At 45.3% G+C, this 243,793-nt stretch overlaps 4 protein-coding genes, 2 long non-coding RNA genes, 1 other non-coding gene and 1 pseudogene across 27 annotated transcripts; 4 read left to right on the plus strand and 4 right to left on the minus strand.

Moving 5' to 3' along the window:
- Window positions 1-19,123: 19,123 nt before the first annotated feature.
- On the minus strand, window positions 19,124-47,628 carry URB2 (URB2 ribosome biogenesis homolog). 9 transcript variants are annotated; one of them, XM_067711136.1, is made up of 10 exons: window positions 46,783-47,116; window positions 45,310-45,448; window positions 43,784-43,960; window positions 38,756-42,062; window positions 34,928-35,088; window positions 33,228-33,338; window positions 31,194-31,436; window positions 28,499-28,586; window positions 26,646-26,785; window positions 19,124-19,961 (listed from the first exon to the last, which is right to left on the minus strand). In XM_067711136.1, the coding sequence occupies exons 2-10, from the start codon at window positions 45,433-45,435 to the stop codon at window positions 19,488-19,490; spliced, it is 4,827 nt and encodes a 1,608-aa protein (XP_067567237.1). In that variant the 5' UTR covers window positions 45,436-45,448; window positions 46,783-47,116; the 3' UTR covers window positions 19,124-19,487. The 9 variants fall into 9 exon arrangements, with proteins under 9 accessions (XP_067567237.1, XP_067567236.1, XP_067567235.1 ...); XM_067711135.1 differs by lacking the exon at window positions 46,783-47,116 and adding an exon at window positions 47,322-47,628 and having other exon boundaries at window positions 19,125-19,961; XM_067711134.1 differs by lacking the exon at window positions 46,783-47,116 and adding an exon at window positions 47,255-47,628 and having other exon boundaries at window positions 19,125-19,961.
- A 99-nt stretch (window positions 47,629-47,727) lies between these two features.
- TAF5L (TATA-box binding protein associated factor 5 like) lies at window positions 47,728-73,860 on the plus strand. 9 transcript variants are annotated; one of them, XM_067711143.1, is made up of 7 exons: window positions 48,354-50,133; window positions 50,174-50,527; window positions 55,592-55,705; window positions 57,058-57,202; window positions 59,995-60,099; window positions 67,045-67,769; window positions 71,977-73,860. In XM_067711143.1, the coding sequence occupies exons 2-7, from the start codon at window positions 50,384-50,386 to the stop codon at window positions 72,772-72,774; spliced, it is 2,031 nt and encodes a 676-aa protein (XP_067567244.1). In that variant the 5' UTR covers window positions 48,354-50,133; window positions 50,174-50,383; the 3' UTR covers window positions 72,775-73,860. The 9 variants fall into 9 exon arrangements, with proteins under 9 accessions (XP_067567250.1, XP_067567252.1, XP_067567244.1 ...); XM_067711148.1 differs by lacking the exon at window positions 48,354-50,133 and adding an exon at window positions 51,452-51,551 and having other exon boundaries at window positions 50,407-50,527; XM_067711146.1 differs by lacking the exons at window positions 48,354-50,133; window positions 50,174-50,527 and adding exons at window positions 50,561-50,933; window positions 51,452-51,551.
- Window positions 73,861-108,786: 34,926 nt separating this feature from the next.
- LOC137209448 (uncharacterized) lies at window positions 108,787-146,434 on the minus strand. 2 transcript variants are annotated; one of them, XR_010936062.1, is made up of 3 exons: window positions 146,317-146,434; window positions 144,008-145,229; window positions 108,787-110,056 (listed from the first exon to the last, which is right to left on the minus strand). It is a non-coding gene; the product is annotated as an uncharacterized lncRNA (long non-coding RNA). The 2 variants fall into 2 exon arrangements; XR_010936061.1 differs by lacking the exon at window positions 108,787-110,056 and adding an exon at window positions 137,353-138,200.
- On the minus strand, window positions 119,495-120,077 carry LOC137209447 (peptidyl-prolyl cis-trans isomerase A pseudogene; annotated as a pseudogene).
- Window positions 146,435-146,762: 328 nt separating the features above from the next.
- ABCB10 (ATP binding cassette subfamily B member 10) lies at window positions 146,763-179,486 on the plus strand. Of its 2 annotated transcripts, XM_067711156.1 has the most exons (14): window positions 146,763-147,268; window positions 154,554-154,754; window positions 155,545-155,747; window positions 159,491-159,625; window positions 160,381-160,527; window positions 161,513-161,648; window positions 167,903-167,998; window positions 169,207-169,416; window positions 171,287-171,366; window positions 172,517-172,697; window positions 175,192-175,235; window positions 176,994-177,028; window positions 177,495-177,740; window positions 178,922-179,486. In XM_067711156.1, the coding sequence occupies exons 1-13, from the start codon at window positions 146,773-146,775 to the stop codon at window positions 177,724-177,726; spliced, it is 2,196 nt and encodes a 731-aa protein (XP_067567257.1). In that variant the 5' UTR covers window positions 146,763-146,772; the 3' UTR covers window positions 177,727-177,740; window positions 178,922-179,486. The 2 variants fall into 2 exon arrangements, with proteins under 2 accessions (XP_067567257.1, XP_067567256.1); XM_067711155.1 differs by having other exon boundaries at window positions 177,495-179,486.
- Window positions 170,221-170,293, plus strand: TRNAG-CCC (transfer RNA glycine (anticodon CCC)). The gene has a single exon. It is a non-coding gene; the product is annotated as a tRNA-Gly (tRNA).
- LOC137209453 (uncharacterized) lies at window positions 179,484-185,942 on the minus strand. 2 transcript variants are annotated; one of them, XR_010936064.1, is made up of 4 exons: window positions 185,781-185,942; window positions 184,765-185,000; window positions 183,162-183,664; window positions 179,484-179,937 (listed from the first exon to the last, which is right to left on the minus strand). It is a non-coding gene; the product is annotated as an uncharacterized lncRNA (long non-coding RNA). The 2 variants fall into 2 exon arrangements; XR_010936063.1 differs by lacking the exon at window positions 179,484-179,937 and having other exon boundaries at window positions 182,063-183,664.
- A 54-nt stretch (window positions 185,943-185,996) lies between these two features.
- On the plus strand, window positions 185,997-243,167 carry NUP133 (nucleoporin 133). 2 transcript variants are annotated; one of them, XM_067711153.1, is made up of 26 exons: window positions 185,998-186,310; window positions 187,965-188,083; window positions 190,646-190,749; window positions 197,074-197,181; window positions 198,875-199,009; window positions 199,629-199,799; window positions 201,384-201,539; window positions 201,853-201,923; window positions 205,379-205,526; window positions 206,986-207,133; window positions 207,991-208,148; window positions 209,556-209,647; window positions 213,884-214,047; window positions 215,313-215,407; window positions 217,987-218,211; window positions 221,382-221,504; window positions 222,079-222,178; window positions 222,745-222,996; window positions 223,638-223,771; window positions 226,105-226,263; window positions 232,242-232,377; window positions 233,958-234,076; window positions 235,623-235,703; window positions 236,478-236,542; window positions 237,837-237,925; window positions 242,426-243,167. In XM_067711153.1, the coding sequence occupies exons 1-26, from the start codon at window positions 186,129-186,131 to the stop codon at window positions 242,560-242,562; spliced, it is 3,471 nt and encodes a 1,156-aa protein (XP_067567254.1). In that variant the 5' UTR covers window positions 185,998-186,128; the 3' UTR covers window positions 242,563-243,167. The 2 variants fall into 2 exon arrangements, with proteins under 2 accessions (XP_067567255.1, XP_067567254.1); XM_067711154.1 differs by lacking the exons at window positions 237,837-237,925; window positions 242,426-243,167 and adding an exon at window positions 236,956-237,819 and having other exon boundaries at window positions 185,997-186,310.
- Window positions 243,168-243,793: the final 626 nt, after the last annotated feature.

Below are 243,793 nucleotides of genomic sequence, written 5' to 3' on the forward strand. Positions count from 1 at the left end.
GCAATGATTAATTGATTTAAGTTCAACACTCCACTGTGGAATGCATTGCTGCATACATTAAAGCTGATTTTCTGTTACCTTGTAATTTATTGACTAATTCCTTCAATCAAGTCCATTTAAGGGCTTTACTAGATTTCTACGGTAGTTTAATGATTTTTGCCAGTGCCCTCCTAGAATAGTACTTTTTTTTAAACCATTCTTTTAAAGCTTTATAATCTTTAATTAGTTAATCTTCACAATACTCCAATGAAATTATATGAGAATTACTCCATTTTTATGGAAGACTTAGTGGAGTGACTCTCATAAAAGAGTGCACATCAAAATCACCAAGGTTACTTGTTAAAAGTGAAGATTCTTGGGCCCCATCCCCTAGAAAACTTTGATTCAATAGGTCTGATTGCGACTTAATACCCTGTAGTTTAAGTAAACAGACCTGATTTAGATGGTAGAGAGCAACATTTTGAAAAATACTATCTTAACCCACAGATCTCTGGACAAGAACATCTATTGTTTTTCAAAATATGGCAGACTATCTACCTTGACTTCAATCCCACAAGATTACTTTCATTTTATATTGTAAAATAGCTTTAGTGCTGGCTAATACATAACACAACTTTTAAACACAGTAAGTCTGAGGAAAAGTTAAGGAATACCTAAAGGGCAGCACTCAAGAAAATGAGAACTGAAGAGGTAAACGAAGAGCTGAAGCCAACATCCGTCTTGAAAGCCAGACCAGTGGATTTTGTTCTCAGTTTTTACACCCTCAGGGAACACAAGACCCAGAGACAAAAACCAGGGCCTACCTAAGGTGGGAAATTTTTAAGAGACACCTCCTTTATGCTAGGATCTAAAGAGGCTATACTGTCAGTGCAAGGGTGAATCAGGAGTAAACCTGTCCTCACCCAGAGTGACTATGAGAAAAATTGCTGACTCACACTGGCTCTGGATGGAGAGGAGGGAAAAAACTACCCTGAAATTCATAACCACATGGTAGTTCTCACATGGATTTTCAACCCAAATTTCATACTACCTGTATAGTTTGAAAAATCTCAAACTTGGTCTTTTTAAAAATTAGGTCCTAGGGTCAATCCAACAAGAGGATCCAGTACTTCTATATATTTATGCACCCAACACAGGAGCACCTAAATATATAAAGCAAATATTAGCAGAACTAAAGGAAGAAATAGACAGCAATACAATAATAGTAGGGAATTTAGCACCTCACCTCTATCAAGGGGTAGAGCATCCAGACAGAAAATCAATAAGGAAACATCAGACACATTAAATCACAGAGACTTAACACACATATACAGAACATTCCATCCAAAAGCAACAGAATACACATTCTTCTCAAATACACATGGGACATTCTCCAGGATAGATCATATATTAGCCAACAAAATGTCTTAATAAATTAAGAAGACATATAAAATTAAGCATCTTTTCCAACCACAATGGTATAAAACCAGAAATCAGTTATAAGAAGAAAACTGGAAAATTGACAAATATGTGGAGATTAAACAACATGCTACTGAACAACCAATGGGTCAAAGAAGAAATCAAAAGAGAATTAAAGAAATACCTTGAGACAAATGAAAATGGAAATAAAGCATACCAAAACATGGGATGCAGCAAAAGCAGTTCTAAGAAGGAAGTTTATAGCAATAAATGCCTACATCAAGAACAAGGAAGATCTCAAATAAACAACCTAAATTTACACCTCAGGGAATTAGAAAAAGAGGAAAAAACAAAGCCCAAATTTAATAGCTATAAAGAAATAACAAACATCAAAGTAGAAATAAATTAAGACTAAAGACAATAGAAATGATCAATGAAAGTAAGAGATGTTTTTTTGAAAAGATAAACAAAATAGACAAATCTTTAGCTAGAATCACCAAGAAAAAGAGAGGCCTCAAATAAATAAAATCAAAAATAAAAGAGGAGATGTTACAAGTGATACCACACAAATGCAAAGTATTATAAGACTACTACTAAGAACAATTATACACCAACAAATTGATCAACCTAAAATAAATGGATAAATTCCTAGAAACATACAACCTACCAAAAGTGAATCATGAATATATAGAAAATCTGAACAGACTGTTTACTAGTAAGGAGATTTAATCAGTAACTAAAAACTTCCCAAAAACAAAAGTCCAGGACGAGACGGCTTCACCGGTGAATTCTTCCAAACATTTAAAGAAGAATTAATACCAATACTTCTCAAACTCTTCCAAAAAAATAGAAGAGTTGGAAACACTTCCAAACTCATTTTATGAGGCCAGAATTACCCTGATACCAAAACCAGACAAGGACACTACAAGGAAAGACAATTATATACCAATATCCCTGGTGAACATAAATGCAAAAATCCTCAACAAAATATTAGCATATCAAATTCAACAATATATTAAAAGGATCACACACCGTGATCAAGTGGGATTTATTCCAGCGATGCAAGGATGGTTCATATCTGCAAACAAAGAAATGTGATATACCACATTAACAAAATGAAGAATGAAAATCATATGATCATCCCAGTAGATACAGAAAAAAAATTTGACAAATTTTTTTTTTTTTTTTTTTTGTGGTACGCGGGCCTCTCTCACTGCTGTGGCCTCTCCCGTTGCGGAGCACAGGCTCCGGACGCGCAGGCTCAGCGGCCTTGGCTCACGGGCCCAGCCGCCCCGCGGCATGTGGGATCTTTCCGGACCAGGGCACAAACCCGTGTCCCCTGCATCGGCAGGCGGACTCTCAACCACTGCGCCACCAGGGAAGCCCCATTTGACAAAATTTAACATCAATTTATGATTAAAAAAAAAAAAAACTTCTCAACAAAGTGGGTGTAGAGGTAACGTACTTCACCAACATCAAAGGCCATTTATGAAAAGACCAGAGCCAATATCCTACTCAATGGTGAAAAGCTGAAAGCTTTTTCTTTAAGATCAGGAACGACAAAAGGATGCCCACTTTAGCCACTTTTATTTAACATAGTATGGGAAGTCCTAACCAGAGCATTTAGGCAAGAAGAAGAAATAAAGGCATCCAAATAAGAAAGGAAGAAGTAAATCTGTCTCTATTTATAGATGACAAGATATTAAATATAGAAAACACTAAAGGCTCCATCAAAAAACTATTTGAATAAACACATTCAGTAAGGTTGAAGCATATAAAATCACTATATAAAAATTGGTTGGGTCTCTATATGCTAATAATGAACTATCAGAAAGAGAAATTAAGAAAACAATCCCATTTACAATTGCATCAAAAGGAATAAAATACTGTAAGTCCCCTACATATGAACAAGTTCTCTTCTGAGAGCACGTTAGCAAGTCCAATTTGTAAGTCCAACAAAGTTAGCCTAGGTAGCCAATTAACATAATCAGCCACATAGTACTGTACTGTAATATGTTTATAATACTTTTCACACAAATTATCCATAAAAAACAAACACAAAAAATAAAGAAAACATTTTTCATCTTACAGTACAGTCCCTTGAAAAGTACACTAGAGCAGTACAACAGCTGGCGTCCAGGGGCTAGCATCGAGTGAACAGGCAAGAAGAGTTCCTGACTGGAGGAGGGAGAGGAGGTGGGGGATGGTAGAGCTGAAGGATGGTCAGCAACAGGAGATGGAGGGCAAGCTGCAATTTCATGCACGCCTGACGGTGATGGCACAGGTTCTGGTTCCTTGATGGATTCAATTCTACCTACCCTCTTGAAGAAACGATCCAGTGATGTCTGGGTAGTAGCTCTTTTTTTCTTGTCATGGATGACATGGTAGCACTGGATTGCATTCTGAATGGCTGCATTTGTGTACCGTTCTACGTTCAGGTCCTGTGCCTCAAAGACTAACAGTGCCTCCTCAAATAAAGAAAATGCCCTTGCCATTCCCTGTGTCGTGAATCTCTTCAGTTCTTCAGTTACTTCTTCTTCCTCTTGTCACTCCACTCTCTCAAAATCATTATTATTATTATTATTATTTTGGCTACATTGGGTCTTCATTGCTATATGCAGGCTTTCTCTAGCTGTGGTGAGCAGGGACTACTCTTCATTGCGGTGCACGGGCTTCTTGTTGCTGTGGCTTCTCTTGCTGCAGAGCACAGGCCCTAGAGCAAGAGGGCTTCAGTAGTTGTGGCTCGAGGGCTCTAGAGTGCAGGCTCAGTAGCTGTGGCTCGAGGGCTCTAGAGCGCAGGCTCAGTAGTTGTGGCTCGAGGGCTCTAGAGCGCAGGCTCAGTAGTTGTGGCTCGAGGGCTCTAGAGCACAGGCTCAGTAGTTGTGGTGCAAGGGCCTAGTTGCTCCATGGCATGTGGGATCTTCCTGACCCTAACCCTGAGGACTTTCATCCCTTCAAGGAGCTTTTCATGTGACTGATACTCTCACCTTCAATCTGTCTAAGGAACTAGCAAACTGTTGTACAGCTGCTGCCTCCATTTACCCCCATTCAGAAGTCAACAGCCTCAGCTCTAGGTAGGCCTTTAACAAGTTACAGTGTTGCACATTATCTGGACTTTTCTCATGAGGGTAGGAGCAACGTGGTCTTGCAGCTTTCTGCATCCTAAGTAGCGGTGAAAACTCTGCTTAACATTTAATAAAATATTTAACTAAATATTTAATAAAAACATTTCTAGGGAAACAAGGAAAAAAAAAGAGAAATGACATTACTGATGGTGAGATAAGCCAGGGTAAATGCTAATCACATAACTGAGCAGGATAAATGATCTCTGGAGTACACGTAGCTCAGTGGACCTTCATTATCGGAATTAGCAATGGTTATGATCATAGATGAACACACAGCACATCCTTCCAGCCCCATCCCAAGGTGGGAGACAAAGTGACTTCAGCATTTACAATAAAGGACAGTACATGCTGGCAGCCAGCCACATCTACCCTGAAGTCTGGGAACCAAAGAAGGTACCTCCCCTGAATCCTGATTCTTGCCCCTGAAAGCAGATAAAATATAACTTTATAACCTAGAAAGGGTAGATATTTCTGTCACAGAAATAGAGTTAGAAGGCACCCCAAATATAGCTCCCTCCCCCAAGCAAAGCCAGCATAAACTGGTTTGCAGACTTATCAAGACCGGGCACAGTGCTTTCTGTGCATACAGAAACAGCGAATTTGGTCCTCCTTTGAGTCTGGGATGAGTATGTGTGTGGGGAAAACTATTCATTTTTATGGCATCTTTTCCTGTTATTTTTCAACATATTTAATGGAAGTAAGTAAGACTTCTGTAAAAGATTTCAGTTATTACGTGACCTCAAGTCATTTCTACACGGTGGGGACTTTTTTCTTTTAGAACTTCTGAGACACTGTTGGGTCAAGACAAGGAACAAAGAAACAGCATAAAAAATTAAAGAGGGAGTTTAATCTCTTCCAAGCGCACTTCTTTCGAACAAGTCACAATGAGGGGGCCCAGCTGTCCTGAAACCCATAAGTGGTTCTCTCGCACTGGTGTGGAAATTGTTTATTTCCCTGGCATTTATGCTCCGGGAGAAACTATGTAGCAAAGTTCTCTGGGGGATAAGCTGTCTGAGTGTGTGCGCGCACGCACACACTTGAGGCCAGCCAAGGATGGGGGTATTAGAGGTCACTTGTGTTTGTGCACAGTAAGAATTGGGAGGACGTGTTTGGTTCCACAGTTTTGCCTGTTGGTCTGGCCTTGCACGGGAGTCTCAGAGGAGCAAAAAAAAAAAAAAGGCAAGAAGATACAAAAAACAACATTGCATCAATGCATCCATGCGCTACAATGAAGGGTCTGCCTGCTGCTCCCCAGCGTGCTTTGGCTTAGCTATTTGACTCCCTGTGACTGCCACGTGTGGTCCAGGGCTGTGGAAAGGATGTGTCAATGTGGATGAGTAAACGCAGGGCACCAGAGCTGCCTGCTCCGTGCCAGGCACCGTGCGAGGTCCAGACGTGTCTGAACTCAATTCTAACTCAACCCAGCAAGAGTTACATTGTATCCCCACTGGATCAATGCAGAGGCTAGCTCAGAGAGGGTAAGTAACTTGTACAAGGTTGCACAGTGGCCAAACCAGGATTCAACCCTGTTAAAGCCCTGCCTTCCTTCAAGGGCACCAAGTGCCTCCGTCCTGAAGAGGTGCATTTCCACCTGCACCCCAGGAGGCAGCTCTATCTGGCAGGGAGGAAAGCGGTGTATAATCCTGGATCAACCTCGCTGGGCAGGCCATATTTTTCCAGGCTAGTTTTGGGGTTCTCTAATTGTGGTCTACATCTGTCCTGTTCGAGACACCCCGTCAGTCAATGATTCTTCAGAAGATGTGAAGTGCCAGCTTTGTCCAACCCTCAATTAAGAAGTGAGGTTTGAGCGCCTTGCCCAAGGTCACCCTGCTTTCAGTGAGAGCCCTGCCTGAGACCCAGACACCTGAGCCCTCAACGCAACTCCTTCTGTGCGCGTGCGGCCCATCCGCGGACAGTCAGAGGCTCAGCGTCGGGCTGACTCCCAAACGATGTTGAGTGTCCATCCCAGACTGAGTTAGAAAACCACGTCCCTTCCAACTGGAGACACTGCATGGGCCCCGCTGGGAAGTTCTCTGTTGTGGTAGAGCTGCCTGGAGGCTGGGGACAGGGGTGGCCAGGGCTGCCGACCCAGGACTGTGCCTCTCCTCCGGGAGTGGGGAGCGGGTGTCTCAGCGGCACCCATCTCCACAGCATGGACCTAACTCCGGGGGTGACTAGGGGAAGCCTCTCCCAGCCTCTCCTCCTACCTGAATCCCGCCCCTCCTCCAAGGCCAGGGTCAAGTTTTGCCCCCTCCTAATGTCCTTGTGGATTAGCTGGGATTTTTCAGAGCGAGTCCTCCATCCTCTGAAATGGACACACCCTCCTGGTAGCTACCATCCATGTGACAATACATCGGGCCCTTCCGTGGTTGTCATGGCTCTGTTCCCGCCACCTGAGACTGTTAGGTGGTCATGGCATCCCTTCTGAGTGAGGGTCACGGTCACGTGTTTGGGCCCTACCGTTCCTCACGCACGGCTCCCACGGGGAGGCCCCTGCTTGCCAGCTCCTCACTTGGGCACCTAATCCGATATATCAGCTCCCGAACATTGGGCGTAAGAGGAGGGGTGAACAGTGGCGTGAGGCTTTGGCGTGGCTCCCCCTACCATCTATCGTCCTTAGAGCCGGTGGCTTGGCGAGGGCTTGGCCGGGTCGGGGGCTTGGGGCGGGTGGAAGGGCATGGTGAGGACGATTCCAGCTCTGGCTCTCTGGCTGCACAACTTTGGGACAAGGCGTCCTTTTCGTGTCCTCATGTGTAGGATGTCGATACCCACATGCCCACCTAACAGGCCTTTCAGGGGCTGAAGAAGGTCACGCATGGACGTGACCTGCGCAGAGCAGGTCAGCTGCTTTGATCTCCCTTCCTGGCACTTGTCGTCATTTGCTATCACATATTCATGTGTGTGATCACTTGACTAAGAACCGTCTGCTCCACTGAAAGACACACTCGGCGAAGCCAGAAGCCCTGTCTGTTCTGCTCGTCTCTGCACCTCAGTGACTCCCAGCCCACTCTCTAGCACACAGCACATAACTGATAAATATTTGGTGAATATGTGAATGTACAAGTGAATAGGAGGCACTGAATAAGGGTTTGTTGGATCATAAAAGAGCAAGGTGTGCCTGGAAGGGCTGCTAACGTTGTTTCTTGACATGGGTGCTGGTGACATTCGCTGGCAATACACCCAAGTTTCAAAATGTAGGTTTTAGTATCATTCAGATGCGGCCAATCCAACAGATCAGGAGACGCCTGCTATTGCAAAGCAAAAGAACAAGAGATATCTGCTATGGTGAGTGTGAAGCATCAGAATATAATCGATAACACGGTGTACTAATGGTCGGCGGTCAACACAGAGGGCTACAAGACCCTGTAAGACGGGCCCCAGCATCTACACAGTAGGGACAGAGAGGGAGACACCATATTGAATAAAGCAGCTACACACAAGCTTGGGCTATATTTTTGTTTATTTTCTAAGGCCAAAACCAAGAAAGGCAGTCCTAGCAAGGTGGTGATGGGAAACTCAGGAGCTGAGGGCAGTCCAAGGGAGCCAGGAAGATTCACAGTTCAAGTTCACAGAACTAGTAACTTGCAGGTTGAGCTCTGAGGCCAAGTCTATCCAATTCCAAAGCCCATGCTCTCTCCCCTACTCATCACTACAGCTCTCTGGGTAGAAAAATATTTTGCCAGTCTAAGCAAGTACGAAAGAAAAAGCTCATAAAGTTATTCATTTGTTTGTTTGCTGATATGACTTTGTGTTATAAAGTTTCTGAGAGACACATAAGAATACATAATTTTCAAAAATTACTTATTAAACATTTACCATGCGGCAGATACATGCTAAAGTTTTTACCTACACTATTGCATTTTATCTGCAATAACCCTTTACAGTAGGTAGTATTATTATCTCCCTTTTGGGGGGTGAAAAAACTGGGATTTAGAGAGACTTTAATTTGCGCCATGCGATACAGTTAGTATGTGGTAAAGCTAGAATTCAAATCAGGTCTGAGGCCTTAAGGTCTTAACCGTTAGGAGAAGTAGCTGAGAAGTCAAGGTAAAGGAAAAACATGATTAAGAAATTACAGCCTGACCACCCCCTAGAATTACATTCTTTTTTTTTTTTAATTTTTATTTATTTTGTTTATTTATTTATTTTGGCTGTGTCGGGTCTTAGTTGCGGCATGTGCGATCTTTGTTGAGGTACGTGGGATCTTTTGTTGAGGTGCGAGAACTCAGTAGCTGTGGCCTGCAGGCTTAGTTGCCCTGCGGCATGTGGGATCTTAGTTCCCCGACCAGGGATCGAACCCGCGTCCCCTGCACTGGAAGGTGGACTCCTTACCACTGGATTATCAGGGAAGTCCCTAGAATTACATTCTATATAATCCCAATGGGAAGTCAGGAATGAGCCCAAAATACTAAAGATTCCTAGCAAAGCAAAAAAGAAGAATACTAATTATGAGTCACAATATGCTTAAGATAAAAACTGAGAACTCCCTGGTGGTCCAGTGGTTAGGACTCCACTGCAGGGGGCCCAGGTTCAATCCCCAGTCGGGGAACTAAAGATCCTGTAAGCCACCTGATGTGACCAAAAAAAAAAAGAAAATTAGGATAGCCCCCGTTTTTCTGCTACAGTGAATTTTACCTGTGAGTCTTCACAAAGAGAATAAAACTGTGTGAAGCCATGGATAATGTCCTAACCACATCTTTACAATAAGTACAATGACAAGTTTTATACGTCATACACTTGCAATTCACACGCTTCATCGCAGTCAGGATAAAACAAAAGAATGTGTGAGTTTAAGAAATTCTGTGTGAGGCCAAACAAATGCAGTCCAATTCATAGCTCTCTGAGCAACTGATCTGAGCCAGGGTGTGTGTGTGTGTGTGTGTGTGTGTGTGTGTGTGTGTGTGTGTGTGTGTGTGTGTGTGTGTGTGTGTGTGTGTGTGTACAGACTGCACTTCGTTCAGGGAATCCTCCATACATATTTGAACAGGAGTTATATAGGGAGCCCTAGTTGTCATTTCTGTTAAAATTGAGGAACTAAGAAAGGTTTAGCTGGATGGATGGTCACCCGATCTACGTGGAATAATTTGATTTTGATCAATATTATCTCATAAATATTATTTTTCAATATCAATAGGCGGAATTCTATGAAATGCAATCTAAAACTATTCTAAGAACAATATGTGAAATACAAATTCATATGCCAATACTATTTTCTGTTCTCTCAATTGCTTTGAAAAGAAAAGCAATGATTCTTACTGTTTAATTATTTATTAAATAGAAAAGGACTTTAATAATCAAATAAACAATGCCAGTGTGCGCAGTTGGATTACAGATGGAAGCAAATGAGGGGGCTCCCTTTAGAGCACAGCTTTGATCATGTAGTAAAGAATTGTTGTTTGAAAGATTTTCCCCTCTTCTTTATAACGGAAATAAAGTGCCTTATAAATGAAGTTTTCATTAAGTATTGAAAGAAAGCAATGAGAACAGAAGGAACTTGGAATGAGGTGGAATTGGTGAGGAAGACGTATTAGTAGAAAGTACATCAAAATATATGAAGATGTCAAATAAAATATGACTTGGAATGTCAGCCAGGTAGTATTCAGCATACAGGTTAAAACTGGGAACAAAACATTCTGATGTTTCTATTTAAGTCAGGAATAAAATGAAAAACGAATAGGCCTAATACCATGAAGTGAAGAATTCACAGTTTGGCTAATCAAAAAGGATTCTTGGATTTAAACATAAAAGAAAACTGTTAAATTCACTTGAGAATCACCTGTGATAATTTTTGCTCATGACGTGATTTTCGTATCACAGACTGAAGTAAATGATGGCTGAGATCCAGGGCCTCTGCAACAAATGGATGGAGTGTAAATCTTAATGAGAAAAAAATGGGATGATGATGAGCGGAAATGGGCTGATGTCTTTATGACACCAGTTACAGAAACCAGAAGAAGTTCTCTGAAGAAAAATGTGGACCTGTACCAACTTTTTAAACACCTTTATTGCTGTGACATACAGTAAAGAAGTTATATGTTGATGCTTAAGTTAGGATGCAGATTTTAGGCAAATTCCTCTATTTTAGTTTTAACTAGAATGAAAATAATTTGGTTAAAACACTTCCTTACAGCCTCACTCACATATGCCTTTGCGATCACAGCTGAATGGTACGTTGCTGCCCGTTTGCATCACTGGGCAGACTTGTCTGGTCACTTCACTGTTATACCCGCAGCACCTAGAACAGTGTGGCACACAATTACTGCCCAAGAAGTATTTGTTAAAAGAATGAATGCTTTTGAATGAATGAATGAATGCCATTTAGACACAGAAGTAAATGCCCCCCAAACTTGGAAATAAAGTTGCTTCTGGGAATGAAATTAATAATAAGATATACCAAAATACCATAGCTGTAAAAATAGCCCCAAATACTGCCTATACATGTGAGAATGAGGAGATTTGGGACTCCTAAGTATAATCAAGACATGGGGTGTAGTATTAGGGAGTTATGATACAACGTGATCACAACCAAGAAAATAAAGACATTTTTTATACGTTGCTGGAAAAAACTAAGTAACTGAATGAGATCTGGGAAATAAGGGATCAATGATTAAGAATTTTTAATTTCTCTGACTCCCTTACTAGTGAGAAAATAAGCTCCACGGGGGCAGAGACTTTTTTTTTTTGGTTTGGATGGGTGGATGGGTGGATGGATGATGGATGGATGGGTGAATGGGTGGATGGAAGGATGGATGAATGGGTGGATGGAGGGATGGATGGATGGATGGATGGGTGGATGGAAGGATGGATGAATGGGTGGATGGAGGGATGGATGGATGGATGAATGGGTGGATGGAAGGATGGATGGGGTGGATGGGTGGATGGATGGATGGATGGATGGACGGGTGGATGGAAGGATGGATGGATGATTCATTCATTCATTTATTCATGTAGTAAAGAACTGTCCGTGCTAATCCAAATGGTAAGTCTTAGACTCACTGCGTCTCAAGCCTCCTGTGGATCTGTTCCCCACACCTGCGTCTCCACCAGCTCCATCTGTGCCGGAGGAGAGACACAGAGGCTGGAAGGCTGAGCACAGATGTGTCTCGCTGCCAGGGAAAGGGGTGCACGAGGACGTGAGGTGAACGGTGATCCCTGGCTCTGCAAGCACAGATGGACCCTCAAGTGCAGCACCTAGCTCTTCTGCCTGGTCACCTGCTGGCCCCAGAGTATTTGCCTTGTCTACGTGGTTGCACTCCAGGCAGCAGGGAAAAGAACCTGTTCCCTCTCCTCCTGGAGAACAACAGGGCAGATGCACACATGACTTCCACTCGTGCCCCACTAGCCACGTGGCCACGCCAGGTAGGCTGGGAGGCGTAGTCTTTACGGTCCGTGGCCACATCCCTGGTGAATCTCTTCCTCAGCAAGCGGAGGACAGACACTGAAGGACAGCGTCTGCCTTTTGCTGGCATGGTGGGGTCATTTGTAAGGTATTTTGGGGAAAATGTGACACCAGTAAAAGTTAAAATATTGATGTTTGTGAATGAGCTGTTGCAATTTGCAAATTGTCTCTCTCCTTGCCTGCCTTTCATTTCAATACCACTCTGGGTGAAAAGCAAGGCACAGAGCTTCGTCGGGCACAACTGCGTACATGAGCAAGGCTTTGGCGGCCCCCAGACTTCATCAGGGGGGTGGGGGAGAAAGGCACAGACCACAGTGGAATTAGAGAGCTGGGAGTGCAGCAGCCTGGGCTAGAAAGCCACACGGGAGCCCTGCAGCAGCTCGGCATTGCCAGCGTTTGAAGCTCGGGAGGAATGATGTGGAAAGACCCACGTGAAGTGTCCTTAGAACCCTGCAGACCCCTTTACACAAACATCCTCCTCACCAAGCAAACCCCGATGAGAACCAGCTTCCCAAGGACTCTGAAACTGGGTAGGGCTTGGTGCCTTTGTTAATAGGTCAAATATGGCAGTCACCATCAATAGATCTTGTCCCCTGTAAACCTCTTTCAAGTTTGGGGATCATAACATTGTGAGTTAACTCAGAACCCAGCTGATGCTGGGCTCACTGATATGGTGAATGTTCCCAAACTAGTGCGTGAATGCACGTCACCAGAACACAGGGACCCCGGGTGAGGGGCCCGGCCCATGGCGAGCACCCCCTCGGTGTTTCGATCACCGCATGACTCATGGCAACAGAATAAGCCCAACACCACGTATGTGGCGTCATGGCTTAAACATGCGTGTTTACACCAGGATGACTGCCTGCCACCCAGAAGATGCAACAGGATGGCAGACCTGTCCCTACAGCCACCCATGGGAGACACAGGTGCTACCCTAGCCACCAAGAATCACAGAAACTCTCAGGGCAAATAAGCACAGAAATCCCTAAATGCCTTTTTCCCAGCACTAAAAAAATTAGACCATTCCAGTATTTCTGATTTAACATGGCTGATTTGAGATTCATATATCAGGGAGAAAAAAGGGACAGATCTCTTGCCAACTGCTACAATGGAAATAAAATAGCAAAACTTTACAAAAAGCCCAAATCAGAAATACATTGTAAATATAATTAAAGGTACATAATGCCCTGCCTATCAATTTGCATAAGTGATCTTTTCATTTTCAGTGAAAATTATAGGCATAGCTATTCTCAATAAATGTGTAATTTGGATGGAGAAAAGCCCAGAGCCAGCGTAAAATTCATCTCTACCAGTTGGTGTTTAGCTGTTTCTAAAATGAAATAGAGCAGAAACAATCACAGAGCTCCCAGAAAGTGAGCGGGTCCAAAGAGGTAGCAAATAAAAAGGAAACACCTGCAAAGCCCACAGCGTCCAGCCACCTCGGAGGATGTTCTGATTCCAGTAGATTGGGTCCACTTTAGGAACCCAAAAGTCTTTCTCTTTCTGTGTCAAAATATCCTTCATTGCCTAGAGCTAAGGATATCAGTTCACGTCTACGACTCAAAAGGCAAGGACCACAAAGAGAATAATGGCTAAGAAGGTCAAGGCTTTTCTTAAATTTCATTATGTATTTTATTTTTCTGGTTCTGTTATAAACCCCAATTTCTGATACTTCCGAGAGCAGCTTAAGTGTCCAAAAAGCTGGGCTGGCCGCGAGCACCTTGGTGGCAGCCGTGTCATCATACTGTCCTCTGGGGAGGAGAGGGAGCAATGGCAGGGGGACATCCACACCTGTTGAACTCCTTCTATGGCTGGTATTGGGTGAAGCCCTTTAAAATCCATTGCTTTGCTTAAAGGGCAGGACCCCTCTGGGGTAAATAATTATTATCTCCATGTCACAGATGAGAAAAATGAAGCTTGGGAAACTAAGTCACTTCCCCAGAATCTCACCACTAAGACATGGTTCCTGCTACGTAGTCGAAGCTAACAAACGTTTGCTCAATGAAAGCAAGAATATATAGTTCCATAAGTTAAAAATAAAAACGCAGAGGCTGTCAGATTCCATAAGCAGATGTATTTGTTTGCCAGAGGAAAACTACGGCCCAGTGCCCGAGGATCCTGACACGGGGCACACTGAGGGCCTGGCTGAAGGAGGGGAAGTACCCAGGGCCAAATCCTCACATCTGAGCAGGCACAGGAAGCCCAAGGCAACAGCAAAGGCCTCTGGGAAGCAGGGTCTGGACCCAAACTCAGGGCAGGTGGGGGAGGGGCCCCACGAGCAGTGAGCACAGAGTCTGCTCATGAGGGGGTGTCTGAGCAATACTCGGGGCGTCCAGGCGGGGGCACAGGCCACAGCGGCACAGGTGGCATGGGGGACCCCACTGGTCACTTTGGGAAGGAAGGTGACCAGTATTCCCTCAGAGCTGAGAGATAAAGGCATTTGCCTCTGGGCAGGCACAGGTCCCTGGACACAAGGCTCAGCGAACAGAGTTCAGATCAGGAACTTCTGGGCAGTGCACAAACCGTACACCTGTACACGGCAGCCCTGAAGGTAGGCAGGTAGCTGGAGAATCTGTATCAGAACGTCTGGACCCCAGACGCCGCCTGTCTCCTGGTCCAGCTCCGTGTGGATCGTGACCTCCTGCCGACACAAGCAGGCCTCACTGAGCATCCTACCCCTGGACAGAGGCCTCCTCTCCATCTCCCACCTGAAGCCTGAACAAGGCAGGTGCAGCCCACTGGGAGGGGCAGGACATCCCCTCCTTTCTAGGAGCTTCTCTCTTCTCTGCTTCACGGCCCTGCCCTCCCTCCTCTCCCTGGACCGCAATCCAGAAATAAAATAAGATCACACGTGTCCTCTGTCTCACACTCTGCTTCCTGGGGAGCAGAGGTAGATAGCTAAGAGAGTAAATGGAAGCCCCCTCCCCAGGAAAATGCACATGCCAACAAACTGAGGCATGGCGTCTCCGTGGTTCGTGGCTCCCTGAAGGCCAGGCTGAGACCTAGGTACGAGTTTCGGTTTTGAAGTAAATGCACATTTCTTTCTCTTATCTGTGAAGACACTCCAGCACTTCTGACCCCAGGAGAGCTCAACATAGCACAGAGCACCTTCAACACAGCCATCAGAAGCTAAAACCAGACAGGGGTGAGGCAGCTCTCAGAGGCTCCTGGAGACCTGGATGGGGGTCTGAAGTGGATCTGAGACAGGACAGGGTGTTTCCGCCGCACTGCTCTGGCCCCTGACCAATCTCGGCTCACGTGGTCTTTTCCCCAAACTCCCTTGTATCTTAGCAAGTAGCATCAATGTTGTTCAATAAGATAAAAGTTTCATTACAAAACCTTCCATGGTCCAGAAGCCCACCTGGACCGCAGTTCCTCCAGCCCTGCTGCCGTGGCCGCCCCACGTGTGCAGACACCTGAACCACTGCACTGCTCCCCCCGACACCCCTACCACCTGGAATTTTGGTGGGTTTCTGTTTGCCAGAGACCTTGAAAGACCTGAAGGTTCTCCCTCATCTCCCCTAAGGAGGGAAGAAGCAGCCCCCTGGCCACGTGCCTGCATCTATGAGGATGAGCTTTGAAGGGGCTGGAGGAAACCATTAGCCATCACTGGACACACAGCCAGTGCACCAGCCTTGGACACGCACGCTAATCGGTTTGACAACCTGTCAACTGAAAACCAGCAGTGGCATCCAAATGCCACCCAGAGAACCCCTGAGAGGCAGGTAGGCAGTTAGGTCTGCCTAGCGCCCCTGCTCCGTGCAAAGGTGCTGCAGACAGACAGACGGGCTGGCTGCTTTTAACCCACTCCAGCTGCTCTGAATACTCCCTCCTCTTCACACCCCCATTGCAAAGGGAGCCACCAGTCCCTGCCTTTCCAGCGCCGCAAGCTGAGCCAGCGCCAGCAGGAGTATGCGTGGCCAGGAGCATGCTGGGAATTCAACTCCGGTGGAGCTACCTTCTGCCTGGTCTCAAATCTGAAAGACGACCAAAACCAGGCACCTGGCAGACAGGTTCCCAAAATATCAGCCTCTGGTGTTAAAAGCGCCCTCCTGACATGTGCCTGATTAGGGGTGATGGATCTGGAAACTGCTACAATCAGGAAGCTAAAAAGATATTACAATGCTAGCATCACATTTCCAGTAAGCTGTGGGAGGGCGTTAAGTGGAAGGAGGCCGCAATAACGCTTCCCCGCGGTAAACAGTGACCTCAGAGGCTCAGGCCACACGGCACTGGCCCACTCGCTCGTTCTCCTAGATATTTATTCTACGAAGACACATTCATTGACATTTGTGGAAGCAGGAGGGTGGAGAGCAGGTTTTCAAACTGCTCTGCTAAAAGCCCGGAGCTCCCAAGGGGCTTTCATTCAACGAGTACGAACCGAGCGCCTACTACGTGCTGGCGCCGTTCCTGGTGCTGAAATACGGCAGCAAAGAGCTCAGTCCCTGTTCGCGTGGCGTTCAGCTTCTACTGGGAGAGAGGACACCAGACAAAATTAATGAGTAAAGTACGTATAAATTGAGAGCAATAAATACTGAGGAAAAGGGAATAAAGCAGGGAAGGGGTGAGGACAGCCAAAGCAGGAGGCTGGGGCTTTAGGTTCCCTGGGAAGGCTTCCGGGAGAAAGGGACATTCAAGTAAGGCTGTGAGAGAAAAGGAGACCCTGGTGGTCCACCAGGGTAGGGGTGGGGGGAGAAGGAGGCAGAGCCAGGAACGTTGTAAGGGAGGTAAGAGCCCAGGGGAGGGAAGGGGATGGGGGCTGACCCGGAAAAAGCCAGTATTAGGAAGGGGAGGGAGGGCAGAGTGGGCTGTACCGCGGGACCAGATGTTTCAATCATGGCAGTCCTATTTTCATCTGTTCAAAAAACACTGATGTTCTACATCAGATTTTGTTTTGGAAAATCACTCACTGTCAAAGGGGGGCTGGGGGACAGTTTGAAAACGCCTTTCACCCGTGTGGTGTGAAAGGCTTTGGAACAAGGCAATGCTGGGTTTGATTCCCAGGTCAGTCACATGCGGCCTGAGTGTCCTGGAGCTCTGACTTGCAGCTGACCCTCCCTCTCTGCACGCCCAGCACAAGGAGGCTTGGGGAAAGAGCCCTTGGCACAGAGTCTGCAGCTTACCTGAGCTCAACGGACGGTTTCCCTGATCCTGTCTCTAGCACGGACAGCCTGGGCTTGAGGGACACACAGGCTGGGACCCACCTTCGAGGAACCACAGCCAGGAAGGAAGGTGAGATAGTACACACAGGACACAGTGAGAGGCAGCCTCAGGCCACAGCCGAGCTAGAGGTTTAACCTCCAGAAGCCACCGTTCTCAGCTACAGGGGCCAGGAGGAGGTGATTCATTAGGGAGGACATTGCAGGTGGAGGGGACGAGGCGCAGGTTTATCAAGCAGGGTGTGTTGGAGGATGCCAGGGAGACTTTGGTGAAGGTCCATCCTCGACAGCTGGAAAGGCTGTCGACGGACCGTAGTCAGATCACAGAGAGCCTCCAGCGCCAGGATGAGAGGGTGGTTTTTAGAAGGAAATGGGTCCTTGGAGGTTTTAAAGATGAGATACAACCATTAGGACCATTTAGACACAATGTATGGGATGGATGGCCAGAGGCAGCAGGAGACAGAGGGAAGACAGGGGCTGGGGTGCAACGCAGATGCAAGCGGCAGGAGCTCAGAGCCCTGGCGGGGCTTAGATAACAGTCTGGGCGGCTGACTGAGAAACCTGCCCTGCCCTCTCCAGTTGTCAACTCGAGAGACAAGGCAATTGGAGGAGTAGAAATTGGGAAGTTTAAGAGGGACTTTGCTCGGTGATGTCGGAGGGGGAGGAGAGGAAGCAGGTCCAGAGACGACTGTCAGGGACTGACCCCTGGGGACACAGGGCCTGAGGGAGAGCGAGCTTCGGGGACACCCGGGACCCTGGAGATGGAAGAAGCAGAAAAGCCAAAGGTGCCTGGATACAAGGAAGATGGAGGGCCAACCTAATAGCCCAGAAGCTGGGTGGTTCAAACTGGCCCCAGGATCTTTCTGAGGGCAGCTTCAAGGGGGAGGATATCAAGGTAAATAGGAATGACAAACGTAGACTACTCATATCTGGTCGGCGGTCAAAAGAAGGGGCTGGGGTGATTTGGGAGAATTATAGAATTGATATTCAAGTTTTTTAGATTAAAGATATTCTGTGTGCATCAGTAAACAGAAAGGAAAGTGATAGAGATTTGAGAAACCGAGGATGTGGTTAGAAGACTGGGAAAAGGCTATTTGACTCATTTAATCTGTGATAAAAGCCCAGAGGGTAGAGAAAATACCAGCACATGCCACCTGGCCAGAGAGCCGGGACACCAAGTGTCGTGCGCACCCACATGTGCACAGACAAGGGCAATCACCTCAGTCCTGAACGTGGCCTCGGTGGTCAGTTGAGTGTGGCCACATCCTGTATGCTGACTTGCGTGGCTGCCCCCCTGCTTCCTCTGGGGCTCATCACCACTGTGGCACCTGCCAGGCGCTCTCTGCTGGGATCTTCATGGTTCCGTTTCTCCGAATGTGTTTCTCGTCCTGACGCCCGTGGAGCCTGGTCCTGCCGCCTGCAGCGCGGTTGAGGCCCTCCCGCTGAGCCGCACCCCTCGGCCCTCCTTTGTAAGGAGAACCCTTTCCCACTCGTCTCGGTTGCATTCACGACGGAGCATTTTGCAAACCTTTCTCTCCTCCGTAACATTTATGTTCTACCATCAGCTATAACCTCACGCAAAATCATTACAACAATCCATTCACCACGAATTCACAGCACCTCGAAGCCATGCCGCCTCGGCCATGCTTCTTCCTCTGAGGAAGAAAGAGATTTTCCTCCCAAGAGGTGGAGCCAGCCGAGCAGCGAGAACAGGATTTTGTGGAGAACCATCATGATTCTGTTACTTCTCCAGCCACAGCGCTTCCTGCCCGCCCGGGCGCAGGATAACCAGAGTGTGACACAGTGACAGGAGCCAAAGGAGGGGGATGCTCGTGAAGCATGGCGGGCACGGTGCAGGGAGGGACGAGGGGCAGGCCGAGACCAGGCAGTGCGGAGGGGAGGGGACACTGAAGAGGGTGCCTTGGAGCGAGCGGGCTCCCACGGGAGGGCGAACAGCTAGCGGCCGGTGGCCGAGTGGGGACAGATGTGGGGACGGCGGGAAGGGGGCCAGGGGTGGGGAGGTCCTCGGCGTGGACACCAAGGCTACAAAGAACGGAGGCAGGAAATGGGAGGGAACTGGACACAGAGCCACGGAACCAGCAAGCGGGAGGGGGCTGGGAGGCATGGGCAGGATGTCCACAGCGACACAGGTGACGAGAGTCCTCTGGCCCAGCGCCCAGGATGACACCTGTGACACCCGTCAGGCCGGGGAGGAGACAGACAGAGGGGGCTTGAGACCCTCCGAAAGGAAAGTGAAACGAGAAAGAGAAAAGAGACCACTAGGAACACACGGGAGGGAACGAAGAATCATAGGTGACCCAGCCTACGCCTCTGCAGAGGATTTCATGGGACTTGAAGCATAAAGGTGAGAGCTGATTAGACAAAAGAGGAAGGGGCGTAGCTGAATTATTTCGAAGATGAAACGAGAAACCAGGCAAACGAAAACTTCCAACCCGAATCGCGTGAGCCCTCCTTGGCCGGACCCCGGGAAGCTGCCCAGAAGGAAGACAGGCCACAGAGGCCCGGCCGCTCTGGTCCACGGGGGCGGTCAGGATGGCCAGGGCAGCCCCCGCAGGCACAGCCCAGAGCCCCACATTCATTCTTCTCGCCCCCCAACTTCCAGCACATCTGTCCTGCCCTTCGGGTGCCCATCCTTGGCCAAAACCATGGTGACAAGCGACGTCCGTGCAGCCTGACTGAAGGCCCCTGGGGGCTCCTGGTCATCCGGGCAGGTCTCAGCTCAGACATCACCTCCCCAGGATGGCCCCGCCCTCGCCCAGCGCCTGCACTGGGGTCCCCTGCCATGATCCTGCGTACCTGTCGGCAGGTCTCGGTCGGTGTCCCCGGCAGGAAGCCAGCTCCGCGAGGCCCAGCACCGCCCTGCACAGAGGGACTGATGTCAGCATGTCAGATGCAGGAACCACACAGGCCTCCAGGGCAGAGGCTGGGGCCACACACATCACAGGGGTCTCACTGTCACCCCGGGACGCCCCACTGCCACAAGGAGAGCAGCCGGGGCCACCTCTCTGCCCGCAAGGTCTAGTCTGATAAAGCATTTAAAATGAGGACTGCCGAGCTCCCATGATTACCATTAAGAAAGTGGTTTCCTCTTCCCTATTAACCACCAAAACAGAGTGGAAAATTATTCTCCCCTAGGAAGGTTTAGCGTTCAAGCAGAGATGTCTGCAGGCACGGCCCGGATCCACAGGCCCGTCGTCCCCTCCCTCCCAGGCTGCAGGCACCTCTTGAGTCCTGAGCAAGGAGAGCAGCCCTGCAGTGCCACCACCAGGACGCCCGAGGAACTGCTCCGGGCCTGCACCCCAGGAAGGGCCCCAAAGCAGGGGGATTCCTGAACTTCTGGCAGAGAAAAAAACAGGCGCAAATCTGTGAGGGCCTCAGAGACCAGTGACCCTCTAGTCGGGGCACTTGACCAAAAGGGTAAAGCCAAGAACATGGTCTTCATTCCAGCTTTGTTTACAATCTGCATCTGTAAGGTCCCCTGCAGGCTCCAGCACAGCATCTCCAGGTGTGAAAAAGGAACAACATCAACCCCGCGGAGGATGCTGCAGGGAACTGGGCACAGGGACAGGATTCCGCCAATGCAGAGCATTAGGCAAAAGATGTCAGACCGCCGGATCCATTTCTGGTTACCAGAGTTTAGAAAGCTTCTACACACAAATGTCTAGCAGAGGGTAGGAAACGGATTAAAACATGTAGAATGCACAGCAGAACTATCTCCCAGGCTCTGTCAGCCAGTGCAAGAAATACAAGCAAATCTTGAGGCGTGAAAAATGGGGTATTTCTCTTAGGTTGCCAAAAAATCCATTTTACATTGTCTGCTACAATAACACGTGCTCGAAAAGTTAGGATTAAAAAACAAACAAACACCTTTTGCCTAGGGATGATCCTTCAAACAATTTGTCTATATTTTGACTGACTAAAAAAGGGGTATCAAGAAAATTCCAACGTAAATTCCACAAAGATAATGAGTAAGGAAAAAAGCAAATATCCCAATTGAGAAACAGGCTAATATTACATAAGAAACATAACTGTATAAACATAATTTTTATAAGAAATAAAAATGGTAAGTATAAAAAATGAAAAATCTCAGTAATTAGAGAAATTCAAAACAAAATAACATTTCCCTATCAAGGAGGCATTAAAACAAAATCAATAACATTAAAGTTGATTCACTGGAAGGAAAATACATTTGTATACTTTCTGGAGGGCAATTGGCAATATTTACATAAATCCTTAAAAACCGACAGGATTTTTTGACAAATAATACAACTTATGGGAATTTATCTTATAGAAATAATTATAGCAGGAAAGAGCTGGCTGCAAGCATCATCTGTAAAAGGAAAGTTGTAAAGAATCTGATGTCTACCACGAGGATTTACTAAATAAAACAGCTGTGTCTACTCAGCAGACAACTATGCAGCCATTACAGTGTGTCTAGTATCTGTATGTCCCCAAGACGTTATTGAAATATTACACAGGAAGAAAAGCTGGGTAACTAAAACAAACAAAAAAATGCACTTATGATCCAATTTGGCAACTCTATATACATTTATTTAAATACTCAACTACATATATATATGCAAAGGGACAGAAACAAGGCCCTCCCAGATGACGGCGGCTGTCTGTGCAGCTGAGACTGGGGGTATTTTTAAATTTTTTCCCTTTTATTTTCTGAGGTTGCTATAATGAAACATATTGCTTAGGCAATACAAAAAAAAACAAGAGTATTTCTTAATATTAAATTAAATTTAAAAAAAGAGGAAAATAAAATTCCAAAATAAACTGCCGAGAGTGGAAGCAGGAAGGAAGAGCCCCAGGCCCAGCACCTTCCCGCCGAGCGGCCACCCGCACAGCAGGGGCCGCCATCCCCAGCCGACACCAAGTCTCCACGTCCTGACTTGCCCAGCTCCATCGGAAGATGCGCTCCGAGGGAGGGCAGAAGAGCGGTGTTTCAGAAAACGTCCCATGTTTCTTGAAGAACGTAAAAGGCAAAGATATTTAAATTGGGCTTCATTACACACCCATGTACCTGAAGTGAAAAAAACAAGTTCTACGTAGTTCCTAGTGGGGAGATGGGACCCCAAACCACTGGACCAAGACAAGAACCACATTTGGAATGGCCACAAGGGAGATCTGGCAAATTTTATTGAATTCAGGATCTATCTTCAGGATTCTATTGCAATACTCACTGCATAAAAAAGTGTTAAGAAATAGTGTGAAAAAATAACTGTAAAATGCAATACATATTATATAAACTCCGAAGGGTTTTCCACGTGTTTCAATGCCACGAATTCAAGCATCTGAAGTCCTGCCTCCTCCAGCTCTCTTGGACCCGGGGCCATGGCATGTGCACGTCCGTGCACAGCTTAGACGGTGTATCTTCTCTCTCCCTCGTGCTTTGCCTTGTGGTACTTCATGTAATCACTATGCAGCTCCTTAAAGACGTCTCGGACCCCCGGCTGCAGCGAGGCCCGCAGGAACTGGATGTCGGGCTCAATGCACAGGTCCAGGATGAGGTAGATGCCCTCCTGCAGGAGGCCTTTCACCGCCGGATACAAGGTGACCTGGGAGAGGGGGACACACTCACTTCTCTGTGAGCGCAAACAGGCAGGTGCCAGACCCTTGAGGCTCTGACAAGGGATTCCAGCTTCTGCCACCAACTTGAGAAAAGACATTCCTTTTAAAATGTCATTTTGCTTGTAAGTGAAACAACTGACTATTCATAAACTTTTAAGTTTATATTTGGGGGAAACAGAGGCCAACTCAAGCAAACAAAAACCTGAGATGGAGTAAAACATCACGAAATCACAAGGGTAGCTTTGCTATTCAGTGAATGATGCCTCTGCACTTACCAGAGGCATTTAAAAACTTGAATCTTTAGATTTAAAAAATCTTATGGTAGGACTTCCCCAGTAGCACAATGGTTTAGAACCCGCCTGCCAATGCAGGGGACACAAGTTCGAGCCCTGGTCCAGGAAGATTCCACATGCTGTGGAGCAACTAAGCCTATGTGCCACAACTACTGAGCCTGTACTCTAGAGCCCACGTGCCACAACTACTGAGCCCACGTGCCACAACTACTGAAGCCCGCATGCCTAGAGCCTGTACTCCATAACAAGAGAAGCCACCACAATGAGAAGCCCGCACACCGCAACCAAGAGTAGCCCCCGCTCACCTCAACTAGAGAAAGCCCCTGTGCAGCAACAAAGACCCTACACAGCCTAAATAAATAAATAAATAAATTTATGGGAAAAGAAAAAATCTTATGGTAAGAGCCACCTGAACACTGTGTCATATTCTTCCTCGTGGCCAATCATGTTGGAAGCTCTACTCACTATGGGATGAGGGCGGCAACGTTGCCACCTCCCCCCAGAGCAGGGCAGGTAGGCAGTGGCTCTGACGCTCTCCAACCGGATCCCTGATAGATCCCGTCATGTGGCTCAGTGTCAGACGTGACTTATAATTACCACTTCATAGATATTTTTACTTCTTCCAACAATAACACAATGGGCCCTAAATCCCTAACTGCCCCAGAATGGTTTAATCGGTCCCTGTGTCCAAAGATGCAAGCCTTCCTAAAAATCTGGGTTAACCAAAATCTGGGCCACAGCAGGAGGAGTGGCAGCCCAGCTCTGGCGTGGCTACATCGGCTACTGGCACAAACTTTGCAGGTCAGAGATTCAGGCTGGTATGTGGACACAGAGGCCAGGACAGCAGGCACTACTCACCCTGCCAGAGCCGCCCAGGCTGCAGCCGGACCTGGGCAGGGCAGAGTCTGCCCACTGCGGCAGCTGTAGCCAGAAAGCAGCAGCAGGGTTCCGGCTGACAGGCCTGGCGTGTGGCCAGTTCTTCCTTAGTGTCCTGATGACCTAGGAGTTCATCAGGTCATCAGGAGTCCTAAAGAGGAGATTTGTTTCTGCCCCTAAGACGATGCTGTTGTTCACAGATATGGTTATTTTCACACAGTAGCTCAAAAAACATCTGACAGATGATCATCTTAATTAAATTTTACTGTTTTATAGATGATAAGAACATTCAAGGGCCACAGGAGGAATGGCTTGTCTGTGATTCCATACTAAGGTATTAGGGAGGGAAAGAAAAAATAAAATGGACAAACTGAAACCAGAAGTCCTTAACCTCACTAGCTGGGTGAGGGCTTGCTCATTCATTCACTGGATCACCACTCACTAAACAAATAATTCCGTTTCCAAAGGCAAAAAGAGGCACAGTAATTTCCCCAGTGGCAGCACTGAGGTCTGAACTGGGCCTCTGAGTCCAAATGTCACAGCCCTTTAGCTGGTGTGTCTCCTTATGAAGTACAGCCCGGAGCATGGGGAGGGGGGAATGGGACAGCAAGGCCGGTAGTATCAGGACAACACAACCCCTTTGCATCGTTACGTTAGACAGCTTATTTGGAAAACAGGGGGAAAAAGTCAATTTCTACAACATTACGGTCACTGGCCAACGAATGGAAACATCTCTAAGTTAACCTAAAAGGACCTTAGGCCAGGGGAATAGTGCAAACTATTTACTCTAAGCTATCTGATATAGAGGGACAGTTGTAAATCTGATCTACAGGTAAAAGAGAAGATAAAAGTGACCGTAACTTCCCCGACATGTCTCCAGGGTGACACATCTCTGCGTGGAAGGAACAAGGCCTGTAGGAGCAGCTGCCCCTCCTGCCCGAGGCCGTCTCACTGTCATCGGCCCAAACCACCGAAAGACCTTTACCTTCGCTGCCTGCTGCTGAAAAACTTGCCATCTAGCCTGTATTTAAACTTCAACATGTCTTCCTGGTCTAGAAAGATTTATGGCTCTCTCAGTAGAAGCCTCTAGTACATATGGAATACTTCCTTCATTCCTGATTTTAAAAACAAATAAGAGTTAAAACGTAGACTGTCCTGCCAGTGGATTCTGGGACGCAACAGCCTCAGCTAATTCCCAATGCCTTTGGCCTTCAAGATTAAAATTAAAAAATAACAGATAAGCATAAATTAGACACGAATAACGAGGCTGGCAAACCAGAGACTTTTCATAAAGTAAATCTCAGAAGAATAATCAGTGACTTCAGGGTTCAAATCACAGCCTCCGCTCTTGGCCCTTGGGTAAGTGATATTGCCGTGTCTCATTCTGTTCTTCAGTGAAACAAAAAACCATGCCAGCTCCGACTTCCCTGGTGGCGCAGTGGTTAAGAATCTGCCTGCCAATGCAGGGGACATGGGTTCGAGCCCTGGTCTGGGACGATCCCACATGCCGCGGAGCAACTAAGCCCGTGCGCCACAACTACTGAGCCTGTGTGCCACAACTACTGAAGCCCGTGTACCTAGAGCCTGTGCTCCACAGCAAGAGAAGCCACCACAATGAGAAGCCCACGCACTGCAGCGAAGAGTAGCCCCCATTCACCACAACTCGAGAAAGCCTGTGCACAGCAACAAAGACCCAACCAGCCACAAATAAATAAAATAAATTTATTAAAAAAAGAAAATCATGCCAGCTCGTATTCCAGCAAAAGCTCACATATTAATAACTTGAGTGCTTGGGAAACAACAAGATTCTATAAAAATGTTAAATAATTGCAAGGAAACCAAACCCCAAGCCCATATCTCATTCAAACGACGACCTGCAGGGGCCCTTGTATGCGGCCCCAGTTCCTACACACCCCGCCCCCCGACCCGGCCAACCGTCCGCCCACGTGACGGCCATCTCCACTGGCTGAGGGATTGGGGCCGGGGCTGTGGAAACAACCTGAAGCGGGGTCAGGACGGAAGCTGAGGCCACACCAGGCGATCCTCCCTTGAGAAACGCCAACACCTCTAATGGAACACATTTAACCAATGGCTCGCCACCATTCTTACGAGATTTACAAAGGCGGGTATTCTATTGAGAGCAAGATAAACGATGTAACTGTGTATCTATACCTGCACAAGGAGGCAGATAATACACCTGAACACACTACTTCAAGAGCGTGACGTTCCATTTAAACAAGTAAGACACGAAGTCTTGTAACGAACTTACTACACAGGTCACGCAGGGTCTTGTGGAACTGTGAAAATAGCACACTGACACTCCAGAGTGAGATCACTGTTGAAGAATGAATGAATTATCCAGAACACTAAGGCCAAAAGTCAGATTAATTGGGACCAGAGCGTTTAATCCAGTTGAACAAGTCTCCCGGGATCTCCCCCAGGCCATCTGCCTGAGCGTTGGAGAGCGGCCCCGTGAGCCCCTGCTGCTGAGGGACCCCAGGATCCCTCTTTCTGCCTCCTGCTCTTGGACCGGGGTAACATTTCACCTCCCTCATGACCCCAGAGACTGAGCAAAACAGGCCCAGGGTTTGTGCCAGAGCAAGGAGAGACCTACCGGTGGCTGAGAGCCCCCGCGACCCGGGCACCGCCAGCGCCCTGCGTCTTCGTGCAGCCCGCACGGGGACCCTGCAGGGGCTGCAGCACACGCGGGACAGCCGCCACTGCACAGGACCGCCAGGCCCCACGGGTCGCTGGCCGCACAGCTGGGGGACCCTGCAACCGAGGACTGTGGGCTTACCTTCTGCGCCTCCATCACATACTGGGCCACCATAAAGGGGGAAAACACCCTGAACTCCTCGGCCCGCAGTGCCATGTGGCTGTACATCCTTTCCACGAGGCGGGCGCACTCCAGCACCACTGGCAGGTCCTCTGCGCTTCCTACAGAAGTAAAGAGTTTCCAAACCGATTAGCTCAAAAGCCATGCGTTTTAACTCTTCCAATTTTACTCTTTCAACATAGCCCCAATTATTCAAACCTTCCTTTTTTTTTTTTCCCCCAGACTCTTTTGTTGGCTCAATTTGAAGACAGAATTAGGGAGACAGGATGTGTCCAAATATTGATCTATATTACAAAAGGAAAGGCACTTACAATCCTCAACAGTCCATGGGTTTTTTAAGGATCGGACTAGAATAACCAAGATTTTAGGGTGAAATCTAGGATTGCTATTGTATTTAGAAAGGAAAATATGATTCTAAAGATAAGACGGCCTGATTATGTCTTTGCCTCGTTAAGTTTCAGAAATCATCTAGGATTTCCCCTTTATAGACAGGTATGAGACTCAACTACCATTACTAGACCTCTTGCTGGCTTCCCAGGTTTATTTCTGACTCCTAGTTCCTCCCACCCGAAAGTGCCAGGATCACCCAGGCCTTTACACACTCCTCTCCCAGGGATTCTAACAGCCTGAAGTGTCCCCGCGACCCAGGTTACATGCGCCCCAGCCCCGTCCAGCCAGGCTGTCACAGCAGTTGGGGAGGGACCCCAACTCAGCAGAGCAACCTCCCCGGTTTTCACTCAGCATAGTAATACACCGTTTTTATAAAATTCTAGAAAATGCAAACAAGCCTATGGCGACGAAAAACACATCAGTGGCTCCCTGGGGCTGGGGCTGGACCCCAAGAGGGCTCTTTCGGGCATGATGCAAATGCTCTCTGTTTTGACCGTTGGTGGTGCTTCCCCGCACAAATTTACCCATCAAAACTCATTAAAGGGGCTTCCCTGGTGGCGCAGTGGTTGAGAGTCCGCCTGCCGATGCAGGGGACACGGGTTCGTGCCCCGGTCCAGGAAGATCCCACGTGCCGCGGAGCGGCTGGGCCCGTGAGCCATGGCCACTGAGCCTGCGCGTCCGGAGCCTGTGCTCCGCAACGGGAGAGGCCACAGCACTGAGAAGCCCGTGTACCACACACACACACACAAAAACTCATTAAAGTATATACTGTAAACAGATGCAGTTTGTTACACATAAGTTAGGCGTCAATGAACTTGACTTTTGGAATGCACAGTATAATACGCAAATTTCTAAATAATGAGACTCTCCCCCGAATTAGAAATTTAGCAAGAATCAACAAACCTCCAGGCTGGAAAACAAGCTGTACACATAATTTATGCGATTGTCATATGGCAGCTTGCTTCATTGGTAAACAAAACAACCTTGCTGAGATGGAGCAGGAACAGTGAGCTGCAGGAACTCTGCCCCCGTATAAGATGAGCAATAAGCTGGCTCCACCACTGCCCGTTCCTCCTTCATCTCCCCGTTAAACTCTGAGCTCTGTAAGGGCAAGGATGGACTTGTAGATGCTTTTATATCCCCAGTAAATGAGAGTAAACATTTCCTGAATCTAGATACGTTTTTTCTCCAGAAAAGAACTATTTCAATTAGGGGATGTTAAATGCATTCACTGCTGTGGATACAGTTAAAAAATGTCACAGTCTGAAATTTTTTAAATTGTTTACGTGTTCATTTGATGATCTGAATATTTCTCTTACGTAAACTCAACTGTGTGGTTTCATCTTCCGTAACATGTATGGCCAGAGACACCTGTAAAATAAACACATTTGAAATCGGTATCTGATACTGTTACTCTGAATTACCTTTGTCTTTCTGCCGCCCTTCACGTATAACTGAACACACCAGTCTATGAAAACAGTTCAAAAAAGAAGGGATGGCTTTCTGCATTACCTGCAATGATAGACAAAAGACTATGAAAATATGTAGGCAACTGTTTATTTCAAGATCTACTTTAAAGGAGTTCATATTTATTTCCTTCTTAACCTTACCTATCAGGACACTCAAAACAGTGTGGCAACTCCTTTTTGCCAGGATTTTCTAGGGAAATGCTCACCCTACTTACTTAACTCTTTTACATCCGTTTTCATGGTTCGGGGTGGGGCTTCCATGCTGCGTAACTTTAGGAATCTAATGCAGCAATCCTAGTTTAGACTTTGCTGAATCTGTCTTTTACTCTGTTAGTGGTGCCTTCTGGAAATGGGTAGAAATAAATAACAAAACGTACAGTAGCCAGTGTATTCAAGTATAATTGCCACTTGAGAAAAAGATTACATAAAGCAAATCCATTTAAAATGAGAAACAAAACTTCTCATTTTTTAGCAATGAAAAGGTCTGGCTGGGACTTTATCTTGAAAAATGATATGAAAGTTATAAAACAGGCTTCTTCTTCTTTTTTTTTTTTTTTTTTTTTTGCGGTACGTGGGCCTCTCACTGTTGTGGCCTCTCCCGTTGCGGAACACAGGCTCCGGACGCGCAGGCTCAGCGGCCATGGCTCACGGGCCCAGCCGCTCCGCGGCACGTGGGACCCTCCCGGACCGGGGCACGAACCCGTGTCCCCTGCATCGGCAGGCGGACTCTCAACCACTGCGCCAACAGGGAAGCCCAAACAGGCTTCTTTTACACTCAACCGTCCTGAGATCATGATCAAAGCAATGTACTGTCCAATAAGGCAGCCATGAGCCACATGTGGCCACTGAAATGTTAATTAATTAATGTTAAAATTCAGTTCCTAGTCATACAATTCCACATTTTACATAGTCAAGACACGTGTGGCCAACGGTTCCTGTGCTGGGTGGTGCAGATACGGAACACGCCCGGCCCAGGAGAAGTTCTACTGGGCGGCACTGCTCTAAGCCTCAGGGTGAACGAGGAGTGAATCAAGTGTTGGGACTCTTTTCTTGGGTACAGTTTATCCAAGCAAAGTCTGGAGAGCATAACACCACATTCTTTATGTCAAGTTATCAGCTTCAGCAACATGTTCAGAAAGAGGTCATTTCTGCCAAAGAATTGCAGGGCGTCATCACATTTCCAGAGGCCCCGTCTTCCTCCTCTGCTATCACAGGGATTAAATGCACACAAATCCAGGGCCAGCCCATCTGAGTTCACACCCTGGCTTAATATGCAATCCCGGACAGAACACTGAACCTTTTCTGTGCCTGTTTTCTCATTTGCAAAGTGAGGATAATAACAGGCTGTCGCGAGGGTTAAATAAGTTAAAACACGTCAAGAGCTCAGAATGGCACCAGCTGCGGATCGCCCTGCCGGGGACCCTGGCTGGGCTCACTCTGTGTTGCTCCCTGCACATTTACCCAAGCCGATTCCAGCCGGGGGCCCGTATCAACCCCCATCCACCATCCACACGGCCCAACGCATGGGCCCCGCTCCCCTGAGTCTGCCCCGCGGGCAGTGAGTGTGAGCTGCCGTCGTAAGTCACATCCTTCTTTACTGCAATACCGTGTCATTATCCTTGTCAATTCTCTCCTTTCATTAAATGGTCTAATTCTGCTCAATGATCATTCCTCACTGGTTTTGCAGGAGATGCACACAGTTTTCCGACGTCACTTTCCTCAACTGCATGAAATCCTGAATCTTTTGCAAGATCTGCAGTGTCGGTTTGTAATTGATTGGTGTTGCATTTACATTCTACGGTCACACAAAAATCTAAGAGTCAGCAGAGCTCTAACAAAGAGCCTCACAAGATAGGCAGGGCCGAAGGCGATTCTTAAGTGGGGAGGACACTGGATGGAATGCTTAGTTTACCAGAGAATAAATTTTTTAAAAACTGCACTGCTGGCAGGTCTCCAACCTTAGAACATCAAAACACTTAAAAAATATTTGAACGCGCCTACGTATATGTGTATCTGTCCTATTTATAAGTTCCCACGCTTCCCACGTAGAGCAGAGGCACAAATGAACACCAGCCAAGGAAATCCAGTCTTGCAGCTAAAATTCAGACTCAGCTGGGTGACACTGGTCAAATTGTTCCGCAGCTCTGAGCGTCGGTTTCTCTACCAATGAAATGGGATTGCCACCAGCTACACAGACTTGCTGTAGGGGTGAAAGGAGACACACAGCAAACGTTCAATAAATGGTGGCTAAACTGGAATCTCTTCTACGGGGCGTTTGCTCCTAGTCTCATTTTATTTAAAAAGCAGCACACTGTAAAACCGGAACTCAGGATGGCTCACTCCCTACATGCAATTGAATTATGAACCCGAGAGGAGATCTACGCCAGTGAGTGACATTTAAATATATGATCTGCAAAAACAGAATAATTTCTAATGGGCTTCCAGAAACACCCAGGACACAGGTATGTTCGACGTGTCAGATCCAACACAGCCTGATGTGAAGGTCACATACTTCTCTGCTTGAGAAGCCACCTGGGCCCTAGAAATTACTCGAAGCTGGAAGTTTGTTCCGCAAACCACTGTTCTTCCCACGCCGCCGCTCTTCTCAAGGATGCGTTTCCCTGCCCAGCGGGCGCCCTGTCCTCCTCACCTTCGGGTGACACTGCAGGATCGAGAAGAGCACGTTGTGGACCCGCGGGAAGATGCGCCCATACTCGGGGGGCCTCAGGGCGTCCAGGGGCACGGCCAGCAGGACGCCGAAGGCCAGGCCAACGTGGTGCGGGTTGCCGATGGCCCCCTCCCCCTGCCTCAGCAGCGCAGCCAGGACGTCCAAGACGGGCCCGACCAGTGCCGGCGCCACGGGCTGTTCCCGACAAGCCTCTCGGGTCTGCAGCTACAGGGTGAGGAACGAGGGACAGAAGATGAAGGCGATTCTCCGGAGAAACAGCCCCAAACCCAAAATGACCGAGGGAAGAACGTCCAGACCCCAAAGTGACCCGAGTGGTCACTGGGCAGTTCAGAGAGACAAGGAGACCAGCGTTCAACCCCCTGGGCGGCACCTACGAGGGGCGTGGCCGTCTCGGTCCACACCCTCTGACGGATGCGCCTACCACGAAGAGAAGTAATTTCTCATAGAAGAGTTGATTCATCTACTTTCTCAGAATAAAAAAACTTCACATCACACACATAACAATATTCTCCCAAAAAGATCCTTGGTCCTAAAATGTCTATAATTCAACTCCATCTGTTACATTTCATAAAGGACAGCTCTAGTTCAAGACAGTCAATTATTGTTCTAAAGAATACAGAGAAGAGACTGAAGTTGAGGGGTGGCCCGAAGTCTTACCTGGGTACCCTGGGCGAGCCCACCTGTGACAGCCCTCCTCACATGGCCAGCTGTAAACAGCACCCCAGCTGAGGCCGTCTGGGGCCTCTCAGTGATCATCTTTCCTGGGTGCACTGGCTGTGCTGACGCTGTGCTATCCCCTTTAGAGTGACCTGAACGCCTAGCCTGGTGTTTATATCCACGTGGCCCTACTATGCGCTCGGCCAACACTGACCAGGCACTGCACTGGGCCCTATTCCCCCCTCCCCCCCTTCTTCCTGATGTTCCCCCTACATACACCTAAGTACAAATGGGCTTCGTCCACTAATGCAGATTCCCAGGGAAACAACAAAGCAACGAAACAAAAGATCCGAGAAGAAAGCAATGTCTATTCTCTAGACCCTTTTGCCCTGAGAATATGCTAACCCAAGGCAATGTTCTCACGCAGCACAAGCTATAATCAGGGTTGATAATGATGGTCAAATAGGCACTGCTCTTCCGAACCCAAGTCTGGGAATACTGACACCAGACTTTTTTTTTTTTTTTTTTCTTTGCGGTACGTGGGCCTCTCACTGTTGTGGCCTCTCCCGTTGTGGAGCACAGGCTCCGGACGTGCAGGCTCAGCGGCCATGGCTCACGGGCCCAGCTGCTCCGCGGCACGTGGGATCTTCCCGGACCGGGGCACGAACCTGTGTCCCCTGCATTGGCAGGTGGACCCTCAACCACTGCGCCACCAGGGAAGCCCCTCCTCCACTTTCTTTTTTTTTTGACACCAGACTCTTTTGAGAGCAGGAACACAGACAGCGCCCACCGGAACCAGGCTTTTGTTCTAATGAAACAAAAAGTCATGTGACTACTGTGTATGTTCACATGTACCAAAATTTAACGTCTGCATGGGATTAACAATCGTCTATCTGGAACTTTACTATCCTAGTCTAGACCCATTTTTTTCCTCACTGAATCGTCATTAAACACACATATTCCTACACGCGAATGAATGCACTAAACTGCCCACAGAATTTCGTGTGGACACAGAGAGGCCCGGGACTCCTTCTCCTGTCACCTAATTTAAATGGAAGCCTCCTGTGGGCACCATGTTCCTTCCATTACGGACCACGAATGCTTTCTGACGCCCAAGGGCCTTCACATCACATCTACTGATGACACTACGTGTGCAACCAGACAGAGGTGCTGCCTGGACACCCAGACAGAAAAGCAATGTGGTTACAGCCGTCTTCAGGACACGGCCCCGGAAACACACTCTGCATAATAAAACCAGAGCGTGACAGAAGCAGAAGCGCCGCCCCGTCTGCACGTGAAAGGCAGGGGCAGGGGGACGCACGACCCAGAGGTACTCACCATTAGAGCCATGACCATCTGTGGGCACGCACGCCAGAACAAACTGGCCTTCTCGCCACCAAACGGGCAGTTCAAGAGCAACTTGACCAACGTCACCGCCGACAAAACAGCCTAGGGGACAAGGGAAAACACTCAGCAGTAGGAGGAACCAGCTCTCTTGGGAAGCCCAGCTCGGGAAGCAGGCTGGTCACTGGTGCTGTGACAAAGCAGAGCCTGTTAGAACCCTGTGCTGGGGCAGGGACGAGACCCAGCTTGGGTCAAGTGCTGAGCGTGGTGCCCTTCACGTCACCTGCGGGAAGAAATGAACAAGGTGAGCAGACTGCGGCAAAGGAAGGGCCTTCTCTGCAGCGTCTCACTAAACCGAACACGTAAACGTGCCAGGACAGTGAAACACAGGAGGCCACGGCGATCTTATCAGAGGCCCGTCTCGTCAAGGTGGCGTCGGAAGAGGAGGCCGCTGTAACTCACCCACGAGAACGGCACGTGCCTAGGGGTGAAAGGAAACACGGACAACATGCGACAAGTAGACCAGGTGCCGGGATGACAGGTGACGGTTTCCGACCATGGGAAGGGAGGGGAAGGGACTCAGTGACCCGTGCTGGGCATCTCTCAGCATCCGCTTCAACCATCGGCCCCTTCCTCCTGCCCCTAACGCTGCAGAGCCCACACCACGAAATCCTGGCTTCTGCCCTTTGCTCCCTCTGACCACAACCCACCCCCACCCGCCCGAGCTCCGTGTGTCTCCCTGCTGAGGGTCTGCTGGCTGGCGCCCCCATCCCCCATCTCCTGGCACTCACCTGTGCTCACTGCGCTGTGCACGTACTATCCCCTCCCTGTCTCCATAGCAACGCCCCCCAGACCCACCCAAAGCCTCTCCACCTCTGACCTCAGCTCAGCCTCACCTCCTCCACGACTCTCCTCTGACCATCTGACGGGCTTACGTAGAAGTTTATGGTTTGTCTCCCCTGGCTTGCTGAAGGGAAGCCCAGAGGCCTTCTCAAAGTTGAGCCCATCGTGCTGCACACGCACGGTGAAAACTTCCAGAGGGAGGAGGGTGGCAGCAGAGATGGGCCTCGTGTTCACACAGAGGAGATGTAAGTCCTCCCTGCTGCCCCCAATCTGCTCTCTCCAGCTCTCCTCCCACCCAAAGCAAAACCCAGCTCCTGGGTGCCAATTATTACCAGCAGTCAAGAAGCCACTCATACGGCAGAGAAAGCTCAGAACCAAAAGGCCTGGGCCGCCACCCTGGGCCCAGACAGTGAGCTCCCAGCCTTCCTCTGCCTGTGCGAGCAGGGACAGCCTCTGGCCGGTCCGGCACTCAGGGCCGTTCAGGGGACCAAACTCGAGCATATCAGCTCCGCGCAGAGCCTCCCAGACACACAGGCCTAGTGGGAGTGAGGGGCTTCGTTAGCAACTACCAGACAGACTAGGGGGCTAAGGACCAAAGGGCAGCTCGTCACCCTGAAAGAGCCTCAAATGGGACCCAGGCTATGTGACCAAACCAAGTAAAAGCAGAAGTACGATGTGAGAGGTCTCACACAATGGATGTGAATGGAACTTTTTACGGGTCAGTATACAAGTACGGACTGACTTTGCACATTTGTTTAGTTTCAGTGCCGACACCGCATTGCAAGTAACTTTTCCCGTTGAAGCCCATATCACTTACGTGCTGCCGCGCAAGAGAGAAAGGAGCAACCCACCTGCAGATCTGCTCTCCACGTGTTACTGACGTCCAGTCCCTGGAGGATACTCTGCAGGGCCATCCGGAAGTCCTCTGTCGTCCCAACCTCTAACATTTGGGTGAACAAGGCTCCCAAATGAGGCTCTATCTCCTCAACTACCTGAACCGGAATCGCAGGATCTGCGAGGAAAACAAAACTGCTGTGATAGACAAGGGGCAGGTGAAATGGTGCACAGCTGCTAAAGGTCAGCATCTCAGGGACGCAGGAACGGTCACGGTGCAGGTCAAAACTGCAGGGCACATGCACAGCATGACACCACCCCCTCACACCCAGCACCTGTGCCCTGCCCATGGCACCTGTGCCCTGCCCATGGCACCTGTGCCCTGCCTGCAGTACCTGTACCCTGCCTGCAGCACCTGTACCCTGCCCGCAGCACCTGTACCCTGCCTGCAGCACCTCTACCCTGCCCATGGCACCTGTGCACTGCATCCGGCACCTGTGCCCTGCACCCGTCACCTGTGCCCTGCCCACGGCACCTGTGCCCTGCACCCGGCACCTGTGCCCTGCACCCGGCACCTGTGCCCTGCCCATGGCACCTGTGCCCTGCCACGGTACCTGTGCCCTGCCCATGGCACCTGTGCCCTGCCCACGGCACCTGTGCCCTGCACCCAGCACCTGTGCCCTGCCCGTGGTACCTGTGCCCTGCCCGCGGCACGTGTGCCCTGCCCACAGTACCTGTGCCCTGCCCGCGGTACCTGTGCCACCTGTGCCCTGCCCACGGTACCTGTGCCCTGCCCGTGGCACCTGTGCCCTGCACCCGGCACCTGTGCCCTGCCCATGCACCTGTGCCCTGCCCGCGGCACCTGTGCCCTGCCCACGCACCTGTGCCCTGCCCATGGCACCTGTGCCCTGCACCCGGCACCTGTGCCCTGCCCGCGGTACCTGTGCCACCTGTGCCCTGCCCACGGCACCTGTGCCCTGCCCGCGGCACCTGTGCCCTGCCCACGCACCTGTGCCCTGCCCATGGCACCTGTGCCCTGCCCACAGTACCTGTGCCCTGCCCGCGGTACCTGTGCCACCTGTGCCCTGCCCACGGTACCTGTGCCCTGCCCGCGGCACCTGTGCCCTGCACCCGGCACCTGTGCCCTGCCCATGCACCTGTGCCCTGCCCGCGGCACCTGTGCCCTGCCCACGCACCTGTGCCCTGCCCATGGCACCTGTGCCCTGCACCCGGCACCTGTGCCCTGCCCGCGGTACCTGTGCCACCTGTGCCCTGCCCACGGTACCTGTGCCCTGCCCACGGCACCTGTGCCCTGCACCCGGCACCTGTGCCCTGCCCACGGCACCTGTGCCCTGCACCCAGCCCGGAGAAAAGCCCGAGAGAATGAGGAGGAAGACGATGTTCAGCTGGGCTTGTCTCTGGACCATGAGAGACAGGTGACCGGCACTTTCTTTATACTCTTTTTCTACTTTGCTTATATTCTTTTATAAAATCAATAGGGGCACAGGGGTGGGGTGGTGCTTTAACACAGACGGGGATGTTGAAGAGATGGAAAGAACCCCAAGCTTGTGGGGACTGCCCGCTGCAGTCACCCAGTTGTTCCCACTTAATGCAGGACAGCCTTCTGAAGTAAACCCAGTGTCCCCAGGTTTCATCAGAGAGCCCACGGTTAGGGAGTTCAAGGCCCTTTACAATCTGACTCCAGAGTAACTTTCCAGCCCCGTTCCAGCCAGCAGACTATCCCACACTGCAGAAGACACTCCTACGCCCCAGTCTTTGCTTACAGGGGGCGGGCGGGACCAAGGCTTCAAGAGAGAACATCTAGGTCCAAGTGTTCCACAAACTTAAGATCCTGGATGCAGGACCTCTCTGGGCCTCAATTTGCTCATCCGTGAAATGGGTAGAACAGCACCAACTCTTGCAGTTGGCAAATCAAAGAAAGGGCACCGCAGACTCCCATCCCTGGGAGGCTGAGTGTCAGCACTGCCACCTTCCCCGCCCTCCCTTCACCCACCTCCCATGGCGGAGGCCTCGCCTGCCTGCACAATCCACCGCTCTGGTCATTTCAGAGCCTTTCCTCACCCTGTGACTCAGGTAACTTGTGTGAACGTCTGTTTACTGAATTAGACAAGGCAAAATCAACAGCTCGTTCATCTCCAGAGGAGGACACAGTTCCACATGTATATGAAGCGTTTTTAAAACGGGTGGGTTCTTATAACTGAACGGAGGCAGCTGATTCTCCTGTCAGAGAGCATTTCTTAAAAATGCTCATTTTTCTGAGCTGAAACCTACCTGAATCACCCCCGAGGACCCAGGTGGTCACCTTAACCCTCCCTCTCCCAGCCCAAAGCCTTGGGCCACTCCCCCCTTGGCCTTTGCTCCAGACCTCCCATCACCCTGGTCCCTTCTCTAGGCCCAGTCTAGCAGCTCAGGTGCCTGAGGCCTGGGCCCTGGGGCAGTGCTCAGGCCTGCGATCTGGGGAAGCAGTGGGGTGGCTGGCCTCACTCCCGACCGCGGCTCTGCCCCCAAAGTCAAAGGTACCAGCAGTCCAAGGACACACAGTTAGGACTTAGGGGCCACCTCCATTTCAGGGATAAAGGCGGACACTGCGTTCTGCAGGGGGTTGCAGGGATAAAGGGGAACACTGCATTCTGTCTAACGAAGGGGCAGGAGGGTCAGAGCTTCGGACCACCGGGGGCCATATCTTAGGACGTTCGTTTAGAATGCTCTAACCAGTGTTAACAGAGGACTGAATTTCAGCCCCCGTTACTAAGGTGACACCGTTCCCTAAGACAGCAGCTGACAGGGTGAGACAGAACACGTGAGACCGAAGCCTTTCAGTCAATCCACAACCAGGGCAGATCAGAAAGGGGGGCAGCAGAGTGTCCTTCAGGTTACAGCACCCCAGCCCTGGCCTTGGCCCAGGCGGCCTTGCTTCCTACAGGGCCCAGAGAACACCTGTGTGTGCTGTGATGGCTGGGCTAGGCTGGCAGACTCCCCAGCCCCACCTCAGAGGCCTACCCTAGCTAGCCTCCACCTCAGTACCAGCCAAACAAGAAGAAAATGGACCCACGCCAACTGGGAACAGTGCCACCTTGATGAGCTCAAGTTAGGGACGGACCCTAGCCTGCTAACCTCTGACCTCGGGGACAGCAGGTAGTGACTGTCCTGCTGGAGAGAATGAAGACACCGGCTGGGTTTTCAGTCCTGATTAGCTGGCCTGCAAGGGTGACATCCGACTACAACACTGCGATGACATCACAGGCTGAGCCTCTGTCCAATCAGCACCCACAGCCCCACGACGCCCGGTACCACTCTGAGACCTGCGGGACGATGTCCTACCCTCAAGGAATTTTATGAGGTTCCCTATAAATTAAGTCACTTGGAGTTTTGAAAAGTTGGCAGATTTTATCTTTCTGAAGTCCACTGACGGCGCTGAAGATCTGATACTGAAGGGCCTACGAATAAAGATGAAACTGTCTATGTTGACCTCTGGGGCCAGGACACAGAGGCTAAAACAGAGAAGAGTGGTTCAAAACTATAAACTAGAACAATCTCCAAAATAAGTGAAAAACTGAAGTGCAAAACAATATACCTAGAAGGCTGCTGTCTGTCTAAAAAGCAGGTAAAACAACTGTGAAGGTAACTGCTTACAGGTGCAGAGAAGGCAGACACCAGAAACGAACTCCGGGGAGGGAGAGTTTCTCCCAGGTCATCGTGTGGTACCTTCGGAAATGCAGACCTGCTTCAAAAAGGAGAGGGGGAGCAACTCACCTGGCTGCCGCTTAGCGACCTCTCACCAAAAGCTCTACGGTACAGAACTAGCTCAAGAGAAAACGTCTCACCTGCAAGGACTTTTCTCACAGATTGAAACACAGAGGTAAACACAGACTCCTTCTGGGGGTGCAGTTCTGGGGCTAAAAAGAACAGAGTCAAAAACTGCACAGCTGCCTGGAGAGATGGGGTGTCTCCTGCTAGATCCGGCAACTCCGACAGGATCTGAGAGTAGACAGCCTGGTAGAGGGCGGCATGGGGCAGCAGCACGTGGTCCGTTCCGCCGTGCCCAGAGCACAGGGCCACATCGGCCTCCAAGAGCGAGGCGACCGACGAGAGGACGGGCGGCGGGAGGCGGCGGCCCCGGGCCCCGCGGGCAGTGCAGAGCTGGAGCACGGCCCCCGCCTGTACCACAGCCGCCTGCAACAGCTCACGCGGTGCTTCCAGAGCCTCGTGCTGCTCCTGCTCCTTGACCAAAGGCCCCAGCGCCTGGCACAGCTTGGTTAAGGACACCAGAAGGAGCTGCTGGCCCAGAGGTGTCTGATCTTCCGACCGTGTGCCTGGAGCTGCTTGAGGGCGCAGCTGGGAACTCGAGAGGAACGCAAGGATTTTCCCAAAATTGAGCTCCGGGCTGAGCTTCCTCTGGAGGAGCACCTGCAGTGGCTGTTCTAAGAACGTCCCCACCACCTGGAGGAATTCCAGCCAAGAGGGGTCGTCCATGTCCACAAGAAACCTCCTACTGGCTTTGAACAAGGAGGTCAGCGTGATCTCAAAGATATCGCTAACGTACATGACCCTGAGCACCGACTGGGCGCTCTTCCCTCTCTGCAGGTAACCGAGAAGCCGGTAGCACGTCATCAAGAACCTGAGGGTCAGCGAGGGGGAGCAAGAACTGTCCAGCACGGTGCCGGCCAGGGACAGCAGCAGGAGAACACAATGCACGTGGCAGGGGGGCGGGAGGCTGTCCAGCTGCAGAGCAGAAAGAACCTCCAAAAGCCGAAGAATGCTCTCCAGCTGCTCTCCCTCCAGCTGGACGGGGGAGTCACCCCTGGCCAAGGAGAGTAAGTTTTGGGCGATTTCTCCCCTTGGCTCTACGCCTTCCGACCCGACCTTTGGAAATCTGCTTTCCCCGTGAGCCACGACCGCATAATCCCCTTCAAAAAGCCAGGGCAGCTGCTGGCGGAGAAGAGCAGGGCCCCCCTGGGCGCCAGCACACAGGATGCCAGCGCAGCTCGCAGTCACGCGCAGTAAGAGCGCAGAGTGGAGGGACTGCATTTCGGGGAGGAGAGGGCTGTGAAGGACGGCCTTCGATATTTCTTCAAGTGTGATGTCTGGCTCCTCCTCCGCCGGGCCTTCCTGGGCTTTGCTCGTTGGCAAAGTTCTCAGCAGGATGTCGGCCAGGTACCGCAGGTCGTCTGGACAAAGATAGGATGCTAAGATCGTGAGATTGGACATGACCAAGTGCCAGTGGGCGACGGGGTAGGTGAGCGCACTCACTGTCCCCACCTGGCCGTCCCAGGAGGCCGTCGTCCCCCGGGTCAGGCTCGCTCTCCCGGAGCCCAGGATGTAGGCGGCATCGCGCCTCAGAGCAAGGAGGGCTTCTTCAGACTGGACGCTCGCTTGCAGCAAGGTGTTTTTCATCCTCTGCAGGTGGAGCTGCTCCAAGCAGTACCTGCCGAGGGAGTTGGACTGAGCCGCAAACTCCTCTATCTCCTTCCACTGCCTGGCCTCCACGCCCGGGAGCAGCGGGGGGAGGCTCGAGGGCTCCGGGGCGGTGCCCGCGAGGGCCCCGGGCTCAGAGCGATACGGGTCGCAGCTCAAGCCCAGCACAGTGTCCACCTGGGCCCAGGTGTGGGCGAGCAGGAGCGCAGAGTCACCGACCCTCTGTTGCCAGGGCTCGGGCACCGAGGGCTGGGGCTTGCAGAGGAGGTCCAGCAGGGGCTTCACGAGGCCCCGCAGCGTCTCGTCCATGGTGCGCCGCGTGCGCCTGACCACGGGCAGGGGCGAGTCGCCATCCAGGCTCCGCGCGTGGACCATGACGCAGTGCAGCAGCGAGCTCAGTGACAGCGACTTCAGGGCCATGTCCATGTCACCCTGCAAATCAGGCAGGACCAGAGACTGGAAGCTCTCCAGGATGAGGGCCCAGGCGTCCAGGACCTGGCTCGGGGGCAGATCCGGGAGGCACTCGCGGAGCACAGCAGCGGGGCCCGCAGACAGCACGGGCAGCCTGAGCGCCTCGGCCGCGGGGCGACAGATCACGCCCAGCACCTCCCCGAACAGCCGGGGCACCTGCCGGAGCTTGGCGAACGTCTGGAAGAGTGTACCGATCAGCGCCTCCTGGGCTTTCTGGGTCCGCGACTCTGCGACTTCTGCGTCGATCCAAGCTGAAGCCAACAGGTCGTCCAGGTCTGGCTCCAGAATCAAATGATTCAGAGACAGCAAAGCCTTGAGGCAGCGGAACCAGGCTGGCACGGGGGCCTGTGGGTGGTTTAGCAGCGTCTCGGCCAGACGGCGGTAGAAGCGGAACTGAGTCTCCCCGTGCCGAATCCGGTCAGTGGCAATGTTGTAGATAGTACTACTGGCCACTGAATTTAGCAGCTGTTCCAAGGCCAGGAGTTCCACGGTCCAGTCAGACGCAGACAGGGCTTGCAGCTGCTCCTCCCGCCGGTGGGAAATCCTTAAGCAACCGAACAGCGGAGGGAGCACCTTGAAGCAGAGCAGCTGGTTCCCCTCCTTGAGGTAAGAATCTACAAAGAGCTTGTACAGCAGGGCCACGGAGTTGGCCACCACAGCAGCCTGAAGGGACGGTTCACAGTAGCCGGCATCCACCAGCCTGGCCGTCACGGTGCCCAGGGGCGCTAGGAGATTCTTCATGGCCCCCATCTTCGTGTCACCTTGCTGCTGCTCCAAGAGCTCCTCTTTGTAGGAAGGGAGCAGCTCGGCCTGAAAAGCTCCACCTCGAAGCACGGCCTCGATCTGACTCCTAATGTCCCGGCCTAGCGCCGGCCGCAGCAGGCCCTGGCCAGCCTGGGTCCACGTGCCTGCCAAGAGTAAGTGTCTCAGGACCAGGCAGGGCTGGAGCAAGTGTGTGGTCACCTCCCCAAAGGTGCGTCTTGGGTTGACCTGCTGCCGCTGAATCGAGAGGTAAAGGCCGAGGGTCAGGTGAAGAACCTCGAACAACTGGGGCACCACGGCTCCCGGCTGCCTACAGGCCAACCAGCATAGCTGGCTCAGCAGGTCGACCGTCAGCTCCTGCCTGGCCGTGTAGATGACAGCAAGGGCGGGTGTCGAGAGGATACCCTGGCAGCAGCTCAGCACAACACAGATGCTCCTCTGAGATCCCAAGAGAGCAAACTCGGCCATTCTCTCATTGATGATCTGACCATTAAGAAAGAAAGAAAACTCATCACTGACCCTAAACCCACACGTACACACAAAAAATACAACACAATCAGTGAACTCACTCCTTGCCCTCATCTGAATGAGAGAAATGCCCAGATTCGCACATCTAAGTGAACTTGGCACTTCCTTAGCGCACCAAAGGAAGGCAGAGGACCTGTCTTAACTCCTACACACATCCATCTGCTACCAGTATAAACTTGGGAAGGGGCTCAGTGCCTTTGTAAATTTGCTGTCCATTTTTAAAGAGCAGAGTTTTATAAGGCTTAAACTCCTAAGATTTCACTTTTTCTTAGATCCTAAACCTATAATTCAACTTAGATGCTACAGGTAGATGGACAGTGGCCTTGGGTTATGATCCTGTGGTCCAAAACACATTTTTATAATCAGTCATACTGTTTGTATTTAAAAAGCCAAAGCAAAAGGCATTCTTAAAAGAGGAAAGTAAACGCTGCCAGCTACTACTTAACATACAGCAAACCCACAGTCTATTGCTTCCAAAATTCTGAAATTCACAAGCACCAGAAATTATGAGGGCCAGACAGGTTCCAAAGTTCACTTATAGGCTAAGTGACTTGCTCCCAGCCTTACGGCATCTGAGAATCAAATTTATCCTAGGTGTTAAGTTAGCAGTAGCCCAAGGACACAGGTGTGTTTATCTCCATCCGAGTAACTGCTGGCTCTGGAAAAGCCGAAACAAAGATATCACATACTTAAATGCCAGCACACTTACTAGAGTGATCTCCAAATTTTTCTGATTATACAACTTTTTCCACACTTATACCCGATAAAGTTATAAATTATATGTATGCACTATAGCACTAGTATCTTATATAATTATAAAGCATACATAGAAATTAAAGTGACTTTTTAAAAAACATATAGAGATGTAAGATTTTCTTCCCACACTCCCAAAGAACCATTCAGAATAACCCACTTTGGTGACCACTGGTCTATCATTTTAAAAAGTGACACAATTTAGAGCATAATTTCAAGAACCACTAAAGCCTATGAACCATCAGGCATCAACCATTTAATTCTTCTGTTCCCAGCCTCTACTGCTTTTCTCCTGCGCACACGCTCGTGTGGGTGAGGCTGCAGCGTAGAGCGCAGGCTTTGCCATCAGACAGATGGAGGTTCAAATCCCAGCTCTGCCACTTACTTTCTGTGTGACTTTCGGCAGGTTACCTGGCCCACGCTCAGTACTCCTTATTTGTGCTTTTTATTGTCACCGGCTATTCTCACAGTATTTCAAAATACTCAATACTGACAGTGAAGTTTATAATCCCGACCTGAGACTTCAAAATCACGGAGCCAAAAGCCTTTGAGGAAATTCTCATCCAGATTTTGGCCTTTGACCTCCCTCCAGTCCAGCAGAAAGGTGAAAAAAAAAAGTCATAAAGTAGCATCATTTGCTGGCTACCTTTTCCAACTAAAAAGGTAATTAACCACTTTACGAAAAAGTTCTAAGCTTTTCATAATATAAAGTGCTTAGCACGGTGTAGCGCATACAATATGCATTCAATAAATATCAGTCGTTATTATAACTCTAAAAATATTATTTCTTTCTCCTCCCCTACTTTGATATTGTCTGTATCTTCAAATCATTAACCGTAAGACAAATAAGCCTCCAGCATTAACAGGAAATCAATAGAGATACGTGTAACACTTATAGGATAACACAGGAAACTGTTAATTACCTTGAGGAGGGAAATCTGAAGGTTAATTGTCTTTCCATTCTTGAGGAGATTCTGCAATTTTCTGCTATGTAGAATGTTATCCATATAGATCCAAAGCCTTTCGACAATGTCTTCCGTCAGTTCAAGTTTTTTCTTATAAAACGCAACCAACGACTGTCGTGCCCAATCAAGTAATACCTGAATTTGGAATACACTTTAAAAATAAACGAATAACCAAATACAATTGCCAGGGGGGAAAAACTCTCCTTTAAAACTTATCTTTGGTAACATTATATTACATTTTGGTGTCTTAAAATATTTATTATTAAAGAATCAATCAAAAAAACTAAGTGTGTCTTCATCTGGGGCCAATAAAAAGTTTCAAGAGAAACCGGTTTCTTCTAACTAATTGCTTCCAAGTTTTACAAGTTAAAAGCACAACAACAATTGCTCAGAATGGCCACAAAAGGAATGACACACAAAAGCAAAAATGCAGAGTCAGAAGACCAGGGTTTGTGTCCTGGCTTCCCGAGTTAACTGCAGCTTCATCCCGAAACCTATTTACCCTGTTCAGAAGACAGAGAGTCTTCTATGAAATGATTCACAAGTGCTGTATTAAAAGGAGGGCTGGACATAAACAGTTTCCATTATTGTGACGTGTTTCCTTATTCATAAACACAAGGAAAAGTGGTGAGGCTTCAGCTCAGGACACCAGAACTGTCAATAACAACACGAATAGTGACAAACGCTAAAAGGAAAAAACTCTCTCTGGAGAAGGGTAATGGAAACCTTGATGAAATTGCCTGCCACGGCTGCCAGGTCAAACAGACAAAATGATTCTCAGGTGCAGCCAGATTTAGAAACGACTAGCTCTGCTAGTGCTCTACATACTGGACCTCATCATTTCAATGGCTGTAATCCACCTGACACATTTTGTGCTGCTTAATACTAGCAAATGAGCATCTAACTGCATGAGCTCATCATCCCGATGTCTCCATTGTATTAACTGCTTTTCTTAGTCAGATAAGCTTAAGAAATGTTAACAAAGAGCTATGTCTTTCTTGGTTCCTAATCTGTTTCTAATCTATCGGTTTCTAATCTATTTCCCCTCAGTTTACTACAAATGCTAAAGCTTCCCTACTCCCAGCCTTCCATTCATCAAGTTCCAAAGACGTTTAACAAAGCACCAACAAGAATTGCTTATGGAGCATCACTTAGGATTTACAAACAAATGAAGCTGCCAACAAACTCAGAACTTAACTTCTGTAACCTAAATCCTAATTTGCTCACTGATGCACATATTTAATTCAGAATATAAGAGATGTTTCCAAACATAAACGAAATGCTGAGGTTTTGTAACAGAAAAACTTTGTTAATGTAATACCTAACTACTTACTTTATCTCACTGATAGGACTTTTAACTTTCTAACCATGTTTCCCTTCCCCAACCTTCAATCTTTTTAAATTTTAACTAAATGTCAATATGCAATTTACATAAGTGATCATTAGTTTAGGCTGTAGAAATGTAACTTTCACATTAAACTTACTTGTTCTTTATTTGGAAGAACACACTGATGGGAAATCCAGGCAAAGCGCGCTAGTTTTAGTTTATCTTCCCAGGAAGTTGTCTTGCTTTTAAGTTTTAGAGAAATGCCAGAATAAACAGCGGCCATTGCTGTGCTTTACCTACAGTTTAAAGCAATGGAAAAAATTTATACTTTTTTAATATAAAGGACCAGAATATTAAGGTCAAACTTAATAGGCAGCAGAAAATGAACACTATGTACCTTATTGTCTACATAACTTATACTCCTTTAAAAATATTTTTCTAATGAATTAAACACTGTTGGGCAGAAGTTTATACATAAGATGCTTGAGTCCATGAGTTTCTTGGAGGAAATTCAAACAGACGATGGATTACACACACACATACAAGTATTCCTGCTGTGATCAAACATCACATCCTCAGAGGTCAGTGCGCAGGAATTCAATGGAACAAAACCCAAAGTGTTCAAATTACTTGTGAAAAGATTCGTTCACACATGGTTTTAGACTGAAAGAGTTTTTTCTGCAAAAATATTCTAATACATACTATAAAGGATATACTAGGACCCACCCCACTGAACAGTTTAAAAAGATAAATAGGGCTTCCCTGGTGGCGCAGTCGTTGAGAATCTGCCAGCTAATGCAGGGGACACGGGTTCGAGTCCTGGTCTGGGAGGATCCCGCATGCTGCGGAGCAACTAGGCCCGTGAGCCACAACTACTGAGCCTGCGCATCTGGAGCCTGTGCTCCGCAACAAAAGAGGCCGCGATAGTGAGAGGCCCGCGCACCGCGATGAAGAGCGGCCCCCGCTTGCCACAACTAGAGAAAGCCCTTGCACAGAAACGAAGACCCAACACAGCAATAATTAATTAATTAATAAACTCCTACCCCCCAACATCATCTTTAAAAAAAAAAAAGATAAATAAGCAGTATTTGGAAATAGTACAAGTACAAAAGAATATATAGTTTGTTCTTATACAAAAGAAATATAGTATAAACCCAGTCCCAACAGATAGAATGTTTTTCCACCTGCAACAGTAACTTCATAAACTTACCAACACACACTGCTTCTAAGACTCTACAGAATATAGTTACATGATTAACGCTGGAAGGATACAATTATGAATAAAGAAGGAACACAAACATACCAGCCACCTATAATCCTATAAAACTGAGGTAAATGTAGCTTAGAGTTTCCTAAAAGCCAAAGTAAAAAGGGGAGAACATATCAGGTTAAGTCATTTTCATTACATAAAAGTAAACAAGTCAGTTCCTCAAGGGAGAAAGTTTTTCATGATACTTAATACTGAAATAAAATTATCGTAAATAACAAAATAGGGCCAATGAAATACCGAGAAAAGATCGCAGCCCCGTGATTCCAATTTAAATACTGTCAAACCAAAACAATTTGCTATCCTGAGAACTGGATCGCTGGATTTTTAAAATCTAAGGGGTCTGAAATCCTATAGACCTACCTTCAGAGCTAATTCTCAATAGGGATCTTTACAGGGAATGAGCGAACATCGGATGAAAGACAGGTTCAGCACGGTACCCTTCACTATTTCAGAGGCTAGAACAGTCAAATGCTGTCAGTCTTCCTCTTTGTCGAAACGTCCAATATCCATTCAACAGCTACAATTTAACTTCTAAATTCAATGTTATACAGCCATGGCGACAGCTACAAAGTACTTTAAAAGTATCTGCAGAACTGGCTACAAAGACACCCCATACACCCTCCCGGATCTGTCAACCTTGGGCCCTCGGTGCCCGCAGCGATCCCTGCGAGCGGGCGTGGAAAGCCTGGTGCGGACCGCAAAGCCCCGTCCGTCCTCGCGCGGCCACGCTAAACCCTGCGGAACAGAAGGAAGCGAGCAGCCAGGAGCGAGGCGAGGGGCCGCCGGAGGAGCAAGCCAGCGTGGGAGGGCCATGCCCAGGTAGGGAGCTCACCTGGAGGGACCTGGTCACCTGGGAAGGACCGCGGGCGGGGCGGAGGGTCGGCTGGGAGGGGGCTCACCTGCAGGCCGCCCCCAGGTGAGGAACTCACGCAGACCCCGCCGTGAGGGGCGGCGGGCGGGGCGGAGAGCAGTCACCGGGTGGGGAGCTCTCCCGGCGGCCAGCCCCGGATGGGGACCGCGCAGGGACGAACGGCCGCAGCACCGGCGGGACCGACTCCGGGGCCACCACGTGGGGGATCGCGCTCCTTCCTCCGGACTCCGGCTGCGCTGGGAGCTGCGGGGCGGTGCTGGACCGGGCGGAAGGAACGTGGGGCGGGACGGCTCGCACGCCAGGCATCGCCAGCCGAGCGCCGAGGCGCCGCGCCCATTGGCGGAGACGGTCGCGCGTCGAGGCCCGAGCGGCCCGGCCCAGCCCGCGGCGGCTCCGCGTCAATCAGTCATGGGGCTGCAGCCCAGAGCCGCCGCGGGGGCGGCGGGGCACTGGGCGCGGGGGCCCGGCTGAGCCGGCCGCGGAGCGCGAGCCTGCCGCGGAGACGACGGAGGCGGACGCGGGGCGACCCCGGCGGCGGCGGGGGGAGCGGGAGCCGCCTGGGATGTTCAGTGAGTGCGGGCGGCGGGCCGAGGGCGCGGGCTGCAGCGCAGGCGGCAGCGCGGCCTGGGCGGTGGGGGCGGGGCGAGCGGGCGGCACCGCCTGGAGGCCCGGAGCGCGGGCCCGGCCTCTTCTTCATTTACGGGAGAGGGAAGTGTCTGTGGGCCGAAGTCGGGATGAAACTTGGCGCAGGGTGGCGGGGAGGACGCGGGCGAGCGCGGCGATGCCCACCTGCAAGGGCGCCCGCAAGGCGGCCGCGCCCCTGACAGCCGCGTACGGGGTGCGCGCCGCGGAGCCCCGAGGCCCTGAGCGCCCGGGCGCGACGTGGGCGGGGGAGCCGAGGGTGAGGGACCGGGTGTCCTAGGAGGCTCAGCGGAAGTGCTGCCCTCCCGACAGCGGTGAGAGCGCCCTGGGCTCGTGCCCCGCGGCGGCAGGCTGGAAGCGCTGATCTCTGACCTTGCAGGTGGAGGTCTAGGAAGGGAGACCCGGCTGGCAGGAATCGGGGCTGCGCTGGGAGGGGCGCGCGGGCAGGGGCCGTCTACTATTAGGTGACCTAGCGCTGCGGGGTAGGGCGGACACGGTGGCCGCCCCGGTCTGGGTCCCAGCTCTGCTTGAGGGTGGGAGTAGGAAGAGGAGTTTGGAGCCATAGCTTTACACTCGGAGAAGCTTCATGTAGCGGAGGGGGCTTGGTGACTACATCGGCCTCAGGTCGAAACCATGTAACTACTATCTGTAACCTCTCGGAGCCTTCGTTTCCTCTTCAGTAAAATGGGGTAATGACTGATAAACTGGACCTTTTACAGGATACCCAAAAAAGGATTAATGAATGTGAAAATGCCTGACAAGTGGGAAGTGTTCTGTAAATACTAGTTATCAGCTATTACAATTTCTTTTTTTGACAGAGAATACTTTCTAGGTTCCTCTTAGGCCTAAAGTTTTTGCGTTAAATGTAATTTTGATTTTTGTCAATTATAAATCATTCCTGCCTTAAAAATCAGTGTTAAATTGGCAAACCAAAAAATGGGCTTGCCTTGACCATTTTTTTGTTTGTGTTTTGTCATCAACAGTAAAGCAGATTTGTGTGTTTTGGAATAGTTTTGTTGCTTCTCCCTCTGAATGTGTGAGATTTGTTTGGTTCTATCACTGTGGAACTAGGTAAAGGCTCCTCTTAACTATTCAGTCACTGGTTTTTTGGTTTTACTTTCGCAAACAGATGTCCTTCATAATACCTATGAAGGACATCTCTGGAGAAAGGGCTGTTGTTTGTTTGTTTTGTTTATTTGATGATTCGTTTTAGCTGGAAGGGAGCCCCGGGGGCGCTCTGTTAAACCAGCATTACCCAGTGGACAGTGCTAGAAACCGTTTCTAGCCTCTCCATGTGACAGACAGACAGCTTCTCAGGTAGTAACTGTTGTGATCACTCTCTCAACGAGCATTTGGTAAGCTTTCACTGTTGTGTTTCCCGAGAGAAGCCTTTGAGCAGCAAGACACTGTAAAAGGTAAGAGCTCAGACCATGCAGCCAGGTGGCCCAAGCTCCCCTCCTGGCACCATGGACCCTTGGGCACCTGTCTGACTTCTTTGAGCCTCAGCTTTCTTATCTGAAGAATGCTCCCTAGCTTATAGGGTTCTCGGGAGGCGTAAACGAGATAGTCTACGTAAAGCACTTAAAATAGTATCTTACCTGTGATGTACACTCAGTAAGTGCCAGGAATTAGTAGTGGTGGTGTAGGAAACAAATAGTATGGTGATTCCTGTGATAGAGGTTTGTTCCTGGGTTTGGTGGGTGGAAGGAATCAGGCTCAAGGAAGCTTTGGGGAGGAAGAAGTGGCCAGGCTAGACTGTGAAGCATGAGTGGGAGTTAGCTAAACCAGCTAGGAGTGCCATTTTGACCAAAGCCCCTAAGGTGAGAAGGCCTTGTGGTACCCACCTGTTTTGTAAACAGAGGCAGATAAGAGTAACCTCAGGGTGACACAGTGGAGATGATTTTTTTTATCCTCCACACTGGTGAAGGAAGGAGAAAGTTTTTAAGCTGAGCACAGATGGCGTCAGATTAGCTGTTTGGAAAGATTGTGCCTGTAGTGGTGTGGGATTAAAAGTAGGGAAGGCCCAGCCACTTGTCCTGGCAGCTTTGTGTCTGCCTGTGACTCCAAAAGGAAAATGACTGCTTCGCAGAGGCAGGCATTTGAATCCAAATCTGGAAGCCTAAAGAGCACTCTGAGAAGGCATGAGGAAACCAGATCATTCCAGGCCACCTTCTCTCTTAAAAAGCATCTTCAAGGATGTACTGTATATGCCTGACTACTAGGCAGGATTCCCCCCAGAGTATCCCTCTGAAAAGAGGGTGGTACCACATGTTTAAGTCTCTCCTGTTACAGGCACTGTAATTACTCTTTCCAACAACAAGATGCTGTTTGGGAAATACATATTGGACTGAAACAATCTCAGTCATTGCTAGTTCGGGATATTTATACCACCAATGTATCAACAGTAAGTGATAAATTTGAAAAGTTCTGCCACCTGAATCGGTATTGATGGCTTGCGTTGAGATTTCCAGCGAGAGCATCAAGTGCTGTATCATAGATGATTTGGTAGGAGCGAAGATGGTGTGTTCTGGAAAATGGAATTTGATGATTCAGAGTGGCTTCAGTGACTACAGAGACGCTGGTGTTGAAGATGTAAGTGAATAGTTGGCGTAAAACTGTTTCATGAATTAATGTGTTGCCTTCTATATTTTAAAATACATGGAAGTTAATAAATTAAAGATTATAAGCAGACATTTGACTAATTGATCTGCAGTCCTAAAGGGTTTTTTTCTAGTTTAAGTTAGCCAAAAATTTTTCTTTTTTAATTTTCTCATTGCAGGGGTAAAGTTGTCTTAGGTTCGAGCTCGCCTTTTATGTGAACATTTTACAGAAAGTAACTGCTGCTCTGTTTGTCTACTGAAACAAATTCCTTTCCCCGTCTCATTTTTTAACTTCAAGAAGGTTTCAAGAATGTTGTGTACTGGCAAGTTTTAGAAAACACTATAGAAAACTCCCATTCATAAATCTTTGTTTAGCAGTCAAAGAAGATATCTTTCTGGTAAGATGTATGTAAATGTATATGTATCTTAGTAACCTTAGAGTGTTTGATAGTAATAAAAAGTTAGCTCCACTTTTACTAACAAAATACTAATTTTTGGAGATTTGGCAATTTAGGAATCAGAAGTGTTTTGCAAGACTTTGTGCATTGCCATTTTTAAGTCAAGGCACTGCTGCTTTAGTTTCACAAAGTAATGCCATGCTCTGGGACTGTGTTGTCCAATACAGAAAGCACGAGCCATGTGTGGTTGCTTACATTTTACTTAATGCAAATTAAAAATTCAATTCTTCAGCTGCGTTAGCCACATTTTAATTGCTAGATAGCCCTTTGTGGCTGGTGGCTACCACACTGAACAGTGCAGACCTAGAACATTTCCTTCATTGCAGGAAGTCCTATGGGCAGTACTACTCTAGAATAAAAAGTGATCCGGCTGCTCTGTGAGACACACACACATAAAGGATTCGGTGTCATTAAAGCATCTCCAAAACCTCACTTGCTGCATTTGAATTCCATTTCAGGGAGAATGATAAACATAGGAAACCATATCCCCCTTATTCTGAGAGCACAGCATCCTGTTTCTTCTGTCTACAGTGCTTGTAAATGGAGCCCACGTGAAAGGTATTCTTCATGACGTAAGACACGGTAAATGTAGGTAGCCGTTCTATAAATTTGAAGTAAGCATCAAATATTTGTGGCTTTCTTGGTTCATAAAAATCCAGAGAAATCATGTGCCTAAAGTAAACCGTCAAGAATTCCAAGCAGAACCTCGATGACACTCACTTTACTTTTAATGTGAATTTCAAAGATAAAAGCCCTGTTCTAGGGAACTCTCCATCTGGGGGGGAACTAGAGAACAGTGATGGCAGGAGTGGGCAGTCTGCATGGGGTGCAGAGGGTGATTTTAAGCATGGCAGTAGCATAGTCAGTCTTTTTGTCTGGCTGCATTCAAAAGGGTGTTTGAGGTTGGCCTAGAGTAGTAGGAGGACATTGGAATAGTCCAGGTGAGAAGTGATTTGTGCTGTCAGATCGCAGCAGTGAGGATATGGTAGCACAATGGCTCCAAGAGAGTCCTGTTTAGAATAAAGAGTTGATGGCCATTTAGAAGTGAGGGGGAGGGAGATAGAGAAAAGCGTCTTAAGATGACAGTTTTCATTTGATTGGTTGGTTTTGGTTGTGGTTTTCTCTGTTGGTGGATGGTGGCACCATTAAGCTGGCTGGGAAAACTAGGAAAAGGAAGACGTATGGAAGGAAGAGAATTTGAGCACATCGAATTTCAGATGTTTGCAGCGTCCAGGTAGAGAAGTCTTGTAGACTTGAGCTCAGGAAGGTGATCTGACTAGAGACAGGACGAGTCTTGTGTCAGTAGGGAATGTGAAGGGTGGAAGAGGGGAGCCAGAGACCTGCCTGCAGGGGAGGCGGTGTGTTCAGCAGCCTAGAAGCCATGTAAGATAGTGGGGAAAAGTGACAGATTTGACAAGAGTTGAGGAATCTCAAGTCTTAGTAAATAGCCCGCTGACATAGGAAGCAGGGTCGGCTGGCTGAGTAAGGAGACTGGAGCAGATTTGGGGGTGGCTGCAGGTAGGAAGCTGCAGGGAAAGGAAGTAGTTGACAAGGAAAGACTTCTGGGACTTTATGGAGGTCCCAGCTGATGTTAGTCAAGTTCTAGGGGCATCTGTCTGCCTGGCTGTATGATTTCTGCTCCACCCCCAACCCTCCTACCCAAATTAAACCCCCAGATTCTACATTGCATCCTGAGCCCGCAGCTGTGAGCCTTGTTCGTGTGCCATTTACTTCTTAGGACTCCATGGGAAAGAGCACAGGTTTTAGTTCAAGTGTATTCATGTTACGTCTGTGTCTGAGCAAAGCCTGAATATGAAAGGCCAACCTAATTTAAAAATTATATCATGTATGACTGAAACCGAGCTCATTTATTTTTCAGCTGCGATTTTTATTTTCACAAGCATTTTATCACAATGATTAATGCAAAAGCTTATTAGGTTTGTAGGTGCTACTAAGAGTGACCTTTTGATGGATTTTATAAGCACTTAGAATACTGCAAGGAAAGAGAAGAGAACTGATATATGAGCACCTACTAGGCACTTTACATGACCTCTCAGTTAAGAAAAAATACAAAATAATTTTTATCTGTTTTTAAGCATAAATTTATAATTGGAAAAAAATACACTTACTTTAAAAATCAACAACAACAGAAACACCTAGCTACTGTCCGTATACCCAGTTGGGGAACTGATTTCAGGATAGTGGTGGTGAGTTTGCCTGGATTTGTTTTGAACTCATTCATCCTCAAAGCTGACACCTTATATCTGAGGGGCAGGGGGAGACACACTGTTCATATAGTACTCTATTGGCATCTCATGGAATTGCGTAGTGCTTAGCCCATGAAGTGCTGGGCTGGGGGTGTCTCTCCGAGCAACCCTCCACCAACCATACACATTTGAACATAAGTGGGTGGGGTTAGGCTGTAGCAAAGAGTATTAAGAGAGTGGCTCTTCCTGCACAGTTGTTACTTTAAGGCAGGAAGGTGATCATGTCCTGATTTTCTGTAGCAACTTTGGTAACAGTAGGCAACTATTAATGCATGAGACATAGATACATATTGTGTCGGAATCCTCATGTTAATTTCCAGAAATCCTAATAATGTGACATGAAAAGAAAGGTATGTGATCATCCATTTTTAACTTTAAAGTTAAAATATTTTCTGTCAATTGAAAATTAAGGGAAACCCTGAAATTTTTAACAAAGATGTAATTAGATTGAAACTCAATTTAAATTTAAAAGATTTTATAATTACGGGAAAAGATAAACAGGTAACTTGGAATTGCAGTGTTAGTCTCATGTCTGAGTCTCTCAAGAGACAGGTCTGTTTTTAAGAAGGTTTGTGGGGTTTTTTCCCATTTCATTTATTATTTGCTTCACTTGAAATATGTGTGTCCTGGAATCAAGTCCAGGGCAGTCAGTTGGATAACGTCCCTGGTATTTCAGTTGAGCGTGGCTGTACAAGAGACTGATGCCCGCGTTCCTCCCGCCCAGACTCTTGGCCCTGCAGCCGGCTCACAGCCCACCCTCAGGGAAGGTCCTTGTCCTACATGGTGGTTTGGAGCCAGAAACTGCTGTTCCAGACAGCTAATTTGGGCAAATTCATTGGCATCAGTATTTACCAGCTAGTTTCTAGTAATCCCCAATACGGCCCGTTTTTTACTATTGTTCATTCTCACCGCTTTCTGTTCGCTCTCTCTTTTCCCCTCCTCTTCAGACATGCATATACGTTGTCCCACCTTGGGGACACTTGGCATTGCAGGGTCTGCTGTGTCAGTTTTCCCATGTCTTTTCCTGTGCACATTTTTTTTTCCCCTGTTAGAGAGATGACCTCTTACTCCCATCTTACCTGAAACACTAAGGGACACACATTGATACAAGCATGCACTCCCATGGCAACAAGAGATGGGCAGTAGGAAGTCTGGAAAAGTTTTAGTCCCAGCCAAAATACAAGGCATCAGGCTGCTTTGGAAGAGCTTGGAGACTAAGAACTCTTGAAGTTAGATTGTAAGTATCTTTAGCAAGTGGCGTAGGGTCGTGTGGTGGCGGGGCCGGGGGTGGGAGCCTGGTGGATTGACTGCTTCTGACTTGGGTCCAAACTGGCAAAGGATAGTACTCTCACAGTCTCTGTGTGCACTTAAATTTTTTTTCTCTAAATATTACATTGAATCAGAATCTCCAAGGCTGAAATTATTTATACACACACTCGCAGGAGACTCTTATGTGTAACCAGGTTAGAAAACCATACAGAATCACTGAAATAGTCAAACTGGTACAGGAATGCTTATTAGTAACCACAAAGAAACAATTATCTGTCTCCATCAATGGACAGATGAATACTTAGAGCAGTGATCCCCACTCTCAAAGTCTCAGAATTCTTGTATGAACAATAGAAAAAAAATCTTAATTAAAAAATAATCTGGGGACTTCTCTGGTGGTGCAGTGGCTAAGAAACCACCTGCCAGTGCAGGGGACATGGGTTCAAGCTCTGGTCCGGGAAGATCCCACATGCTGCAGAGCAACTAAGCCCACGTGCCACAACTACTGAGCCTGCACTCTAGAGCCTGCGAGCCACAACTACTGAGCCCATGTGCCACAACTATTGAAGCCCGCACGCCTAGAGCCCGTGCTCCTCAACAAGAGAAGCCACCACAATGAAAAGCCCGCCTGCCACAACGAAGAGTAGCCCCCGCTTGCCGCAACTAGAGAAAGCCCGCGCGCAGCAGTGAAGACCCAACGCAGCCAAAAATTTAAAAAAAAAAAAATCTGAGTTGTCATACAGTGAAAGACTAACACACCATAACCAAGTGAGGCAAATTCCATAGTGAAAGGTGGTTCAGTATGAGGAAATTTGTTACTGTTTCACTGTATCACTGAATCTCAATCATTTCAGACCCAGTGCCCCTCCTTTCTAACAAATATTTGATACTGTCTCTGGTAATCCAGAAATGAAATGCATAGATAATATAATCATTCTTTACACCTGGTTTAAAATAATATATTTATGATTTCTTAACATTTTATATTTGTATATAAATATATGTGTTTTTGTGTGTGCATGTCTCCAGCCTTCACTGTTTGCTCTGTTGTGTGACTTTTAGGCAATTGAAAAGTCGATCTTCAGATTGTGTTTTAAAAGAGTTACCATGAATCAGTTTGGAAGGATTATTTATTTGCAGATGATTCTGGAACAACTTGTTTGCTGCAGTATCTGGGTAAAATAGTTGTTTGGTTATTCACCACATATTGTACACTGAAAGAAATTGTAATGGATAAAAATTAGATACAGATAAACTTTTTTTAATATTTAAAGAAAAAATAAATAACAGGTTTTTGGAATGGGGGGAACTTTAAATCTTAAAAACAAATGGAGGAGATCACAAAGGAGAAAGCCAGTGCATGTAATTGAAACTGAAAATTTAAACACATCCAAATAAACTATCAAAAACACATCTTCCACACACAAAAAAATTAGAAGTCCTTGATTTAGAGAAAGTTACCCTGGTGGGGACCATCACATGTGTATGGATAAGGTTGCATGCATTCCAAAATGGACACGATATTCTGATCCTGAAGAAGAAAATATTTTTTACATCACAGAAGTGAACCTAGAAAATTCATTCAGCTGTCACTGGTCATCTGGACTGCAGTATTCTTTACTCCAGGCAGAGGAGTGTTTGAGGCCCATGGCAGTATCAGGGGTTCCTGTCATTCTTGATAATAAATTTAGCAGTCAAGGAAAATAGTCCTTTTGGAGGGGGAACCGCCAGCTTAGCTTGAATTATCAGAAGTTATTTACCCCTGTTGAGTGCATTTCCTTCCGTATAAGAATTCATGAGATTTTCTAACACATATACATACCCTCTTACAATGTTGATGCTTTTCTGTACCTGGCGTTACAAATAAAGTGTGAAAGAGGTAAACAGTATGATTGACATGAAAACACACTGCTCAAATCCTTGACTCAGCGCCAGCAGCCTTTTCCTGACTGCTAAGAGAAAACATAGCTCTCCCTTTCCCCATTATTAACTTCTCACTTTCTAACACCTCTTTACCCGGTTTCTGAATGTCTCAGGGCTCTGATTTCGTGCTGCCTCCTGCCTGCTTTCTGGCTGGCTCCCTGCTCCCTGCTCCCTGAACCCCTCTCCCTGAGCGAGGGGCGGCCGGGAACACAGGGCCCTGGAATTCCTCGGAGTGGATTGAAATCATGGTCCTAAATGGAGTTTGCAGAGGATCTGTGGAGCTTTTTTTTTTCGGGGGGGGGGGGGCGCACCTTGCAACACGTAGGCATGTGAGATCTTAGTTCCCCAACCAGGAATCGACCCCATGTCCCCTACAGTGGAAGCGCGGAGTGTTAACACTGGCCCGCCAGGGAAGTCCCGTGGGGCTTTATTATCTAGGCTATTCCTGTTTTCCATCATTGAAGTTGGCCGTGTTTTCATCGGGACAATACATAAAGTGGAAGAGAGGGTGAGGTTGGTCTTAAGGCTCTCAAGTCAGCCAGGAGACTGGCCACGTGGCCTCTACCCACGCGTGACGTCAGGCTGTCCCTGTGGTTCCCCCTCAGGTCATGAAACGGGTGCGCACCGAGCAGATTCAGATGGCCGTGTCCTGCTACCTCAAACGCCGGCAGTACGGGGACGCGGACGGCCCACTGAAGCAAGGCCTGCGGCTGTCGCAGAGCGCCGAGGAGATGGCCACCAGCCTCGCAGGTACCACCCACCCCCGTCCCGGAGGCAGCGTCCAGCCCAAGTGCCTCTGAAAACCCCCCGCCCAACACGTCCTCCTGCAGGATCCCGGGGGCTTTGAGCTGTACCTGATGTCGTGTGCGACTTTCTCCTTCCGTGAGCTAGGGCCAGGGTCTCTGTCCCCCTCTTGCACGTGTCCCCTCCCCTGTCGCTTGGGCCTCACCCGTGGAAGGCACGTTCTCCAGTTGGATGAGTCCTTTGGGATCAGTGGGTGGAAATGTTGGCATCATACACGTGTTCCTGAGACTTTTAACATTTCTTTTTGCTTCTGCTCTTTGTTTTGAAATTGGATTTGGATTCTTTTTTAGAAAAACTTTGGAGAAATTTTTCCTGCCGTGCTGTCAGGATGGTTATGAGCGTCTTTAAATGGCCGGGTGTGGGGAGCTTAAGGTGGCAGTGCCTTCTCCAGCTCAGCCCGGCTCCTCAGGGGAAGCCTCCTTCCCTTCAGTGTCAGACCCACTCACTCTCCCTCGCCTTCAGACTCTTCTGGGTTCCCCTGACAAGGACAGGGCCAGGCGATGAACTCGGAATCGATTCATGAAAGCCTTAATGTTTCTAGTAGGATGGCCAGTGTACAGGACCAGAGTAATTCCTTCTAAACTCGCCGTCACGGCCTTTGATAAGCTCCCGCTGGCCTGTGTTCATTGGAGCCTGTGCTGTTGCTGATAGACAGTAGGGCAAAGCACTGTTAAATTTGTGTTCTCAGTTGTCTTCTTTTCGATACGATGGCGTATTAGGAGAGTCAGTGTTCCTGGAAAACCACCAGGAAAAGCGGGAAGCTTCTAAAGTGTGATTATTGTAAGATTTTGTCCTAGGTTTTTCTGTTGATTGAGTAATCGGAATACTTACATCTGCGTTCAGCAGATGGTCGTGAAGGCCTGCTGGTGGCCAGGTGCTGAGAAGTTCTCGAGAGAGCTAAGACTCGACCCTGGCTCCCGAGGAGCTCTGCTACAGTCAGCTGAGGCAGGCGGATGAGCGCACGCGGGCGGCGTGCCATGGTCCCGTGAGGGCTGCTCAGCCTCCATACGAGCAAAGAAGGTGGTGCTCTCAGGTTGGCCGGCAGGTCACAAGGGCTTCCCAGAAGGTCTCATGTTCCCAGCATATAGTCAGGGGTCAGTAAATCATAGAAGGCATGAGCTGAGTTTCCAGAGAACCATTAGGAGCTTATCGGGGGGCAAAGCTGGGGGCGGGTGTCCAGGTTATCAGATGTGGGTCCTAGGAGGATGGCCGTGATGGCTGTGTTGACGGGGGAAGGCCCGGATTGGCGCCAGGGGATCTAGTCAGAAGGCTGCAGCGTGATCCAGTGAGAGGTCAGGACAGCCTGAGCTAAAGGGTGGTCATCGGAATGGCAAGGGGAGGATGCCTGTGAGGGCTTGTGACTGTAGGACTCGAGACTGGTTCCCTCACGGCGGGGCAGCAGGAGGGCCCGCAGCCTTCCAGCGTGTGTCCGAGTTCCTGGAGGGGCGCTGACTCTCTTCCCATCTGTCTCCCCGCCTCTCGATGCTCTCTGTCGTGTCTCCTTGGCCCTGCTGCATTAATTACATTCCTGCTTCCTCTTTCCCACGTGCGTCCCACGCACGTTGGTGTTCATCCGGATTGTTGTTGAAGATGGCTTGTCAGTCCCCCGCCGCCTCTCCCCAGTTGTGAGGTCCCCCACCCCACCCCCAGCAGAAAGGGTAGGAGAATTTTGCTTTTCTTGTTAGAAAGCATGAACTCACAGAATGGCGATGAAGTGCATGTTTACATCCTGAGTATTGAGACTCCAGCCTCCTTCCTCCTCTCGCTGCCGAGAACACTGCCATCCAGGCACCTGCTGTCCAGGAAGGTGATTAAAAGCCTCGCCCCTGGTGAATCTGTCCTGCCCAACAGAATGGACCTAAAGACATCGCCAGCAGGGAATTGCCCATCCAGGTCCTCTTGGGTGATAAGCGCACGCCCAGAGTTCCCATCAGCTCTGTGGTGCCTCACTTTCAGATAACTAGGGACTGTCAGATCCTGGAAGAAACTGATCTGCTTCATATGAAAAATTTAAGGAAACAGTGAGAAGCAACTTGAAGGAAGCAAACAGCAGAGAGAAAAAAAACCTTCAAAACTACCATCATTGATAGCCTTGAAACAAGAACAGACTGCTATTTTAAGAGAAGAAAACATTGAGATAAATACATGACAGGGAAACTGAAAAATCATTCGAAGGGTTGAAAGTTGAGGAAGCCTCCCAGAAAGTAGAGCAGAAAGACAAAAAATGGAAAATCTGGGAGACATTAAAGGGTCAGTTCAGGAGACCTACCTCGAAATTGTAGGCGTCCCAGAAAGAGAACACAGGAGAGAAAGCAACAAAATGATTCAAGAAAATTTCTCAGAACTGGAAGACGTGAATTTCCAGATTGAAAGGGCCCACTGAATGCCCAGCACGGGGGTTGAAGATGGACCCATCCCAAGGCACACGATGGTACAGTGTCAGGTCCTGGGGTCAGATGCGTCCAGAGGAGTCTCTCGTGAGCCTGTGTGCCTCTCCTCTCTCGTCCAGCTCGCGTACCCTGTGCTTTATACCTTTCGTTCCTCTGCTGTCACGTCACTGGGTGTCAGGAGCGGGTGGGGTAGGCATGTCGGTCATATTTAACCAGAAGCCCCAAAGTACTTTGAAAACGGGCTGAGATGTCAGATGCTACAGCTGCACCTCCTTCCATCCATCCTGCCACGTTTTAGGCTGGCGATTGTCTTTGCCGTCCCCATCTTATGTATCTTTTCCTCCTTAGTCCAATCAGAATCTGGTTGTGCCAACATAGTGTCTGCGGCCCCTTGCCAGGCAGAGCCCCAGCAATATGAAGTGCAGTTCGGACGGCTGCGGAATTTCCTCACCGGTAAGTACTCCACACGACCCCCTTCTCTTGTTAAAAAAGGGCGCTGCGAATTTCCCTCAGAACCATCTGTGTTCCAGCTCTGGTGTTAGGTACCAGGGATTCAAAGGTGGTTGAACGCAGGCCTTGCGTTCACACTTATGGTCTATTGGAACTCCCAAGAGAGTCAAATCAGGAGATTAAAGTGTGCAAGGGCAGGGCTCTGGGCGTGTTACTCACTGTTTTGTCCATGGCCTTCAACACAGTGACTGTGACTCGTGTTGAATAAGTAGAAGCTCAGTCAGCCATGTAGGGAAACCTCCTTAAATGCAGCAGGTGTGAAATGGACGTTGGTATCACTACCAGTGATACAGTACATCTCAAAATGGTTTTTTCCCCTTATTTCCAAAAATGCAAGACAGTAATCCTCATGAATCAGCAACACCAAAAAATTAGAAGTTGTAATTTAGTCCAGTTCGTGGGTGCTGTGATAACCACAGACACACTGCATCAGTAGATATGAGTTCTAATGAGTTTTTCTAATTCACTCTATGACTTTTTAAATTAATCACTCTAAAAAATGTAGTCGTGTAGCCTTTCTGGGGCCTTTAGTTCCTCATATGTAAAGTGAAGAAGGCTATTCAGAGGCAAAACCAAGTGATTTCGTCTAGTCCTAAGATGACTGATTATAATTTTAATGTTGAAAAGATGATTACACTAAGCGAGACCATGTTGATTCTGGTTATTAATCAAAGTCTTTTGTTGAGTACTTTATACAAAACACCTTGAGGTACAAGAAATACAAAACTTTCTCTGTCCTCAAAGGATGGAGAGTAATTAGCATGTATTGGTTAGTAGAAAATTATAGCTAAAATACTTTGAAGTTGTTTTATTTTTTTTTCCTTATTTGAACAACCCTCAGGTTAATAATTTTTAATGGTAAAGAGGCATAGTAAGTGATCAATATATAAACCAAAATAATAGACCTAATTTTGCACACTTAGAGTTGTCCTAATTTTACTTCACCCTTATAATGGTTAGTATTTTAAAGGAAAGAATCCACATTTCTGGTATTCCGTAGTCGGGCAAAATGACCAAAATGTTACAGGAAATAAAGATTACAAAATAAAACCCTGAAGAAGGTCATCTTATCAGTCTCACAGTTGTTGACTGTTGAATTCATTCTGTTGAATTGTTACAAAGATAAAAAAATTGCGAAGACTAAGGGTCTAATAAAAAGAGCCTATTATGTTTAAACTGGAAAGAAAGAAACTCCATTAAGATCCTCACATCATATAAATGTTAAATGTCTCAGAACGGTGATCAGCTGCTTTCCATGTCCACTAAAGATAAAAAAAGAAAAATTGGATTTATAAGAAGGATTTCATTCAGAGGTAAGCAAGAACTTGGAGATAATCAAGTTATTTTTCATTATTGGCATTGGTTTTTGAGGCTTTGAGCAGTTTTTAAATTTTTTAAAATCAGTTTTTAGAAAGTTATTTTACTCGGTTTTTTAAATACGGTTATGATTTCTCCCTGAGAGACTTCTCTCATCAACCTAGTGGTGAGGAAGCTGGTTTAGAAAGAAGTGCCTGGCGTCTTCCAGCCCTTCTCTTTCCCTCAGTCATCCTGTACTTACGTGAGGCTGACTGTCCTGGGCTAGGTATTGCAGGAGAGTGTATTGATGGGGGCCCGCCCTCTGATGAGGGAGCCAGGCAACGCGGAAGCTCCGAATCTGTCACTGTAATAGTCTCCATCAGCCTTTTCCTACGCAATTTCTCATCTTGTTTCAAAACTGAGAAGGCTGCTGTCTGTTACCTTGTCTGTGATTTAATTCTTTTTTTTTTTTTTGCACTATGCGGGCCTCTTACTGTTGTGGCCTCTCCCGTTGCGGAGCACAGGCTCCGGACGCGCAGGCTCAGCGGCCATGGCTCACGGGCCCAGCCGCTCCGCGGCATGTGGGATCCTCCCGGACCGGGGCACGAACCCGTGTCCCCTGCATCGGCAGGTGGACTCTCAACCACTGCGCCACCAGGGAAGCCCTGTAATTTAATTTTTTAATCCTTGGTCACAGGTTATTTTGAGGGGGTGAGTATATGTGCTTTTCCTCACAGACTGCTTTTCCTGGAACATTTTTCTCCACCTTCAGGGCTCTGAAGAGCAGTCAACCAAGTCAAATGAAGAGTTATTTCCTGAGCACCAAGATGAAATACAACATGTAGTCATTAATCTGAACTGAAAGTTAACCCTAACATAAGAGGGCTAGAAGTCACAGTTTTGCATGAGATGTGACTGGGGGAGTGTTTTCATAGGCCAAGACGGAGCCAGTTGCTGGGTGTTCGTGGGAGCTGCATTTGGAGTGAAGGGAGGGGCTGGCGTGGGGTGGTCAGAGGCAGCCTTCCTGAGGAGGGTAGGGTCGACGTTAGCACTTGCACGCTGGGCATCTGTGCCAGAGTGGGAGGATCCGGCCTACGTGCGAAGGCATGAGCAAAGGGGCAGAGACGGTGATGATTTTTTCAGGAACAGCGAAGGAGCCGGCTTTGTTGAAAATGGGCTTTCAGGGAGGGATAAATTGGGAGATTGGGGTTGACATACACACACTACTACATGCAAAATAGGTGACTAATAAGGACCTGCTGTACAGCACAGGGAGCTCTACTCAGTAGTCTGTAATGACCTATATGGGAAAAGAATCCGAAAGAGTGGATAGGTGTATGTGTGCAGCTGACTCACTTTGCTGTACAGCAGAAACTAACACAACATGGTAAGTCAACTATACTCCAATAAAAAAAAAATTTTTTTTAAGAGAAAAAAGAAAATGGGCTTTCAGATTGGAGATACAGACAGACAAAATGGAGGCAAGATCTGACCACAGGGGTAGAAGTGTGACCCTCATCCTGTGTGATGGAGACAAGCCTGGGCGTGAATGTGGGTGTGGAAGCAGTGGACGAAAGTGTTTGTGGGAGGGGCGATGGGAGGCCAGCCTGAGTCCACTGTGGTCCCTGAGGAGTGAGACAGGGCTGTGGATGCTGAAAGTGGGGTCTTCAGTTCACAGTTACATTGTCAAGGTAGGATCTCCAGGGCTAAGGAGTAAAGAAAGGAGAAGAGCTGAGGATGCCTCAGGCTCTTTGGTGGGGGTGGGGTATACTGAACAGAAATAAGTCAGGTTTTATTTTTTACGTTGTTACGATGATAGCATCCTGCTACGTAACACAGAAGATACAGACTGTGATACAGTACTCAGCATCAGCCCCGGGGAGATACAAAGTAAATTCTAGGAGATGGTAACTCTCGAAGGAGATAACAGAGAAAGGTAAGAGGTTCTAAGGCTGAGCTCCCTCCAGTATTTCTCCTCCAGAAGCTGTGGGGCTGAGAGCTGCCGTGAGCTTGCCTGTTGCTCCAGGGCCTTTCCTACAGGACATGTAGTGGGAAGAGCATAGCCTATGGGGTCAGTCACTCTGGATCTGAATCTGGGGACAGCTGTGACTCCTAGACACAATGTGGGTGTAAGTGCCTGGCTCGTGGGAGGCACACATGCAGTGGTAGTTCCGCAGAGTGAGGTGAGCCTTCGAGGAACAAGGGAAGAGGAGGAGCCCCCAGGCAGGGACACGAAGGTGCAGGCCAGCTGGTGCTGTTTCAGAGCTGAGGACGGTGTGCAGTCGGTGGGCCCAGCCCTGTGGAGAAGGGCCGGGGAGTGAGGACCAACAAGCTCGGTGTTCGTTTAACTTAGTGTCCTTTCAGTAAAACATAAGGTGTATGTTACGATTTCAAGGGAACGAGATTCAAATTGAGTTAAGACTTAATGTTAGTCTCACCTTGTTCCACATATAGAATATGTTGATTGGAGCTTTATACCTAATATACTGTTCTCTTCAGACAAGAAAGAACAGTTAAGCAGCTTTGAAACTATGGGCTGAAACAACAGTGAATTTCAGTAAGTTTTAAAGTACTGCATCCCTATTTCTAGATGGCTAGTTTTTTTTAATCCTGGACTTAGTAAATTAAAATGCCTCTCATTTTCGAAAATAAGCCTGAAACTAAGATTGTAAGGAGTTGAAAACAGCCCTTCGTCCCAATAGAATATATTGGACGTCTAATTGGTAAGGGTTGAATCTTTTTGTTTGTTTTAATTAGTATTTGGGGAAAGAAATATTCCAGAGGTCTTCTAAAGAATTACAGTATGTAAGGAAATATTGAAATCTGTATTAGGGTTCTCCAGAGAAACAGAACCAACAAAATGAATATGTATAGAGAGATTTATCTTAAGGAATTGGCTCACGTGATTGTGGAGACTGACGAGTCCAAAATCTGTGGGGCAGGCCTGCAGGCTGGGACTCAGGAGAGCTGCAGTTCATGTCCACAGGCCGCCTGCTGGCCGATTCCTTCTCCCCGCCCAGGGAGGTCAGTCTTTGTTCTCCTAAGGCCTTCAGCTGATTAGACGAGGCCCACCCACATGTGGAGGGTAATCCAGTGTACTTAGTCTACTGACTTAAATGTTCATCTCATCTTAAAAAATGCCTTCACAGAAATATCTAGAATAATGTGTGAACAGGTTTCTGGGCACTGTGGCCCAGCCAAGTTGACACATAAAATTAACCATCACAAGTCCACCACCTATGGACTTGTGATGGCACCCTTACCCATGTCCTTAAACCATAATTAACCTGCAAGTAAAGGTGATTAACAAGGTCATACTTCTACTTTACATGGTACAGCTATCCCAAGTACAACCAAGAATGCCCTAATGCCTTCCTCAGAAGAGGAAGCAAAGTCCACAGGTGATGTTTACCCTTCTCCTTGAGATCCCATAACTTAAATACTGTGACGTAAAGTTAACAATACTTAAACACTATGATATAGGGAATTCCCTGGTGGTCCAGTGGTTAGGATTCCACGTTTCCACTGCAGGGGGCCAGGGTTTGATCACTGGTCAGGGAACTAAAATTCCACATGCTACACGGCACGGCCAAAACAAAAAGAAAAAATACAATGATACAAAGTCACTATAACTTATGTTCCATGGTAAGGGGATAAGAAAGGAAAGAAAACAAAGATATTTGCTTATGTATAGGTATACACACACACACAAACACGTTCATAACAAAATAAGGAGGAATACTCATGACAGGTCCAGTCCTGGGTTCTGTCACTGGTCACGTGGTCATAGCTGGTCTTCACCTTCCTCTGCCGCCTATTCTGTATTCCCTTTGCCTTCAGTTAGTGCCTCAGCTGGTCCTGGTTCTTTACCTGGTGGGATGATGCAAACCTTCGTGCCTGAAGGGCCTGGGCCACTACTTGTCCTGCCTGGATTGGATTGTTGCATATTTCCACTCACCTTAACCTCAGGGATGGTGGTACTAAGAGATGCCCTAAGTGACCTCCTGTGTCCCAGACACACTGTCCTCGGCTCCCTGTGGAGCACAGTCCAGTTTCCCCTCGGCATTCAGGGTCACTCACCACAGCCAGCACCAGAGCTCACTGTTCCTGTTGGTACAGAGGCAGGAGCCCTGACTTCAGTTCAGCGGGATCAGTGCGATTGAAGTTCATCTTCTAAGAATGCATTTGAGTGGGGGCATGTTGATCCTCAAATGCACCTACTCTGCAGTTAATTCACCTGTGATGAGGTGAAACAGAGCATCAAGCAGAGAGAGCGTGCAGGAATCATCTCCCTTCCAGTTAGGGAGATAAGATTCCCTAATGCCGTGTTCCTGAATCTTGAGCCAGGTGTGGATTCCTTTTCAGGAAAAAAAGAAGAAAGAAAGAAAATGCTAGCGGAAGTGCTAAGAGCTGACGTAAAGCATTTTTATATTAATTACTTAGGTATGTACAGACATTACACATGAAACCTTTATGCTTTATTTTGTATAAAAGCTAAACTCATTTACATATAAAGTACAAGCAAAACCACAAAAATAAACTTCAAATTGACAACAAGTGAAAGTAACAGATGGATTTTGCCAGTCATAACTTGCTACTCTAACGGGCCTAGGGCTGGTGTCACCCAGCTTCCCTGAGGTGCTGGTGCCTGCGATGGCCCTGCTCGCTGGCCACTTGCCTCCGTCCAGATGGCTGTGGAACCTTCGCTCCGTCACAGCTCTCTCTGCCCTCCCTCACTTAAGTGTCACACACACTTCTGTGCTTTTCTCATTAGCCTGTGACAAAGCTGTACACTTCTTTGAACATTCTTTGTCATGTACTTTCATGGTGTTAAAGTCTCAGGTTAGTAAATGATTCAGTCTTAATGACATGAAAGTGTTCCACTTGTAAATTATCACTGCAAAAGAGAAGTTGTACTTTTTAACCAGCAAAATCAAAATGAGTACACTGACAGATGTGGGACAATTACAGATGAACGATGTCATGTTGCCGTTGAGACATGGCAGTCAGGGGGGCTAGACATGTTAATGAACCCACTAAACTAAGAACTTGATGTTACTGCAGGTGATGGGGCCAAGAGGAATCACAGAACAAAGTACAGCACTAAAACTGTATGTTAATACTTACTTGCTAAAGGCCATCCAGATAATTCTGAATTTACCTGTGTTCATTGTTTTTTAAATTATCAAGTTAAGGTTTCTGTGAAGAACTCAGTCTCCCGAGAATGCATCTAAGGTCTCTCCAAGGTCTCAGGTCCCAGTTGGAGCAACACTAATGTGCTGGGGAAAATACTAACCCTTGAAGACCTGGTACGAGCTACTGAATGCATGTGAGAACAGGCACATCGCTTAACCTCTGGCCGTCGAATTCTGGGTTTACGGCTGACTTCGGGCGGTGTTTGCTGGCCTTCAGGGTCCGTGCTCTTCCTTCCTCAGTCCCGGCTTGGACTTTGAGTGTGCAGAATTCTGTGTTGGGCTTATACTTCAATCCATAGCCTCAGAAAGTAGGGTCCCGGCCAGAAGAGGCCATGTGACGGCGGGCTCCCCAGGAGACTCTGCTGACGGTAAAGGCCCTGCTTCTCTTTCATTACAGATTCTGAATCCCAGCACAGCCATGAAGTGATGCCTCTCCTCTACCCCCTCTTTGTCTACCTCCACCTCAGCCTGGTCCAGAGCAGTCCCAAGAGCACAGTGGAAAGCTTTTACAGCCGCTTCCATGGAATGTTTCTGCAGAATGCCAGCCAGAAGGACGTCATCGAGCAGCTGCAGACCACCCAGACCATCCAGGACATCCTGTCTAACTTCCGGCTGCGGGCCTTCCTGGACAACAAGTACGTGGTCCGCCTGCAGGAAGACAGCTACAACTACCTTCTCCGCTACCTCCAGAGTGACAATAACACCGCGCTGTGCAGAGTCCTCACCTGGCACATCCACCTGGATGTGCAGCCCGCCAAGAGGACGGACTACCAGCTCTACGCCAGCGGCGGCCCCTCCCGGGGCGAGGGCGGCGGCCTGGAGCCTGCCGACGTGCCCGCGCCCATCCTGCAGAACGAGGCCGCGCTGGAGGTCCTGCAGGAGAGCATTAAGCGTGTCAAGGACGGCCCCCCCTCTCTCACCACCATCTGCTTCTACGCCTTCTACAACACGGAGCAGCTGCTGAACACGGCGGAGGTCTCCCCGGACAGCAAGCTGCTCGCCGCTGGCTTTGACAACTCCTGTATAAAACTGTGGAGTCTGCGCTCCAAGAAGTTAAAATCCGAACCGCATCAAGTAGACGTGTCCCGCATCCACTTGGCTTGTGATATCTTGGAGAAGGAGGTAGGAATGTCGGTCTTTCTTCCCTGCGTCTGCCTTACTAATCAGCTTGGAATATTTGTACCAAACGTGACAGATCTTACGGCAAACGCACTTCCTTATTTCCCGCATCGTATAGCTAACGCCAGACTCATGCCTCGTAACCTGTAGCCAGTGACTCCCTGCTAATGCCCAGCCTTGGCGGAGACAATAAGCAATTAGACGTAGGATCACTGGGTCAGAGGGTCTGCGTCTTCAAGTGTGATACTGCCGCCTCCCAGTGCCATGAGCAGTAGATGAGGACACTGGTTTCTCTCCACCCTCGCCCACCCTGGCTGCTCTCGGCCTTTCGAGGGCAGTGCAAGTCTTCTGGCTTCACCCAGGGTGCCGCCATTTCGTCCAGCAGTCGGTGTGATGAGCTGGTTCGCTCTGTTTGCGGGTGGTAGTTGAAAAGGGCAGGCACAGTGGCCTGAGTTTCAGGTCACCGAGAGTCATTGCCTCAAAAAGAGCATGGGCAAAGGGAGATAGAAATTGAACTGCACAGAGTTCACCTTCCCTGAGAGTGGCGCCACGGAAGTTGTGGGTAGGATAGCGCTGTCGTATCACCACTGAAATTCAGGTGGCTCGGCCTCAAGTTACTTGGGATGGAAAACCTTTGCACCAGGTTGAAAAGTTAATGAGTAAAAAAAAAAAATCACTCGAGTTAATTTCCCGTTACTGATGAGGGTAGCAAGAATATTGGTGTACAAATTAAGCCCCTTTTCTACCTATTCCTGTTTTCTTAGTCACCTTCCAGTTAGTATGGCCTTTGAGTCTTTGCTTCTTGCAGTTAAGACAGTATAATTAGAGGAGTTTGTTAGGATGAGAAAAGAGTCTAAATTCCGATGCACCAACTTCGATTTCTAGAATTCTGTAGTGCCCTCCAGAATGTGTTTCAGTGCGCGAGTTTAGCTTCCTTGGAGACACAGCTCTAGTGTCTTGGTGGTTCTTCACGTACAGTGAGGGATACTGCCCTCGTTTACTCTGTTTTTTACTTAAAAAAACTATTCCTACCGACCTTATTAGCTTTGATGATACTGAGTTTGGGGATTTTTCTAGGCATTAAAAAATAATACAAAGGAAGAGAGCAAAGGTAGAAAGATAGATGCAAAGATGGAAAGAACGTTAGCCTAAAATAAAAGTTTTTAAGATTACACCGTGGCTACCACTGCATTTTGTAACATGTGAATTATATCTCATTTTTTTAAAAAAACCAAAACAGTAACCAAAAGCTCCTGTGTAAGCATAAGATTATCCCAAATGCACCTGGATTTACAGCCCTGCCCTCCAGCTTCTGTTGTCTCCACGTGAAGAGAAGCTAGATTAGCCTCGGAAATGTGTTCGCTGGGCCCGCAGTGCTCCCGTCACCCGGTGCCAGCAGCCTGGGAATGGGGAGCGGGCCTGCCCTCCCTCCCCCACTTTGCTGCACACCGGATGGAGATAGCTTGTCGATTGGCAGCTGTGTGTTTTTAATATTTGCACAGCATGGCAAAACCACAGGTCCCCAGTGGAGGACTTGCCCTTCTTTCCAGTTATGTGGACAGGACAGGACCACCCTCATCACCACCAGCCTCCCCGCCCTCAGCCCAGCAGTGCAGCACCTGTGTTCAGTTCATTTAACGTCTGGTCATTCTGCCCCCAATCTGGTCGTCTTTAGGTTTGAAAAATCAAGTCAGTGTTGTCAATAATACTCAGTTCTGTAACTTGTGTATAAAACTGTCATTTAGATCTGGCCAATAGGAATATAATGTGAGCCATATATGTAACTTAAATCGTCCTAGTAGTCACATTACGAAAGTAAAAAGAAGTAGTCAAAATTAATTTTAGTAATGTATTTTCAATCCAATATGGCCAAAATATTGTCATTTCTACACATAAGCAGTATTTTTTAAATATAAACGAAGTCTGTTATAGTCTCCCTTTTTGTCCTAAGCCTTAGAAATCCGTTGTGTATTTACACGTAGAGCACACGTCCATTCACACTAGCCAGCAGCCACCTTTTCTCTCCTAGGTCAGGCTGCTGTCATCTCTCACACACATAGCAGTGTCTCACTTGCTTCCAAGTCTCACCCACTCCCAAGCCCAGCCATATTTAATTTCTTTCAGCTCCATCGGTAGCTAATTGGAGAACAGGCCCGGGCTGACTTTCAGACCCCAAAGTACCCTGATCTAGGAATGACCACACTGTGAGCTGGGCCACTTGGAACGTCCTAGCACAGAAGCAGACGGAGGGACTCCATGGCCTAAAGCAGGGTCAGCAGACTATAGTATTTGAAGATGTTATATTTCTTATTCTTTGAAAATTTCTGGTTTAAGCATGTCTCATCATGTACATAATATAGTTTATTATTACATGAAAGTACTTTACAAATTAGAAATTCCTATTTGGGATGCATCTGGGGTGGAATTTACTGTGAGGGTTTAGACAGTGGCAGGGCATTTGCGGTGCTGTTCTGTTAGCATGGGAGGCTCCGTGAGGCCAGGCACGTGTGACCCACTGCCTGTTCAGGGTTTCAGCTTGACTGTGCTGAGGCCCTAATGGGGATGGGTTGAGCCACAGAAAAAAATGTGGCCGGACTATTTTAAGCTGCGGTCCTGGCAGGGAGCTGATAGGGATAGCCAGCAGGCCCATGCTGGCTTCCCCATTTCTTGGTTTGTAGAGTCAACCAGGCACTTTTCCACAGGCTCAGGACAATGGCTGGGCCCCGGGGAGTCCAGCTTGACTCCGGTGTGTCCTGCTCTCTGCCTGTGAGCACACAGAGGGGAGACCCACTTCCATGACTGCCTGGTCCAAATGAAGACCTCTTAAGCCTCGGAGACTACCGTGTGCCCTTGTTGGCCGCTAGCTTTCAGAGGCCCTCTGTGTAACTCACCCAGGGTCGTTTCTTGCCCCCGCAGCTCTGACACAAACTCTCCGGTGCAGAGCAGTAACTTTAAAGTGTTGTTGTAATCTCTTTGGAAAGGAAAATTACTAATATTCTTGGTAACGCTCAGTAGAACCTTAAGCTCTCAAACGCTTAAGTGCTTTTAATGTTGAGTATCTGGAAGAGCCATTTTGAATCTTCATGGACATCAGTGTTTATTTTCTCTTAACTTTTCTCCAATACATAAACGTTGGAGGCATTCATTCCATTTTGAATTTAATAGTTTTCAGATTAAAAGGATGCCCTTTTTCTGTCCAGAGGCTCACGAGGCAAGCGGTTCATGAAGCTTCATCCTACCTCCTGCTCTTCCAGTGAGGTCACTTGGCTTTATGAATTCCAGGGTGAGGACAGCTGCAGTTTTAAGGAGCTTGTAGGCGAGAGAATGAACGGAGAGTGGGTTTGAACACAGAGTGTGCTTGTGGGGAAGAGGATGAGGAGAGGGCCCCCCACCACGAGCCGTCCTTTCTGTCGCCACACCTAGGGGTTCATCTCCAAGACTCACATGAGTCACTTGGCTTTATTTAGAGCAATTCTGACTCCACGCCTCATTTGTTACTTTGGGAAACTATTTGAGACCCTCCAGAGAGTCACGGTTTCAAAACTCTTCTTTCCTTTGGACACCAGCCGTTCATGCCTGGTCACAGGGTGTGAGCATAACTTGCTGATGGCTGCACCCCTGGCCTACTGTTATTTCTGCGGTATGTCCAGGTTTTAGTTTTGGATGAACTCCCGCAGCGGTTCTGTATAAAAATCTTGAAACCGCGCCTGCCTCCATCACTGGCCCCAGGCGTGGCGGTAACAGGCATGTGGAGATTTTTCTAAACGGACTGGAGACAGGGGGCAGCATGGCCTGCAAAGCAGCTGAGACTGACGGGCGAAGACATGCCAGTAGAAGAGCATCTAAGAACATAAGTTCAAAAGTACGTCTTTTCGAGCGATCGGCTCTTGAAATCGGTTCTCCTCAACCTAAGAGTAAGGTCCACAGTCATCGCTCTGCACTAGTAGCCTTGCTGTAGTCTTAGCTGCGAGGTGAATTTAAGGAAGGCAATTTGTAAGTGGTAGGAGACTTTTTATTCAGTTATGCAATTACGAGTTCTTCTCCTGGAGTCACCGTAAAGAGCAGGGTCGTTCACTGAGTATATGCTGTTTCCCAAGCAGGTCTGTTTCTAGACGTTTGTTTTCCATGACAGACCACTAAACGCTCTTCTCTTTGTGTGTGTGTGTGTGTGTGTGTGTGCGCGCGTGCATGCATGCGTGCGTCCCCGCAGGACGACGAGGACGATAACGCAGGCACGGAGATGAAGGTCCTGCGGGGACACTGCGGGCCAGTGTACAGCACCAGGTTCCTTGCGGACAGCTCAGGGCTGCTCTCCTGCTCTGAGGACATGTCCATCAGGTACTGGGACCTCGGCAGCTTCACCAACACCGTGCTGTACCAGGGCCACGCCTACCCCGTGTGGGACCTGGACATCAGCCCGCACAGCCTGTACTTCGCCAGTGGGTCCCACGACCGCACGGCCAGGCTGTGGTCGTTTGATCGGACGCACCCGCTACGCATCTACGCCGGGCACCTGGCAGACGTGGACTGCGTCAAGTTCCACCCCAATTCCAACTACTTAGCCACGGGCTCGACCGACAAGACGGTCCGGCTGTGGAGCACCCAGCAGGGGAACTCGGTGAGGCTCTTCACGGGCCACCGCGGCCCCGTGCTCTCTCTGGCCTTTTCCCCCAACGGTAAGTACTTGGCATCGGCGGGCGAGGACCAGCGGCTGAAGCTGTGGGACTTGGCGTCCGGGACCCTCTACAAAGAGCTTCGGGGCCACACGGACAACATCACCAGCCTCACCTTCAGCCCGGACAGCAGCCTGATCGCGTCGGCGTCCATGGACAACTCGGTGCGCATCTGGGACATCAGGAGCGCGCACTGCAGCGCACCCGCTGACGGCTCGTCCAGCGAGCTCGTGGGCGTCTACACCGGCCAGATGAGCAACGTGCTGAGCGTGCAGTTCATGGCCTGCAACCTCCTGCTGGTGACCGGAATCACACAAGAAAATCAGGAACATTGATTTTTATCTTTGATGTAACGGACTGGGGCGTGCGAAGGGCTCCAGACGACAAGTCTTAGGACAGACGTATGAAATCACTGACTGACTGTGAAGGACTCCCCGCGTCCCCACGCATCCCCCCTCGCGCCCCCTCATCCCGCGGACATCCCGAGCCCGCCACCCTTTGCTCAGCCCCCAAGTGTGGAGGGACGGGGGGAGGAAGGGCGGTGACGGGGAACGAACGTGAGATCGAGAATCACGGAGATCCCGCGGTGTCCCCCTGCCGACCCCTTCCTGTCTCTGGAGCCAAGATGCCCTCACCTCGCCGGGGCTGCACTTGGCCAGAGGAGGTTTGCTGGGCACCCTCCCCAGGAGCAGTGCTGCAGGGTCACTGGGTGGAAGGGACTCTATCTGGGTAGAATTCGGGGGCGGGAACGAGGAAAGGGGGCGGGGTCATCCTGGCAAATGTCTTTCCTTTTTCGTGATTGCAGAGAACCAGGATTTTTTATTATTATTATAATTATTATTATTAATGCGAAGAGGAAACCTAGCACTGGCGGAGGGGCCTTCTCTGCTCTCATCTTTCAGGTTTTACTCCTGGCACTGGCTGTGATACTTGGAATTTTGAGGTTCAGGGAATTCAGAGAATTTGGTCGTACAGTGTATTGGGCGAAAGGGAAAATTTCTGGGTGACAGATTGATCACTCCAGCTGACATGTTTCTAGAAGTGGGTGGGTGGATTTGATTGAGAAAGTCTTGGGCTCTTGCAGTGATGGTGGGATAGATTCTTTTCGTGGCTGCACTTCTATTAACAGTTCTCTCCCCTGAAAGGACAGATTGTGGTAAAGAAATGAAAATAATTGGAAGTGAGAAGTCAAAAGATAGAATTAGAAAATGTTGAATTTCCGAATGATTCTGAGGTGTGGCTCTTCCAGCGTCTTTTCCCCCTGAGATCATCCCTCCCACCTCCTGCTTTGCAATAGCAGTTTAATGAACAGTCTGTGAAACAAATCTTAAGTACGAACACACACGTCGAAAACTACGCTCTGAGGATAAAGCAACTTCTAATTTGTGGAAAAAGGATTAAATATTTCTGTTTTCTGAAAAGAGTTATTTTGTATTTTGTTTTCTATTAAAATGTATTTAGTTTCAAAAAACAAAAAGCGTTGGCATCTCTTTTAAACTGAGGACAGGCGGGGGTGTGGGCTGTTCTGGGGACACAGCTCAGCTTTCTGCAAGGTGGCAGCCAGTTACGTAGCCCGGACTCCCCGGGGAGCTGCTCTCCTGTCTCTTGTATTCTATCCAGCTTGCTTCAAATCATTCCTCTTTGCATTCACGTGGATTATTGATAGCATACAATACTTTTTATATATCCAAACTTGCCAGTGGCTCGCCAGAGACAACATACATTTTTCTCTCTAGAGTTTTTTGGTGAGATCCTACTTCAGTTTTCTTTAAAGACCCCATTGTAAAATCTCTAAGGGGCATAAGGACGGTGTCATTTAATTAACTCAGACCATTTATTGAACCATTCCAGATAAAGGACTCATTCAAAGATTTAAATGATGCAAGAATTTTTTAAATGTACTTTAAAACAATTTTCTGGCAAGGACACCAAGATGTATCACGAAATTAAATGGGAAGACTAGAATTCTAGGCAAAAAAATTTTTTTACTTGAGCCTAAGATCCTAATTAACAGGAAATGTTTCTTATTCATAAAAATCCATATATTTGAGATACTGTAAGAAAGAATGTTTGGCGGCATACCCAGGCAGCATCACCTTTCACGTGGTCTGCTGGTAGAGCCTAGAATTCAAGCACGTTCTCATCCGTAATAAGTGAGCTCTGAAGTTGGATTTTGTGGTGTATTGCTGGAAACAATGAAACGCCTAAATTGGGCTGAATCTTTCTCAGAAGTGAAAGGACCACCGATTTTAGGCTTCATTTTTGTGTTTTAATGCAGAATTTCTCTGATTAAACACAGAAGTGCACTAGGTTGGTCGGCCATCACACTACCAATCACATACACACTTTGTGATTTCAGTTCAGGCTCTCAGTGATCTGCATAGTTGGCCTTTTGTGAACTAATCTTAACGTGGGATATAGTTAAATTACCCCACATTACTTCCCCAAACCCTTGGAAATATTATAAGGTTGTGTGTGTGTCCTCATGTCCACAACGGTGCATGAGAACATGGTCACACTCTTCAGGTCGCTTTCTTGTACTGCTTTATTTTATCTTATCTTCAGAGCAATCCTGTGAGGCAGACAGGACTAGAGATATTACCATTTCGTAGGTGAAATATCTAAAATACCCAGAAAAGCTGTAGTATCTGTACCCAGCACGGAATAGTCAACATGTCTCAAGTGTGTTATGTAGACGATCTATATTCCAAACCCTCAAGTTCTAGCTAGAGGGTATAGTCCTGAAGATAGAAGAACTTATTTTTTAAAAACTCTCCAAAAAGGAAATATGAGTATAAATAAGTTATTTAACGAGCATATGTATATAGCTCTTCCTCTCTACCAGAAACTGCTCCAAGGGTTTTATGAAAAGTAACTTATCCCCATAACAACGCTGTGGGTTAAGTGCTGTTTATAATCCCCATTTTACAGGCGAGGAATCTGAGGCACTGATGGATTAAGTCACTTGCCAAGTGTCATCAATTACAGCTAGTAACTGATGAAGCCAGAGTTTGAAGTGGGCAGTCTGGCTCTGGGTCCATGCTTCATCCACGCTGTTGTCTCCCTTCATTCCCACAGAACCAGGTAAAGAGTGACCTGAGGTCTCTAGTAACAGTGTTCCTGGCAGTAGTTACAAGACTCATGCTTCCCTTTGCCAGATAAATCAGTAGAAACAGCAGGATCAGGAACTGCTAGTAAGAAAAAACTTAATATATAGCTAAAAGAAACCGCAGAGTATTCACTTACTCTGAAGCGCAATGGCAAATCTCTGCAGCGTGTTTACGGTGGGGGCGGGGGAGCAGCTGCAGCGTGTTTACGGTGGGGGCGGGGGAGCAGCTGCAGCGTGTTTACGGTGGGGGCGGGGGAGCAGCTGAAATTTCTTAGACTGACGGGCTCGGAAAATCTGACTGTAATTTAGCAATAGAGACTAGCCAAAAGGGAGGAAATTAGGGTAAAGGAAAGTAATGTAAGACATAAAACAGGAACCAATTTAAAGCTTTTATGTTCAAGACCCAGCTTCTAAGTGTATCCATGATTCCTAGTTTTTCATTTTATTCCCGTATTTAAAATGTCTTGGTTGTATTAAAAAAAAAAAAACCTGTTGCATATGTAGGCTTCTGATTTTGCTATCGCCCAGGTTGGTATTAAGTACATGGATTAAAAGATTAGTCTGTACTTCAACTTGTCTTTCAGTTGCATGTTTTAGAGAAGTGTCCATTATGTCTATGCCCGGCCCACACCAAAACTTCATATTATTGTCACCTGCATAGTAGCCAAGTGACTCAAACTGCTTTGTGGGGAGCAGAAGATCTTCACTGAGGAGCTTAAGGAATGCAAATGTTCCCTGTCAATTTCACACGTTGAAGGACACTTAAATACTCTCCTATGATTGACTGAAATTCAAAAACAATTTTTTTATGTTAATATGTGAGTGTCTGTTACAATCAGATATCATGTTAGTGGGTGGAAATACAGTGGTAAGCAAAACTGACACAGTCCCTGGCTTGACTTTAGAGAGGGAGGCAGATATTGATCAAATGATGCCATAAATGTATACATACATGTTTTCAGTCTGTAGCGCGTGCTGTACTGGCTGCGGTGGAAGAAGAAGCCCAGGGATCCGGAGAAGTAGTAATTAAGCCGAGGCCTGTAGGATAGGTGAGAGTTATCCAGGCAGAGTCAGGAGAGAACTGGGCACACTCAGGGAAGTCCAGTGGGGCAGGTAAGGAATGCCACAGCGTGACATGAGCTTGGGTAACTGGCATGGCGTCAGGCACCAACAGGAGTTTGGGATGGAAGCCACGGAAGGGTGTAGAACAGGGAAAGGATGCAGCCCGGTTTCCACCTTAATATTGCTGGCAACAGGGAGGCATACAGACACATGTTTACAACTGGAACTCACTTCAACGTCAGGATAACTAGGCATCGATTACTGAACCCAGGCTGTCAGGCACTGCGGGGCACAGCTGAGTGGTGGAAGCCAGCTGCCCTGCCGAGTGGCCCCCTGGGCAGTGAACTGAGAGCAGCCTCCAACCCAGAGCCGGTGAGGACCTAATTCTGCCACAGGCCACGCGGCTGAGCTTGGGTGCAGATCCTGCCTGGCTGAGCCTCAGATAAAACCGCTCCTGACCAACCTGGAAGCAGAGGCGTTCAGTAAGTGCCCAGATCCCCAGCTCACACTGGGGTGAAAGAATTACTGATTTAAAAAGAAATCACTGGCAGCTGGAAGGAACACAGAGTGGGGGCAGGGTGGTGGGCAGTTAGGGTCATTGCAGTCGTGCAGGGGAGAGAGGCGGGCGGCGTGGGCCAGAGTGGCTACAGTGGGCAAGGAGAGAAGGGGACAAGTCCAGTGAGTATTTCAGAGCTGGATTTGGCTGGACTTTGTCCTGGGTTGGATGGGAGAAAAGAAGAAAGGAATAATGGATGACCCCAATGTTTCTGGCAAGAGCGATTTCATAGCTGGTATTGCCACTTACTGTGATGAAAATACTAGAGGAAGAGGAGGTTGGGGAAGGGATAAAGTGTTCACTTTTGGGCCTCAAGTTTGAGGTGATTATGAGAGAACCAAGTGAAGACGTCAGACGCCTTTAGAGAGGGACAGACGCCTGGCGCTCAGGAGACATCGGGCCTCGACCTGCTAATTCGGGAGTTGTCTTCATTATAGTGCTTTCTGCCACGTGGGACAGAAATAGGACTCCAAGTGGCTTTAAAAATAACGAATCTTATTGGTTCACATAACAAAGTCTAAAGGTCAGGTGTGTCTCCTGTGCAGAGCGCTACCAACAGCAACGAGGGCCAGATATTCATGTCCAGTGGGAATGTGACCTTACTTTCCATTCCATGCTCTTAAGAACAAGGAAAAAAATTTCTGGAAGCACCAACAAACCTCTCCGATTTGGATTAGGCCTGCTAATCACTGAATCAGTCCCTGACAGGGCAAGAATCCTTGGCATATAGTTGGAATTGGAAACCTTGCAAATAGATGAGATGACCAAGGATAACCAGGAGATCAGGGGTTAGGACTACGTCTTGATGTTCCCTGACATTTAAAGGTCAGGAAGGAGTTACAGCCAACAAAGGAAGAAAAACAGGACAGGGTACCGTTCCAGAAGCCTCGGGGAGAAAATACTTCAAAATCGGTAATGGTCAGCTGTGCTACTGAGAATTCACAAAAGATAAGGATTCAAAATTATCCATTAGATTTGGTGGGGAGGGGTGGTGGGGACTCACAATCTGAGCACTAGAAGTTATGGTTGAGTAATGAGCATTGAAAGACCGTTGAAACTGATTGAAAAGAGGAAAGGTAATAGGAAACAAATAAACTGTGAAGGTGACACACACAGCAAGGGAGGAAGGAGAGATTTGGTACAACCCTGCTAAGACAACTGGCAATCGACAGGGGAAAAAATTAGACCCATAACTCACTATGCATGAAAATCAACTCCAAGTAAAATAAAGCCTAAATGTGAAAGGCAGAAATCTAAAGCGTTTAAAAGAACGTCCTCATGACCTAGAAATAGGAAGAAATTTCTAAAGACACAAAAGGCCCTCAATAAAAAAAAGAGAAGATTGATTAAATTCAAAAACATCCATTCATCAAAAGAACCAAAACAGAAAAAGTGAACGGGCTATAAATAGAAGGACGGACTAGTAACATGTGATGGACATAGACAAACATCTGGAACCGCACTGGACAGTAGAATCAGCTGTGAGGAGGGTAATGTTCTCTAGTTGAGTCCTGTAGAACGTTCTGAGACGAGGGGAATGTTCTCAGGTTCTCTCCTGTGGAACGTTCCTTGAGGAGGGGAATGTTCTCAGGTTCCGTCCTGTAGAACGTTCTGTGAGGAGGGGAACGTTCTCTAGTCCTGTCCCGTCCTGTGGAATGTTCTCTGAGGAGGCGAATGCTTCTCTGGTTCTGTCTTGTGGAACGTTCCTTGAGGAGGGGAATATTATCTAGTCCTGTCCTGTGAACGTTCTGAGACGAGGGGAATGTTCTCAGGTTCTGTCCTGTGGAACGTTCTGTGAGGAGGGGAAGGTACTTGGGTTCTGCCCTGTGGAAAGTTCTGTGAGGAGGGGAATGTTCTCTGGTTCTATCCTCTGTAAAGTTCTGTGAGGAGGGAATGTTCTCTAGTGATGTCCTGTAGAACTTTATGAGAGGAGGGGCATGTTGTCTTTTTCTGTCCTGTGGAAAGTTGTGTGAGGAGGGGAACGTTCTCTACTCCTGTCCTGTCCGGTGGATCTTTCTGAGAGGAGGGGAATGTTTTCCGGTTCTGTCCTGTGGAACTTTCTGTGAGGAAGGAAATGTTCTCTAGTCCTGTCCTGTGGAATGATCTGTTAGGAGGAGAATGATCTCTAGTTCTGTCCTGTCCTGTCCTGAAGAATGTTCTGTGAGGAGGGATTTTTCTCTAGTTCTGTCCTGTGGAATGTTCTGTGAGGAGGGGAATGTTCTCTAGTCCTGTCCTGTAAACGTTCTGAGGCGAGGGGAGTGTTCTGTGTTCCTATCCTGCGGAATGTTCTGTGAGGAGGTGATTGTTCTCTGATTCTGTCCTGTGGAACGTTCTGTGAGGAGGGAATGTTTTCTACTCCTGTCCTGTCCTGTAGAACGTTCGGAGAGGAGGGGAATGTTCTCAGGATCTGCCCTGTGGAGCGTCTGTGAGGAGGAGAATGTTTTCTAGTGCTGTCATGTGGATTGTTCTCTGAGGAGGGGAATGTTCACTGGTTCTGTCCTGTGGAACCTTCTGTTGGAGGGGAATGTTCTCTAGGGCTGTCTTACGGAATGTTCTGTGAGGAGGGGAAGGCTCTCTGGCCCTGTCCTGTCCTGTAGTACGTTTTGAGAGCAGAGGAATGTTCTCAGGTTCTGACCTAAGGAACGTTTTCTAAGGAGATTAATGTTCTCTAGTCCTGTCCTTAGAAAGTTCTGAGAGGACGGGAATGTTCTCAGTTTCTGTCCTGTGGAACATTGTGTGAGGAGGGGATTGTCCTCTACTTCTGCCCTTTCCTGTCCTGTAGAACGTTCTGAGAGGAGGGTAATGTCCTTAATTTCTGTACGCTCTGTGAAGAGTGGAATGTTCCCTGGTTCTGGCCTGTGTAACGTTCTGTGAAGAGGGGAATGGTCTCAGGTTCTGTACTGTGGAACGTTCTGTGAGGAGGGGAATGTTCTCTCCTCCTGTCCTGTCCTGTAGAAAGCTCTGTGACGAGGGAAATGTTCTCTCGTTCTGTCCTGTGGAACGTTATGTGAGGAGGGGAATGTTCTCTAGTCCTGTCCTCTGGAATGTTCTGTGAGGAGGGGAGTGTTCTCTCATTCTGTCCTGTGGAACGTTCTATGAGGAGGGAAATGTTCTCTACTGTCCTGTCCTCTCCTGTAGAATGTTCTGAGAGGAGGGGACTGTTCTAAGTTTCTGTCCTGTGGAACGTTCTGTGAGGAGGGAATGTTTTCTATTCCTGTCCTGTGAATGTTTTGTGAGGAGGGGAACGTTCTCTAGTCTTGTCCTGTCCTTCAGAACGTTCTGTGAGAGACAAATGTTCTTTAGTCCTGTCCTGTCCTGTGGAACGTTCGGTGAGGACGGAAATGTCTCTAGTTCTGTCCTGTCCTGTAGAACGTTCTCAGAAGAGGGGAATATTCTCACGTTCTTTCTTGTGGAACATGCTGTGAGGAGGGGAATGTTCTCTAGTCCAGTCCTGTGGAATGTTCTCTGAGGAGGGGAATGTCCTCTAGACCTGTGTGTGGAACATTCTATTTGGAGGGGAATGTTCTCTACTCTGTCCTGTGGAACTTTCTGTGAGGAGGGGAATGTTCTCTAGTTCTGTCCTGTATAACATTCTGTGAGGAGGGGAATGTCCTTTAGTCTTGTGTGTGGAACATTCTATGAGGAAGGGAATGTTCCCTATTCCTGTCCTGTCCTGTGGAATGTTCTGTGAGGAGGGGAAAGTTCTCTGGTTCTTTCCTGTGGGACGTTCTGTGAGGAGGGGAATATTCTTTAGTCCTGTTCTGTCCTGTCCTGTCCTGTCCTGTGGAACGTTTTGAGAGCAGGGGAATGTTTTCAATTTCTGTCGTGTGGAACATTCTATGAGGAGGGAAATGTTTTCTAGTCCTGTCCTGTGAACGTCTGTGAGTAGGGAATGTTCTTTGGTTCTGTCCCATAGAATGTTCTGTGAGGAGGGTAATGTTCTCCGTCCTGTCCTGCCCTGTCATACGTTTTGAGAAGAGGGGAATGTTCTCAGGTTGTGTCTTGTGGAACATTCTGAGAGGAAGGGTATGTTCTCAGGTTCTCTCCAGTGGAACGTTCTGTGAGGAGGGGTATATCCTCTGGTCCTGTCGTGTCCTATCCTATAGAACTTTCTGAGAGGAGGGGAATGTTCTCAGCTTCTGTCCTGTGGAATACTCTGTGTGGAGGGGAATGCCCTCCATACCTGTGTGTGGAAGATTCCATGAAAAGGGGAATGTTTTCTATTGCTGTCCTGTCCTGTGGAATGCCTGTGAGGGGGGGAATATCCTCTCCTGCTGTGTGTGGAACATTGTATGATTAGGGGAATGTTCTCTAGTACTGTCCTGTCCTATAGAACGTTTTGTGATAGACGAATGTTCTCTAGTCCTGTCCTGTGGAACAACTGTGAGTGGTGAATGTACTCTACTTCTGTCCTGTAGAATGGACTGCAAGGAGGGGAAAGTCCTCTAGTCCTGGCCTGTGGAATGTCATGTGAGGATGGGAATGTTCTCTGGTTCTGTCCTGTGGAATTTTTTGTGAGGAGGGGAAAATTCTCTGGTTTTGTCCTGTGATAAATTCTCTGAGGAGGAGAATGTTCTCTAGTCCTGTCCTGTCCTGTAGAACGTTCTGAGAGCAGGGGAATGACCTCAAGTTTTATCGTGTGGAACATTCTGTTAGGAGTGGAATGGTCTGTAGTCCTGTCCTGTAGAACGTTCTGAGAGGAGGGGAATGTTCTCTGGTTCTGTCCTTTGGAACGTTCTGTGAGGAGGGGAATGTTCTCAAGTTCTGTCCTGTGGAATGTTCTGAGAGTAAGGGAATGTTCTCAAGTTCTGTCCTGTGGAATGTTCTCTGAGGAAGGGAATGTTGTCTAGTCCTGTCCTGTCCCATAGAACGTTCTGTGAGGAGGGGAATATTCTCTAATCCTGTCATGTGGAATGTACTGTGACGAGGGGAATAATCTCTGGGTCTGCACTCTGTAACATTCTGTGAGGAGGGGAATGTCCCTTAATCCTGTGGGTGGAATATTCTATCAGGATGGGAATGTCCTCTATACCTGTCCTGCCCTGTGGAATGTTATGTGAGGAGGGGAATGTTCTCTAGTCCTGTCCTGTCCTTCCTGTAGAACGTTCTGTGAGGAGGGGAATGTTCTCTACTCCTGTCCTGTGGAATGTTCTGTGAGGAGGGGAAGGATCTCTAGTTCTGTCCTGTCCTGTAGAACATTCCGTGAGGAGAATGTTCTCGGGTTTTGTCCTCTGGAACATTGTATAAGGAGGAGAATGTTCTCTACTCCTGTGTGTGGAGAATTCTATGAGGAAGGGAATGTTCTCTATTCCTATCCTGTCCTGTGGAATGTTCTGTGAAGAAGGGAATGTTCTCTTCTTCTGTCCCAGGAAACGTTCTGTGAGGAGGGGAATATTCTGTAGTCCTGTCCTGTCCTGTAGAACGTGCTGACAAGAGGGTATGCTCTCAGGTTCTGTACTGTGGAATGATATGTGAGGAGAGGAATGTTCTCTAGTCCTGTCCTGTGGAATGTTCTGTGAGGAGGGAAATGTTCTCTGGTTTTGTCCTGTGGAACGTTCTGTGAGGAGGGGAATGTCTCTAGCCCTGTCCTGTCTTGTAGAACGTTCTCAGAGAAGGGCAAGGTACTCAGGTTCTTTCCTATGGAACGTTCTGAGAGGAGGGGAATGTTCTCTAGTCCTGTCCTCTAGAACGTTCTGATAGGAGGGGAATGTTATCTGGTTATGTCTTGTGGAATGTTCTGTAAGGACGGGAATGTTCTCTAGTCCTGTCCTGTCCTGAAGAACGTTGTGAGAGGAGGGGAATGCTCTCTGGTTATGTACTTGCGAATGTTCTGTGAGGAAGGGAATATTCTCTAGTCCTGTCCTGTCCTGTCATGTAGAACGTTCTGTGAGGTGGGGAAGGTTCTCAGTTTCTGTCCTGTGGAACGTTCTGTGAAGAGGGGAATATTCTCTGTTTCTGTCCTGTGTAACATTCTGTGAGGAGGGGAATGTCCTCTTGTCCTTTGTCTGGAACATTCTGTGAGGAGGGGAATGTTTTCTAGTCCTTTTGTGTCCGGTAGATCGTTCTTAGATGAGGGGAATGTCCTCTAGTCCTGTGTGTGGAACATTGTATGAGGAGGGGAATGTTCTCTAGTCCTGTCTTTCCTATGGAAAGTTCTGGGGGAGAGGAATGTTCTCTAGTCCTGTCCTGTCCTGTGGAACATCTGTGCGTAGGGGAATGTACTCCTGTCCTGGGGAATGGACTGTAAGGAGTTGAATGTCTTCTAGTCCTCTCCTGTGGAACGTTCTTTGAGAAGGGGAATGTTCTCTCGTTCTCTCCTGGAATAAGTTTTCTGAGGAGGGGAATGTTCTATAGTCCTGTCCTGTCCTGTAGAACGTTCTCAGAGCAGGGGAATGTTCTCAGGTTCTGTTGTGTGGAAAGTTCTGTGAGGAAGGGAATGTTCTCTGGTTGTGTCCTGTGGAATGTTCTGTGAAGAGGGGAATGTTCGCTAGTCCTGTCCTGTCCTGTAGAACATTCTGAGAGGAGGGGAATGTTCTCATGTTCTGATCTGTGGAATGTTCTCTGAGGAAAGGAATGTACTCTAGTCCTGTCCTGTCCTGTAGAACATTCTGTGAGGAGGGAAATGTTCTCTGGTTCTTTCCTGTGGAACGTTCTGTGAGGAGGGGAATATTCTCTAGTCCTGTCCTGTCCTGTGGAATGTTTTGAGAGCACGGGAATGTTCTCAATTTCTGTCGTGTGGAACGTTCTATGAGGAGGGGAATGTTTTCTAGTACTATCCCATGAATGTTCTGTGAGGAGGGGAATGTTCTCAGGTTCTGTCCTATGGAACATTCTGTGAGGAGGGCACGTTCTTTGGTTCTGTCCCATGGAATGTTATGTGAGGAGGTTAATGTTCTCTGTCCTGTCCTGTCCTGTAGAACTTTCTGAGAGGAAAGGCGTATTCTCAGGTTGTGTCTTTAGGAATGTTCTGAGCGGAGGGGTATATTCTCAAGTTCTCTCCAGTGGAACTTTCTGTGAGGAGGGGAATATCCTCTAGTCCTGTCCTGTCCTGTCCTATAGAACATTCTGAGAAGAGGGGAGTGTTCTCAGGTTCTGTCCTGTGGAACACTGTGTGGAGGGGAATGTCCTCTAGGCCTGTGTATGGAAGATTCCATGAGGAAGTAAATGTTCTCTATTGCTCTCATGTCCTGTGGAATGTTCCATGAGGAGGGGAATGTCCTCTCGTGCTGTGAGAGGAACATTGTATGATTATTGGAATGTTCTCTAGTCCTGTCCTGTCCTGTGGAACATCTGTGAGTCGTGGAATGTACTCTACACCTGTCCTGTAGAATGGAATGTAAGGAGGGGAATGTCCTCTAGGTCTGGCCTCGGGAATGTTTTGTGAGGATGGGAGTGTTCTCTGGTTCTGTCCTGTGGAACGTTCTGTTAGGAGGGGAATATTCTCGTGTCCTGTCCTGTCCTGTAGAACGTTCTGTTAGGAGGGGAATATTTTCAGGTTCTGTTCTGTGGAACGTTCTGTGAGGAGGCAAATGTTCTCTTATCCTGTCATGTGGAATGTTCTGTGAGGAGGGGTATGTTCTCTAGTCCTTTCGTTTCCTGTAGAACGTTCTGAGAGGAGGGGAATGTACTCTCGTACTGTGTGTGGAACATTGTATGAGGAGGGGAATGGTCCCTAGTCCTGTCCTGTCCTGTAGAACGTTCTTAGAGCAGAGGAATATTCTCAGGTTCTGTCCTGTGGAACGTTCTGTGAGGAGGGATATGTTCTCGAATCCTTTCATGTGGAATGTTCCATGAGGAGGGGCATAATCTTTGGGTCTCTATGCTGTAACATCCTGTGAGGAGGGGAGTGTTCTCTAGTCCTTTGTGTGGAACATTCTATGAGGATGGTAATGTTCTCTATACCTGTCCTCCCCTGTGTAATGTTCTGTGAGGGGGGGAATGTTCTCTAGTCCTTTCCTGTCCCGTAGAACATTCTGAGAGGAGGGGAATGTCCTCTCATGCTGTGTGTGGACCATTGTATGAGGAGGTGAATGGTCTCTAGTCCTGTCCTGTCCTGTAGAACGTTCTGAGAGTGGGGAATGTTCTCAGGTTCTGTCGTGTGGAATGTTCTTTGAGGACGGGAATGTTGTCTGGTTCTCTCCTGTAGAATGTTCTGTGAGGAGGTGAATGTTCACTAGTCCTGGCCTGTCGTGTGGAACGTTCTGAGAGGAGGAGAATGTTCTCATGTTCTGTCCAGTGTAACGTTCTGTCAGGAGGAGTATGTTCTCTAGTCCTGTCCTGTGACACTTCTGTGAGGAGGGGAAAGTACTCAGGTTCTGTCAGGTGGAACGTTCTGTGAGGAGGGGAATGTTCTCTGGTTCTGTCCTGTCTTGGAGAGTGTCGTGAGAGCAGGGGAATATTCTCAGGTTCTGTCGTATAGAACTTTCTGTGAGTAAGGGAATGTCCTCTAGTCTTGTCCTGTCCTGTAGAACGTTTTGAGAGCAGGGTAACATTCTCAATTCCTGTCCTGTGAACTTTCTGTGAGGAGGGGAATGTTCTCAGTTTCTCTCCTGTGGAACGTTCTGTGAGGAGGAGAATGTTCTTTTGTTCTGTCCCATGGAATGTTCTGTGAGGAGGATAATGTTTTCTGTCCTGTCCTGTCCTGTAGAACGTTCTGAGAGGAAAGGAGTATTCTCGGGTTGTCTCTTCTGGAACGTTATGAGCGGAGGGGTATATTCTCAAGTTCTCTCCAGTGGAACTTTCTGTGAGGAGGGCAGTATCCTCTATTCCTGTCCTGTCCTTTCCTATAGAACATTCTGAGAGGAAGGGAATGTTCTCAGATTCTGTCCTGTTGAACACTCTGCGTGGAGGGGAATGTCCTCTAGACCTGGGTGTGGAAGATTCCATAAGGAGGTGAATGTTCTCCATTGCTGTCCTGTCCTGTGGAATATTCCGTGAGGAGGGGAATATCCTCTCGTGCTGTGGGTGGAACGTTGTATGATTATTAGAATGTTCTCTAGTCCTGTCCTGTCCTGTGGAACATCTGTGAGTAATGGAATGTACTCTACACCTGTCCTGTAGAATGGACTCTAAGGAGGGGAACGTCCTCTAGTCCTGGCCTGGGGAACATTCTGTGAGGATGGGAATGCTTTCTGGTTCTGTCCTGTGGAACGTTCTGTGAGGAGAGAAATGTTCTCTTATCCTGCCATGTGGAATGTTCTGTGAGGAGGGGAATGTTCTTTAGTCCTTTCCTTTCCTGTAGAACGTTCTGAGAGGAGGGGAATATCCTCTCGTGCTGTGTGTGGAACATTGTATGAGGAGGGGAATGGTCTCTAGTCCTGTCCTGTCCTGTAGAACGTTCTGAGAGCAAGGGAGTGTTCTCAGGTTCCTGTCGTGTGGAACGTTCTGTGAGGAGGGGGATGTTCTCTGGTTCTCTCCTGTAGAATGTTCTGTGAGGGGGTGAATACGCTAGTCCTGTCCCATCCTGTAGATTGTTCTGAGGAAGGGAATGTTCTCTAGTCCTGTCCTGTGAACGTTCTGTGGGGAGGGGAAGTACTCAGGTTCTATCACGTGGGACATTCTGTGAGGAGGGGAATGTTCTCTGCTTCTGTCCTATGAAAAGTTGTGAGGAGCGGAATGTTCTCTGCTCGTGTCCTGTCCTGGAGAACGTTGTGAGAGCAGGGGAATATTCTCAGGTTCTGTCGTATGGAACCTTTGTGAGGAGGGGAATGTTCTCTAGCTCGGTCCTGTAGAACATTCTGAGAGGAGGGGATTCTCCTCTACTTCTCTCCTGTGGAACGTTGTGTGAAGGGGAATGATCTCTACTCCGGTCCTGTCCTGTCCTGTCCTGTGGAACGTTCTGAGAAAAGGGGAATGTTCTCAGGTTCTATCCTGTGGAACGTTGTGTGACGAGGGGAATGTTCCCATGTTCTGTCCTGCAAAACGTTATGTGAGGAGGGGAATATTTTCTAGTGCTCTCCTATGGAATGTTGTGTGAGGAGGAGAATATTCTCTGGTTCTGTCCTGTGGAACATTCTGTGAGGAGGGGAATGTCTCTAGTCCTCTTGTGTCTTGTAGAACGTTCTGAGAGAAGGGCAAAGTACTCAGGTTCTTTCCTATGGAACATTTTGGGAGGAGCGGCATGCTCTCTAGTCCTGTCCTGTAGAATGTTCTGACAGGAGGGGAGTGTTCTCAGGTTCTGTCTGATGGAACGTTTCGTGAGGAGGGGAATGTCCTCTGGTCCTCTCCAGTGAAAGTTCTGTGAGGAGCGGAATGTTCTCAGGTTCCCTCCTGTGGAACATTGTGGGAGGAGTTGAATGTTCTATATTTCTGTCCTGTCCTCTCTTGTAGAATGTTCAGTGAGGAGGGGAATGTTCTCAGTTTCTATCCTGTGAAACATTCTCTGAAGAGGGGAATGTTCTCAGGTTCTGTCCTATGGAACGTTCTGTGAGGAGGGGAATGTTCTCTAGTGCTGTCCTGTCCTGTAGAACGTTCTCAGACAAGTGGAATGTTCTCACGTTCTTTCCTGTGGAACGTGGTTTGCAGAGGGGAATATTCTCTAGTTCTGTCCTGTCCTGTCCTGTGGAACGTTCTGTGAGGAGTGGAATGTTCTCGGGTTTTGTCCTGTGGAACGTTCTATGAGGAGGGGAATGTTCTCTACTCCTGTCCTGTCCTGTAGAACGTTCTGAGAGTGGGGAATGTTCTCAGGTTCTGTCGTGTGGAACGTTCTTTGAGGAGGGGAATGTTGTCTAGTTCTCTCCTGTAGAATGTTCTGTGAGGAGGTGAATGTTCACTAGTCCTTTCCTGTCCTGTAAAACGTTCTGAGAGGAGGGGAATGTCCTCTACTCCTGTCCTGTCCTGCCCTATAGAACTTTCTGAGAGGAGGGGAATGTGCTCTAGATCTGTATATGGAAGATTCCATGGAAAGGGGAATGTTCCCTATTGCTGACCTGTCCTGTGGAATGTTCTGCGAGGAGGGGAATGTCCTCTAGTCCTGTGTGTGGAACATTCTATGAGGAAGGGAATTTCTCTATTCCTGTCCTGGCCTGTGGAAAGTTCTGGGAGGAGGGGAATGTTCTCCTGTTCTGTCCTGTGGAAGGTTCTGTGAGGACGGCAGTGTTCTCTAGTCCTGTCCTGTCCTGTAGAACGTTTCGAGAGCAGAGGTGTGTTCTCAGGTTCTGTCCTGTGAACGTTCTGTGAGGAAGGGAATGTTCTCAGGTTCTCTCCTGTGGAAAGTTCTGTGAGGAGGGGAATTTTCTTTAGCTCTGTCCCATGGAATGTTCTTTGAGGAGGGAAATGTTCTCTGACCTTTCCTGTCCTGGAGAATGTTATGAGAAGAGGGGAATCTTCTAAGATTGTGTTTTGTGGAACCTTCTGAGAGGAGGGGTATGTTCTCAGGTTCTCTAAAGTGGAACGTTCTGTGAGAAGGGGAATGTCCTCTCATCCTGTCCTGTCCTGTCCTATAGAATGTTCTGAGAGGAGGGGAATGTTCTCAGCTTCTGTCCTCTGGAACATTCTGTGAGGAGGGGAATGTTCTCTAGTCCTTTCCTGTCCTGTAGAATGTTGTGAGAGGAGGCGAATGTCCTCTCGTGCTGTGTGTGGAACATTGTATGAGGAGGGGAATGTCCTCCAGTCCTGTCCTATGAAACGTTCTGTGAGAGACGAATATTCTCTAGTCCTGTCGTGTTTGTAGAACATCTGTGAGTAGTGGAATGTACTCTACTCCTGTCCTGTAGAATGGACTGTAAGGAGGGGAATGTCCTCTAGTCCTGGCCTATGGAACGTCCAGTGAGGAGTAGAATGTTCTCTGGTTCTGTCCTGTGGAATGTTCCATAAGGAGGGGAATATTCTCTGGTTTTGTCCTGTGATAAGTTCTCTGAGGAAGGGAATGCTCTATTCCTGCTCTGTCCTGTAGAATGTTCTGAGAGCAGGGGAGTGTTCTCAGGTTCTGTCGTGTGGAACATTCTGTTAGGAGGGGAATGTTCTCCAGTCCTCTCCTCTAGCACACTCTGAGAGGGAGGGAATGTTCTCTGGTTCTGTCCTGTGGAATGTTCTGTGAGGAAGTGCATGTTCTTGGTTCTCCCTTGTGGAACATTCTCTCAGGAGGGGAATGGCCTCTAGTCCTGTATGTGGAACATTCTATGAGTAGGGGAATGTTCACTATTCCTGCCCTGTGGAATGGACTGTAAGGTGGGGAATGTCCGCTGGTCCTGTCCTGTGGAACGTTCTGTGACGAGGGGAATGTTCTCTGGTTTTGTACTGTGGAACATTCTGTGAGCAGTGGAATGTTTTCTACTCCTCTCCTATACAACATTCTGAGAGGAGGGGAATATTCTCTGCTACTGTCCTCTGGAACGTTCTTTGAAGAGAGGAATGTTCTCTAGTCTTGTCCTGTCCTGTAGAACATAATGTGGAGGTGAATGTCCTCTAGACTTTTGTGTGGAAGATTCCATGAGGAGGGGAATGTTCTCTATTGCTGTCCTGTTCCGTGGAATGTTCCGTGAGGAGAGGAATGTCCTCTTGTTCTGTGGGTGGAACATTGTATGATTACTGGAACGTTCTCTAGTCCTGTCCTGTCCTGTGGAACATCTGTGAATAGAGGAATGTACTCTACTCCTGTCCTGTAGAATGGAGTGTAAGGAGGGGAATGTCCTCTAGTCCTGTTGTGTCCTATAGAACTTTCTGTGAGGATGGGAATGTTCTCTGGTTCTGTCCTGTGGAACGTTCTGTGAGGAGAGAAATATTCTCTACTCCTGTCATGTGGAATGTTCTGTGAGGAGGGGAATAATCTCTGGGTCTGTACTCTGTAATATTCTGTGAGGAGGGGAATGTCCTCTAGTCCTCTGTGTGGAATATTCTATGAGGATTGGATTGTTCTCTATACCTGTCCTGCGGTGTGGATTGTTCTGTGAGGAGGGGAATATTCTCTAATCCTTTTCTGTCCTGTAGAACGTTCTGAGAGGATGGGAATGTCCTCTCGTGCTGTGTGTGGAACATTGTATGAGGAAGGGAATGTTCTCTAGTCCTGTCCTGTCCTGTAGAACGTTCTGAGAGCAGGGGTATGTTCTCAGGTTCTGTCGTTTGGAACGTTCTATGAGGAGGGGAATGTTTTCTGTTTCTCTCCTGTGGAATGTTCTTTGAGGAGGTGAATGTTCGCTAGTCCTGTCCTGTCCTGTAGAATGTTCTGAGAGGAGGGGTGTGTTTTCTACTCCTGTCCTATGAACGTTCTGTGAGGAAGGGAATGTTTCAGGTTCTGTCCTATGGAACGTTCTGTGAGGAGCAAAATGTTCTCTACTCCTGTCTTGAGGAATGTTCTGTAAGGAGGGGAATGTTCTCAGGTTCTGTCCTGTGGAACGTTCTGTGAGGAGGGGAATGTTCTCTAGTCATTTCCTGTCTGATAAAACCTTCTGAGAGGAGGGGAATGTTCTCTCGTTCTGTGTGTGGAACATTGTATGAGGAGGTAAAAGCTCTCTAGTCCTGTCCTGTCCTATGGAAAGTTCTGTGAGAGACAAATGTTTTCTAATCATGGCCCGTCCTGCGGAACATCTGTGAGTAGTGGAATGTACTTTACTCCTGTCCTGTGGAATGGACTGAAAGGAGTTGATTCTGTTCTAGTCATGTCCTGTGCAATGTTCTGTGAGGAGGGAAATATTTTCTACTCCTGTCCTGTGGAATGTTCTGTGAGGAGTGGAATGTCCGCTGGTTCTGTGTGTGGAACATTCTATGAGGAAGGGAACGTTCCCTATTCCTGTCCTATCCTGTGGATCATTCTGTGAAGAGGGGAATGTTCTTTGGTTCTGTCCCGTGGAATGTTCTGTGAGGAGGGTAGTATTCTCTGTCCTGTACTGTAGAGTGTTCTGAGAGGAGGGAAATGTTCTCATGTTGTATCCTGTTTAACGTTCTGTCAGGAGGGGAATGATCTCTAGCCTTCTCCTCTGAACGTTCTGTGAGAAGGAGAATGTTCTCTAGTGCTGTCGTGTGGAATGTTCTCTGAGGAGGGGAATGTTCTCTGGTTCTGTCCTGTGGAACCTTCTGTTAGGAGGTGAATGTTCTCTAGTGCTATCCTGTCCTGTAGTTCATTTTGAGAGCAGAGGAATGTTCTCTATTCCTTTCCTGTAGAAATATTTGAAAGGAGGGAAATGTAGTCTGGTTCTCCCCTGTGGAACGTTGCGTGAGGAGTTGAATGTTCTCTAGTCCTCTCCTGCTTTCTAGAACGTTCTGAGAGCAGGGGAATGTGCTCATGTTCTTCCGTGTGGAACGTTCTGTGATGAGGGGAATGTTCTCTGCTTCTCTCATGTGGAACACTCTGTTAGGAAGTAATGTTCGCTAGTCCTGTCCTGTCCTGTAGATTGTTCTGAGAGGAGGGGAATGTTCTCATGTTGTATCCTGTTTAACGTTCTGTCAGGAGGGGAATGTTCTCAAGTTCTGTCCTGTGAATGTTCTGTGAGGAGGGGAATGTTCTCTGGTTCTGTCCTGTGGAACATTCTCTGAGGAGGGGAATGTCTCTAGTCCTGTCCTCTCCTGTAGAACGTTCTGAGAGGAGGGGAATGTTTTCTAGTCCTTTCCTGTCCTGTAGAACTTTCTTAGAGGAGGGGAATGTCCTCTCATGCTGTGTGTGGAATATTGTATGAGGAGGGGAATGTTCTCTAGTCCTGTCCTGTCCTGTGGAACGTTCTGAGAGCTGGGGAATGTTCTCAGGGTCTGTCGTGTGGAACATTATGTTAGAAGGGGAATGTTCTCTAGTCCTCTCCTGTAGAAGGTTATGAGACGAGGGGAATGTTCTCACTTTCTTGCTTGTGGAATGTGCTGTGTGGAGGGTAATGTTCTCTATTTCTGTCCGGTCCTGTAGAAGGTTCTGTGAAGAGGGGAATGTTCTGTAGTCCTGTCCTGTGGAATGTTCTGTGAGGTGGGGAATGATTTCTAGTTCTGTCCTGTGTAACATTCTGTGAGGAGGGGAATGTCCTCTAGTCCTGTGTGTGGAACATTCTATGAGGAAGAGAATGTTCTCTATTCCTTTCCTGTCCTGTGGAATGTTCTGTTAGGAGGGGAATGTTCTCTGGTTCTGTCCTATGGAAGGTTCTGTGAAGAGGGGAATGTTCTCTAGTCCTGTCCTGTCCTGTAGAACGTTTTGAGAGCAGCGGAACGTTCTCAATTCCTGTCCTGTGAACGTTTTGTGAGGAGGGGAATGTTCTCAGGTTCTGTCCTGTGGAACATTCTGTGAGGAGGGGAATGTTTTGGGTTAAGTCCCATGGAATGTTCTGTGAGGAGGATAATGTTTTCTATCCTGTCGTGTCCTGGAGAACGTTCTGAGAAGAGGGGAATGGTCTCAGGTTGTGTGTTGAGGAACGTTCTGAGAAGAGGGGTATGTTCTCAGATTCTCTGCAGCGGAACGTTTTGTGAGGAGGAGAACGTCCTCTAGTCCTGTCCTGTCCTGTCGTATACAACTTTCTGAGAAGAGGGGAATGTTCTCACCTTCTGTCCTGTGGAACATTAGGTGTGGAGGGGAATGTCCTCTAGACCTGTGTGTGGAAGATTCCATGAAAAGGGGAATGTTCACTATTGTTTTTCTGTCCTGTGGAATTTTCTGTGAGGAGGGGAATGACCTCTAGTTCTGTCCTGTCCTGTAGAACATTCTGTGAGGAGGGGAATGTTCTCGGGTTTGTCCTGTGGAACATTCTGTGAGGAGGGGAATGTTCTCTAGTCCTGTGTGTGGAACATTCTATGAGGAAGGGAATATTCTCTGTTTCTGTCCTCTCCTGTGGAATGTTCTGTGAAGAAGGGAATGTTCTCTGCTTCTGTCCTGTGGATCGTTCTGTTAGCAGGGGAATGTTCTTTGGTTCTGTCCCATGGAATGTTCTGTGAGGAGGAGAATGTTCTTGGTTTTGTCCTGTGGAACGTTCTGTGAGGAGGGGAATGTTCTCTAGTCCTGTGTGTGGAACATTCTATGAGGAAGGGAATATTCTCTATTCCTGTCCTGTCCTGTGGAATGTTCTGTGAAAAGGGAAATGTTCTCTGCTTCTGTTCTGAGGAAGGTTCTGTGAGGAGGGGAATATTCTGTAGTCCTGGTCTTCCCTGTAGAACGTTTTGAGAGCTTGGACATGTGTATTTCTGTCCTGTGGAACGTTCTGTGGGGAGGGGAATGTTCTCTATTTCTGTCCTGTGAACGTTCTGTGAGGAGGGGAATGTTCTCAGGTTCTCTCCTGTGGATTGTCTGTGAGGAGGGGAATGTTCTTTAGTTCTGTCCCATGGAATGTTCTGGGAGGGTGTTGTTCTCTGTCCTGTCATGTCCTGTAGAACGTTCTGAGACGAGGGGAACTTTCTCGGGTTGTGTCTCGTGGAACATTCTGAGAGGAGGGGAATGTCCTCTTGTCCTGTCCTTTCCTATATAACTTTCTGAGAGGAGGGGAATGTTCTCAGGTTCTGTCCTGTGGAACATTCTGTGTGGAAGGGAATGTCCTCTAGACCTGTGTTTGGAAGATTCCATTAAAGTGGTATGTTCTCTATTGCTGTCTCCAGTGGAATATTCTGTGAGGAGGGGAATGTTCTCTAGTCCTGTCCTGTCCTGTAGAACGTTCTGAGAGCAGGGGATTGTTCTCGGGTCCTGTCATGTGGTACATTCTGTTAGGAGGGGAATGTTCTCTAGTCCTATCCTGTAGAACGTTCTGAGAGGAGGGGAATGTTCTCTGGTTCTGTCCTTTGGAAAGTTCTGTGAGAAGGGGAATGTTGTCTGGTTCTGTCCTGTGGAGTGTCCTGTGTGGAGGGGAATTTTCTCTGCTCTTGTCCTGTCCTATCTGAAAGAACGTTCTGAGAGGAGGGTAATGTTCTCACATTCTGTCCTGTGGAACGTTCTTTGAGGAGGGGAATGCTCTCTGGTTCTCTCTGGTGGAATGTTCTGTTAGTAGGGGAATGTTTTCTGGTTCTGCCCTATGGAACGTTCTGGGAGGATGGGAATGTTCTCTATTCCTGTCCTGTAGAACGCTCTGAGAGGCGGGGAATGTTACCTGGTTCAGTCTTGTGGAAGCTTCTGTGAGCACGCGAATATTCTCTAGACCTCTCCTGTTCTGTAGAACGTTCTGAGAGGATTGGGATTTTCATGTTCTGTCCTGTGGAACGTTCTGTGAGGAGGGGAATTTTTTCTACTATAGTCCTGTCCTCTCCTCTAGAACGTTCTGAGAACAGGAAAATGTTCTCAGTTTCTGTCCTTGGGAACGTTCTCAGAGGAGGTGAATGTTCTCAGGTTATGTACTCTCAAACGTTTTGTGAGGAAGGGAATGTTCTCTAATCCTGTCCTGTCCTTTCTTGTAGAATGATCTGTGAGGAGGGGAATGATCGCTAGTTCTGTCCTGTCCTGTAGAATGTTCTATGAAGGGGGGAGTGTTCTCGGGTTTTGTCCTGTGGAACGTTTTTTGAGGAGCGGAATGTTCTCTACTCCTGTCCTGTGAAATGTTCTGTGAGGAGGTTAATGTTCGGTAGTCCTGCCCTGTCCTGTAGATCGTCCTGAGAGGAGTCGAATGTTCTTAGGTTCTGTCCTGTGGAACGTTCTTTGAGGAAGGGAAAGTACTCAGGTTCTGTCCTGTGGAAAGTTCTGTGAGGAAGAGAATATTCTCTAGTCCTGTACTGTCCTGTAGAACATTCTGAGAGGAAGGGAATGTTCTCAGGTTCCGTTCTTTGGAACGTTTTGTGAGAAGGATAATGATCTCTAGTGCTGTCATGTGGAATGTTCTCTAAGGAGGGGAATGATCTCTGGTTCTGTCCTGTGGAACGTTCTGTTAAGGGGAGAATGTTCTCTAGGCTGTCTTGTCCTGTATTACGTTTTGAGAGCAGAGGAATGTTCTCTGGTTCTGTCCTGTGGAACGTTCTGTGAGGAGGTGATTGATTGTTATCTAGTCCTGTCCTCTAGAATGTTCTGAGAGGAGGTGAATGTTCTCTGGTTCTCTCCTGTGGATCGTTGTGTGAGGAGGGGAATGTTCTCTAGTCCTGTTCTGTCCTCTAGAACGTTCTGAGAGCAGGGGTATGTTCTCAGTTTGTGTCATGTGGAACATTCATTTAGGAGGGGAATGTTCTCTAGTCCTCTCCTGTAGAACCTTCTGAGAGGAGGGGAAAGGTATCTGGTCCTGTCTTTTGGAACGTTCTGTGAGGAGGGGAATGTTCTCTGGTTCTGTCCTGTAATATGTTCTCTGAGGAGGGGAATGTTCTTTAGTCGTGTCTTGTCCTGTAGAACGTTCTGTAGCAGCGGAAGCTTCTCAGGATCTGTCGTGTGGAACATTCTGTGAGGAGGGGAATTTTCTCTGGTTCTGTCCTGTAATATGTTTTCTGAAGAGGGGAATATTCCCTAGTCGTGTCCTGTCCTGTAGAACGTTCTGTAGCAGGGGAAGCTTCTCAGGATCTGTCGTGTGGAACGTTCTGTGAGGAGGGGAATTTTCTCTGGTCCTGTCCCGTGGAATGTTATGTGTAGAGAGGAATGTTCGCTATTCCTGTCCTGTCCTGTAGAATGTTCTGGGAGAGCAGAATGTTCTCAGGTTTTGTCCTGTGGAATGTTCTGTGAGGAGGGGAATGTCTCTACTCCTGTCCTGTCTTGTAGAACGTTCTGAGAGAAGGGCAAGATACTCACGTTCTTTTCTACAGAACGTTCTGGGAGGAGGGGAATGTTCTCTGGCTCTTTCCTGTGATGAGGGGAGTGTTCTCCTGTCCTGTCCTATCCTGTGAACGTTCTGTGAAGAGGGGAATGTTCTCAGGTTCTGTCCTATGGAACGTTCTGTGAGGAGCAAAATGTTCTCTAGTCCTGACTTGAGGAATGTTCTGTAAGGAGGGGAATTTTCTCAGGTTCTGTCCTGTGGAATGTTCTGTGCAGATGTGAATGTTCTCTACTCGTTTCCTGTCTGGTAAAACGTTCTGAGAGGAGGGGAATATTCTCTCGTGCTGTGTGTGGAACATTGTATGAGGAGGGAAAAGCTCTCTAGTCCTGTCCTGTCCTATGGAACGTTCTGTGAGAGACGAATGTTTTTTAGTCCTGGCCTGTCCTGTGGAACATCTGTGAGTAGTGGAAAGTACTCTACTCCTGTTCTGTGGAATGGACTGAAAGGAGTTGAATGTCTTCTAGTCCTGTCCTGTGGAACGTTCTGTGAGGAGGGGAATGTTCTCTAGTCCTGTCCTGTGGAATGTTCTGTGCAGAGGGGAATGATCTCTACTTCTGTCCTGTGTAACATTCTGTGAGGAGTGGAATGTCCACTGGTTCTGTATGTGGAACATTCTTTGAGGAAGGGAATGTTCCCTATTCCTGTCCTGTCCTGTGGAATGCTCTTTGGGGAGGGAAATGTTCTCTGGTTCTGTCCTGTAGAACGTTCTGTGAGGAGGGGAATGTTCTTTGGTTCCGTCCCATGGAATGTTCTGTGAGGAGGGTAATATTCTCTGTCCTGTACTGTAGAACGTTCTGAGAAGAGGGGAATGTTCTCAGGTTGTGTCTTGTTTGTTGAGCGTTCTGAGAGGAGGGCTATGGTCACATGTTCTCTCCAGTGGAACAATCTGTGAGGAGGGGGATGTCCTCTAGTCCTGTCCCGTCCTGTCCTATACAACTTTCTGAGAGGAGGGGAATGTTCTCAGCTTCTGTCCTGTGGAACATTAGGTGTGCAGGGGAATTTCCTCTAGACCTGTGTGTGGAATATTCCATGAAGAGGAGAATGTTCTCTATTGCTTTCCTGTCCTGTGGAATGTTCTGTGTGGAGGGAAATGTTCTCTAATCCTGTCAGTTGAATGTTCTGTGAGGAGAGGAATAATCTCTGGGTCTGTACTCTGTAACATTCTGTGAGGAGGGTTATGCCCTCTAGTCCTGTGTGTGGAGTATTCTATGAGGATGGGAATATCCTCTATACCTGTCCTGCCCTATGGAATGTTCTGTGAGGAGGGGAATATGCTCTAGTCCTGTCCTGTCCTCTAGAACATTCTGAGAGGAGGGGAATGTTCTCATGTTGTATCCTGTTTAACGTTCTGTCAGGAGGGGAATGATCTCTAGCCTTCTCCTGTGAACGTTCTGTGAGAAGGAGAATGTTCTCTAGTGCTGTCGTGTGGAATGTTCTCTGAGGAGGGGAATGTTCTCTGGTTCTGTCCTGTGGAACGTTCTCTTAGAAGGCGAATATTCCCTAGTGCTGTCCTGTCCTGTAGTTCATTTTGAGAGCAAGGAATGTTCTCTGGTCCTGTCCTGTAGAAAGATCTGAGAGGAGGGGAATGTGCTCTGGTTCTCTCCTGTGGAACGTTGTGTGAGGAGTTGAATGTTCTCTAGTCCTCTCCTGTCCTCTAGAACGTTCTGAGAGCAGGAGAATGTTCTCACGTTCTGTCGTGTGGAACGTTCTCTGAGGAGGGGAATGTTCTTTGGTTCTCTCTTATGGAATGCTCTGTGAGGAGGTGAATGTTCACTAGTCTGTTCTGTCCTGTAGATCGTTCTGAGAGGAGGGGAATGTTCTCATGTTGTATCCTGTTTAACGTTCTCTCAGGAGGGGAATGCTCTCTAGCCCTGTCCTGTGAACGTTCTGTGAGGAGGGGAAACTACTCAGGTTCTGTTCGGTGGAACGTTCTGTGAGTAGGGAAATGTTCTCTGCTTCTATCCTGTGGAACGTTTTGTGAGGAGCAGAATGTTCTCTACTCCTGTCCTGTCCTGTAGAACGTTGTGAGAGCAGGGGAACATATTCAGGTTCTGTCGTAAGGAACAATTTGTGAGGAGGGGTATGTTCTCCAGCCCTGTCCTATAGAACATTCTGAGAGGAGGGGATTGTCCTTTACTTCTCTGCTGTGGAACGTTCTATGAGGAGGGGAATGTTCTCTACTCCTGTCCTGTCCTGTAGAACATTCTGAGAAGAGGAGAATGTTCTCAAGTTCTTTCCTGTGGAACGTTATGTGAGGAGGGGAATATTTTCTAGTGCTGTCCTTGCAATGTTCTCTGAGGAGGGGAATATTCTCTGGTTCTGTCCTGTGGAACGTTCTCTGAGGAGAGGAATGTCTCTAGTCCTTTCCTGTCTTGTGGAACGTTCTGAGAGAAGGGTAAGGTACTCAGGTTTTTTCCTATGGAACGTCTGGGAGGAGTGGAATGTTCTCTAGTCCTGTCCTGTAGAACGTTATGACAGGAGGCGAATGTTATCTGGTTCTGTTTTATGGAATGTTCTGTGAGGAAGGAAATGTTCTCTAGACCTGTCCTGTTCTGTAGAACGTTCCGAGAGGTTTGGAATTTTCTCAGGTTCTGTGAGGAGGGGAATGTTCTCTAGTATAGTCCTTTCCTTTCCTGTAGAACGTTGTGAGAGGAAGGGAATGTTTTCTAGTCCTTTCCTGTCCTGTAGAACTTTCTTAGAGGAGGGGAATGTCCTCTCGTGCTGTGTGTGGAAAATTGTATGAGGAGGGGAATGTTCTCTCATCCTGTACTTTCCTATGGAAAGTTCTGTGAGAGACGATTCTCTAGTCCTATCCTGTCCTGTGGAACGTTCTGAGAGCAGGGGAATGTTCTCAGGGTCTGTCGTGTGGAACGTTGTGTTAGGAGGGGAATGTTCTCTAGTTCTCTCCTGTAGAAGTTTATGAGACGAGGGGAATGTTCTCACATTCTTTCTTGTGGAACGTGCTGTGAGGAGGGTAATGTTCTCTAGTTCTGTCCTGTCCTGTAGAACGTTCTGTGAAGAGGGGAATGTTCTTGGGTTTTGTCCTGTGGAAAGTTCTGTGAAGAGGGGAATGATTTCTAGTTCTGTCCTGTGTAACATTCTGTGAGGAGGGGAATGTCCTCTAGTCCTGTGTGTGGAACATTCTATGAGGAAGGGAATGTTCTCTATTCCTGTCCTGTCCTGTGGAATGCTCTGTGAGGAGGGGAATTTTCTCTGGTTCTGTCCTATGGAAGGTTCTGTGAGGAGGGGAATGTTCTCTAGTCATGTCCTGTCCTGTAGAATGTTTTGAGAGCATGGGAACGTTCTCAATTCCTTTCCTGTGAACGTTCTGTGAGGAATGGAATATTCTCAGTTTCTGTCCTTTGGAACTTTCTTAGAGGAGCTGAACGTTCTCAGGTTTTGTACTCTCGAACATTTTGTGAGGAACGGAATGTTCTCTAATCCTGTCCTGTCCTTTCCTGTAGAACATTCTGTGAGGACGGGAATGATCTCTAGTTCTGTCCTGTCCTGTAGAATGTTCTTTGAGTGGGGGAATGTTCTCGTGTTTTGTCCTGTGGAACGTTTTGTGAGGAGCAGAATGTTCTCTAGTCCTGTCCTGTGGAACGTTCTGTGAGGATGTTGATGTTTGGTAGGCCTTTCCTGTCCTGTAGAACTTTCTGAGAGGAGTGGAATGTTCTCAGGTTCTGTCCTGTGGAACGTTGTTTGAGGAGGGGAAAGTACTCAGGTTCTGTCCGGTGGAACGTTCTGCAAGGAGGGAATGTTCTCTAGTTCTGTCCTGTGGAAAGTGCTGTGAGGAGGAGAATATTCTCTAGTCCTGTACTGTCCTATAGAACATTCTAGGAGGAAGGGAATATTCTCAGGTTCCATCCTTTGGAACGTTTTGTGAGAAGGAGAATGTTCTCTAGTGCCGTCGTGTGGAATGTTCTCTGAGGAGGGGAATGTTCTCTGGTTCTGTCCTGTGGAACATTCTGTTAGGAGGCGAATGTTCTCTAGTGCTGTCCTGTCCTGTATTACGTTTTGAGAGGAGAGGAATGTTCTCTGGTTCTGTCGTGAGGAAAGTTCTGTGAGGAGGTGATTGATTTTTCTCTACTCCTATCCTCTAGAATGTTCTGAGAGGAGGGGAATGTTCTCTGGTTCTCTCCTGTGGATCGTTGTGTGAGGAGGGGAATGTTCTCTAGTCCTGTTCTGTCCTCTAGAACGTTCTGAGAGAATGGGAATATTCTCAGTTTGTGTCGTGTGGAGCATTCTTTTAGGAGGGGAATGTTCTCTAGTCCTCTACTGTAGAACCTTCTGAGAGGAGGGGAAGGTTCTCTGGTCCTGTCCTTTCGAACGTTCTGTGAGGAGGGGAATGTTCTCTGGTTCTGTCCTGTAATATGTTCTCTGAGGAGGGGAATGTTCTCTAGTCGTGTCTTGTCCTGTAGAACGTTCTGTAGCAGGGGAAGCTTCTCAGGATCTGTCGTGTGGAACGTTCTGTGAGGACAGGAATTTTCTCTGGTCTTGTGCCGTGGAATGTTATGTGTAGAGGGGAATGTTCGCCATTCCTGTCCTGTCCTGTAGAATGTTCTGGGAGAGGGGAATGTTCTCAGGTTCTGTCCTGTGGAACGTTCTGTGAGGAGTGGAATGTCTCTACTCCTGTCCTGTCTTGTAGAATGTTCTGAGAGAAGGGCAAGATACTCGAGTTCTTTTCTACGGAACGTTTTGGGAGGAGGGGAATGTTCTCTAGTTCTGTCCTGTAGAACATTCTGAGTGGAGGGGAATGTTATCTCGTTCTGTCTTGTAGGATGTTCTGTGAGGACAGGAATGTTCTCTAGACTTGCCCTGTTCTGTAGAACGTTCTACGAGTATTGGAATTTCCTCATATTTTGTCCTGAGGAACGATCTGTGAGGAGGGGAATGTTCTCCAGTATAGTCCTGTGCTAACCTGTAAAACGTTCTGAGAAGAGGGGAATGTTCTCAGCTTCTGTCCGGTGGAACGTTCTCTGAGCAGGGGCGTGTCCTCTAGTCCGGTCCTGTCCTGTCTTATAGAAGTTTCTAAGAGGAGGAGAATATTCTCATGTTCCATGCTGTGAAACGTTCTGTGAGGAGGGGAATGTCCTCTAGTCCTGTCCTGTGAACGTTCTGTGAGGATGGGAATTTTCGCTCGCCCTGTCCTATCCTATAGAACGTTGTGAGAGGAGGGGAATGTTCTCAGGTTCTGTCCTGTGGAACTTTCTGTGAGGAGGGGAATGTTCTCCAGTCCTGTCCTATGAACGGTCTGTGAGGAGGGGAATGTTCTAATGTTCTGTCCTGTGAAACATTCTGGGAGGAGGTGAATATCCTCAGGTTATATATTGTCGAATGTCCTGTGAAGAAGGGAATGTTCTCTACTCCTGTCCTGTCCTTTCCTGTAGAATGTTCTGTGAAGAGGGGAATGTTCCCTAGTCCTGTCCTAAGGAGTGTTCTGTGATGAGGGGAATATTCTCTGGTTCCATTCTGTGTAACATTCTATGAGGAGGGGAATGTCCTCTTGTCCTTCGTGTGGAATATTCTAGGAGGAGAATGTTCCCTATTGCTGTCCTGTCCTGTGGAATGTTCTCTGTGAGGAGGGGAATGTTCTCTGGTTCAGTCCTGTGGAATGTTCTCTGAGGAGGGGAATGTTCTATGGTTCTGCCCTGTGATAAGTTCTCTGAGAGGGGGAATGTTCTCTAGTCCTCTCCTGTCCTGTAGAACGTTCTGAGAGAAGGGGAATATTCTCACGTTCTGTCATGTGGAACATTCTGTGAGGAGGGGAATGTTGTCTACTCCTGTCCTGTTGAATGTTCTGAGGGGACGGGACTCTTCTCTGGTTATGTCCTGTGGAACGTTCTTTGAGGAGGGGAATGTTCTCTGGTTCTCTCCTGTGGTACGTTCTGGGAGGAGGAGAATGGTCTCTAGTCCTGTCCTGTCCTGTACAACGTTCTGAGAGAAGGAAAATGTTCTCTGGTACTGTCCTGTGGAAAGTTCTTTGAGGAGGGGAATGTTCTCTGGTTCTTTCCTGTGATGAGGGGAGTGATCTCCAGTCCTGTCCTATCCTGTGGAATGTTCTTTGAGGAGGGGAATGTTATCCAGTCCTGTCCTGTTCTGTACAACATTCAGAGATGAGGGGAATGTTCTCTGATTCTGTCCTGTGGAACGTTCTGTGAGGGGGAGGCAGTGTTCTCTAGTCCTGTGTGTGGAACATTCTATGAGGACGGGAATATCGTCTATTCCCATCCTGTTCTGTAGAATGTTATTGGGGGAGGGGAATATTCTCTATACCTTTCCTGTCCTGTAGAACGTTTTGAGAGGATGGGAAATCCTGTAGTGCTCTGTGTGGAACATTCTTTGAGGAGGGGAATGTTCTCTATCCTATCCTCTCCTATGGAACGTCCCTGAGAGATGAATTTCTCTAGTCCTGTCCTGTCCTGTGGAACATCTGTGAGTAGGGGAATATTCTCTAGTGGTGTCCTGTGGAGTAGACTTTAAGGAGGGGAATGTCCTCTAGTCCTGTCCTTTGTAACGTTGTGAGGTGGAGAATGTCTTCTACTCCTGTCCTATGAACGTTCTGTGAGGAGGGGAATGTTCTCAGGTTCCGTCCTGTGGAACGTTCTGTGAGGAGGGGAATGTTCTCTAGTCCTGTCCTGTCCTGTAGAACGTTTGGAGAGGACGGGAATGTTCTCAGGTTCTGTCCTGTGGAACGTTCTGAGAGAAGGGGAATGTCCTCTGGTTCTGTCCTCTGGAATGTTCTGTGAGGAGGGGAATGTTCTCACGTTCTGTCCTGTGGAAGCTTTGTGAGGAGGGAATGTTGTCTTGTCCTGTCCTGTGGAACATTCTGTGAGGACGGGAATGTTCTCTAGTATAGTCCTGTGCTACCTTGTACAACGTTCTGAGAAGAGGGGAATGTTCTCAGCTTCTGTCCTGTGGAATGTTCTGAGAGGAAGGGAATGTTCTCAGGTTCTGTCCAGTGGAACGTTCTGTGAGCAGGGGAATGTCCTCTAGTCCGGGCCTGTCCTGTCCTATAGAACACTCTGTGAGGAGGGGAGTGTTCTCTGGTTCAATCCTGTGGAATGTTATGTGAGGAGGGGAGTGTTCTCTAGTGCTGCTGTGTGGAATATTCTGTGAGGAGGGGAATGTTCTCTGGTTCTGTCCCATGGAACGTTCTGTGAGGAGGCGAATGTTCTCTAGTCCTGACCTGTCCTGTAGTACGTTTTGAGAGCAGAGGGATGTTCTCAAGTTCTGTCCTAAGGAACGTTTTGTCAGGAGATGAATGTTCTCTAGTCCTGCCCTGTAGAAAGTTCTGCGAGGAGGGGAATCTTCTCTGATTCTCTCCTGTGGAACATTGTATGAGGAGGGGAATGTTCTCTACTCCTGTCTTGTCCTGTCCTTTAGAACATTCTGAGAGGAGGGGAATGTTGTCTGTTTCTTTCCTGTGGAATGTTATGTGAGCAGGGGAATGTTCTCTAGACCTGTCCTGTAGAACGTTCTGAGAGGAAGGGAATGTTCTCTAGTTTTGTCCTGTAGAATGTTCTCCGAGGAGGGGAATGCTCTCTGGTTCTGCCCTGTGGTAAGTTCTCTGAGGGGGGGAATGTCTCTAGTCCTGCCTTTTCCTGTAGAACGTTCTGAGAGCAGGGGAATGTTCTCAGGTTCTGTTGTGTGGAAGATTCTGTTAGAATGGGAATGTTCTCCAGTCCTTTCCTGTCATGTAGAACATTCTCAGGTGAGGGGATTTTTCTCTGGTACTGTCCTCTGGAAGGTTCTTGAGGAGGGGAATGTTCCCTGGTTCTCTCATGTGGAATGTTCTATAAGGAGGAGAATGTTCTCTTGTTCTGTCCTGTGGAACGTTCTGTGAGGAGGGGATTGTTCTCTTGTTCTGTCTTGTACAACGTTCTGAGAGAAGGAGAATATTCTCTGGTACTGTCCTGTGAAACATTCTTTGAGGATGTGAATGTTCTCTGGTTCTTTCCTGTGAGGAGGGGATTGTTCTCCAGTCCTGTCCTATCCTGTGGAATGTTCCTTGAGGAGGGGAATATTCTCAAGTCCTGTCCTGTTCTATAGAACATTCTGAGATGAGGGTAATGTTCTCTGGTTCTGTCCTGTGGAGCATTCTGTGAGGAGGGGAATGTTCTCTAGTCCTGTGTGTGGGATATTTTATGAGGAGGGGAATATTCTCTATTCCCATCCTGTCCTGTAGAATGTTCTCTGGGGAGGGGAATGTTCTCTAGACCTTTCCTGTCCTGTAGATCGTTTTGAGAGGAGGGGAATATCCTCTAGTGCTCTGCGTGGAACATTCTTTGAGGAGGGGAGTGTTCTCTAGTTCTGTCCTCTCCTGTGGAATGTTCTTGAGAGAGGAATTTCTCTAGTCCTGTCCTGTCCTGTGGAACATCTGTGAGGAGGGGAATGTTCTCAGGTTCCGTCCTGTGGAACGTTCTGTTAGGAGGGGAATGTTCTCTACTCCTGTCCTGTCCTGTAGAACGTTCAGAGAGGAGGGGAATGTTCTCAGTCTCTTTCCTGTGGAACGTTCTGAGAGGAGGGTAATGTCCTCAAGTTCTGTCCTCTGGAATGTTATGTGAGGAGGGGAATGTTCTCTGTTTGTGTCCTGTGGAACGTTCTGTGAGGAGTGGAATGTTCTCTAGTCCTGTCCTGTCCTGTAAAATGTTTTGAGATGAGGGTAATGTTCTCAGGTTCTGTCCTGTGGAACCTTCTGTGAGGAGGGGAATGTTCTCAGGTGCTTTCCTGTGGAACGTTCTGTGAGGAGGCGAATGTTCTCCAGTCCTGTCCTGTGGAACGTTCTGTGAAGAGGGGATGTGCTCTGGTTCTGTCCTGTGGAATGTTCTCTGATGATGGGAATTTTTTCAGGTTCTGTCCTGTGGAATGTTCTCTGATGTTGGGAATATTATCAGGTTCTGTCCTGTGGAACGTTCTGTGAGGAGGGGAATGTTCTCTAGTATAGTCCTGTGCTACATGTACAACGTTCTAAGAAGAGGCGAATGTTCTCAGCTTCTGTTCTGTGGAACGTTCTGAGAGGAGGGGAATGTTCTCAGGTTCTGTCCGTTGGAACATTCGGTGAGCAGGAGAATGTCCTCTAGTCTGCCCTGTGTTGTCCAGTAGAACTTTCTTAGAGGAGGAGAAGTTTCTCAGGTTTCATCCCATGGAACGTTCTGTGAGGAGGGGAATGTCCTCTAGTTCTGTCCTGTGAATGTTCTGTGAGGAGGGGAATGTTCTCTAGCCCTGTCCTGTCCTATAGAACATTGTGAGAGGAGGGGAATGTTCTCAGGTTCTGTCCTGTGGAACTTTCTTAGATGAGGTGAATGTCCTCAGGTTATGTACTGTGGAACGTTCTGTGAAGAAGGGAATGTTCTCTATTCCTGTCCTGTCCTTCCTCTAGAAATTTAGGTGATGAGGGGAATGTTCCCTAGTTCTGTCCTAAGGAATGTTCTGTGAGGAGGGGAATATTCTCTGGTTCTGTCCTGTGTAACATTCTGTGAGGAGGGGAATGTTCTCTAGTCCTCTCTAGGAGGAGGGGAATGTTCTCTATTGCTGTCCTGTCCTGTGCAACGTTCTGTGAAGAGGGGACTGTTCTCTGGTCCTTTCGTGTTCTGTAGAACGTTCTTAGAGGAGGGGAATATCCTCTAGTGCTGTGTGTGGAACATTGTATGAGGCGTGGAATGTTCTCTAGTGCTGTCCTTTACTATGGAAAGTTCTGTGAGAGACAAATGTTCTCTAGTCCTGTTCTGTCCTGTGGAACATCTGTGAGTAGGGGAATGTACTCTACTCCTGTCCTGTGGAATGGACTGTAAGGAGTTGAATATTTTCTAGTCCTCTCCTGTGGAACGTTCTGTGAGGAGGGGAATGTTCTCTGGTTCTGCCCTGTGGTAAGTTCTCTGAGAGGGGGAATGTTCCTTATCACTGTCCTGTCCTGTGGAACGTTCTGAGAGGAGGGGTATGTTCTTAGATTCTGTCCTGTTGAACGTTTTGTGAGCAGGGGAATGTTCTCTGGTTCTGTCCTGTGGAATGTTCTCTGGTTGCCCTGTGGTAAGTTCTCTGAAGGGGGGAATGTTTTCTAGTCCTGCCTTTTCCTGTAGAACATTCTGAGAGGAGGGGAATATTCTTACGTTCTGTCGTGTGGAACGTTCTTGAGGAGGGGAATATTATCTAGTCCTGTCCTGTAGAACGTTCTGAAGAGAGGGGAGTGTTCTCTCGTTCTGTCCTGTGGAACGTTCTGTGAGGAGGGGGATGTTCTCTAGTCTTGTCCTGTCCTCTAGAACGCTCTGCAAGGAGGGGAATGTTCTCTGGTACTGTCCTGTGGAACGTTCTGTTACCAGGGGAATGTTCCCTAGTGCTGTCTTGTGGAATGTTTGTGAGGAGGAGAATGTTCTCAGGTTCTATCCTAAGGAACATTTTGTCAGGAGATGAATGTTCTCTAGTCGTGTCCTGTAGAAAGCTCTGAGAGGAGGGGAATATTGTCTGGTTCTCTCCTGTGGAACATTGTGTTAGGAGGGGAATGTTCTCTACTCCTGTCCTGTTCTGTCCTGTAGAAAGTTCTGAGGGAAATTTTCTCTGATTTGCTCTTCTAGAACATTATGTGAGGAGGGGAATGTTCTCTAGTGCTGTCCTGTCCTGTAGAACGTTCTGAGAGGAGGGGAATGTTATCTGGTTCTGTCTTGTAGAAGGTTCTGTGAGGACGGGAATGTTCTCTAATCCTGTCCTGTCCTTTCCTGTAGAACGTTCAGTGAGGAGTGGAATGTTCCATAGTCCTGTCCTGTGGAATGTTCTGTGGGGAGGGGAATGATCTCTAGTTCTGTCCTTTCCTGTAGAACGTTCTGTGAGGAGGGGAATGTTCTCTAGTCCTGTCCTGTGGAACTTTCTGTGAGGAGGGGAATGTTCTCTAGTCCTGTCCAGTGGAATATTCTTTGAGGAGGGAATGTTCTCAGGTTTCGTCCTGTGGAATGTTCTGTGAGGAACGTTCTGTGAGGAATGTTCTCTAGTTCTCTGCTTTCCAGTAAGGTAGCTGGTAGCCACATGTGGCTATTGAGCAGTTGAAATATGGATAGTAAAACTGAGGAACTGATTTTTTTTAATTTAATGATTTTAACCTCATGAGGCTACTCACTACCATATTAGTCTGCAGAATTCTATATTATGAAGAAATCCTACATATTAGAAAAAAAAAGCCTATAGTCAGTGGGGAAGAAAAGCAAAAGTCTTAACAGGAAACACTTAACAAAAGAAACTCAAATGGCCAAGAACAAATTCAAAATTACTCATCCTTGTATTACTCAGGGAAATGCAAATTTAAAACATTAGATTCCAGCATAGACACATCAGACTAAGAACTTTGTATAAGCCTGTCAGTGCTAAGTTTGGTGTGTTGGGACCCTGTAACACAGGTAGGAATGGAGGTGCCTTATGTCTTTGAGACACAGTCTGTAATTACAGAAGGAAGCTGAAGAAAGGCAGACTCTATCATCCCAGCCATCCCACCGGCTGTCTGGGATGCATGCTTACACTGCTCAGGAAGAGACACAATAAAGTCCAGGGCAACAGTGTTCACCATTTCCCAAGGCTGGAAACAAACTAACTGCCCGTGAGGTGAAAGGATATATACATTAGTGAGTAGTCACATGATGATAAAATACAAAAAGAAAAACGGACAGAGCAGAGCTATAAGCAACAACATGTTTGTATCTAACAGCGTTGAGTGAAGAGGAAGAAAGACAAATTACTTCCACAGAATGCTTCCATTTACACAGAGTTCAAGTCCCACAAAACTAACTGTGTATTTTGTAGTATGTGTTCAAAGACAACTAAACTGGGCTTCCCTGGTGGCGCAGTGGTTAAGAATCCGCCTGCCAATGCAGGGGTCAAGGGTTCGAGCCCTGGTCCAGGAGGATCCCTCATGCCGCAGAGCAACTAAGCCCCTGTGCCACAACTACTGAGCCTGAGCTCTAGAGCCCGCAAGTCACAACTACTGGGCCCGCATGCCTACAGCCCGTGCTCCACAACAAGAGAAGCCACCGCAATGAGAAGCCCGCGCACCTCAACAAAGAGCAGCCCCCGCTCGCTGCAACTAGAGAAAGCCCGCGCGCAGCAATGAAGACCCAACGCAGCCAAAAATAACTAAACTTATATATTAAAAAAAAAAGACAACCAAACTGTAAGGGGGCCAGGGTCCTGATCAGGAGGGGCTGCTAGCGTGCCAGGGACGACTTAGGTCATGGTGTCCCCAGTGGACACTTGAGAACTATCCGTTATGTGGTGCAGGGAAGTTTTATTTCATTATGTTTAAAATGTTTCCAAAAGGGTAAAAAGTTGAGGAGGGAGTGGCAAGGTGGAGCTGGTGCAAGCGGCTCCTTAAAGGGGGCAGAGACTGAGCCATGTGGAAGCGGAAAGAATGGTTTTGTTTGCCTGCTTGTTTGTTTTTGTTGGTTTTAATAAAAATTCCTAAAGCAGGGGCTTTCAAACTTTTAGACCTCAACTTACAGGAAAAAATATATTTTATACTGTGACCTAGTGCACATATATACAGAGTTTCATTGACCCTAAGTCTCCGTTGATTATAAGAGGTGTTTTTTTAAGCTGTCATCAAATGATGAACAACGCTTTCTTATTGCCTATAAGTTTTGTTTTATTTCATGGGATTTTATTCTTTTTTTTTTTTTTTTAAGAAATGAGGTTTTTTAAAACTTTATTTATTTATTTATTTTTGGCTGTGCTGGGTTTTTCTTCCTGCACACAGGCATTCTCTAATTGCAGCGAGCGGGGGCTACTCTTCATTGAGGTGTGCGGGCTTCTCATTGCAGTGGCTTTTCTCGTTGTGGAGCATGGGCTGTAGGCACGTGGGCTCAGTAGTTGTGGCACGCGGGCTCAGTAGCTGTGGCGCACGGGCTTATCTGCTCCGCGGCACGTGGGATCTTCCCGGACCAGGGCTCAAACCCTGGGCTCAAACCCTGCATTGGCAGGTGGATTCTTAACCACTGTGCCACCAGGGAAGTCCTCATTTTATGTTTATTTAAAGCACTTTCAGACTTACATAGTCTTATAACATAAGTGAAATACATTGGTATGGGTGTTCCTAAAACTTCCTCACCCAGAGTCCAACTTTTTGAGTCAGTCCTCAGTATCTAAGTTTTCCCCTCTGTGCCCTCAAATACACCATGGTTGGAGCATCTTAGGAGAAGGCAGCCTGTTGTCCCCAGGATTTCATTCCAGGCCATTGACACCCATCCTGCAAGGCTTGATGTCAGCACCTTCGTTATCCTGGCATCAACAGAAGCTTTCAGAAAACAACCAGGCTTCTTATTCCTTCCTAAATCGTCCTTAAATATTTTGCTGACAGAAATGAGTGGCTGCAGTGATGTGGGCTTGGCAACTGGACTAACCACCCACTCTATGTGTCAAAACCGTCACCTGGCCGAGGGTAGGTAAGGTGCCAGGCAGTTGTGAGGCCCATTCTCTCCTGAGTCCAGAAATGTTCCAACATGTGTCTGGGACTCCACAGAGTACAGCACATAGAAAACCATTTCCATGTGTGGTGTACTGTGAGATACAACATTTAATACTGGTCACAAGCCACACATTAAGTTCATGGCCCACGAGGGACATCCCTGGCGTCCAGTGGTTGGGACTCCGAGCTTCCACTGCAGGTGACACTGGTTGGATCCCTGGTCGGGGAACTAAAATCCTGCCTGCTATGCAGCATAGCCAAAAAAAAGAAAAGAAAAGAAAAGTTCATGACCCACAAGCCAGGCCATCACAGGCAGATGGGAGGGTGCTGCCCTGGACTCCCCAAAATCTGGCAAGAGGAGCCCAGGCTAGGGAAGGGCGGGCAGGAGAGGAGAAGGTGGGAGGGCCGGGGTCGGGGCGCACAGGCGGGACAAGGAAAGGAAGGGGAGAGGGAGGGGCGTTGTAAATAAAAGAATGAGCTTCTGAACCCACATATGTTGGATCACTGGGATTATTTCTGCATTAGGTTTTGTTCACATCACTCAGCTTTGATGACAGATACACTGCCCGGAGCAAGGAGCTTAGCCTCTCTGAACTTGAGATTGTTTTTCAAAACACAGAGGAAAAAAACAAACAAAAAAATCCTAGAGAGTTGCCGTAACGCTGGCGGTCTTGTCTGGGTACAGTCCCAGTGACGGTGGCGCCTTCAGCCTGGACTCGAGCCTCCCGAAGCGCCATCACACTGCTTTCCTCTGGTTTCCAGAAGGGGCAGGATGCGCAGTCTACCCCGCTGCGGCAGTGCAGGCCGAAATTCAGGTGCTTTGAAATGCACGTACCTGTAAGAAGGAAATCTGGGCTTTGGGGGGTTGTAGGGAGAAGGGTATTTAATCAGCTTGCTTGGTTTGAGCTGGTGCAGGGCTGGGGCCCGGGGTCTCTTTGCAGAAGGAATGCTGAGGCCTGAAAAGATAAGTGTGCTGCTGAACACGGGGCCAACACTGTGCTATGGCCCTGGGGCTGTCACTTGGCTTCTCTGAGCCTGTTGACTCATCTCTGTGGAAAAAAGGAACTGATGTAGCAGTGAAGACACAAATTTTAACAGTCAAAGGATGCCATAATATGTACTCAGAAATATTGAGTGAAAAATCTAGCATATCTCTTACCAATGTATGAAAAAGCCAACAGGCGTGCCTAGAGAAATCAAAGTTCAACTCAGAAGGTAACATGAGATGATGAAAACTGTGGTGTGCTACTCTGAATATACAAAACACCATCGGGTCGTACACTTTAAAGGGGTGAATTAAATCTCAATAACGCTGTTACCCAAAAAATTCAGAAGGAAGATCCTGCCTCCAAATGATGTAAGTGCCCTGTAATCCGCACACAGAGGTTTCCTGAAGTAGGAGAGGATGCCTCATGGCAAGGTCCGGGGAGACAGCAGGCAGGCCCTTGACTTTGAGAAGGTTTCAGCTCCACTTCCTGCAGGACACCAAGGGCTGACCTCTCCGCTGGAAATATTAACTCAAGGCCTCGAGTTTTGTGTGGTGAATTATTCTAGTTTCTTCTGCTATTTTTTATTTATTTATTTTCAGTCTTTTGGCCACACCGCACAGCATGTGGGATCTTAGTTCCCTGACCAGAGATCGAACCTGCGCCCCCTGCAGTGGAAGCACAGAGTCTTAACCACTGGACCACGCGGGAACTCCCTCTTCTGCTATTTTTTTAAAATGGGATTTATGCTTCCTAACAGTGTCTCTCAATTTTTTTTTAAATGCATTTCTTGTTTAAGCCAACATTCCTGGGTTTACCAATGTTTCTTAGTTTCCCTCTATTTATAGATAAAGTTCAAACTTGACTTAACCCGCAAGTTGATCTGATGGCGCATTGAGTTTGTTGGTAAAATCCTTTGGCCTCTCAGAATGAAACCACAGGTATGTCCAACAAGGGACCAGAAGTGAAGAAAAATAAAATACAGCTCCTTCTACTGGAGTGAAGCAGAATAAAAGACAGCAATCCGGGCGCCATCAAGCTATACTTCAAGGCCCAGGAAGGCACCACAGTGAGCCCTTGGATTAACCTCCTTCACAACTGCCATCTTTGTTAAGGGCTAGTTATAAAAAACTGAGAAGTCAAAAGCCTACCTCTTAAAGGACAGAAAATGAATGTCTCCTTAATTAGAAATACTTCTCTTTAACTTTAAACATTTTAATCCTCAAATAAGACTGAGATCCCGGGACTTCCCTGGTGGTGCAGTGGTTAAGAATCCGCCTGCCAATGCAGGGGTACATGGGTTCGAGCCCTGGTCCGGGAAGGTCCCACATGCTGCGGAGCAACTAAGCCCGTGTGCCACAACTACTGAGCCTGTGTGCCACAATTACTGAAGCCCATGTGCCTAGAGCCTGTGCTCCACAGCAAGAGAAGCCACCACAATGAGAAGCTCATGCACTGCAGCGAAGAGTAGCCCCCATTCACCACAACTAGAGAAAGCCTGTGCACAGCAAAGAAGACTCAATGCAGCCATAAATAAATAAATAAATTTATAAAGTTTTAAAAAAAATTAAAAAGAAAACAAGAGTGAGATCCCTAGATCCCACTGCTATTGAGAATCTGTCACCCCCAAAATTTAGCCCTCTCTTTGAAGAGCCCTCTTCACTTCTTATCTTCCTGGTGCTTTTCTCAGCCAGTTCCCTCATTGCTTTCGAGCCTCCTGCCTTTTCTCTCCTTGCTAAGAGTTCAAACTATGATGGAGCTTAGCATCTGTGACTGTGTGATGGGTGGGATCCGCTCGCCTGAACATAGAGCGCTGGGGTGCAGGCTCCCGAGGCAGCTCTTCCACCAGGGAGGACAGCGCTCCCGCAGCTTCCCTCCAGCAGCTGGGGAGCTCGCAGTGGCCTTCTGTTGTGTCAGAGTCCATCCGAGCCGCGGTCCAAAGCAGCGCCTTTCTGAGGAGCCCTGAGATGCCCTGGCAGCCGCAGTGCATCCCTGCCCGGCCTTACCCTGCTCTGCTGTGCTCCGAGCAACAGTGGGATGAACTGGAAGCCGGCCAGTGGCTTCGGACTGAAAGATATTAAGGAAGCTCTGCTATTACACAACAGTGACCAGGACAATGCTTTGGAAGACCTCATGGCTCGGCGGGAGCCAGCTGAGACCAGGCCCTGCCTAGGCCCTGCCACGGAACCACCCCCGCAGGAGGCCCTGAGGAGAACACCTGTGGGCAAGAAGGGGCACACTTCAGATTTTCTTTTAGGGGTGGAAGGTCAGGTGTAGAGACTGTGCTTGCCAAGTCTCTGTGAGCCTAGGTCCCGAGCTGGGGAGAAAGTGGGGAAGATTTGGGCATGCAAATGCCCCCAGAACTGTCCTGGCTCCTTCCATAGTAAAAGTATCTGTATTCTGAGAAGTGTCCTTCCCACCTTGGCCATCCAGAGAGACTCTTCTGGTCTTTCTGGGGTCTGTATGGCCTCAGCCGAAACCTGGCCCAGCTGCTAAAGGAGCTGCGGAGGAGGAGGTGGGAGGGCCTGACTCAGTGCCGCTCTGGGGCTCGATGTTTCCCGCCTCTGTAAGGGTGGACTCACCTCTAATCCAAGTTGAGTGCAATTGAAAGGTTCTTCCAGGGTTTTGTTTTTTCCCCTTTTAACAACGTCACTTAGCGTTACACTGTTCTGCAGTGTCTCTGAGGTGCAAAGAATGCCCTTTTCCTCTTGGGGCCCTGAGTTTGCCTTTTCTGCAGGGCAGTTACCATACTTCCCTGCCCCAGCCTGTTTCTTTTGGCCTGGTTTGGACCATAGTCTTCTACTACCTGAGACTTTAGAGCCCCCTGCTCTAGAAAACAGGTGTCAGTTTAACAAATCATTGGCCCCTTCCCAGCACATCAAGTGGGGAAGAAAGAGGCTGTGATTTAGTCACCCAGCACTAACAACAGCAACAAAAAAACAGTTCAAAAACAGCTTCTCTGTTTTTGGACTTATTCTCCCAGGGCCTTATGTTCTGATAACATAGTTCTTAGAGCCAGTGGTTAGCACGTTCCTTTTTGAAGGTCCTGGAGAGCTTCCCTCACTCCCCCCATCCTTTCACCTTCTTGGTGAGATAAGAGGGGTGAACCCCTTGAGGAAGTGGAAGGCGGTTCTTCTCTGCGGGTCCCCCAGTGAAGCAGTACGACTGGCACTTAGGTTGTAATCCATGTTATGCCGAAACAAAGCTATGGTAAATAATAAGAGACTCGGGGGCAATGTCTTTTGGTAACTGGGACATTTGTGGGGGGAGGAGGGAGGGGAGTAGATTTTTACAAAGGAGCAGGGGATCATAATAAAAACTACCACTTAGGGGACTTCCCTGGTGGCGCAGTGGTTAAGAATCCACCTGCCAATGCAGGGGACACGGGTTCGAGCCCTGGTCCGGGAGGATCCCACATGCCACAGAGCAACTAAGCCTGTGCGCCACAACAACTGAGCCCAAGTGCCGCAGCTACTGAAGCCCGCATGCCCTAGAGCCCATGCTCCCCAACAAGAGAAGCCACTGCACTGAGAAGCCCGTGCACCACAACGAAGAGTAGCCCCTGCTCACCGCAACTAGAGAAAGCCCGTGCTCAGCAACGAAGACCTAACGCAGCCAGAAATAAATAAATGAATACATAAATAAATTTATTTTAAAAAAACCCTACCACTTATAGACTATACGCTGTGTGCCAGGCATCGTGCTAGATGCCAGAGACTCTGTGATAAATCAGGTGGCACCTCCACCTTCCAGTTACCAGGGAGGCCTTGTCTCAGCAGCTACTCAGACATCACTGAACTGAAATGTTTGAGGGTCAGCAGCTTAAGATCTATCTGCTTCTTGGCAGTGTGTGCAACAGTTCAAGAAATTCCTGTGAGCAGTGATTTCATGGATCTGGTCTATTAACAAAAACAAACACCTAAAATACTTCCAGCTGGTCAGCGGGGGTAATGCAGCACAGGGCTCTGTCTACTGATGCGGTATCCTGCAAGTTCAAAGAGGATGATGCTAAGTGTGTCTGGGAATTTGAAGATTACGTAAGAAATTTATTACACTTAGAACTACATCAACTAAAGCCCTTTAAATATTTGTAGGTGGCACCCACTTCTAGACAAAGTCATCGAGACTGTGTGGCGTAGGGTGAATAGTTCGCGCTTCCAGATTTGCTCAACTGGTATCTCCATTTTTCAGTGAACAGAGAGGTCAGCCTTGTGACTAGTAGGTACTCAGACACCTGAAATGTTTGCATGTACGTTGAACACCAGCAACGTTTGCTAAGCCTGCCCAGTAAGTTGTCTTTTTTTTTTCCTTATAAGTGTACCCAACCGTTCAAGAAATTCCTATGAACATGAATGCCCTAGATCTAGCCTATTAAGGAAAAACAAATTTCTTCTTTCTTAAAGTCAATTGATTTAAAGCAGTGCTCAAAATCAGGTTTGATGGCAAATTTCAACACTGTAAAACTTAACTCATTTTTGTCACGTTACATGTTATCTGACCTGATGATTCGATCCCCAAAAAAGCAGAAAATTGGCAAACTATTTGCCTTAATCATTCTTTTTTTTTTTTTTTCTGGCCTTGTAGCAAAGCGGGATCTTAGTTCCCCAACCGGGGATTGAACCGGTTCCCCCGGCAAGTGGAAGCGCAGAATCCTAACCACTGGACCACCAGGGAATTCCTCCTTAATCTTTCTTGTCCTGCTTTAGGAGCACATATTTTCATATTGGAGATGTGTGTCATGGTTTTCTACCAATTTATGTGCCTGACCCAACCCATGAGAAAGTAGTCAAACTTTCCAGGTACGTACAACATACAGTGCTGGCGTCAAGCTGGTCCAACTGGACAAGCAAGCACGCCGGAGGCTTTGATAAGACACAGAGATAATCCGCACAAAGGTTCAGAGGCTTGCAAGCCCCCCCCCCCCCCCCCCGCCAGCCTGGTGCCTCGGGGTATGACGGTCAGGGGTGTGCTGGGACACACGTACTAAGTGAAAGGCTGATTGCAACTCCTGGCATCCCTCACCACAGAGGAAGAAGCCTCTATGGATTCTTGGATGCCTCCCACGCTCAGGACAACCCCTCCAGTCCATATACCAGGTGACCCAAAGGCACCCCTTCGCATGGGGCCTGGAGCAGGAAGGAAGTCTTCACTGGGCCCAGGCTACAGGCAAAGCAGTTCTGCTCGGGCCACATGATCCCACGGGCCTGAAGCTAGTGGAGGTGATGCTGTGAGGAGCCATCGGCCAGCTCAAGGGAGAGGCACATGCAGACCCAGCTCTGCTCCTTGGAAAACAGCCCCTGATTATGCTACAGGGCTCTGGAAGGGACTGAATGTCTGACCATGGACACCAAGTGGCCACACAGCAGCACTGCCCGTCATGACCTGGGTTCTGTCAGACTCATAGGACTAGAGGAGCCCAGAGACAATCCATAACAAGATGGTGCCTCCAGGCTGAGCCCAAGCAGGACAAGAGGGCACACGCGAGCCGTGTGGGCAGTAGCCAGCCCCCTGCCCCCACCACGGCTGCACTTGTCACACCTCTCCCCACCTCAACTGACATGAATAGCCACGTGGGGGTCCCGTAAAACCAGATGCAGCAGGAAGCAAGTGTCCACACTTGATGATGAGGGGTTGGCTCAGTGAGAGAATTCAAGCCAGAAAATGGATGGCAGCTTCGTTGTAGCCACACTCAGCAGTTACCTTGAAAGACAGTGGCATGGGGGAACCTTCCCGATGGGCAGTGTACCTGATTGCATGTGCTGAGTGAAAGGAAAGGCAGCCCAGGATAAAAATATATATGGACTCACGGGCAGTGGTGAGTGACCTGGCTGGCTATTTTGGGCACCTGAAAGACCAAGGATGAGGAGGTCTGGGATGGAGGACGCCTATGTGGATGGACATCAGGGTGTGGGCTCAGGGTGGGAAGACCTGGAGAGCGCACACCACGCTCAGCAGAAAGCATCCACCACAGAAGAGGCGCCTGCCAGTCAGCTACATCGACAGACGGACTCAGCCTGTGGACATCAGCCAGCCAGCACTGGAAAGAAGGTCACAGAAATGGAGTGGCCGTAGTGCCAGAGATGGACAGCCGACGTGAGCCCCACGGCGTGGACTCCTACTCACCAAGGCTGATCTAAATACCTCTGCCTCTGAACGTCCAACCTCCCAGCGACTGAAACCATCCCAGAGACCCCGCAGTGGCACTATTTTCTGATAGAACCAACCAGCCACTTAGCGGCAAGTTTACAGCATCCTGGGAAGGTGTACAACTTGTCCTACAGGAATAAGCACTTATTCCAGGCCGGATTGCCCTTCCTGTCCACAGAACCTCAGCCAGCACCACACTTGGGGGCTGTGAAGTTTCTGACCCACCTAGCGTTCACCCTAGGGACCCACTTCAGCATCCTGCACATCCCAGCCTCGGCGGGACCCAGCACTCGAGGTCCTGCCCCCAGCACAGCGGAGGGGCCCATTTGGAAACAGCCCTCTGCCGCCAGGCTGAGATGCCATCTTCCAGGTGGTGTGCTCTGAGCCTGAGGCCTCTGCGGCGGTGTCTCCAGTAGAGAGGACGCAAGGGTCTGAGAACCAAAGAGCAGAAGTGGGAGCATCCTGCTTCCCATCCTTCTCCAGGGCCCACTGGGGGTCTTCCTGCTGGCCATCCCTCCCCCTCTGCACTCTGGAAAGCCAGGAGACACAACGAAGTGCCCACCGAGCTACAGGATACGGCTGCTTTGTGCCCATGTGTCCAGAGACCCAGAGGTAAGGGGACAAGCCCCACCTTGGCAGGGGTAATTGGCTCTGAGCACCACTAGGGGTAGAGCTGCCGCCCCACAGCAAGTGCAGCAGTCACCGCGGTGATCCACTTGGGACCATTGTGACCAGGAACGGTCAAGTGCAGCAACACCAACCCGAGAAGAGGATCGGACCCTCAGAAATGAGGGCTGGGGTCACACCACCAAGCCAGCCACCAGGACTAGCAGGACGGACAGAGGAGGGCAGGAGGAATTGAACGGACGGTGGCGGAGGGGCCAGCGCTCACCATCATGGCCCTGAGTCCTCGAGCAGCAACAGACCGCAGTTCGCCCCACTGTCCAGGAGCCCTGGAGCGGCTGAGCGGAGCCCTGTGGCAGGCGGTGGGCGGGGCTGCCAGGGTGGGTGCGCTTGAATCTCCCTCCAAGACACAGCCCACTGCCAGTGACACTGTAGCCACAGCGTCTGGGGGCTCCATCCAGCCTTCAATCGTGGCCATGCCCTTCCAGGCAGCCCTCAGCCAAGGACTGGCCAGGACCGTGTTTGCCCAAAGTGGGACTCCTTTAAGGGACAGCCTTGACCCTGGCCCTCCCGTTGAGCTGACCAAAGCTTCGCCAGATTGCCAGCCTAGGCGAGGGCCCTCCCTGCCCGGCCCTGCGGCTTTCCTCCGTGCCTTCCACACGCGTGCGTCAGGCCCATGTTGTGACCTGCGAGCTTTTTCCACTCAGTTTTGCTTCCTCTCCTTGGGTCTTTCGCAAGTTTTCTCCCGCCCCATGCGTCTCCTATCACTGCCAGAACGTGTTACCACAAACCCGGTGGCTGCACACGATAGCAGTTTGTTGTCTTACAGTTCTGGGGGCTAGAAGTCCGAAATCGAGGTGTCAGTAGAGCCGCGCTCCCCCTGAGGACCGAGGGAGGAATCGGTCCCAGCTTCCGGGGGCCCCTAGACCTTGGGGTGCCCCTCGGCTCGTAGCCATGTCACCCGTCTCCACCTCCGTCCTGAACGTGGCACTCTGTCCTGTGTGTCTGCTTCTCTTTAGTCGTGTCGGACTAAAGGCCCAGGCTGCTCCAGGGTGACCGCCTCCCAGCTTACATTTTGATCACATCTGCAAGGATCCTCTTTCGAAATAAAGTCACGTTCACGGCCACCAGGGGTTAGGATTCCAACATATCTTTTTTTCTTGGGGGCAGGACCCGATTCAACCCACACGCCCCCACCAGCCCACTCGCATTCACTGTCTGCTTCCAGAGGCCCCAACTGAAACAAAAGGTAAAAAGGTGATTGACATGTCAATTCAGTTTACATAGAGAATTAATTATTCAGTCATCTAGCGGAATGCACCAAGTTTGACTTTATTGATCATTTCCTTAAAGCCCAGCTACTGAGAAGCCTACTGTGATATGTGGATTTCTATCAGATAGAAAAGGTCAGCCCAGAGGTTATTGCCCTGTAGGACATTAACCCATTTTGTCTCTATTAGCCAATTCATTTCAGTGTTCCCGGGACTGACTATATAAATCTCTGTTCCTCAAATTCCCTTTTAAACCAGACTTGTTATCTTACTGGTTCCCCCATTAGTTACAAGTTGAATAAAATCTTTGACAGGTGTTCCTTTTGTACATATTTGAGAGTCACATTGCAAACTTGTTGACATTGTGCTTTAACAGCACCTTGGACCTCCCTGTGGACCATGAACTCACCCCCTGCATCCCGCCTCCCGGGAGCCGTGGGCAACCCACCCTGAAAGAACAAATTTCTGTGGGCCAGCCTTGCAGAAAAACCACGAGCCCATAATCTTGACACCATAAATGCTTAATGCTCAAAGGTGACAAATTTTCATTGCATTTCATCACCTGATAAATCTATGACGTTGGTGACTAATAGGAAATTGAAGAAGGCCATTTACAGAGTTGTTCAAATTCAGATTTTGCATGCTAGAATAACGCACTGCCGACAGCTTGATCGGGCTCTGCTACCTAATTCAAACCTCACTATGAGCGACATTACACACACTTTTACAGATGAGAAAACTGAGTCTCAAAGGAATGTAAGCAATCGGTCCGTCTCAGGCACTGCAGGAAGTCAAGTCCACACTTCCAGCCTCTACACCAGCCTTCCTCACGTCTAAACTGCTGAAGAGGGTTCTCTTCCTAAAAGTTACATCACATGTGTTTTACCTAAATACGTGTGAATCTATTAATTATGCACACACAGAAAATAATGGGACATCTACCAGGAATTTCTAAAGTAAATACCACCATTATTTCTCTGTATCTTAGCACAATACAAATCATTACAAACTCAAAAGTGAATCCAAACTCTAAAGTGAATCATGTTTATTCTTTTTTTTTTTTTGGTTGTTTAGTCTTTATTTCATAACCATAAACTTAACTTTGCAATTCAGCTAAACTTGGAGGGGAATAAGGAAAATATGGAACCCAAAGAAGTGCAATGAGAGCACAAAGATTATAGTATATTTGGAGCAGATGGGGATGAAGGGGTGCTCTCCTGAGCTACAGAAGGAATGGTCTGGTGGTTAAGATAAAACACACGTCAAATTTATTACTAGATTTGTCCACAGTCAGCAATGGTGATCTTCTTGCTGGTCTTGCCATTCCTGGAACCAAAGCGCTCCATGGCTTCTACAATATTCATGCCCTCTTTCACCTTGCCAAAGACCACATGCTTGCCATCCAACCACTCAGTCTTGGCAGTGCAGATGAAAAACTGGGAACCGTTTGTGTTGGGGCCAGCATTTGCCATGGACAAGATGCCAGGACCCGTATGCTTCAGGAGGAAATTCTCATCATCAAGTTTCTCCCCATAAATGGACTTGCCACCAGTGCCATTATGGCGTGTGAAGTCACCACCCTGGCACATAAATCCCGGAATTATTCTGTGAAAGCAGGAACCTTTATAACCAAAGCCTTTCTCCCCAGTGCTCAGAGCACGGAAGTTTTCTGCTGTCTTTGGAACTTTGTCTGCAAACAGCTCGAAGGAGACGCGGCCCAAGGGCTCGCCGTCGACGGCGATGTCAAAGAACACGGTAGGGTTGACCATGGTTGGGCTGCGCGGGAAGTTCCGATGTGGCGGCGTCTGCAAAGCCCATGTTTATTCTTTATTTATTTTTTTATGTTGAAGTATACGTGATTTACAATGTCATGTTAGTTTCAGGTATATAGCACAGTGTGTGTGTATATATATATATTCTTTTACAGATTCTTTTCCCTTTTAGATTATTACAAAATATCGAGTAGAGTTCCCTGTGCCGTACAGTAGATCCTTGCTGCTTATCTATTTTATATACAGTAGTGTGTATATGTTGATCCCAGCCTCCCCCCACCCCCTTTCCTCTTCGGTAACCATAAATTACTTTTCTATGTCTGTGAGTCTATTTCTGTTTTGTAAATAAGTTCATCATTTTTTTTAGATTCCATATGTAAGTGATATCATATGATACTTGTCTTTCTCTGTGTAACTTACTTCGCTTAATATGATAATCTCTAGGTCCATCCATGTTGCTGCAAATGGCATTATTTCATTCTTTTTTATGGCTGGGTAATATTAAATTGTATATATATATATATATACCACATCTTCCTTATCTATTTATCTCTCGATGGACATTTAGGATGCTTCCATGTCTTGGCTACTGTAAATAGTGCTGCTATGAACATTGGGGTGCATGTATCTTTTCAAATTATAGTTTTCTCCAGATATATGCCCAGGAGTGAGAATGCAGGATCATATGGCAGCTCTATTTTTAGTTTTTTAAGGAGCCTCCATGCTGTTCTCCATAGTGGCTGCACCAATTTACATTCCCACCAATAGTGTCGGAGGGTTCCCTATTTCTCCACACCCTCTCCAGCATTTATTATTTGTAGACTTTTCCATGATGGCCACTTTGAAGGGAGTGAGGTGATACCTCACTGTAGTTTTGATTTGCATTTTTCTAATCATTAGCGATGTTGAGCACTTTTTCATGTGCCTATTGGACGTCTGTATGTCTTCTTTGGAGAAATGTCTATTTGGATCTTCTGCCCATTTTTTGATTGGGTTGTTTGGTTTTTTTTGATATTGAGTTGTATGAGCTGTTTATATATTTTGGGAATTAATCCCTTGTCAGTCGCATAATGTGCAAATATTTTCTCCCATTCTGTGGGCTGTCTTTTTTTTTTTTTAATGGTTTCCTTTGCTCTGCAAAACTTTTAAGTTTAATTAGGTCCCATTTGCTTATTTTTGTTTTTATTTTCATTACTCTAGGAGACGGATCCAAAAAGATATTTTTGTGATTTATGTGGAAGAGTGTTGTGCCTATGTTTTCCTCTAGGAGTTTTATAGCATACGGTCTTACATTTCAATCATGTTTCTTTAACACAAGGGTAACATATTCCCCTAACACCTTCTCAGTCTGTGAGTATGTGGTGTGGCAGTTATCAAGCCTGGAAAGCATACCCTGAATTGGAGACACAGAAGACCAGTGCTTGATTCAACCTAAGATGCTCAAGTGGGCTGTGTGCACAGGACGAGGGTGGCTGCGCTGGGATCAGCCTACACTCCCACCATTTGTCAGGATGGGATACACAAACGCTTCCTGAAGACCAGATGTGGGTCATGCCAGAGAGCGCTATCATGTGGTCATTTGTGCCCTACAGATACTCTGCAAAGCCCAAGGGGACCCAATAGCAAGATGCTGGAGGCCAAGGCTAAATTCTTAGGGGCTGAGGAAGGAGGACCAAATGAGCACCCCGAATAGTGACGCATCAGCCTAGATCAGGGGAACAAGGGTCCCCAACAGCAGGACTCTCCTGGGATCCTGTGGTATCACCTGCAGAAGGCAACTGACTCATTAGTCAGTTTCAAACATCTACCCTGCCTGGAGAGCATCCTGGACCATGCCAGTTCAAAGAGGGGCTTTCCTACTCTATACGCTGCTCTGCCCCGACCCTTTTCCAACACTGGAGTGGGTCCAAGAAACTGGACGGGATGCAGGAGCAGGAAGACGGGGAGCGAAGAAGAGGCTCTGAGGGCAAGACGGGGAGAGAGCGGAGAAGCCAGCCGCCTGCCCCGCCCGCACTGCGGAAGGGAAGGAGATCTGGTGCAGAGCTAGAACTGACTGTTACCTCGGAATAGCAGGACATCCTTGTGCCTGCCTGACTTTTCTTCCAGGAACAAGGGAAGATTACCTCTGCTCAATAACCTTTGTAGATACATGTAGGAACATATGAGGTTGTTTTCTAATTAAAAGAGAGGGTTTTTTGTTTTTGCGTTACGCGGGCCTCTCACTACCGTGGCCTCTCCCGTTGCGGGGCACAGCCTCCGGACGCGCAGGCTCAGCGGCCATGGCTCACGGGCCCAGCTGCTCCGCGGCATGTGGGATCTTCCCGGACGGGGGAATGAACCTGTGTCCCCTGAATTGGCAGGCGGACTCTCAACCACTGCGCCACCAGGGAAGCCCGAGAGTTCTTTTTTATTGAAGCCTACTTGGAAAAGACCAATAATCACTAAAGTAAATATTAGAATTACAGGTAACTACACCTTCAGAGAGAATTGAGCCATGTTCAGCTGTTTAATCAACTGTTTGCATTTGCAGAATCAGGATGAAACCTAAGATGCTATTAATGTCATCTCCTTTCTTCATTTAACAATGTCATAAATATTGTCATTAAATATTGTTCTGCATGATTTTTAATGGCCTCAAACTTGTCCATTGTAGGGAGGTACCAAAATTTATTTTATGAATCTTGAACTGTGGACCATTCAGTTTGCTACAAATTCCTAACAATTTCTTTAGGTTAAGTTCCTAGAAGTGGAACATTAAAAATGAAGTGTATTTGTCGAGTTTTTTTTTTAACATGTTGCCAAATAGTCCTCCCAAAAGATTGTACAATTAAGAATTCCACCAATAGGTGTATGAGTGTGCTGTTGCCTTACATTCTCCACAATATTGGGTATGGTAATTTTAAATACTTTGCTGAATTTTAAAAATTGAATTATAGTTGATTGACAATATTGTGCTAGTTTTCAGTGTATAACAAAGTGATTCAGTTATATATATATAAAATATTATATAAATGTTCTTTTTTTTTTCATTTTAACATCTTTATTGGAGTATAATTGCTTTACAATGGTATGTTAGTTTCAGCTTCACAACAAAATGAATCAGTTATATATATACATATGTTCCCATATCTCTTCCCGCTTGCGTCTCCCTCCCTCCCACCCTCCCTATCCCACCCCTCCAGGCGGTCACAAAGCACCGAGCTGATCTCCCTGTGCTATGTGGCTGCTTCCCACTAGCTATCTACCTTACGTTTGGTAGTGTATATATGTCCACGCCTCTTTCTCGCTTTGTCACCGTTTACCCTTCCCCCTCCCCATAGCCTCAAGTCCATCCTCTAGTAAGTCTGTGTCTTTATTCCTGTTTCACCCCTAGGTTTTTCATGACATTTTTTTTTTCTTAAATTCCATATATATGTGTTAGCATACGGTATTTGTCTCTCTCTTTCTGACTTACTTCACTCTGTATGACAGACTCTAGGTCTATCCACCTCATTACAAATAGCTCAGTTTCGTTTCTTTTTATGGCTGAGTAATATTCCATTGTATATATGTGCCACATCTTCTTTATCCATTCATCCGATGATGGACACTTAGGTTGTTTCCATCTCTGGGCTATTGTAAATAGAGCTGCAATGAACATTTTGGTACATGACTCTTTTTGAATTATGGTTTTCTCAGGGTATATGCCCAGTAGTGGGATTGCTGGGTCATATGGTAGTTCTATTTGTAGTTTTTTAAGGAACCTCCATACTGTTCTCCATAGTGGCTGTATCAATTTACATTCCCACCAACAGTGCAAGAGCGTTCCCTTTTCTCCACACCCTCTCCAGCATTTATTGTTTGTAGATTTTTTGATGATGGCCATTCTGACTGGTGTGAGATGATATCTCATTGTAGTTTTGATTTGCATTTCTCTAATGATTAGTGATGTTGAGCATTCTTTCATGTGTTTGTTGGCACTCTGTATATCTTCTTTGGAGAAATGTCTATTTAGGTCTTCTGCCCATTTTTGGATTGGGTTGTTTGTTTTTTTGTTATTAAGCTGCATGAGCTGCTTATAAATTTTGGAGATTAATCCTTTGTCAGTTGCTTCATTTGCAAATATTTTCTCCCATTCTGAGGGTTGTCTTTTGGTCTTGTTTATGGATTCCTTTGCTGCGCAAAAGCTTTTAAGTTTCATTACGTCCCATTTGTTTACTTTTGTTTTTATTTCCATTTCTCTAGGAGGTGGGTCAAAAAGGACCTTGCTGTGATTTATGTCATAGAGTGTCCTGCCTATGTTTTCTTCTAAGAGTTTGATAGTTTCTGGCCTTACATTTAGGTCTTTAATCCATTTTGAGCTTATTTTTGTGTATGGTGTTAGGGAGTGATCTAATCTCATACTTTTACATGTAGCTGTCCAGTTTTCCCAGCACCACTTATTGAAGAGGCTGTCCTTTCTCCACTATACATTCCTGCCTCCTTTGTCAAAGATAAGGTGACCATATGTGCGTGGGTTTATCTCTGGGCTTTCTATCCTGTTCCATTGATCTATATTTCTGTTTTTGTGCCAGTACCATACTGTCTTGATTACTGTAGCTTTGTAGTATAGTCTGAAGTCAGGAAGCCTGATTCCTCCAGCTCCATTTTTCGTTCTCAAGACTGCTTTGGCTATTCGGGGTCTTTTGTGTTTCCATACAAATTGTGAAATTTTTTGTTCTAGTTCTGTGAAAAATGCCAGTGGTAATTTGATAGGGATTGCATTGAATCTATAGATTGCTTTGGGTAGTAGAGTCATTTTCACAATGTTGATTCTTCCAATCCAAGAACATGGTGTATCTCTCCATCTATTTGTATCATCTTTAATTTCTTTCATCAGTGTCTTATAATTTTCTGCATACAGGTCTTTTGTCTCCTTAGGTAGGTTTATTCCTAGATATTTTATTCTTTTTGTTGCAATGGTAAATGGGAGTGTTTTCTTGATTTCACTTTCAGATTTTTCATCCTTAGTGTATAGGAATGCCAGAGATTTCTGTGCATTAATTTTGTATCCTGCTACTTTACCAAATTCATTGATTAGCTCTAGTAGTTTTCTGGTAGCATCTTTAGGATTCTCTATGTATAGTATCATGTCATCTGCAAACAGTGACAGCTTTACTTCTTCTTTCCGATTTGGATTCCTTTTATTTCCTTTTCTTCTCTGATTGCTGTGGCTAAAACTTCCAAAACTATGTTGAATAAGAGTGGTGAGAGTGGGCAACCTTGTCTTGTTCCTGATCTTAGTGGAAATGCTTTCAGTTTTTCACCATTGAGGACGATGTTGGCTGTGGGTTTGTCATATATGGCCTTTATTATGTTGAGGAAAGTTCCCTCTATGCCTACTTTCTGCAGGGTTTTTATCATAAATGGGTGTTGAATTTTGTCAAAAGCTTTCTCTGCATCTATTGAGATGATCATATGGTTTTTCTTCTTCAATTTGTTAATATGGTGTATCACGTTGATTGATTTGCGTATATTGAAGAATCCTTGCATTCCTGGAATAAACCCCACTTGATCATGGTGTATGATCTGTTTCATGTGCTGTTGGATTCTGTTTGCTAGTATTTTGTTGAGGATTTTTGCATCTATATTCACCAGTGATATTGGCCTGTAGTTTTCTTTCTTTGTGACATCCTTGTCTGGTTTTGGTATCAGGGTGATGGTGGCCTCGTAGAATGAGTTTGGGGGTGTTCCTCCCTCTGCTATATTTTGGAAGAGTTTGAGAAGGATAGGTGATAGCTCTTCTCTAAATGTTTGATAGAATTCGCCTGTGAAGCCATCTGGTCCTGGGCTTTTGCTTGTTGGAAGATTTGTAATCACAGTTTCAATTTCAGTGCTTGTGATGGGTCTGTTCATATTTTCTATTTCTTCCTGATTCAGTCTTGGCAGGTTGTGCATTTCTAATAATTTGTCCATTTCTTCCAGGTTGTCCATTTTATTGGCATAGAGTTGCTTGTAGTAATCTCTCATGATCTTTTGTATTTCTGCAGTGTCAGTTGTTACTTCTCCTTTTTCATTTCTAATTCTATTGATTTGAGTCTTCTCCCTTTTTTTCTTGATGAGTCTGGCTAATGGTTTATCAATTTTGTTTATCCTTTCAAAGAACCAGCTTTTAGTTTTATTGATCTTTGCTATCATTTCTGTCATTTCTTTTTCATTTATTTCTGATCTGATTTTTATGATTTCTTTCCTTCTGCTAACTTTGGGGGTTTTTTGTTCTTCTTTCTCTAATTGCTTTAGGTGCAAGGTTACGTTGTTTATTCTAGATGTTTCCTGTTTCTTAAGGTAGGATTGTATTGCTATAAACTTCCCTCTTAGAACTGCTTTTGCTGCATCCCATAGATTTTGAGTCATCGTGTCTCCATTGTTATTTGTTTCTAGGTATTTTTTGATTTCTTCAGTGATCACTTCGTTATTAAGTAGTGTATTGTTTAGCCTCCATGTGTTTGTATTTTTTACAGACCTTTTCCTGTAATTGATATCGAGTCTCATAGCGTTGTGGTTGGAAAAGATACTTGATACAATTTCAATTTTCTTAAATTTACCAAGGCTTGATTTGTGACCCAAGATATGATCTATCCTGGAGAATGTTCCATGAGCACTTGAGAAGAATGTGTATTCTGTTGTTTTTCGATGGAATGTCCTATAAATATCAATTAACTCCATCTCGCTTAATGTATCATTTAAAGCTTGTGTTTCCTTATTTATTTTCATTTTGGATGATCTGTCCATTGGTGAAAGTGGTGTGTTAAAGTCCCCTACTATGAATGTGTTACTATCGATTCCCCTTTTATGGCTGTCAGTATTTGCCTTATGTATTGAGGTGCTCCTATGTTGGGTGCATAAATATTTACAATTGTTATATCTTCTTTTTGGATCGATCCCTTGATCATTATGTAGTGTCCTTCTTTGTCTCTTCTAATAGTCTTTGTTTTAAAGTCTATTTTGTCTGATATGAGAATTGCTACTCCAGCTTTCTTTTGGTTTCCATTTGCATGAAATACCTTTTTCCATCCCCTTACTTTCAGTGTGTATGTGTCTCTAGGTCTGAAGTGGGTCCCTTGTAGACAGCAAATATATGCGTCTTGTTTTTGTATCCATTCAGCCAATCTGTGTCTTTTGGTGGGAGCATTTAGTCCATTTACATTTAAGGTAATTATCGATATGTGTGTTCCCATTCCCATTTTCTTAATTGTTTTGGGTTCGTTATTGTAGGTCTTTTCCTTCTTTTGTGTTTCTTGCCTAGAGAAGTTCCTTTAGCAGTTGTTGTAGAGCTGGTTTGGTGGTGCTGAACTCTCTCAGCTTTTGCTTGTCTGTAAAGGTTTTAATTTCTCCATCAAATCTGAATGAGATCCTTGCTGGGTAGAGTAATCTTGGTTGCAGGTTTTTCTCCTTCAACACTTTCAATATGTCCTTCCACTCCCTTCTGGCTTGCAGAGTTTCTGCTGAAAGATCAGCTGTTAACCTTATGGGGATTCCCTTGTGTGTTATTTGTTGTTTTTCCCTTGCTGCTTTTAATATGTTTTCTTTGTATTTAATTTTTGACAGTTTGATTAATATGTGTCTTGGCGTATTTCTCCTTGGATTTATCCTGTATGGGACTCTCTGTGCTTCCTGGACTTGATTAACTATTTCCTTTCCCATATTAGGGAAGTTTTCAACTATAATCTCTTCAAATATTTTCTCAGTCCCTTTCTTTTTCTCTTCTTCTTCTGGAACCCCTATAATTCGAATGTTGGTGCGTTTAATGTTGTCCCAGAGGTCTCTGAGACTGTCCTCAGTTCTTTTCATTCTTTTTTCTTTATTCTGCTCTGCAGTAGTTATTTCCACTATTTTATCTTCCAGGTCACTTATCCGTTCTTCTGCCTCAGTTATTCTGCTATTGATCCCATCTAGAGTATTTTTCATTTCATTTATTGTGTTGTTCATCATTGTTTGTTTCATCTTTAGTTCTTCTAGGTCCTTGTTAACTGATTCTTGCATTTTGTCTATTCTATTTCCAAGATTTTGGATCATCTTTACTATCATTATTCTGAATTCTTTTTCAGGTAGACTGCCTATTTCCTCTTCATTTGTTAGGTCTGGTGGGTTTTTATCTTGCTCCTTCATCTGCTGTGTGTTTTTCTGTCTTTTCATTTTGCTTACCTTACTGTGTTTGGGGTCTCCTTTTTGCAGGCTGCAGGTTCGTAGTTCCCGTTGTTTTTTGTGTCTGTCCCCAGTGGCTAAGGTTGGTTCAGTGGGTTGTGTAGGCTTCCTGGTGGAGGGTACTAGTGCCTGTGTTCTGGTGGATGAGGCTGGATCTTGTCTTTCTGGTGGGGGCAGGTCCACGTCTGGTGGTGTGTTTTGGGGTGTCTGTAGACTTATTATGATTTTGGGTAGCCTCTCTGCTAATGGGTGGGGTTGTGTTCCTGTCTTGCTAGTTGTTTGGCATAGGATGTCCAGCACTGTAGCTTGCTGGTCGTTGAGTGAAGCTGGGTGCTGGCGTTGAGATGGAGATCTCTGGGAGATTTTCGCCGTTTGATATTATGTGCAGCTGGGAGGCCTCTTGTGGACCAGTGTCCTGAAGTTGGCTCTCCCACCTCAGAGGCACAGCACTGACTCCTGGCTGCAGCACCAAGAGCCTTTCATCCACAGGGCTCCTTAATTTGGGATGATTTGTTGTCTATTCATGTATTCCACAGATGCAGGGTACATCAAGTTGATTGTGGAGCTTTAATCCACTGCTTCTGAGGCTGCTGGGAGAGATTTCCCTTTCTCTTCTTTGTTCGCACAGCTCCCAGGGGCTCAGCTTTGGATTTGGCCCCGCCTGTGCATGTAGGTCACCGGAGGGCGTCTGTTCTTTGCTCAGACAGGACGGGGTTAAAGGAACCGCTGATTCGGAGGCTCTGGCTCACTCAGGCCGCGGGGGTAGGGAGGGTCACGGAGTGTGGGGCGGGCCTGCGGTGGCAGAGGCTGGCGTGACGTTGCTAGCCTGAGGCACGCCGTGCGTTCTCCCGGGGGAGTTGTCCCTGGATTCCGGGACCCTGGCAGTGGCGGGCTGCACAGGCTCCCTGGAAGGGGGTGTGGATAGTGACCTGTGTTCGCACACAGGCTTCTTGGTGGCGGCAGCGGCGGCCTTAGCGTCTCATGTCTGTCTCTGGGCTCCGCACTTTTAGCCGCGGCTCGCGCCTGTCTCTGGAGCTCTCTTAAGCAGCGTTCTTAATCCCCTCTCCTCGTGCACCAGGAAACAAAGAGGGAAGAAAAAGTCTCTTGCCTATTCGGCAGGCCCAGACTTTTCCCCGGACTCCCTCCCGGCTAGCCGCGGTGCACTAAGGCCCTGCAGGCTGTGTTCACGCCGCCAACCTCAGTCCTCTCCCAGCGCTCCGACAGAAGCCGGAGCCTCAGCTCCCAGCCCCGCCCGCCCCGGCGGGTGAGCAGACAAGCCTCTCGGCTGTTGAGTGCCGGTCGGCCCGATCCTCTGCGCTGGAATCTCTCCGCTTTGCCCTCCGCACCCCTGTTGCTGTGCTCTCCTCCGTGGCTCCCAAGCTCCCCCACTCCGCCACCCGCAGTCTCCGCCCGCGAAGGGGCTCCTAGTGTGTGGACACTTTTCCTCCTTCACAGCTCTCTCCCGCTGGTGCAGAACCCGTCCCTATCCTTTTGTCTCTGTTTAGTTTTTTCTTTTGCCCTAACCAGGTACGTGGGGGGTTCCTTGCCTTTTGGGAGGTCTGAGGTCTTCTGCCAGTGTTCAGTAGGTGCTCCGTAGGAGTTGTTCCACGCGTAGATGTATTTCTGGTGTATCTGTGGGGAGGAAGGTGATCTCCGCGTCTTACTCTTCCGCCATCTTCCCGGAAGTCCTCATAAATGTTCTTTTAAAATTATAAAATTTTAAAAATTCTAAAATTGTAATTTAAAAATTTTTGAATTATAATTTAAATTTTTTTAAATTATAATTAAAAATTCTTTCATTAAAAAATATTAAATCTTAAAAATTTTAGGGGGAGGAGCTTCAAGATAGCGGAAGAGTAAGACCACCTTCCTCCCCACAAATACACCAGAAATACATCTACAAGTGGGACAACTCCTACAGAACACCCACTGAACGCTGGCAGAAGACCTCAGACCTCCCAAAAGGCAAGAAATCCCCCACGTACCTGGGTAGGGCAAAAGAAAAAAGAATAAACAGAGACAAAAGGATAGGGATGGGGCCTGCACCAGTGGGAGGGAGCTGTGAAGGAGGAAAGGTTTCCACACACTAGGAAGCCCCTTCGCGGGCGGAGACTGCGGGTAGCGGAGGGAGAAAATTCAGAGCCGCGGAGGAGAGCACAGCAACAGGGGTGAGGAGGGCAAACCGGGGAGATTCCCGCATAGATGATCGGTGCCGACCAGCACTCACCAGCCCGAGAGGCTTGTCTGCTCACCCGCTGGGGCGGGCGGGGCTGGGAGTTGAGGCTCGGGCTTCGGTCGGAGCGCAGGGAGAGGACTGGGGTTGGCAGCGTGAACACATCCTGCAAAGGGTTAGTGCGCCACGGCTAGCCGGGAGGGAGTCCGGGGAAAAGTCTGGACCTAAGGAAGAGGCAAGAGACTTTTTCTTCCCTCTTTGTTTCCTGGTGCGCGAGGAGAGGGGATTAAGAGCGCTGCTTAAAGGAGCTCCAGAGACGGGTGCGAGCCGCAGCTGAAAGCGCGGACCCCAGAGAGGGCGTGAGACGCTAAGGCTGCTGCTGCCGCCACCAGAAGCCTGTGTGCGAGCACAGGTCACTATCCACACCTCCCCTCCCAGGGAGCCTGTGCAGCCTGCCACTGCCAGGGTCCCGGGATCCAGGCACAACTTCCCCGGGAGAACGCACGACACCTCATGCTGGTGCAACGTCACGCTGGCCCCTGCCGCCACAGGCTCGCCCCGCACTCCGTGCCCCTCCCTCCCCACGGCCTGAGTGAGCCAGAGCCCCCGAATCAGCGGCTCCTTTAACCCCGTCCTGTCTGAGTGAAGAACAGACGCCCTCCGGTGACCTACATGCAGAGGCGGGGCCAAATCCAAAGCTGAGCCCCAGGAGCTGTGCGAACAAAGAAGAGAAAGGGAAATTTCTCCCAGCAGCCTCAGGGGCAACGGATTAAATCTCCACAGTCAGCTTGATATACCCTGCATCTGTGGAATACCTGAACAGACAAGGAATCATACCAAACTGAGGAGGTGGACTTTGGGAGCAAGATAGATTATTTTTTCCCCGTTTCCTCTTTTTGTGAGTGTGTATGTGTATGCTTCTATGAGAGATTTTGTCTGTATAGCTTTGCTTTCACCATTTGTCCTAGGGTCTGTCCGTCCTTTTTTTACTTTTTAAAATTTTTTTCTTAATAATTATTTTTTATTTTAATAACTTTATTTTATTTTATCTTTATTTTATTTAATCTTCTTTCTTTCCTTCTATATTTTCTCCCTTTTATTCTTATCCATGTGGAGGACAGGCTCTTGGTGCTGCAGCCAGGAGTCAGTGCTGTGCCACGGAGGTGGGAGAGCCAAGTTCAGGACACTGGTCCACAAGAGACCTCCCAGCTCCACGTGATATCAAACGGCAAAAATCTCCCAGAGATCTCCATCTCAACGCCAGCACCCAGCTTCACTCAACGACCAGCAAGCTACAGTGCTGGACACCCTATGCCAAATAACTAGCAAGACAGGAACGCAACCCCACCCATTAGCACAGAGGCTACCTAAAATCATAATAAGGCCACAGACACCCCAAAATACACAACCAGACGTGGACCTGCCCACCAGAAAGACAAGATGCAACCTCATCCACCAGAACACGGGCACTAGTCCCCTCCACCAGGAGGCCTACAGAACCCACTGAACCAACCTTAGCCACTGGGGACAGACACCAAAAACAACGGGAACTACGAACCTGCAGCCTGCGAAAAGGAGACCCCAAACACAGTAAGATAAGCAAAATGAGAAGACAGAAAAACACACAGCAGATGAAGGAGCAAGATAAAAACCCACCAGACCTAACAAATGAAGAGGAAATAGGCAGTCTACCTGAAAAAGAATTCAGAATAATGATAGTAAAGATGATCCAAAATCTTGGAAATAGAATGGAGAAAGTACAAGAAATGTTGAACAAGGACCTAGAAGAACTAAAGAACAAAGAAACAGTGATGAACAATACAATAAATGAAAATAAAAATACTCTAGAAGGGATCAATAGCAGAATAACTGAGGCGGAAGAATGGATAAGTGACCTGGAAGATAAAATAGTGGAAATAACTACTGCAGAGAGAATAAAGAAAAAAGAATGAAGAGAACTGAGCACAGTCTTAGAGACCTCTGGGACAACATTAAACGCACCAACATTCGAATTATAGGGGTCGCAGAAGACGAAGAGAAAAAGAAAGGGACTGAGAAAATATTTGAAGAGATTATAGTTGAAAACTCCTGTAATATGGGAAGGGAAATAGTTAATCAAGTCCAGGAAGTGCAGAGAGTCCCATACAGGATAAATCCAAGGAGAAATACGCCAAGACACATATTAATCAAACTGTCAAAAATTAAATACAAAGAAAACGTATTAAAAGCAGCAAGGGAAAAACAACACATAAGGGAATCCCCATAAGGATAACAGCTGATGTTTCAGCCGAAACTCTGCAAGCCAGAAGGGACTGGCAGGACATATTTAAAGTGATGAAGGAGAAAAACCTACAACCAAGATTACTCTACCCAGCAAGGATCTCATTCAGATTTGACGGAGAAATTAAAACCTTTACAGACAAGCAAAAGCTAAGAGAATTCAACACCACCAAACCAGCTTTACAGAAAATGCTAAAGGAACTTCTCTAGGCAGGAAACACAAGAGAAGGGAAAGACCTACAATAATAAACCCAAAACAGTTAAGAAAATGGTAATAGGAACATACATATCAATAATTACCTTAAATGTAAATGGATTAAATGCTCCAACCAAAAGACATAGACTGGCTGAATGGATACAAAAACTAGACCCGTATATATGCTGTCTACAAGACACCCACTTCATACCTAGGGACACATACAGACTGAAAGTGAGGGAATGGAAAAAGATATTTCATGCAATTGGAAATCAAAAGAAAGCTGGAATAGCAATTCTCATATCAGACAAAATAGACTTTAAAATAAAGACTATTAGAAGAGACAAAGAAGGACACTACATAATGATCAAGGGATCAATCCAAAAAGAAGATATAACAATTGTAAAAATTTATGTACCCAACACAGGAGCACCTCAATACATAAGGCAAACACTAACAGCCATAAAAGGGGAAATCAACAGTAACAAAATCATAGTACGGGACTTTAACACCCCACTTTCACCAATGGACAGATCATCCAAAATGAAAATAAATAAGGAAACACAAGCTTTAAAGGATACATTAAACAAGATGGACTTAATTGATATTTATAGGACATTCCATCCAAAAACAACAGAATACACATTCTTCTCAAGTGCTCATGGAACATTCTCCAGGATAGATCATATCTTGGGTCACAAATCAAGCCTTGGTAAATTTAAGAAAACTGAAATCATATCAAGTATCTTTTCCGACCACAACGCTATGAGACTCGATATCAATTACAGGAAAAAATCTGTAAGAAATACAAACACATGGAGGCTAAACAACACACTACTTAATAACCAAGAGATCACTGAGGAAATCAAAAAATACCTAGAAACAAATGACAATGAAAACACGACGACCCAAAACCTATGGGATGCAGAAAAAGCAGTTCTAAGAGGGAAGTTTATAGCAATACAATCCTACCTTAAGAAACAAGAAACATCTAAAAACCCAACCTAACCTTACACCTAAAGCAATTAGAGAAAGAACAAAAAAAACCCCAAAGTTAGCAGAAGGAAAGAAATCATAATGATCAGAGCAGAAATAAATGAAAAAGAAATGAAGGAAACGATGGCAATGATCAATAAAACTAAAAGCTGGTTCTTTGAGAAGATAAACAAAATTGATAAACCATTAGCCAGACTTCTCAAGAAAAAAAAGGGAGAAGACTCAAATCAATAGAATTAGAAATGAAAAAGGAGAAGTAACAACTGACACTGCAGAAATACAAAGGATCATGAGAGATTACTACAAGCAGCTATATGGACAATCTGGAAGAAATGGGCAAATTATTAGAAATGCACAACCTTCCAAGGCTGAACGAGGAAGAAATAGAAAATATGAACAGACCAATCACAAGCACTGAAATTGAAATTGTGATTAAAAATCTTCCAACAAACAAAAGCACAGGACCTTTTGGCTTCACAGGTGAATTCTATCAAACATTTAGAGAAGAGCTAATACCTATCCTTCTCAAACTCTTCCAAAATATAGCAGAGGGAGGAACACACCCGAACTCATTCTACAAGGCCACCATCACCCTGATACTAAAACCAGACAAAGATGTCACAAAGAAAGAAAACTACAGGCCAATATCACTGATGAACATAGATGCAAAAATCCTCAACAAAATACTAGCAAACAGAATCCAACAGCACATTAAAAGGATCATACACCATGATCAAGTGGGGTTTATCCCAGGAATGCAGAGTTCTTCAATATATGCAAATCAATCAATGTGATACACCATATTAAAAAATTGAAGGAGAAAAACCATATGATCATCTCAATAGATGCAGAGAAAGCTTTTGACAAAATTCAACACCCATTTATGATAAAACCCCTCCAGAAAGTAGGCACAGAGGGAACTTTCCTCAACATAATAAAGGCCATATATGACAAACCCACAGCCAACATCATCCTCAATGGTGAAAAACTGAAAGCATTTCCACTAAGATCAGGAACAAGACAAGGGAACAAGACAAGGTTGCCCACTCTCACCACTATTATTCAACATAGTTTTGGAAGTTTTAGCCACAGCAATCAGAGAAGAAAAAGAAATAAAAGGAATCCAAATTGGAAAAGAAGAAGTAAAGCTGTCACTGTTTGCAGATCACATGATACTATACATAGAGAATCCTAAAGATGCTACCAGAAAACTACTAGAGCTAATCAATGAATTTGGTAACGTAGCAGGATACAAAATTAATGCACAGAAATCTCTGGCATTCCTATACACTAATGATGAAAAATCTGAAAGTGAAATTAAGAAAACACTCCCATTTACCATTGCAGCAAAGAGAATAAAATATCTAGGAATAAACCTACCTAAGGAGACAAAAGACTTGTATGCAGAAAATTATAAGACACTGATGAAAGAAATTAAAGATGATACAAATAGATGGAGAGATACACCATGTTCTTGGACTGGAAGAATCAACATTGTGAAAATGACTCTACTACCCAAAGCAATCTACAGATTCAATGCAATCCCTATCAAACTACCACTGGCATTTTTCACAGAACTAGAACAAAAAATTTCACAATTTGTATGGAAACACAAAAGACCCCGAATAGCCAAAGCAATCTTGAGAAAGAAAAATGTAGCTGGAGGAATCAGGCTCCCTGACTTCAGGCTATACTACAAAGCTACAGTAATCAAGACAGTATGGAATTGGCACACAAACAGAAATATAGATCAATGGAACAGGATAGAAAGCCCAGAGATAAACCCACGCACATATGGTCACCTTATGTTCGATACAAGCATATACAGTGGAGAAAAGACAACCTCTTCAATAAGAGGTGCTGGGAAAACTGGACAGCTACATGTAAATGAATGAAATTAGAATACTCCCTGATACCATACACAAAAATAAGCTCAAAATGGATTAAAGACCTAAATGTAAGGCCAGACACCATCAAACTCTTAGACAAACATAGGCAGAACACTCTAAGACATAAATCACAGCAAGATCCTTTTTGAGCCACCTCCTAGAGAAATGGAAATAAAAACAAAAATAAACAAATGGGACCTAATGAAACTTAAAAGCTTTCGCACAGCAAGGGAAACCATAAACAAGACGAAAATACAACCCTCAGAATGGGAGAAAATATTTGCAAATGAAGCAACTGACAAAGGATTAATCTCCAAAATTTATAAGCAGCTCATGCAGCTTAATAACAAAAAAACAAACAACCCAATCCAAAAATGGGCAGAAGACCTACATAGACATTTCTCCAAAGAAGATATACAGATTGCCAACAGATACATGAAAGAATGCTCAACATCATTAATCATTAGAGAAATGCAAATCAAAACTACAATGAGATATCATCTCACACTGGTCAGAATGGCCATCATCAAAAAATCTACAAACAATAAATGCTGGAGAGGGTCTGGAGAAAAGGGAACCCTCTTGCACTGTTGGTGGGAATGCAAATTGATACAGCCACTATAGAGAACAGTATGGAGGTTCCTTACAAAACTAAAAATAGAACTACCATTACAACCCAGCAATCCCACTACTGGGCATATACCCTGAGAAAACCATAATTCAAAAAGAGTCATGTACCAAAATGTTCATTGCAGCGCTATTTACAATAGCCAGGACATGGAAGCAACCGAAGTGTCCATCAACGGATGAATGGATAAAGAAGGTGTGGCACATATATATAATGGAATATTTCTCAGCCGTATAAAGGAACAAAACTGAGTTATTTGTAGTGAGGTGGATGGACCTAGAGACTGTCATACAGAGTGAAGTAAGTCAGAAAGAAAAACAAATACCGTATGCTAACACAAATATACGGAATCTTAAAAAGTGGTCATGAAGAACCTAGGGGCAAGACGGGTATAAAGATGCAGACCTCCTAGAGAACGGACTTGAGGATACGGGGAGGGGGAAGGGTAAGCTGGGAGAAAGTGAGAGAGTGGCATGGACTTATATACACTACCAAATGTAAAATAGCTAGTGGGAAGCAGCCGCATGGCACAGGGAGATCAGCTCGGTGCTTTGTGACCACCTAGAGGGGTGGGATAGGGAGGGTGGGAGGGAGGGAGATGCAAGAGGGAAGAGATATGGGGACATATGTATATGTATAACTGATTCACTTTGTTGTAAAGCAGAAACTGACACACCATTGTAAAGCAATTATACTCCAATAAAGATGTTAAAAAAAAGAAAATATTAATTTTTAATTAAAAATTTTTTTAAATTCTAAAATTTTAAAAGATTAAAAATTTAAAGCATTAGGGCTTCCCTTGTGGTGCAGTGGTTGAGAGTCCGCCTGCCCCGATCCAGAAAGATCCCACATGCCGCGGAGTGACTAGGCCTGTAAGCCATGGCCACTGAGCCTGCACGTCTGGAGCCTGTGCTCCGCAACGGGAGAGGCCACAACAGTGAGAGGCCCGTGTACCGCAAAAAAAAAAAAAAAAAAAATTTAAAACATTATATATAAAAATGTTGTTTTTCAGATTCTTTTCCATTATAGGTTGTTATAAGATACTGAATATAGTTTCCTGTGCTATACAGTAAATACTTGTTGTTTTAAATATCTTGGTTCATTTAATATATTGGTTAATGCAACTGGTTTATTTAGTAGGGAGAGACTGGTATCTCATGGCTTTAATTCGCACTTAATTACTAGGTAAGGTCAGTACTTTTTCATATATTTTGGCCATGTTTTCCTAGTTGTATGTTTATTTTTCTACATGAACTTCAGTATCAAATTGATTGGGTCCTAGAAAAGATTTAGTGGTATTTTTATTGAGGTCATGTAAATTCATAAATTAACTTATAGAGAACTAATGTGTTTATGATACTGAGATGTTCCATCTAAGAACACTGGATGTTTTTCCATTTGTTTAAAATTCACTGTTGTATCTTTTAGAAGTGTTTCAAAGTATCCCCATATAAATTTTGCACATTTGTTTTTATGTTTACTCCTAAATACATTCTCTATATTATATTGTCTAAAGGGCAATTGTGTATCTGAAGCCTCTTTTTCTTTTAAGAAATTTGTTTCTTTTATTTATTTATTTTTGGCTGCGTTGGGTCTTCGTTGCTGCGCACGGGCTTTCTCCAGTTGTGGCGAGCGGGGGCTACTCTTCGTTGCATGTGTATGCTTCTCATTGTGGTGGCTTCTCTTGTTGCAGAGCACGGGCTCTAGGCACGAAGGCTTCAGTAGTTGTGGCACAAGGGCTCAGTAGCTGTGGCTTGCAGGCTTTAGAGCACAGGCTTAGTAGTTGTGGCACACAGGCTTAGTTGTTCCGCGGCATATGGGATCTTCCCGGACCAGGGCTCGAACCTGTGTTTCCTGCATTGGCAGGAGGATTCTTAACCACGGTGCCACCAGGGAAGTCCCTCTTATTTTTTGTATGCTGATATTGTATAATATTTTGCTATCTTAATGAAACTTTTTGTTGAGTCAGCTTTAATTTTGATTCTCTGAGGCTATTTAGGGTTACTATCATATCATCTGCATTTTTTTTTTTTTTACCAATTCTCCTGTCTCCTTTTATAATTAGCATTGGTTAATACCTCTAGTATCAATACAGTGTTAAGTAGTAATGTACATAATGGGCATCCTTTTCCTGTTCCTGATCTTAATAGAAATGCCTCTAGTATTTCCCCTCTAAGTAGATGGTGGTTTAGAGCTAAGATATATGATATATATACAAATAGGAATAGGAGTTGAATTTTGTCAATGATTTTTCAAAATCTAGGGAGATGATATTATTTTTCTCCTTAAATCTGTTAATATGGTATATACAGTTGACCCTTGAACAACATGGGTTTGAACTGTGTGGGTCCACTTATACTCAAATTGTTTTCAACAGTAAATACTATAGTACTGCACAATCCATGATTGGTTGAATCCTCAAATGTAGAGCTGGGGATACAGAGGATCTTCAGATAATGGAGAAACTGTGTATACCAAGGGCCAACTATAAATTATTCTTAGATTTTTTAACTGCACAGAGGGTCGGTGCCCCTAACCTGCATGTTATTCAAGGGTCAATTGTACTATATTAATGAATTTCCAAATATTGAACCAACCTTGTATTTTAGGATTAAATTGTATTTGGACATGATGCATTATTTCCTTAATGTGGTGGTACATTCTGTTTACTAATATTTTGTTTAGTATCTGTCTGCTGAATTGTGTCTATCTAAAATGTTGAAGTCCTAAGCTACAGTACCTCAGAATGTGACTGTGTTTGGAGATAGGGTCTTTAAAGAGGTAATTAAGTTAAAATGAGGTCTTTAGGGTGGGTCTCAATCCAATGTGACTGGTTTTCTTATAAGAAGAAGACATTTGGACCAAGACAGGCATGCATACAAATGAAAGGCCGTGTGCAGACTCAAGGAGAAGGGGGCCATCTGCAAGCCAAGGAGAGAGGCCTCAGAAGAAACAAAACCTGTTCTCACCTTATCTTGGACTTTCAGCCTCCAGGACTGTGAGAAAATAAATGTCTGCTGTTTAAGCCACCCAGTCTGTAATATTTTGTTCAGGCAGCCCTAACAAATAATAAAGTATCTTAGCCTTGATAATCATAAGTGACATCACTCTGTAATTGTTTCTGTATTATTTTAATCAGGAATCAGTATCAACATTATACTGGCTTTATAAAAGTTTTCCCCAACATCACTTAGTTGAAGTTCATCCTCTAATAGACTCAAGTGGGGCTCATAAACTCTGTTTTTCCCAAGCTTTTGCATGTTCAAATCAATTTTTCTATAGTCTTGATACTTGAAGGAGAATATAGTGGGTTGAATAGTGTCCCACAAAGAGAGATGTTCAAGGGACTTCCCTGGTGGTCCAGTGACTAAGACTCTGCCCTCCCAATGCAGGGGGCCCAGGTTTGATCCCTGGCCAGGGAACTAGATCCCATATGCAGCAACTAAGAGTTCACATGCCACAAATAAAGATCCCGCGTGCTGCAACTAAGACCCGGTACAGCCGAATAAATAAATTAACATTAAAAAAAGAGAGAGAGGGCTTCCCTAGTGGCACAGTGGTTGAGAGTCCGCCTGCCAATGCAGGGGACGCGGGTTCATGTCCCGGTCTGGGAAGATCCCACATGCCACGGAGCGGCTGGGCCTGTGAGCCATGGCCGCTGAGCCTGCGCGTCCAGAGCCTGTGCTCTGCAACGGGAGAGGCCACAACAGTGAGAGGCCCACGTACCACAAAAAAAAAAAAAAAAAAGAGAGAGAGATATTCAAGTCTCAACCCCTGGTACCTGTGCATCAACTTATTTGGAAATTGGGTTTTTGCAGATATAATTATCTGCAAATCTTGGGATGAGAGTATCCTTGATTTAGGATGGACCTGAAATGCAATGACTGGTGTTCTTCTAGAGAAAAGAGGGTGAGATTTTAAACAGAGACACAGATATGTGAAGACAGAGACAGAGATTGCAGTTATGCAGCTACAAGCCAAGAATGTCGAGAGTTGCTGGCACCCACTGGCAGCTCGGAGTGAGGCATGGAACAACAGACTGTCCCTCAGAGCCACCAGAAGAAACCAATTCTGCCAACACCTTGATTTCAGACATCTGGCCTCCAGAACTCTGAGAGAATAAATGTCCATTGTTTTCAGCCACCAAGTTTGGTAATTTGTTACGATAGCCCTAGGCAACTAATACAGACTAAAATCTTTAGTTCATACTTTTCTTTTCTGTGCTGCTCCATGGTTGCCTTACTTCGTGTGTTACTTTGGAGAAGTCTGAAGTCTGAAGGCTGTCTAGTTCTCTTGCCCTTGCAAGTTATTTAACCCTTTTGCCTGGAGGCTTTGAGAATTTTTCTGTATCTTTAAGGTCTAATCTACCACAATGTCTCAGAATTGACCATTCTCCGTTAATTTTCTCAAGTGGCTGCGGGTTCTTTATCTATTTTTATAGACAATGATGGAGATTGGTATTTTATATTTATTTATTTATTTATTTATTTATGGCCACACCGCATGGCTTGTGGGATCTCAGTTCCTCAACCAGGGACTGAACCCTGGCCATGGCAGTGAAAGCACCAAATCCTAACCACTACACCACCAGGGAACTCCCTCATATTTTGCTTTTAGGTAATCTTTTGCTATCTTAAAAAATTTCTTCTTCCTTTTTTTTCTTATCTTTGTTTTATTAGTTAGTCAATAGTTTTAACTGATTTTTGAATAATGGTGAAAAATCCAAAAGTTACAGGACACCTACCCTCATACCCCATTCACTTCTCCCCAGAGGCAACCACTCTTCATTGTGTATCCTTCCAAATATATTCTATGAATATATGAATATTAGTGTATTTATATATATATATATATTTACACAAATACACTATATTATACATGCAGCCCTGCACCTTGCTATTTTCATTGTACATCTAGGGTATGGTTCCAAATTGGTGCATGTAGAGCTGCCTCATTTTTTTGAAGACCGCATGGTCTTCCATTGCATGAATGTACCTCAATTTATTTAACTAATGCCCTAATGCTGGACTGTAATTTACAGTCTTGCTATTATAAACAATACTGTAATAAATATTTGGTACATATTTATCATTCCACACATGTGGGAGTATACATATAGCCTAAATTCCTAGAAGTGACACACCTATTAGAATGGCTAAAATCCAAAACACTGACAACACCAAATGCTGACGAGTATGTGGAGCAACAGGAACTCCCATTCATTGCTGGTGGGAACGCAAAATATACAGACACTTTGGAAGGAAGTCTGGCAGTTTCTTACAAAACTAAACATACTCTAATGTTATGATCCAACAGTGGTGCTCCTCTGTGTTTACCCAAAGGAGTTGAAAACTTACATCCACACAAAAAACTGCCCACAGATGTTTACAGCAGCTTTATTCATAACTGTCAAAATTAGGAAGCAACCAAGATGTCCTTCACTAGGTGAATAGATTAATAAACTGTGGTACATCCAGGCAATGGAATATTAGTCAATAATAAAAAGAAATGAACTATCAAGCCATGAAAAGTCATGGAGGAAACTTAAATGTATATTATAAGTGAAAGAAGATAATCTGAAATGCTACATGCTGTATGATTCCAACTATATTATGTGGAATTCTGGAAAAGGCAAAACTATGGAGACAGTAAAAAGATCAGTGGCTGTAGGGGGTTGGAGGGAGGGAGGGATGAATAGGCAAAGCACAGGGGATTTTCAGAGCACTGAAAATACTCTCTATGGTACTATTACGGTGGATACATGTCATTATACACTTGTTAAAATCCACAGCATGTACAGCAGCAAGAGCGAACCCTCATGTATGCTATGGACTCTGGGTGACGATGATGCATCAATGGAGGTTCATCCATTGTAACAAATGTCCCATCTGGTGGGGGTGTGGTGGTTAGGGGGCTGCGCTGTGTGTAGGAAAAAGGGGTCCATGGGAACTCTCTGTACTTTCCACTCAATTTTGCTGTGAACATAAAACTGCTCTAGGAAAATAAAAGTCTATTTCTTAAAATCCTGGGGGCGTCTGCAGGATCAAAGGATATATGCATTTACATTTTTAATAGATATAAGAGCTTTCCAGAACTACTGTGGCAATTTACATCAGCCTTGTCTATTTTTATACCTCACTCTCATCAATACAATATAGTTGAACTTTTTGATCATCACTAAATTGTTAAAGGAATAGGGTATCTGCTTGTCATTTTAATTTTCATGTCTCATTAAAAATTAGACAGAACACCTTTTTTTTCTTTTTTTTAGTATGTCTGAGCCATCTGAATTTCCTTTTGGGTGACGTGCCTGTTCATTTTCTTTGCGCATTTTTCTATTAGGTCTGCACCTAATTTTATAGTTAAAAATCTACAAATTGGAATGGGAATGATGGTGTTAAGATCTTATATTTTGGATTGAAAAATACAGTTATCATATACCCTGCAGTCAACCTTGCATCTTTAAGCATGAGGTGAAACTAGAACTGAATGAGAAAAGTAATAGGGTATGGGTACGTTTTCTGTATATCTGGGTACAACCTCAGCCTCTTAACATGAGAAATAATACCATACCTAAATGTTATAAAGAGCATAGAAGCAGGTGCACCGTCTAGTTTCATTTATGCTGTCTTTTGTGGAACAGTCCCGAGCTACATTTCATTAGATCATGCAAGGTTCTTTGTGTAGCCTGAAATCTGGACAGCTGCTGAACATACTTTTTGGTATAATAAAGTTAAGCACTGTACCAGATGTGATCTGCAAACTGACTATTTAAAGTAGCCTGAATAGGGACTTCCCTGGTGGTACAGTGGTTAGGACTCTGTTCTCCCAGTGCAGGGGGGCCGGGTTCCATCCATTGTCAGGGAACTAGATCCCACATGCATGCCGCAACTAAGAGTTTGCATGCCACAACTAAGGAGCCCACGTGTCACAACTAAGACTCAGTGCAACCAAATAAATAAATACATAAATATTTTAAAAAAATAAATAAATAAAGTAGCCTGAATAACTCAGTTGCTTTTTTGGCCAAACATGAGTAAGTGGACAAACAGTGAGCATGTGTTGCAGTATCAGACGAGATACTGACCTTTGTACTACTTTCCCAGAGCTACCTTAATAAAACAAAAACAAACTGGGTGTTAAAACAAATTTATTGTCTCATGGCTCTAGAGGGTAGAATTCTGAAATCAAGGTTTTGGAGGGCCACGCTCCCTTTGAAACCTGTAGGGAATCCCTCCTTGCCTGTTGGCAGTTTCTGGTGATTTGCTGGCCATCTTTGGTGTTCCTTGGCTTGCAGCTGTATAACTGCCGTCTCTGCCTTTGTCATCACGTGGCATTTTCCCCGTGTGTCTCTGTCTTCACATGGCCACCTTCTTATAAGGACACCCTACTCCATCTCCAAAATGACCTCATCTGAACTATATCTGCAATAACTCTATTTCCAAGTAAGATTCCATTCTGAAGTACTGGGGCTTAGGATTTCAACATACCTTTTTTGGAGGGACACAATTTAACCTGTAACAACCTTTCTCTAGAATCTTTTGGGAGAAGGTGAGAGAGACAAGGTAAAAGCCAAAGAGGCTGACACCTTCTACATACATTGCATTCAGCCTGCCTGAGCCATATCGGCATTTGCTGTAAGCACAGGGTGGATGACTTACCAAAAGCTTAATTTCAGAGGAACTTACAAAGCACTTCTGCCCCACGTGGATCCTAGTCCTTTCGTTTGTGATTCACTGAACTGTATGCTCCACCTTCAGCCATCACCCTGCCACCCTGTCCCTGACAGGACGAGCTGCAAGCTGCAGAGAAAAAGAAATGAACTAAGAACGGTCAAATGATCCCCTATTAGATCACAGATCAGACTGCAGGCCGGGGAGACTTCTGTCTGCTTCCCGTGCTATTGTGCTCTGAGGGGGGCCCCCTCCTGTTGTCCACCTTGTCACCCTTTGAGAGCGACAAGGACCCACACATGGAGCTGTTCCTGAAGTAGTCTCAACTGATCTCAAGTTTCAGCCAAAAGACATCCTTTTTGAATTCGACACCTACTGGCCGCCTAACCTATTAAGCATCTATTCACCAAGGGCCAGATTTTACTACTTGGTTCAGTCGCCCCTCTGCCGAGAGCCCTTTCTGTCTCGCTGTGGGTAGCATCTGAACTTCTGCTTGTTGTCTCAGAATTAATGTGCAGCCTTTCCTTGCTTTCCTGAGGAATTTTGTACTACTAATCCACTCATATCTAAGTGGCTTTTTCCCTTCTTTCCCAAAGTCACCTTAGAGCATTTCTTGCCCTTTTCAGTGGCCAAGGAATTTTTATACTAACTTCTAAAAAGGCAGTGAGAAGTTATCCTTATTTTAAAATGGGAATACACACACACACACACACACACACACATATATATAAAATTGCCAACATATATTGAATATATATATTTAGAGCAGGCCACACTTTCACTTTTTTTTTTTTTTTTGGTGTGATGACTATATAAGTCCAGATGAGCCTTCAGCCAATTATTATTCCCTGCTCCATTCCCCCACTGTATTTTTTTTTTAAAGAGCCACGGACGTTTTCTTTAGATTCTTTGCTAGTAAATAAAAAAATTCTTGCCTTGAATATCATATGATAGCTGGGTGGGGTTTTTTTGGTTTTTTTTTTAAGCATGACAGTTTTGTCAGGGATAATTTTCAGATTATCAACTGACTGTTAGAAATGCAAGCAACACAGAGAGTTTTGGTTTTTTCATCAGCTACACTTCAGGTATTTTTCTTTTGACTCCAGGCCCCAGAGATTGCTGGCTGAAAAGGCCTGGCGGACTTCATTCCAGGGAAGGCAGAAAGCAAAGGCCAGTCCTGCCTTCCCCAGCGATCAGCAGCAGCAGCTTTCTGGAAAGTAGGAAACAGAAAAGAAGAGGAAGATTAGATTTGAGTTAAAATTGTCACTTTCTCTCCAGCTGGGAGAAGGTCATTCTCTGACATGATGTGGGGTATGAGGCACTGTATCTCTCTTGTTTGCAGAAGTCACCTAACAAAATCTTTCCCGGTAGGACATACCTACTCATAAATCAGCAGCGTCAGCTTCAATCACAGCTTGCATTCTAGAATGCAGACACCAGGGAGAGGCTGACCTAAGGTAACCTGGGGGGACTCCATGCCCCCCTGGCTCTCAGGTTGGAATTTAGAGGATGGCATGCTTCCTGCTGTCTTCACAAGGGCATTTAGAGAGCGATTTAATCCCGCATTATCTTTCCATTATGGGTACTTCTCCTCAAAAGTCCTACAGTCTTTATCTACCAGGGCCCCAAGTAGGGGGCGGTAAGTGAGGCACTCTCCTAGGGGCAAAATTTAGGGGAACCCTAAATAGCCCCAGTAATCAAGATAAACGGTATTTTAACGCAAAAAAATTAAACAAACAAATTGGCAAATAAAGCTGCTAACTGCTTGATTTTGGAAATAAGGCTTCCAGGGCTGGGATCAAGGTGAGGAGAGAGAGGTGGGCTCGTACAAGTGCGGGGGCAGATCCTGCATTTGATATTTTGATATATTGTTCATTATGGGTTTTTTGCATTAATTTTGGCCTTTAAAAATTTTTTAACTAAAATACTTATCTTGATTATTGACTTTTGTTTTCGAATCCATAAATACTGCAACTGAGGCAATTGCCTCTCACTGGTCTCACCCGAGTCCCGGCCTTTAAAATACTGACGAGTCAACAAAAAGCTATCCACCTTCCCGAACCACGACTCTTAGATAAGGACCAGGCTCCGGGGTACAGACACCCTGCCGTGAAGTCTCCGCGTCCCAGTGGGTTTAGACCCTCCCCTCCTCCTTTCCGCGCTCGGGTATTAAAACACTGCGCGTTCTGCCCGGCCTTAATCGGAGCGGCCGGCGCGCCCGGGCCACGTCCGCTCCCGCACGTCTGTCCACGTTAAGAGATGACCCCTTCCCTCTCAGAGACCCAAGTTTCACTCACCGCCAAGCCCGTCCCGCACAGCGGTCCCCAGGCCCGCGCACTGCCGCAGCGCGCTGTCCGCTCTCCTCTTTCGGGCGCCGGGCCCGTGTGATCGCGCCTGCGCGCTCCGCCGTGCGCGGGCGTGAGAAAGGGCCCGCGCCGCTCCCAGGTTCTTCCGGAGGGGCAGAGGAGGGCGAAACTGCTCCCCGCGCGGCAGTGCGCAGGCGTAGCGGCGCGCGGCGCTTTCTTCCGCCTCAGCCACTGCGGCTCCGGCGGCGCGCCAGTCGCTGGGCTGCCCGGTGGGGGGCGCTGCGGGCCGGGGCGCCCGGGGGTGGTCGGGGCCGGGCTAGCCGCCCCGGGGCGGGGCCGCGCGGGCCGGGATGGGGCGGGCGTCGGGGCGGGGGTCCAAGCCGGCGAGCGGCGGCGGCGAGCACAGGAGAGGCTGCGGACCGAGGCGCAAGGTTCGGACGCGGCGCCATGCGCGGCCCCCCGGCCTGGCCGCTGCGGCTGCTCCTGAGGCGGGGCCCGGCCGCCCGCGACCCCGGGACCCGGCCGCCGCCGACGCTCCTGGCGCCGGCGCGGCTTGGGGACTCGGGGCCGTCGCTCCTCAAGGGTGGCGAAGCCGCGCGAGCCCCGCGGTGCCGGGCGGGCCGCTGCCCGGGCGGGGGTCCCGGCAGCCCCGCGGGCGGCGCGGGCCTGGCGCGGCTCCTGGCGCTGTGGACGCGGCCCTCCGGGCCCTCCAGGTGCGGGGCGCTCGCCGGGCCCGGCGTCCCCCGGCTCCCGCGCGCAGCGCTCCCCGGTGGCCCAGCGGCGGTCGCGCGGGCCGGGGGCGAGGCTTGGCTGCGCGAGCCGGCCTTGCCTGCGGCCGCGGCGACCCCCGGACATGACCCGCTGCAGCGGCCCGTGGCTGCCGGGCGCTCGGAGGCCCAGAAGCTCCTAAGGCTGGCGCAGCCCGAGCGCCGGAGGCTGGCAGGTAGGGCCGCCGTCCCCTCCTCTCGGTCACCGCGACCTTACACACGCGAGGTCCGGGGCCGCCGAGAGGGGCACTGCGGTGGCGTCAGGGGGACCCGGGGCCACTGGAAACGGTGCGGAGGACGGGGTGCCTGTACCTAGGCGTCCCCACCTGGAGCGCGGACAGAGCGCGCCTGCTGTAGCGGTGTGGAGCCGGCAGGCCCGCCGGGAATCTGCTCCCAGAGCTAATGTTTGTTTTCTTATCTTGATACATGTTATGCAAATGGGGTAGCATCTCAGTGTTGCAGTTTTCGGGTCTGTTCCGTTTTTACTTTGCTGGCGTTCTCAGAATGACCTGGGTTTTTTCCCCGTATCTTTGTAAAATTAATCCTAGCCCCAGATAAACCAATGTTGTCATATGTGCGTGCTTCAGGCAAGTTTATTAAGCAGCCAACAATATTTTTACTCTGTGAAGCAAAGCAGTGTAAACTTTTCAGGTTTGTCCCCTGCTTTTGTTTCCTGGGTGGAAGGCAGGAAGTTACTAAGTTCTTATCAGAAGAGTCAACACTGGTCGTGATCACTGATCTGTAAACTCCAGAAGTGTTGAGAAACTGTGACTCATAACCCAACTAAATCATAATTAAGTAATTTTTAAAAAGAAATCAAAATGAATATTTTTAGGGCTTCCCTGGTGGCGCAGTGGTTGAGAGTCCGCCTGCCGATGTAGGGGACACGGGTTCGTGCCCCGGTCCGGGAAGATCCCTGCATGCCGCGGAGCAGCTGGGCCCGTGAGTCCGCCTGCCGATGTAGGGGACACGGGTTCGTGCCCCGGTCCGGGAAGATCCCTACATGCCGTGGAGCAGCTGGGCCCGTGAGCCATGGCCGCTGAGCCTGCGCGTCCGGAGCCTGTGCTCCGCAACGCGAGAGGCCACAACAGTGAGAGGCCCACGTACCGCAAAAAAAAAAAAAAAAAAAAGAATATCTTTAGAAACAAAATCCAGATAAACAGATTTTTGTATAGCTTGTCATTTTAGCCATAAATGGAGAAATGGTTAAATGCAAGGGCCTTGTAAGATCTCAAAGGTTTTGAGACTTCTCCAAGTCTTCGTTTCTTTAATAAATATTGAGTCTCATTGTGTGCTAGGCCCTTGGGTTCCACTGATGAGCAGGAAGAAGCATGGTTCCCGCTCCTGCTGGGGCTTGCAGCTTAGTGGGGGAGAAACATTGATGAAAAGATATGTGACTGGAGATGAAACTGCACATGTGATGAGGGCTTGCAAAGAGGGCTTGTGAGGTTCTTAGGCTTGAAAGAGGAGAGAATCCCCCCTTTTTTTGTTACAAGTCCATTGCTTTAGGAAGGATAGTCCTAGAGAGCTATTTGTGATGTAGGGCAGGTCGGTGCCGTGGAGGAGGGCAGTAGAGTGGGAACATTTATACCTCTCACTGACTGTTACAGTTTAGGGGGCTTCTTGGTATTACTGAGGTATAAAGAGAACTATCTCATCGCTCAGTTGGTTGTGCGTGTATTTTTATGGAAATAAAGTTTTTTTTCCTTTTTCCTCTTTTAAAAGAAAATTTTGAGGCTAGGAGCTCTCACTGGCCTGTGAGCTGCTTGGGAAAGGGGCTGTGTCTGCCTCATCTTTCTGTGTCTAGTCCTTAGCCTGTGTGTGTGTGTGTGTGTGTGTGTGTACTTTTAAATCAAGAGGCCAAAAACAGCTGAGTTGAAGAGAAGGAATTCCAATGTTAATTTGTTAATTTTTAGGAAAAGGAATACAAAAATCCTTTTTCAAAAATTCCGCTGTACGTTTGAATAACTGTTTTCATCTGTGTTCAGTAGTTTGGTGAGCATGCTGCCTGAACTGTGTGACCAGAAAACTTTGGTCTTAAGTGATTTGTGTCAGAAACTTTAAAAACAGGGTCCGCCATTTGAAATGTTTATAGGTATCTGCTGAGAACAGTCATTTCCATTTCTCTTCTAAAGGAACCACAGTCCTCGATGCTCTCCGCGGCCCCTCCTCCCTGTGTCTCACTTTATGTAGGAATTTGCAGATATCTTCCAACAGCTGTGGCCTACAAGGTTGCTCTGCAGTCTTTTTTCACTGATAATTCTTCGTCTTATCACCTTGGTCACAGGAGTCTTAAAAGATGGAGGAGCTCACTGTGGAGCCCCTGTGGGCTGATGGGATAAGAGGTAACTGGTCAGAGCCGTCCTGCTGGGCCTGGCAGATAGAAGTGGCTGCTGGGGCTCCCAGGGAGTTAGAGGCAGGCTGCGCCGTGCGTGGGGTTGGGAGTTAGGAGGGGGCCGTGAGATGCCGACGGAGGGTCTCTGTGCGGCGGGCCCGGTGCAGGGGAGCTTGTCTTGCTCACGCTTTGCAGGCGGGCCCCTGGTCAGATGTGGCAGGTGCACGTCCAGCCCTCCACCCCCAGGGTGTTCACTTAAACACTGATAAGGGCCTGTGTGGTTTGAGAAGAGGACAGGTCTCAGAACCTGATGCCCGCCAGGAGCTTTTGCTGCATTTGTAGTTACATTTTATGGAGATAGACCGTGACGTGACCAAAATGAACAGAGTGGTGAAACCAGTGGGTGCGGTAAGCAAGGAGAGGGCGAAGCATGTTTCCTGCAGCCCAAGTCGGGACAGAGGGTCTGACAAGGACAGCACTGGTGGGACAGTGAGGCTGAGCCTCCGCAATGGAGACTGCTCCAGAAAGCCCTGCGGAAGTACCACGTTGCAGAGAAAACATGAACATTCTGTATCTGTGCTGCGAAATGTGCTAGTCAGAGTTGACTCAAGTCGGAAATACACGCCAGATTTTGAAAGGACTTAGTATGGAAAAAAAATTGTGAACTTTCTTTACTGTTTAATGTTCATCGCATGTTGATTAATATTTTGGATATATTGGATCCAAATATACAAATAAAATACAGTATTAAAATTAATTTTACCAGTTTCTTTTAAATGTGGCAGCTGGAAGATTTTAAGTTCTGTGGGCGGCGCCCGTCGCGTGTCTGCTGGACAGGAGCACCCGATGTTCTGGCCTTGCCCAGACCTTTGTTCTCCAGGTCACTCCACGAGCCTGCGAGGCTTCCTCACCCTCCGCTTCCTGCTGGCTGTCAACCCCCTTCACCTCCTGCCCTGGCCAGCTTAGCTAGATGCCAGGCTAGCTCAGCCTCCAACCTGCACTGGGCCTCTACTCCTTTGTTCCCTGTAGACACAGAAAGCTCCTTTCCTCCTCTGTCCCACCCGTCAGAGAGTGGAGCTGCTGGCAGGGACACGGGTCATTCCTGACGCCTTGGGGTGACAGCTGTAATGTAGATAATAGCGGATACTTACTGTTTACTAGATACTGGGCACTGGGCCAGAGGCTTTACGTGTGTGTGTGTGTGTGTGTGTGTGTGTGTGTGTGTAATTTCTCCTCACAACATTTCTGTGAGGGAGGGGTTCTTTTTATTGCTATTTGACAGATGAAGAAACTGAGGCACAGAGAGTTTGAGTGACCCGCTCAAGGTCAAACAGCTAGATGGCAGAGGTAGGGCACTGACCCTGTCAGTCCCAACTTCAGAACTGACCTTCCCAACATGCTTCCCAAATCTGAAATTCTCAGGTCCTGTAGAATCTAGTTCTTAAAAACATCTGCAGTCCTTGTCACTGTCCGTATCCCCTCTGCCCCTCCCCGTTTCACCCCAGTTCCCCTCTCGCCTGGATCAGGGGAGCCTCAGGTCCTTTCTTTTCACTCTGCTGCCAGAGTGGATCATGTAAAATGCAGATCTGACTGTCTCACTCTCCAGCCCGAGGCTCTTTCAGGCCTGCCTTGCTGCAGAGTCCCAGTTCTGCTTTAGAACCCGGAGCCTAGTATGCCTCCACCTTATTTCTCAGTACTTCTCTGCACCAGAGCCCCTGCTCCAGCTTTATCCTGCAGCCTTCCTGCTCCCTGGCTGCCCTCACCCCCAGGCGAGGCCCCTGCTGTGTTCTTGGCTTGGAATGTGAGAAGACGAAGAAGACAAGCTTTGTCTCAGAATGTGGTTCTTCAGTGTATGAACTGGGTGACCTTGGGCAAGCTCCCTCACCTCTCTGTGCTTGAGTTTCCTCTCTGGAAACAAAAATGAGGGTGATAAAAGCATTGTTGGAGAGAGTGCATATCAAATGCTTCAGAGAGTGGTGGGTGGTTGGTGCCTTAGTACTTGAGTGACACGGGGGTAGCTGCACCTGCCCAGCACAGTGAGCAGACGAGTCATTAAAAGATCTGTCCCGTATCCAGTGGTGATAGACATGCTTGAGAGCCTCCTCCGCCCCCCAGACCTGTCCATCCAGGAGCTGTCTACCGGCCACAGCCCTTCTCCCAACAGCCTCTGTTTCAGGTTTTCCATCCCCTTTCTTTTGGAGGAGATTTCTCTTATTCTTTGAACGCTGTGATGCAGTAGAATGAGCGTAACGGAAAGATACTTGAAGATACCTGTCAAGAGACAGATGACAGTTGCTTGGGACCCGTCAAGCAAGGATAGGAACAAGCAAGATGCTTAACCATGGAGAAAAGGTGGAGAAGAGTTTCTAGAAGGATTATGGTATACTTGGCTTGTCAGGTTTGGGGAGGAATCAGAGATGATAGTTGTGGCGCAAATCTACATGATTCATGAATGTCCGAGATGGTGCTATGTAGTAAAACCTTAATTAACAGGAATCCAGCTAACCCAACGCTGAAAAAAAAAATTTAACTTTGTATACATTCAACTTGTAGAAGAAAGAGGCAAATGGCAATAAGACAAGCTGTCAATCGTTCTTTGTTTTTTTAATTAAAAGGAAAGAGAGGGGAGATCCTGGAAAGAATTTTGATTCAGCCCAATTCCTTTCTCTTTGTAATCATTATCATTACTGTGTAAGAACTAGTGTGTGTTCATGAGATACAGGTTCTTATTTCGGAGTTGTAACTCTGAGTTTGAAAACTAGAGGCGGGAGGGAGAGATGGACCTTGATGGCACTCTGCATACATTACACTTACTGAAGTATTTGCCAAAGGGAAGAAACAGACCAGAGAAGCTGGCTGCTGATGACAGATGAAACAGGCCTTTCGGGTTAACCCCCGGCTCGCCAGGCCACTGCTTTCTGGAGCAGCCCGTTTGCCACGACCGTGCCCTGCAGAACCCGAGCTACACTTGCCTCCTACACCCTTCGGGCTTCCAGTCCCTCTGAGCACTGTCATCAGGAACACGGCGATTTGAAACAAGACCCCGGGTCTTAAAGCAGAAGGAAATGGCCCTTGGCCAGGTTCACGTTATGCAGTTCGGTTGTGATAAAAGGGGTTTTCAGCCAGTCACATGGGCTTTCTGGCTCTGGTAAAGGAGTCATTGCCACGCACGGACTTCCTGAGCCACCAGATCTTACGATTCTCTTTAGGCTGTTGTCGAACTCTGATACGCTTTCATGCCTCCTTTGCCAAAGTTCAGTTTATTTGTTCATTCATCCAACAAATATTTATTGAGCTTTTCCTATATACCTGTCCCTGTAGGCAGTGGGGATACAACAGTGAACAAAACAGACAGAAATCTTTTATCCTACTGGAGAGAGACAGTAGACAAGTGAAGTGTTGGGAAGTGCTGGGAGGAGAACGGAGGGCGAGGCTGCTGTGTTTGGGTCTGTATTAACAGATAGGACTGCAGAGCAGGCCTCCTTGCGGGGAGGCCATTAGAAGACCCCCAGGAGGGGAGAGAGTGTGTGCAGTGTTCCCGACTTAAGTCAGGCTCACATTCCTCCTAGAGCTCTGTTTGCCAACTGAACAACCGGTTCACACTGAGTTCGTTCTCTACTCTTTTTATTAAGGTTTCGTGAAAGTAAAGCCTTTCACTGAAGTGTGAGCATTAGGCAAGACACAGATAGAGAAGCTGTTTGCAGGGTGTTGGCAGTGCTCATTCCCCAGGGCTCAACCCACATTGTGTCCACTTGGGGTTCTCGCCATTGATTCTCCAGTGATGGAGCTAGCTGGGCCCCAAGCGGGACCAAACTCAGAAGGTGCACAGTGGCACGTGCCCTGCCCCAGTCACTTGATGCCACTCTTCAGAAGGAACCTCTGTTACTTGTTTCTTGCTACTCTCCTGGAGATATTCTGTGCATTCATGAACTTGAAAATCAATAAGCAAAAAAGTGCCACAGATGTTAACATCTGTGTCCTGGGCTTTTTCACTAACAGTGTATCTTGGTGGATGGTTTCATGTCTCTTCCTATAGACTCACCTCGTTCTTTTTAACGACTGCATAATATTTATAAAATAAATGCTCCATAATTGATTTAACTTTTCTCCATTAATGAACGTTTGGGATATTTTGAATCTTTTGCTGGGATGAGCAATGTCATAATGAACACCCTTGAGTGTACATTTTTTGCATACACATATGGGAGTGTATCTGTAAGTTAGAATCTTAGAGCTCGAATTGGTGGATGAAAGGGAATGTGCATTTATGTTTTGACTGATAAGATCACATCGCTCTGCCATTGCAACTGTACCAGTTTGCACACCCACTAGCAGTGTAAATGCTTCCTTTCCCACAGCTTTACCAACACCATGCTGTCAAATTCTTTGATCTTTGCCAGTCATTAGATGAAAGTGTAGTGTAAATATGCATTCCTCTTATTAGGAATGTTGTTATCTGATACATGTTGTTCCTAATTGGATTTTCTCGATATTTTCTTTTCTGAAAAGATACTGTGTCCTGTGTCTTTTTTGTTTTTAAGCCGTGTGAACAGTTGTGTTCTTACATGTTTTATTATCATGCTCATACTCTGGTACTTTATCTCCCAGAGCAATAATATTAAGAAGGAACGTATCACATGTGTAATGGCTGCCCATAACTGCTTTCCAAAGGTTCAAGTGTTTTGAAATATTAGACATAATCAAGAGCTTTACCTGCATAGTTTGATCTTCAAGCTAAGATACAGTTAGATGCCAGGAAATAACAGTGTGTAGCACGAATGTAGGAAAAATGTCATCTCGGGAGGGAGGCCAGAACGGATTTTTGTGGTTAGCTGTCAGTTACTCCTGAGGAAGAAGAGAGCAGCAGACCAGGGTAAAGCAAAAGCCGTCTTGTCTGGGTACTTGGAGACGATCAGTGCCCTTACAGTCATCTGCCTGATTTGGCCCCAGAAACTACTCGGTTCTTCCCTTTAGTCAAGGGTCCAGGAGCTAAAGGGAGGAGACTCCCGGCATCTGAGAGCATCACATGATCTGAAAAGTTTATTCGGGAAAGAAGCGTGATGAACTCAGCACCCTGCCCCTTGGCCGAGGCACCGATGAACCGGAGAGTTGCTTGTGTTTTCCAGCTGCAGTTGGGTTTCTGACGGTGTCCAGTGTCATCACCATGTCCGCCCCCTTCTTCCTGGGGAAGATAATCGACGTCATTTACACAAACCCCTCTGCGGACTACAGCTCCAGCCTGACCCGCCTCTGCCTGGCGCTCGGCGGCGTGTTCCTGTGCGGCGCCGCGGCCAACGCCGTCCGCGTCTACCTCATGCAGACGTCAGGTGCCACGACCCACCTCCTGGGCCACATGGGATGGGGGTTGGGGGGGGCGGATCTCGTGGGTTCCCTGTGCTCCGGCCCCCACCTGTGCTCTCCGGCCCCTGTGCTCTCTTCCTCCACCGCGTGGGGGACAGGGCCAACACTGGGCTGGGGATTGTTGTAGATCATGTGCTCTGTGCTCAACCTGCCTTTCCCGTGAATTGGAGCGCAGTCGCCTGTGTGCCTTCCGGGAGGTTTGAGTGAGGCGGCCGCAGAAGCCGGGCCGTGCCCCGCGCTGTGCCGCCCCTGCAGGCGGAGCCGGGCGATAGTGGTCGGTGTCACTGTGAGGCCTGCTTGTTAGTAGGCGGTGACACCACAGTGACGCTAGAGCCCGGCACACCCGACTCCAAGTCGGTTGCTGGCCATTTAGCTGATGAAGTACTCTGTAGAGAAGTAACCAGTTCTTGCCGTTCGAAGTTAAATCCAGGAAAGAATTGCGAAGGAGAAGCAAAATTAGCTTTTGAGAAGTTAAGGTCGTAAAACTTCTCTGTAAGTTATACTTTACGAAAGTCTCTTGGTCACGTTCCGTTTACTACTGTATCCTGTCCTCGGCATCCTCGGGCTGTGGGCACCGAGAGGAGATCAGTGCTGGTCAACAGCGCGTGCCGATTAGTGCGCCTGGGCTCCCACCGCACCCAAGCCGGCGCAGACAGGCCTCCGGGGCTGCGGCTCAGAAGAGGCGCCGACCTCGGGCCGCGCGGCTGCGTGTTAGCGGCTGAGCCCAAGCCGATGCCACTGCTCTTTGCCTTGCAGGTCAGCGCATCGTGAATAGGTTGAGAGCTTCGCTCTTTTCCTCGGTTCTGAGGCAGGAGGTCGCTTTCTTTGACAAGACGCGCACCGGAGAGCTGATCAACCGCCTGTCCTCGGACGCGGCCCTGCTGGGGCGGTCGGTGACCGAGAACCTCTCGGACGGGCTCAGGGCCGGAGCCCAGGCTTCCATTGGCGTTGGCATGATGGTATGTCGGCCCGGCTGCCGGGGCGCCCTGCGGCCGGGGCTCGGCCCGCGCCCTCTTCTCAGGCGTGAGGTGCGCTCCGTTGAGCTGTTCTCATCGCTGTCGCAGAGGCCGCGGGGACCTGGAGCAGCTGCTTCCTTGGTGGCACCTGCGCCTTCACTTCTCCGCCATGAATTCCTGTCTGGAGAACGGACCGTTGGCATTTAGAAAAACTTACCTTGTTGCCTGGGTTTTCCGAGAACGTGTGAAAGTGGTGGGAGGGCCCTCGGGTCCTGAGTGTGGGTCAGAGGAGGGGTGTCAGTTCCGTCCCCAAAGGCAGGAAGCTGCCACTGCCGTCTGGATGGGACAGAGGCCTCATTTCCTCTCCTCCTCCTATCAGGAGCAGGTCCCCTCCTGCACGCAGGCAGCTCTGCCCTCCCTTAGGGGAGCCGGCTCCACCCAGGCCCGTGTCCCTTCCTTAGCTGGGGGCCTGAGCCCAGCTCCCTTCTTCACACCAGTGGTCTCTTCAGACCTGCGCAGCTGCCTGGTAGGAATGTAGTGCAGGCCACGTGTGCCAGTGTACATTTTCTAGTAGCCACGTTTTAAAAAGCAAAAAGAGGGAATCACCTGGCGGTCCAGTGGTTAAGACTCCGCGCTTTCACTGCTGTGGGCCCGGGTTCAGTCCCTGGTCGGGGAACTGGTACTAAAATCTCACAAGCTGCGTGGTGTGGCCAAAAAAAATTAAAAAAAAAAAAAGCGAAAAGAAAGGTGAGGTGAGATTAATCTTAATAATTTTACTTAATATAAACAATATTATCAATTCAACATGTGTTTAATATAAAAATTGTTAGATATTTCAAATTATTTTTTCATATTAAGATTTCAAAATATAGTGTGTTTTCTTTTATAAATTTATTTATTTTGGGGTCTTAGTTGCTTAGTGCAGGTAGTTGCAGCGAGCGGGGGCTACTCTTCGTTGCGGTGCACGGGCTTCTCATGGCGGTGGCTTCTCTTGTTGCGGAGCATGGGCTCTAGGCGCACGGGCTTCAGTAGTTGTGGCTCGCGGGCTCAGCAGTTGTGGCTCGCGGGCTCAGCAGTTGTGGCTCGCAGGCTCTAGAGCACAGGCTCAGTAGTTGTGGCACACGGGCTTAGCTGCTCCACGGCATGTGGGATCTTCCTGGACCAGGGCTCGGACCCTTGTCCCCTGCATTGGCAGGCGGATTCTTAACCACTGCGCCAGGGAAGCCCCCAAAATATAGTGTGTATTTTATACTTACGGAACACTTAAATCTGGATGCTAAATTTTCATTGGGAATACCTGATCTGTATTTAGATTTCATAAAATTTGTGGTTGAAAAAGTATATTAACATACCCAAATTCCCAGACATTCTTAAAACTTTACCAATAACTAAATAGAAATGGAGTATCAGTTTTTAAATTTAAATTTTAATTAAAACTAAATAAAATGTAAGGTTTAGTTCCCCAGCACACTGGCCACATTTCAGGTGCTCAGTAGCTGTGAGAGGCTGTCATCTTAGCACAGTTCTAGACCCCTAGAGTGAGGACGGTGACTGATCTTTTCTCACAGGTGGAAAAGCTTGGGTTTCTGTCCTGTGTCCCACAGGGCATTCAGTCCAGAGCAGAAGAATATGTTGAGCCTGTAAGATCTGACATACAGAGTGGAAGACAGCTTTGAAATCTTATGTATGCCCAGCCAAGAGAGAAGCAAAACTCTGGGAGAAGGGCCCTCCTGAACTAAAGCACCATTTCCAGATATTAATAGTCCAGGGCTCAGGAAGAGCTGGGAACCTCTTTTTGTAGCAGGTGAAGAGAGTCCCAGTGTAGGGCAGGTGGCTCATCGGGGAGGGAGCCTTAGTACCTTGAGCTGCATAGCAAAGTACCACACCTGGGGGCTCAAACAACAGAAGTTTATTTCCCGTGGTTCTGGAGTCTGGGAGTCCCAGATCAAGGTGCTGACAACGTAGGTTCGTTCTGAGGCCTCTTCTCTTGTCTTGTGGGCAGCCATGCTCTCGCTGTGTGCTCCGCTCACGAGGCCTGTCCTCTGTGCTTGTGGGGAGAGAGCTGACTCGCTGGTGTCTCCTCTCTTAAGGACCCGAATCCTATCAGATCAGGGCCCCCGCCCTTATAACCTCATTTTACCTTAACTCCTTCCTTAGAGGCTCCATCTCCAAGTCCAGCCCCATTGGGGCTTAAGGCATATGAGTGTGGGGGGGACACAAACACTCAGCTCATAGCAGGGCCTCATAAGGGGGCATCCCCTGGGACCTGGCCTTTAGCTCTGGAGGAACAGAAGTGTGCTTTGTTTCTCATGGGCTCCCTGGGCCTGACTATGGTAAGCCTGCTCCCAAGAACCTAATGATGTCTGTACCATACTGCCAGTTTGGTAATTTACGTTCGGGGGTCTCCCTCCCACCATTAAGATGTGTGTCCTGATACTCCAGCACTCCTTGTATGACAGCACCCTGCAATATTCTTCAGAAGGATATTTCTAAGCGTGGAACCGGAGCACGGGGAGGGAGGGTTCTGAGCCCGTCCCCAGGGCCTGGGGGGCACCGAGGGATGCTCCTGCCCCCCGTGCAGAGGGCTTGCTTGGGCTGTGCTGAGACCTGCCTGGGTGCCTCGCTGCCCCTGCATGTGTCCTGTGGCCACTGCCATCCCAGCGTCTGCTTGTCTGCTCAGGGTGGGTCGTCCCATGGATCAAGGTGCTGAGCTCATTGCTGCCTCAGGGCCTCTGTGTACTTGCTCTTCCAAGACCACATGACCCTGTGGTTTCTCTCTCTCTCTCTCTTACCTGTTTGCTCTCCGACTCTCATCTTTGCTGTCCCCTTGGATGAAGCTCCATGTGGGTCAGTTATCTCCCAGGTGCCTAGAATAGTGTTCGCTGCATGACGGCATTAGGCAACCAATGAGTAAATAAGTGAATGATTGCGTGCTTCGTCCTTTACTTTACATTTCAGTCTGCAGCTTTTCCTCAGCATTTTAGGAGAGCCTTGTACTGATGATACTATTTTATAATTAATAATTTGTCGAAGAAATGCTAGTACCATTTAAAATACAATCACCTAATTGCAGGGTTGGCTACGGGAAAACCCCACTGTGTTACTTCCCCTTCGAGCAACTCCAGTTGTTAGGAGACTCCTCCTTTTGTTGAGTCTAGATCCATCCGACTGCGATTCCAGTCCTCTGAGCCGCGGAAACAGCTCTAACTTGGTTGTTACACCCCCTGCCAAGTCCTCTTTCAACTCTGTCATATGATGTGGGTATTTTTGGTCTTGCTGCCACCTGAGTCATTTCAGTGAGATATTGCTCAGGTTGTTCAGAGCCCTTGATCTGGACCTGAATGCAGAACTCCTGGTGAGGTCTGGCCAGCGTGGAGCAGAAGGCGGCCTCCTTCCTCTGCTCACATCCTGCCCCCCTTCTCTGTCGGTGAACAGCGTGGCCTGATTTACACAGCACTGGTCCTGCGTTGTGTCAGTAGTGGTGCAGCAGTGGAGGGTAAAAGAGCCCCACCCTTGCTTCAGCAGCTCTCTGTCGCGTCACTCCTGTGTGGCAGGCTGAATATTCATGGGGCTTTGTGAAGATTGAAAATGTTTGAAAAGTTCTACCAAAACTGGATGTACGATTTTGAGACAGCAACCTTTAAGCCTGCCTGTTAATTTCAACACACGCACACACTTAGAGCGGGCAGTGAGAATGTCTTGCTACTCTGTGTAACACAATACGTTTTGGCTTTTGTTTTTGACAGTTTTTTGTCTCCCCTAATCTGGCCACTTTTGTTTTGAGTGTGGTGCCTCCAATATCCATCCTTGCTGTGCTTTATGGCCGATACCTACGGAAACTGACCAAAGTCACTCAGGACTCCCTGGCACAAGCCACTCAGGTAAAGGCCCCTCCCTGGTGTGGTCTCCACTTGAATGAACTCAGAGCCAGGGTATCGGTGGGCAGACCCTAAGGGATGTGCTGAAGCTTTTCAAAAAAGTACTTCCTTTTCCTTACATTAGCCCCCCGGATCTTAGCAACACAAAGTACTCTGCCTTCTAGACTAGATTAGTACCCACACCTCAGCGTTGAGCCCACTTGACTGTACATTGTGTGAACTTCTTACTGTCACTATTTCTTATAGGACGAAAAAGCTAATTATATTCTGAAAATAGTTTCTGGATGATACTCTGTCCTTCATTAATGAATAAGGGTAGCTTTGTAATGCTATTCAGTATTGTCTTTTTTAAAAATTAAAAATAACTTATATTTTCATGTTACAAAACCATGCATATTTATGAAACTAAAATTTTGAGAATATAAAGAGAAAAATAACATGCATAATTCAAGCTCTCAGAATGAATGTTATTAACATTTTGGAGTCTATCCTTTTCATCTATCTTTTTCACTACGTAAAATATATGTCTTTATCTACCTACCTTCCCATTTATCTCTTTATCTACCTATATATATGATGTGTCTATGTATAAATATATATTTGTTTCCAAAAACAGGATTGTTTATCATATACTCTACTTTGTAATCTATTTTTGACGTAGTTGCGTATCATGAGCAGCTTTCTATTGATAGTATCTTAAAAATGAGAACCACATTTTAATTTTGCCTCCCTCGAAATATATGTATTATTTCTCCCAGCTAGCTGAGGAACGTATTGGAAATATAAGAACTGTTCGAGCTTTTGGGAAAGAAATGACTGAGATAGAGAAATACACCAGCAAAGTGGACCATGTGATGCAGTTAGCAAGGAAAGAGGCATTTGCTCGGGCTGGTTTCTTTGGAGCAGTAAGTAGATCATTTTGGAAAGAGTGGAAAGGGTAGACGTTATGACTGGGAGGGGTTTTTATTCTGTGAATCTTGCCATACGTAGAAAATACTTCTCCCTCAAGAGTAAGAATTACCATCCTTAAAATATTTTTGTGAAGGAGGAGGAAAACAAGTAAATGTAATTAAAAGAAAGGTGGTGAGACCAAGACAGTGTGGGACTGGGCACTGATTCTCAGAGTGTGGTCCAGACCAGGCATGTCAGCTTCACCTGGGAACTGGTTAGGCACACCAGCTCCACTCTGGATGTCCTGAATTGGAAACTCTTGGGATGGGGCTGGCAATCTGTGTTTTAGCCCCAGGTCATTCTGATGCAGGCAGTTTGAGACCCACTGAGGATTAACCAAAATAATCTCAGTGTATTTCAAGAAGGAAGTATAAGAAAATTGATCACGTTGATCACAATGAACTCGGGTAGGACACCGAACTAGAAAATCACCATGATGGCAGATTCATAATATGTTCAAACTGGAAAGAATGTTAGAGGTGATTCAGTAACGGCCGTGACTTAACGGATAGGAAGGCCCAAGGAGGCAGCACTTACAGAGACCACGCACCTAACGCAGGTCAGGGCAGGTGAGCGAGATGCAGGGCTCTAACTTCTCAGTGCAGCCTGCCCAGCCCAACACGTTACAGTGTACTGATTTCCTCCAGTTAGGGAAGGCCTCCTTACTATCATTTTTCTCCTTTGCAAATTGATTAGACTGAGTAAAATAGGAATCTGATGGGTGACTTAGTGTTTAGGTTTCGGTGTTAATGAGATTATTTCCTTCAATACTGTGATATTTCAAAAGTATTTTTAAATTCAGATTAAAACTTATTTAGTATTTTGGAAAAATCTTGCTTGATGGTGAAATGCATAAAGGGAATTATAGGCCATGCAAATGCTTTTTGCATTTGGCGACTTTGGTTCCCACCTGACTTCTGTGTTTTCTTCCCTTGACAGACCGGGCTCTCTGGGAACCTGATCGTGCTTTCCGTCCTGTACAAAGGAGGACTGCTGATGGGCAGTGCCCACATGACAGTGGGTGAACTCTCTTCCTTCCTAATGTATGCTTTCTGGGTTGGATTAAGCATTGGAGGTATATAATTTAAATAGGTTTGGGAATTTACAAATCAAAAATAGGGTTATAGTTTCTGAAATGAAAAGTTAACTTTCCCATTACTCCACCTCTCATCAATTAACTAACTGCAAAAACCTCTCCTAGAATGTTACTCCAACTTGACTTTGAAAGAAAGAGCAGAGATACAAGTGGGATCCTCCGTGGGGTCTGGAATTTCCAGGGTTTTGCAGGCCCCCCGTAGCTGGTGGAGCTCCGGGTCTCACTGGAGCTCTTTCCAGCTGCATGTAGGGCAGCCTGTTCCCTTTCACCATAGGATGGATGCTGGGGAGGAAGGGTGGTGTGAACAGACATGTACAGGAACCCCCGTCCTCTGGTGGTGATGCTTCCATGATGGGCAAGTCACTGGTGGGGAGTAAAGTTCCTTCTGTACAAAGTCAGCCATGTTCAAAACTAGTGAACAATCACAAATATAAGTGATAAAGTACATGAAGCACAGTTGCTTGCTTTTGTCAAGAGCCTCTCAGATGAGCTTTCATCGTCTACTTCTGAGTGAAGAGAAGCAAGACCCGTGGAGTCTGCGAGGTTTTCTTTTCCGTAGCTTTCCTGAGGCCCCAGCCAGCTGGGAGCAGATGATTTCCTGCTTTGGAAAGGATGGAAAGGTTAGATAAACACTGAAGTCTGGTTCAAGGAGCTCAGGTATCCCATGGGGGTCACCTCAACCCGACACTCTTGTTGTTTTCAGGGTTTCAGGGTTTTCTACTGGTTAAAGGTATAGACTTTTCCTTAGACATCTGCAGGCAAGTGAGGATGTTTTCTGGACTGAGATTTCCAGAGACTCCTTTAAAAATAGCATAATAGTTCCTCTGGCTGGTCTTGAAGACAAACCTGATCAAGACACTTCCGGGTGCTGAGTGACTTGGGATGTGAGAGGGCCAGTTCAGGAGGACAGAGCAATGACAGTGTTTCTCTTTTCTCTCCGTCTCTTGGGTTGGGCCTGTCGGGCTGTAGGCTCGCACACCCGTGTGGGTGGGTTCCTTTCAGCCTTTTGTCCCACCTCAGAGCGGACTTGTCTGCCGCCACCTTCCCTCTCTGTGGCCTTCCTGTGCACGGTCCACGCTTGACCGCTGTCAGCTTTCCTCCTGCCCCCCCCAATCTTGAGTTTTCTGCCACATTTGTCTTGATCTTTCTTAGTCCCTCTGCTGACACCTCCTTTTTTCCATAGTACTTGACCTGATAGACACTACCTCTGTTTTGGGGTGTTCTGCTGCCCTATCTTTTGTCCCAGGTTCATAGCTGTGTCTTGCACAGAAATTGGTTGGAAACACAGTTCCCGTCCCCTGGGAGTCAGTTACCTCCCCTGGTCACAGATGTGCTGCTGAGGCTTTGTCTGTACTTGAGATTTCGGGGGGCTCGGCCTCCTGAGCCACAGGCCACCCCACAGCTCTGGTTGATGGTTCCTGCCGTCTGGAGGTGGAGAGAGGAGTGAAGTGTGGGCGGGACTGTAGGGACCTGTTACAGGTTGAGTTGGGTTTTAAATGTTTTTGTGAAGCTCACTGTTTAGAGTGATTCTGTAATGAATCTGCAATCAAGAAATCCTGTTTTATTTATTAAATAAATCAGAATTTTTATATGTTGGTTCCTGCTTAGAATAGATTTTACTGAAAAAAAAAAACCCACAGTAAATTCTACATTTATTTTCTGTTGTGAGAGTGTCAGAGGTGCTATTTGAAGGAAAACATGCTTGTTTCTTTTATACCAGAGAAGGCTCTTACATCTTCCTATCAAACCCAATATCTTTTTTTCTTACATTTTTATTGAGGTGAAATTCACATAACACAAACTTAATCATTTTTAATTGTACAGCTCAGTGGCATTTAGTACATTCACAGTGTTGTGCAACCACTACCTCTGTTTAGTTCCAAAGTATTTTCCTCACCTCGAAGAAAGGCCCATACTCATCAAGCAGTCTATACCCCCCTCCCCAGCCCCCAGCAACCAGTTTGCTTCCTATCTGTATGTATTTACTTACTCCGGATATTTCACGTGAATGGAATTATATAGTTTGTGGCCTTGTGTGTTTGGCTTCTTTCCCTTCGCATGTTTTCAAAGTTCACCCACATTGTAGCATGTACTTCATTCCTTTTTGTGGTTGAATAATATTCGATTGTATGGATAGACCACATTTTGTTTATCCAGGGCCATTTTGTCTTTGTTTCTGTTTTCCAGAGTCTAAACTCTTTACTATGTTGTGAACTACTTCCAACTCTTTCCCTTGACTTTTCCTTCCTTCCTTCCTTCCTTCCTTCCTTCCTTCCTTCCTTCCTTCCTTCCTTCCTTCCTTCCTTCCTTCCTTCCAATTAATAGACTTCTTAAAAGAGCAGTTTTAGGGGCTTCCCTGGTGGCACAGTGGTTAAGAATCCGCATGCCAATGCAGGGGACACTGGTTCGAGCCCTGGTCCGGGAAGATCCCACATGTCACAGAGCAGCTAAGCCCGTGTGCCACAACTCCTGAGCCTGTGCTCTAGAGCCTGTGAGCCACAACTACTGAGCCCACGTGCCACAACTACTGAGCCTGAGCTCTAGAGCCCGTGCTCTGCAAAAAGAGAAGCCACCACAATGAGAAGCCCGCGCACCACAACCAAGAGTAGCCCCCGCTTGCCACAACTAGAGAAAGCCTGCGTGCAGCAACGAAGACACAATGCAGCCAAAAAAAAGGAGCAGTTTTAGGTTCACAACAAAGTTGAGCAGAAAGTACAGAGAGTCCCATAGACCCCCCGCCCCCCATGCACAGACTTCCCCATTTATCAGCATCCCCCACCAGATGGTGCATTTGTTATAATCGATGAACATACACCGAAACGTTATCACCGAAGTCCAGAGTCTACCTTAGGGGGTCACTCGTAGTGTTGTACGTTCTGTGGGTCTGGACAAACGTATAATGGCATGGATCCACCACTGTAGTATCATACAGAGTAGTGTCACTACCCTAAAAATCCTCTGTGCTCTGCCTATTCATCCTTCCTTCCCGCCAGCCCCTGGCAACCACTGATTTTTTTACTGTCTCCACAGTTTTGCCTTTTCCAGATGTCGTGTTGTTGAAATCATGCAGTGTGGAGCTTTGCACCTTAGCTTCCTTCACTTAGTAGTAGGCATTGAAGGTCCCTCCATGTCTTCTCATGGCTCAATAGCTCTTTTCTTTTTAATGTTGTCTGGATGGACCACAGTATCCATTAAAAGGACATCTTTGTTGCTTCCAAGTTTTGGCAATTATGAATAAAGCTGCTGTAGACATTTGTGTGCAGGTTTTTGTGTGGATATAAGTTTTCATCTCCTTTGGGTAAACACGGAGGAGCACGATTGCTAGATTGCATACAGTAACAGTATGTTTAGTGTTGTAAGAAATCGCCAGACATTCTTCCAAAGTGGCTGCACCACTGTGCGCTCCCACCAGCCCAGAATGGGAGTTCCTGTTGCTCCACGTCCTCACCAGCATTTGGTGGTGTTAGGATTTCGGATTTTTGCTGTTCTGATAGATTCGTTGTTGTCATAATTTGCTTTTTTCCCTGGTGACGTGATGCAGAGTATCCTTTTATATATTTATCTGCCATGGGTGTATCTTCTTTGGTAAGATGTCTGTTTGTCCATTTTTTAATTGGCTGTTTGTTTTCTTATTGTTGAGTTTTAAGAATTCTTTGTATACAATAGTCTCCCCTTATCCTCGGTTTCACTTTCTGTAGTTTCAGTTACTGGTGGTCAACTGCAGTCTGAAAATATTAAATGGAAAATTCCAGAAATAAGTCATAAATTTTAAATTGCACACCATTCTGAGTAGCATGATGAAATCTCACGCTGTCCTGCCTCCTGCCTGGGACATGGGCCATCCCTTTGTCCAGCGCATCCCACCCGTTAGTCTTTTGGTAGCCGTCTCAGTGATCAGATGCACTGTGTAGTACTGCAGTGCTTGTATTGACATGACCTTTGTTTCACTTAATAATGGCCCCAAATTGCAAGAGTGGTGATCTGGCAATTCAGATATGCCAAAGAGAAGCCATGAAGTGCTTCCTTTAAGTGAAAGGGTGAAAGTTCTTGATTTCTTAAAGAAAGAGAAAAAATCATATGCTGAGGTTACTGAGATCTATGGTAAGAATGAGTCTTCTGGTCATGAAATTGTGAAGAAGGAAAAAGAAATTCATGCTGGTGTTGCTGTCCCACCTGAAACTGCAAAAATTACACCACACTGCTTAGTTAAGTTGGAAAAGGCATTTAATTTGTACAAGATACTTTGAGAGAGACCATGTTCACATGACTTGTTACAGTATATTGTTATAATTCTATTTTATTATTAATGTTACTCTCTTACTTTATAAATTAAACTTTATCTTAAGTATGTGTGTGTAGGAAAAAAATACAGCTGACCCTTGAACAACACGGGTTTGAACTGTGAGAGCCCACTTATACAGATTTTTTTTCAATAAATACGTACTGTAGTACTACACGATCCATGGATGCAGTTACAGAGGGCCTGCTACAAAGTTATATCTGGATTTTCACATGTGAGGGGGTTGGCGCCCCTAACCCCTGTGTTGCTCAAGGGTCAGCTGTAGTATATATGGAGCACCACGGTTTCAGGCATCCACGGGGTTTTGGAACGTATCCCCCGCGGATAAGGGGGAACTACTGTATTTTGGATACCAGTCCTTTGTCAGATGTGTCTTTTGCAAATAATTTCTCCCAGACTGTGGCCCATCTTCTCATTCTCTTGACAGTGTCCTTCACAGAGCAGAAGTTTTTAATTTTAATGAACTCTAACTTCCTTATTTTTTTCTTTCGTGGATTGTGCTTTTGATATGATACTTAAAAAGTCATTGCTGAACACAAGATCATATATGTTTTTCTCTTATGTTATCTTCTCAGAGTTTTATAGTTTGGCGTTTTACGTTTAGACCACTTTGAGTTAATTTTTGTGAAAGGTGTAAGGTCTGTGTCCTGAATCATTTTTTGCACATGGATGTCTGGTTGTTCCAGCACCATTTGTTGAAAAGTCTACCCTTTCTTCATTGAATTGCATTTGCTCATTTGTCAAAGATCAACTGACTATATGTATGTGGCTCTGTTTCTGACCAATGCATTCTTAATTTAACCTGAAGGTTTTAATCCACCGTATCTTGTATAAATAACCGTATACCTTAGACAGAATATTTGAATTGCATTTTTTCGTAAAGTAAGTAAGTAAGCATCCTTACTGAGGGAAAGTGTTACAAGTATATGTTCTGGCAGTTGACATGGAGTGTACTTGGAGTTTAAATCATTAATTAAATCATAGTTCAAAGGTGGCTTTAAGAAGAGGTTGGAGGCTTCCCTGGTGGCGCAATGGTTGAGAGTCCGCCTGCCGATGCAGGGGACATGGGTTCGTACCCCGATCCGGGAGGATCCCACATGCCGCGGAGCGGCTGGGCCCATGAGCCATGGCCGCTGAGCCTGTGCTCTGCAATGGGAGAGGACACAACAGTGAGAGGCCCGCGTACCAAAAAAAAAAAAAAAAAAAAAAAGAAGAGGTTGGAGTATTTAACATTGCCAAATTTCTTTTCAGTTTTTAGCCTGGTAAAAGTTGTATTTGTTGAGTGTCTGAAAGGAGGGTTTGATTATGTGGATATGTCTTTTAAATGAATATTGGGGTACCTTAAGTTCCTTATAAGTATGGGATAAGCATTGTATTTTATTTATATTGCTATGTTTTTGAGTAGGTAGACTTTTATGTAACATTGTGATTTGTTTTTTGTTTTTTTTTTGCGGTACGCGGGCCTCTCACTGTCGTGGCCTCTCCCGTTGTGGAGCACAGGCTCTGGACACGCAGGCTCAGCGGCCACGGCTCATGGGCGCAGCCGCTCTGTGGCATGTGGAATCTTCCCGGACCGGGGCACGAACCCGTGTCCCCTGCATCAGCAGGTGGACTCTCAACCACTGCGCCACCAGGGAAGCCCTAACATTGTGATTTTAATTCAGTGGTTGATTAGTATGACTATATGTATTTATAAATTCCTTGATCTGACCAAACATTAAATCCTTACTAGAAATAATGAAATTGGAGGAGGAGAAACTGAAGGAACACAAGGGTATGAGACTGAGGGAACTCTGATGGATTCCCAGGTAGCTGCTTCAAATCAGATTCTGTATTAACAGCAGGTTGTGGTCACTGTTTCCAGAGGTGCGGGAGTAGCAGAGGGCCGTTTCCTGGTACCAGTGATAGACGTGTGCCTTTGCTTCTCACCCAGGTCTGAGCTCCTTCTACTCAGAGCTGATGAAGGGCCTGGGTGCCGGGGGCCGCCTCTGGGAGCTCCTTGAGAGAGAGCCGGAGCTTCCTTTCAATGGTAGGTCTGAAATGGGTTTGCTCCTCTTGGCTGGGGTTAAACAAATATGGTTTCGGACCGTGACACCAGCTTCCTGCCCCACTTGGGATGGACGAGCTGGAGCGGGACTCTGTCCCTTGCATGTGGCAGGGACAGGGCCATCAGCGGGGTGGGCGGTGAGGAAGCACAGCTGCTGGGCGCTGTCATGGGGCCCCAGGGCGTCCCTGGAGGCGTGGGGACTGACCACAAAGTGTGCAGCCACTGTTTACCTCCCTGCAGGCGATTTGCTACCACAGACAGAAGGGTAGAAGTGAGTGCCTCTCAGGGGTGCAGATAGGAAGGGCCTGGCCAGTGCCCAGACTCGTCTCCCTTGGTGCTTTTGACGTTTGTGTGGGCAGGGGGAGGGAGGCAGGAAGAGGGATCACATGTATAAAAGCCTCTGAGTTGCCTGGCTTCCGGGGTGGGGTGGAGGGTGCTGGTGCTAATTGGCTGGAGCTGTCTCCTTCATCAGCTGCTTCCCGGAAAGCTGGTGCTCGGGGCAGCTGTGCGGCCTGGGCCAGCCAGCCAAGGGGTCGGGGGACGGGGCTGGGAGCGGCAGCCACTGCCAGCTACTCGCTGATCCCTAGGTACTGGCATTGGCCCCAGGTCAGTAGTGAATGCCCAGTATTCTCCACTATGACAGGCTGGGAGAGACTGAGCCCCTTCTCCCAAGTCAGGAGCAAGGTTACACAGGACAGAGCAGACCTCTGACCCCCCTCTAGCTCCGGGGCTGTTGTGCAGCGCCCGCCTGTTCATCATCATCCTCTGAAAACATTGATTTAGAGAAGGTGAGGTAAACCCTAGACAAGGGAACCGCGGAGGCAGCGTACAGGGAGAAGGCCACTGGGCTCGCCCGGATGGCTCCCGGGCTGGAAGCTCCATCCACGGCTCGGTTGGCACGGGCAGGCTGGCCCCTCTTCACCTCGGCGTCCCGTCAGTAAGACTGGGATGGGGACTTCTGCCTCTCAGGGCTGCGAGACTCCAGCAAGGTGGCGGGCGTATGGTTGTACTGCCGATGCAGAGCGGGTTCAGGGAAGCGCTGGTCGGAGGCCTCCTGACTTGCCCGGGAAGAGCCCAGACTCCAGGACTCGCCATGCTGGGCCGTGTCTGCAGTCAGACAGGCGGGCACTGGGCTCCGCTGTGAGCCTGAGCTTTGCCCTGAGTGATTGGAGCTCCATCTTCCCTTGCAGAGGGGGCCATTTTAAACGAGAAGAGCTTCCAGGGTGCTTTGGAGTTCAAGAACGTGCATTTCGCCTATCCAGCTCGCCCAGAGGTGCCCATATTCCAGGATTTCAGCCTTTCTATCCCAGCAGGATCCATCACAGCGCTGGTTGGCCCAAGTGGTTCTGGCAAATCAACAGTGATTTCTCTCCTGCTGAGGTTGTACGACGCCAGCGCTGGTGAGTGGCTGAGCACATTGTAGGACGGGAGGCCTCTCCTGGGCCCCCAGAGAGGGTCAGGTTACGCAGGGGCCGTGCAGTGCGCGAGTTCTGAACACAGAGGGTTTGTTCCCAGCAAGGAAGTCCCAAACAGAGGATTCACTTTTCGGGCTATGGCAGCTCACACAGAGGGCCCATCAGGCACATTGTATCTTGTGTTCGCCACTCAGGTCCAGAGTGACTTCCTGAACCCCACCTCCTCGTCTCCTGTGTGGTGCTTCCTCCACCAGGAGAGGGGCTCCAAGAAGGTGCCTCGGGGCTGCTGAGCACCACCGGCCACGGCAGCACCAGGAGTACGTGCCACTCTGTGCCAGCCCTGAGCTTGTGCAGGAGCCTGGGCTCTCCCTGAAGCCCTCCGGTCCTCCTGCCTGGGGCTGGTGTGCAGACAGGGCATGTGGCCGTCACTGATTCACTTCTGGGCCGCTGCTCCATTGAAGCTTTCTTGCGGTAGTAGAGATTTTCTTACAGACTTTTCTCATTCAGATTTTTTTTTTTAAATTTTAACTGGATTATAGCAGCTTTCAGAGCAAAGAACATATTATTTTACTTCTTTATATCTTTTTAAAATATATAGTTGACCTACAACATATTAGTTTCAGGTGTAGAGCATAATGATTCCATATATGTATATACTGTGAAATGATCACCACAGCGTGTCGAGTTAACATCCATCACCACACACAGTTACAGAGTTGATATCCTTCTTTGTATCAGAGCTCGGAGAAGATAGTCTGTTTTTGGATTAAGAAAACAATGATGGGGACTTCCCTGGTGGTCCAGTGGCTAAGACTCTGCGCTCCCAATGCAGAGGGCCCAGGTTCGATCCCTGGTCAGGGAACTAGATCTCACATGCATGCCGCAACTGAGAGTCCGCATGCCGCAACTAAGACCCAACGCAGCCAAAGTAAAATTAAATAAATATTAAAAAAAAGAATGGTATTTCTCAGCAAGAAAACAATTGTCAGTATAAAATAAAACCATGAATTTGAAGAGTATGTCTTATGGTCTTTTTGGTTACAACAGTGTGAGAGCTGGTTATGTGCCAGGTAATTATCTGACTCACAGGTCATGACCCACAGAACCATGAAGTGCATTAAAATGGGTATTACTACACTGTTGGCCTCTGGAATCACTGCCTTGGTTTACCCTCTACTTGCTGTAAAATTCTGAGTTTAAAAAAATCCTAGTGAGTGGGATGCAAATCAAGTCAAAATACTAAGCCTCTAGTTTCTTCACAACGGTGAGTAAATCAAGGAGAAAAGCAACTACACTTATATTCCTGCCTTGTGTAGCCTATAGAACACTACACTTTTTAAGTCAAGACCTCAGGTTTTGGTAGGTTTATGAAAGTTTACAGCTGGCTTGTATAATGCCACACACCTAACTGAGAAGGAATGGGATTTCTTGTGTTGGTCACTGTCATTGTCATCGGGAAGCATGATTGCGTTCCCTCAAGGTGTAGAGGTAATTCTGTCAGCTGAGGTCACAGAGTTACATCTGACTGTTGAAACACTCTGCCACCATGTCAGAGTGTTAGTTGCAGACAGCAGACTCTCCAGCTGTGCTTACTCGGGAAGGCGAGCTGGATGGACGAGCTAGGTGGGCTTAGTCATCTAACCACTGCAGGGAGATAGTAGGCGTGGACAATCCAGAAAAGTCCCTTTTAGCTCTGAAATTCCCTAAAATACGTTGGTTTTAGATTCTGTTTGGAGATTTTGAGTATCTGATCTTTAAAAAACTGAGTCTAGAATTTTCACATCAGAGCCTTTCTGTGTTTACATGAGTCATTGGCCCCATGACACTTAGTGACTCTTTCCTTCTTCTCTGCAAGGAACGATCAGTCTTGATGGCCGTGACATCCGTCAGCTAAATCCAGTCTGGCTGAGATCCAAGATTGGGACAGTGAGTCAGGTAGGAGGAGAGGGCTCCATTTTTATTACATTTTCTTTTAAAATTGCTTTTGTCATTTGCTTTTTTCTTGGTCTTGAACCTTTCAAAAGAAAAGGAATGGAAGTTTTCTAGATTTATGAAACCAGTCTCCAGGGCAGGTTGTTTAGGTTTGTAAATAGTGCTGTTTCCTGAAGACCTTAAACATTTTAACCACTCGAAGCATTGACTTTATCAGAAGCTGGGGACTGGCATTACTTTGTAATGCAGATAGTCTAGAAGATTGGGGAGAAAAAGATACAACTGTTTAGCTGCTTCTGGCTCTTCCTCAATTCTCATTTTCATTGCTAGCCAGTCTACTGTTTTGCATAATGGGTTTCAGAGACAAGCAAGCAAAGGCTGTGGCCAGAGCCAGGGTCTCCTTGCAAAGAGGCTGCAGATTTCAAGAACCTTGATGGAATGCGATGTCTTTGATGAGGCTGTTTTCACAGGACCACTCGGTGCAGGGGAGTTTTGACACAGCTATTGGTATTTTTATCACCAAGCTTCGTGCACAGCAGGCAAACCCAAGCACCCCGACTGCTGAGCCTCTTCCTCTAATGAGCCTTCCCTCAGCACCACTCCATTGGTGGGGGGCAGCGACGGGGGGCTTGGCTCGGTGGTGCAAGGGTCACGGCAGTGCCACAGCCTTATTAGGGAGGGAGAAAGAAGCTGGGAGTTCATTTGCTTTTTAGCACTATTCCACAGAATAGCTCTGTCCAAATGCCACGTTCCCTTCTGCTCTGTGTGTATATCAAAAAGTGATAGAAATGGATTCTCCCATTGCCCTTGGAAGGCAGGCAGCTGGAGAATGCCGACGGGCTCGGGGTCCTCCTCGGGGAGGGGGACTTGCATTTACAGAGCGCCTGCTGTGTGCCGGACGCTTGCAGGTGGCTACTGTGGGACCCCGTGTCCTGCAGTGGGGGACCTACAGGTGATAAAGGCAGTCCTGCTCGTGCTAATGCATGAATTTTTTAATCGCCCATGGGGTATATTTATGGAGAATGAACCAGAAAAACAGTATATATTCTCTGGGAACCGTTTAGTGTCTTAGCTGTAAGTATTGTACTAAGCTCCACTGTATTTACTAGACTGTTGCAATTTGCAGTAAATACGTTTTATTTCCAATGTGTAGGAACCAATTTTGTTTTCTTGCTCAATTGCGGAGAACATTGCCTATGGTGCAGACGACCCCTCCTCGGTGACGGCTGAGCAGGTAGAGAAAGTGGCTGGTGTAGCCAATGCAGCTGCTTTCATCCGACATTTCCCTCAAGGGTTCAACACTGTGGTCGGAGAAAAGGGTGTTCTCCTCTCAGGTACCTTTTTGTTACCCCTTTGCAGCAAACACTCTCTAAACACTTCCCGTCGCAGTGTTATTTTCTAATTAGGCTCTTGTCCTTAGAGTTTATGAAATTAACCTTTTTCGTTTTCTCACATCTCTTTTGTATGTGGACAACTCCCCAGTTCCTTTCACTTTCTACCCCAGACCTGTTTCCAGATTCCCACTGGTGTCCCACTGGGTAGTACTCAGCCACAGCAGCTTTCTCTCATCCCAGAAAAGATACGTTTTGTAACTCGAGATCCTTGAAAATTGTAGAAAATAAGACAGATACCGCAGATGGCAGGATGATTTGTCCAGGAGGCAGAGACTGCATCAGGGCAGACGTGCAGCTGAAGGGGCTCCTTATTCCTCACTTCGTAGGTTGTGTGTAGACCCAGGACTTACAAACTTTTCTGTAAAGGACCAGAGAGTAGATGATTTAGGTTTGTGCGTCACACGTGGTCTCTGTCACAGTCTTCTTATTATTTTTTAACGACTCCTTTAAAACATAAAAAGCATTCTCAGTGTGAGGCTGTGCACAGACAGGCCCTGGTCCAGACCTGGCCCAGGTGGAGTCCGCTCTGCCCCGTCCTGGACGAATGGGGGCTCGCAGGGCTGTGGCACCATCTGGCCCATGGTATCGGCTCCCCCCGCAGGTCAGATCGCCTTTGGGGGTGGTGTTTCCAGGAGGGAAAGAGAAAACAGTTCTATTGCTTTCAAGTACAGAAGTGGGACCAATGAATAGAGGAGTAAATCTTTGGTGAAACACAGATTTTTTTTTTTTAATTACAAATATTCAACTGTACTTCCTTTCACGACGAGCTCTGTCACGGGATGTGTGCAAGCAGGGGGTAGAGACCTCCACGTCAGAGTGAAGCTGCCGGGTTGGGTGGGGGCAGGAGTCCTTCCAGTGCTAAACCGTTTGCTTGAACTTAGACTGCAGACTTTAACACAAAAACGTTTTAATTTTGTTGTGTATGATTTGTTTCAATGATAGGCAGTAGATGAAAAAATATTTTTTGATAGATTGGGGAAGTTCCGGGGTTTTGATAGATTGGGGAAGTTCCGGGAGTAGAACCACTACTGTGTCGCTGGAACAGACGTGTCCTTGGGCAGGACTCCAGTGTAAGCTGCTGGTGGTGAAATTACCGAGATGGAGGGGTGGGGTTGGGAGCTACCTGTGCTCTGTCCCATGAGCACAGCACCTGCTCGCTTGGAACAGGTGCTGCATGTCCTTCCCTTCGACCAGGATGCTCAAGCTCCATCTCCAGTGAAGTAACCGAAGGTCACGGTCTACCCTGGAGGAAGGCCCCTGTGTGCGCATTGGCACTGGGGTTTTCAGAGCTGACCAGAGCCCTTGCTGGCCGCTCTGCTGACCCACACCAAGCACTCAGACCCCCACCAACCAGAGAACTGGGAAAGGAAGGGTTTTTCCTCCTTCCCTCCTCATGAGGGTGGGGTTGCCTGGTTGAGGACAGCTTTTAGCAGCACCACCCATTTCAGTTTAAATGATTAACTTGTCTCAGATGAAATAATAAGTAGGTTCAGCCAGTAACATCAACCAAAAAGGAATGTTTTCGTCACCAAAAGTGGAATTGAGTTTCCTAACATGAACTAAGTTGGGAGGAGTGAGTTGAGTCCTGCGCTGAGACTTCACCAGTTATAACTTAGGAGAGCGTCCCTGGGGGGAAGGAGAGGGTGGGGTGCAACAGGGGTGAGGAGGGGAAGTATCATCTGTCCGTCCCTCCCCCTTCCCCCACACCACCCCCTGGCGTTTAGTCGAATTTGAGTTTTACAAAGGGGGCTGGCTAGCATGGCATAGTCTATCTGTTGCCCCCATTTTCATACACGCACAAAGTACCGCGTGTGTCGGTTGTTCCCTGGGGCAGGAAAAAGAAAACAGCGTGAGAGTGGAAGTATGGAGTAGTGTTCTGGGCGGACAGTGGAGTTACCAGTCCCAGCTCCTTTCGCTCCTGTCCATCTCACGTACTGCTCTGAAACCTCTAACTTCCTCGAGTTTCCCGTTCGTTTCCTGCTACAAGAGGTGCCCTCTTGCGGGGCACGGCACGTGTGTGGTTAAAAGCGCACAACACTGTTCAGACCTCGGCTCTGCCACTGACCAGCTGTGAGGCCTCTCACAGGATATTGTGCCTCAGCTTTTCACCTGTAAAAAGAGAATCATTATAGGATCTACTTCAAAGGCTTGTTTTTGAGATGAAATGAAATAATACATGTAATGCATTTAGGAAATGCCTGGGACGTAGGAATTCCTCAGTGTTAGCCATGATAATAATTATTGTTATTATTAATCTTGAGATAGATGAGGAAACATTATAATATTTAAAACGTAGGTTTCTGTTCTCGCATCTATCTCAACTATGACTGGGAGAAACTACCTTCAAATTGCCACATGGCTCATCAGAAAAGCCTGTTACCAAGAATTTTTGTTAAGGCGTTCAATTTTAAAATGTATATATTGTCATTGTCAGGTGGGCAGAAACAGCGAATTGCAATTGCCCGTGCTCTGCTTAAGGTAAGCCGGAAGCCTCTCAGCGGGGGTTGGCATTGTTCTTAATCAGGGACCTTGTAATTTGTAATGTGCAACTTTTCTTCTTCCTTTTTCTTGGGAAGGGGCGGGTGGGTATATGGTTGACAGTTCTGGTGAAAGATGAGTTGGGAATTCCACTGAGTACCTGTGGTCCAAATTTAGCAAGTGTTTCCTGAGTATTAGGAGCCAGAGGGAGAACAGTTTAACACACGGATCTTCCATCAAGAAGCATACAGAATATTTTAAAACAAGAATGTCTCTGTGTGTGTAACTGAGTCATTTTGCTGTGCAGCAGAGCACAGCATGGTACATCAACTACACTTCAGTACAAAAAAATAATAAAATTAAGCATACAGTCTAACTGGTAGAGTAGTGATTATATCAAAATACCAAAATAATACAAGTATTCTTACTCGTATAATCTGTAATCACCTGCTAAACTGAATAGTACAGACTTGAAATACTTATACAAGGCTCCTAAGAGGAGAGGGAAAAGCTGAAAGTCATAGACATTGTATTTTGTAGGAAATGATGGCCTTCTCCTTTGTTATATAACTATTCTCCTCAGATTTATAGGTGATTTTTTTTTAAAAAAACAGCTTTATTGAAGCATGATTTACATATCATAAAATTGACCAGTTTTAAATGTACTTTTCAGTGACTTTTAGTAAATTTACAGAGTTGTGCGCCCATCACACAATCCAATTTTAGAACATTTCTATCACCCTGATACCCTTTTGCAACCTTTCTGCCTTCCCAGCCCCAGCCTGCCACTAATCTACTTTCTGTTTGTCTAGATTTGCCTTTCTGGACATTTCAGATAAATGGAATCAGACAAGATACAGTCTTCTGCTTCTAGCCTCTTTCAGTAGTATAGTTTTTGAGGCTCCTCCATGTTGTAGCCTATATCAGTACTTTATTCCTTTCCATTCCTTTGTATGGACAGACCACAATTTGTTTATCACCCAAGTGTTAATGAACTTCTGGATTATTTCCGGTTTAGGGCTGTTGTGAATAGCACTGCTCCGAATGAACAGTGTACAAGCTTTTGTGTGGGCGTGTTTTCATTTCTTACGGACGGATTCCTAGACAAAGCTAGAATTTATGTGTTTCTCAGTTCTGTGTGTACTACTCCTAGCTAAACTACAAGCAGGACCTTGAGAGTCTAGACTCCATGTGACTCACTTTAGAGCCCCACTTCATACTGTTGGTTGATTCACCAGCAGGTTAAAGCTGTACTATGAAGAATATCCGATTCATTGATCACTGTGATCATGGTTTTTGTGTGAGATCATGCGATCTCAGACACTTACGAGTTTGTTTTTCTTCTTTTGTAGCAGCTTTATTGTGATAGAATTCACACACTCTACAGTTCACCCATGGAACGCGTGCAGTTCAGCGTTAGCGTATTCAGAGTTGTGCCTCCGTCACCATAATCAATTTTAGAACATTTTCATCACCCCCAAAATAGCATCCACACACCACCCTGCCTATTTCCCCATTGACCCCAGTCCCAGGTAACGACTCTGCCCCTGCAGAGCTGCCTGTTGTGGACATTTCCTCTAAGTGGAATCGCACACGAGGTGGACTTCTGTGTCTGGTTCCTCTCGCTCAGCAGAGTGTTTTCAAGGGTCATCCATGTTGTATCACGTATCAGCACTTTATTTCGTTTTATTACTGAGAGTTTGTGTTTTTCTAATAAAATTATGTTTTCTTTTCCTTTTAATGTTTTTCCTTCTTCAGAATCCCAGAATTCTTCTCCTAGATGAAGCAACCAGGTGAGGCTATCTTAATGTGTAATTGGATTAAACCAAATTCTTCCTCTATCACAAACTTTTATTCTGTACTTCAAGTGATACGGCTGAGAATGCCTTACACTTTAAAGTCACGGGGTCTGAATTAATCATGACAGTTGGGAGGCAGTGAGCAGGCCGAGTCATGAGTTGAGGGTTCTAGTTTCAATTCAGACATTTGTGGTGAATCCCTGATCACCAATCAGCAACTGTGCAAAATGCTTTTAACTTACATGGCAGTAGTTCTATGGAGATCAAGGGTCCAAAGCTTCTTTTTTTTATAGTAACTTTATAATATAAAATATAGATAGTTGACCCAAGAAGTTGCAATTTTGATCATAGTGAAAATTGGCTGCTAATGAGGGGCCAGTGTACGTGCACCAGGAAATACACGCGTGAACAGTGTGCGTGGCCCTGACGTCTTTGCTTTCCTGTGGGCTCTCCTATTCAGTGCACTGGATGCTGAAAACGAGTACCTCGTTCAGCAAGCTCTGGATCGACTGATGGAAGGAAGGACGGTGTTCATCATCGCCCATCGTCTGTCCACCATTAAGAATGCCAATATGGTAGCTGTCCTTGACCGGGGGAAGATCACCGAGTGTGGGAAACATGAAGAACTGCTTTCGAAACCAGACGGGATATACAGGAAATTAATGAATAAACAGAGTTTTATTTCAGTATAAAGAAGCAATTATTGGTAAACTTAATATGAGACACTTTAAATCAAAGCAGCACTGCAGGAAAAACATTTTTTAAAAACCCAGGCTGTATGAAATCTGTAAATCATACTTCAAGTTATTTGAAATCTGCCTATTTTTTCCAAAGATTGTAAAATACTGTTTTGAGATCGACCTGTTCTCAAGACCTTTTTATTCAGAGTTTTAATAATTGTAACTTTCTAAATGTCTAGTTCACTGAAGTTATTTTCAGGTTTTGTACTTTTATCTTGGAATATTTTGATTAATATAGCCTGGCACCTCACTTTCTTTTATCTGCTGTTATAAATTGAAGCTATTGTCAAATGACAACTTTTAAAAGGGAATTATAAATAAAGAGCCTAATTATTTTAGGCCACTTTACCAATCACTGTGTAATCTCTTGGTAGTACTCTACCTACTTTGGGTATCATTGTACCAGGTAGCATAACAGAAGGTGAAAATGTAACCCTTTATTTTATCCTGATAATCTCATAAAGCAAACCTGACATATATATATATATATATATATATATGTATCTATATATATGTGTGTATATATATATGTATATATATGTGTGTGTATATATATATATATATACACACACACACACACACACACACAAATAGTTAACATCACATGGCAAGGGGGGATCACGTATGTTCCCCATCTCCTCTCTTCAGAGGTGTGAAAGTTCAGGGACATGTGTTCCTCTGGGCTGAGACTGTGTTTGGGTGTGTGCGTTTTCAACATTTTTGGCACATAAGAACCTGATGAGTTGTGAAAAGGGAAGAGGCCCCATCCTTTGAATATGAGAACTTCTGATTTCATTATTTACATATTTGTTTCTGTGAATTTGGGAAGCCAGGTATTATCAAGAATGATGTAAAAATGAATTTTACACTTATGTTGTCTGAGGCATGTATCTTGAAAATTATCTTTTAAGAGTTTATAATTCCTAGCCAAATTTTACAGCTTTTTATCAGTTACTTAGTTTTGAAATTTCATTCAATGAGGCTAAATTCCAAAATTATTAATATAACTGTAATGTTCAACCTTAAAACATTTGAAGGAAACTTATACGTTCTTGCTGTTCTGCAGAAGATCAAGAAAGCTTAAGAGCTTTTCACTCTTCTGAAAAGAGGACATAACTAACCATCTTTCTTTTATTTGTGGTTATAGTTTTATTCACCTAAATTTCTGAAAATTCCTCAAGCAATGCTGACGCCATTGGATTTGTCGTATTTCATATCGGCACCATTAATTTGCTGTTGCCTCAAGAAAAAGTGCTTTTCTACATTGATAATGCCAGAACCTAAGAAGTGACAATGTTGATGTGATTAAAATGGACGTTTCCTTGTGTCCTAAGTATTGATTAGTTTCCTGATTATACTGGAAGAAACCACTATTTCACGATAAGCATGGAGTATTACATTTATTCTACGTAAGGGAATTTATTAATGAATAAAATGAGTTCAGTGAATGAATGAACTCAGTGTTCTTTGAATTAGTAAACAGTACATCTGTGACAGTAATTTTAACAAGCTTTACTTGTTTTCTTCATGGTTTACTACTATGGTATAGTTCTCAGAAAGATACAATCACAAGGTTGGATCTGAGGGAAATCTCTGTGCCATAGAAATATTTACAAAATTGAATTTGATCATTACATTTTATTTTCTTATACAATGTGTTAATTGTGTCTTGGGTAACATTTTATGTCATGGATTAAAATTCAAGCACATTACATTTATTGTGCACTTTATTTCTATTATTATTACAGATGCAGCTTGTCACTTGCCACTCACTGATAGGGTTTTGATATGAGTCTGCAAGCAGTTGATTTACTATGCAGTCAAACCTCTCTGCTAAGGATAATCTGTATCTGCAGCCGCTCCCCAGCGCTAGCATCACCACCTCAGCTCCACCTCAGATCACCAAGCATTAGATTCTCATAAGGAGTGCGTAACCTAGATCCCTCGCATGCGCAGTAGGGTTCACACTCCTGTGAGAATCTAATGCTGCCGCTGATCTGACAGGAGGCGGAGCTCAGGTGGTAACGCGAGCGATGGGGAGCGGCTGTAAATACAGATGAAGCTTCGCTCGCTCACCCACCCTTCGCCTCCTGCTGTGCGGCCTGGTTCCTAACAGGCCACGGACTGCTAGCGGTCCGTGGCCTGGGGTTGGGGACCGCTGATCTAGAAGATAAGCAAAAAGAAGTTTAAATCACATGAAAGTCTCCACGTGAAGATAAAATGTCACAGTGAGCTTAGTGTTCTGTTGTCTGCTCTCCCAGGCTCCTCTCTGTGTAAGGTCTCTGACCTTGGACCTGACTGGTTCCCAGGAAATAATCACAAATTAAACCATTACAGGCCGTACCCTGTATATGTACTTTTATAAAGTAGGGCTCCACTCAGGGAAATCCATTTTATTCCATAAAAGTGCCAAAGCTGTTAGAAAATAAGTGAAAAGAAATGTTGTAAAACATTAAGTATATTAATGAAAGAAGTATATGGAAACTGCATTGTAAATGTTCGTTTGAGGGTGTTTGTTTTTCTACGTTTTTAAGTCTGAGGCATCATGGAGCTTAGCTGGTAATCGCCATTCAACCCATTCAGTAAACATTTATGGAGCATCTTCTATTTTGTTAGGTCCTGTGCTAGGTGCTGGCTGCACCTCCCTCATGAGGCTGGCACAGGGGTCCACAAGCTGTGACCTGCTACCTGTTTTGTATGGCCTGCAAAGCTAAGGATGGTTTTTACAGTTTTAAATGGTTAAAAAAAATTCATAATACATGAAAGGTATATGAAATCCAAATTTCAGTGTCCATAAGTAGAATTTTATTGGAACACAGCCATACTCAGGGCAACAGACAGCAAGCTGGAGATTCTTCCTCTCTGGCCCTTGACAGAAAAAGTTTGCAGCCTCCAGCACTGGGGAAAACAACACACAGTCTTCACTGCTTGAAGGATGTTTAAACTATGCTGAAATTTAGAGTTATCTCAAGAAGTTCCATTGCCACTAGATGGGGGCCTTGGAAATGACTAGGCCTGGATAATTTCCATGATGAGTTCTTCATTGCACCCCTGCCTTTCCATTTGAAGAGGATCATAATTACTGTGTTGCTGAGAATGGAATTCTGATAGTTCTACCACATCTGCAGGAAATAATCCTGGCTGCTTCCCTGTTGTTGACCGCAGGGATGAGTCCCACATCAATCAGTGTGGTCGTAACAGAATGGGCTGAGTTTTAGGAAGGTTGGACAGAGGGAGGCACACCTAGGCTGAGAATCTTACACACACACATGCTGCACTTGTGGGGTATTTTTCTTTTTATCTTAATGAAACAAAAATGGGCTTATATTGGACATACTAATTTTTAACCAAACTTTTTTTTTTTTTTTACCGGTATGCGGGCCTCTCACTGTTGTGGCCTCTCCCGTCGCAGAGCACAGGCTCCGGACACGCAGGCTCAGCGGTCATGGCTCACGGGCCCAGCCGCTCCACAGCATGTGGGATCTTCCCGGACCGGGGCACAAATCTGTGTCCCCTGCATCGGCAGGCGGACTCTCAACCACTGCGCCACCAGGGAAGCCCGCTATTTTCATTTTTTAAAACATTCCTGCTGGTTCAACAGGCAAACAGTGCTGATGGGTGGTTTAACTTGCATTTCTTTAATTAGTAGTGAAGTTTAAGACTTTTTCATGTGTTTTTTGTCATTTTTAGTCTTTGATTTAGTGCTACTTCATGCCCTTCATACATTTCCATTTTTTTCTATTGGGGTAGCTTACTTTCTCTTACTGATTTTCTTTAAAGTTTACTATTTTATTATAAATATTTTTCCTTCAGATTTTTTGTGTTTTTTGACATCCACAAATATAATGGTGTCTCTGTTCTCTAATTCTCACAAGTGGGCACTATTAGCAGTTTATCAGAGGCTCAAAAAAGTGACACAGATAGTAGACAGCAGAGGCGGGATCTGAAACAAGTCCCATTTAATTCCAGAGTCTATACACTCTTGTCAGTTACTACACAGTAGTTAGCAAAATGTCCCAAGACAGCTGTCTCAATAACACTTGGAATAAAGACACAGACCTACTAGAGAACGGACTTGAGGATATGGGGAGGGGGAAGGGTGAGCTGTGACAAAGCGAGAGAGTGGCATGGACATATATACACTACCAAACGTAAGGTAGATAGCTAGTGGGAAGCAGCTGCATAGCACAGGGAGATCAGCTCGGTGCTTTGTGACCACCTAGAGGGGTGCGATAGGGAGGGTGGGAGGGAGGGAGATGCAAGAGGGAAGAGATATGGGAACATATGTATATGTATAACTGATTCACTTTGTTATAAAGCAGAAACTAACACACCATTGTAAAGCAATTATACCCCAATAAAGATGTTAAAAAAAAAATAACACTTGGGAATGCAAATTGTTAGAAATGCAGACTCTCAAGTCTCAGCCCAACGAGTCAGACACCGAGATGGGGCTCAGCCGTGTAGCTTAGCCAGCCCTCCAGGTGCTGCTGGTGCCCACTTAGGCTGGAGAGCCACTGCACTACACTACCCTTCATTCTGGATTTCTAGAGTAAGTGGCTGCACTAGCTTAAATGAGGTAGAAGGATAAACAGGGAAATGGCAGCACTGGGCAGGGATAGAGAAGCCCTCGGCTGCCCCAAGGTGTATGTGATGTCTTCTGTTCCACGTGCCTTCTCCACTCTATCCTCTGGGAGGCCGGCCTCCACAGACTGTCCTCGTGTCCTCCTCCCTCACACCCTGGCCTCCCTGCACTGAGGTCACAGTACGAACACTCCCAGTCCCCTTCCTTCCGGGTTGCCATGAGTTGCTGCATCTCCTGACCCAAGGCCACGGCTCTGGCAGGTGGCCCTATTTCTCAGGTTCTGGTGACCACTTCCTTTCTTGGCCCATCTGCTGTTAGGAGCCTCAGGGCTTTACACAATCCCTAATAGTCCTCTTTTAAAATTTTATATATTTATTTTATTTTGGGCTGCGTTGGGTCTTTGTTGCTGTGCACGGGCTTTCTCTAGTTGCGGTGAGCAGGGGCTACTCTTCTTTGCAGTGCATGGGCTACTCACTGTGGTGGCTTCTCTTGTTGTGGAGCATGGGCTCTAGGCACTCAGGCTTCAGTAGTTGTGGCATGAGGGCTCAGTAGTTGTGGTGCACGGGCTCAGCTACTCCGTGGCATGTGGGATCTTCCCGGACCGAGGCTCAAACCCGCGTCCCCTGAATTGGCAGGTGGACTCTTAACAACTGCGCCACCAGGGAAGCTCCCCTAACAGTCCTTTATTAAACTCTCTACCCAGCTTGAGGGTGCTATCTATTTCCTCTGGGATCTTGTCTGATAGAGTTTACAAGGCCCTTCCTGGACCCTCATTTCTCCAGTCTCCTCTACTTTTACTCACTTGTTGTTGGTTGGTTTGTCTGAAGTCCCTGGAATGCACCACGCTCTTTGCTGCTTCAGGACCTCTGCCTGAGGATCCACTGCTTCAAACACTCTTCCTCCTCTTCTTTGCCTGGCTGACGGCACGTCTCAGCATAGATGGCCTTTTCTCTCAGAGGCCTTGTAGATTCTTCCAAAATCAGGTACCCCAGTCATTCTCTGTCAGACACCCTGCTCTTTTCTTTCATAGTACACATCTCAACTTGTAGTTGCGTAAATAAGTTGTGTCCATTTGTTCAGTATCCGTCCTTCTCACTGGCCTGTGACTCCACGAGGGCAGGGCCCATGGCTGCTTTGTTTACAGTCATAAACCTCAGCACTTAGCGCATAGTCTGGCACGCGGTGGGTACTCAATAAATCCAGAATGAATGAGTGACTGTCTATTCGCCATCCTTCCTTAGTCATACATCTGGGCTCCAGGGAAGTTCCTTTGAGCACAAAGGTGCTGGCGAGTCGTTTCAGCCCCTGCAAATAGCAACTTTTATAACTGGCTGGTGGACAAACCACTAACCAGACCCACAAAGCCCAAGAACAGATTTATCCCACCAATACCCACTCAGCCACGACTACTCTCATCCCCCTGGTAAGAATGAAACAAGAGGGGAATGCACGGGGCTATAAAAGCTATAAGACTCAAAGATGAGGTGCAAAGTTGGGTTATAAATCTAAGGGGAAGAAAGAGCAAAGCAGCTTGCCTATATAACCTTTGAGTGACTGTCCTGATGCTATAACGTGCACAAAAGAATGGCTTCCCAGGGGAAGTGCCAACACCTGACATCCACATTGTGGTCTCCCACATCATATGCCAGTGTTTACTTAACCATTCCCTTATTTCAACAAATATTTAATGAAAGTCTATGTACCTGTTATGGTGTGCACAAAGGGAACAGCTGTTAAGGCATTCAAAAGGAGCTAAGTGAGAGAGGGTTATGTAAACAACTGTCATGCAGTGTAAAAATATTATAGCCTCTACGTAGGAGCACAGCGGGCAGAGGATAAAGGGATGCCTAGTCCTGTGGAAGGCTGCACCGAGAAGGCAGCACTGAAGTAAGATGATGTAAGAGGCAGACGCTTGTGGGCAAAGGGGGAGGGAAGGCATTCCAGGCAAAAGACACATGTGCAAGGGCAATGCAGGGGGGTGTGGGTTAGGGACAGAAAAGCCAGCCAGAGTTATATCACAAAGGACCCTGCAAGGGAGCTTAGCAAATTACCTTTGGGCAACGATCAGCCAGAGCATTTAGAAGCCCAAGAGCAGCTTCTGGTTTTCCTTAGTTTGTTAAGCGGTGTCAATTAAAAATATATATTCACAACCTGAAAGTTGAGAGTTGTGTTTTATTTGGCAGGAATTTTTAGGACTTCAAGCCCAGGAGGCAGCATCTCAACTAACCCTGAGAGAACTGCTCCAAGGAGGTGGGGGGGGGGGGGAGCCAGGATATACAGAGGTTTTGCAACAAAGGGTAGGTAGTCTGAATGTCAAAATATTACTGTTAAAGAAAACCAGGTATGTCAAGTTATGGAATTTAGTATTTTTCTATGTATGGGAAGATGCAAGAGTCTGGGCTCACCGAAATCATTCCTTTGATATGCACCTCAGCTATCTGGGGCCAGCATCCTGTGTTTTAATATCCTGAGTTTCCTCAAGGCGCCTCAGCTCACCATCAGCTGTGGCTGCAATCGCTGATGACTGACATTCTCTGTTTACTGATACGACAGGCAATATTCCATTTATCAGCTGGCAGCATGGGAGGACAGTGTTGTAAGACTACACAGAGGCACGGAGACTCAAAAAAGAGGTGAAAGTCTACAAGAGAGGGAAAAGGTGAACACGTGAACCAAGGCAGAGGCAGTGCAGATGTGGTTTCTACTACAGATGCTCAGTACAATGTCCCAGGTGTCACAGTGGAGGAGAGTGTGAAGAATGACCCTAGGACAGAGCTCTTCCTTTTTTTTTTTTTTTTTTTTCCGGTACGCGAGCCTCTCACTGTTGTGGCCTCTCCCGTTGCGGAGCACAGGCTCCGGACGCGCAGGCTCAGCGGCCACGGCTCACGGGCCTAGCCAGTCCACGGCATGTGGGATCTTCCCGGACCGGGGCGCGAACCCGTGTCCCCTGCATCAGCAGGCGGACTCTCAACCACTGCGCCACCAGGGAAGCCCAGAGCTCTTCCTTTTGCCTTGGCCAACTGCCCAGTTTTACCAAATGTGGCAGAGGTGGTAGTAAGATAGGGGTCCTAATGAAATCGTGAAACCAGCTTTTAACGACTGAATTGTGAGGGGTCTGCAGGACTTCCAGGTGAAAGCGCCCACTAGGCGGCTGTCAGAAGCCTGTGGTTTTTGAGCAGGATCTGGTTAGCGATACGGACTTGTGGCGTCACCAACGTGAATGGGAAATGACAAACCTAAAGAATAACATCTAAAACACTGAGTGTGAAACCCAGTGTCAGATTTAACACTTTTCCTCCCTTCTCAGCTTGGACCGGGGAAGAACTCATTTCCCGAGAGGCTCAGGAAGGACCAGCGTGCAGAGGCTTTGCGTTCCAGTTGCTGGAGGGCCACCCCCACCCGCCGAACTGGAGAAGGGCACCTGCTTTTGCTGCTTCACTTCCCTGGAAACTCCGGATTCTCGCCGCTCCAGGACGGGTCCACGTGCACACAGACCTTCTCCCCATCTAGGGGCCGCCGCCTTGACCACGCCCCGTGGCTCGACGTCACCACCCCACCCCCTCCTTCCCGGTTTCTCCTGACTTCCCGACCACGCCCCGCGCCTCGGCGCGGCGCTTTGGCGTCATCACAGCGCGCCCCGTGGCCTGGCGCTGCGCTTTGACGTCTTCACCACGCTCTCCCCCTCCCCTCAGGTGTTCAAGCTTCGCGCGCTGCCCGAGCCTCAGCTCCACGGTTGAACGTGCGCTCTCTGTAGCCTCTCCCTTGCGTCATGTTCCCGGCCGTCTCCTCTCCGCGGACCCCGGGGCCCGGGGCTCGAAGGGGCCCGCTGGGCGGAGTCGGGCCGGGCTCCACGCCCCGGGCGACCAGCAGGAAGGGTTTGGCCCTGGGGTCTTCGCTCAGCTCTCCGGTGCTCTTCTCGCCGGCCGGCCGTCGTAGCTCGCTGAGCTCGCGGTGAGTGATCGTCCCGGGTTTGGTTTGGCGACTCACAGGCTCACGGGCCTCCAGAAGCCACCAGAACCGGGGACGGCGCGGGACGCCAGTGTATTGGGAGAAGAGACCTCTGTCACCCTTGCATCCTTGTGTGTTATTTTAGTCTCGCTTTAATTCATCAATTGAGTCTTCGCATCATGCACTTTGCATGGAATTACCTTTGTGTAGAGGTGAAGAACACATTGGATTAGAATCAGTGGTTACCCGCCTCACTCTTAGTACCCCTGTGATCTGGTGTAGGTCACTTATGATCTCTTCGTCTGCGAAATGGCGATAATGATACCTGACCAGAGCCTGCGAGGAGTCAGTATGAAATGCCACGATGCAGATGTAAAGTGGCGAGTGAGGACCTCAAACCCTGGAAAATCATTATATGTGCTTAACATACTAACTGCCCTTAATATCCGCTGGTGGATAATTAAAGGGATTTTAGCTACAGAAGTTAGCTTTGTAGCCAAATTAATAGGGAAAAGGCTTTCCATAAGCAATGCGATAAGACTAGTAGTTTTGTTACCAAATAAAAGCGTGGCACACCAGTTCACGTCACTCGTGAAACCGTGGTCTGCATCTCCCCTTTCATAATTAAACTAGAATTTTAGAAGAAGCTAACGTGTCTTGAGTGGTTTCTTTTGAATTCATCTATCAAAAATGAATTTTCCCCTGCAAAAAGACGGTGATACTGGATCTTGAACTTATAGTTAAAATTTATCTATAGAAGTTTGCAATACTTTAAAGGAGAAATGATTTTTAAAGAATACCTTGTATCCTTTTGCGTTTTGTAACGTGCTCTTCAAATGGTAATCTTGTGATTGTTTTCTACTCCTTTTGAGAAAAGTCAGTGAATAAAAGTCATACTTGGTTTTCTTTTTTTTTTATTTCTTCTTATCTTTCGGTAATCATTGAAAGGAAAAACCTTTGTTATAATACTTTGTAAGAAACAATGCTCTCAGTCACTCTGCATCTCCTCAGTTAATCCTGTGATAAGAGGTAGAATAACTTTTATACTAATAAATTTACACTGGTTTTCTGAATGTTAAGAAGGGGAGAAGGAAATATAATTTCTACTGCTGTATCTGTTATCGAAGACCAGGTAGCAGCAGATACTCACGACCCTATTTAATTTCTTGATTTTGATTGTATAAATCTGGTAGATTCTTATAATTCTGTATCTGATGAGAGCTTAAAGATAATCTAACCCAATGTTTGTAAAACATTTTTGACCACAGAGTATGATAAACTCTATATTCTATTTCGTTTTTTAAAAATGTTGATTGAGACCCATAATTTGAAAAACACTGATCTAGTCCAGCCTTCTTATTTCACAGCTAAGGAGGCAGAGTTATAAAGAGTTTAAGTGAGTAGATCATGCATCTAATTACTAGAGCATGAAAGTCTGAAACCAAGTTTTCCTAAATCCTGTCAGTCTTTTTTTTTAATGAAAAATAAATTTAATAACACAGTATATATGAGCCAGAGTTTTTTCACTGTTATACTTCATCTTTCTTCTTGTTTATCAGAGATTTTCTCTTTATTGCGAAAATATATACATAAAAATTATAATGAATAATGGAAATTTTTAAGTTATGAGTGAAATAATATGGTCCCGTTTCTTTAGAGGAACACCTACACGAATATTCCCACACCACTCCATAACTGAGTCTGTGAACTATGATGTGAAAACATTTGGATCTTCTCTCCCTGTTAAAGTCATGGAAGCCTTAACATTGGCTGACGGTGGGTATCATTTTCCATTTGTCTCTGTTAGCAATGCAAAATGAAGCCTAGGTCTGGCATGGAGATTGAAATTTGTGCGTTCTCTGGTATACCTTCACTTCAGTGGAGAGAAATAGGTGGCTTATTTGGTTTTTCATTGTAATTGAGAAATATAAATTTGGGAAGCAGAATGAGTTCATTTTAGCACAATCAAAATAAGTGTTTATGGTTGTACATACTGTATATGCAAAAGTTAGTCCAATTTCAAAAGTTGATTGAGTATATGAGTATATGCTTTTTAAATAAAATCCAAAAAACTACTGCCTCACATTACTGGGTTTAATAATTCAGTAGAATCAAGTTTTACCTCCATTTCTGGATCCTATGTAGTACCCTAGAGGCTGTATGCACAAATTTATGTTATCAGTTTGGTGCACCATTAGAAGATTCTCCTGGCAGACAATTAGAGTGGAAGTGTGGATGGTGCAGCCAACACAAGCTTTAGAAAGACACCGTTAAGGATGAGTTGGGGTGACTAGAAAAGCAAAGTTCAGAGCATCCTGTGATTTCCTGGAACAGTGTTTTTGAGACTGCAGGTAGTGACTGAAATCAGTTTAGTGGTTCATGACCAGCATTTTTTTAAAAAATGAAGTAAAATAGATTGCAAAATATCAGAGTGCTTCTCATTTCGTTTTATTAAAATTGTGTATGAATGCATCATGATGTAAAATGGATTTCATACTGTGAATGACAGTCACAAAAGTTTAAAGTACTCCGTTCAACAAGAAGGAATATTTCTCATCAACTTGAACCGGCACATCTTGCCAGTAAGTCCATGGGAGCTTCAGGTCCAATTATTTTCAGGCAGCTAAACTTCCATGAACCTCTGTCATGCATTGTTCCTATTTTAAATATATATTTTCTTTTCCTGTCTAAAAATTTCAGCTTAAATTGCATTTAAACCTTTTGACACACTCCTGGTTCCTGCCACCAGATCATGTTAATAACAAATAGTACACAGCCTCAGAGGAGAGAGTCTCCAGAAAGCAGGGTGTGTAAATTGAAGCGTGTGTAAACTTGAGAGGAGCTCGTCCTCACGTGGAAACTTCCAAGTGCTAGTCAGTTGGTGTGCTGTGTTAGCGTCCTCGAGGGTTCACCAGTGGAGGATTTGGAGCTGCTGTAGTGCTTTCAGGAAAAGAAAATACGGAGCAGATACTCCAGTTCAGCAAAAAGCCCACCCTTAACCTAGGTATGATGTGGTATTTTAGCTTCTACATTATTGATGCCTTTTATTTTGCCCCTCTACCCTGACTTTAGTTTTATTTTTTTTTTTTGCGGTACGCGGGCCTCTCACCGTTGTGGCCTCTCCTGTTGCGGAGCACAGGCTCCGGACGCGCAGGCCCAGCGGCCATGGCTTACGGGCCCAGCCGCTCCGCGGCATGTGGGATCCTCCCGGATCGGGGCATGAACCCGTGTCCCCTGCATCGGCAGGCGGACTCTCAACCACTGCGCCACCAGGGAAGCCCTACCCTGACTCTAAACGAAGAGCAAAGCTCACATTAATTAAATTTCTAGGGCCGCTAATACATTTACTCAGGTTTACCACCAACATGTACAACAGCAATAGAGCAGTCTCCCTTATCCACAGGTGTATGTTCCAAGACCCCCAGGGGATGCACCAGACCCTGTGTGTACTGTATTTTTTCCTGGACGTACATACCTGTGATAAAGTGTAATTTATAAATTAGGCACAGTAAGAGAATGTCCAAGTTGCCAGCGTCACTTCTCTGTGCTTTCAGCCATGTTTAAGTAAAATAGGGTTACTTCAACACAGGGACCGCGATACCGCAACAGTGACTCTGATAACCTGCACTACGACTATAATTGGCTAATGGCCGGGTGGCAAAGGAATGATTCACCTCCCCATCAGGACATCAGGACAGTGTAAGATTTCATCACAAACTTAAGAAGTGTTATTTCTGGAATTTTCCATTTAATATTTTGGACTGCAGTTGACCACGGGTAACTGATACCATGGAAACTGAGGATGAGGAGTGACTACTGTATACTAATTTAGTTTTGTCACTTAATACGGAATGTAACCCTTTAGGTCACCATATAATTAAGTAATTTATCATACTTTCAGAGAGCTCTTATTTGAAAATCTTGTTCTTTTGAAGGAACGTGATTTTTCCTTGAAATATTTTATATATTTAATGAGGTTTATTATTTGTGTTGCTTTATCAAAATTATGAATGTTACTAAATATAATATTATAAAAAGTAAGATATCTGTCTCTAACAAAACTTAAGAAATATTAAACCTAGGCCCAAAATATACTTTTTGCCTTTAGATATATTTCTAAAAGTAGTTGTCAAAGTTAAATGGATCTCTTGTTTCGGATATTAATAACTCTTGAATTATTCAAGAGTATTTTTTGTTGTGAGTTAACCTCGTGTGTGTGTGCTGATTACTTTTTTAGGTGAAGATGGTGCCAATGAAGAAGATTTTGGTGTGAGGAAGTTTTAAGTTTTTCTTATTCATACTTTAAGATTAATTACGTACCTCATTTTTTTTCTTCAGTTGACGATCAGCTGACTGTTCACATAGATGAAGGTGGATGGGCTTGTCTGGTCTGCAAAGAGAAACTCATTATTTGGAAGATTGCTCTGTCACCTATTACCAAGGTAATGGTTCTTTAGAGAGCTGGAAAGAGAGGAGAGGATTCCTGATTGGCTCTGAATTTTTACCCTAAATTTTTAGAGTTGTTGGAGGACCATAATTTGAATCTACTCAAGCATTATAGATTTGCATTTTCACAGCAATATGAAATACTGAGCATATCATTTCAAAAAAGTTTCTCCCCTTATCATGATTTTAAGCAAGATCCATCTTATTTACATTTAATAAAATTAGAGACATGGAAGTTTTTAATGAATGTCATGCTAGTCACTCTGTCTAATGAAGTCTAAGACTAAAAGCCATCCACATAAGCTGATGAACTGAGTTTATTTATTTATTTTTTTTAAGGTTTTCAAAATAACATTTATTTCTTAAAAGTTAACATGTGCATAATAGGACACCAAAGAACACAAGAAGCGAAATACAAAGTCATCCATCATCACAAGCAGTTTACCATTTGATGTGTCCTTCTAGGTCTCGTTTGTGTATTTAAACACAACTAAGCATCCATTTTTATGTAATTAAGATCATACAGTTATGTATCATGCTTTTTCACACATCGTGAATATTTACCATTTCAAAGTCTATGAGTATTTTGATAACCAAAAATACACTACACCAACTCAATCTGGAAGGGAAAAAAATGTAATCCTTTCTTGGCGACAAAAACTTCAGAAAAGACAAAAATGGCAACAGGCCTCTAGATAAAGATATTGGCAGAGTTATGATTAAAATACTACATTCCCTTAACGTTCAATTAAAAATGAGACATAAAGCAACAGAGTACCCAAAGTATAATGCTTTTAAGAGAATTCATTATCTGATCTAAACTATTAAAGTATTAGCAAGGAGGTATATTTCTGCTAAATTACTTAACAATGTATTCCTATAGTACAGCTAAGAGATGCACACACATCAATGGTTATCATCAAAATATAAAAAGGAACACATCCACATACTTCCCTCCCTTTTATACTTCCTTCTGCCCCTCTGCTGCCAACCTAATGAACAAGTCCTGGTGTACATTTCTCAGATGGTTTAACAATTCCATGTCCAAGATGCTACTTTTTTACCAATTATAACAAAGATATTTACAAATTGGTTAATTCGCTAGCTCTACTTTTTATCATACATTGTCACCTCAGGACTCCTAAAAAGCCTAGATGTTGCAAAATAATGAATGAACCTTGTCCATAGTAACCATTGGTACTTTACAAAAATGCACATTTAGACCTATGGTTATAACCTAAAACTGTCTTCTAGATATGGAGATACTAGCTAAGAGCCCTTCCCTTCACCCTTCCTCTTACCCCTCCTCCAGCATATCAGCGACTAAGTACAGGACTATATCTAGCTCCAAGAGGTGGATTAACGTAGACGCTCCCAGAAGACACAGCCCTTCCTAAAAACCAACAAAAGGGCATTTATTAAGGGGTTATTTTACTACCTCTACTTTTAATATACTTTGGGCATTAGGACTTGCTTATTCTTTAATACACAGCAATATTAACTAAAACACACAAATAGAACACTGGTTAGACAATCTGAACTTGTCTAAAGACTCATGGGCACAGATCCCTTCTCTGTACTTCCTTCCCTGTCCGCTCCCGCCTTCCCACTACCCAGTGAATAGTCAGCTCACTCTCCAAGACTCAAGTTTAACAATTTCCACTCCCCCAATACAACCATTCCTATGAATTAACAGAAAACAATACTTAAAAGGTGTTACTTTTAACTCTCTACTTTCAACATATGTTGTGCACTTTTACACATCTAGAAAGATTAGATGTTTCAAATCCAGATTTAAGTTTGTCCACTATTTATACACGTAGTAACACTGAAGAAACTGCACACAAAGGCTATAGTCACAAAGTGTCTCCTAAACAGGAACACTGGCCTAGAAGCTTCCCCTTCTCATCTCTATCAACCCAGTGGACAAGAATAATAAGCATCTGTAATGCTTAGAGGGGATTTTAACAATTTTACTTCCTCCAGTTGTTTTCAGAAGTCTTTCCTATGAATTTTAACACAAAGTGTACACAATGTATTTGTCAGCTATTTTTGTCATACACCGGCAACCTCTTTATCATCTAGGAAGACTAGATGTTGTAAATTTGGACCCTCTGTCCTTTATGTACGCTATGTACACAGCCAAGTAAAACAAAACGCAGAGACACACCAGACAATGGTTAGTCTTGGTATAAAGCCCTTTACACTTTCTTCTTTCTCCCTGAACCAGCACAAATAAAATAATGTGTACTGCTCAGAGAGGTGGTTTGATCATTTTGATCACTCCATTTCTAAAAGACAGTAGTTCATATGAATTTTAACAAAAGGGTATATCTACAGAATATGTTACTTCACTACCTCTACTTCTAACATACTTTGTGCACTTCTAAACATCTAGAAAGACTAGATGTTTCAAATAAGGACTAAAGTTTGTCCACTGTATACACAGTAGTGTTGAATAAACTACACACGTGTAACAATGGTTAGATCTGAAATTGTCTTCTACATAGGAACATTCTAATCTAGAACACTTCATTTCTCCCAGTACCTCCTTTCTGCCATCCATCCAACATTGGGCAAGTACAGGCACAGGTGTCACTTAGATGTGATTTACAATTTCACTTCCAAAGGCCCTTTTCAGAAGACGGCCTTTCAATGAATTTTAACACAAAGTGTACAAAATGTGTTAGTTTACTAACTCTACTTTTGTCATACATTGACAACCTAATATCTAGAGACTAGATATTATAAAATTGGGACCCATTGGTCCAGTATATACAAAATATATACAGTAAAGTTAAATAAAATGCATGTAACATATAGAGCCATGGATAAGTTGAAATGTCCTAGTACCTGCTAGCAAAACATCTTTTGCAATCTTCCCTCCCACCTCCCTAAACCCAATGAACAAGCACAGAGTATACTGTTCAGAGAGGAGGTTTAACAATTCCATTTCCAAAGACAGTATTTCCCATCAGTTTTTAAAAGCTATTTACAAGAAGCATTATTCTACTAAAATTACTTTTAAATACATCAAGCACTTCTAAACATCTAGAAGGAATAGATATTTCATATAAGAACTTACTTGTCCACTATGTACACAGCACTGTTAAATAAAATTGCACACAGGTAACAATGGTTATAATCTGAGGTATCTTCTAAATATGACCATTTTGGCCTGAACCATTTCCTCCCTCACTTCCTTCTCTCCACCACCAATCCCGTGGACAAGTACATGCATATGTAATGCTTAGAGGTGGTTGAACAAATTCATATCCAAAAGTCATTTACAGAAGACAAGCTTTCCTATGAATTTCAATAAAGTATACAAAATGTGCTCATTTTACTACTTTGTCATACACTGGCAACCCCTTTAACATCTAGAGACTAGATGTTGCAAAACTAGGACTCAATTTATCCATTATATACACGATATACACAGCAAAACAAAATGAACATACATAAAATGGTTTTGTCTGAAAATGCCCAGGTATGAACACACTAGCATATTACCTTTTGCAATTCTTTCCCTCCCTCCTCCAAACCACTGAACAAGTATAGAAAATAGTATACTGCTCAGAGAGGTGGTTTAACATTTAACATTCCCAAAGACAGTGCTTCCTGTGAATTTTAGCAAAAAGTTATTTACAAAGTGATATTTTACTACCTCTACATCTAACATACGTTGGGCACTTCTAAACATCTAGATGGACTAGATGTTTCAAATAAGGACTTAATTTGTCCACTATATACAGAGCAGTGCTGAATGAACTGCACACATGTAACAGTTATAATCTGAAACTGTCTTCAAAATACCAGCATTCTAGCCATTCTAAGACCAATCCCCTTCTCTCTCTCCCCCCTCCACCAACCCAGAGGGCTATAATGCTCAAGTTTTCAGAAGACAGTCTTTCCTATAAATTTTAACACAAAATGTATTATTTACTAACTCTATTTTTGTCATACACTGGCAACCTCTTTAACATCTAGAAAGACTAGATGTTGTAAATTAGGACTCATTTGTCCATTATATACACTATATACACAGCAAAGTGAAACAAAATGCGGGAACATAAAAAAGACAATGGTTAATCTTGCCTCACTGTAAACACACTGGCAGAGATCTCTTTGCACTTCCTTCTCCTCCCCCCGACCTTGAACCAGTGCACAAACACACACAGTGCATACTGCGTACTGTTCAAAAAGGTGGTTTGGCCACCCCTCCCCCCAAAACAACATTTCATACGAATTTTAACAAAAAGGTATTTACAAAATGTCTTTTTACTACCTCTACTTTGAACATACATCAGGCACTTTAGAAGATCTGGAAAGACTAGCTATTTCAAAAAAGTACTTACTGTCAGCTACACATACAGTAGTAAGGAGAAAAATGCACACACAAACCAATGGTTCTAATACGCAAACGTCTTCTAACTGACCAGTCTGGCACAGAACCTTCTTTTCTTCCTCCTCAACGTCTTCCATTCCATGTCCTCTAACCCACGGAACAAACGTGGTCCTCTGTGGCTCCTGATGTCGCCTCTAGAGGCGGTCAAACAACTCCATTTCGAAAAGTCATTTCTAGAAGACATTTCTTTTCTACGGTTTTTTTAAAGAAACAAATAGGCATTTACAAGACATGTGACTTTAACTCTATCATACGTCGGCAACCTCTTCACATCTAGAAGGCCTAGATGTAGCGAAAAGTCTTCTTTCGAAAGGTTGGGGGGAAAGTTGAGAGCAGCCTTTTCATATTATATACACAGGCCTTCTATAAACGGCCAGTAAGTCTTCCCAAAGGGTGGCGGGCACTTCCTACTGGCGGCACGTGGTACGTTATTCTACCATTTCTATCTTCCGACATCGAGGTCTTGGTAGAACGACGACCAACCGCCCGATGACCCGATAACGTTCCACCCGTCGTCGACCGGGGCTCCGCTCACCTTCCGGGCCCGTTAAGGCCTTTGTCCGTCGTTGTCCGGACGAGGTGAGGTCTCGTCCAACTGGGGCAGAGAGGTCACCTCAGGTCCTGGATCCGCGCGGGCTCCAAGGCCTAAGGGTGGGTGAGCTGGCGTCCACGTAGAGCCCCCTTCCCGGGCCCTCGAGGCTCTAACGGCCCTCCGCAGCGTTCCAGTGGCCGCCATTCTTCTCGCCCTGCCACGCCCGACGCCCAAAGGCGCCACGTCCTCGGTGGGCTCCCGGAGGCTTCGCCTAACCCCTGCAGTGTGGGGTCAAGAGACGCGGCGGTGGGCGGGATCTGGGCTCCAAGGGTCCGCCGCCATTAGGTCGCGGAGGTGGGGGTGTGGGAGCAGTTCGTTGCTGCTTCCAGGCTTGGGCCCTGCCAGTGGGCGGCTGCGACGAGGGCTCTGGGGCTCGGTAAGACACAGCCTGAGCTTGTCCCGGGGGCCCCCCAGTTCACCTGCCCACCAGAGGCCGGAGGGCCTGGAGGGCCCCGGGCTAGAAGGCCGCGATCCGCTTCTCACCGCGCTCTCTGCCGGAACTCTGAACTGAGTTTCTTAGAAGATAGGAATGTATTTCACTGAATGTACTGAATGATGCATAATAAAATAGGAAAAAATGATACCAGTTTTTATAACGCTAATTTAACTTTCAATTGTCATCTTCTCACACGGGGGTTTTCATTTGTACATCCACTACCGTGCCCTCAGCAGCCTCTTTTTCTTTCCTCTCCAGATCAGGCATACTCTCCTGTACCACTTGTGTTCACTGGGCCATTGTTCCACTGGGACTTGGGCTCCCACTTACCTAAACTCTTCACATCTACTGGCCTCTGTACTGCTGCTACCTAGAAAACCGTGTTTGTAGTTTTAGGAGCATAGGTGAGGGAGAGGGCCTGGGGTGGGCATCCTGAGTTAGCAGAGGAACAATGATACTTGGCTGAGTCTAAGACATGTTTTCTAGGTGACTTGGAATACTAACTCTGTGGTCATGCAGATTTTAAATGTCAACTAAACAAATCAAGATTAGACTGGGAACATTCCATAGGAAGCCTACACACTTCTTTCAACCAATAGACTTTTTGGTCTGGGAAGAGATTGGAGTAGTTTATATTAAGGGTCTGGTCTAGCTGCTACGTTTTCCTGATTCTATATCTCTTAAAATATTTTGTTTTAAAATTACTGAAAATGATGATGAAAGCCTGATCAAAAAGATATGAGAAGAAAGAGTATTTGTAGAATGGTATTTCCAGCAATGAATTAGAATCTAAAATATGCAGAGAAGGGAAATAGTGAAGCCAGATACATATTCAAAAAATTGGATTTGACATGAAAGATTTTTTGTTTGGATTTGTTCTATAGTTATCTGTTTGCAAAGAACTTCAGCTACCACCTACTGATTTCCACTGGAGTGCCAACTTGGTGGCTCTCTCTTACTCTGCTACCTCAGGTGAAGCACATTCTACTCAGGTAGGTGACTTAAATGCTTACTGAAGTACATTTTTTAAAATAAGGGAGTTCTAAAGTTGGAGGAATCATCCAGCCCAGTTCTGAAGCGTAGCTGTAAAGCTACAGGAATCAAGACAGAGAGGCGACGGCAAAGAGATGGACACACAGGGCAGTGGAACAGAATAGAGAGTAGAGATATAGACTCGCTCAAGGATGGCCCTTTGATCTTTGACAAAGGCACAAAAAAATTCAGTGGATCAGGGATGGTCTTCTCAGTAACTGGTGTTGGAATCATTGGCTGTCTTTATGGAAAAAAGAAGCATTCCTCCTAAACCTCATTCTTTATGTAAGGATGAACCCAAAATGGATCATAGATCTAAATGTAAAGTGTAAAACTAAAAACTTTTGGAAGAAAACGGGAAAAAAAATCATCATGACCTGGGATTAGGTGAAGAGTTCTTAGAAATTACCAAAAGCATGATTCATAAAAAAAAAAAGATAAATTGGACTTAATCAAAATTTAAAACTTGGCTCTGCCAAAGGCACTGAAAGAAAATGAAGAGAGAACTACAGACTGGTAGGAAATAGTATATTATATAAATATTATATACGATTTATATATCCAACAAAGGACTTGTGTGTAGAACATAAAATGAACCCTCAAAGCTTAGTAAGAAAACAGACAACCCAATTTAAAATAGGACTTGAATGCTTTACCAAAGAGGATATAAGGATGTCAAATAAGCACACGAAGAGGTGTTCACATCATTAGCCATTAGGAAAATGCAAATAAAACAAGTGAGATACCACTAGACCCCTATTACAGTGGCTGAAATTAAAAGCACTGACACTACCAAGTGCTGGCGAGGATGTGGAGCAACCGGAACCTCATACATTGCTGGTGGGCCTGCTGGTGGTACAGCCACTTGATTTTCACTTCTTATAAAGTTAAAGTACCCTTGCCCTATGACCCAACAATTTCATTCCTGGCTATTTACTTTAGAGAAAGTAATGCTTATGTTCACACAAAAAACAGTACGCTAATGTCATAGCAGCTTTATTTGTGATAGCCAGCGGCAGAAACAATCCGAATGTCCTTTCAACTGATTTATCCATAGGATGGAATACTACTCAGCAGTAGAAAGGTATGAGCTACTGATACATGCAACAACAACCTGGATGAATCTCAAAGACGTCATTCTAAGTGAGATAAAGGTTATATTCAGTGTCAGATATAACCAGAGTCAAAAGGTTATATTCTATATGATTTCATTTGTTTGGCATTCTCAGAAAGACAGAACTATAATGATGGAAACGGTGATTGCCAGGGGTTAGGATAGGGAAGGGTATGACAGTAAAGGGAAAGCGTTAGGGAGTTTTGGGTGCAGATGGAACTGTACTGTATCTTTATCATGGTGGTAGTTATATGAGTCTACACGTGTTTTAAAATTCACAGAACTGTAAAAAGCAAAAGATTTTATGTGGTCTGAACAGAAACCAGAGTATAAAAATTCATAGAACTGTAAAACAAAAGGGGGAAAATGTCAGTTTTACTGTATGATAATTTTTTTAATATGAAAAAAAGGAATTTTTATTTCTGATTTCTGTTAATCAATAGTACATTGCCCTGGTTTCTTTATATCAGTGTCAACAAACTCCCGAGTTGGGCTCCTTCTTTTATTGTGGTTACTGAGTGTTATGGTCTTGTTTTGAGGCTGTTGCTGTCATGGTTGCCACCAGAGAAGGATCCATCCGCTATTGGCCAAGCCTTGCAAGTGAAGACACCTACACAGAGACGTCCGTAGATCTGGGAGGTGATAAGACTTGCAGTTTCCTAACAACAGTGCAGGTATATGATATTCTTTTATATTTATTGGAAAGCTGTGATTTGGCTTGGAAGTGGGATTTAAAAGACTAAAAATATGGGGTTTTGAGCACATCATACAGGCAGGGGGTGGGGGGAATCAAAAAGAGGCAAAAAAAGAATGTCAGGATCTAGGATTTGGACACTTAGACAGAGGGAAGCCCTTCTCATAGGACTCTGCAATATCAGTAGTGCATAGTAGCTGATGTTATTCATTTCTGTCAGAAAGATCTTCATAAAATGATGTAGAAACTCTTAGACAGTAGGAGGAATGGTTTGCTAATATATACTCTGCAGGTTTACTGAAGAAATAAAATCTGATACTTGATTTGTTGAACCTGCATGATGGTGAACCTATCACTTAAAAATCAGAATTAAAAAATACATGCAGTTAAAAAAATTGCAACAAAGTTATTCTGTGTAGAATTAATATTAAGTGAATGGATTCATAAGTAAGTGATTTTAATAAAATAGCACTGTTCTTTTTTATTCTTTTAGATTTGTTTTAAGGTACAGATGATTTCCTTCTGTATCAAAGTGATTTGTGTTAATTTTCTTTTCTTAGTCTTAACTGCTTAACTAATTTTGCTATGTTTGTTCACAGGGAGGAAGTTTTATTTTATCCTCATCGGGAGGCCAGCTGATTCGCCTGATACCCGAAAGTGTAGGAAAAATTCATCAGCATATCCTGCCTCAAGGGCAAGGTGTGCTTTCGGGAATTGGTCGGAAGGTTTCTTCTCTTTTGGGAATTTTATCTTCTAGCAGTGATCTCATAGTAAGTTGATAAAATAACTTTGTTTTACAAGCTTCTCTTAGTGAAATCAATAAGTTGGCAGTTCCCTATGAAGTTGGTATTGCCTCTGTATGAACTGTGGTGTACATGAGCTGAAAGCTTTGATCTTTTAGTGAAGCATTTTTATTATGATGGTCAAATGAGTTCATACCCTGTAACGTTAATATTCTTAAGTCACACAGATTATCTTATAAGTAAATTCTTTGAACTAAAACTATGATGTAAAATTATAAACGTGTTTAAGGATTAATTTTGCTTTCTAGACATAACCAAAAGTGTGTTCTCTACCCCCATGACTCCAGCTATCTGTGTGGATGACTCAAACCTCTGTCTGCTGGGCTTCTGCCTTAGTCTCTGGAATAGTGAAGGGAGGCTGATGGGAACTAACGTGTGGGGGGCATCTGCTCTCTGCTAGGTGCTCCATGTTTGTTACCTCCTGTAATTATTAGATGACCTGTAACGTAGAGAGCTTCATTTCCAATTTGTAGATGAGGAACTGGCCTCAGTGAGGCTAAATTGCCCAAGGTTACAGAACCACTCAGCGGTAGATTCATACCCAAGTCTGTTTGAATTGAGAGCACACCTTTTTTTTAAACTATGCTGTTCCCTCTAACTTCAGGTTGCTATTATTATCTGCTTCCTTAACTGGCCTTTGAACCTAAAACGTAACATGTCTGGAAGCAAATTGCTGATATTCTCTTCTCTCCTGTTGACTTACAAAACTCATTTCTCTTTTGACCTATTTCTAATGGCACTGTCACTTTTTTCAGAGACCCAGGTATAAAACCCTGGTGCGTGTGTGTGTGAGTGTGTGTGTGTGTGTCTGTGTGTCTCTCTCTCCTTACCAGGTTCTATAGGTTTGGCTTCTTTCATGTCTCACTGCCATCCCCATCTTCCTGCTTCCATTGTAAGGCCCTAATATGCACTTTTGGTTAATTTCCCCTAATTCTTGGTGCCAGTCCGCTTTACTCACTGTTGGCCCCTCCGGTCCCATTAGTGACTAGAGTCATGGTGATAGGAGAAGTGGAGACAATTAGGGTTTTCACTCAACAGTCCTGTATACCCAACTTAAAAAACACATCTGTTCAGAAGCAAGAAAGACGAGGTTAACATACCCACGTGGAACTACACACAGCCCTACCAGATTCCTTCTCCTGTAACACAGCTCTTGTGCTCACAAGCCATTGAGACTATCTCCCTTGCTTATTAGGTTTACAGGCTCACATTTAAGACTGTGCTGTGTGTGAACCTTATTTTTGCTTCTTTCCTGGTTGTAATCCGCATCCCAATTAAGCAGGACTGTGTCTTGTTCTCTGAAGATCCTGTGACTTTCCCACCTCCCGACTCTGCTCTTCCTGGGCCTTCTGCCTTTATATTTGTGCCTGTGGAAACCCTCCTTACTCAAGGTCTGTTTCAGGATCACTCCTTCCTTCGAGTCCTAAATGAAGAATTCTGCTAGGATTACTATCAAATAGTTATAAAATGTACTAATTTTGAATTTCAGAAAAATAGTTCATTAACATTAGAACGTAATAATCTATAAACTTTTTTCTCCTCTCCATATAGCTTTCAAGTGTCCTTTGGGATAGAGAGCGATCAAGCTTTTATAGCTTGACAAGTTCAAACATCGGTAAATGGGAATTAGATGATTCTTCAGAAAAACAAGCACATAGTTGGGATGTAAATAGAGTCCTGAAGGAAAACATTATTGATGCTATCTGGGTAAGGAACAGTAACATTCATCTCTATAATTTTCATTTATGTGAGACTGCTAGTTCCTTTAGTTGTTGTATTTATTAGAACATATTTCAGTGTAATACACAAAGTTTTAGCCATCAGATAAGCTGAAATGGAGTAGTCAATCTTTAGAAGTATTGGAAAGCACTGATTTACTTAACTTTTTAAATGCATACATTCATTCAATAAATGTTTGACTTACTGTGGATGAGGCACTTTAGTAGGTGGTGGGGATATAAAGGTGAAAAGAAACGATTCCTAAACTCAAGGAGCTTACGTTATTGATATTTTCATGTAGGGATCTGAAAGTAACTATGAAGCTATTAAAGAAGGGGTCAACATTCGGTATTTGGATTTGAAGCAAAACTGGTAAGCAATTAATTTGTCATGAAGAACATAGGAGTTGTTTGGAAAAACAAACTGATGTTTGTTATAAAATGATGAGCAGTCTTGCTATCTGTTTTTTGAATGCCTCTAATGCTAATCTTATACTATTATGTCTTAACTAAATCGTTTTGTGTTGTCTAGCGATGCTAATTCATTTGAGAAATATAGGCAGTTGTCAGCCTTCCACTGTGTGTTCCATTAGCTGTCTGCCCTCAGTAGGGATCCGTCTGTTCTGCTGTCACAGCCGGAGCCTCTAAGAGCTGCCTACCCCGCTGCTGGGGGTGCTCCATGCTGTCATTTTTCCCGACTCAGTGGAGATGCCAGGCGCTCTTCTCCAGCCCTTTTTCTGTTGCTGAAGAAGCTTTAGCCTGTGTTTGTCGCTGTATTGAATAAAGGAAGGATGGGTGAGGTTTTGTCATGGTGGTACAAGTTAGAATTCAGTCATGGTTTATACTCAGAGTGAATTTCCTCTTAGAAATGGTGCTCTAAATGGTGCTTAAGATCCCAGGTTAGTCTGATAAAGCTACTTAATCCCATGTTATTGTTTAGCTTTAATACCAGAGGCCATATGGAACTTAAAAATCATTTGTAATACGGCTTCTGTGGCAGAGCTCATAATGAGTGCAAATACATGACTTGTAATTTTTCAAAACGCAACTTACCAGAAGTTAAGGAGTATTTTTATGTGTTCTAGAGTAATTTAGTTTAGTAGAACAAATTCTACTTGTTTCTTGGCTTGAAGTTGTGCTGTTTAATTTTTCTCTCTTGGGCTATTGGGACTATCAGGACCCTTTATAGTTTCTGAAAACCACATATGTAAACTATCAAAGAAGTAAAAATAATAGTATATATTTAATTTCCCAAAACAGTTGCATTAGATACAGTGTATCTTGTTTTCATTTAGCTTTACCAGACCTTCATAAATTTAGAACTGCTGCCAGGACACAGCCCACTGTGGGTGTAGGATGCGGGGATGCAGACGTTTCCTCATGTGTAGTTTTCAGAACGGAGACACGGGTTGAGAACAGAGAAACCTGCTTAGGACTGGCTGTGCCGAGGCAGACCAGACCCTGGGCGCCTCCCCCGGTGCTGTCATGCTAACGCAGCTCGATTCTCGTGAGGCCTGTGAGATGCAGCTCTCACCCTCCTTCTGGGCCCCTCCCCACCATAGCTCCAAATGATGCGGTCATCGCTCTTTTGAATACTCTTGTTCTGGTGATCCGTTCACCGCGTCTGGGTGGGCCTCTTCTGTTTAAGGAGCATGTGTGTCTCCCTGATGCTTATTGCTCCTCCTCGGTCGATTGCTCCTTTTGGCCAGAGCTGCAACCTCGGCTCCTGTTTGCAGTGAACAGCCTCATGAGTTCTTTTACCAGACGATTACTGACGCAAAGCTCAGGTAGCTTCATTCTGGATTTTTTGAAATCATAAACGTATTGCCCTGTATATACTCGCATAAAAATTTGTCAATTAAAAAAAAATTCTGTTTATTTATTTATTTATTTTGGCTGCACCGGGTCTTGGTTACAGCACATGGGACCTTCATTGAGGCATGTGGATCTTCTGTTGCGGCACATGTGCTTCTCTCTAGTTGTAGCACACGGGTTTTCTCTTCTCTAGTTGTGACGCACAGGCTCCAGAGTGTGTGGGCTCTGTAGTTTGTGGCATGCAGGCTCTCTAGCTGAGGTACGTGAGCTCAGTAGTTGTGGCGTGTGGGCTTAGCTGCCCCGCGGCATGTGGGATCTTAGTTCCCCAACCAGGGATCGAACCTGCGTCCCCTGCATTGGAAGGCGGATTCTTTACCACTGGACCACCAGCGAAGTCCCTGTCAAATTTTTACTGATTTGCAGAATTGGTTATCTTCCTATCATCTTTACTACCTAAAATACCTTCATGTTTTTTTAATCAGGAAGATTTTTTTTTATAAAGATGTCAAATGAAACTGGTCCAAGCACCACTCCCTGAGGAATCCTCTGTTAGCTGTGTCTCTGGGCCTCAGGGGGCACCCATTACCCCACAGCGGTCCAGTCTTTGGAGTGACTTCAGTGTCGAGCCTCATCTGGACGTGGCCGTCTCTCCCTCCCTGCCTGGTGCGGAGGGCAAGAGACTGCATTCTCTGCGGCCTCAGTCGCTTCCTTCTTACGTGTCATCAGTAGCTCTTTAGGTCACTGCCAGTATGTTTGGATGTGGGCCAGTGTCCTTGAATTCTTCCCGGGAATTCAGGTAGAAGTGATAAGGGCTGGGGAGCTGGAGGAAGAGAACAGTGGAGAAGGGAAATGAGAGCCGCGTTAGGACTGCTTGGTTTGAAGTGCATGTTGTCCAGCCACTAGCTCGGTTTATTATTTTTAGTTGTCAGTAGAGGGTGCTTGCCACCCTGTTAATATTTCTGAGACTTGAACCGAGAGTTGCTAAAAATGCTACTAAATGTTTTAGAAGGGTTGAGATTAGAGACCATTTAATTGGTTGGGGGCAACAACTTTGATAGACTTAAGAGGACCATATACACTTTAAGATGGAAAAAGGTTTGTTTTTCACATATACAGCAGCTTGAATATACAGCAGCAGTTCTATGATTGGTTATTAAAATTAAAAACAACATGTTTTTCCTCTGTACAAAAGTAAGCTTTAAAGAACAGATCAGATCAGGGGTTGGCAACCTTTCCTGTGAAGGTTCCAAAACTTTTATATTTTCAGGCTTTGGGGACCATGTGGTCTTCACTGCAGCTCTTTTACTCTATCAGTGGTAGCATTAAAGCATCCATAGACAACACATAACAAGTGGCGTGGCTGCATGGCAGGAAAGCTTCATTTACAAAGCCTCAACCTGGGCTCAGTTTAGTCTGAGAGCTGCACTTTGCCAATCCCTGTAATTGATGATTTGTTGGTCTTTTTAAGTCAGATTTGTTGAGTTATATTTTACATATAGAAAATACCTTGCACCCTTTTTAATGTATAATTTGGTGAGTTTTGACAAGCGCGTAGTCATTTAACTAGAACCGCAATCAAGATACAGAACAGTTCTATCGCTCCAAAATTTCCTTGGTACTCTTTTGTCAACCCCTCTCTCCACCTGCGGCTCCTGGCAACCATTGATGTATTTTCTGTCCTTATAGTATAAATGGAATCATAGGGTATAAAGCCTTTTGAGTGTGGCTTCTTTCACTTAGCATAATGCATTTGATATTTATTCAGTGGTTTCTTCCTTTTTACTGCTGAGTAGTAGTTCATTGTATAGATTTACCAGGATTTGTTTATCTATTCAGCAGTTGAAGGATGTTGGGTTGTTTCCAGTTTTAGGCAATCATGAGTAAAGCCACTATAAGGTCCCAGTCTCTAGGACTGGGCTTGCTAGGTCATACGGGAAATGCGTGTTTAACTCTTCAAGACATTGACGGACTGTTTTCCCAAGAGACAATAGATCTTTCTTTCTCACTAATTAGCGATGGTCTCCTGATTTTGTCAGCGGCATGGCACCTGGCAGACAAGCCCTGTCTCGTCTATTACTCGCTGGTAACAGTAGAAGATAACGGCTACCAAATGTCAGATGCAGTGACTGTGGAAGTCACTCAGTATAACCCACCTTTTCAGGTAAGGTTTCCATCTGTAAGTTAAAGTACAAAGTGACAGTAACATGCTGAGTTCTTTTCCTAACCATTGCAGGGTCAGATTCTTTGAGAAATTCATCTGCAGAGCTTGGAAGTACATTTTATTTTATTTTATTTAAATCTCTTTATTGCTTTATTGTTATTATTTTTGGCAGCTTGCGGGATTTTAGTTCCCTGACCAGAGATTGAACTTGGGCCCTTGGCAGAGAAAGTGCAGAGTCCTAACCACTGAACTGCCAAGGAGTTCCTGGAAATACATTTTAAATAGCTAGTTTTTAGACATTGCATTCTGTTTGCCATCTCATACTCAGTCCTTTGTTCAGCCTTAGCTAAAGAGAAGTGAGAGTGGGAGCCCCTCACAGCGAGGAGTGTGCCTCTCCTGCCGTAGCTCTGTGAAGGGGTCTTCATTTCAGTATCGCTGAGAAGGAAAACATTGATGATGAACTGCAGAGTGAAAAATAAGGAAGAAACCTGACATGAACTGGGCTTTGGTTTTGAGCCCTATATACTATAGAAAAATCCCATTTTTCCTCAAAGTAGGATTATATTTGTAGGTAACCACATTCTATACTTGTCAAATTTCATGTGAACGATTAAAAGGCAAGCTCTCTAATTTTAAGCTTCTTAATAGCAATTGAACATTGTTGAATAAGTATGATGTTTTTGAGGAAAGGCCTTAACTGCTGTAAATTCATTTCATTTAATCTTGTATAGTATCTAATTCTGTTGAACTCTCACTCTTAATATGATTTGTGTAGCTGAGTGCCCTAAGGAAATCTTTTAGTTTGGTCTTTTATTTCAAACAGAAATAAACCTTATGTGTTCTGATTATACAAGAAAAATATGCTCAGTGTTAAAATTTTTCAGACAGTGGGAAAGGGTATAAAGAAGACAATTTGAGAATAAAAAAAATTCCATGTTTATGTTATGTTTGTAAAATTCTTTTAATAAACGGAATATCCTTTTTAGCTTTCGCTAATTTTATGATTTAATTAGGTCTTATTTCTATTTTTAATTTCATATATGATCAAATTAACTCAGTTTTCTTGTGCTTGATATCTGGACAGTGAAGAAAAAGACAATATTTATCAGGGGTCGTTTATAAATAAATTTGTCGATTCTAAAATAAATAATGAACTAATCCTTTTATTTTCTTCCTCACATTTGTTACAGGCGGTTAGTTAAAATCTTATCACCATGGAAACGTTTTCAAACTTTGCTAATTATTTGCAACTCAGCAAATGGTCTCTCTAATTGATGTTTATAAACTTATTGTCATGTTTTGTAAATCATCTGATGGATAGTGTTTAGGTTTTCACAAGGATAATCAACAAATTATTTTATCATTTTTATGAGCGTACAAAAGTGTGAATTACAAAATCATACAAACAAGTATTTTTGTTTCAATTGTGATTAAATGTAATCTTAAATTTAATTTTCAGTCTGAAGACTTGATTATGTGTCAGTTGATGGTCCCAAACTTTTCAAACCAGACTGCCTATCTGTATACTGAAAGTGCTGTCTACGTGTGCTCCACAGGAACTGGGAAGTTTTCTCTTCCTCGGGAGAAAATCGTCTTCAACACACAAGGTAGGGTAGTGGTTTTAGAAAACAGGATTAGGGAACTCGTTAGTCATTCTGAGCAGTTTTTGTTCTCTTTCCATAAACTTTGCTTCAAGCATGATGCCTGTGACATTCAATACCACGCCTACAGTAGCTGAAAAACTGGAAGGGTGGTAGAGTTCCCAAACTGATACATTTATGGGCAAAAAATAGTAACGTTTTTCCCAGAAGAGGCCAAGAAGAAAAGAACTGATGCTAACAGAAGTAATTGCTTGTTCCTGATCAGTAAGAGTGACTTATTCTGAGCTGATGTTCTTTAAATGTTTGTCCAGACCCCTGGGTAAGAAGAATCCCAGGTGCTGGACTCATGCAAGGGGGCTGGAATTGGGGGGGAGGTGTGGGTGATGGGGGGAGCCAGCCAGCAGTGAAAAACACCAAGCAGACAGTCTCATCAGGGTCTTAAGGGGCAAAGGGCAAAATCCATGTGAGGCAGCAGGATGGAACCTCAATTCTCTAGTCCCAGCACCAGAGCCTTGACTCTGGTGAGTGGTGAGTGGGATGCTGTTAAGACTACAAGAGAGCTTAAACCTTTTCCTTCCGCACTGGCTTACTCAGTAAGTCAAGGTAGGGTTGGCAAGCTGTACTCTGAGTCTTGCAGAAGGGATGATTTTCTCGTTTGGTGCTCTGTACCCACTACTCTTGCAAGGCACAGTGAAGGACACAGCCTACCACTCCAGATAGCGGGGAGCCTTGACTTTTGATGCGGGATTACAGAGTAGGAGTAACACGGCAAAGGATATCACCAGGATTTTCTGCTGGGAGGTGGATTTAGGAAAGTACTTTTTGGTTATGTCTATCTGATCGTGTACTTTTCTTTCTCTTAGGAGATAGTATTTTAGGAGCTGGTTCCTGTGGGGGCGTTCCTATCCTTTTTTCTAGAAACAGTGGATTGGTGTCTATTACTTCAAGGGAAAATGTGTCCGTATTGGCAGAAGACCTTGAAGATTCCCTGGCATCTTCAGTTGCTGGACCAGGCAATGAGGTAACGTGGTTCCATAAGATTTTTTTTTTTTTAAGTATAGTTGATTTAAAGTGTAGCTGATTTGCGAAGGATTTAACGATTTTTATCAGGGTGTTTCCCACAAATGTTTAAAAGTCAGACCCTTTTAAAAGAGTTGTGATGAAGACATTAGTTCTTTTATCTCTCTCATCTCTTTTGTCCTCTTATTCAGAAGCGACTACTTGTAAGTCCTTCAGCTGTTTTTTTTTGGTGTTTGCCTCCACATTTCTAAGTAATATGCGTGTATTGCTGTCTCTCATTCACTAATTCTCGTCGTCTGTAGATCTCCTGTTGGAGGATGAGGACTTGGGTAACCTACATTCCTCTCTGCGTTTATCACCCCAGTGTACATTTTTTCCATTATAAGGGCTATGTGAATGTTGTTTATAGTCCAGAGTGAAGCAGTGTGCTGATTACATTTCCTTTAGTGTACAACTTTGTGCGATTCTTGGAGTGGACTAATTTCATATTTGCTTACTTTTCTTTGATATATGGCTTAATCTTCCCACACCCTCCAGCAGCTGCGTAGGCGCCTTTCCGTAAAGCTTTGCCCAGGGTCACGTCTCTAGAGAAGCCCCTTGCCTGCTATCTGCCTGGAACTTCCCTATTTCTTGGCCTCAGGGCCTGTCCCCGCACTGCACGGGTTTGCCTGGCCTCCTCCCTGCTCTGTCACTTGCTGCTCCTCCCTTCTGGTTTCCATCTTTGTGTGTTGCAGTTGGAACCGCAGATGTGTGGTGGTTGTGTTTCTTTTTCTTCTGGGATGATTTTTGAGGGGAGAGTGGGGGAAAAAAACATCATTTTTTTTTCCTGTCATCTTGAATTCTGAAATACCCTGATCCGTAAAAAAGATTTTTATCATTCTTTTACAGGAGGCTAAAAATTAACACTGTTTGGGGTAATTTCCATTTGAATAGTATGTAAAATATATAGACTGTGTAATTCAAAATGAAAATGATTTGATACAGGTTCAACAGAAAGTAACTTTTTTTTTTTTACGTTTTTTCTTTTGTAATCATGTGGTTTTCATAATACTGCTGTATGTTAAGATTGAAATCAACCATTATGCTTAGAAATACACTTTGTGATGAGTTGTATAAGGGTAAGCCTATAAGAAGGTTGTGTTGTGATGAAATCTGCAAATGATTTTACTCCCAATATAATTCCTGAATTATATATACATTTTCTATAGGACTTTAGTTGATCATTTGGTGTGTTTTATCTTGTTTCAATAAATGTCTTAAGTATCAATATATAAACCGTTGGTATAGAGAGTACGGCAAACAGCTGTGTGTCTGTACTGTTGCTCTCATAGGTGGGTCCAGTGTTTAGTCCAATAACTAAGAATATTCTTATACCTTCACCTCTAAATTATAGTTTGTTATTTTACAGAGTGTGGTTTTTGACACCTCTACCAAGAATGAAACTATTGCCCGGGAAGATAAAACCAAATTGCTAAAAGCTGCTTTTCTGCAATACTGCAGGTATGACAAGTCTTTAAAATTACTGCCCTTTTGATGTTTGAGGACACATGTTACTGACATATGCTGCTTATTTGTTGACTAGTGGGAACGAGTTGGAGGAGTGAAGCCATCCAGGAGAAGATGTTTTTCTGAGCTTTAGCACTTTAACAAACTCTTGTTCTGAACTTGGTAGCCGCGGGAGGGTTCCAGCTAGGCTGGGAGAGACCTGGTGTAACACAGCCTCTCCACTCGATGGAAACAATGTCCCACTAGAAATGGTGGTCATGAAGGCAGCTTGCAGGCATGCTTTATGTATAATGTGAAGGCAGTGAAGTTGCATACAAAGGGTTATCATCGCTGTTGTAAAGGAATTAGTCTTGGCCTGTTGGTTGAGTTCTGCTGTGTAGAAATCACCACAGAACTCAGTGGCTTATTTAATACAGCTTCTGGCCCTGCGTCTGGCTGTTTGGGGCTGTGCTGGGGTGGCAGTTTTCCTGGTCCTGCCTGGGCTCGCGCATGGTCTGTGGTCAGCAGCCAGCTGTCTGGTTACACTTGCTCCCATCTGGGGACCCTGGCTGGTCAGCTCTGTCTGCCTCATGTGGCATCTCTTCCTCTAGCAGGCTACCCTGGCCTGCTCACAAACCTCAGGGCTCTGGAAGTGGAAGAGAGGAAGCCTCGCTGGACAAGTGCTCTTTGGGTTTCTGCTTGGTCACATTTGCTAATATCCCATTGGCCCCAGCGAGTCCCGGGGTGAGGCCCCGTGGAAGGCTGCTCGCAGGAGGGTGTGCGCGGGGTGGAGGAAACAACTGCACTCGCTCTGTCGCACTTGCTGACCCTATACAGTCATTTCAGTTTGTCCTGCACACACATTCTGCACGTTCTGTATCTGGTACCTTCCATTTATATTGGAATGAATACTCGGGAAAATTGTGATCCAGCCCTTGCTCTGTCCCGATTAACTGTGTGAGACTTTGGACAGATTGCTTAATGTCTCTGGAATTGGGGTTTAGCAGATTTTTGTTTTGAAGAAATAGTCAGACTTTACCGCCTCCATTTTTGCCGCGCTCAGCTCACGGTCCCGTAATTCCACTCCTAGTGGCGTCTGGTGCGTGGAGGCTCCCTCTCACAGAAGGGACACACTTGAGACTTTGCAGTGCATTCACAGTTTGAAAATTCTGTGCCATCGTACTGATGGTCTACTGAGCTTAATTTCCTGTCCAGAAGAGGGCACCAGTGTTTTGTTTCTGTTTTTAAATAGTATTCTTTTAGTCTTGTTCTGTTGCATGGTGTTCAGTCTGACTGCCAAGATTTGGATTAATACTCTGATTTTATCTTGTATAAATTTATCCTTTAATTAACAGTTCTGTCAGACTTGTGGCATCTCAACATTTAAATGGTAATGGAGTCACTGTACTAGTTTCCTGTGCCTGCTGTAGTGAATTGCCACAAACTGGGTGGCTTAAAACAATAGAAATTTATTCTGTCACAGTTCTAGAGGCCAGACGTCCAAGAGAACGGTGGCAGCAGGGCCGTGTACCCTCTGAAGGCTCTGGGGAAGGGTCTTCGCTAGCCTCTCCCTTAGCTCCTGGTGATTGCGGGCAGTTGTTGGCTTTCCTTGGCCACATATGCATCCCTCCAGCTGTCTGTATTGGCATATGGCCTTCTTCCCTGTGCATCTGTCTTCACGTGTCCTGATGATGACACCAGTCATTGGGTTTAGGGCCCACCCTAATCCAGTATGACCTCAGCATGAACTTAGCTGATCGTATCTTCGAAAACCTTATGTCCAAATAAGATCACGTGCTGAGGTTCTGGGTGGACTTGGATTTGGGGGAACACTATTCAACCCAGTATAGTCATTTCTAAATGTTTTACTGGGGAAGATGATTAAGTACGAAAAGGGGTCCCTGACCTCAAGTGCTCAGAACGTAGTAACCTTAGGACTGGTGTTATTGGGCTTCTGACACAACTGTGTTATCCTGTTTAGCATAAAGTACCATGAGGTTAACAAGAAGTCATTTCTGGGGTGGTGTCAGCCAATGGTCTAAAAAAATTAGCCTCTTCACAAATGGGATCATGGAACCTTTAAAGCAGCATTTCTCAGCCTTCTCACTACTGACATTTGAGGCCAGATGGTCTTTGTTGTGGGGCCGTCCTGTGCACTGTAGGGCGTTTAGCAGCATCTCTGGCCTCTTCCCGTTTGATGCCAGTAGCATCCTTCCCCCCAAACCGTGACAACCAGAATTATTTTCAGGGGGTCAAAGCTGGTGGATAGAACTCTAAACTATTATCCATTCAGTTTTTTGCTAAGGTAATATTACTATTTTTATAGCATGGTTTCTTTGAAATTAATTTTTATATTATTTTGATTTTACTTAATATAAATATAAAATCTTTCGTTCGTGAGAGTTTTAAGAAACTTAGTCTTTTGATTAAAATAGTTCATTATTGAGTGATCATGCTGTGGTCCACTTTGTATTCCCATGACCTCTAGCATAACTAGGTTTCCGGCTTCAACCTTGCCTTTAACACTTCGCGGCAGTTTTTCTGTGTTTCTCTGGTCAGCTCTGTCTCCTCTTCTGCAGAGACCATTTCAACCCTTTCCTCGCCTCGCTACCTTCCCATTTCTCTGCCCCTTTCCCCCCCAAGCAGCTGACTCAGGCTCCTGTTGCACAGAGATAGTAGAAGCCATCAGAGGACAACTCCCTGTACTTAGCGCCCACAAACTTACCTGCATCCCGGCTCCTCTTCCCTTTCCCTCCCTGGGGAGTAGGAAGAGGTGTTCTTCTTCCTAAGGCCAGTCTCTCTGTTCTGAGTGCCATTGTGTCCTGTTTCCCTTGAGACTGTACTCTCTCAGTTACTCCCCTTCTACATCTTTAACCTTGTGCTGGCCTCTTCTCATCAGCTGTTAATCATATTTAATCTGCCATTTTTAAAAAAGACCAGTCTTTGATTTGTTGTCCCCCTTTGAGCTAGCACCTCTTCTGTTTGTTCCTGTTTACAGCTAAACTGCCTGAGACGTCGCCTCCAGTTGTTATCGTCTTCCATATTTTTCTCTTTCTACTCCCTGTGCCATCTTTCCTCCTTCCTTGGCTTCATTTGCTGAAGAAGCACAGCCCTACCTTGCTCTGGGCCATTACATACAAATGAAGAATGTTCAGAAGCAGTTGTGTGTTCCACAGGAACCTAGTTGTAACACATGTGAAACTGTGCTTGTCTTCTCCAGAGCTTATTCTTTCTTTCCTAGCCCCTGTTCCAGTGGCAGGTCCTAGCAGCCACAGTCAGTTGTTCAGTCATCCTTACGCATCAGACCCAGCCGATGGCCAGAATTTCCCTCCTGTGTCTCTTTCTCAAAGCTGTCTGCCTGTCTCCTTCGCTGCTGCAGCTGCTGCTGATGGAAACTCCCGTCCTCTCTTGCCTGGATAGATTTCTGCAGTAACTTCCTCACTGGATTTTTCTCCCTCCTGTCTGATCCCTCATCTCCATAGCGTAGTTAGAATGATCTTTTAAAAATAGAACAGATCGCGACATTTCCTTCTAAGCTCAAACTCTGTCACGTGCTTTACGAGACCTTCTGTGCTCTGTCCTTTGCTTCTAAGAGGTCTGCCTTGGACCCTTCTTCCCTCTCTCCTCACTGGGTGATCTTCTCTCCCCCAGGGCTTCCGTTCTCTGCTGGGATGCAGGCGTACTTCTTAGAGGTGTGCCTTGTGCTCTCTCTGCTGCTGTGTGCCCCTCCCACACTCACCCCCACCCCCCTGCACCTCTTCCTCCAGGAAGTGTTCCCTGCCCGTCGGGGGTTTTGGTTTTCCCTCTGTGTGCTATGTGGCCTCTGTTCTTTCCCTGTCTAGTGTGTGTGTGTAACTGCTTCTTTAATTATCTGACTCCTCATGCCACTGTATACTTTGTGAAGTCTTAGGACTGTGTTCTGATGTTTCGTTTATTGTTCTGTCTCCAGAGCCTGCATATTATCAGTGTTCAACACATATTTGTTGAATTAATGAATGCATAATTGTCTCCCTTTTAAATAAATGTTATTAGAAGTAATAAACTTTGGGCTAACATATGGGACTTTTAATTTCACAATTAACTTCATGATGAGTTTAATACTTCTACTTTTTTAAAAAATTTTTATTGGGGTATAATTGCTTTACAATGGTGTGTTAGTTTCTGCTTTGTAACAAAGTGAATCAGCTATACATATACATATATCCCCATATCTCCTAATACTTTTACTTTTGTTTTCTGATTTTATTTCAGAAAAGATTTAGGTCATGCTCAAATGATAGTTGATGAGCTGTTTTCCTCTCACTCTGATTCGGATTCCAATTGTGAACTAGACAGAGCTGTTACCCAAATCAGCGTGGACCTGGTGGACGACTACCCTGCTTCTGATCCACGGTGGGCTGAGTCTGTCCCCGAGGGTAAGAGCATCCTAATTTTAATGTTATGGAGAAGAACATTCTGGTTCTTTTGTTCAAGCGTTTCTTAGTGCATATTTTTTATTTTCTGAAACAATTTAATATTAATTCAGTATTTTATAAAAGTTGTAACTTTCCTTATAGTAGATTTTTTTTTTTTTTTTGCGGTACGCGGGCCTCTCACTGTTATGGCCTCACCTGTTGTGGAGCACAGGCTCCGGACGCGCAGGCTCAGCGGCCATGGCTCACGGGCCCAGCTGCTCCGCGGCATATGGGATCTTCCCGGACAGGGGCACGAACCCATGTCCCCTGCATCAGCAGGTGGACTCTCAACCACTGCGCCACCAGGGAAGCCCATAGTAGATTCTTAAAAGCGCTCAGAACAGGGAGCTCCTGGATGGTCTTAGTGGTTAGGATTCGGAACTTTCACTGCCATGGCCCGGGTTTAGTCCCTGGTCGGGGAACAGAGATCCCGCAAGCTGTGCGTCATGGCCAAAATAAGAAAAAAAGAAAAAAACACCTCATCTATTTTACATACATACAGGCATACATACATAAAGGGCTCAGAACAGGTCTACATAGTAGAATAGAAACGGAGGAAACATTGGAGCAAATCCTACATGTTCTGTCTGAACAGATTAATCAGCCCTACTTAGCGTTCTCAGCATTTTATTTCTAAAAGGAAATTGGTGGCATAGGTAGGCATTTGACACTTGCCCCAAATTAAATGATAATTCTAGCATAACTACTGAATTTGGCTAATGGAAATTATGTGCTTCTCTAAGAGCAGCAGTGGTCAGATCTCAGCCTGTAGAAGTGGGCATGTGTCCTCCTGTTCGGCCTGGGTGACTGTCCGTCTTACCCTCCACGCAGCATCGGGGCACTCAGGGGTCCCCAAGGACCATGTAACTGTCACAAACATCCTTTCAATCCCTAATTTCCTGCCTAGCAAGTAATTCTCACTAGAGTCTTAGGAAGAAAACATCAGTGCTCACCTTCTTTCTTTGACTGTTTTGAGCTGTCAAGCTTAGAATGATACAAGTGATTAAACTAATAATAACATATTTGTGTTTTGAATAAATACGGTATGAATTGTATCAAACCCCCAAAAGTTTCATCTAAATTTTTAACCTCTTGGATAATGTAATTAATAATTGCATTGAAAGGTTAGTACTTTCCTTTTGTATAGATTTTTCTTAACTTTTAATAGCAGTACTTTCTGTCAAGCCAGTGTATTATGTTTTTGTCTTGTTATTGTGTTTCACCAGAAGCACCTGGGTTCAGCAATACATCTTTGATTATTCTCCACCAACTCGAAGACAAGATGAAAGCCCATTCTTTCCTTATGGACTTCATTCACCAAGTAGGCATCCCAGTCGCTGTGAACAGGGATGGCCAGACACCTGGCTTTACTGTGCCCTTTGTGGCTCTCTCCAGGACAGTGGGAGACCCTTTCTCACTAATTCTGAGGTGTTTCATTGGGTGGGACATGACTAGTGTTGCCCATTTTCTTTGCTGACTTAAGTAAATAATTCCAGGGCTGTGTGGAGGCCTGTTACTACAAGAAGCAAAGCTGCATTGAAAATAGGATAAAAAGAAGAAAAATAGTGTATTTCAGCAGAAATGTTATTTCAGCTTTTCTTGTTACATCCTATGATACCCTGCTTTTCATTCGGATTTCCTGTGTGCTTTTATATAAAACTTAGGTTTTCCCGAGTTGATTTTGTATTACTAGAAAGACAGTGAAGAATCTGAAGGTGGTGACAGGTTTTTCTATGTGGATGTTTAATTTCGAGGTGCCATTAGCATCAAATACTCATATAAAGTATTCTTTTTTTTTAAGGGGTAAGGGAATTCCCATTTATATTGAGCCTAATAATAGAAAATGTTTTTGCTGCTAGCCAGAGTTGTTACACAAAATCACCCATCCTTACCTTGTTGATCAGTTGTGGCTCCCAGGCATAATCCAAAAGAATTAATTTAAATCCATTTTTGCACACTTTTCCCCAGAATCAGTATGCCTCCCTGTTAAAGAGACTGAAGTCAGTGCCACCTAATAGAACCTTCTGTGGTGATGGGACTGCCCTGTGGCTGTGCCGCCCAGCGTGGCAGCCTCAGTCCTGTGTGGCTGCTGAACACTTGAAATTGCTGCTGCAGCTGAGGAACTGAAGTTTTCTAAATTTAAATTTAATTAACTTAAAGTCACCACTTTGCTGGATAGTGGCTATCTTATTGGACAGTGTGGTTCTAGAGGATTCCAGAAATACCTTGGTTGTTTCTAATACCTCACTCTGCTTCAGTTTTTTTTTTTTTTTTTTTTTTTTTTGCGGTACGCGGGCCTCTCACTGTTGTGGCCTCTCCCGTTGCGGAGCACAGGCTCCGGAAGCGCAGGCTCAGCAGCCGTAGCTCACGGGCCCAGCCGCTCCGCGGCATGTGGGATCTTCCCGGACCAGGGCACGAACCCGCGTCCCCTGCATCGGCAGGCGGACTCTCAACCACTGCGCCACCAGGGAAGCCCTCTGCTTCAGTTTTAATGCACAGTCTGGCTCCAGTCTGCTCTTACTGTCTGGGCAAGAGAACTTTATTTGTTCATTGAGTCTTTTCTTAGTGTTTTAGGTGGGCTGCAGATCAATGGGGAAAAAACATGTTTTCTTCTGATGTAATTGTCAGGTGTTATCAGTTAACTCTTAATACATAACAAATACCCCCGGATGTGGTGGGTTAAAACAACTGTGGGTTAGCAGGGGCGGTTCTTTGCTGATTTCCCCTGGGCCCTCTCCTTGAACTGCATTTGGGGTGGGCTGAGCTGGCAGGTCCCCAGGCATCTCTTGTCAGACTGGCAGTCGGTGACACCGTCCGCTGGGGCCTCTTGGTTCTCCCCCCACTTAGTCTTATCCTCCTCTAGGCTGGACTGGCCTCCTGTGGTCTCCAGGCGGCACTTCAAGGGGATGAATTTAGAAGCTGTAGGCTTCAGACGTCACATATTATCACTTCCACCAAAGCGACGTTGGTCAAAGCAAGTCACAAGGCCAGGCCAGATAAAAGGGATTGGGAACTTGATTGTGCCTCTTGATGGGAGGAGTGGCAAGGTCACTTTGCAGAAGGGTGTGCAGAAGGCTGGGGTGGGAGGAGTCCGTGGCCCTCACATGCCACACTGCGGGGATGCTAAGTTATCGGCGGGGGGCGAAGGGGGGAGCCATGGGGCTGGAGCCGTTGTGGTATCTCCTGGTACAGCCTCCCTGGGCCTCAGACCCTCATGGAGTCACACAGCTGTTGGCAGTAGCATCCGTTGCAAGGGAATGTCTAGCCAGATCTAAAAATCCCAGTCTGCCTGTGCCTTTATATTTCCTTTAATATTTAGAGCTCATTTCATTGAAAGATTTACATTAATAATCAGGAAAAATGTACAACTGGATACTTGTATCTAAGAAAATAATTCTGAATATAAAACTCTCCTCCTCAAGCCAGAAATGGGCATCAAGCAAATCAGAGGCAGCTGATGCAAAGGGTCAGAGACACCCTCCCCCCCAACCCTCCCCATGGCTTTAGGGTTCTGGAAGGTGGAGGCTGCTGAGTTTCTAGTTCTGAAGGTCTGGAGTCTAGGGGAGTTGATCAATGTAGCTAGAAAAGAACAATTTTATGATTTTGATAACCATAAACAATCATTTGAGGAATAAGGTAGGTAGAGACAACAGTAGTTGACCCTAATCTTAGAACAGGAATGTCTGTACTTTCTTACAGGTGTAAATGGCCCTGGCTGAAGAGAGAGAGAGAGAGAGAGAGTGTTAGGAACAGCCCCAAAGACCAATAGACGGAGGTCTTTCTGGGGGAGGATGGGGCCAGCATCTCTGTACCCAGTGAGCTGCTGGTGGAAATGTGACTGCGTTCTCCTGTATGTTACTGTGAATGCTTTCTAAGAATATGTGTTCGTCTTGCCTCAAGGTCGGCTTGTTTGGACGTCTCGGCACTTTTCCAGTGAGAGGGCTGCCGATGGCCACACGGCTGCTGCTCTGTGAACACGCTGAGAAGCTGGCCGCCGCCATCGTCCTCAAGAACCACCACTCGAGGCTTTCCGACCTTGTCAACACAGCGATACTGATGGCCTTAAACAAGAGGGACTGCGACATCCCGTGCAACCTGACTCCCGCAGACGTCTTCTTCAGAGAGGTGAGACGAGACCCGTCCTCCCCTTAGTGCGGCTCTGGAGCGCTGTGCCATTTACAGAACGGGCCCCCAGTGAGGAAAGGATTGAGAACAAAAGATGTCATTGAAGTTTTAAATTGGACTCCATGTTTTCTGGGTAAATTATCCCTCAGAAGTATCACTCATCTATCGCTTTCCCTGTAAGTTAGGGCTTGTAAAGATGACTACAAAGTCTTCCCTATCACGTCTGGATGTTTTCCTTGTGTTTCTCCACACCACGTCTTGACTCTGCCCCAGAGGGCATCTCCATGGTGGGCTCCCCTGTCCCCCGGCTTCTGTTGTTTTGATGAAGGTGCAGCACCATCAGGTCAGAGCTTGGAGCTGTCGTCCCCAGCTTCCTTCCTTGCTGCTTCCACCTGTTTGCTGTGCCTGCTGTCAGACCAGGCTCCTCTCAGGCCGCCCTCTCCGCCCCTCCAGCGACTGCTCTGTCCCAGTTCCCCTTCAGGCCTGGACCTAATTGTGGCTCCCCATCTTGCTAGCCCGGGGCTGCACCATCCCGCCTTGGTCCCCTGACTCCTGCTCACATCTTTGTAAACAGTCCCTTCACTAAACTCTCCTCAGCTGCCTGCTGGGATCCTGCTCTACACCTCACTTTTAAAGTCAGATTTATTTTCAGAGGAAAAGAAAAACCTGCTGTAAACTTGGGAAGGAGAAAAGATGAAGGTGCTGGCCAGCTGGTGGCAGCTGGGCACTGGTCAGAGCACACAGCTCTGGTACCTGAGTGACACCTCACAACCTCATGAAAGGCAGGGCTGACTTTCCCGTCTCCCTTTACAGGTGTTGACGCCAAGACCCAGGGGCCGGTTGACTCAGCTGAGACCACAGATCCTGGCTCTGAGCCACCATTCAGCAGGCTGTTTTGGGTGTGCTAGTCAGTTGCTTCAGGAGTAGTCCTTCACTAGGGCTGTTCCTTCTCCCTTTGTGGCGTTATCTGAGTTTAGAAACTGCTAGCTCTTCCCCCAGCTCTGTGGAATTTGGAATTGTTTTTTGCATTTGGGAAGTTTTTCTGTTTGGTGCCTCTAATTTTATCTCCTTCCTCGTGCAGTCCGGCTGTCATCTAGCATCTAACAGCCTGTGCCAAGGGTCTCTTCTACTCTTAATATTTGATGTACTGCAACCAAAAATAAGACACTGAACTATGTTCAGTTCTGTTGACTCCTTAAATGTGTTTAGTTTGAAGGCCTCATTTTTATACATTTGGGCTTTTTCTAGGGAATGTAAGGCAAAGCACTTTTCTGTTTTATTTTGTTTTTTAATCAAGTATACCTGAAATCTGAATGAAAAAAAAGAAAGACAGTTCACCTCAAATTTCATGATCTAACCAAACTGTTGTCATTTTTGTGTCCTTTTTTGTCTTTATTCATACATAATTTTACAAGGTAAAGTTTTTGTTTTTCTTATTTAATTATTAATGACAAATTGAGTTGAGCAAGAACCTGGTTGCTTTTTCTGCTTTTGGATCAAAGTGCAAAGCATACTAGTTAATTATGTATAAGTACATTTTTCCAATTAACTGGAAAAGAAATAGGGTCTGGAAATTATCAATTGGATGAATACATAATTCATGAGTAGCACCGTAGGAATGTGATAGGAAAAAAAAAACTAAAAATGTGATTGGTTCCTCAAAAGAATGCTCCATATGGAAGATAGTAATGTTTAAGACTGTTTACATCACCATTTATCTTAATTTCTCTTTACATTTACTGGTCTTAAGTTTCCTTTGGGTGAAGTTCTAAAGGTCGTCCCACATGGCATAACCATAATAAAAAGAGAGAGCTGAAGAGGTATGCATGTGTTTAGTGAAAAAATATGTATCAATTTTTTTTTTTCTTTTTACCTGTCCATCCACTTGGGAGTGGTAAATTACATTACAAACAAGTATGCATTTTAAGAGAAGAGCTGGATAACCCAAGTCAGGCTCTGATTGGTGGGCTGTGTAGGGGAGATGTGATCTCATAGCCCTGGATAGAAGGTAAAATAATACAGACTCTGCTTGAGGGTTGACCCTCCACCTGTAGCCAGTCTGGAAGGAGCCCCCGCACCTCCTGGGTCTCTATAAAGCGAGTTAACTGCTTCAGAACAGGCCCTCAACAGTGTTGGTACAGCTTATGAGCAATGTTTGAAACCACTGAACATGTAACTCACGTGGTAAGGCTGTCTAGCAAGTGTCTTGGGATTTTATTTGCTTTTATGTTATTTCGTGCCTTTTATATCACATGCTTTCATTATCTTTTTCACATTAACAGTGTAAAAAATTCTTACAAATTCAACGTGCCAGAGGTTTCTTGCTAGGGCTGTTAGGATGCCTTTGACTGACATCAGAAATACTAAAAGAAGAAGAGTGATTTTGTTTGGGCTCCATTGTGCATGTGTTTATGAATCGTTCCTTCAACTAGTTTGTAAGTTCCTTGAGGGCAGCAAATCTAATTTCCATTTCTTCTTATCTCTGAGCACCCAATGCTATGCAAACTCTAAATGCCAAGTAAATATCCACTTGATAAATAAAGGGGGAAAAGCTTAACTGGGGGCTGAAACTGGAAACAAGTGTTTCAGTGCTTAATATTTTTGCACAGTTACCTTCATGTGTTAATTAATGACAAAAAATAGAACAGTTACAAGTTATGTATTTAGTTAGTTTCTATGTAGCTACTGCTGTTCTACAAACATTTCTATTATGTCTAAAGAAAAGAAATTCTTCAAAGAAAGAAATTAGCAAGTTCATTGGTTGGATAACTATTTTAATCCATTAGTTCATTCGTTTAATTCATTACTTTGGGGTCTCGCATTGTTATGTGACATCATTTGTAGCCTAGTACTATTTAAAGGTGGCATTGAGCCCTCATAGCTATAATAAACAAATATTTCAGTTACTTGATATTTAAATACAAAACCTACTGGCTACCAATCCAGAATTTGCTTATTTATCAGACTCAGTTATTTGGGCTCTCCACCTTTTAAAAGTTAGGAGATTCTAACTTTTCTTGGCTTTTAAATTTGTTTTCATCACTGACTGTCCCTTTGACTACTGAGCAGAGCGTGTGACTTAGTGAGGAAAGCCTGCTGAGTCGATTCCAGGCAGCTGTAAGCGTGGCCCATCTCTGTTCCTAGTAGGTACCGTCTCTGTCCTTCCTCAGGTGTCCCAGGTAGATAGCGTCTGGGAGTGCTTACTGGAGCACGAGGAGCAAGTCTTGAAGGACACGGCCTTGGAGCCAGTTGAATGGGCGGAGGTGGCGATCAGTGTGAACAGTATTCTCAAGGTACGCACACATGCTGAAGATACCAGCAACTCAAAGCCCAGGCTGTGGATGGGGGAGGAAGTGGTCTCCATGTTCCTACTTTGCATCACCAGTGATCCATAATGGTTTAGCCATTCGTTCATTCCAAAAAGTTAGGAAAACCTCAGTCATTTTATCAGTCAGTTAATACACATCTGAGTGTTTGCCTTGTGCATGTTAAAAGTTTCTATTTGGTAGAATAAACCTTTTATTTGGAGAAGACATGTATATCATTGCAAAGGTATTAATGTTACTGTAACTGTATGCTTTTTAATTACACAAAAGCACACTACTTATATTCTTGATTAAAATGTTTCATTTAATTTTAGCTCATGGACTTTATAGTAATGGTCTTCCTAGTTCGGTTACCATAGTTCTCTAAAACTGAAGTTAAACTCTAGAGTAAAACAAATTTCAAATGCAGAAAGAATCAAAAAGTAGTGCAACAGGTCTCTGCCGAGTAATTTTTTGTAATAATAGACTTGATGTTTCCAATTATCTTAGAGATCCTGGGATCCCTTGCTTCCTGCATGTGATAACACATTTCATATTCCAGGACATGCTGCAAGCTGCTAGTCATTATCGACAAAATAGAAACTCCTTGTATAGAAGAGAAGAGCCAGTAGAAAAAGAACCTGAGTATATTCCGTGGACAGGTGAGATTGCAAGCACTGAGCCCAAATACACTGATTCATTAGCAGTTGATCAAAACATATTTCTAATGGTCTGTTATTTTCAGAAGCCATGTTGTTCTCCTAGTGCAAGTTTGTGAGTGAAATGAAAAACAACATAAGTGCCATCCCCCAGATGAGTAGTTCTTACGAAAATCACTTTGTTGCCTTGGAATAATTTGTAGATCTCTTTGTAACTCATTTTTTTAAACTGGTACTCAGGCATCTACTAGGTTTTAGTATGTGTAGTTATTCATAGCAGCAGGCCCTGGATGTACTGACTGTAATTTTTGTTGTTTTAATACAAGGAAATAAGTGGAGTAGCATTAAAGGAAGTTAGAAGGAAGAAGAATCATGTTCACCTGGCTCTGCTGAGGCCATCCTCATAGAGAAGATGGGTTTGAGCAGGACATAGAAAAATATCAGCTGGCCTCCTATTGGATTTCTTTTTCCATCCATCAAGGCTGACGGGATATAATTTTTAGGCAGTTGGTCTTTCCCGTAGCCATTATAGAATCCTTACTTGTCATATTATTTTGTGTGATTTACAGCAACGAGTGGTCCTGCCGGCATCCGAACAGCAATAGTGCGCCAGCATGGGATTGTCCTGAAAATGGTTTATCCTCAGGCGGACAGCAACCTCCGAAACATTCTGACAGAGCAGCTGGTAGCACTGATTGATTGCTTCCTGGATGGTTATGTTTCTCAGCTCAAGTCTGTGGACAGATCCAGTGATCAAGAAAGATACAACAATCTGGAAATGGAATACCTGCAGAAAAGATCAGACCTCTTATCTCCGCTTCGTAAGTGCCTGATATTTAGTGAGGGCTGTGGGTCTTGAGTCTGCAGAACAGATGTAGGAGCCAAATCATTCACGCAATGTGTTATGCAGTGTAATGTCGTTAACCCAGCTGTAGCTCAGAGCTTAAAGCAGAGCTTTCCTGTGTCCAGCTTTCTGTGTTCGTTTATTCAGCCTCGTTGTCATTACTTACCAGGTAACAAGTGTCCTAGATGGTGTTAAAGATGATTTAAAAGTAAATAAATTAACAGCATGTGGAGACTGCTTACCATCTCAGACCTTCACAGGAACAGCTAGACTGCAGGGTAGAGCAGACGAGGGTCGCTCCACGGTGTGGAGAGGTGGTACGGCTCTTCAGAGGAGAACACGAGACGGTCACAGCCAGGATTCAGAGAAGAAGCTTGTCTTGCTACATGAAGGAAGGGGATAGCATCTTAGGTGGGCAGTGATGAAGCAAGGGACTGAATTTACATCTTTAATGAGTTTATATGGATTATGAAACTAAATGCCAGTAACTGGAAAGGTTTCTATTAATTAACTTTAGTATGTAATATGAATAAAGGTAAAATTTCAAGGAATATTTTTTTTATTACATACTAAGTTTTCGCTAACAGGATTTTTTTCCATCTGTTCTCATTTCCATAGTCACACTAGGCCAGTACCCATGGGCTGCTTCATTAGCAGAAAAATACTGTGACTTTGATATCTTAGTACAAATGTGTGAGCAGACTGACAACCAGGCCAGACTGCAGCGCTACATGACACAGTTTGCTGACCAGGTAACAAACCCTGGGGGTGTAGGCTGTGGACCCTGTAAGAAGACTTTACCATTTCAAATCTTACTTGGGGTTTTTGGAAGATGATACAGTCTTTTTGCAGATTACCAGATACTAATTTGTACATTATGTTTCGTTGTAAATAGGTAGACAATTCTTTATATATAAATATTACTGACGGATTCTTTGACCTCTGAAAAATATGTTAAGACTTTTATTTCTATTCTTATATTTTCAGTTATAATTAAAAGTACTTAGGGATACGGATATTGCTAGAGTTCTAAAGTTTGAGTAGAAGATCTTGGGAGCATGGGATGCTGCTTTTAGAGAGCTCAGATTTCTGTACACCTAAGATTCTTGTTTTCCTTCTTTGACATGCTCCCTGTTGTTGTTTTTTTACGCTTACTATTTTTTTTTAAAGTTCGCATTGTGACACTATTCAGGTACATTTAAGTTGTTCCTTAAAGCCAGTCTATTCAGTCAGTTGATCTTTATGTAAAAACTGATTTTTTTTCTTACTATAAAGGTAATATTGTATAAAGTTCAGGAAACCACTATAAACAAAAAAGATTAAAAAACCGTTCATAATTCTACCACCCAGAGAGAACCCTTTTTAACATTTGGTTTTATTCTTCTAGTCTTTTTACTCTACCAAACATGTTTCATTAACTGCTTATTTCACTTAATACATAACAGACATTTGTCCATATCATTAAATATTACACAACCACATTTTTAATGTTGTTATGTTATTTCATGGACTGGATGTAACTTATTTGATCAGTACCTGATTGCTGGACATGGCTTATCTCGTATTTCACAGTAGTGCTGAAGTAAGTACTTTGTGCCCATCATAATTTTTATTCCTTTTAAGGATTCTTATTCTCCGTTGATATTTTCCATCCTTTTGTGCTTTGTTCCTTTTATTTTCTTTAATATGTCTACTAGTTATTTTAAGTCCTTTTGTGCTGATTCCAAAATGATCATTCTTAGGTCTGCTTCTGCTGCCTGCATATTCATATTTTTCTGCTTCTTATGTCTTACAATTCAAAAAATATACATTTATTTATTTTTATTTTGGCTGTGCCAGGTCTTAGTTGAGGCACATGGGATCTTCGTTGCGGTATGCAGGATCTTTTTTTTTTTTTTAGTTGCGGCATGCGGACTCTTAGTTGTGGCATGCATGTGGGGTCTGGTTCCCCGACCAGGGATTGAACCTGGGCCCCCTGCATTGGGAGCATGGAGTCTTACCCACTGGACCACCAGGGAAGTCCCTTGCAATTTTTTAAATTGTATTTTGGACATTGTGTATAAAAGAACCGTAAAGACGGAAATCAATGCTGTTCTTTCCCCTGGGAGACAGGTAAGATGAGAGGCAGATCACTCAATACATCAAGAATAGAGGTGGGTCAGGGCTTGACTGCAACTTCCGTTAAATTCATTCATTTCTGGTTTCAGATGTCTTATGGGGCTGGTGTGTTCCTTGCAGAATTCCCCCTTTAGTGGAAATATCTCTTAAGTACTGTGAGACTGCAGGACACTTTTGTCTTCCTTTCCAGCCCAGCCTCTCACACCACCCCAGAATCCAGCAAACGTCCTGTGGGGAAACTGGATGTGCCTCTCTAGATTCTGATTTATTGTGCCAGCCCACATGGACACGTGGCACCCAGTTCTGCCCCTGAGAATCTTTCATTCTGGAAGGATAGCGTCTCAGTACCGTCCAGTGGAACTTTCTGTGGTAATGGAGATCTTGCCCATATGTGCTGTCCCAAATGGAGTTTCTGACCACAGATGGCCTTCAAGTACTTGAAATGTGACTGGTGTCTCTGAGGGACTGAATTTTACATTTTAGATTAAGTTTAAGCAGCTACATGTGACCGGTGACTGCCATATTATTGGACAGTGCACATCTGTGTGACCCTGAGCAAGATCCCCTTTCTGGATCTGAATGGCCTCATTTGTTAAATGAGGTGGTTTGAGGACCCTACAATGCAGGAAATGAGTGTTTAAAACTGGATTTCTATTCTGGAGTCTAAGACCTTTGGGAGAAATTTAATACTTTATTATCAGAAATGTGTGTTGTTTTTTTTTTTTGGCACTACGCGGGCCTCTCCGGTTGCGGAGCACAGGCTCTGGACGCACAGGCTCAGCGGCCATGGCTCACGGGCCCAGCCGCTCTGCGGCATTTGGGATCTTCCCGGACCAGGGCACGAACACGCGTCCCCTGCATTGGCAGGCGGACTCTCAACCACTGCGCCACCAGGGAAGCCCCAGAAATGTAGTTTTAAAAACTGTATTACTATATATTCTTGAATTCTTGGCTTTGTTCTTTATAGAATTTTTCAGACTTTCTCTTCCGTTGGTATCTGGAGAAAGGAAAGCGAGGCAAATTATTATCTCAGCCTATTTCTCAACACGGACAGTTGGCCAATTTTTTGCAAGCTCATGAACATCTCAGCTGGTTACATGAAATTAACAGCCAAGAATTAGAAAAGGTAAGAAGGATTCAGTTATATGGAGCAGATTTAGGCAATTTTTTGTTTAGTTTTAACTAGTTTAGTTTTTTGTAGTTAAATACTACTTATGGATTTTTTTAAAAATGTATATCTCCTATTCTCTCACATAATTTGATAAAAGTATTTTTCATTTATGATGGTACTGCCATTACTTGTTATATCTCAGTAAAAAAAAAAAAATGAAGACTATTGTGATTTGACTGTTATTACAGTAAAATAAAGCACAAAAACTTTAACACATAATTAGCAGTTATTGGCCTTTTTTTGTAATGAGTATTTTCTTGTAATAAAAATGTTCAAATTATCAGTAAAAAGAGTACATGAATTAAAGTTTGTCCTTGACAGGGTATTGACGTGAGAGCAAATGTTGGGATTTTGGGGGTTTTTTTTGGCTAGGCTCCTGTTACAGCCCTTTTTTTTCTTGAATTGGGGTACAGTTGTTTTACAACGTTGTGTTAGTTTCTACTTCACAGCAAAGTGGAGTTCCCTGTGCTATACAGCAGGTTGTTACTAGTTATCTATTTTATACATGTTAGTGTATATACGTCAATCCTAATCTCCCAGTTCATCCCACCCCCCACTCCCTACCCCCGACTTTCCCCCCTTGGTGTCCATACGTTTCTTCTCTACATCTGTGTCTCTGTCTCTGCCTTGCACACGGGTTCATCTGTACCATTTTTCTAGATTCCACATATATGCATTAATATATGATATTTGTTTTTCTCTTTCTGATTTCACTCTGTACGACCATATCTAGGTCCATCCACGTCTCTACAAAAGACCTAATTTCATTCCTTTTTATGGCTGAGTAATATTCCATTGTATATATGTACCATATCGTTTTTTTCCATTCGTCTGTTGATGGACATTTAGGTTGCTTCCATGACCTGGCTATTGTAAATAGTGCTGCAATGAACAATGGGGTGCATGTGTCTTTTTGAATTATGGTTTTCTCTGGGTATATGCCCAGTAGTGGGATTGCAGTAGTGGGATTGCTGGGTCATATAGTAGTTCTATTTTTAGTTTTTTAAGGAACCTCCATACTGTTCTCCATAGTGGCTGTATCAATTTACATTCCCACCAACAGTGCAAGAGGGTTGCCTTTTCTCCACACCCTCTCCAGCATTTATTGTTTAGATTTTCTGATGATGCCCATTCTAACCGGTGTAAGGTGATACCTCATTGTAGTTTTGATTTGCATTTCTCTAGTTAACGATGTTGAGCAGCTTTTCATGTGCTCTTGGCCATCTGTACCTCTCCTTCGGAGAAATGTCTATTTAGGTCTTCTGCCCATTTTTTTATTAGATTGTTTGTTTTTTTGATATTGAGCTGCATGAGCTGTTTATATATTTTGGAGTTAATCCTTTGTCCGTTGATTCATTTGCAAATATTTTCTCCCATTCTGACACTTGTCTTTTCGTCTTGTTTATAGTTTCCTTTGTTGTGCAAAAGCTTTTAAGTTTCACTAGGTCCCATTTGTTTATTTTTATTTCCATGACTGTAGGAGGTGGGTCAAAAAAGATCTTGCTGTGATATATGTCAAAAAGTGTTCTTCCTATGTTTTCCTCTAAGATTTTTATAGTGTCTGGTCTTACATTTAGGTCTTCAATCCATTTTTTTTTTTTTTTTTTTTTTTTTTGCGGTACACGGGCCTCTCACTGTTGTGGACTCTCCCGTTGCGGAGCACAGGCTCCGGACGTGCAGGGTAAGCGGCCATGGCTCACAGGCCTAGCCGCTCTGCGGCATGTGGGATCCTCCCGGACTGGGGCACGAACCCGTGTCTCCTGCATCGGCAGGCGGACTCTCAGCCACTGCGCCACTTCAATCCATTTTGAGTTTATTTTTGTGTATGGTGTTAGGGAGTGTTCTAATTTCATTCCTTTGCATGTAGCTATCCAGTTTTCCCAGCACCACTTACTGAAGAGACTGTCTTTTCTCCATTGTATATCCTTGCCTCCTTTGTCATAGATTAGTTGACCACAGGAGCATGGGTTTATCTCTGGGCTTTCTATCCTGTTCCATTAATCTATATTACTGTTTTTGTGCCAGTACCATATTGTCTTGATTACTGTAGCTTTGTAGTATAGTCTGAAGTCAGGGAGTCTGATTCCTCCAACTCTGTTTTTTTTCCCCTCAAGAATGCTTTAGCTATTCGGGCTCTTCTGTGTCTCCGTACAAATTTTAAGATTTTTAGTTCTAGTTCTGTCAAAAATGCCATTAGTAATTTGATAGGGATTGCACTGAATCTGTAGATTGCTTTGGGTTGTATAGTCATTTTCACAATATTGATTCTTCCAATCCAAGAACATGTATATCTCTCCGTCTGTTTGTGTCATCTTTGATTTCTTTCATCAGTGTCTTACAGTTTTCTGAGTATAGATCTTTTACCCACTAGGTAGGTTTATTCCTAGATGTTTTATTCTTTTTGCTGCAGTGGGATTGTTTCCTTAATTTCTCTTTCTGATCTTTCACACTTAGTGTATAGGAATGCAGGAGATTTCTGTACGTTAATTTTGTATCCTGCAACTCCACCAAATTCATTGATGAGCTCTAGTAGTTTTCTGGTGGCATCTTTAGGATTTTCTCTTTATAGTATCATGACATCTGCAAACAGTGACAATTTTACTTCTTCTCTTCCAATTTGTATTCCTTTTATTTCTTTTTTTCTCTGACTGCCATGGCTAGGACTTTCAAAACTATGTTGAATAGTAGTGGCGAGAGTGGACATCCTTGTCTTGTTCCTGAATCTTAGAGGAAATGCTTTCAGTTTTTCACATTGAGAATGATGTTTGCTATGGGTTTGTCATATATGGCCTTTATTATGTTGAGGTAGATTCCCTCTATGCCCACTTTCTGGAGAGTTTTTATCATAAATGGGTGTTGAATTTTGTCAAAAGCTTTTTCTGCATCTACTGAGATGATCTTTATTCTTCAATTTGTTAATATGGTGTATCACACTGATTGATTTGCATATATTGAAGAATCCTTGAATCCCTGGGATAAATGCCACTTGGTCATGGTGTATGATCCTTTTAATGTGTTGTTGGGTTCTGTTTGCTAGTATTTTGTTGAGGATTTTTGCATCTATGTTCATCAGTGATATTGGTCTGTAATTTTCTTGTTTTGCAGTATCTTTGTCTGGTTTTGGTATCAGGGTGATGGTGGCCTTACAGAATGAGTTTGGGAGTGTTCCTTCCTCTGCAATTTTTGGGAAGAGTTTGAGAAGGATGAGCGTTAGTTCATCTCTAAATGTTTGATAGAATTCACCTGTGAAGCCATCTGGTCCTGGACTTTTGTTTGTTGGCAGATTTTTAATCATACTTTCAATTTCATTACTTGTGATTGGTCTGTTCCTATTTTCTATTTCTTCCTGGAAGAAATAGAATGGAAGCTTATACCTTTCTAAACATTTGTCCATTTCTTCCAGGTTGTCGTTTTTATTGGCATAGCATTGCTTGTAGTAGTCTCTTAGGATGCTTTATATTTCTGCAGTGTCCATTGTAACTTCTCCTTTTTCATTTCTAATTTTATTGATTTGAGTCCTCTCCCTCTTTTTCTTGATGAGTCTAGCAAATGGTTTATCAATTTTGTTTATCTTCTCAAAGAACCAGCTTTTAGTTTTATTAATCTTTGGTATTGTTTTCTTTGTTTCTATTTCATTTGTTTCTGCTCTGATCTTTATGATGTCTTTCTTTCTACTAACTTTTCTTTTTCTTCTTCTTTCTCTAGGTCCTTTAGGTGTAAGGTTAGATTGTTCATTTGAGATTTTTCTTGTTTCTTGAGGTAGGCTTGTATAGCTATAAACTTCCCTCTTAGAACTGTTTTCACTGCGTCCCATAGGTTTTGGGTCGTCGTGTTTTCATTGTCATTTGTCTCTAGGTATTTCTTGATTTCCTCTTCGATTTCTGCAGTAATCTCTTGGTTATTTAGTAATGTATTGTTTAGCCTCCATGTGTTTGTGTGTTTTACGTTTTTTTCCCTGTAATCAATTTCTAATCTCATAGCATTGTGGTTGGGAAAGATGTTTGATATGATTTCAATTTCCTTAAATTTACCAAGGCTTGATTTGTGACCCAAGATGTGCTCTGTCTTGGAGAATGTTCCGTGTGCACTTGAAAAGAAAGTGTAATCTGCTGTGTTTGGATGGAATGTCCTGTAAATATCAATTAAATCTATCTGATCTATTGTGTCTTTTAAAGCTTCTGTTTCCTTATTTATTTTCATTTTGGGTGATCTGTCCATTGGTGTAAGTGAGGTGTTAACGTCCCCCAATATTATTGTGTTACTGTCGATTTCCTCTTTTATAGCTATTAGCAGTTGCCTTATGTATTGAGGTGCTCCTATGTTGGGTGCATATATATTTATAGTTGTTACACCTTCTTCTTGGATTGATCCCTTGATCATTATGTAGTGTCCTTCCTTGTCTCTTGTAACATTCTTTATTTTAAAGTCTATTTTATCTGATATGAGTATAGCTACTCCAGCTTTCTTTTGATTTCCATTTGCATGGAATATCTTTTTCCATTCCCTCACTTTCAGTCTGTATGTGTCCCTAGGTCTGAAGTGGGTCTTTTGTAGACAGCATATATATGGGTCTTGTTTTTGTATCCATTCAGCGAGCCTGTGTCTTTTGGTTGGAGCATTTAGTCCATTCACGTTTAAGGTAATTATCGATATGTATGTTCCTATTACCATTTTCTGAATTGTTTTGGGTTTGTTTGTGTAGGTCCTTTTCTTCTCTTGTGTTTTCTGCTTAGAGAAGTTCCTTTAGCATTTGTTGTAGTGCTGGTCTGGTGGTGCTGAATTCTCTTACCTTTTGCTTGTCCATAAAGCTTGTGATTTCTCCATCGAATCTGAATGAGGTCCTTGCTGGGTAGAGTATTCTTGGTTGTAGGTTCTTCCCTTTCACCACTTTAAATATATCATACCACTCCCTTCTGGCTTGTAGAGTTTCTGCTGAGTAGTTAGCTGTTAGCCTTATGGGAGTTCCCTTATATGTTATTTGTCATTTTTCCATTGTTGCTTTTAATAATTTTTCTTTGTCTTTAGTTTTTGTCAGTTTGATTACTGTGTCTCGGTGTGTTTCTCCTTGGATTTATCCTGCCTGGGATTCTCTGCACTTCTTGGACTTGGGTGGCTATTTCTTTTCCCCTGTTAGGGAAGTTTTTGACTATAATCTCTGCAAATATTTTCTCTGGTCCTTTCTCTCTCTCTTCTTCTGGGACCCCTATAATGCGAATGTTGATGTATTTAATGTTGTCCCAGAGGTCTGTTAGGCTGTCTTCATTTCTTTTCATTCTTTTTTCTTTATTCTGTCCCATGGCAATGATTCCCACCGTTCTGTCTTCCAGGTCACTTCTCCGTTCTTCTGCCTCAGTTACTCTGTATTGATTCCTTCTAGTATATTTTTCATTTCAGTTATTGTAGTATTTATCTCTGTTTTTTGTTCTTTAACTCTTCTAGGTCTTTGTTAAACATTTCTCGCATCTTCTTGATCCTTGCCTCCATTCTTTTTCCAAGGTCCTGGATCATCTTCACTATCATTATTCTGAATTCTTTTTCTGGAAGGTTGCCTATCTCCACTTCATTTAGTTGTTTTTCTGGGGTTTTATCTTGTTGCTTCATCTGGGACATAGTCCTCTGTCTTTTCATTCTGTCTGTCTTTCTGTGACTGTGGTTTTCATTCTGCGAGCTGCAGAATTGTAGTTCTTCTTGCTTCTGAGAGCAAATGTTTTATACATGTCTCTTTTCCCAATAATTAGTGTGGGTGGCCGATACTTTATGTGTAATTACTCTCAGCGTATGGTACTCATCTGTTTTTAGGCTTGCTAGCAGTGACTTGATCTTTCATTGATACAGCTTGGGGGGAAACCAAGTTTGGGTTTTACTTAATCTTTATTGCAACTTGAATTAGTATCCAAGATTTTATCATAGTTTTCATATTTTGTTTATTGTAGGCTCATGCAACACTTCTGGGTTTGGCAAATATGGAAACTCGTTACTTTGCAAAGAAAAAAACCCTTCTTGGCTTGAGTAAATTGGCTGCATTAGCTTCAGACTTTCCAGAAGATACACTGCAAGGAAAAATTGAAGGTAAAATACAGTATTTGAACAAGAAGACATACAAATCAGTCATACTGTCAGTGTATTCTTAGAATGTGCTCTTGTTATCATTTAATGGGGTCCATTAGAAACAGGAGCCATCTCCTTTGAGAGGAGTGCTTTCTATTCAGTGTCCTTAGGCAATTACTCAGTTACATAATTAGGATTCTCTTTTTATGGAAAAAGTAATTTGTGCCTTAAATAAGAATTCCTAAAGAGTAAATTCAAATGATTTGAACAGAGTACTCTGATTACACCCCTAGTGACTCATATGCTAAGAAGAAACTGCAAAGAAACTTGACATTTACTCAGTGGGTTTGCTGTAGGTGGTGGTAATTCTGTAGTGGTGGTCTGCTGTAGGCGGTGGTTTGGGAAATTCTTCCTCATTCTTTTATTTTTAAACGCTAATAGTGCCTTTTGTTCTAGAGAAGTGTGTATATGTTCTGCAAGACTGGCTGGTAGTCTGAAAGGGGAGCTGTATTTTAACCTGGCCACCAGAGTTAGATCATGTTAATCAAAATATCTTAACACAAGGCTTTATTGTTGCTGGTTCCCCCCCAACTTCTGGTCATCACTTTGCATTTTGATCACTTCTTCTTAGCTTTTGCTTTCTTAGCACAATGAGAATATTTTCAGGTCTCAGTAATTTCCTACAGACTATTATCACAGTGTATCTAATTGAAGGGAGTAGATTTTTAAGAGATAACTTTCTATTGGTTATACAAGTTTAATTATGGAAATTAGTAAAGTATAGAAAAAACAACAACAACAAAATAAATTGTCTATAATCCCACTGCCCTAGAGATAATTACTGTTACTTTTTTAATCCTCCCAGTCTGTTTTCTTAGGTATGGAAATTGCACAAAACAGTTTTAATTTTTACAAGCTTGGGATCATGTGGAATGATGCCAGTATTTGAATGAGCATATCTGTGATTTAGTCACTCCATTTTGCTGTAACTGCTGTTAGCAAACAGTTCTCCGTCCTTTTTTCCTGCAGCCCAGCTCATTCTCGTGGGTGAAGCCAGGTTATGATAGTTTATGTAAATCAAAAGCTCCTGTCACCCTATCGTATGGCGATAAATAACCATTGCTGGGTAATAGGTCTAGTGCACAGTCCTCTGGCTTGTGTTTTTCCTGGCATGTACTCATGGTGGCTTTTAAGTAGATCATTTCCCTTAGTGAATGAAATTATACTAGAAACTCTGGTAAAGTGAAAAGTAGTACTTTACAGAGTAACCTTAAAATGGCCTGAGAGACCTCAGATTTGGGGGACTTGTGCTTCTGAAATCCATCTGCTCTACAGTTGCTTCAATCAGTAGGTTTGTTTTCTTAGCTCTTCTCTCCCCTCCTAATATTTCCGGTTGCTGTGATAATCCACATGACTTGGATCAAACCCTGAATATTTGTAACATAACTAGGAATCAAGAATAAGCAGAATTAATAACATTCTAGGATCACTGAATTAGTGATGGGATTACCTTTAGAGCTGTTCCATTTCTTTTAAAATTCAGATTTGTTTATGACAGAGCAAAAGTGAATGTTTCCCCCTCCCCCTGTGTTGCCTCCTAGAAATGGCTGAGCAGGAGCGCTTCCTGCTGCACCAGGAGACGCTGCCTGAACAGCTGCTGGCCGAGAAGCAGCTGAGTCTCAGTGCGATGCCGGTACTGACTGCACCACAGCTCATTGGCGTACGTGCTTTTCAAATCCCTGCACCGCTTCGTAGTCTCAAAACCACCTCAGTGTTTCCTGGACCACGTAGTACAGTTCCTCAGAGTAGTCATCTCTCCATTTCTTATTTTCCTGGTCACTTTCCCCTGGAGTCAGGTGTCAGAAGCTGCTTAGGAGCAGGGTGCCAGTTAGCAGAAAGCAGTGGATCAGCCTCTGCCCCCCATAGCTCTCTGCCTGTTCCTCAAGACGCTTATCCAGGCGACCAGAAGAAATTACTTCCATTGTGCTTTTCTAGTACAGGACAGATATGTACCATGAGACATAGTTCAGGCTCTTCAAAAACAATGGTTTTAGGAACTGGATTTGCATAGCCTCTAAGTGCCATCGTCACCATTTCCCTCTGCAACATAGCACATTCCTGAGGACATAGCTAGATTAGGGGCTGCAACCCAGATAAGGTAATTTTGTTGCTGTGCACACTTAATAGCCTTAATTCTGCTTCTCTCTTTTCCTTTCAAGAAAGCATTTCCAATGCAAAAGCGGTGTCATAGAATCACCTTGAATTGCCCTAATTATGTTACTAAGAAAGCAGACAATTCAAAAACTTCAGTATTTTAGTCATTATTAGTAACACATTTCCTATCATTGAGCTCACAGCAGCCTCTCCTGATAGAGCACATTTAATTTAAAAATCTAAGGGGCTGTTGCCTCTAAGACTCACCATTATTTTATGTATTGGTAAGAAGGAAAAAGTTGTCCAAATTTACCTTGATACTGAATCAATTTTAATACTACCTTCCAATTTCAGGGATGTTAACATTGTGGGGAAAAAAGGTTCAGAAACAGTGAAATAAAATATTGTTTTCAAGTGTTGTAAGACAATGACAACAAGTAGATAGCTTTTCTTCTGAAATGGTTTGAGTATTGTCTTTGCTGTTAAAGGATTATGTGCAGTATTTTAAAATGAAATTTGTTATGTTATAAATAATTTTTGGAAAAAGAAGTTAGGAAAAATTCAAATTGATATTGTTAATAAGGCAAGCATTTTTCTGATTATAAAATTACGGGACATTTATGATCATATATAGTCAGCTGTGATCTACCCAACCAGGGGTAACCATTGGTAACATATTGGTGTGTTTTGTTATCTCTTAAGTAAACTGTAGACCAACTGCATGCTTTCTCATAGGTCTCAATTTTTAAAACTATTGAAAGGGCAACATTTCAAAAGCATTATAGCCAGCTTTAAAAATGCAAGGGCAGCTGTTTATTACAGAGTATGCTTGAAAGAGTACTGAAATGTATACTGTCTTGAACTTATGAATATAAATTTACTGGCATTTTAGAAGTATATATACCAAGTTATACAAGTTAGTTACTGTGAATGAACATAGGTGTGTTTTAAAAGACAGTTTGCTGTGAGGTAGATGGAGTTTAATTTCCAAACGTGTTGCTGTTCTTTGCTATAAAGATACCTATAGACGTGATGACTTCTCTGTAAATCTCTCCAGTCTTGGTTATATGAAGAGTTAAAATAATTCTCTACCTTATTTTAACTTGCCATAGCTGTATATCTGTGAAGAAAACAGAAGAGCTAATGAGTATGATTTCAAGAAAGCTTTGGACTTGCTTGAATATATTGACGAGGTAAGTAAAATCACTTGATGATCTCAGGCAAGGATCACAATTTGTGTATGGTTTTCTGTAGAACTGAGTACATCTTGAAAATGTCTTAATTTTAAAAGACTCTCAAAAAAATAAAATAAAAGACTTTCTGGTTCAGCTACCCGTAACTCTTGGAATACGTATAGCTCTTTAGAAAAGCTGTCAAGAGATCTCACCTCTTGATAATTCTCACACATTTCCAGGTGTCTTTTTCCCTGCACAAATAAAAAATGTTGCTTTTCAAGGTCCTGACATATTTTTTCTCTTTCATTTATTGAGTCGTTGTTAGTTTCTCAAACTGATATGCTGCTTGTCGATTTATTCTTCATAGTATTCACCCTAAGAGAAGCTGTTTCTCAGCCTTCTTTGAAAAAAAGATTATAATGATAATTCTGTAGGGTGAGTAGTCGGCCCTGCAATTGAAAGTAGTTTGGTAGATTGTAAAGACAATAATATGTTGGCTTTTATGTTACTCTGTTTAAAATCTTGACTCTCTCAAGCTTCTTGATAAAATCAGATTATCTCAGAATAATATCAGAATATCAGAATAATATCTCAGAAACAAATTCACACAAAGTTCTTAATAGTTTTACTCTTCTGAGTAGTATTAACGTCTCAAAGAAAGGGAAATTTTTTAAAATTATAAATTAAAGCATAATAATATTTATGTGGAATTAGGAATTGACATAACTCAAATTTAAGCATGTATTTTTTTAAATCAGGACTTAATGAGGATTTTTTTGTTTTGCTGTGAAGGAGGAAGATATAAATATAAATAATCTAAAACTGGAAATCCTTTGCAAAGCTCTTCAGAGAGATAAGTAAGTTCCCATAGTGTGAATATAAGACATGGTTTTGGAAAAGGACTCTTTAGGAAGATTATGATACCACACACATCAAATCGTTTTGTAACCTAATTGTATTGTAACGTATATTATAAAAATGTTAATGGTTTCATCAGCAATCCTAATGTTTTTATTCAATAATTAAGGAATAGCTTAAGGACTTGGGGCCACTGGAATAATTCTCTGCTTTTGATTTTAAATTTTACACTGTCACTTGGCACAGAAATGTGTATGTTCCTTATTTTCACAGAAGTTGGGCCAGTTCTGCCAAGGAAGACTTGAGGCTACAAATTTTTTTTTTTTTTGAATAAGAAGTTAGTACAGTTTGAGAATCAGTACCCTCTTCTAAGTTATTGTGACGTCTTTTTCACTGTAATCTCCCTACATAGGAGGATTTCTGTCCACTGGAACGGTGGTATTAAGATTCAGTGGCAAAGAGAGACAGAATAATCAGCTGTAGAGATGGATTTTTCCCACGGAAAGAATTTTAAAGAGAGCATGACTTGAGTGCTAAAAGCCTTCTCTACTCGGTTTTCCTTTTTCCTGTGGCTTTGAGAAATTGCAATGGAACTATTTTTACTAAAGCATTTCTTCCTCTCATCACTCCCAGATAGTTAAAATTGTTGTCAAATTTGGTCTTGGAGGTCATCCTCCAAAGCATCTAGCTCTGCCTGTTGGATTCTCCTTCGCAATCATAAAAGATGTATTATGTCATTTGACTGGAATACCTTGTCTTGGCTTCCTGATTAAACACTCTACGGTATCATGAGGGGTATAGCCATTGATTACTACAAAGGAGTGGTTCTGTGGATTTGTATTTCAGTAGTAGATAATCTCCACTAGATAAAGGAAGCTTTTTAGGTTACACCAGACACTGGTTGCCATTTTACTTTTATGAGAAACAGAATATAACATTCTTTAACTATCACCTGTGCTCTGAAGGGTCATACTTTAGGGTCGTTACTAGGTTGTTACATATAGAATTTTCTTGGGAAAGATACCTCACTACTTGGTTTTGACATCAAATACATGCTGGTTATATTGGGCAAATAGCTACCTGAGTATAGCATCTCCTATCTAATAGAGAGACTCTGGGTATATCCAACATTTAATAAAGCTCCTTTATTTAAATAGTTTTCAACAGTATCACAAAACTCAAGATTCTTCACCCCCTACAAACATCAAAACAAATCCACAATAGCAAACAAGTCATTTGTTTCAGATTGTGGCCACAGTTCCATTTTCTCCTCACAGTGATTTTGTTTTCTAGCTGGTCCAGTTCAGATGGTAAAGATGATCCAATTGAAGTATCTAAAGACAGTATATTTGTGAAAATCTTACAGAAACTTTTAAAAGATGGTAAGTGGTTTGTCCATGTTGGAAATTAGTGTCACTCCTCAGTTTTAGAATCTTAGAATAATGGGGATTTGCCTAGGTGTCAAATGCCAGGGGGTTAAAATTAAACGGTATCATACTTAGAATTAGAGAAACTTGTTTAAAATAAAGGGAGGGCTCTTTCCTCCCCTACATGTTGGGGAGCTGTGTCATGGTGGAGTTGCCGTCTGCTTGGCCACTTAACTCTTGTGAAGATTGAAAACCTAAAATGTGACTTTTTTGGTATATCCCGTACTGAACTGGCCATACCATGCCTGAGAGCAAACTACAAAATGTTTTATCAATCCATTTTGGACATTAATACTATAAAATTAGTTTTAAGAACAAAATAAGGGGCTTCCCTGGCGGTCCAGTGGTTAAGACTTCACCCTCCAATGCAGGGGGTGTGGGTTCGATCCCTGGTTGGGGAGCTAAGATCCCACATGTTTCAGGGCCAAGAAACCAAAACATAAAACAGAAGCAATATTGTAACAAACTCAATAAAGACTTTAAAAATGGTCCTCGTCAAAAAAAAAAAAAAAAGAACAAAATAAAAGGAGACAGGAAGGGAGTATGTTTTGTACCTAAGACAAGTGAGCAAAATTCCATTTGCTGATCGAGGTGCAAGTAAGTAAAGAAGCGTTTATGGTTAAATGTTTATTATGAAGGGAGAAGATGAATTAGAGGGTACTTAACTTTTACTTTAATATAACTGGAGGTTAATGTATGGAGAAAGACTAGAGGTGAGAGATTTTCCACATTTTATACATGAAGACAAGTGTGGCTCATTTGTTGTAGAATTATTAAATCAAAATATACGATGATGGGCTTCCCTGGTGGCGCAGTGGTTGCGAGTCCGCCTGCCGATGCAGGGGACATGGGTTTGTGCCCCGGTCCGGGAAGATCCCACATGCCACGGAGCGGCTGGGCCCGTGAGCCATGGCCGCTGAGCCTGCGCGTCCGGAGCCTGTGCTCCGCAACGGGAGAGGCCACAACAGTGAGAGGCCCGCATACCGCAAAAAAAAAAAAAAAGAATATATATATATATATATATATATGTATATATATACACACATATATGATGATAATCCAGGCAGTGTGCAAAATAGGCTAACCTAGTGTTTACCAATCTTTTCAGGTGTAAGGACACTCTCTTTAATACCAGCTGGAAAAAAGTACACAATGACAAAACCACAGTAAATTCAGCAGCCCTTCTAAACGGATGTGGATTTTATTCATGATGCTGACATTTACACACATTCGGAAATTTCTGTACATATATCTGCAAGACACATTATTTAATCTACATAAGACATGCGCGGCCCAGTGCCTGGTACATAGTAGTCACCCAACAAACATTTGTTCTTTGAATGCCTAGAATTATTTTACAGATTCATAGCCCCAGTTCTGCTGTAATAGATTCCACTCTCCGGTCCTCTGCTTGAGAATCACTGGCTTAACCGAAATGACGGGGGCCTCAGAGAAGCACTGCGGAGCTCACCACACCAACCAGTGTGCCGAGGGGAAAGGGCGCTGAACTTGGTGTTTACACCGGAAGTTCACTCCGGATAGAGCTGTCCACCTCAGCTTTGACCTGGGTGTTTACTTATGAAAAATGAATACTTGACTACCCCACATTGACAGTAGATTTACTGAATGCTTTTATTTTCAAAGATGAATAAATAACACAAAGGCAAGTAAGCCTTTTCATTGTCAAAAAAATAAAAAATTAAATAATGAAGGGGTATAGCAAAAGAAAATATCTTTTGCTTAAAAATACTTGAAATTCAGACAGAGTTAAAATATATCTATTAGGCTTTTTCTCTTTGCTAGATTTGGAATTGAAGAAATAACTGGATATGGTTGATTTCTCTGTGCTGTTGAAGAGATTCATTCGGACCCATATCTGATGCTTTCCATGAAGTTAGCTCTTGTAAAGGGGCCACTGAACCGAATTGTGGCTAATTAAGTATTTGGTGCTATTTAAAGTTCACTTTTCAGTTGTTGCTATTTTTAGATTATAAATCATAGATGGAAAACAGAAACCTATAATTTTACAAAAAGAATTATTAAATTTTGACCAAAGGACAAAAACAAGTGGAAACTATTATATATAAATTATAATATGTAATGATATAATATATAATACATATATATTAATAACATACATTTATAATATTATATATATATTATAAAACCAAGCCAAAGACATTTATTTTTGGAACCTTTTAATAATATAGCTTCCATGTACAAGAATAAATGTTTTTTTTTGGTTTTTTGGGGTTTTTTTAAATTTATTTTATTTATTTTTGTCTGTGTTGGGTCTTTGCTGTACGCAAGCTTTCTCTAGTTGCATCAAGTGGGGGCTGCTCTTAGTTGTGGTGTGTGGGCTTCTCACTGCAGTGGCTTCTCTTGTTGCAGAGCATGGGCTCTAAGCACACAGCCTTCAGTAGTTGTGACACATGCACTCAGTAGTTGTGGCTTGCGGGCTCTAGAGCGCAGGCTCAGTAGTTGTGGCGCAGGGGCTTAGTTGCTCCACGGCATGTAGGATCTTCCTGGACCAGGGCTCAAACCCATGTCCCCTGTATTGGCAGGTGGATTCTTAACCACTGTTCCACCAGGGAAGCCCAAGAGTAAATGTTTTTTAAAGGGCAGATTCTGAAGGTAGATACAGATAACTTCACATTGTATTTCATAGACTTGGGCAGCCCAACAATTACTTCAGCCTGTGGAATGAATTCAGCCTGCAGATATATTTAAATTACCCACCTGGAGCTTTTCAGTTTTTACATGTTATTAAAGTACATTATACGTACAGAAAAAAATGCACGTCATTGCATGGAGTATAACATTTTTCCTAATTAGTCGCTGGCATTTAATAGTTGAGAAGAGTTCTTACGAAAGTCTTGTTTTCTGACTTGTCTTAAAAATCAAAAGATTTGCCTATACCAGACTGAAATGTTTACCTGGCAGCTGTCAGCTGGAGCTGATGAGCACTGCCCACTTTGAATGGGGCGCTGGTCCTAAGTTTACCAAAGCCCCTAGGCCATCTTCCTCATGGTACCTGCCAGGGCTTTGCAGGCATTTGAGTTTTTTTGACTCCTGCTCTAAAGAAAAATAAACCATCAAATATTATGTCTAACAGAAGGCATGCATTATAAAAATAGAAGTTAAATAAGATGGTTTTTTTAAGAGAATTAATCTTTAGGAAATTAATGTGATATTTTCACAAGTGTAATGCTGTTTTAGAGAGAAAAAGTCTCTCTTGAAAGTGTGTTAATTGTAATAAATGATATATAAATATTGCAGATTTAGTCTCATAACACTTATTATGAGATTTTTTATTGTATAATAATTGAGTATCAAAAATGGTGCTAGGCACTTAGATGGTATTAAAAATAAACAGTATTTGATTTTGAGAAACTTATGATAATGTAACAAACTATAAAATATTGCCTTATTAATTTAAAATGTTTCCTCCAGTTCTCTTTATTTATAAAATGAGAAAAATCGTACATACTGTTTTGTGACTACACAGATGCGCATTGACTTTCCAACTCAGTAGAGGACTGACTGATGAAGACATGGTTCTTCCCCCTCTCCAGTTGTAGAGAGAAACTGTGATACGTTTGGCGACACTGTAGATAGCTTTCACGGCAGTGTTTCTACTAAATTATTTTCCTGAATAGGAGAATATTGTTTGACCTACTTGTTTTCTTCTCTTTTTTAAAAATTTTTAAACAATTAAATAAACTTGAAATACAAAATAAAGTTGATCAACTTCAAGGAAAATACATATTACCAAAGTTGACTCTAGAAAATAATTTTTTAAAAATTAAGCAGACCAATCACCCCAGGAAAAAAACATTAAAAACCGGTTCTCAAATAAGCACCTCTGCAGTGAAGCATTTCTAGAGTGTGGGAAGACCACCCATCCAAGCAAACAGTGGATCTTTGATCTGGGAGACAGATAAATGTCTGAAAGTCTTTTAAGAAGATATGGTATAACTTGTCTTCCTTGATAATTCAGATTCCTGTCTTTCAACTTTTACATGTGGGTTGTAAGCAATCTTTCACTGATACCTTCTACCTCTCACTATACAGCTGCTTGGAAAGCTGTTTCCTCGGGCTTGAAATACTTATTTTCAAGTGATTATTAGTTTAAAACTTCCACACCGAAGGAATGGCTTAAGCTGTGGAGAGACATGAAAGTGTTTCAGATTGTATTAAATACTTTAAATAGAGTGGCTGTTTTGACTACTAGGGCGAAGAACAGTCACACAGCCCCTGCTAAGTAAGGAATGTCATATTCTCAGGCCTGCGAGTATGCTTGGCAGATGGGAAGGAATTTAGAACAGAGTATTTCCCAATAGCAGAGTGACGTTATATTTTAAATAGAAGCACAGGTGTTTTTGTCATCAGTCATCTCAGTTCGTTTGAGAGTTATGTGAAAAAAAAAAAAAAGTTCTGTGTTTGTGTTTATAGGCATTCAGCTCAGTGAGTACCTGCCAGAGGTGAAGGACCTGCTGCAATCAGACCAGTTGGGAAGCTTGAAGTCCAATCCTTACTTTGAGTTTGTTTTGAAAGCTAATTATGAGTACTATGTCCAGGGACAAATGTGATTTTGCTAAAATGGTCATTGTTCCTGAAAATTTGTATGAGTGTGTCCTTATAAAAATTTTAGACCTTAAATATCTAGAAGTTTGTACAGTTTTATAACATGTATTCCTGAATTTTTTATACTGTATTTGGAAGCTACTACAAAATATTTGTATGACTGTGGTTTTAGTTTTTGGTTACATGATAATTTTTTCTTCCTCTTTTCCTCTGAAGTTTATCTGTGGGTTTCATACTTGCTCCCCTTCCTTTTTATCTCACTCCAACCAGGGCCCTGGTTCTGGCTACGTGTATGCACGGGTCACTTCTAGGCTTCAGCCTCTGTAACTCTAAAAATGGCAAGACTGCACTAAGTTGTCTCTGAAATTGCTGTGGCTCTGGATGTTACGTACTGGACAGTGTCTGGAATAGTTGGTGTCCATTTTGGTTAGGTCTGGGGAAAATATCTAGTGGGATAAATGTCAAAATTTGCTAACTTACTATGAAACTAAAGGACAAAGTGGGCCTAATTCATTGTGAGCTTGATAACTGATTACTTCACTGGGAAAAATGTCAGACTTTTCTACATAAATAATAGAGTATTAATAAAAGTATTTTGGTGAATAAAACATATTTATGTGGCTTTCTAATCTATCTATAAGTTACCATATAATAGGTTATAACCTGTCAGTATGGGGATTCAGTCAGGTTTATGCATTTTCAGGATGATTTACACTGAATTCCATCTTTACCACAGTCTGTCTAGCTAATCTAAGGTGTGTGTAATGCTAGAAACCTTTATAGGTTTTCCTAATGTGGCAACTGATTTAACTGAAGAGTAGTTGTTCTCAAAGGTTTGTCCTGACCAATGTTGTCACTCAGTTTTTATCGGGCTTTAAATAAAGATGGAGTTGCTGGCATATTCAGGCTTTGGCCCAGTTGAATCCTCACTAAACAACTTGCTCCAACAGCTGAAAAGGTCAGGAGTTAAATTTGGTGAAGAGAGTCCGGTTCCCGGCTTCACAAAGTGCAGCTCTCGCGCTGTCCCCTGCAGGCTTTAGACCCCGCCTCTGAGCATGTGTGGAAGGACGGCTTCATGGAGGAGCTGCTCTCGGCCGGCCGTCACCAAAGGAGGGAAACGGGCAGCCTCGCCTCTGTCTGCAGCGCGGGGTGCAGTTAGGGATATCCTGAAGGGCACTAGGGGAAGTTAGGGAGAGGAACTTGTCAGACGGCACAAGAATTCTTGTGTTAGAAGAC

This window comes from Pseudorca crassidens, chromosome 16 (assembly GCF_039906515.1).
Source record: "Pseudorca crassidens isolate mPseCra1 chromosome 16, mPseCra1.hap1, whole genome shotgun sequence".
NCBI lineage: Eukaryota > Metazoa > Chordata > Mammalia > Artiodactyla > Delphinidae > Pseudorca > Pseudorca crassidens.

What these genes read in the sequence shown, in the direction of transcription:
- URB2 (XM_067711136.1), bottom strand. Translation starts at nt 45,435, where the DNA reads ATGGCCGCTGTTTATTCTGGCATTTCTCTAAAACTTAAAAGCAAGACA. An exon ending in TTCTTCCAAATAAAGAACAA is followed by an intron (nt 43,961 to 45,309) that starts GTAAGTTTAATG and finishes TTCCAAATTCAG; the next exon opens with GTATTACTTGATTGGGCACG. An exon ending in TGTGAGAAAAGTCCTTGCAG is followed by an intron (nt 35,089 to 38,755) that starts GTGAGACGTTTT and finishes TTTTCCTCGCAG; the next exon opens with ATCCTGCGATTCCGGTTCAG.
- TAF5L (XM_067711144.1), top strand. Translation starts at nt 50,384, where the DNA reads ATGGCTTGCGTTGAGATTTCCAGCGAGAGCATCAAGTGCTGTATCATA. An exon ending in GAGACGCTGGTGTTGAAGAT is followed by an intron (nt 50,528 to 55,591) that starts GTAAGTGAATAG and finishes TGTGACTTTTAG; the next exon opens with GCAATTGAAAAGTCGATCTT. An exon ending in GCTGCGGAATTTCCTCACCG is followed by an intron (nt 60,100 to 67,044) that starts GTAAGTACTCCA and finishes CTTTCATTACAG; the next exon opens with ATTCTGAATCCCAGCACAGC.
- ABCB10 (XM_067711155.1), top strand. Translation starts at nt 146,773, where the DNA reads ATGCGCGGCCCCCCGGCCTGGCCGCTGCGGCTGCTCCTGAGGCGGGGC. An exon ending in GGGCTGGTTTCTTTGGAGCA is followed by an intron (nt 160,528 to 161,512) that starts GTAAGTAGATCA and finishes TTCCCTTGACAG; the next exon opens with ACCGGGCTCTCTGGGAACCT. An exon ending in GTTGTACGACGCCAGCGCTG is followed by an intron (nt 169,417 to 171,286) that starts GTGAGTGGCTGA and finishes CTTCTCTGCAAG; the next exon opens with GAACGATCAGTCTTGATGGC.
- NUP133 (XM_067711153.1), top strand. Translation starts at nt 186,129, where the DNA reads ATGTTCCCGGCCGTCTCCTCTCCGCGGACCCCGGGGCCCGGGGCTCGA. An exon ending in CTTCTAGCAGTGATCTCATA is followed by an intron (nt 199,800 to 201,383) that starts GTAAGTTGATAA and finishes CTCTCCATATAG; the next exon opens with CTTTCAAGTGTCCTTTGGGA. An exon ending in TGACACAGTTTGCTGACCAG is followed by an intron (nt 223,772 to 226,104) that starts GTAACAAACCCT and finishes TGTTCTTTATAG; the next exon opens with AATTTTTCAGACTTTCTCTT.